Source organism: Ammospiza nelsoni, chromosome 6, assembly GCF_027579445.1.
Source record: "Ammospiza nelsoni isolate bAmmNel1 chromosome 6, bAmmNel1.pri, whole genome shotgun sequence".
NCBI lineage: Eukaryota > Metazoa > Chordata > Aves > Passeriformes > Passerellidae > Ammospiza > Ammospiza nelsoni.
Window position 1 is genome coordinate 20,196,799 of NC_080638.1, and position 255,691 is coordinate 20,452,489.

At 45.8% G+C, this 255,691-nt stretch overlaps 4 protein-coding genes, 2 long non-coding RNA genes and 1 other non-coding gene across 8 annotated transcripts; 3 read left to right on the forward strand and 4 right to left on the reverse strand.

Annotated features, from left to right (window-relative positions):
- Positions 1-15,631: 15,631 nt before the first annotated feature.
- Positions 15,632-72,563, reverse strand: LRRC56 (leucine rich repeat containing 56). Its single transcript, XM_059474848.1, has 14 exons — positions 72,498-72,563; positions 72,254-72,395; positions 62,755-62,919; positions 54,047-54,134; positions 47,254-47,314; positions 29,859-29,955; positions 29,264-29,461; positions 25,215-25,392; positions 22,905-23,108; positions 21,345-21,409; positions 20,103-20,233; positions 19,233-19,396; positions 16,545-16,905; positions 15,632-15,824 (listed from the first exon to the last, which is right to left on the reverse strand). Exons 3-14 carry the CDS (start codon positions 62,908-62,910, stop codon positions 15,632-15,634), a joined length of 1,896 nt encoding a protein of 631 aa, XP_059330831.1. The 5' UTR covers positions 62,911-62,919; positions 72,254-72,395; positions 72,498-72,563.
- A 16,029-nt stretch (positions 72,564-88,592) lies between these two features.
- On the reverse strand, positions 88,593-93,447 carry LOC132074413 (uncharacterized). Its single transcript, XR_009418611.1, has 4 exons — positions 93,359-93,447; positions 90,394-90,475; positions 89,470-89,532; positions 88,593-88,712 (listed from the first exon to the last, which is right to left on the reverse strand). It is a non-coding gene; the product is annotated as an uncharacterized LOC132074413 (long non-coding RNA).
- On the forward strand, positions 92,325-132,190 carry HRAS (HRas proto-oncogene, GTPase). Its single transcript, XM_059474224.1, has 6 exons — positions 92,325-92,663; positions 121,756-121,909; positions 126,445-126,623; positions 128,844-129,003; positions 129,713-129,837; positions 131,888-132,190. The coding sequence occupies exons 2-5, from the start codon at positions 121,799-121,801 to the stop codon at positions 129,830-129,832; spliced, it is 570 nt and encodes a 189-aa protein (XP_059330207.1). The 5' UTR covers positions 92,325-92,663; positions 121,756-121,798; the 3' UTR covers positions 129,833-129,837; positions 131,888-132,190.
- A 7,153-nt stretch (positions 132,191-139,343) lies between these two features.
- Positions 139,344-215,107, reverse strand: LOC132074547 (USP6 N-terminal-like protein). The gene is made up of 16 exons (XM_059474414.1): positions 215,043-215,107; positions 202,949-203,030; positions 169,686-169,966; positions 164,562-164,635; positions 163,949-164,034; positions 163,062-163,101; positions 162,251-162,331; positions 154,332-154,439; positions 151,216-151,325; positions 150,582-150,630; positions 149,421-149,541; positions 148,460-148,554; positions 146,886-146,951; positions 145,397-145,496; positions 144,034-144,186; positions 139,344-143,843 (listed from the first exon to the last, which is right to left on the reverse strand). The coding sequence occupies exons 4-16, from the start codon at positions 164,625-164,627 to the stop codon at positions 142,504-142,506; spliced, it is 2,415 nt and encodes an 804-aa protein (XP_059330397.1). The 5' UTR covers positions 164,628-164,635; positions 169,686-169,966; positions 202,949-203,030; positions 215,043-215,107; the 3' UTR covers positions 139,344-142,503.
- A 112-nt stretch (positions 215,108-215,219) lies between these two features.
- TRNAA-AGC (transfer RNA alanine (anticodon AGC)) lies at positions 215,220-215,292 on the forward strand. The gene has a single exon. It is a non-coding gene; the product is annotated as a tRNA-Ala (tRNA).
- A 5,350-nt stretch (positions 215,293-220,642) lies between these two features.
- RNH1 (ribonuclease/angiogenin inhibitor 1) lies at positions 220,643-233,458 on the forward strand. 2 transcript variants are annotated; one of them, XM_059474027.1, is made up of 10 exons: positions 220,643-220,736; positions 224,110-224,215; positions 225,826-225,996; positions 227,858-228,028; positions 228,676-228,846; positions 229,603-229,773; positions 230,266-230,436; positions 231,366-231,536; positions 232,281-232,451; positions 232,667-233,458. In XM_059474027.1, exons 2-10 carry the CDS (start codon positions 224,130-224,132, stop codon positions 232,752-232,754), a joined length of 1,371 nt encoding a protein of 456 aa, XP_059330010.1. In that variant the 5' UTR covers positions 220,643-220,736; positions 224,110-224,129; the 3' UTR covers positions 232,755-233,458. The 2 variants fall into 2 exon arrangements, with proteins under 2 accessions (XP_059330010.1, XP_059330011.1); XM_059474028.1 differs by lacking the exon at positions 220,643-220,736 and adding an exon at positions 222,498-222,544.
- Positions 233,459-239,120: 5,662 nt separating this feature from the next.
- LOC132075169 (uncharacterized) lies at positions 239,121-241,529 on the reverse strand. Its single transcript, XR_009418727.1, has 3 exons — positions 241,483-241,529; positions 240,559-240,863; positions 239,121-239,459 (listed from the first exon to the last, which is right to left on the reverse strand). It is a non-coding gene; the product is annotated as an uncharacterized LOC132075169 (long non-coding RNA).
- Positions 241,530-255,691: the final 14,162 nt, after the last annotated feature.

Genomic DNA, 255,691 nt, shown 5'->3' on the forward strand with positions numbered 1-255,691 from the left:
CAAGCCATGGCTCTCCTCCCATCTGAAGTCCACTGGTCTCCCTTTCTCAGGACCAGCTCACACCTACACACCTGCAAGTGTCTGCAGGCACCTGATCTGTGTGCAGAAAAGCAGGCTTCAGCTCCTGACTCTGCAGCTGATCTCCTGGGAGATGCCAGGCGTGTTGCTCACAGCCTGACTCAGCCACCCTTGGATTCCCTTCTATTGCAGAAGCGTAACCGAGGTCTCGGCTCTGGTGTGTCTTCTCCAAAGCCAAGGTTTTCACCCTCCCCTGATCCTCCTCTGGTGTGTGCTGATAGTGACATTGCAAAGGAGCAGTGGTCTCTGTTTGATCATCTGGGTGGTACCACCACTCAAACACCACAAGTGGCTTCTTTGCCCCCATCCTGGTGTGCAGAGGGCCGGAGGCTCCCCTGGCCTGCTCCCAAAACCACCCATTCCCAGCAATGGTGTTAAGGACAGCAGAGCAAAACATGGCACCTTAAGGAGCTTTTTGCAAGGCAGAGTTGGATGACTCAATTACTACACACCTTTTGAAGCAGTGTTCCAGCAAACACTGGATGCACTGGATGGGGGGCTCCAGGGCAGTTTCTCCTGCAAAGAGAAGTGACTTGGGTTTCCTTTTTTCCTAAAGGGATCCAGCTGGGCAGGGAGGGAACTTCAGAACCATGGCTGTCCAAGCTAAACCCAGTCAAATGTGCTATGGGGAGGAGAAGTTTCCCAATGATTCCCACTGCCTCTGCTATGGACACATCAATCCTGAGCAGCCAGAGAGTACTGAGTAACTTGGAGAGGAGGAAGATGGGAAGAAACAGGAGGACAAACAAGTCATAAACCACCACAGCTGATTCTGTCATAACCTTCTGGCCACTGCCTTAAGCCTTGCTATCATTTAGATGTTACATTGATTTAAAGCTGTTAGAGTAATCAAAGTGGAACAACTTTCCCAGCCATTGTTTTTTCACATAGACACAGGCAGACACACAACCACCCACTCCCATGTGTGTGTATATATATATAAATATATATATATGTGTGTGTGCAGACACACACACCCCTGTAAAATTGAAGCATGATCCTTTATGTTTCTGTAGCTTATTCTTGCCTGGGAAGGAGGTACTAATACAGATTCTTAAAAGATGTCTTACCAAGACTTGCACCCCTGAAAAGGCAAAACTATTTCACTTTCAAAACAACTGCTACACTTCTTGTAGGTCTTTACACCAATATAAATGTCATGTGTTCTTTTGGAAAATTAATCCAAATAATTAAGACTGCAAATCTAAATTAGTGGAACCACATTAAGTCTTTCTGTATACACTCTCATCTTAATTCAGGTTAGTTTGTAATTTGAAAAAATCCTTAATTAAATTGAAGGGACCATTAGTCCATTATGTTCCAAATGACACTGTCAATACAGCTCTTGGCTGATTTTAAATTGCCCATCATAATTACGCCAGAACAGAAGCACCTGAGAGTTTCTCTCTTTTTTGGGCAGCCAAGAAGCCCTCAGGGTCTGTAAGGGGACTTGGGAACAGTGATAATCCAGGCCTTTTATTTAAACCTGGTGCTGTGGGCAGACCCACTTGAGCAGAAAAATGGCCCTTTTGGGCTCTCTATCCTCTAGTCTCAGCATCTTCCCACCTCCCTGGCACCTGTTGATCTCTGATGGAGCTTAGGAAAGGAATCGCTCACTTCCTAAGGGTGTGTGGGGAGGAAAAAAAACCCAGTGCAAAACATAATTCAACAGAAGTACAAGTGACATGACATGGGATAATCATTTGGGCAAATGGAGGACAGAGTGAGTTGTTTTTGCTGGAAAAGTCAATTGTGCAAGAGGAAGAATTTCTATAGAAAAGATGCTTTTGATTATAATCTGTGATATGGGTTAACAATGCCTTGTTGGACAGTTTAAAACAGGTCCCTTACATGGTTATCTCTGCTCTGTGCTGGTAATGCTTTTCAATAAAAGTAAGCAATGCTCAAAGAGAGCTGCACAATCAGATGGAGAGTAAAGTGATGAGGTGTGCTGGTAAAGGAATTTGGATCATTTTTGCCTAGGAAAGGGAGGGCTTTCAAAACAGAAAGGGCTGTGATGGACACCAGGGTTGGTGCAGACAGAATTAAAGCAATGCTCTGCAGTTGGGGAAGGGCACTCTTGGCTAGGAGCAGGGAAACACCTCTATGTAGCTGTCAGAACAGCAAAAACCAGTGCCAGCGCTGCACTGGTGGGAACTGGCAAGGGAAAACTCAGGAGAGCCAGGACAGGGCTGGGCAGCATGATGTCACCTCCCCATGCCCTTTCCCCTTGCTCCCTTCCTCCCAGCCCAACAAAACCTCATGTTTCATTTGACTCAGGCAAAGAAACAACACAGGGAGTTAGCAGCCTGGTGTCATGACAAGGCAGGTGGGAGCAAATAACAGCAAAGAGCTTATAATGAATTTATCTTTGTGTTTGGAGCTCATTGTTGCCAGCTGCATTTCAGTCACTGACCACGTGGTTTGTGTCATGGAGATGCTGCAGCCTGAAAAATTAGGGAACAAGGAACAGTAATGGTACCTAGCTCTCAATAATTCCATTTAGATCAGCATTCCTTAGCCTTGCATGGTGTTGCTAGCTGATGAAGGGATGGAGACTTTTCCTAGAGCTACCAGCGTGGAGATGAGACTACAAAATTATTCCGTTCCCGCATGCCAAAGGCGCAGACGATTACAGTTTTTCTTCTGACTCCTACTCATCCCGCCTCATAGAGATCAGATTAATCGTGGCACATGATCAAAGAGATTGAAATGAAGAAACTAAAAGCCAAATGGCTGCAGTTACACTGCTGCAAAACCTGGGTGCTGATAAGGACTGTAATTTTGCTGTGCAATTGCCTGGGCTCAGAGAAGTGAGGAGCACAGTGCTAACCCCATGTGTTTTTATCCCAACAAATACCCTGGCTGCCCTGTTTCAATGAGAACTCTGTAAACACATTGCTATCCTCAAGAAAAGAATTCCTGCCTTTCTGGAGAGTAAGAGCAAGGCGCGAGACCCGTGAAAATGAGCAGAGCTGCAAAGAGACTTTGCCATGCAGCAAATACACGTGGTGGCTTCGAGCACTTGTGGGCTGAAGCTCGTGCACACAAAGCTCTGCATGTCCCCAGGTCACTGTGGGGTCACTGTGCAGGAGCACCTCCCCTGCACCAGAGCACCAGCATCACACCACACACAAGCCCCTAAACGCACCCCCCTTCTCCTGGAGCAGAGCAGTTGCTTTAATGAAGGATTACCTCCCTGCAAGGGAAACTCGGCGGTGTGGGGCACGTGTATCCCACCCACTCCTCCTCCCTCTCTTTCTGCTCCTCCTCTCCTGCTCCTGGCACACTACCCACAGGCCCCACTCTGGCCACCCTCGGCAGCTCCTTGGAGAGCTCCTCTGAAGCAGAGCCAGATGGAGCTGCCAGCTCTCCCTAGGAGATGGCACAGGCTTTCCAAGCCGCCTCTTCCTGGGGCTGCCTACTCCTGTGTGGGAGGTGCGAGCGAGGCACGTGTTGCTTCCCCTGGTGAGCTTCCCTCCAGTGTGTCCCAGTGCCATCACTGAAGCCTCTGCTTGGTGGTCCTGCACAGCTGCCAAGCATCAAAGCCAGCTCAGATAAGCACCACATCACCTCTTCCAAAGGTGCCTCTGGGTGGGGCACAATTCAAGGCAAGCGTTGCAGCTGGTGACCCAAAAGCCAAGAGCTGCAATTTCTGTGGTCACCCCAAAGTGTGAGAAGTGTCTGTGTGCACAAAACTCCCATCTGTGGACCCTCACCTTGCCCACCATTGCTCTGAAGTGGTGCCAGCAGCAGAATTCCCAGCCTGGGAAATGAAATTCCTGGGAAGGCCCACCTTCTTGCACACTCCCAATTCTTATTCCCACTTAAAACTTTGGGAGGACCACAGGGAAGATTATCCACCACTGCTCCTTAGAAAGACCTATCCTAGGTATCCTGTGGGATCTGCTGCCTACAAGGACAGCTGGCAGGTAGCAGGGGAAGATGTCACCTGCTGCGATATGTATCAGATGTGCAGATGATGTTTGTGCAGGGTGAGAAGAGCCAAGACCACTGTGGGCTGATGGCTCTGGCAAATTTCATCCTTAGGTAAAATTCTGTCCTTAATTCTCGGCATTTTACTATGTCAGTAAAGGCTAGCACACATAAGAGAGGAAGCACAGGCACCCTGCCTGCACTGCAGATTGCCAAATATGAATTCAGATGCTGGCCATGCTGCAGAACCTTTGCAGGCTGCTCTGTGGGGCTGTACCACAGTTTCGAGCCTGCTGCAACCAGAGGTACCAGCACTGCTGCCTTTGGAATATGGGAAGTGACCACTATGGGACTGCACAGGAGCAAGCAGGCAGGTGTCAGATTTCCAGTGCTTGGGAAGCAGAATGCAGCCTTTTGTAGGCTGGATGGATGACACTGCCCGACACAGACTTGTGTGTTTCTCACTACCACCATCGGGCTGTCTTTACACATTTCTGGGAACCGTCATCTGCGCCCAAGAGGCACTTCTGGCCTGGGTAGCCTTGCTGACTGGGGAAGGACTGGAATGCTCAGGGATGCAGCATTTTCTTTGTGGGGAGCAGGCAGAAACATCTCATCCTGACTTTTTTCATGCTGGGCTTTCAGCAATCAGAAAAACTGGAGGCAAAATTCTCTTGTAAAAGGAGAAAAACCCTTTCACACCCAAAATGGGAAGCCTGAGTGCTTCCCTGGGCCCCAGGGCTGCTGTTGAAGGTCTATCATCTCCTTGGGAGCCACCACCACTCTTGCAGAGGAGGAAGGCAGGCAAATGGTTTATTTTAGTGATGTGGACTTGGTCCACCATCTGGGATGCCACACCAGGCCTAAGGCCACCACCTTCTCCAGCAAGAGGGCTGAGGGGATTCCTAAGGTCCATTGTGACCAAGGGTGGCAGTTGTCACCTGCAGCAGACCCCATGAGTGACAACAGACACATGATAATAAAACAGATACACAAGAAAATCCCTTTCAACCCCTCTCTGCTGGCCATCACCCAGGACACAGGGTGCGTCCCTTCGTTGGCTCAGCTTTCTCCACGGTAACAGATGGATGTCACCGTCCCATCCCCCTTCGTGATGCTGGACCGGGCAGGTGGGAGACAGATGGCAATGGAGGGGAAAAGAGTCCAGATCCTCCTGAGTGGCAAAAATTGCAGGAATCCCTGATTGCTGGAGCCAAGACATTGACCCAGAGCCGTGGGAGGGAGGGAAGGTGGAGGCGCGTGGCTCTGCTGAGCCCGGAATAGCAGAGCAGCTGTTAAGTTATCACTTGTAATTATTACAGCATATGGGAGGGAAAGAATAGCTCTCACAGGGAGAAAAACAAATAAGGAAAAGGCGGGCTGCCGCAGGGCTCAGCCACAGCAGAGTGACACTCGCACTGCAGCAGGTCCCCATCAGGTGGGCAAGGGCATCGCGGGACAGCTCTTCCTCTCCATGGCCCCGGCAGGAGCCTGGGTGCAAATATTTGCACCTGCAGCACCAGGGGCTCACCCATCTCCAGGAGGCCACTGCCCACTCAGGAGCATGGGTATGCTGGGGAGAGGATGACAGTGGCTGGGGTGTTACAGAGGGATGGAGCCTGGCATGCTCCCCCTGTCCCTTCTCCATGCACAACCCTATTGCTTGCTCTGTAATTTGAAGGATGCAGGGCCACACAGCAAATTATGCTGGAGCACAAAGTGCCCCAGTAAACCAAAGGGGGAACCCTCAGAGACAAGCCCTGCATGGGAGAGCCTGCTCCTGGAAATACGTGGAGCAAGGAAGAGGTGACATGCAGCAGCATGGGGAGAGTAGAGAAATTTGGGTAACAGTCTGTGAATAAGTAGCAATGACAGTCTCCCTTAAATTCTAGTCCACTTGTAAAATAAACATTGTATCTTGTCATAGCAGTTGGTATTCTGGGCTTTCACTATTAGAAAGAAAAATAGAAATAAATCCATTGGTAGTTGCACCAGCTGCATCCCAGTATGGGGACAAGGAGTGTCGAGGGGATGCCACCTCTCAAAAAGCTTGAGAGACTTAATGGAGAAAAATCTAATCATATCTGCTGTGTATTAAATGCAAAGATTTAAGTTCACTGATTAAATTCACAGCCACTGAGCTACAGATTTTCCTGAAAGCCAGAGAGCATTTTGGGCCCATTTTGATGTTTACTTGTCCTGTGCAACAGGCACGTAGCCACAGAGGTGAGGCAAGATAAGGAAGAGATGTTAACCTGTCCTGTTTGTTCCTATGCTCTGGTGGCTTTTCCCTGGGCATCTGCTACTGGCTACAATTGGAAATGATGCAGGACCGGGGACAAAAGTTTAAGGGGTTAGAATATACTCTAACAGTATATTATATTTTTTATAATTTTAATAAAATTTTCTTTTTAATTTTAATAAAAATTTATAATTTTTATCTCTTATTATATAAGAGATTTTTATATTCTCTTCTACTCACCTCTCTCCTGCTTTTCAGCTATATTTTTTATCTACTACAGCCTTCTCCCTGGCAGTACCATTAATTTACTCAGAGCCGGTGAATTGGCACCTGCCTGCTCATCTTGGTGAACTCTAGCTCATCCCCGCTCTCTCATCCCAAGCCAACCTGTTCCCTTTGTGAAGAGCTTGTGGCTCCAGTTAAAAGCACCAATATATGTCTGAGCAGGAGATGGGGAGCCCTGGACACACTCGGCTGATGTGTCAGGACCAAAGCATACCAACATTCCCTGACCTAAGCCAGGAGCTTGGAGCAGGCCCTCCCAGAGATCAGCAGGACAGATACAGATGGGTGCTGAGCACCTGCTGGTCTCATGGGAGCCTGGGAGATGCCCTCAAGCTTTGGTAGCCCACTTGGCCATGCAGCACAGGCAGCTGCTGAATGGCAATGCTACTGCAAACAAAGCTGTGACAGAAGCATTGGAAATGGAGATGGTTCAAACTCTGTGATCCAGAACAGGAGTGAATTGCATGTGACAGACAACAGCCCCAGCACCCGTTAAATAAACCAGCCAAACCCTGCCAGCACCCCAGGATCTTGGCCAAGACAGCCACTGTACATGGAGATTGAAGGACCAGCTCTGCAGCTAGCACATATAGGCAAGCTAGCCTGGGTGGAAATCAGGGACTCAGCACCCGTTTGCAGCAGCTGGAAATCTGCCCTGCTGCTTTAAAACCACTGGCCCTGCCAGAAGGGCTGACCCTGCCCATGCACCCCTGCTGCTGCTCAAGTGCTCACCTGGGTGACATTGTCATGGGGGGCAGAAAAGGGCTTCTGCTGCCTTCATCATGAGGCTGAAATGCTGCTTGAGACATGTGTGGGGTGACTGCTGGTGTTTGGGGTGACCCCACCACACAACTGAACATGGAGGTGCTCCCCACTGCACCGACACCCCAGAACAGAGGGAAACAGAAATGCTGAGATTTGCAGAGCTGCTTGGCCTCATCTCCTCTCTGCAGTGACCTGGAGCAGGGAAGGACAGTGATAGGGCAGATGGGGAATGTGCCTTGGGGTAGGACACAGCTTGGGGCATCCCTGCCCACGGCATGGGGTTGGAATTAGGTGATCCTTAAAGTTCCTTCCAACACAAACCATTCTGTGATCTAGAATGACACGATTCTCACAGTCCTTGTGCCAGAGACTCACTGGGAGACTGTGCTGGCTCCAGGATCCAGGAGGAGACAAAAAGCCTGCCAAGAGCTGCAAATGGAGGAGGAGTGTGTTTGCAGCTCATTGCTATCTCCACACTCACCCTGAATTGGCAGTGGCTGAGCTACAGACCCCATCAGGGTCTTGGGGGCTAAGCCCTCCTGGTAGCAGGATGCTCTGCCTAGGTGAGGGCAAAACAGCTCAGACTTTACCCTATTTGCAGAAGTTATCAGGCTATCAGTGACAAATGGAGTAGGAGGGGTCAGGCTGCTTTTGGTGCAGAAAATGCTGAGAGGAGGCTGACTCATCAAGCCCAAAGTTAAACATTCTGAGGATGTGAAGAACAATGTTTCCTGACAGAAACTGGCACTGGTGAGGAGGTGGCAGACAAAGCTTCTGATAAAGAAACCAACAAGTGCTAGTACTGATGACTTATCTAATGGTGCTGAGCTGAAGGCTGCACCATTGTGACATGTGACAGTCAATCACATCATACTACAACAACCCAGTCCTGCTTTCTGATGGCAGGGTCCACTAATACCCCCCTTTTTGGGTCTGTGTGCAGATCCCACTCTTGAATGGAAACACCCCTCAATGCTGAGCAAAAGAGATTTGCCCATGGTCATTGAAATGGGTAACATCAATCTCTACTCAATAATTATTTTGCCAACTTTAATTTAATTGCTTCAATATTTATAAAAATGTGCACTATACTAGTAGTTAAAACTATTGTGTAGTAAACAATTCTGATTAAAGTTTTTTTAGTCTAATCATTATAATCATCAATTGAAATAAATTTCTTATTTCATTCATATAAATATATTTGGTTAGCCATCCTTAATTCTGCAGCACAAAGTTGTATAAAGGCTCAATGGCACCTATATAATGCTTTAGGTAGAAACCATTGACCAAGGGTTGGATCCAGACTCCTCTTTGAGAAGGAGTTTCGAAATCAAGGGGATCCTTTCTGACCCTTGTGGCTCAATGGGAGGGTCTCCTGGACAAACTTGTCTGAAACTTCTATTCTGCCTGCAACACTCCTGCATCCCAAACTAATCCTGCAGCTCTCATTTGAACTCCCATGCCCTCTGCCTTTGTCTCAGGGCAGGGTGACAGTGATGCCAGAGCCATCCACACACACACACAGAGCTGCACACACACAATCTGCCTCTTGCACTTTTGGCCACCTTCCCAAATGCCAGCACCACATGGCAGCCCCAGCCATCTCTTTCCTTTCTTCTGTACATCACTTGCAAAGTTGCTTGATCTTAAGGTAATTGCTTTTCCCACAGCAGCAAGGGCCTCTCATTTGTTTTTACATGCCACTAATCTAATCCACAGGTTTGTGTTTGGATTCCTGCTTCCCCTGGACTGTTCATAATAAAAAAAAAAAAAAAAATCAGGATTGGGCAACAGCAGTTGAAAGGGAAAACTAATGCCTCTATTTTTCTTCTTCAAAACCACCAAAACTGACACTAGATAAAAGGGATAGGAGAAATCAGGGAAAATATAGGGTTTGAGATTTTTTTCCCCCCTACTTAAAAACTAATTTTGTTAGTGATCATCCGGGGGAAAAAAGTGTTTGTTGCTTTGACCCTACAAGACCTCTAAATATTTTTAATCCCTTGCTATCACTGTGAAGCCCCACCTGGGGAGGTAGCAGGAAACATTCCTTGGAGGAATCTAGCAGCTTTTGGGGCTGAGCTTCTGAAGAGGGAAGATTTGGTGACTAATCCCAGGAAATCCCCTTCTCCTGGGCAAGATGACCTGCCCTGATCCTGACTGTTGTTCCTGGTGTGCAGCATTTTTCTGGTAAGGGCTGGCAGGTCCATACCCTGACCCTGAAAGGTGCTTGCCCTGGTAAGACATAGCAGTCATTTGGGTGGTCTTGGCACAGCATGACCTGCTCTAATCCCTCCACTCCCGAGGGGGCTGGAGGGGGATCCATCAGCCCAGCCTGGTCACTGCCTCCACCTCTGATGCAGCAGGACAAGCCTCTCCTGCTGTGACAGGACTGCTAGTGCTCCCAGCCCAACCCCAGCTGCTGGTGTGTCCATCTCCCCTGTGCTGCCCGCTGGGGCATGCTTTCCCCTCTGCTCACCAAGTGCCCTCCTGCTGGACACACCTCCCAAAGGCTTCCACTGCTTCCCCCCACAGCAGTTCCACCCCTTCTTTCTGCCCTGAGCCCGACATCTCTGGGTGTCCCTCACATGGCAGATGGTAGAGCCGTGTTTGCTGTACCCTGGGTCAGCACAAGCCCAGCAGGGCAGGACCAGGAGGCAGCACAGCCAGGGCTGATGGGGTTGCTGCAGAGGAGAGAGCAGCTGCTGTGGTACTCACCTTTAGGCTTCTCTCATGGCTCCAAGTGTCCCCAGGGCTGTGGGTGATGCTGGTGACAGGAGCCTGCAGCAGCAAAGTGGCCCAGGGATGGAGAAGAAACTGGGCTGGTGCTCTCTGTTGGGGAAGAAGGGTCTGACCCAGCCCACAAAACAGCAGTGGGAATGTGGGCGTTGATTTTTGACAGCTTCCACATGGGGAAAGGGCTGGGATAGAAATTACATGGGCTGGGTGGTGGCAGATATTGAGGCCTTGGCATCAGCCCCTGTGACCTGCCAGGGTCTCCCAGTGCCATCCTGACATCAGGAAGAGGGCCAAGATCCCTGCTGAGCCTGTTTGCAGCTCATAGCTACAGGCTGTGATAATGATATCTTTAAGACACGCTGGGGCTGCACACAGCATTATTATATGGACGTGCCCCATAACACCCCAAAAGGACCTCAGCTTTCCAGTGCCACAGTGGGGCTGGGATGTTCTCCACTACACTTTGTGGGCATTGCAGGCTTCCTAAGAAAATATTTCCAAATACATTGAAGTGGTGTGTGATACAGCAAGCCACTACCAGCATATTGCATTTGGGGCACCACACGAGGCCAGCACACTGGATGCTGGATAGGTAAAGAGAAAATTTGAGCCCACTGAGTGCCAAATGCCTCCTGAACGACCTGGAGCTGCTTGGGTTTGGTTTTCGAGTCCTTTTGCTTTTGGAAGTTGCACTTGTGAGACTCTCTTCTTCCCTCTAGCGTCCCTTCCGAGGCATTCCTCCTGCTCTCCAAACCCAGCAAAAGCGGCGCCTGCCTGCCTGCATTTGCACTCGCTCCGTTCCTCAGGCACAGGTTTTATATCTATAAACGACACTTCAACTCCCCACCCAGAAATCCGACGTTTTCTTTTTCTGCTTTACGCTGTGCCATGCAGGAGGATTCTGTTGCAAGGCCGTTGTGTCCTGGCAGCTTAAAAAATTATCTCAATTACTACCTTAATTTTAGCACAATCACTGTGAACTCCACCTGGGGATGCACAGCCACGAGGCTAATGAAGGCAGTGTGGAGAGGAGCCCCTTGTTGAGGGATGGAAGAGAGTGAGCCCCTGCAATTGTTGCCTGTGTAAGACCATGCACACCTCCTCTCATATCACATAATTTCTCCTTGGGCTGTAGGAAACCAGGGCAGAGATTAGAAATTTCTGCAGTGCCCCTAAGGCTGGATCAAGGCTGTCACTGAAAGGTTATTTTATTTCTGGTGACAGCAAGAGACCTCCAGGGTAGGATCTCCATCACCTAGGTCACTTCCCAGCTGGCTGAACCGGTTTCCAAATGTGCAGCCATAATCCTTCTTTGTGAGGAGAGACCTCCCCCTCTCCTGGGGACAGGGCAGCAGACCAGCCCTCCCAGATGCCCCTGCACCAGGCCAGCTCTTCACCAGCTCAGGGTCTGCTCTGGCACCTTGAATTCAGTCCAGGACAAGCCCTCCTTGGTGTCCTGCAGCTGTCCTGCCCCACCTGTGCCTCTCTGGAAGGTACAAAAGCTTCCCAGAGTGGCTCAAAGAGCCAAGCGCACATTGCTGCCCCAGTGCTCACACGCTGTCTCCACTCTCCAAGGCTGACCCTTTGTCTCAGCCAGGACATTTCCACTATCTCTTGGGGTAATTTTAGAGGAACAAAACAATAAAAACAGGGCCAGGATTCTCTGGTGTAATGACAAAGCCGTTGCAGGGCAGGATTCATCTCACCTGGCAACAGATGGTACCCAGCAGACACCTAAGCCATCATCCCAAACCCCGTGTGATCAGTGCAGAGACTGACACTATGGAGCAGGAGCCATCTGACTCATCATACCCCAGAAGCACCTGTGTTCCACTCTGGGTGCAGATACTGCCCATGGCAAGGAGACAAGCTTGTCAGGCTGAAAAGGCAAGGAACCGTGTAGGAAATGATCCTGAGTAATGATCCTGAGCTGGCCTGCCATTTGTGGGTATTTGAAGGGACACGTATGGCATTTTCCTTCCTGAATATCTCCTGTGTTTTCTCCTCCTTGACAGCCAAAGAAAATATCTTCTATTCATCCTTTAATGAAGATTAATTTGTTCCAAGTGCAAAGCAATCTCAGGCCTTCAATGACAGTAATGGCCTTGGCAACAAGCACAACAGCCATGAGCCCTGGGGCTGTGCCCACAGCTGCCATGGGAACACTGGACAGGTTGAGCATCTCCTTTGGCCTGTTCCTAAACGGGGTGCCAAGGTGTCTACAATCGGCTGGGCTCTGCAGAGCTGGGAGGTGCAGAACCCAATCCAAGGCTGAGCAGGAGCCACCTTTGCTTGTCAGGGCCCACTTGTCTGGGTGGGATGCTGTCCCAGACATGCTCCTTTCAGGGGAAGGGATGTTCTTAGTCACTGAGGGATATTTTCAGTCACTGAAATAACTGGCTGGCACACAGCTCCCCACTTCTTTCTCCCATGTTTTTTTTTAAGTTCTGGCTGATCCTTTCAGTACGCAGGGCAGCAGCAGTCACTCCAGCAGGGCTGTTCATGGCACACCAGCTAAGTGATGCTGAGAGGCCTCCTGGATGGATCATGCTTCTGCTAATGCTGCAGCATTGTCACTTTGGGCCAAATCCCTCTGTTCTGAGCCCAGCTCCCTGCAGGGCAGCTGTTCTCATGTTACCATCCCCTCCCTTAGCAGTGTGTACTGGTGAGACTTGGCTCCCAGCAGAAACCTCTTCCCTGCAGTGCTGATTTATTAATAGGTGAGGCAGCAGTTCTCACCCCTCTCTCCAGCTTACACACTAGATATCAATTTGGCAGCCAGCAGCAAACCCCATTAAGGCAGTGAGATACTTAAAGGCATCAGAAGCTCCTGGCCCATTACATGAATGAAGGGAAGGACTCTGGTAATGTACATCTGAAACTGGTCACATCCAACTGGAAGCAAGGATCCTACTGAGACAAACATTAAGAGTCTGCAGAGGCAGGGATGGGAATAAGCTCATTCATTAAAGGACTTTGTCTGTATTCAAGGGACCAATGTGTGATTTTAACAGAGGAAATGGTGACAAAAAGCCCATACAATGAAACTCCCCTTTTTCCCTTTTGGGCCAAGAGAACTGAATTCACAAATAGCCCATCATGCCTTACATTTCCTATTAAATACCTGGCTGGCTTTTCCATTTTCTAGATGAAAAAGGTGGAAGATGAACAAGCAGAGGCTAAGCCAGGACAATAATTTTCCCTGTGGATCTGTTATAGCTGTCCAGACAGAATGGCCCTGCTTATTTTCCTTGTCCTGGAAACTGCAACAGACAACGGCGTGACAGCCCTGGGAAATGAGGTGCACAACTATTGGCAGAGAGAAGAGAGGAGGCTACCAGCCCTTCTGCCCCATCAGCCTGGGCTGTGATCACTAACCTGCTCTCTTAGCAAGCCTCTCTGCTGTTCCATGCATGACAGGCTGGCCACTCAGTTCTGGACTAAATCCCCACAGACACCAGAGCAAGTGGCACCTAGGCTGTTGTACACGTGTCCCTGTCCATAGGCCCCTGAGGGGGTGATGGATGGGCCACCAGCTGATGCAGTGACCAACAGGGACCCTGGACACCTCCTCCTGCCCCTGTGAGCACACCACACCACCATGCAGCATGTGAGTGCCTTGGTTAGGCCACCAGTGGGGCAGAGCTGACTAATGAGGGGTGGGGTGGCTGTTCTGAAGGTCACACACAGCCTGCAGCCCTGAGAGTCACCACTGGGATGTCTGATGGGAAGGTACAACAGGAAACCCTGAGTTAAATGGTTTTGATGAAGCCCTCAGGCACTGATTTCCCACACACAGGGCAGAGCTGTTTTTTTTCTGAGCATTTCTCCACATCCTCTCTGCCAGCTCAGAGAAGCTTCTTGCTCTGTGCACATACAGAGCCATGTGGAGTTTGCTGAGAGTTGAGACCACAGATGCTTTTGAGAGACTTTCCAGATCTGTTCCAAGAGTTTTGTCCCTGCAGATGCTCATGTCCAGACCCAGTTTACACACCCACTGAATTTTCTTCCCCTCCACCCCTTTGAAATGAAAGATGTCGATTGAGAAGGAGACTCTGAATATCTGGAGAAGACAGTTCTACCCATTATCCCTGGTAGGACCCTGGATATAGAGAAGGGTCAGTGCTGTCAGTGTCTTCTTTCTTTTACAAGGCCAGCTTTTTTTTGTGTGTGTGATGGTATTGTCAGTGACACTGGCAAAAAGTCAGATTTAGGAGCCTATTTAAGGGCACAGGCATTATTGCTGGGTGAAATCCTGCCTGCATCCATAGTATTGCATAAAATCACTTACCACACAGTTTAAAATGATTTTTGATAGATGATTTCTGCTAGGACACACCAAAACTGGGCAAACTAGCTTCAAGCTCCAGACTGTTTTGTAAGATAAAGTGGTGCAAGGAGCACCATGACGAAAAGGAAGTTTCAGGGCCTTGTCTATTCTGCTTGTCTAAGTTAAGATGGCCAGCAGAAAGGAGGCATAAACCAATTCATTAACTCATTGTGTAATTACTGTTTTATAAACTGATTAAAAAAATGTAATCTAACATAGTAATTTAAACTGGGAAAAATGTGATGATGCATGGTTTCAGACTGCAACATCAATAAAGTTGAAAGACACAGTCATTTGGAACAGCATCTCACAGACTGCAGTCACTAAAACAGATGTTTTGGATCTTACCTGAACATGGAGCAAATGCCCTATTGAAATAAAAAATGAGATTATTCCCTTACTTCCCTGCTTTGCTGCATCATCACTTAAAATGATCCAGTCATAACAAATTGGAAAGTCTATTTGATCTGAGAATGCCAGAAATGGGATGGAGTGAAAGGCACATGCAGAGGATGCTCTGACACCTGGTGACAGAAGTCAGCTCTGCTACAGAAGTTCTGGAATGCAATGTCTATTCAGAGGAAGTGAGACAAATCCTTCCAGGTAGCTATGGAGCAAACAAACATGTTAATATTGGGATAAGCCACTTGTTCAGCATTTGCTCCCATAGCAATGCATCCTACAAGAACCTCCAATGCCTGTGAATAGGGTGAGCTCCTGTGGGGGCATAAACTCTCGAACCATGCAGCCTTTCTGGGCTTTTCCTCAGGCAACACACCCTTCCCTCAGAGCCTGCTCTGGTCAACACTTCCTCTCAAGCCCTTGGTTTTGGCCCTCACATGTTTAACATCCAGGACTGCAAAAGGCACACTGCTGGCTGCTGGTAGGTCACCTCCTCCAGCCCTTTCCACAGGCAGCAGGCTCCATGCTCTGCTCTGTTTGCTGTCCCTGCCTGACTCACTGAGCTGGGCGTGGTGTGGATGAGAGGAAGTGTGATAGGATATGTTCTGTTTTAGTGTGTATAGGTTGCAAAAATAACCATATTTTTCTGTAATAAGACATTCATTAGCTCATTGGTTGATCAGTGGTTGCTCTTAAAATATTTGTGGACCAGCTGTATCCTGAATTGAGGCAAATCACATGAATTGTTTGAACTGCTCTGTGTTTAGCTTGCAGAAGAAGCTGCAAGATAGCATTGATCCTTCACAGCTGCACCGTGTACATGGCTCCAACACATGCTGGCAACTGGGTACCTTCTAGGACTGAGGACTTCTGTTCTGAGATGTTTTTGTGGCACTGGATTTGTGTGGCAATGACTGCAGAATGGACCTGGCAGTCAGGGGCCAAACAGAATTCATTGGCCTGAACCTCTGCAAGGCTTTTGTGGATGAGCAGACAGCTGGATGCTGGTGGTTGATCTCTTTAGAAGGGCTCTCATCCATGATGGGCCTGAGGAAAAGAGGAAAACTCTGTGGTGAGACTGCACTCTGGATTTGAATATCTGCATTCTCCTCAGCAGCTCTGAAAACTGAACCAAAAGCTGCTGGGCCTGGGAGCAACCCCAGGCACACGAACTTCCCACACAAGGCACACGCTCTCTGCCTTTGCTGACTCCAAAGTGACTCCCTCAGCTCAAACCCAAGCTGTCATGTCACAAGTCCTCTGTTGTATTTCTTCAAAGAAGCAACAACAGCATGCTAAATTTACAGCAAACAGGTTCAGAAATAAACATGTTTTGGTACATGTGACACTTCTTTAATGCCTACTTTATTTTCCAGAGCTCATTCTAACATGAATTTATGTCAAGGAAAAAACTCAAGTGGGACGTCAGGAACCCTTCCTGGAGTGTACTGGAGGAGAGTTTTGAACAAGTGCCACAAGATCTTTGCAACAGACACAGCATTGGCTCTGGGTGGGGAACATGAGAATTGAGCAGTAAGAGCACAGCAAAATTCTGGGCTATTATTCAAGAAAACACAAAATTTACAATACTCAAGCTACAAGGAACATGGGAAAATGTTTCTTTAGCTTTAGACAGTCAAAGGTAAATGTCAGCACAAATAAAAGGAATTAATTTTACAGAAGAAGCAGGAGACCTCAGAGACAATATAAAAATCTGCCTTTTCCTGCCATGAAGTCCCTTCCCCAGATGCATTCCAGTACACATACCTGATCCTTGGTGACCCAACAGCTGCTGGTCCTGGAATGGGCCTTGGCTGGCTGGTGCAGCCCACAAGCTGGCAGTGGCCTTGGGATGCAGAGGCAGCCACCATGCTGTGCAGGCCCAGGAGAGCAGGTTCTTTGTCCAGAGGCTGGGCTGAATACTCTTGATGAGCCTTTGACCAGCATTTCTGTGTACACTGTCTGTCCTCCTCTTGGCTGGGTATTTTTATGCCCCTATGAATCCTTGTTTTCCAGGGTCTTGCTGCAACATCCACTGCAGAGGCAGGTGAAGGGTTTTTTGGAGGGGATGGAATTAGATAACGTTTTGTGTTGGAGAACACTGCATCCTCCTGAGCCTGTGATGAACCTGAAACAGAGTGGAAAGCACAGTGATTTACCAGTTCATCTGACTGCTACATGACTAACCCAGGGAGTGAAAAATTTTGGAGATGCTATGTGATAGAGCTGGGTGGGCAGATGTGTCCATGTTGAATTTCTTCCTCTGACAGTTGGTTTGGTTCACTGTCAGCCTCTCTGCCAGCACTGCTACTGACATGCCAAGTGAGGAACAGCTCACAGGCAGAGCTCACAGGGCACCCCCGAGCTCACCTGCCCTCCTGTTCTCAGGCAGGATCACACCTGCATCATTCCCTGCCAGTGTCTGCACTGACTTGTTCTAAATACCTTAGGGCTCCTTCCAGTGATCTGAAGTGCAAGGCAGAGGAATAATCACAGATGAGCGGATCCACTTTTTAAATCAGAGGCAGAGATCATGGAATCTCATAATAAGTGCCTGACTGCTGGGGAAAATATTGCACTGCATGCAGGGCTACTTTCTGGCTCTTTGTGTTTCAGCCATGTCATTCTCTCCATGCAACACACAGAGAAGAAAAAACTTGTTGCTGACTTATAAATATAACCAGCATGCACACATGCTTAGAACCATTCTAAATATAGCAGGGATCTGATTGCTCTTGTCTATTGAAAGAACCAACCATTCTATAAATAGCAGGGATCCAATTGCTCTTGTCTATTAAAAGAACCTAACTGTACCTAAGTGCCTGATGTGCAGGGTCCAGGCCAGGAACATAATCTAAAGAATGTGACACCAAAACTCAGGCCCAGAAAGTTCTTCTCTGTGGCTCCCAGTTGATGGGGATGTATTTTACTGCCTAGGTAGAGCTGATAAAAAGTTTTCATGGAACAGTTTGTATCATATGATATACTTTTAAAATGCCTAAACTTCATATTTGTTTTCAAGTAGAGCCACTCTGAGAGACTGGTATGTCTGACTCAAGAGCCTGAAATAACATTCAACGCCTTCCAAAAAATGCAGTTTATATGGATCTGATGCTGCAAACATTTTTATGTAAGAGTGGCTTTGCTCAGATGACTTGTCCTTTTCTGGTCAGAAGGATTGCTTCCAGCAACAAGTTCTTCTGTGAGAAACTCACACTGCACTGGACACACTTCTAAGTGTCATTAGGATCCTGGTCAGTCCCCCCACCACCTCAGACAATTCTAGATTTTGAACTACTCCATCATCATCCCACAGATTTAGTCAGAAAATGGACAGACCCATGCCCAACCATTCACTTTCACAGTGCTATAGGGCATGACACTGGTACACTGTGGTATGTTTGTAACATTGTCCTGTCTATCTAGAAGGATGATGAGACCATCATACTCAGTGTAAAGAAATCATATAAAATCTGAAAAAGACCAGATTAAAGAGATCATGAGATCATAATCTAAGACTTTTGTGGGTACTGGACAATAGGCCATTCCTTTAGATTTTTCCAAACAGCCTTTATTCTTGTTAGGGAGATACTGTTTATAGTACTGTTAATACACATAGAGGCTTTGAATAATTTAATGATATTTCCTTTTTTTTCCAAAATATATTATATTTTTCTAAATTTTTTAGTAGATCCATTTTTACCCTTGAAAGAAATGTAAAATGAAAACTCACATGCTTTCACTTATTGAGAAAAAAGGAGTTGTTTAGATTAATAACAGAAAAAAGATTGAAGTTGTAATTATATATGGTCCTCTATTTGATATGTGTTTTGAATAACCATTATTAATGTTTTAAGCCAATATTCAACAAGTAGTGAAGAGTGGGAATTCTGCTTTTATTCACGTAAATGCAATTTCAGAGAAGCCTTTGGCTTTATTCCTGAGTAGAAGAGCATGTTCCATTTTTAAACCTTTTACTGAATGCTTCCTTTTGGTTGCATATCTTTCCAGAATTCCCAGTTATGCAGTTAAACCTTAATCACTAGCTCAGCCATTATGTACATCAGTGCCAACTGGGTTCAAATACAGCTCAGTAGGAATGACAATATTTTAGACTCACCTGGCACTGTCATGAATTAATGACACAAGGTAAAAGACAGAGATCTGTCCTTCTACTGCACTTGATGCTAAGCTAGTGTGAGATCACCTTTGCTCCTCTTAATTCTACATATTCATGCTGAAATATATGAACTGTTGGTCAACACAGTTTAAAAACTCCTGCTTAAAAACTGGAATGGATTGCTTAGGGTCTGGCCCTGCAATGGCATTTTCCAGCTGCTGCCCTGAAGCACAGATGCCAGATCCCATAAAACACTGGATTACCCATGTACCTATCTACAAACAGCACGTGTTTAGCCCAAGGCCAACCCTCCCCCAGGGGTTTAAGTCCAGTACCTGAGGAGGAGCGGGAAGAAGAGTCAAATGAAATCCTTTCAATGAGGTCCTCATCACAGGCCTCCCTCAACTCATTTCCTAAGCTGTCAGTCAGGCTCCAGTCTTCACCTTCATTCACCTTCAGTGCTTGGCTGGCTTGCTCTTGCTGACCTGTTTGCAGGCACCTGGACAACATCAAGTATCACACCTTTAATTAGCTTTTGAGTGTGTTTATGCAGCTGGTCAAATGCAGCCACTCAGGCAAAAACCCTGCAGTGGATTTAGTTACCCACTGTTACTTCACACCTTCCAGGAGATATGAAAACTCATTTTAATGGGATCAGCCATCTAAGATGCCTGTGTCTGATTATCTCAAGCATCTTAAAGTTAATCAGGTGAAGTGGGGCAGATTTAAAATACTACCCAGTGAAGTAAGCTCAGAGAAATAAAACCATTTTTACTTCCAAAATAACCATTACCTATCTGTGAGATCTATGAGATCTCAGCAAGGGGGTATTTTCTTTCAGCCTTTTGTTTGCTTAGGCCAACGTGGTGCTTGCAGAAAAGCTGATCCCCTTTCAGCTCTTTTACCAGACACTGTCAGGGCCAAGAACAGCTCACCAGTTATGAGAAGTCATTTCTCTGCTCTCGCTAAGGAAGTGAGCCCATCCTGCCTGTGCTCCAGAGAGAAGGAAGAGGATTCTTCTTCCTTGCCATCCCGCAGATGCTCCAGGCAGGAGGACTGCCGCCCAAAGCAGGGACAGGAAGGCAGGGGCCGAGATTATCCCTCGAAACCACCAGCAGGTGGCCAAAGCGCTGATCTTATTTTTGCAGCAGAAAATGAATGTAGAGTTTATGGCATGGCAAGAGCTATCTCCCCGGCGGTCTCACCCCTTGTGCTGCTCCATCCATGCTCCCAGGTCAGAGGACACCTTTTCCAGGTGCAGATCTCTTCCTCCTCCAGAGCCACAAAGGTTTTCTGTCGTCAGACCAGACAGTTTCAAAGGCCTCACAGCAGGTGGCTGTGGAAATGGCACAAGTTATCTAGATATCCATGGGAACACTTCCCAGCTCCGTTTCTAGATGTGGATTTCAGCATACATCAAAGCCCACTGTTGTTTCTGAGTTTTTAGATTATCCCTCATCATTTTCTAACTCCTCAATTTTAAGAAGTCTCACTTCCCAGTCATGTACTAATACAGCCTGAGGAACCCAGGGTAGCAGTGACAAAATTGTTGATTTATATTTCACTGTATATAAGCCTATAGCACCTATACCTATAAGCATATTAAGACCAGTACCACAGAGACTGCATCACTCAGTATATGACCACAGTTCAATTCCACATCCCAGTTCTTAGCACACAATAATTCCCTAAAATGTTCAAATTTGTTTCAGAAAAGCTTCCTATGCTGAGGTTGTGGTAGCAGAAAGACATGGGCAGTACCTATCTTTTCCCTGCAGTTCTTTAACATCTGTTGTGAGCATTAAGTCTGTGTCCTGTGCATCTCCCTGATATACCCCAGCCTGTTTAGATCTGCTCATGTGTAGCTGTGCTGTTTTGAACCTCAGGGCCAACAAAAGCTGACCATGACAAGCCAGGCTGCTCCCCTTTACACACACGGGTATCCTCTCACTGAATTACAGCCAAAATGAGCAGGCTGACCCACAGGGCAGGGGCACCACCCCACTGCCAAGAGGAACAAACTTTGGCTTTGTGTTTGTTTAGTCAATAGGAATGACCTTGCAGCATTAGCAAGCTGGCTGTTTACACCAACATCAAAGAAACACTGTTGAAAAAAGTCTTTCTCTTAATAACTGTTGTAGAAATACTATCAAGTTTTGCAAGCCTGCCTTGTACTTTGCTCATTGCAGGAGGATGGGAAATCTGCCCCCAGCAGCTGACACGTGATTTTCACTGCTCCCTTGCAGCTGATGGTCCACTGCTGCTAACACAGGGGCACATGCAACATCATGGCAGGGGACCCTCTGTCCTCCTCAAGGCAACTGCATCTTGGGGGTTCTTGGCTACAGAACAGAGTGAGCTGCTACAAGCCACAGTGGGAGTTCAGTTTATCCCAGGAGTTGTGGGGGTCACCATGCAGGAATATGAAGTTTACAAGAAAAGCATACACCTAGCTTTTGCCTCCTCACATGGAGGGCCTTGGCAGGGTTCCCACATATAACCTGGCGGAGTCCTAAGAAAAACAGGAAAAAAAAACCATTTTACTCCAGCATTTAACAAACAGTGCTGTCATTGAAGTTAATGACAAACTTCATCTCCCTGATATACCCCAGCCTGTTTAGATCTGCTCATGTGCCTGCAAACAGGTCAGTAAGAACAAGCCAGCCAAGCACTGAAGGTGAATGAAGGTGAAGACTGGAGCCTGACTGACAGCTTAGGAAATTAGTTGAGGGAGGCCTGTGATGAGGACCTCATTGAAAGGATTTAATTTCATTAATATAACTTCCCATAGACAGGAAGTTATAATATTCATGGTGTAGGTTCACACTACCAGCTGGCATGGCCTGACACTGCTGCTAAGAGGCAGTTTCTCTGCTTCCACCAGAATGTCTTCTTTTGACCCTGCCCTGCCTCCTTAGTTGTGCTGGTGCAAATATTTGTGAGGGTACATGTCAGTCAGATTGGGCAACAAATTCAGATTTAAAAAAAAATATGATTTTGGGAAGTTGTTTTTGTTTGTTGTGCTGGATTATTTTTCAGCTGGATTTTGATTAAAATCAGGTTAAAAAGAGATAAAGCAACAAAGGGTCAGAAGAAGCAGTGAGCATTTGGTGAAACTGTCTCTATCAGTAGTGTTAGCTGCCTAAAACTGTGTGTAAAATTACAGTCTCATTCCCTGACAAGCTGTACTTAGTTTCCATGTACATTTCCAAATGTCCACTCAGCTGTTGACTCTGCATTGCTTCATCTAATCCATCATCCTAAGTCCTACCCATAGGCAGGGAACTGAGGAGAGACAGGCATCTGAGCAAAGCAGCCCACCATGCCTGGAAACAAATGCCATCTAATCTGCAGTCCGTGGGCTGGTGGAGTTACACCATCACGGTGTTTCCGGGAGTCAGGGAAGGATGGGTGGTATTTCCAAGTGACTAGGGCAAGAAGGGCAGTGGTAGACCTGTCTTTTGGGCTAGATCAGGATGTGAAGTCAAGGAACTGACTCCTCTTGCTGAGGGACCAACCTCTGGAAACCCAGACCCAAGTGCTCATTGCCAGCAGCGATGCTGTTGCAGTATGAGACTGCAGCACACAGAGTCTGAGCCCACGATGCGGGGGGGGGAATGGGCATCACCACACCTCTCTGGAGGACTGCCTTGGACCACGCTCCCGTGGCTGAACAGGACGTGGCCTGGTGTTACTCGAGCAGGACAGCTACAAAGAGGTCTGGAAGGGGAGCAGCACTGCAGTATGGGGCTGTGAAAAGGGACAGCAGCACATGGGCCATGGGGCTGAGGATGGGCAGTGCAGGTGACTCTCACCTTCTGCTGCAGGGGGAAATAAAGGAAAGCCTACGCTAGAGCAAGTGAGTCTCGTGGAAGACAACATATGCTAAACCTGATTAGCAGTGGCACGGGTGGGTGGTATTCAAAGCACCCTGGCTTTCATCAGTAATAACTTTCAGAAGGAGGTGGAGGTGTGGGAAAGAACAGGATTAAAAAAACATACATTACCATGTGTCAAATCACTGGAGTCATCTTTTGTGAACAGCTTATCAGGAAAAACAGTGGGATCTGGAAGAGGACAGCCACCGCCCAAGAGGCTGGCATCACGAGAAGTCCCTGCATTAGCAGAACTCTGTGCATTTACAGATCGGGAAGTTGTTGGGGATTTTGGGCTGCATTCAGACTGCTTTGCTACTTCCCCAAGATACGGATCTAGAAGAGAGATTTCATTAGTGTAAGCACAGTTATGCAAGGCTTCAAACAACACCATCACTGCACCTTGCCAATATGGCAACTGCTGCTACACACCTGGAGCTATAGAGGACAGAAGAATATGTAACTGCAGCTACAAGAAACATGCTGGAATGGGTCCAGCCTAGGGAAGGGGGTCTTCCATTGCTGTGCTGCCCAGTCATGGCAGAATCTGGGGATCCCTAACTAAACTGATATCCCTTCCCACTCTTCTTCTGCTTCAGGGCATCAGAGACAGACTGCTGGGGTTATGAGTCAGGAACTACTCTGTGCTCACCACCCACCTCTGGCTGGCCCACAGGGGAGCCTGGACACATCCAGGGCACTGCCACTTTCCCTGCCTGCATGCCCAGGCTAACTGTAAGCTGCCTCTCATTTGCTGCCCACCTGCTCACAGGGCAACCATTCCAGACTTGCTGCAGGCACAGCCTAGGCCCCAGTCTTTAAATACATTGCTTATATGCCCTGGCACAATGCAGATGGCAATGGACATCTTACCAGAGCCACCAGTCAAATAGGAGAAACTGTACCAGGAGTTACAAAAATCTGAGAATGGCAGTGATAGATTTTTCCAGTACTGCCTCAGAGACAGATAGTTCTCTACCACAGAAAGAAAGGTGAAAATTGTTTTTGTAATGCTACAGGACAGGAAGGATTATACAAAAACTAGCAAAGGCAGACAGAACCTTGCCCTCTTACCTGTCCAACTGCTCTCTGTCCTGGGAGCACAGCACAGCTCTAAGAGCAGCATATGAAGCCAACAACCCATGGGAGAGAGAATTTCATTCCAGTGCCCAGATGAATAACGCGCTTTTTAAAGTGCTGAACATCTACCAGCTCCAAAGTGAGGCATCAGCTCTGTGATGATATGGCCATTTCCTTAAGAGTTGAGTGTTAGGGACCTTTAACACATCTTGGGCACAGCTGTTAATATGAACCCATGAAATACACTCCATGTGAAAGTACCCAAATCAACATTGTTACTGGAAAGAAAAATGTACTGGGATGTCTGAACCTGACTGTATGAACTTACTGGTTTAGAGCTGCCAGCAAGAATATAAGCCTGGTTACACCAGGGAATTAGATGAATTCACAATTTCGTACTCTGCTCTACTGCTTCTGTCAGCAAACTTTGTTAACTAGTTTTCTGAACCTCAGGTGATGTTGCCAAAGCACAATCACTGAGGGATCAGATTTCAATGGATTTTTTCCCTACCATGACTACTATTACAACTAATGATTTGGACCCATAGGGATTCAATAAATGACAAATGTATGTACTTATTCCAAAACAAACTAAATTTTTAATGGAGTGCAGTTGGCAGGCAAACCACAACCTGGGGAGGGGGCTGGGAAGCCAACTGCATTGCCCACACTAATGGGAAGCAACATGAGCAGTTATAGGAAATACTTTGCAATATTTAATAGTATGTGATAAAGTGCATGTAGCATGACACATAAAAGCATGGACATCTGAACTATTACCAAGGCTGCAGGCAAGGGGACAACAGATTTACTTTCAAACCATTTATTCTCTACTAATGAATGAAATGAACTTAATCTAATAACAAAGAAAGTGGAACAGATTTCTTACAAGACCATGCAATCTTTCTCAGATGTTGCTACCACTGGTGGTAACCAGATTGCCTTTCCTATTATTAAACTGGAATAGGAAATCCTACCACATCCATGCTACATGGGATTGACTGTTACCATGGAAAGAGGTGTGAACAGCTGTTGTTGAAACATTCCTTTCCAAGCTTTGCTTCTTTCCATCATGCAGAACAAGTCCTAAGTACAGACTCCCAGCTACTGCTATATTTGCTTGATGCTCTAGAAGTTGTCTGCATTTTTGATCTTGATGCCCAGTTTAGGACAACTTCCATTTAAATCTGAGCTGTTTTCTGCTGAATTCCAGCTTTCTTACTTCCCAGGTGAAGAAAACAACATCCTTTGTTCCTTCACTATAAGTAAAGATTGGCTTTAAAGAGGTTGCCTTGCTCTTTGTCTTTCTTTTTTTCGACATCATAACTTGAAAAATGAACCCCAACAAGAAACCTGTCATACCTAACAATGAAATGTCTTTGGCTAAACCACCTTCCTTGATGGATTCCTTGATGATTAGAGAATCTTCATGCACCTTCTTGGAAGGAAGGAGAGTAGTCTGGCTTGCTGGTATCCCGTCCAAATACTTCAAGTGGGGAATGAGTTTTTTTACTTCTGCTCTGTAATTATAGTCTGGGTCCTGGGGAGAAATTGAGAAAGTGGTCAGTTTATTTAACAGTCTGTGTTAATACCGTCAATTTCTATGACTGCCACACAATTTGAAATGCTCCTCGCATAATTTCTACTTGAATTGATCATGAAAATGTCCAGAGGACTGCAAAGACATGTCTTCACCTAAAGACTCCTCTGTTGTTTATCCACTGACGATTTGCCATTTGTCTTTGTTATATCATGTGTAATGTGCAAAAGCAAAAACGCCACTGATGCCCATGGAAAGCCTGGGCTCCCTCAGTATTCAGTCAATCTGTCTCCCTGCTTTTGTGATTCTCTGGTGTTTGCCTCAGTGCTCAGGTGATAGAAAGGCTTGAAATATGTTATGAGTGTTGCTACACCTGCTGATGGAGAAAGAAAGAGCACTTCCATAGATTGTGGTTTTAGGCACACAGTAAAAAAAGTATAAGGCAAGAGTGCTTTGATAGTGGCAGAATACAAATGGACAGCTAGCCACTAATCAAATTTCTTCACCCAGGCAGATCTTATGCTTTTCAGGATAATGCATGAAATATTAGAAACCTCCTCAAAGCCAAGTCCTCATTCAATACAGAGTGGGCATAAACAGAAACCTTTCTGTGGGGTTTGGTTGCTTGGATGCCCCCTCTCTCTGCATGATGCAGCACTGATGTTGGTAGAGGGAACTCACCAAGTAAAATGTGTTAGTTGTTGTTAAGAGGCAGACACCAATTTTTGCAAACTAAGTCTTTAATCTTAATTTAGAAATTGAGTCAACCATTCTCAGCTACAGCCAATTCCCAGCCATGTCCTGTTGGAGAGAAGAATCATGTTACACTCATGCTGCATTTCAGCTACAGAGGCAGAGGCTGCAGAATTTATCATCAAGTTGTTGCTCTTGGTTTAGATAACAGGGGAAGATGAGCTCATCTGAAAATCAAATTACAGGGAGCAAACAGGCCATCTGAAGAAAGAGCAGTAAATTTAGCTGGACCATTCTGTAGATTAAAAGTAAATAAATAGGAGAGCTTTGACAGACCTTTAGCAAGGGCCAGACTACAAGAAGGAGCTTGAGGAATTAGAGTTGGCCATCAAGGGCACACCAAAGTAAGCCCACATATACTCTTTTCTAAATGGCTTTCCTATACACTAAAAAAATGCAAACATCCACTGAAATCAAGAAAGCAACAAAGCCCATGGAGAAGCTCGCAGCAATGAAGGGCAGGCCCCACTTTGTAACAACCTGAGAGCAAAGCATCTTCCCAAAACAGAGACTGGGTGGGAGACTACAGTGAACTCACAGCCTGCCTCTGCGCAGCTCAGTGTAAAATACACCTTTGTGCTTATTCCCTGGACAAATTCACATCTGCGACCACCAATGACCACTTGAAGCCGCCCCAGATATTCCTCTGTGGATACCTGGAACTTGGACTGTAGATAAGACAAAGGTGGTGCTATTGTCTGGGTGTTATCTCACACTTAGGGGAAGGCTAACAAAGCTGGGAAGAATGTATCACTGATAATGGAAACAAAAAAATGCAGAATTTACAGGCCACAAGGAAAGGCAAACCAGCACCTCTGCTAAAATCAGTTCCCACTAGGTAAAAGGTAATTTCGACAGGGGAACCTTGTGATCATTGGCTCAAAAGAAAAGAAAGACAAAGCATGCGGACTAATTAGCACTAGACACAAGAGATAATAATTTACCCAATAGCATAAGAGATCTGTGCAGCCAATTAATGCTTAATTCCTTCGTTTGCTAAAATGGGTAAAGAATGAAAAGTTTTGAATGATGTTGGGACCCTACCACCAAGAAGTCCAAGCTGAAGAATGATCAGCAGCGATGCCACTGGATCCATGGGTGGTGACAATATTCTCTCTCCTCTCTTTTCCATTTCTTTTTATTTCTCTACCTCACATTTACTGTTAAATAAAATCTGTATCATTGACTTTGGCATTAAGTTTGCACTGAAACTCGGGTAGAAGCATGTCTCACTGATCAGATCTTAGCACCTACTTGCACAGGAGTAGAGACAGCCAGTCTGCATGGAGCAGGAGGGCACACCACCACATACCACTGCTCTTTGTACTGCCATGATGGGACAACATGCAGAGCATCCCAAGGACTCATTTCACCTGAACAGCCCAAGGGAAATCTGACATTCCTCCATTACAAGTACACTTAAAGACTGAAGATGTCAAATCCTCCAAAAATTCCACTTTCATTGAGCAGGAACAACAAGGAAGCAGCATCAGACCTTCTGTGCTGTTAGGATACACTGCACCATTTCCATGGTAGGAAGCTATGATATGAAGTGTCAGTAGATGTATTTATCTCCTTGGGAGCAGAAAGAGTAAGGAGGCATGCCTTGTCCATCACAAGCAGGCAGTGCTTCCTTACTGCAGGAATATATTTTTCCTCTCATGATTGCATCTTCCATAAGGGAGAAATGTTCCAAAATGGAGAAATCACTTTGGTTACAAGCAGTTACAATGTGGTCCCTTAAGGATAATTCCACCACTTTAAACTAGAAAGGCAAGTATATAATATTTTCTTTTGAATTCCAGAGAGGAAAACTATGACAGCTAAAGAGCTACCTTCCATGGCCCCTTTTACTGAACAATAAGATCAAGCCAACAATTGCATCTGAAAAATGCTATTAACTCATATATTTAAGAAGTGCCAAGATTTAAAATATATGCCTGTTGCATGATTGAGTTTTAGTGTTTTCAAGTCTAAGTCCAGGAAAAATATCAAACCCAACCTTTTAGGCAAATTAACAGCATCAACATAACTTCTTTAAAATACACAGAAAAGCTATAGAATATGTTACAGTGGGATAACAGCATCAGCTCTGATTTTGGATCTGCATTACCAGCTGTTTATGGTGCCATTGGGAATTGCACCATCCTTAGTGAGACCTGTGTTTTACATAACTCTGTGTGTGCCCATAGACCTTCCAAAAGACCTGGATGGCAAATATGTTGGTGTTTTAATATCCCAACAACGCTTTTTTATGAAGTAGGAGAAAGTCAAAGAGAGTAATACAGTTCTGAGGCTGTTCATGTAGAATTAGATCTCCCTTGCTTTGTTTGTTGAGTGCCCTGAAACCCAAATCAGATAATGTATTATTGTGTTCCCAGCTTTGTGACACAGAGTTCATGCCTTCAACAAAATACCTCAGCAGAAACTATTCCATCATTTTAGTATGTAAGATGTGAATCACTTTTGCACCTTCAGCTTTTTCTGAAGGACTTCTTGGTCATTTGATTTTAAGCTTTCAGGGGAAAGGGTAACAAGTAGTTCCAACATTATGGCTTTTCCTAGTTACCTCAAGCACTGTTCTTCTGAGGGCCCAACTTCTGAGCATGGTGACATTGGAGGACTTGCTTTTGGAGCTCCAAAAGAAATGCAAAACCCTCAAAAACTGGTGTCTCACCACAGAACCACTGAATGGTTGGGGTTGGAAATTACTTTTTAACGTCACCCAGTTCAGCCTCCCTGCTTAAACAGGTTCACCTGGAGCAGGCTGCATAGGATCACACCCAGATGAGTTTTCAGTATCTCCAGGGGGAGGATACTCCACAGCCTCTCTGGGACACCTGTTCCAGTGCTCATACTCCAAGAGAAGAAGTTTTTCCTCATATTGCTGGGAAATAGGTGTGAGTCTTTACCAGCAGTCTTGTATTTCACTTGTGGTCATCCTGGAGACCATACTAATGAGACCACAACATCTACAGAAATTAAAGGTAGGAAATGCATCCCATGGCATCATCGAGAATGATGCAATAGGAAGATGCAGAAATGTTTCTCATTTCCAACTCACAGTTAAAAAGTACTGACAAAAAAATAACACAATAAGTGCAAACCAAGTCCTCACCTCTGCAGATTCTGCATTTGGCTTCAGGCAAATAAGGTTGCCCTCCACTGTCAGGTGGCTTAGCTTGCAACAAAGTCGCAGGTACTGCACCTGGTTGATATCCTCAATATTGTTCCCTTCCAGGTCCAAAACCTCCAGGTGATCCAGCCAGGTCAGCTGGCTCAGGTCAGAGATATTGTTGTAAGCAATGTAGAGTTCCTCAGCAGAAGTAAACAGAATACACATGTAAACCACGGGCTTGCACAAGTAACACTGAGGCTCTGCAAAATTTTTTCTAATACTTGAAATACTAAATGTTACAAGATGAAACTAGCAAGGTAGCGAACATTTTATAAAGTGTGGCTGTTGCAGCCTTTAATAATAAGAGCTAATTTAGCCATATACTGCTTTAGGCGTACTCAGAATCAGACCTGAATGTTACACCCCATTTTAAGAGTTATATTGTAGCATCTTTTAAACTAACTCACACAATTCGAGGCATGAAACCAAAGCCAGCCAGAAAAGCAAGAGTTGAAGAGAATGAAGACTAAAAGTAAAGAATATCAACTAAAGATAGATGTGAGATTGTTATTTGGTAGGACACATCTATACGTACTTTTAGAGAGCTGAAGGAAGAGATCCCATCTAAATCTGACAGCCCACACCGAGCCATCCACAGGACACGGAGACGGGACAATGATGTTCCAAGATCCCTTATAAAAAACAATTCAAGCTCTATTTGAATGAGTAAAAAAAAGTCAAGACTTGCTTTCTTTTTCCTAAGACTAGGCCACTGCTACTTCCTTCACAGCTCACATTGTTTACAAAATATTCCATTAAAAATGCTCACCCTTGAAGTTGGGGAATGAAATGATACCCCTTTTTACTTATCCAACTGTCATCTTTGTTCTTGCATGACAACATGTCACCCCAGTCCTGTTTGATTAAGATTGTTCCAAGAGCTACACCATGGTAATTCTGCCATAAATCACAGACAATTGCTAAGAATTAAGTGGGGTTTTCCTATGCTGGCATCACTGGCTGCACTCATATAACCCAAATTAATATATCTGAGCTGACTGCATGGTCAGTCTCACTCTGTCCCTCTTACAGATTTACCTCTCTTATGATTTTGCAGTTGAAAGGAATAACACTTTTGTCAGAATAATTTTTTGAATCAGCAGAAAATTATAATCCTTTCCATCCTATTTTTCCATCCTTTGGGTGTAGCAAAATGTCAAAAAGGGATAATTTATATGAACTTTAAACTTTCTGGTCATAACCCAGAAAAATCACACACTGACCTGCTTAAGTCACATGTAATGTCCCACTGACATTACAGTGCTGCACAATACAAAGATAACACAAAAAGGGTGGCAAATCAAACTGGCCTGCCATCTTTGGTAACATTAAGTTGCATAAAGCCACTAGTCTAACATAAACAAAATACACCACTTTATCAAATCCCAAATCAACCAAAGCTCAGAAATTTTCAACTGTAGCCAGATATCAGAGTATTGAACAATAAAGAACTAAACAGTGGGTAACTAAATTCAAAGATAGTTTATCAGAGGAGGTAGAGACAAGCATGGAGTTCATGGCTGAGTTGAAAGGAAGGTCATCTTGTCCAACACCCATACTCAAGCCAGGCAAGTTTCTCAGGACCACATAAAAAGTTAAAATAGTTCTTAAATAGAGATTATTGGACCTCAAAAATTTGGATTAGCTATCTCTCACAATATTAATTCTTATACTACAGAGAATAGTAAGTTTAATTAATTTATACTAGTAAGTTTAATTAATTCTTAAAATACAGAGAGTAGTAAGTTTTCTACAGAAAATTGCAAAAGAGAAAAGTAATAGGGGCCCTTATAATCTTAAAATATCAAGGTAACACTTGCTGTACTCATGTTTTCTCTTTGTGGATGACAGGCAACAAGCCCAGATTTGCATTGCCCTCTGAGCCTCATGCAACTTTGGTACAGCTTTGCAGCTACAGACTACAGGGGATTCCCCGTAGCCAAGCTGCCTGCTTCAGCAGGGCATCCAGCCAGTCCCAGAGGTCAGGAAGGAGTGCTTTTTATGAGTGGGGATAGACACATTCTTATCTGTATTTTTTTGTTGTTTCTCTACCATCTGAATACTTGGGAAGGGCCTTGTCAGGAGAAAGGAACCTGTGTAAGCCTGAATAAAGGATAAGTGCAAGGAGAAATATCCTCAGGTGCCTCGCTTCTGTGAGGGGCAAATACAGAGTTGAATGGGAGTTTCTAGGTGAAACTTGGGGTTTCCATCCCTCTGCCTCCTAGGGACTGGTATGTCCATGGGCATCATTCAGACCTATCTGACTTCATCCATCCCCTACCACTGCAGGGGCTGCAGGCACTGGGTATCTCTAACTACCCCTTCCCTGGATGCTGCCCATTTAAATAAGCTCACAATGGAAACACCACACAATGTATTTAATGTTACATTTTACAGCTTTTGAGGTACAAACAGTGCAGCTGACTCAGTGGCCAGAACCAAGCAAAAAAAGAAAAATCTCAGTCTCATTGAACATCTCTTTCCATCTAAGGCTACTCTTCCCTTGAGGAGAAAATCCTCAACTGATATGAACCACAACACCTGCAGCAAATTTTGTGCGTCCAGGAAGCTTGCCTCTAGTGACACGAGGATAAAGAAAGCCAAATTCATATCACCACATCCCTGGCCTTGCACAAGATCTTCCAGGGTCTATTTACATTGTGTATATTTCCTAAATAAAACAAAAACTGGTTCTAAGGCTTCCTTAAGGAACAGATGCCTCCCAAAGTAATATTTACTGAAAATTTATTATTAGATTTGCAAGCAGCATGCCTATAATAAGAAAGAAATTAAATTAAATTACAAAAACAGAACCTACCATGTTGCAAGGCCAACACACCCTTAAATACAAATATGGCATTAGGAATAATGTGAAGGGATTGCACTGCTCATTTCATGACCCTCTTCAAGCATTGATTAGATTTTCAAATTTTGGGCTAATTTTGGTGCAGAATTTTCTCTTCTGTAAAGTACTGAACAGAGATAAAGGGAAGTAGTCACTCTCATTTTTGTGTCATTGAAACAGTGTTTCTGATAGATATTCTGTTTATTAGGCCAGCAAAACTGAAGACAATCCTAACCTGATTACTCTACATATGGTAGAGTAAGATATGGTGAATGGACTTTATTTCCATTTTTAATTTGTCTTGAACTTTTAACTGAAGAGTTTTTGCCACAGAAGGAGATTGCAGCAATATGCTTGTTCCTAATGTTTCTCTGTCAATATAAAGAATGCCAAAGCAAAGCAGAGGATTAATTCCCAAGCAATTTTTACACAGGTTCCCAAGAACAAACAGTTATTCCCTCTAGTCCTTGATCACTCCATGCATTTGTGGAAGTAGTTCCCTGCTCACACTGAGAAGTCTAGAACTTCCAGAGTTAAATCCTATTTCTCTTTGTCAGAGTTTTCTGTTCCAGAGCTGGCTGTGGTTAAACCCAGTGCACACAGACAGGGTCAATCCTACTCACACTGTGTGTTAGTTCATGCATGGGGCACACTCACTAGGAATTATTAACTAACAAGTCCTTAAAGCATTCCTCCTGCTGTGCACACCATCAGAAGACCCAAACTGAAATGACTTCTAAAGCCTACTTACCTTACTTCTCACAATTTGTGCTACTAAGCTTAGTCTCAAATCCATTCCAGTTTCATTCATGGGTTGCAGCTCTGACTCTCCTACAGCTAACTGGCATGAGTCAGGAATAGCACTTTCAAGGTTAATACTAATCAAAGTTGATGAGGATTTGTATTCCAGAAAAAGGAATTAGGTTGTACATCCCATGTCTTGGGTACTTGCAGAAGGCAGAACGACTGCATGTTTGCAATGCAACCCAGTGTGTGATAGCAGGGTCTTGTTATTAAAAAAATGCTTAAACAGACATTTCAGAATAGAAAAAATATGGAAGCTAATGGGAAGTGGTTTCTTACAAGGCTGAAGCTGGCTGTCACAAAGCTCATCTTTAATTCAAGAAACAAAATACTAAGAAAGCACGAACTTTGTTGTATTGTTTGGTATGACCTGGCCCAGTTTTGCTGTCTCTAAGGGAAGAGACTTAGCAGCCCAAGATATCTCTTCTCCTGCTCCTCAAGAAGGGCACTCCAGCTCTTATGAAGAGCAAAGGACTGCTACCTCTCCTTCCCTGCTAATGTAGAGGCAGTGAGAAGAGGCAAAGGGACTTTTTCCCCTTTGGGCTCTACTGCAGAACCAAATTCCTCTTGCTGACACTGGGGTCATGCTAGCTGCTAGAGGAGCCTAAAATTCTGGATCATGCAGTCACATTTTGGCCCTGCAGATCTTTACTCTTGCATCTGTAATGAGTCATCCCCAGTCAGAGATGTTATCATAGCAAAGTACATCTGCAAACATTTTATTCAGTAACTAACAAACTAATCTTTTAGAAGCTGCATGACTCACTCTGCAGCATCAGAGAAAATTCCCTTGTTAATTACTATAGAGATAATTGCCCTTGAGAGCATGGCTGCTGTGAGGTGAAACAGCCATGGAGCTCAAAGCAAGCTGCTCCTCACAACTGCACGCACCTGCATTTCTGAAAATTCTTCTGAAATATTTTGGCTGGTGAGACGAGAACTTAAGAGCTTGCAAGAGATGGGAGTGTCTCCTCTGGGAGCAGCTCTAGAGCATCTGGCACATCCACCTTGGAGGGGGTGAGAGCAAAGTGAGGAGTTGTTTGAGCACACATGACCACCATGGCGTGCAAGTGTACACACAGGCATGTTTTCATTTGTGTTAAGTGCAGAGGGTGAGATCAGCCCAAACTGGGGAGATACAGCTATTGGCTTTTATTGAAATGGAATTAATGGGAATCTGCACTCTGATAATGATTCACTAGGGTAGACTATTTTAATGTAATAATAAACTCTTAAAACCAATTTATCAGGGTATTAAGAGAGAAAATCCACTATAATTATACATGCAGTGTAACAAAACACTCCTCCCAAAATAATCATTGACCAAGGCTGAAATTAATGAGACACGTGTCAGGGACAAGGATTCTCCTGCATTGGGCATGATATAAACATACAGAAAATTACAGCACCTATTCCAAAAATAGAAAGTAGGGTTGAAAAGTTTGATGGCTGAAAGGAAAAAGATGAGACTCTGTACAAGGCTGGTGGCAGTTGGTAATAAGATGCAGCACAGGAGTGCTCCAGTGATGTACAAACAACAAAGAGCTTATAGAAGGAAAAAGAAGTCCCTGTAGAAGAAACATAGCTCCCATTAATACAATGGATAATCCCAATCCAGTGGAAAAGTGTCCTGTCCCAAGTGACATGGAAGCTGGGAACTTAACAGGAAAGGCAAAGAATTAATAACCAAAACCATTATATATCCTGCTCACCCCTGCTATGGTTCATTCAAGACAGGTTTGAGGCAGAGAGATGGAACATGGGGTGGGGATGTACATATCATAACCTTTGATTGTGATAAACAGAGGACTACAGCCCCTGGAGCTGCCAAACCAGAGTCCTCCTGAGTAATTACTCCACATGTGCTCCTATACACATACTTGCCTGCAAAACACTGAATATCTGATCATGTTTTTAGAATCCCAAAGCACCAAGAAATCAACAGAGACTCCCCTACTTTCACTTTTAACCCCAAAATTTGCATTTATAATTGATTTTGAGGAAATAATATTAATAAACCAAAGGGTTTGAAGCCTGGGTTCCAACTAGCTCAAACTAACTGCTGCAGGGATGGGAACTCATGAAACAGCCCAGCGCTTCTGTGAGGGTCTTGGCAACACCCTCCCCACTTGTGCACAACCATTTAGTATTTTTTCCCATGAAATCTGATGCTCCAATCTTGTCATCACTCCCCCAGGCTGCGGAGAGAGCACAGGGGCAATGAACAGTTTGGCTCACAGCACCTAATAACAAGTTTGAGAAATAATGTGTTCTTCCATTAATCCAACATCCTTGTTCTTCAGGGACTGGTTTGATCCAGCCAAATTTTTACTGGATGAATATCAGACCTAGAGAGCCAAATCCTACTCTTGGTTACACGACAATAAATCCTGAATTGCTCCACTGAGCTCAAGCTACCCAGTAAACACAACAGCAAAACACTGAACACATTTGTCAGTTTGAGCCCTGTCATTTGTTCTTGAAGTCAGTTTTGAATAATTTTCCCAAAAATAATGGAACTTATGGAATAATGGAATCCATGGAACTTGCAAGAAGTATCTCAAAGCACACCTGCATCTGATGATGAATAAATCTTCAGAAGCAATACATCTAAACTAGCTATTGATGCAGATTTTATTTATTTTAAAGATCGCTCTGAAAATGAATGCACCGGTAAATAGAGAAATTTAGATTGTAAGAGAGTGACCAAACTACAGTCTTACAAAATAAAGGAATAAAAGAATCCTATTTCTGATTTACAGAAATCAAGTGGAATTTATCAAGCTGCACTGTGATAACATCTATATGGTCAATGTCAGCACACAATGCTTTAGTTGTACAGATAATTCTGACATCCGAAACAAAACCTTTTAAAGCCTGAATGTTATTTAAATCAGTAACACATGCTCTAATAGGAAGCTTATATAAAAGTTTCATTGTATTCACAAATAGCTGTATTCAAAATTGTAAAACTGATTGTATGCATGTGTTCCTCATACTTGATCAAACTGATGACACAGCCCCCAACTCTGCAACCAGTGCTGAGGCCAAGTCCTTATTGTCCCTGCAGTGTCTTTTTACAGTTGAACAAATGTCATGTGAATGTGATGACCTGCCTTGCTTTGCAGCATTGCAGTCTTTGCAGTCTTTGTATTCACTCTTCAAAATTCAAGTGGCAATATGCTGAGAACTGTTGGCTTGCTTCTCCTCTGTCCCACATCTTACACCTCCATGACACACAGGCTGCCTTTAGCATCATATGCTCCCTTGGGCCAGAGTGAACCACGGCCCAAGGTACAAGATAACGAGGGTCATGTCTCATCTTTGCAGCCAGAAGGCCACTTTTAGGCTGAAATACCACGGAAATGTAGTACCTAATAATCTGGTCTCATTCTGCCTTCTGAACTGTGCAAATTTTCAACAGAAAGAGTTCATAATCCTGTTGAGACACGTTGATGGAGACTTCAAAAACTAAGCAAAAAGCGTGTTTGCTAGGTAATTCTTAAATACATCAGAGGAAAGCTAGCTTGTTTTAGGCTGAACAGAAAGCATGGATTTACCAAATGTCTTCTTAAGTAAAAATTGTGTCTGTAAAATTCTGTTTTCATAACTCCCTTTTACATGCAAATGAAGAATTTCTGAATGAACAAAAAGTTATTGTTGCCAAAGGCCTTTGCAGCAGCATGTCTCTGTTGTCCCAAATTTTTGAGGCAACCTTACTATGAATAAGAAGCTGTTTTCAAAATGGGCTGCAGTGCTAATGCCCCTGCCAATATTTCTCCCAACAAACAAATTTCACTATTTTATTCTAGGGTTGTGGGGGTTTCTTTTGTTTCTTGGTTGATTGTGTGTTAAGTTCCAAGTTTGGAAACGGGCAAAGATCTCATATATTGCTTTTTTTAGCTGTGGATCTCTGCCGAACACTTCATTGACAGCGAAATGGTTGTCTGGGAGGAAATGCAACTGCCCGGTGCTGCAGCAGGGGTAAACAGATCAGGGAGAACATTCAAGGTGTCTCACTTCATCCAGCCTGTGACTCTGCCTTTTCATCTTTGTTATGCCAAGGGGAGAGACACCTGCCACAGCTTTTGTGGGCCTACTAAGAAAAAGTACAATTATCAAGGAGCCGTGTGCTTTTGACTAGCACTTTCACTGAAGCAAAAGCCTGAAAACAAGGACAAGAGACTACCTGGCTACAGCAGCCAAAACCACAAACTATCCAAGGCAGTTTGGCTGTTTTCCAGGACAGGAGCCAACGACCACCCTGATGGTCCTGATAAGAGTACTTGAGCTCTGCCATGGACACATCTGTGGCTGTGCTTCAACCAGAGACACTGCACAGAAATCCTTGTTGCACTAACACCAGTGCCCACTGCTCCCTGCCTCCCTCTGCACTGCTGCCAGGCAAAGATGACAGCTGGATACAGGAGATGGCAACAGATGAAAAACCTAAACCAATGAGATACATCTCTGGGCTATTCCTGATTTATAACTTTTTCACTTGTCATTGTTGCTTCTTGTTGCCTCACTGAAACCACTGTAGCAACTGCAATATTACATTAAGTGCTATATTACTTGCAAGAACTTTATTTTCCATGTCAGATTATATCTCATTTAAACAAAAAGTGCTTTGTGAGACCACAATCTCTCTTTGTGAGAGATTTAGAAGTAAGTATGCTGATATACACACTTCTGTAACTCATCATACTTGTGCCTAAGGTAACTGAGATGCTTACTTCTGTTAAAGTTAATACACGTGAAATGCAGCTTTAATTTCAAGTGCTCTCATTTTTAGTTGCTGTCAAAAAAAAACCTAGAGCAGAATAATGGGATTGATCAACACTGATGGAGTCAGGAACAGCAATTCCTTAACACACGGATATACAACACGTGTGGGAAGGATAACGTAATTTGGTGTTAATTTTCTTTTGATCATTAAAACTGCTTGTCAGCTTAGATACTGCTGTAGCATTTTCACAATGAAAGAACAGCTGCTTTAACTCAGCTCCCACAATCTGAGAGGAATAGAGATTGCCAAAGTGTGGTCCTGTTGAACAAGACTTGCCCTTGACTACATTTTTTCCACCCTACTTCAGCTCCCACCCTTGGCATAAAGCTGCACCCCAGAGAAACTGCAGAAACCCAACGCCCCAACTGGGGCTGCCTCCCAATGGGGGCACTATGTCTTCCACAAGAACAAATTGATTTTCAAACAGGAATAAGTTGAGACACAGTAAATAAAACTCTCACATCCACAGAACCATTGCCCCTCAGTTTAACCCCAGAGCTACTGACAGTTCCTATAGCTTTGGCAATTGTTCATTCTCACCATTGAAAGCCTACATATAAAAAAATAAAGGATAATGAAACTGTGGTTACAGAATGAGTTACTTACATTGAACAACTGAATCCCACAGTGCTTTGAAATTTCCTGCATAAAGAACTTTTCAGTCTCCCACATGTTGTGTGCCTGTTTCACAGTATGTTCCGGGTCTGAACTTTGGCAGAGCAAGACAGACATATTCCAAGTTTGCTTTAATACAGATCTCATCCTTCAAAATCAACACTTTAAACTTCTAATGCTTCAGGGTAAGCAGAAGGAATATTCTGTAAAAGATCCAAATCATCTGACAGATTCAGTGGTGTTAAGACACATACCACCAAAAAAAAAAAAGTCCCTGAAACATGTTTTTCTGTGTATCAGAAAAACTGGAGTTCTAGATTAATTGACCACAGACAACTACAGAATTGGATCAGCTTGGAGTAGCTATTCAATTTTTGTCATGGTAATGACTACAGAGTTTCCACTGTAAAAAAATACTTGAAATATTGCAGAAGTGGATTGATATGAAAACTTAAGAGAGAAAATGTAATTTAAAGCAATTCAGTCTGAATATACAATGGTGGAAATGCATGTTCTTGAGATCTTTTAGATCAGGCACATTTGTATGACACTAATGATTTCCTTCTGAGGCTGATGGCTATTTCTTCTTTGTAACTTTTCCTTTCTTTCTTTTTTATCTGTGCACACATCTAATGAGAAAACAAAAAAATAAAGAAGCTTGCAAGAAACAGGTACAGGTACAACTTGGACCTGTGAATGGCAGTTGATTTCCTCCAAATTTCTTTCCTCTCTAAGCCTCTAATGTTCTCTACAGATCTTGACAGACTTGTCTCCATATGTCCTGAGTCAAGACTTCCTCCCTAAACAACAGCTTCAAGTGAGATTTTTTCTGCTTGTACTGGCCTCCAGATGCTCTTTTACAAGCACACAAGATGCAGAAGAGAAGCTTGGGGGACCTCAAAGCCCATCACAGGATTACTGGGACAGACAGGACCTTGTAGATTTCCATACTGAGGATGTTACTACAAAGCAGAGCCTCAGCATTTCCTTCACAGCACAGCAGCAGACATCCCAAATCTGGTGCAGGTGTTAGCTGGATGTAGATCATCTTGGCCTTGCTCTTGAGGCAACTGTAGCTGCAACGCTAAGCAGAGTAAACCAAACATCTCTAAATTCTTGCCCATGAGATGACACAGCAGAAAGTGGAGTGGTAGGATTGTGAGGCTGATGAAGTTCAAGCCAGAAGATGCCATAAATGTTCTTTCAAACGCACAATCTTTCATAGAACTTCTGTTACCAAAAGTGTGGGTGGCAGGTTTCATTATCAGACCTTTGTGCTCAGGTTCTTACCCCCACAAGAAGAACACACAGCGTAGCTTATGGCAAAGGGTGAAGAATGTGCACACATTACACCTGCTGATGAAACCACAACTTCACCTCCTAAAGCACAAAGGCATTTCAGTATTTATTTCTTGCAGCTATTGATCCAGTTATGGATGCATCTGGGAGATCTGATGCATCCTTTAAAGATTTCATGACAGGAGGATAAAATTCTGCCACACAGCAAATGAGGAGCATAGGTAGAGAAAAAGAAGTGTGAATGTATTTTAGGGGAAAATAGCAACAAGGCCCTTTGTGTGCAGCAATGTGTCTGTAGAAAATAAGAACAACTAAATCAACTCCTGCATGGAGAATATTCTATAGAAATCAAATAATGAAACTGATTGTGCACTGAAACTCTATCTATTTATTCATTTTTATTCCTCTCATTTGGCAGTTACAACTGACAAATACAACTATTAGCATAATTTCCCCTGCAACCTGATTCCTTCCTTTTTTAAAAATCAGCATTTATCTTGCGTTCCAAGAAAGTATTTTCCCACTGAACATAAATATTTTCAATTAAAAAAAAAATCAAACAAGCCACGGAGAAGCAATTCCCTTGTAGGACAGAATCAAAACAACCTACAAACCCATTAAACTAATGCTGATTATTTTCTTATTTCCACAAAGTCTTTCTACAAAGACAATCTTTTCACAGCTGGATACTGCTCAGGAAGGAGGGACCCAGCTTGAGCTGTTTTTGTGTTATTGTGCCACAAATAAATTCCTCTAAGGATCCAAACATCTAGGAGTCTGCTGTGGGAAACCTAGAAACCAGTAAGGAAACCCTGTCTGACTGTGTGAGTGCGGGGTGTGCAGGAAGACAAGAGGGGCACTCCTGGGGTCACTGGAGCTGCTCACTGTGAAGGGGCCTCAATGCCAGCAGTGAAAATTTCAGGTGGTGTGAGAGTTTCTGCCAGAATGGCTCCTGGATGGTCAGACAGGAAAGCTTCCTCAACAGTTCCACTGCTAAGTTCCAATGGGCTAATTACTGTTGCTTCCCAGCCCTGTTCTTTGGTGTTTCTCACACCATGATTATAACAATTTTTTTCTCATCGCTAAATAAATTAATATTTAGGTGTAAATTTTCATATGTGAACCCTGAGACTGACAGCTGAAACAGAGCAGCTGCAAACTGCCTAATAGCCAGGCACATAAGTACTTATTTGCTGGCAGTACTTATTACTGACAGTTTCATTTATCATATCCATCCAGAGCGTACAAGCAAGATCATGATACCATTAGGCAAGGCCTTATACACAACTCATGCAGAAGACTGTGTCTGCCCAGGATAAAATAAGCAACTGAGATGGAAAATACAGCATATTTATACAGCTAACCCAGGATGCTGTAGAAACAACAGTTAACCCAGGAGCTGAGCTGTACTTCTTTTTAAGACCTGGATAGGTGCAAGGCATGAGAAAACATCCTGAGAGGAAAGGCCACTTTTTACCAAATAGACTCAAAGTGGAGTGCCTATTCAGATAGTGGGCAAAGAAGAAGCACAATTATGTAATGGGCTTGTCTTACCTTGCAGGAGTTTACTGGCAGCCTTCCTACACACATTAGCTATTACTTATTTACTTTGCTTTTTCACTAGCCGTGTTCTTGATGCACAAAGTGTTGCTGTGGCCTATGGTGATCCTCTGATGGTTTTAATGCTCTGCATTGTATGGCAGTCACAAAATAGGAACATGATAGAGGTGTCCTGGGGGAAGAAACCTGCTGCCATGGAACTGCTCAGATGACAATGAGAGCAGATCCTCTCTGCTCTGTGAGGAGAGAGATGCTCTGCACCCTCCTCACCAACCCTGCCACAGCCAGGAGACTCAAAGCTGGAGCTGCAAGGGCAGGCCCTGCCTCATCATCCCCTTCCTTACAGGTACACCCTGTACCTGGCAGTCTGAAGCACAAGGCAGGGACTTGCAGCTGGGGAAGGCTTCAGGAAATGGGGTGCTGATGCTGAGAAACATGGAAAGACACTGCAAGGCCATAAGCCTCTTTTGGTGTCCTCTGTGCTTGCAGCAGAATGGAGCCTGAGCTCCATCTGCGCATTTGTACAGATAAAGTTCAGCTTCCCTTTCTGGGGAATCAGCCTGTCAGATTCTCTGATATCTAAGGTCACAAAGACACATTTTCTTCTTTGGGCACCTGACCTGGAGAAATTAAACCAGAGGTCTACCCAGGACAGATAAGTGGTCAAAGCAATCAGATTTCCCTAGGTCCAAAGGCAGACAGGCTGATTGTACTTTTCTGAAAATAATCCACTCAACTAAAATATGTTGTATTTCTGTCCCAAAATCATTACTTTCTATCAATAATATGAATAGCCTTAAAACCATCAATGCTAAATAAAACTTGAGGTCACAACAATTTTGCCCAGGTTTGTAATACTACCAGAGATCTGCAGGCACTAATACAGAGAGGACTCATTAATATAGAGATTAAGATTCTAATTAAATGCTTTCCTAGCTCCTGGAAAGCACTCAAAGTCCTCTAAGAACATGTTCTTAACATAGACTTCACAGCATCTTTAACTGCTGAAGGACTTTCAGTCCATCTACACAAAAGAATTAACAGGAACACTTCCCACAGAAACTAGGCTGCATGTGCAATGAAAGGCTTTCCCCATGTTGAAATGTGAATATGAAAGTAAGCAGTGATGCTCTGGGCGCTGAAACAAGGATATGAAGTGATTCACCCCAGCCAAATCAGAGCAGTGGTTCTCTGACTGTATGGGTAAGAGCAACCTAGAGCAAGAGCACCCTGATTCCTTGCTAGACACAGTAAGAAACTGCTATAACACAAATACATCATCTGTTGACAAATTGCTCTAACACAAATACATCATCTGTTGACAAACATTTGCACCTGTAATGCAAACTGAACTGATTTTAGAAACTATTTGGAGATTTTAAATATCATAACAGCAATGCTGATCCTTGTTGCACAAACCCCGTTGCTTTTACATGTGATATCTGTATGCCTCTGTACAGGTTACTATACAACAAACATAGTTATCCACTAATTGCCAAAGATTAGAAATTACAAGCAGAAGAAAAAAGAGGAAAAAACAAAAAAAGAGATAGGAAAGGAGTATATAAAAATGACAAGGAAAAAAAGTAAATTCAGGGAAATTATGTCGCCATGTTCCTCTTGTTTGAGGGTAAACTATCCAGAAAGTAGTCGATGCCTAGACACACTATCAACAGTACATCAAATTTAGGGGGGGGTTAAGTGTCAAGGCTCAGTCTTATACAATATAGTGTAACTTGATCCAGATCCAGCAAAGCAATTGGACCAATGTTTAATTTTCAGCTTGTGAGCAATGCCACTGAAGGCAAACTTCTTGTGGCTTTAAAAACAGTAGATATTTTATTTTCTTAAACTCTTTATTGGGTAAAAAGGAGGTTTACTGCTATGTTAAAATACCTAAAGATCCTGATTGAAGTCCCAAAAATACTTGAAAACATTACTTTAGAGCCCTTACGCTGGATTAAAAAATAATTAGTTTGGCTCTGGTTTCTTAAAGTCATAAAATGATCAGCAAAATCTTTACTCAAATCACTTGTCTCATGTTTACAGTTATTTTTTTCACAGCCAAGAGGGCTCAAAACATTTCAAAATGTGAATACAGAGACTCCTGTGTTGCTAGTCTTGTTTCTGGGAGCTGGTGTTAAAAAAATCAAAACAAAAACCTAAGGCTTATAAAAGCATAAGAATTGCTGATTTTCAATGTACTCTGCACCTTGTTCATTTGAACCTCCTGAGGATTTTACTGAGTGAAACAGACCAGGATTACTTCCCTCATTCTGGGGGATGCTTCTGCAACCGTGCAAGCCCAGTTGGAGAACTGCAGCAATGAAATGTTAACTCAATCTGAATGAAGAAAACCTGCTTTCCTTTCCCTATGTCCTCCATACTCACTTTTGTCCCCACACTTGGCAGTCTCTGCATTTCATCTCACTTAAAATATGACAGCCTCTCTCTGTTAGAAGCAGTTGCTTGAGAAGCCCTGAGAGGAGATCACTCTCCTGCTGGCTACAATGTGTGGTGCTGAATGGGAGGAAATGAACTTCAGCTGCTGAAAGAGCTTCTTCTGGAAACTTATGGGAACCAGGTCCCAAGATTCTTCTATCTGATTTAAAAGCCCTTTAGTAAAGATATCTATCTAAACATTTTAAAACAGATCTTTTCATTCATTCCTGAATTGAGAATAAAAGCAATCTGATAAAAAAAATACACAGGCTACATGCCAAAGCAGAAGCAGTATTCATTGGTCTTGGAATATAGTTCTTTTACTGGAAGCATTTCAAAAATAAGGACCATGGCCATCACAAAAAAAACCAAAACAACAAAAAATTCCCAACCAAACAAAAACCCCAGACCCAAACAAATAAACAAAACCCAGAACCAAAACAAAAACCCAAAACCAACCAAGCAAAAAGCCAAACAAAAAAAAAAATCACTACCCTCCCTCCCCGAAAACCCCCCAAAATCAGCATATTTTAGCAGGCACTCCTCAGAATAGACTTGACTTTTCATCCTCAATTATCAGTTCATAAATCTAGAATTTCTCAGTTGCTAGCAAATTTGTGAAGGTCACCAAACAAGGACATAATGAAGTTATTGTGATTTAGGAAATTTAAAACAATATGAACTATTTTATTTTCACGGTGCACTGGATTTTCCAGAGATGTTCCCTTTAGCAAAGGGCCAGGAGAAAACCAAAACCCAGAAACATCCAAGAAAGAAATTCCCTTTCAACCACCAAGATTGATTATCTGCAAATAAACTTGGATATATTTTCCTTTTGGATTAAATTAAGTAGCTGAAAATGGTTTAATTTTAAAGTTTCAAGTATTCAAAAGTAACACAAGCTTTAGGAGGATTGGGGAAGGACCATGAATTTATAAGGCAGCTCAAACACATTCCCCATCAAAGGAATCACAACTTCTTGAGGAGGTACCAGGAGAAGCCAGTATCCAAACTCACGGATGTAGCAAGCCTTGCACTCCCACAGAAAACTGTCACACAAGAACACCTTGATTCCTCACTGCCAGAACATGACTCCTTTTGTTTCCTTTGAACAGTGCATGGCAATGTGCACCTCAGCATCTTCACATCTGAAGTTTCTGTGTGAGATTGACAGGAATGAATGCCTCAAAAAAAATAGTAACTAAAGTAAGGATGATGAACCTTCATTTTGGCATCTACCAAGCCAATTCTTCTTCCATTTTCAAAATGAAAAAAGAAAAAAAGTTTTAATTTCATTTCATCCCAAAATATTTAAATAATCCTACTCTGCAAAACAATATGAAACAAAAATAAAGTGACAAAACACAGTCTCCCATCTTATTACCCACTCATGCATGCAAACTGACAGCCTTTTCTTCATAATGATTCACCAGAATATGCTCTTACACATAAAACAGAATGAAAATGTCTGCTTTTAGCATCCCAAGTATATACAAAACACTCTCTATTTTTTTCCCCTGCTTTTCTGTCCTTGCCTTCTTTTCAGTAAATAAAACCAATCTTCCAGTTGGACCTTACAAGACATTTCCTATTATCTGCTGCCCATTTTCAAATTACAACCACAATAATTCTGACCTTATGGCTGGCAAAATCTGTGGGAATTACTTTCAGTAAGAAGGAAGAACAATTTTTTATGTCATCCTCAATAGCCCCATTTGCAAGGGTTTGGTTGAATAAAACAAAATAATCACTTTCTGGACAGAATTCAAATATCAACAAGATTAATTCAGAAATAAGGCTGTATTTTGGAGTAAATGGCAGCAGCCTCTGGAATGGGAGCAGCCATGTTACAATAGGTATGGCAGGCATCACTGCTGCTGTGGCAGCAATGCTGCTCTAATGGGCATTAAACTGACATGATGCAGACATTGAAAAATAAAGTTCAAGGCTGTGCTTGCATGGGATGTGCCCTTAAATGATCTGTGTTCATCAATGACAGATTGTCAAAGATGGGAATTAATAAAGCAAAGCTACTGCTGTAACTATACAGATTGAGCTCACGTCTGGGAGAGCCACCAAAAGTCTTCTTCCTCCTTTACCTTTTCCCTGACAATTGCATTTAACTGCCACACAGAAGGAGCAGCAGGTAGCTCCTCCTGGGCTGGAGTGCCTGGGAATCATCACCGTATTAGACTTGATATCCAAGCCCAAACATATTTACATTAGAGTAGATCAAATCAAAACTCAAACTTGAGACCAAACATTCCCTGCATCAAGACCCACAAGGGTGTCAGGTCAAAGATGGTTTGCCAGAACTTTTCATGACAGAAATTAGAGTCTCAGAATACAGAGGTGCAAAATCCTGCTAAAACCATGAGTCATGCAGTTTAGTTTTCCTGAACAGCATTCTTACATTCAGTACCAACAGAGCTGATCAAAATGTTTTCTGCTGACACATTTGAAGAGAATTTGGAGTTTTGATCAAACTAAACCCCACCTTTTATAATTTTTCTTTTTAATATAATATCTCTTAATACTTCAAAATTTAAATTTTTTCACCCACTACTTACTCCTCCATTGCAATAATGGAACAATTGCATGCTTATGAAAACTGTTGGGTGCTATTAAAATAAATGCAGCAATGTAGAGTCACCACTTCTACATATTATGGATTAGAAGGCAAGAAAAACAAAATTCAGACTGCAGATACTTCATTTCATCACCAGAACAAGGGTAAATAAAATCAAAGTGTAGCAAATGAAGTTCATTAGATACTTTAGAGAGACCAAGAAGAATTTATTGTCAATTCTTAGGACATTGGGCAAACCCACTACTTTTTACCCCATGAGTTTAGTAGATACCCATACAAAGCCAGAGAGCAGTCCTATTTAAAATAGGGCCTTTTACACAGCCCTTTTCTGATAGGAACTATATTTTTCTACTTTGCATTAATTAGCAAGGGTCATACAGATAGCACAGGAGAGAGAAGACAGCTCTGCCTCCTCATTGTGATGGTTTTCACTTCTACCTTTCCAACCAGCCAACTCCCCCCAGCCGTCTGGGAGAAAACATGATGCTTTCATGCAGCTCAGCAAGCCAGGGACATGCAGGCTCCACAGCAGCTCTCATAAACCTGCTTGCATTGACTTCAGTAAAACCAAAGTGATTTTCATCAGCTGAGGAACTGGTCTGACCTGTACAGAACAGGCTACTGTGCACAGTAAAAGCCCAAAGGCTGAAACACTGAAATCCAAGCACCTAGACATAGATAAGAGGGGAACTTTTAGCTCCTTTCAAACGTGCAACAAATTTCCACGGGCTTCAGCACAGCAGGAACTTCCCTGGTGGCAAACTAGGGCTAATTCATTGGCACAACTTCAGCTCACTGATTTATTCCAGATCAGGTCCTGTCCTTAAACTTCTGTGGTAGTGGGGCATATATTCATGACCTAATCCATTATCACAGCATGGAGAAATGGAAGGAATGAAAGCAGCACAAATGAAGATTTTATCACTTAAATAAAATTGAGGGCTGTTATTCTTTATATTTACTTCATAGAATCATTCATTTCTTACCTCACAGATACAAGCAAGCTATTGTTCAACTTCAGTTCTCTCAGATTAGGCAGATGCACACCTGTGGGAACAAAATAAAGAATCACTTTTTGGACCTGGGATTAGAGTAAAGGAAAATTATGACAATTACAAGTTGAAGCATCTAATTTTACAAGTATTTCTTAGCTGTTTCTAGCAGGCCTGTCCTGGACTTCTTCTAAGAAAATCAATGAGATTATTTCACTCAAAAACTATTTCATTCTTTGCATTTTTGAAACATATATGTATGGTCTGCATGACTACCCAATTACAATTTTTGAACCCCTCACTGGAAACTCTGATATGGCACCTTGCCGGACAGACAAGAAAAGAAACTGGCTTGATGTGTGACTGTTTTCTTTGGTCTGATTCCCCATCCTGATTGACTTTTAACTGAGTGATAATCTGCAGAGCTAAAGGATACTTTAGAGTAGAGCATTCCATGACCTATTTAATGGCAAGTAGTGATGGACTTAATGGATACACAGCCAAGTAACACTTCTTCAAAATATAAATTTCAATCAAACAGCAACCACATAATGATCCATAGTCACAACATCATCTTTTACAGTTCACAGGTCCCACAAATGCTACATTTTGCAAAGCATTGCTTTCTTCTTTTAATTTTCTAGATACAACTGTTTACCATTGAATTGTACAAGTTTCATACCTATAAAACCCTCAGTATTCTTTTGTTATTAATTTAATTAATGTGCTTTGTTTTGTATCCCTGAGAGACATTTGCCTTTTTGATTCACTCTAATGGTACCTCTGAACCAAAATCATACACCAAATCCCTCCGAGCTGCAGAGTAACTTAGACACAAGCTCAAGTCTCAGAAGCCATTTCTTATGGACAGTAGTAAATGTTTACCCATTCACACTAGCAGAGTTTACTCAAGGCTGGTGAGCATCCTCCAGTATAACATGCAACCAATTAACATGTAGAAGTAACACCAATTTTAGACAAATTGGACCACTGCTGAAACATTAAAATGTGTTCTCAGCAAATATTTTTATGAGTAATCACAGTCTGGCAAGGGTGATTTACCAATGTCCAGAAGGACACCAGTCGAGTGCTTTGCAAAGGATAAAAAAAAAGAAAGGGGAGTGGGATCTCAAAACAAAGAAAGGAGGTCATGTTGTTCATTCCCCAAAGAGAACAAGAGCATTTATGTCAAAAACATTTTAATAAATCATGTTTTAATAGAAGCATTAGCTACCTCTCATGTTATTTTGGAGTGATCATAATGCACATATTGATTTTCATGATGTACTGCAAGTATTTAAGTTCATGTCTTTTCCAAGTACTTTTGAAAATACAAAAAATTCAAAACACACTGTGCCATTTTCTAACCTTTTTTTCCAAGCATTTTCCACAATCCACAAAAACTAAGAACAAATTAGAACACAGAGTCCTCATCCTGCAGGATATGCTTTCTCATGTCAAACAAGTTTTATATGTTTATATGTATATATGGCAACAAAATAATTTGGAGTCCTGGCAGAGAAAATATTAGGATCTCTATTAATTACTCACAGCAGTCACACTAGCTACTGAGCAAAGACTCCCTCGGATGTAAATCATGGCCTAAGAAATTCCTCCCCCCCAAAAAATATCTAGATTCTAAAAAATTTCTATCCTGTTTCTGACAAGGATGGAGAGATTAAATGTCATCCCCTGAAGAGTTAAAGGAAAAACCAAGAGGGTTGCAGTAGCCTCCCCAGTCCCAGCTCCAAACTGAGTAATGGTGCCATGGATTCAGTCAGAGATGTAAAAGGGTTACCAAGCAAAGACTGATGCAAAGCATTGCAAAGCAAAGGAGTTTTAAGGACTAGTGTTAAGCACAAGATTCGAATGAGGAGTCAAAAGAAATGGAGAGACTTGCTCAAGAAAAAGCTTTTCACTGAATGCACTTAGGGTTGGCTCAGGGAAGAAGCAACTATTAAAGGATCCAAAGAGGCTGAGTGACAGGGTGATAACACAATTTTCACATCTGGTTAGTTCATTATTGTAACTTGATCCTCCCTCTCAGATTTTCTTTTGCACTTTGGTGCAATCTATCCCTGGGAAGTTGTACAGTGTTACACTTTAATGTGTGGTTTATGAGCTTGAAATAGAAGTATTCAATGTGTGGTGGTGCAAAATTCTGCAGCGATATTCTGCAATGTATTCCTGCAAGTCTGCAGGTTCTTCCCTCCTCTAAGTTTTATATCAATATGTAATTGTTCTTTGGTGCTAAGAATTCATCGTTCCATTGATTTTGCTGGTTTTTAGAGTCCCAGATACTTATAAATAGATTAGAGGCCAGAAGTTTAAATTAGGAAGAGAAAATTGTAAAATGAAGGTGACAAGATACTTATCCCAATATAACAGTGTATTTCCAATTTTCTTAATTTTAACCCTCATGGCATCTTTCCTCAGAGCAAGGACACATGATACTAACATATAAAAATACTCTAAAATACAATAGTAATTATTTCTAATATTAATTTTAGAAGTACAAGCAGTAGATTCCTTATCCTTATTCCTTTCTTTGTGCAATTTTGATTTTTAAAAACAAGAATGGTCCACAGAAATGCTGATGATTGCAGGACAAGGGGAGAATTCAGGATGACAAGCAGTGTTATCTCATCTGTCTATGATTCCCTTTCACTAAAGACCGGTTTTGTTACATGGCTCTGAATTTACTAACCACCAACAATGTACTAGTGTTAATCTACTCTACAAAACTAAATGAAAGGGCAGAAAGAAATCAAAGTGCAAGTCAGGTGAATAAAAGTGATGGACACACACACTCAACAAAGCCTGAAGTGCTGCACTTCACAGGCAGGGTAGCAGTGTAGAGGTGCCTTGGTACTGGTGGTGACATTTAGAAAACTGAGTAGGAGCAAAGAGAAATCAGCCCAAATGCTGGTTTTATGATATTCTACAAGTTACAACACTTCTAACACTTGCTGTTTACATTATGAAGTATTCTTTAAGTAGCATCATATATCTTTGTTTTTCTATTGTTAACAAAAAATCATCGTGGCTTGACTTGCATCTTTTGGAACATGAACTAGTGAAAAACAAAAAAAGAAATTACTGACAAATGCTTGCATTGGCATCAGGCAACCATCATGCTTTGTTGATCCTACAACACAAAACAGGCATATCAAAACAGGCTGTACTCTTCTAGCAAGAGCAACCTGAGATGCAAATTAAAGAGTCTGTTTAGTTCACTTGAGCTGTGTTTGATCAAGCAAGATACATCACTTTGATGCTATTTCTACACAGGCATTTTTTTGCACATTTCTGGGATGAACTGGGCAGTACAACTGGAGGTGAGACCACAGCCCTTTCAGGCACACCCAAGGCAGCTGCAGGCGAGCTCCCTGTGATGGGGATCTCATAGAAAACACATCAGTGCAGGGCCTCACAAAAGCACACTGCCCCAGTGCATACTTGTGACTCCTGCAGACCCTGCCCAAGCCCTGCTCTGGGGCTTGTCCAAGCCTTGCTCAGCGAGTTTGTCAGCACCAGCTAAGCCAGGACCACCCTGGGCAGGAACACCCGTGCCAGACTCGCTCCTCCAGCCTCTGTGCTGCTCCCTGGCCATGCAAGCACCTGCTGCTGCCATGCTGGCTGCCAGCAAAGGTGTCCCAGCTCTGCACCCAGAGTGCCAACAAACAGCCCAAGAGGAAAGAGAGATGATGGCCCTGCATGAGAAATAGCACATGGCTACTTCTGAACCCTTGGCAGAGCTTTGCCTTGATAAAATGCCTGCAAGGGAAGTGGCAATCTTCAGACATGTAATCAACTTCGTCTGGCCACCAGCAGGCAACAATTCAATAAGGACCAGCGAACAGCACTGTGGGTAACTTGATTTGGAGCTATTAAAATTACTTAGGAATAAGAGGACTATGTATTGTCTTAAATGACTCTATCCCACCATTATTTTCAACAGGAATTTCTATGAGCTGGTCATAAATGCAATTCCATACCTGTCAGCAATCAAAACTGAAGGGATAAGCTAATGAAAAGGAAATAGTCCCTCTGAACATAAACTGAGGCCTACATGCAGCTGAGAAGCATAGAAATCAACCCCAAGATATGCAAAGCTGGATACAAGACTTGCCAGGACATTCAGGGTTTCATCTGTCACTCAGCAAGGTGCACTGAAAACAGCTAGAGAATTCAGCAATTACCCCAAGCCCTGCAAATTTAAGCTCTGGCATGAAGCATTTCCTTTAAATTTTAAAACAGATTGCATGAGAATATTTCAATATTAGTCTTTTGATGTTTTAGTCCACACCTTGTCCCTAAGAAAAGTAACTCTTCCTCCCTATCATGTCATCCCATTTTGTAGAGCCAGACCTGACAAACTGGACAAGGTTAACAGGATAGTGCTTTAAAGTTTAGTCCATCCCAGAGTGGAATGGTCTCAAGAAAAACATCAAGCAACAAGTTTTAAATCACTCTGGAAATCTTCAGGCCCTGAGTGTTTGTGTTACAGTCTGTAACACAGGCTGTGAACCTTGAAATGTTTCTCAAGTGAAAACTGTGGTGTAAATTTGGGATTTGAGTACTGCAAGGTTCCAGGTGACTCAGAGTTACGGGCAGTCTTGTAGCTTTTAACACTTTTACCTGGCCATTTAAGACCTTGCCTGGCCTATTTTATCTTTACACATAAAACTAGTCAAAACAATATTGTTTACTGGGTGTGGACTGATCATCCAAAAAATTTGCTGATCATAAAGATGGCCTTACCCCCTTCCACAACTAAGGAATACAGTGAGAGCAAGGTGAAGTCATTTAATATGTGTATAAAGAAAACTTATTAGCCAGGTTTGAAATTCAAAAGAAACACCAAATTACAGAGTAGTCCAGGCTAGAGGGAACAGTTGTAGGTCTCAAGTCCAGCATCCTGCTCTGAGCCAGTTTGTCTGTGAGATCAGGGTGCTCAGGTCTTCATCCACTTGAAAACCTACCAGGATGGAGTCTCCAAACCTCTCTGGATACTCTTATTGCTTGACTATCCTAATAGAGGAAAAACTTTACATCCTGTCACACTAGAATGCTTGTCATTCCAGCTGGTCTGCTTCTTACCCTACTGTTCTTCTCAGGCTATTTCTCCAGACCCCTGTGACCACTGACCAGGTCAGCAGCACAGCTCCAGGGGCAGGCAGCCAGCAGGGAGCAAGCAATGAGCCCGACTTCTTCAACAGCAGCGTTCACAGTGGAGGTGCAAAACCCCTAAACATTTAGGCCCTACTCCATGTGCCTAAAAATCATCAGCCACGTGAAAAAGAAGGAAAGAAACTAAAGTAAACTTTCTGCCCTAGCCACCTGCTGACATTTGCAAAGAGATTTTCACAGGAAGAAAACTCAGAAATGCACCTTAAAAAAAACCAACAAAACAACAGAAGGAAATTCAGAATGGTTTTGATGTTCTGTTACTCTCAAAAGCAGTGGGGACCTGCAGGTGCTGGTTTTTATGGCCCTCAAGGGCCAGCTCTTGGTGTGAATAGTGGGAGATAAACAAGATGGAAATTATTTGCATCATGGACATAGTGTTCTGTATTTCATATTCTGTAAAGGTCGCAAAAGCCTAACCATGGGTAGGAGAAGAGATTTATTCCAGTAATGGAAAGGGAAGGAGAGAGTGATGAAGGTGAAACATTTTGCTAGCCTGTCACAGCTAATGCAAAATGGCATAGGAATGGGAGCACCACTTTTGAGCATAATAGAAATAGCATAATGAGATTTCCTTATCAACTGGATTAGTTGAAACATGATTGAATAGATTATGATCTCTGAAAGAAATGGATGTAACTTAGCTTAAATTATCAAGTGCCTATGAGAAGGAGACTTATTCATGAAATAAACAGAATAACCAATACAAAGGGGCTATATATACAAAACAAAAGCCCCCTTCACTGTTCTTGCTCAACCATTCTTGACAAATAGACATCAAAAGACCCATTAAAGCTAGTCAGCTGTTACATTAGTCATTTGCATATGAAAAATGATCTGCTTGTCTTAAAGCACCAGTACACAGTTTTGGGGACATGGCTCCTTTTCAGCACAGAAAATATTACCCTGCACTAATTATTTAGCTTCAATGTAGAAAAAGATGGACTTGGGTGTAGTAGGAATCCACATGACAGAAAATGATTGCTGGTGCTGGGAAAAAAAAGTAAGACTTTATATTCTCAGTATTAACTCTGCTGCAGAGAGAATTCCTTTGGTACTTCTCACTTCCCTGGTTCAGTGATGATGACATAAAAACAAATGACAAGTGTTAGGGCTGCTTGGGGCTCATCAAAATGATGTATCTGCAGGACCTGCCTCCAGCTCATCTTCCAGCACAGCTCAGTGAGGCTGGGTGCAAAGACAAGCTGCTGGAAGCGTAAGCCACCTGATACCGCTGGCAATTCCTCAGTCACAGGGAAACCTCACAGTGGAGAGAAGCTGACCTTTGGCTCCTGTTTCACTAAAGACAAGAGTAAATGCTCATTTAGGGCCTAGCATATCATACAGGAAAAATTTGTCCAAACTAATTGGCTTTAGACAGAAGTCATGTCACTCATCCCATTGCCGGAGTTTCCAGTGCTATTCAGAGCCTCACGCAAGAAGATAGAGATCAAAGAGTGTGAGGTGCGAGGAAATCCTGTTTCAAGAACTCTTGAGAAGGACAGTACTTTTCACTGGCTATTGTTTAGTGAATCCCCAGTCAAGACACCATTAACGAAAATTCAAGATGATGAGCAGAAAATAAAGTGTTTCTTACCAAAGTTCCCCAAGCTGATCTCTCTGGTGTCTACTCGCATCTCTAGGGCCTTCACTTGCTGCAGATCATCTACCCCTGCCAAAATTTTCTGTAAAGATAAGCAGAAATATATGTGTACCCTCATGCAATAAACCAGATGTCACAGCAGCAAAAGGGTCTAGAAAGATTTTCAAACAGTGTTTTGTCAACATGTATTTCAGGCCAACATGGCTAGATGTGCAACCACATTGAAAGGAACACAGTATTCAAAGACCGTTTTTCCTTGTAGGCCCAAAATACTCTAGTCTCCCAAAACTCATACATTGCTTAAAAAGTCAAGGCTCAGGGTTACATTCAAGCTGCAAACCAACAACAGACCTACATGCCAGCTAACTTTATTTAAACAGTATGTCCATGCTTAAAGATTTGCACAAGTCTTGCACTAATCCTCAGCAGATAGAAAGTGTTAACTTTAAACATCTCTTGTAATTCAACAGGTGCTGGTAGTAAAACTCAACAAAGCATACTGTTTACCTTTTGACCCAAAACAATAAAAAAGAAACATGATTTTAGCTCAAGCCACTCACTTTTCTGACAGAAGACTACACTAATTACAAGAATTATTAATTTCTTTGAAAGTATCTAGACAATGGAAATAGAGGCCTTCCAAATCCTTCATTATTTTTACAAAATTGTAATAATTGGATGAACCACTGCATTAAGCAAGAATGTGTGTGTGTGCATGCCGACTCTTTTCTGATCTTTCTTAACATCCTAAAGTCTGTGTTGATAGATACACATGCCATATGTATAATTCATTTACATTTTGCCATGGCAGAGGTAAGCAGGAGGAACAAAACAAGCAGAAGCCATACACAGAGGAGAGGGGGATGCTCTAAGACTGCCGGTGAAAACCACAACAAGGCTGTGAAATCCTAAGATGCCAGGCTGCAACTCCACAAGGAGCTGAAGCAATCTCCCATTACCACTGCGCTCATCCCGTTTCTTCCTGCTATGATCCAATTTCTCTCTCCCCAGTTTCCCTCATTCAGGGAGCACATCCCACCACCTCCTTTGCATCAGCCTAGTTGCATGAATGTTTCAACAAAACAAACCAGAAGAACCTTATCTTTTCTTCCTCATGGGTTAGTGGTTCATGGAGGAGTCTGAAACAATCCTTGAAAAATGAGAAGCAAAGTTTATTTGTCATGTTAACTGCCTGAAATTGTTGATGCTATACACAGTGATAAAACTTATAAATTTTCACCTTTCTGTGTCAAAATAATTAGGATGTGTGGCTGAACGTGTCCACTTCAAAGAAATGTCAGGCCCTGGCATCAGTTTCCTCTTCAATAATGCAACCATGAGCAGGGGTTGAAAGTATTGTCACCGACCTTTAGGCCTTTACTTAAGGTGAAGGCAGAAAGTCATTCATTAACCATCACATACAGGAGCCAAATTTTCTCATTATTAAAAACAACAACATTCTTCAGGTTCTTTTTAATAAGGGAGAACGTATTCATTAGAAGGGAATGTCTAGGATGACCTCTGCTTATGAGTTTTGGGAAGTAAAAAATGCCACAAGAATATCCAGTTAATTTTGCAAGGAAAAAATGGTGGTTGCAGCATTTCTGCTCATTAGGTAATATTTTTATTGTGCACAAGTGGCTGCATCTTCCACTGATGTTCCACATCCTCTTACAAAGGACTAAAACCAGTCAGTGTAACTGAGATGGCACTTCAAAAGGACATGGTTTCCAGAAAATGCTGAGCATTCCCTCTTGAAAAGCTGTCCCCCTCTATAAAGTCTGGACTTGTAGTCCTAAGAAACAGAATTATCCAATATCTTCAACTGCCTTTGGACTATTTTTAAAACATTATGTTTAAAATTATGTTTTAATCTTATTTTTAATATTTCAACAGTGATTTTAAACAGGCTGAACATAAGAAAGCTTCTAAGACTCTATCACCACATGCAGCCACCACAAAATGTGTTTTGCTCTTGCAAAGGCAGCAAACTTAACAGCTACAGACAGCTTTCTCTCTCCAAGTGAACACAAGATCCCTCACGGCAAGGCACATTCTGCAGTAACCCTTTTCAGCAGATGACACTGTCTGTCACATAGCACGAGATTATGTGTGAAACGAGAGCTAGCTGACGTCCTGGCATGAAACCATGCACTCGGATTGCTGGATGTGGATGCAAGCTCACTGTCATTAAAGGAAGAAGCTTCTGAAAAATACCTCCCTGCTTGCCATCAAAATAGTTTTAAGAGCCTACATCAGAACAGGAAGAAGTTTCAGAACAAGTAATAAGCTCAGGGTCACACACACTGTCAGTTGAGTAGCAAAAGGTCCTGATACCCCAAGAAGTCTTTGCTCCTTTTTTTGTCCTTTTCTCCTTTGCTGTCTGCAAGTTCCCTGCATGCTGTCCTGCCCCTGCTGTGTTCCAGTCTCCCTTCACAGTTCTGCTCCCTGATCTTTTTTTTTTCAATATCCAAGTATAAAACCTGCATGAAGTTATATTTTCTACTTGTTTAGGGTTCTCTATTCCTTTTTTTTTCATACCAGGGATTACCAGTGTCACTCCTTGCCCTCCTTCTCCTCTTCCTGATGCACTGTCTGTACCTTTCCCAGTGTCTGAGATGAGCTGCTCAGTGCACCCATATTTTGTACTGCAATAGGCAGAACTGTGGTTCCAGTGTGGAAAGGGTTATTGGCTGTCAGCACCAGCTCTTTGAACTATAGATAGCTGCCCTGAACCGTGTGCTAACCAGATGAGAAAATTCCATATATTCTCAGTGCCCACCTCCCTCTTCTGCATTTCCAAGAGTCTCTATGACAATCACTGTCCTTCATCTGCTGATGGTGAGGAGATGCTGGGACAGCTTGAAATCAATTTGCTGTGGGATGCACAAGATAGTGTAGTACATGAAAGAAATGGGAAATGCTCTTGGGTGGAGGATATGAGCTCATTTAAAGGCACTGAGACCCCAGATGCTGACTTCAAGAGAGTCAGCAAGCAAAGGACAGAGCAGCAGTTCAAGAGGAGGATACGTGGGGAATGGTTACTGTGGAAGACTGTTAGGACAGTGCTACTCTCCAGACACCACTCCTGGCATGTTGGTGCACCTGCCTGTGTGATACTTCTCATGTCACAGCTAAAATTCTGACACCAGGAAAGGGGACATTTAGGGAAGGACATGGAAACATTTAATCAAAGATGAAACGTATTTAGCAGGATCTTCTTTCTATGCTGTTGTTTAATGTAAAAGCATGGGAACCTTCATCAAAACTTGAGAGAAGGGATATTTTTGGATGAATTTTGCTGTAAGAGAAAAGAAGACAATCCCAACACACTGTAGGGGTCATCAGCTTGAACAGAGAGATGTTTGACATCATGTGGATAGAAGTGATGCTCAATGCTCTATCTCCATTCCTAGGCCATTCCAGGTCTAGGACAGGCTCCTGCCCTACTTCAGAGGTGTCCCACTGTGATTTCAGGCAATGACTGCCTGGCCATAGCTTAATGGGCTGTTCTGACAGCCAGGGACAGAATGTCTCTGCCTGTGCCCCAGGAATGCTTACAGACATGAAGGTGCTGTACATCCAGATGTTTCTTTGGCTGTTTCCAGCTGCTCAGCCTCCATGTAGAGCAAACAGAAAGGGACCAAGGATCTGTTCTAGACAAAGAGCGGGATATATGCACAGCTATTTTAGATCAAAAAGATGCCTTGAAAAAAACAATATAATTTTAAGCTGAGTGTTGGTATTCAGAGAGGACTCTGCTTGCCACCCATCTGCAACCCTGCAAGGTAGGTATCAGTTAGAAAGAGATATTTTATGAAAAAAATCGAACATCAAAACCTTTCTGGCACATCATGCTCAAGAAGGTGGCCTGAAAGGTTGATCCTGAGCAGCAGTTTGACACTCCACTGTAAATGGAGTGTCACATTTCCATGGTAAAGCAAGGACACATTTCCATGGTAAAGCACTGCACAAGTATTTGAAGACACTTTGAATACAGGGTAAGTAAAACAAAGACGAATAAACTTCACTTTGCATTTTTTCACCTTCTTCAAAATAGGAGTAAAACTATTTTTCATGAAGAATCTATTGGTAAATAATTTAGCCAGTATTTTAAGAAGCAAGTCCATGATGTTTCACAAACCATTCCCACCATGCAAAATGTCTGGCCAACTGAGGACTGTGCACTGGCTTGGAAAGCTTTTTTTCTGACTGACAAGAAAAGCCAGTAAGTATTCTGTAGAAAATTGCAAGTGAGAAACACTTCTGGGCTTGCAGAGCTTCCCAATTGGCAGAGCAGTCACCTGGGGATGCTGGGAAATCCAGTTCAAATCCCACTTGCAGCTATCTGTAAATTCCTTAATTGACAAATAATATCTGTTCAGTCAAAACTGGCACACACAACTGATCTCTTCTCTCTCCCCTGGATTTTTCACATACTCTAAGAAAAGTAGGCATGTTGCTGAAGAACAAGTTGCATGCAGCTGTCAGAGAAATTTTTCCAGCTGTGCATTTATTTCACTGATCCTGGTTAATTTGGCTAAGATAGGAATTCCAGAGTGGTGAGCTTGTTCTCTTTGAATACTACACCTGTATGCAAATTCTAAGTTCATGTCCATTCATGTGTTTATTGTCTTTTTTTTTGGTCAAAGTATAATCTCTCCTTCACAAAAAAAAAAGAAGTTGCTGAAAGTATGAAAAAATATTTCTTCTAAGAAGAAAAATATTGGCAAATTAATAAGCCTTAAGTGATACAATAAAAGGGAACAGAACTTCTCTGTGGCCCCACATGAAAACTTCCTTTCAAAAGGGATAAATGCTGCAAATGCCCATAACTAAAATATTTAGCTGCATTTCTCTACTTTCAGCATATACATATAAATACACTCTTGTCTCAGCTCAGATGAAGAGATTAATCCATAATGAAGGATTTGGCAGATCCAAATTCAGTCAAATTCAGTTCCTTCCATTCCCTTACTCTACCTAATTTATCAAGATTCTGCACTTTCTTGATGACCAGTTATTTTCTTCAAATCCATTTATCTTACAGCTGTGAGGAAAACTTTCTGCAAAAGAAAAAAGGAAACAATTGAGCCAGTTCAGCAAGAATCCAATCTGTTGTTCCAGGTCCCTCCAGCATTTTCTTCTTCCCATGAGGATGAGTGCATACCATATGAAATACACCCTAAGCTCCTGAGTAACAAAACTAAACACCACATCCGAACACGTGTTCCTAAGTTTGGAAAACACGATTAGTTGGAGCAGGATCAATAAAAAGCAAAATTAGAGAATACTTCCTTTCCTCTCTAAAGATCACACACAAACGTGATTGGGTTTTATAATGTGACAATGTCTGGAAGATCATTTGACCTTGTAAAATGAGTTTCTTCTGAGAAGTGGAATGCTTTTAGTGGAAGTCAGGAAAAGATCCTTTGCAAACAGCAGGGAGAGGACGGGGCTTGATAGACCAAAATAAAATTGTGATTAAAGACAGGTGGCGCCCTTAATTTCAGTTTCTCCACATTTAATGAAAAATCTGTGTCACAGCCCTAACAGAGTTAAAAATTAATTGCCCATTGTTAGCCAGTTTTCAAAACAAAGTGAGAATTTGCTCACCCTGGTATTCTACAATGTCTGACAACCACACATAAGGATGGGCAGAGCAGGGAAATATTAATAGGAAAATAACTAGGAAAATATAGAGCTGAAAATATTAATAGGACAGGTACAAATGGAAAAGCAAGAATGCCCATTCACACAGAGGAAGATTAAAGAGAACACCAGAAAATTGATATTGATATTAGTAGAAAGAATAAAAATGACATCTAATGATACCAACCCTTGCACCAAAAGCTTTTGACCTGTATTTTGGATGAAGGACATTCAAATATAAAAAAATGTTACACAACAGTGCAGCAAGAGAGCTGGCAGCAAGAAGCAACTAGAAGATGTGTTAGCATAATGGAAGTATGGAATCATCCAGGATTTGAAGTGAACATTATGCTGAAACAAGACTACAGAAGACCACAGACTCTGTGGTGAATGAGCATAAAGTCTAAATGAAGGAATGCACAACGGAGAGCAAGAAAATGGGCAACAGTCCAATGGTTTTGTAGAAGTTGTCTTTTGTTCTACATGATCCAAGAAGGCAAGAAAGGAAAGGAAAAAAAAAATCAGTCTAAGCCAAATTTTCCTCTCTTTGGAGGAAAACAATGCAGCAAGCGGATAAAAGTGAAGGAACACAAGTGTCACAAGTTTTAGAGAGTTCTTAATAATGCAGATTGATAAGGGCTTCACTACAAAACAAAGAGCCATCCCTCTGGAAAAAGGGCAAAATGACTCAAATGTGCAGGCAGAAATCAGGCTGCAGTTCAAGGTGCCAAATCTACACAGAATCTGCCCAATGAGACTTCACAGCTTCCCCAAACTCAAACCAAACTGGTGCAAGACAGACCATTGTGAGGACATGGAGCAAAGCTGAGCGTGTGTCTCAGGAAAAAAACCGTCCTCAGGAACATCCATAAGGTGTCCAAAATTTGCCTACACAACACTACACAAGTGTGGTCCATGCACTTATTTGAATGTAAAACAATTTTACTTTAATGAGCCTGTATTTTAAAAGTCTATTAGTTTCCCTCTCAGAGCACTTCAATGGATACAACCAATAACTCCTAAAATATTCACATCAATAAAACAATCAAAAAGATACTACAGTTGTATTGATTTAAGCAAGACAACCTTTCAAACCATTTGACTGTCCATGGCATGTGGGTCCTTAAAGAATTATGCATGTGAAAACTTGTTTTGTATTAAATGTTTGAACATTCTGAACATTTACAAATCCAGACGAAGTAAATTTATGGCAGCAGTGCATATGTTCAACATAAAGGTCAGAGAATAGATAGATGGGGTATGTTATTAAAACAAGCTATAAACACAGTAAATGTTTCCTTGACAATGTCATGTAGTTTTTCCTCTGAGCAGGAAGTATCCCAGCTATGCCAACACAAATGCTGTGTTTCAGGACAGGAAATAACTATATCCAGAAAAATTAGCAGGACAGTGTACTTCATTTAAAAGAATCTCTGAAATGAGATTCCTTACAAATGTTAAAACCCACAATCTCAAAAAAGGCAAAACTCAATTATTTAACTTCTTATCTGCATTTTTAAAAAGTTACAGAGTAATAAACAGCAACTTCACGGGATGTAGGCAACGTTGCTTTACATACACTTTTCTGCTTACAGTTTGCTGTGAATTAAAAGCAGCAGTGATTCAGAAAGAAAACTTCATGCCAATGAAAGAACTTCCTAAGGGTTTCATTCAGAGTTGATTGAATCAGAGGGCAGCTGTTTTGGTTACTCTAATGGGCTTTGGTTTGTGCCCTAACATTACAGACTAATCTGAGAGGCTCCCATCAGATTTATACAGGCTGCTGTAGGCCACAAACACATTAGACTGGTCCAATTCTATGCCAGGTTTTAAAAAAAGATCAAGAAGTGGTCAGAGGTCCTCAGGAGCCCAAGGAAAGTGAATGGCACAGACCATACAACCATGCAGCAATTTTTCTCCAGAATGCTTAAAATATCCACTCTGCAAAAAGAGGTTTTTGCACCTTCAACCATTTTATAAACACTAAAAGACTTGTCTAATTAGGGAACAATAGTTCTGCCTAATCTACAGCACATGGTCAGAATGGTTTCTGGAATGTGGCTGGGGAGTGGCTAGGGAGTGGTGTAAACCCACAGCTGGAATATGCTCCTGTGGAAGCTCGTGTCTCCCCACTGGTGCAGTGGATACACAGGGGATTGTGGATGCTTGCAATCACCACCATGGCTGCTGGGAGCACCTGAACCACAGCCTTGGCAGCCCCATCTGTCTTTCACAAATGCTCCCCAGCAGGAGAGATTCTTCTGAAGGTCTGCAACACAGAAAGCCTCTCTCCCCAAGTTCTGCCCTCAACTCTCCCTTCCTTTAGTGTGGAAAAGTGACATTATTTGGTCAGCTCTACACATCCCACAGGATTTCACCCTTAATTAGTCCTGAGCAAGTACAATCTAGTGTGCAACCAAGTAGTCTTTCACAAATATTTCACAAAGTGAATTATTTCATGAAGATTTCAGCACGTGACTCTCTTTCAACAGGCTGCATAGCAAAATCATTTCCCCCAGTCTAAAAGGAACATGGCTTTCAAATATGCTTTGAAATTCCTCCCACTTTAACATGTATAGAAAGTACTTCTATAATTTGCGGAACATTTTAACTGGCTTCTTAGCAGGACAGAGGATTTCACTAACTCAGAGGAAAAAAAACTTGTGCTTTTAAAGTTACATTTCCAATCTTTAGAACAAGATTAAAGTAAATTCTTTTTCTAATGCTAAGATTCAAGGTACTCCAGATGGCATTAATGAGATCTGTGTAGACCATAATTATGCTACCTGTACTTTTCTTCACGCTGCTTCAAGATTCCTAGCAATAAATACAGCCACAATCATGCTGGGATTACTTTTGATAGGAAACGAGGTGAAAGGAGGACAAACATTTGATATACTTTCATAAGACAGAAGCTACTTTACTCAGAAATCTAAATGTCAGAGAGGCAACAATCCACAATCAGTACAATAGCAGTTGGAAGGTTAATACAGCTCTGTATATGCCAGTTTGCCTCTTTCACTTCATTAAAAAGTTGGAAGTCTACTCACCAGTTTCCTGGGGGAAAGATGTTCATCCATAAGCAGCTCTTCATCATCTTTAATCAGCAGACTGGGATTTGGGTTGCTTTGCCAATTCAAATCAGTTTCCTGGTCTTCAGATGAGCCTGGATGAGAAACTCTGTCAGGATTCCACTTCAGGTCCATCTCAACATGCTTTGGACAAAAGGATAACAAGCAGTCGGATTTTTCTACCCATATTTATTATTTTCCTGTCAGCAAAATCTATTTTGACTAATCCTGCAAGACAGAAAATGCCTGTGGAGATACAGGTTTCTTTAATCAGCACAAACCCAAAGGTATGCATTACATAACATGTTCCTCCTTTTCTTCACCCTCAAGAGTTACCCAAGTCTCACACCCCATTCAGCTTTGAGTGTAAGCTTCCACAGCAAGTTATGTTTGCAGGCACACAAGAAGCTGAGCATGCCTAAAGCTCTGTACAAAGAAGAAAGCTAAGAACAAACAACTCAGGACACCTTTCCAGCCTCCTCACTACTCCACTCATCCTTCTCCAGTGTTAGTGAGCTTCCCATCCACACAGGCTGCCTGTCTACCCATTTCCTCTAGAGAAACATGAGCAACACCCAGCAAAACTCTGCTGGACTCCAGAATGCAAGTGCCAGTACCGAGGTGCAACACCACCTCTCAAGCATTTTAAGCTCGGCCTGCAGGTAGCATGGACAAAACCTGTTTTTGCTGTCCTAAATCAAACATCCCAGCACTGTTACTGACTCTAGGTTAGGCAGGCAATGGCTACTGACTTCTAGTTCTAAAGACAGTCTTGGAGAAAATAAATTAAAAATACAATTAAAATAAAATTATGTTTCCTTCAATTGAGGAATGAAATACAAAATTTGAAGATGAAACACTTCAGATGTGGTCATTCTTCAATTCCCAAAGATATCACTTTCACATAAATATTAACAATTAACTTTGAAATATGAGAGTAAGCATATGTACACCCGTTAGAGTAAAAAAGCAATCAGCTGTACCCAAATGGTACAAGCATTACTGTGATTTATACAGCTATTTACTACTACTTGGCAACAAGGAAGTATCACAGCTGGAAACACTGCTGTAACAACAAAAGACTAGACTGGAGAAAAGCTGTCTTGCTCTGCTGAAGGGACACCTGCAGTTTTGTTCTGTTCTCCACTGCGAAGCAATATTTATTCTTAGTGCTGGAAAAGTAATTAAATGATCAAGCTAATCATAACTGGCTGACAAAGCATCAGTGGTGGCCAAGACCTGAGAATTACCACTTTCCTTCCTCCTCAGACTAATAAACAGTTAAACAGAGGAGTAACTTCTGTTAGGACAAATAAGGGTTCTGACTGCTCAGCTGGTCATCTCTACTTGAGAGGACTGACTGGGTACAAGGTGAAAGAAATTTGGATCAAAAAGACTTCTTCTTTTGACTGCTGAAGTCCAGTCAAAATTCTTCATGTGCACCAGAAAAAAAATATTCAAAAGACTGTACTGACAGAAAAAACCAGCAGCTCTTACCCAAACAAAAACAGCAATGAAAAACTGATGATATACCAAACCTCACCCTGCAGAACCTACTACACTCTGAAGGGAGGAGCCAATCCCTCAGATTCCTAAGTGCTCCTTCTGTACACTTGTCAGGGCAGAAGAAGCCCACAGAAAGCAAACTCTACTTTTTCCAGGTCACTGCACCTACCTGGCAAGCACTCCTACAAGAGAAGCTGACTGCTCAAATGTGCTATACCTAAGCCACAGCAATATTCAATGCCTAAAAAACATGTTCAGGAACAAATTCTTCAGAGTCACAGAACTCCTTTCAATCTTTCTTACTGTCTTATAAAATAACAACCATAAAGTGAATTGAGTAGTGATATTTGCAGCTTCTAAAACCTCAGTATGCCTATAGTAGTGTAAGGACAACTTCCATACTTCATCCAGTTAGAGGGAAAAGAGACCTCAAAAACACTGTATCCTGCATTTTAGAAGCAAAGTTACAATACGCAAACTTCTATTACCTGCTTCTTTTTCTAAAGAATTCTAGAAATTCTCAGATTTGTTTTCCTCTACTTTCTTTAGAACAGGTCAGTATGATTCAATCAGTATAGATTTGCAAGAGTCATCAGTTGTCCCAGAAAATGAAACCATCTTCTGTGATATGAAGACCTTCTGGTGTTGTCATTATTTTCCCAAGAAGGAATTATTTTGGTCAATAACTGATTTGAAGTAGACTCTTCTTGTTACATACATTCTGGAATCCTTTGTCAGTTGCACAAGACTTGTGTTGGATTGTGTACAAGTACTGGTGGTTCTTTCTAATTCAAATGACGATTGTTATTATCCAGAGATAATCTTGTGCATTATCAGAGCCAAGTGGAGCAGTAGTCAGAGAACACTGATGTAATGTGTGAGTGCAAAATGAGATAACAGCAGGATTCTGTAGATGCAGGCTGCAAAGAGTTAACACACTTACATCAAACAAATTACTGTTCTCTCTCTGTTGGGCCATCACCATCACATTTCAGAACATCCTCAAATCTTTGAAACATGTTGATACAGCATTTACTTTAGGCTTGACAAGAAGGAGATCAATTTGTGGCTTAATATCTGAAGTAATACTTTGTTTTATACTTCCTGCTATTGATCTGCTCTTGTAATTATTGTAACATTGGATTAGTGAGGAGAAAAGTATTTTCATTACAAATTGTTCAGGATCAAGTTGAATTATTGTCAGCAAGCAAAACTATTTTTTTTTCTATTACTTCAAAGTTTTCTCCAGAGACTAAAGAATCTCTTTCTGAACATGGATCAAAATAACATGTTCAAAATGAGATTGTAGAAAAATTAAGAGTGCAGAAATCCTAGTGGTGAGGTGCCAACATTTAATAAATCGCACGAACCTCTGAAATCTCCAGCACGGTGTAGGAGCAAGAAGGGGGCCTGTCACATTTGTCCTTCTAGAGACACAGGAGTCACACTGCTTGTTTTCATCAGGTCCATCTGATGAACCTACAGCTCTGCCAAACACACAGGACAAGCCAGCACTGCCCCAAATGAGTGTTAGCCTCAGTGGGACAGTTCACAGGGACTGCAAAGCCTTCTGCTGTCACTAGAGGCATGAACCTGAGGATTTCCTTCACAAACAAGGTGGTTGCACTGGATGTATGTTGGATCCATGTGCTGAACAGAACCATTCCCACAGTGCTTTGAGGGACACACAAGGATGGAAGCTAACTGCACCTAGCACAAACCTGCAGTGAATTCAGTGGGACAGCACAGCAGTACTGGTAAGCACATGAGTGTGTCAGGGGAAGAGAAAATGGCTGGAAAATAATGGGGCTTTATACTGCATGTGAACACTGAGAGGAATAAAAGACAGAAAGAAACCAGTAAATTAGTTATTGCAGGATTTGTATCAAAAGTCTTAACTTGACAGGCTCATACTTGTGTGGATAACTAGAAGCAAACAGTCATTGAGTGCAGGAGAAATCAATGACCAGAGCAGTGAGATGGAAGATTTTGAATTCTACAAAGAGTTAATCTGCCAACCTCCTCCAAAGCTGCCACTCTCCTTACTTACTTACTTACTTGGGTAAGTGAGTGTGTGTAATCATGGTAAGTTATTCAATTCACAGACATGTTGTGACAGTTCATTAAAAACTGCAGGACACTTTCAACATATATAAATACTAGTAATGAAAACCATTATTAAAATTAAATGATCCTTGGAACAACATGTTATTTAAAATCCCCTCAGAATACTGTAATTTGCTAGGAAGAAATTGGCAGAGAATAGTTATTTGATGTTCCTAGGGTCTGACAATCTGGTAAGACTCCAAGATTTTATTTTCCTGCTACAAGATTTATCGAAGAGTCAGCGACAGGATGGTGTATTTTTCATTAAATATATATTAATACTCATTTCAAATTCAGCAATTGCCAGAAATGTTTGACTCAATATTAATTACAGCTTCTTAAGACTGGGAAAGAACCTCTGAACTGTGTGACTAGGCATGTTAATTTCTAATGGAGCCTTCATGACATTACCTAAACAGTTTATCCAAGCAATTAAGTTACCTTTTGAAAACAAAACAACCCCCCCAAACAATGGTAATTAATCAAAATTCACTCTAGGAAAGGCATATACCTCTATATATTAACATCCCATACAAAAAGGAATCTCTACTGCCTCAGACCAGCTTCTCAGCCAGCATCCTCTCCTGCTCTGTGGCGACTCATGCCTTCACTGGACACAAAGTGTGCCATTTCAGTGGGGGCACTGCAGTCTCTGGACCCTTATCTATAATTTTTGGTCACTGGCCAAAACATTCTCTAGCAAAAAACCTCATTTGAGAACCATTGTGCTATCTATCCTTTCATGACAGGAAGCTTGCACTGCAGACTTCCATTTCTCTTGTCTTGCATAATATAATTTTTGTCTGTTTAATTCAGAACCACAAATTACAGTAGTGCCCATACTGTTACCAGTGACACAGAATGAAAACAAAGAATTCTGTATTTACTACGGATTTGACAAAACGTTTGGTTTACAAGTCTCAAGAGAACTATGAGTTCCCTTTCTAAGTGTAATTTTGCACAAGTGCACTGCAGATAACCTCTTCTGGAAAATAACTGTTTGGGCAGCTGGAATTTACTATGATGTCATCAGGAAACTACTGTTACAATAATCCACCCATAATGGCAAAAACAGTTCCTGCAACATTCATGTAATATAAAGCATCCTGCAACACATCACTCTATTTTAGCAGGTGAAGCTTCTAAAAAGCTGAAAAATAAGACATCAGTCCTGTTATTAATATGACTTTTTGTGTGTGTGTGTATGACTAAACAATCTGATTTAAATCTTCTGGTTTTGTTAAGCAGAACTAGGTAATGCCTACTTCAGTAATGCTACTTTAATACCAAGGGATCGTGCAAAGAGCATTCATAAAGATTCCCCTTCTGTGTCCCACTAAAGAAAAAAAGCTTTTAAGGGAAAGCTGAAATATTAAGATAACAATATTCCATTTAATGTAATTAAAAATTCACTGACTTTAATGACACTGAATGACTCGAATGCTTAGGATGATATTTTTGTGTAACTGGTTCAGTCAATTTGAGGCCTTGCTTCAAGCATCCAAATGTGCATATAAAGCAAGTGTACTGATTTATCTCATTTGTTTACCTTCCTTATTTATGATTTTAGATCTATAAGAGTGTTCTGACAGTACTTTGCTATTAAATAAAAATCCTGCTCTACAATTAACACAACCATGGCAGGTAAGCCTCGGGATCTATGTCCCACAGACTCCTCAGGGAGAGCTCTTGGGAGCTTTGTGGACATTGTAACACCCCCATGCATGGAGCTGAGTTCAAACTGTGCTGTCACTCCAAGTAGCAGTGATCCCAGAGAAGAAAATGCATGCTACAACCCAGACACAGTCGAGATAAAAGATGTCCAATATTCTTTAAAAATATAAGTAATAATAAAAAAACAATGCCTTTAAATGGCACCAAGTTCTCCTTTACATATCTACAGATTCCATGTAGATATATAAAATAATTTCATCATTACAATTGCATATATAATACTTTTCCCCTGAGATCCTGCTGAGCAGGGTGATGAGAAATGTTTTATCATGTGAGCTGGCAATGCCCCCATATTACATAATTCTGGAGCTAGATTGCCAAATGTTTAAGGAAACTTCCCTGTATGACCATCCAGGAGCCACTCTGACATTCACATTTCAACCACCCCAGACTTTCACTGCTGGGACCAAAGTCTCTTCAAAGTGGGTGACTCCAGTGACCCCAGGGTGTCCCTCCTGGTCCCTGCACACCCACACAGTCAGGCAGGGTTTCCTCACTGGCTCAGCCCTGGGTTTCCCATGGGAGAGTCTCAGATGTCTGGAACCCTAAAGCAATTTAATTGTGGTGCAGTAACACAGAAACAGCTCGAGCTGGCACACGTGCCTTCTGCTGTGCAAAGCCCTGTGTCCCCCACCCAGGCCACAAACCTGCAGCTCCCACTGACGCTGCACACCCAGCCTCCTGCTCTCAGTGTACTCCTCAACAAAACGTCCTCATAGCAGGATATACAAGCAAACCACTCTCTTTTATATCTTCTATTACATTTCAAAGAAAAGATAAACTGAAGTCTAATCAATTGGTTTTAGTTTTTAGAGTCCTGTGGTGGAAGGTGGTCAGTAGTAATTTCTGGATGGCTACAAATGTTCGTAGATTCTCTCTGTACTGCAAGTCTCCAGAGAGTGGCCATGGATGAAGATGGATTATCTAAATCCTTAGACACTGCAAGATGCTACAGATTGAGGGGTTTTTTCACCTATAGGTGAACTTCCTGCTGTAAGAAACCATCTCAAGACACTCTTCTGTTTTCTGTCCCCACAATGAGCCCTAGAAAAGCAAACCAGAGAGCAGGATGTGGGGATAGCTGGTAAACAACAAAGGTTATGAAAAACAGAGCTCCAAGGTACCAATGCTTTCACTCTCAGAAGGTTGCCAAATGCACTTAAATTGTTTCAGTGGAACAGATAACAGTAAGTCCTTCACCATTTTATCAAAGTAGCCAGGGATCAGGAAACCAAATTTCACCGTTCATAACCACAAGCTTTTATCTAACAGTGTCCAGACATTAAATAAGGGAGCAATGAGGGTGGTCTAGTTAAAATCCTCTTTATCTTATGAAAAAGTCCTATCATGGATAGCTAATGACAAGATACACAGGAGTCAACATATCTGTGCTTGTCACACACACAGATCCTGCCTTAAATGTACATGTCACTGGAAGATGTATTTACTTTCCTTGCACTTAAAAGACATAATAAGCAATTACTTAAAAATTCAGATGCTAGGCATGTTTTTAAACACACTAAAAAAGGACATAAGCAAAGCAAGGTTTTGCAGAATCAGTACCTTTTCAAGATGAACAAATATATTCTAACCCATGGACTCAGTACAAGCGACAGTACAAAGCTACAGAGAAGAAAAATTCTATGGTTCTGGTCTTCATGGCAATTTTAAGTACCCACCATTTATAAGAATTTCCAGATTCCAGCTGAGAAAAGGACAATAAAATGGACCTTTTTCCCCCCCAGCTACTACTGCAATGCTTTTATGAGCCTTTTGAAACACAAACTTCTGCACAGGATGAAAACGCAACATATATGGCATTTCTGAGTTTCAACATACTCTGGTTGTCCTCAAACAATTTTCAGTCAATTTTGTTTGTTAATTAAGCTATTTAAAGCAAGAGATTCCTTCCTGGCCTGCAAAGCTGTTGAAGAGTGACTGGGAAGTTTCTGATTTCCAGCGTGTTGCTCACATGAGACAGATTGCATATAAAGAGATAGATTCTAGAGGAACTTGTAGAGAAACACTGAACAGTGGCTGATGCCACTGTTAGCAGAGCTTATTTAGTAATAGACATTGCCAAAATGTTAGCAAGGGCAGAAGACTCACAGTGAAAAGGAACCATGAGAAGTCAGTTTGGGCTACAGATGAGGTGGCATTATACCTGTCCTGCTGGGCCAAGGCAACTACTGAAGTCAGAAACAGATCCTTTACAAACACTATCAGAAGCAGAGATAGTCCAAAGTGGTCCTTTCCCTGGCATGCTGCTGTAATTTCTGGCAATCAGTAAATTCCCAGTCCAAAAGGTGAGTAGTGTTCAATGCCTGGGGAGGTGTATGGGGAACAATTATTTGTCATGTTTCAGGGCATGACAAATTGCCATCCAATGACTAAAGAAGATACAGAAATTTCATCAGGAAGCAGTTTTAAAAACTGAGAAAGTGTATTTTTGCATTGTATTTATTTAAATTGTGGAAGACAGGTATAGGTTGCTTGGAGGCAAAATTAGAAATTGGGTCAACAGCAGTTAGAACTATGGAGGATACATCCAACTGTCCATGCCATTCATTAAATTATAGCTTTCTTTTGCATCACCTCATTTCATTTCCCCTTCTCTCCAAAGCATTTAATGGAAAGAATTTCAGTTCTGCCATTCACCCTCCAGGATGATCAGCTTTGCACATAAAATTCAAGATATGGCCATAAAGACAGTACAGGAACCTCCACTGTTTTGAACCCCTATTCTCAGCATTTTTAACACTGTCTGTTTGACCAGCTGCAAGATTCTATTTTCAGATAACAAACACAATAGCTAAATGCTCTTTCCCGAGTATCAATAATTTACTTAAGCCCCTTCATTCTAAATATGTTTCTTTCCCCCACTTCAAACTTGGCTGGGTACTCCATTAAAATAAAGCAAAACCATGCCAAATCACCACATAGGAACGTTGAAAAAAAAAAAAAAAAAAAGGAAACCAAGGTGGGTTTAGAACTCCATTCTAAATACTAATACTAATTTAAAACAAAAGATGTAAAATATGCAAGATAAACAGCCAGCTTGCAATACTTTGAATATTGCTTCCAGATGTGAGAAGCTGTAGTCAAAGAAAGGTGTGCTCTCTGGTTTTTTTAAAATATCAGATAATGTTTCTGTGAACTAGCTAGAGTCCACAATCTTTTCCCCTTAATACAGACACATTAGTATTTATTGCATCTACCATGGCAAATCTGGTCTTCTGATTTGTATTATAGCAAGTAATTGTGACCCTACTGATATAAAATAGGTTTTACTTCCAATTTTTTTTCAAGCCCACATGTGACTCCATAGAAGGTATAAAAACACTAACCATTAGAATAGTGAATGAAAATCATGCAGATATCTCTAAATAATTTCCGTGAAAAGCTCATTAATTTTCCTATTTAAAAAAGTAACCTCTTTAAAGGTCCTAGCAAATAAATATTAATCCATTCCCATTAGTGACAAATGTAGCAATCCCAAATTTGTGATATGTTACATAATGTTACTGTTTTGCAGGACTTTTATACTACTTCAAACACTGAGGATAAATGTGATTTCTTTAACTGTGTCCCCTAAGGAACTTCAGTTAGAAAAGCACCTGCATCGTCATCATCAATAATATCATTCCAGTCCAATGCTAAACTCACATCTGGTTTCACATGGAATCTGCATCCTGCTTTATATGGGATCAGGTCCCCTGAATTGTGGAAGAACAGGCTGATGGCATCCCAGGCCATGGGCAGAGCCTGTTCTTTTAGTGACAGCAGTGTACAGCTAACAAACTGAGCTGCCCACAGGAAGGTGTACCCATCTATCAATCCCTTGAGAGGTCAGACCTACAGGAGCATTGTCATTCTCAGTGTTAAAGCCAAAAGAGAGATCACAAAGTCCAGAAAAAAAATCACCACAACAAAAAGATCTCCACAACAAAACCTGTTAATGCCAGCAACTCTGAGATCAGACATGCCTGAACACTGTACATTTAATCCACAATTTTAGGCAAGTCAAAACCAGACAAAATAACATGAAGAAAAGTAATACCATTAAATGGGAGAGTAATTTTAAAAGGTTCTGAAACATTTTCAGTAATTTGTACATTTTAAATTACTTTACCTTTTCTTCCAATGCCACTGCTGTTCTGCATCATTTCCCATTCCTCTCCTACAGAGATTTTAATTTAGTAGTCACAGCTGTTTATCTTCATTTATCTTGACTGACAGGTGCTCATAGTGTTATTTAATTGTACCATGTCCTGCTAAAACAATAGTAAGAACACAATCTTCAAGACAACAAAAAACAAAACAACAAAACAAACCCAAGAGAGTTTGAGCACTTAGCAATTAATAAAGAGAAGTACTTTATTCACTGTAGCAGCAGAAGTCCATGCTCAATAGGGCTTAAAAGTTGAACAGGACACGAAGCAGTAGAGCCTAGAAGAGCTTAATGAAAGCATAACTCATTAGAGTTCTCAAAGAGACCATGAGAAGGTGAAGGACTTGATAGAGAAGGATCTACATAGTTGGGGAAAAAGAAGCTTTTTACTGATCAAAAGGAACACTGATTTTCTGGCAGGAGTAAGTTGATTCTGTGTTAGAGAAAACATTGCCATTGGGGTAGCATGGGATAAAAGTTTAATGTCAATATTTAGCATACTTTCGCTGTATCAGTTGTCAAAAAATATTGCCATGTAAAAGCAGTCAAAATGGAAAATAATAGGTGAGCAGGAACATTTCTATCAGGAATCAATAGCTATATGAGACAGGTGCAGAGCCAGGAGAGCACAGGCCTCACAGACAAGACAAAGGGAGAGCTGAATGTATCCAATTAACTAATTACTGACTGCTAAAAACTATGAGGGGCAAAGAAAGTTTCTTGCTGACAGAAATAATTTTCCATACCACAGAGGAGTCATGAGCTGGGCAGGGACCATACCTGAGCCCTTTCTGTAAGAAGCTGAAGGAACTTTAAAGCCGTAACTTTGGCACTGGCAAGGCTCTTCAGCCCTTCAAGCGCAGCTGAGGGGGCACCATGGAGGAGCACACCCTCTCAGTGTGAAACACCGGGGGATATTTCTACAACTTACACCTGCCCAGGATTGTTTATTCATTAACTTCGTTCTCCTCAGAGCTCCACCAAAACACAAAACTTAAACACGCTGTTCCATCTACCAGAACATAAACAGAGACTTTCAGTCTCAGACCTCAGGTGCTTTTCACCTGCACATAGGCTGGATTGCTACAGTGATGCACATGCCTTGGTGGGGTTTTCAAACTCTGGGAAGCATTGGAGGCGTCCCGCCCCGGGCCGTGCGTCCCACTCAGGGCAGTGTGTCCCGCCCCGGGCAGTGCGTCCCACTCAGGGCAGTGTGTCCCACCCCGGGCCGTGTGTCCCACTCAGGGCAGTGTGTCCCACCCCGGGCCGTGTGTCCCACTCAGGGCAGTGTGTCCCACCCCGGGCAGTGTGTCCCACTCCAGCCTGCGTGTCCCACCCCGGGCAGTGTGTCCCGCCCCGGGCAGCATGTCCCACTCAGGGCAGTGTGTCCCACACGGACACCGTGGCCTCCACAACGGCCTTTTCCCAACGCCCCTTAACCGCCGTGCACAAGCCCTGGGAAAGGAGGGGAACCCAGCCCCAGGCTCACACCCCCACACGCACAGACCCCTCCGGGCTCCCACCCTCTCTCCCCACAGGCCGGTTCCTACCTGCCGGCCGTGCCGGGGCCGCGGGGAGAACGGGAGAGGAGCGGGGAGGGAGCGACAGCGGCCGCCCGTCGCCCGGCAACGCCGCGGCCCCGGCACCTGGAGCGGCCCCCGGGCCCGCCCATCCATCCGTCCGTTCGTCAGTCCATCCATCCTCCCTTCGCAGCGGCCCCGCCCGCTGCCCGCGCCGGGAGGAGTCGGAGAGCCTGAGAGCCCCCCGAGGCAGGAAGGGTTCAGGGCTGGGAGCAGCAGAGCAGCGCGCTTGCAGTGGGAAAAGCGGCGAGGCAAACAGCGGGAGCAAAATGGGGGGAGCAGGGGGGGGCACGGAACTGAGGACAGGAACGGGACGGGAAAAGCAGCAGGCCCTGTGTGGGACTTCGGTGACCTGTGATCGCACGGCTGAAGGAGGGGTTGGGGACATCCTCTGTTCCTCACAACATCCAAAACCTTTGCCGGCCGATGAATAACGACATCATCATGCACAAAGGTGATCCCACACTCCTGCAGTGTGTGCAAAAAATGCAGCTTGTGGCAGATAACACGGCTGGTTTCAACAAATGATTTTGCATTAAAAAAAAAAAACAAAAACAAAAACAACAAAGAAAACCCCCCAAACAACCAACTAAAACCCAAACAGACTGAAAGAGTAAATTTCCAGACCAGAAATGTCAAAAGATTAGACACGTGAGAATGAAGTTTGTAATAATCTGGATCCAACAGATGTGGTTCAATTTTGTTGGTGACATCATTAAACATCTCAGTGCAAGAGGGCAGCTCTTACCATTCTCACTCACAGAAGATACCTACATTTCCACATTTCAATATAGGATTCGTACATCAGGCACCTAGGAAGATGTGATTCCTATCACATCCTCTGAGGTGCTCAGTGGTCCCACAGGAAAAGCCTGTTTTTTCAGGGCTTTACCTTCAGGTTGGTCCCCAGCATTTTCTCAACAACAGCCCTTAGCAGTGTTTCTCTCCGGGGCGGGAAGGCATAGAGTCCTGCTTGCCATGTAGTAGCTGCTGGGTTTTTGACTACACTGCTTGCATGCAATTCACCCCCTCACACCTTCTTCGTGAGGATGTGGGAGGGCAGCAGCTGCTGGCGGATTGCATCAGCATTTCCTCTATAACTACATTCAATTTACTCTAGGGTTTGGAAAACACTTAAACGATAGGTCAGGAAATGTGTTGACTCCCCTCTTGCAGGGTCTGACGGTCAATTAACATGAGAGAGAATCACCAGGGGCCTGATTTTCCAAGGTGATGAGCACACTCAGCTCTACCTGCTGTCATTGCAATCCAGCTGCCCATCTTCACAGGAAGGAAGGCAATGGGCCTTGACGTGCTCCAGGAAGGTAGTGTGATTCAGTGAAAACAATACTGAATCAAGCATCTGCCCCTGGAATTTTATTCCCAACTCTGCCGTTTTTTTCCCAGGTAACTAGCTCAAATCACCTTGACTCAGTTTCCCAACATACACCTTCTTGGGACACTCTTCCCAAATATTATCTGTGGATCACATGTATTGTATTGTGTATGCACACATCTGCATGGCAATTTTCTTCTTTTCCTTGTTTTGCTGGAAATAATCTACTTATGGCCAACACAGTCTGAACTATTTGAAACCAATTGAAGAAATGCATCTTTCCATCACTGAGGAAGAGAAAATTCTGGCACAATTTCAGGGTAGATACAGAAGCTTTATGTCTCTTTATTCAGAGTTACTGTAATTGTGCTGGCACCATTCCCAGAGCTGAGCTAAGGTCAGTGAGAAATCTGTAAATTAATAACTGTGAAGCTGATGTGATGTCTATGCAGGAACCATGTTGTACATTCATGAAGCTTTATAGGAAAGAAAAGTAATGTTTCAGTTTATCCAAGAAAGTTTTAGAATCCTAGTATTGACAATTAGCATACCTTGGTCCGACCTGGAGACAGTGGACCTGCTTCTGATCTCACCTTCACAGGAACTCCAAAATATGTGGTACTCTGCATTAATTCCATTGGTCCTACCCAAATGAACAGGAATTGGGTGAAGCCTCCTCTGAAAGCCAAGCCTAGATAAACTTGCTTTTCCTTTCGGAGTCTTATTTTACAAGAAGAGATTTGTCTGTTCTTCTGGTTTTATTCAGTCACAAGCAACATCCAATCAATCCAGTCTATAATTAATATTATTGATCAATAGATAATCGTTGTTGCTACTTGCATAATTGACATTTAAGGATTTCATTGTCCTACAACTCAGAAACACAGAACCAGAGGGAACTTTCTGTTCAGAGCAAAGTTTTCTGCTATAGCACATAACCCAGACTCATTTAGATATGTATCAGTGTCTCCCCCCTTCTAAAAGATTGTTCAAAGTGTCTCTCTAAAGATGGTTCCCCCTATTGCCTGATCTCTCACCCTCATTAGTAAGCCCTGTAATGACCTTTTTTCTTGTGAGAATCCCTTTTCTAGCACAACTAACAATTTCATAGAATCATAGAATAGTTTGAGTTGGAAGGGGCCTTTTAAAGGTCATCTGGTTCAAGTAGGTAATACAGAACAAGGTTATTCATCTCCATTTTATACAAAAAGACAAAAATCAAAACTAATCTGAGGTTAAGTGGAGAACGCAGCCTACAGTACTGCCACCCCCACCCAGACTGCAGTTCTGCTAGAAAATTTTCCCATCTTCTTGTATTGCATGATAAGCAGAACACTGCCAGCTTTGGTAATTCTTCTGCTGGTTAAGAACTAGCAGCTACTGTAGCATTTAAAAAAAAAAAATCAGCTCAGGTCTGCAGAAACAGCTTTGAAATCTCGACTGTGGCATTAACCTCATGGTTTCACGCGATTGAAGTCACTGTGTTCAGGAGATGATGTAAGAACAGTTTGAACCACAGCAGGTGTTGAGAAGTTCATCCTCAGAAGCAATGAATGAGGCTGAGAGACTGATCCAAAGATCCGGAGGATGACAAGAGTCTGCAAATTGAATTTATTTTTCTGTTACTGCACCTGGCATGAAAAGAAAGGGCAATGAGAGAATTCAGTTAATAAAACATCTTCTCTGATTCAATGAATCTGGGCATTTGTTTTTGCTCCTTTTCACAGGCTTATTTGAATTCATAAACTGCAATCAGAAAGGAAAGCTTCATCAGAAAACATTTGGCATTTTATACAAAGCTGTATCTTTTCAAACTGAACTAGACCTGGAAAAACTTTTGATAACAGTTTTTACAGAGTATTTGAACTCACACTGAAAGATGGGCATCCATAGTTTTATGTTGCCCTTGCTTCTATAAAGAAGTGAACCAAACTACTGATGTCACCAAAGTGACACAGAAACCGTGTGTGGCCTTTGAAGGTGACCACACACCTCTGAGGTCCCGAGCCAGTGCTGAGTGACAGAACCTGTCTCCTCTCACTGCTGCAGGCTCACTCAAGGAAAGTGAACACCCTCCTTGGCTTGGTAAATTTTTGGGGTACTAGAAGGCAATAAAAACACCAAGTGGTACCTTGTCCTGGTGTAGGGTCTCCTAGGGGAAAGGTGAGCTTAAGACAGGCTTCAATTGCGTTGGGATATCTCTTTAGTTTAAATCCTGACCCGGCTCTGCTGGGAGAGAAGAACTCTGGCAGAATCCCACTTACTTTAAAGCAATACCCAGTGCAGATGCCACACCAGAGGGATCTTTCCTTCCTTTGTGCTATTGCTTTAGAAAAGCAGATTCTGGTTCATGACCAAGAGATTCTACTCAGAAGTAGTTGCATTACTGTGCAGTCAAGATGATTGATTGGGATGAAAGACATGGGGTAGCAAAGGTGAGATAGGGCAATGTATTAATATTTGAGCCACTGAGCCAGGACTGCCTAATTCCAGAAGGGTTAATTTCCTATTTCTACCTAAAGTATAATGAAAAGTTGTAAATAAATTAATAAACGTAAAATTTTTCTCCCTTTACATTTTTACAGGAAAAAGGAAACAAAAGCTTCTTATATGAAAAAAATACCGAGAGCCAGAAAAATATGCTTATACTCCCTTGTTTATTTAATTCCTGACTCCAGATGAATAAATGGTGACTTGAAATCCCTGTGTAGAGGTTATTATTTTGTGCCTCTGTTCAAGGCCCTCTAACTTTCTCAGTTTCTTTTGGGTCAAACTATTTCCTGGTTTTGGAAAGCTCAAGGATGCTGTCTGCACACATGTGCTTTTCCAGTGTATGGTATCCTGTCCCATGGTATGGGACAAGTCCAAAGCTTCTCTGCAACTGCCAGATGGTAATTTTTATCAAAGAATTGGTAGGTATAAATCCCATGTTGTTACAACTGTAGTACCACTACAGGGCTTCATTCAGTTTAGCTGTATCACTGTGCTTGTTGTGGTAGGATTCCTCTGCAAGAGAAAGTCTTGCTGAGAAGCCTTAAATATGACAGACTTAAAATATAAAAGAAAGAGCACTGGCTGCAGGATTAACGCCCCTGGGACACAGAATGTCTCTTCCTGATGATATTTATAACCCACACCTGGACCACATTATTGGTGGTCCTTGCATTTCTTCTGGGATGAATTCCATGGTCAATGATTGAGTTACAACTTTGTTTTCAACATTAAAGTAAGGGGAAAATGAATTGACGTTGGAAAGGAGTTATAGTCAGTGACTCTTCCTCCACAGTTTTTCAGGAACAACATTTGTTCTTTTTCATCACTTGCTGCAGTGTAAAGGAACCTGTGGCCTCACTGCACTTTTTAGGTTTGTTTTTCCAAGCAGGATTTAGCAGTGAAATTCATCTAGCTGTCTTCAGACAGGGGAAACAGCAGCTTTCCAATGTGTACTTGCTTTTTGTGCCAATGCAAAGCCACCATAAAATGTTACTGAATCAGAAAGGGGTTGTTATTTTCACTTCCCATTAGTGTGACAACATATGATGTGAAGGAGTGGAGAAATTGGGGCTTTAAAAAAATTTAATCAGGTCAAAGCACCAGTTTGCGTGCCATTACACCCCTAGTTTGCATGCACTTTGCACAGTTCAAAGCTTACTCTGAATGCAACTCATGTACACTGGGGCTTTCAGCCATCACAGCAACAGCACCACTGAGAGCCACGCTACAGACAACAGCTCTGGCAAAAGTCCTCAACAAATCCCCATCCTGCAGGGCAGGAAATAAGGTGGCTGGAGTGCAGTCTGCAGATGTGGAGGGAGGAGATCAGCAGGTAGATAAATGGGGCCAGGCAGTTCTGCAGTCCGGAACAAACACTGTATACCCTGTGCATCCCTGTGCTCACCCAAGTAATCCTAGGGCCAGCACCTGCAGCCTGAAGACACGGCTCCCTGTCCTAACACTCTAAGAGCCAAAGTCCCCCTTTTGCCTTAGGTGCCCTGCCTATCCCCAGGGTTGTTTCAGCTCCACAGTCTACGAGGTGATTTGGGCTTCCTTCTGGCTCAGCATCAGTGAGCGAACTGAGCAAAGGCAACAATGGTCCTCTCTGCTCTGTCAAAGGAACCTTTGACCCTACACATCTGCTGCTGCTGCAGGCAGCTTGGAGTCAAGTTCAGTAAATACTGCACAGGAATGAAAAGTGATGCAACACACCACCATACTATACTGGGATTTTCCCTAGAATTTAAGCAGCTCAGGTTGCCTTTTCCATGGATAGCCTCTTTGGAAAGCCTTGGGATTCATCTATATTTGGGTCATTACCATGTATAACTTCCTCTAGACTACTAGGAAGAATCCCATCCTCATGGAGAATGAAGAATGTTTCCCTGTTCCCAAAATGACAGGAGAGACCTGATTTCTAGGCACTCTCTTTAGAGCCTTGGCTCTGATTCTGCATAATGTGTGCTTAGAAAAAGGACTGTGTACTTACATTCCAGCGGCTAAGTTAGAATAGTGATGAGAAAAGATGTATTATTGGTATGCTTCTGTATGTTTTATGCACGGTCTAAAAGTTTCAGTAAAAATTCAGCTTTATTACCTAACTCAGCATGCTGGCTGAGACCCAGACAGATGTTCAGGTAGGGTTTCCAAGAACTGAAAACCATAAAACACATCCCAGTCCACAGAAATCTTTACACACCTACCCCAAAAGCCTTGCTTAACAGCCTTTTTAAGGTTGGATCTGTCAGCAGCCCCACTGTGTAGTGACAGTACATGGCAGTGACCATGGCATGCTGTCTTCCACAGGGGACTCCAGTCGTGTTTGTAGGCCAGCTCTTTGGCCATGAAAACCTGCACTTTATCACTGCTCTTTGGCCTGAATGCCTGGCCCTTTGGCTAAACATCCTCTTTTCTTGAAACACCTTAGAAGAGACCCTGGGTTAACCCTAATATTGGTTGAACAGAAACTCCTGGTGCCTGAGCTGGGTCATGGGCATATGGCTGAACAAATCCCTTCAGAAGAAGACAGAAATTTAGAATGGGAATCCTCCCATGTCCATAAACTACTGTTATTTTTAGGAGCCATGAAGCTCCTATAGTACTGTGACTTACCTTCATTCACTTCCTTCACAGTCCAAGGAAAGACCTTTCATTCCTGGATTTTCCCACTGTTAGAAACAGAGATGGACTTTTGACAAAGTGAAATGTGTATCCCCCAACAACTCCTGACACATCACCGCTGGCAGAACCCATCTTCCTTGGAAGACACACAAGCTTCCCTTGTCCTGCCCTACAATGGCCACTTCCTATGCCATGCTGTGGTTGTACTAAAACAGACCATTCCAAGTAACCTTGCATACCAAACATTGGCAGCTGGCTGATATCTAAGTTATCAGTTGATTTCTCCCTGCAGTAGCAGATCAAGTTGCAAGTTGAGCTGCTATTAAAAATATAATTTCCTTCTCGTTCTCCTTAAAAGCTAGTGGAAACACAAGTGTCTAGGACACAACTATATAGTCATTGTTTACTGGTTAACTCCTGGCTTGTGGAAGCAGATTTTCCAGGCATAGATCACAGTTTCCTTTTCTAGAGAATTGGGCAGCTGGACATATGCCTACAGCTGTTTGCACGGGTCACTTCTTTCAGATACTCACTTCACAACACATGAGCAACACACACAGCCCTTGGCAACCTGGAGAGTGAAATATAGAGACCTGGGGGGCATGGGGGTGAAGGGGAGGGAAATAAATAACCCCACCATGGGTGTGATTCAAATCTATTGACGTTAAAGGAAGTGATTTCAACGTGCACCATCTACTCTGCAAAGAGGTGCCAAACTAACCCTAAGCTATTGGGCTTTCCAAAAGCCGCACAAAGACCATGTTGATAAATCAGTGTTGTGTTGATGACAACTGTTGTGATAATTCCTGGTCAGTAATCATTAAAATAAAATCCTTGCTCCAGCAGTGTTTGGCTGCAGCAAGTGCTGTATGTAGGTACCAGGGATTAGGGCTGATGACAAAGCTCTGTCTGGAGGGAGAGAGAAAGGAGAGAATAAATAAAGGAATTAGCCTGAGGAATATTTCAACCATGGTTCTGTAAATATCACAGATAAGGAAAGATCTTACAGTAGGAATTGTCTCCAATTTGGACATAGCAATATCTGAGTACTTTTCATCCAGCAAATTTTTAACACTGTCTATGAAGGAACTTTACATAATTTTTCCTGCTGTAGCAGGAAATGTTGCTTAAGCCCAACATTTTAAAATACCTCTACCATGTGGAGATGAGCGGGTGACTCAGGACAAACATGCAGACCTCATCTTGGCCCTTGGACAGGTGCTGTGCTATCACAGTACATTTATGAAATCAACAGGCACAATATGTTTCTGGAAAAAAGCATGCCAGCCAGAGGGCAGATCTGCTTGCACAGTGAGTGCACCTGGCATTACAGGTTGTGCTGCAATCCAGACCATCTATAGGTACCAACCATCTATGAAGGGAGCAGCTCAAAGAGCTGAGACATCCCTCAGGATCGGATGTGCTGCTTGCTGCTGTACCAAAGCCAGCTGAATGACGCCTCAGAACAAGGTGCAATTTTTGTGTCAACAATGGAATCATCAATGCATGTGTCAGCAGGCTTCACACCAAATCCCTTTCTTGGAACAATGCAAAGGGAGTTAAAGGGTATTTTTTGTTGAACCTTAGACTGAGCTCCCCTGCTCCAGACTGCAGCACACAGACAGTGGGAAGTGCGTGCGGACAGACAGGACTTTGCTCTCTAAACCAGGCTGGCTCCTTGCCCAAGCCTCAAATGCAGCCTGTGAGGATTTGGCTCCAGACAATTTGATGGATACTGTGTGGGTGCTGGAGGCAAGAGAAGCCAAGAAAATTAAATATCTGTCTGTCAGTTGCACTGTTTCCTGAGACATTTAATACAAATCCTTCACTTCTGTAAATATACTCTGCATGCTGCAATAGGTAAGGTGTGGTTCTAAGTGTGCTACTATGAGAAAAGCATGCAATGGATAAACCAAAACTGAGAGTGTTTCATCTACAGATGAAATCAGATAGCATCATTCCTTAAAAGAGGTAATATCATCCACGTGATGAATTAATTTATTTCTGCGAACAGGTCATAAATTATATGTCAGCACAGTAATCCCCATTTATCCCATTCTTTGACCTCCTCTGCAATATGCCTACTGAGTCTTTTCTACCTGCACTGCTTTTAACTTTATGAAGTGCCTTAAGCCCTCTGAATTTTGATCATCGATTACCAACAACTGCAGTGATTAAACTGAAGCCTGAACCATCCTCATTACTAAAACCTCACCACTTGCCTTTTCTGCAAATCCCATTTAAAAAGCATTCCTCTCCTCTTCCCCCTTGTCTGCGTCTGAATGAAAAAAATATGTGGGACCATTTCCCAGGGTTAATTTTTAATATTATCCTCACTGCTGCAGCAGATGAAGTCATTTATTATCCAGCAGGCAGCATGCTAACATGCTAGGCAGTGGCAAATGCTGAAGGAGGTGACTCAGGCATAAGCAATCAGGCAGATTTGTGCATTCCCACCTGCTGGATGGCTCAGCACACAGAGCCCAGCACTGTGTTTTAGTTTACCCTACACATGCATCTTCATCCAAGGGACACCTGGATTCCTGCCATGCTGCCAGTGAGCTTTATGTGCTTCACAGTCATGTGCAAAGCACGACCACAGAGGCCAGCCCTGCCTCCACCTGGGCACTCTCTTCCTCTAAGAAAAGTGGTCATCCCTGCTGCAGCAATGTGTCAGACCAGGCAGTTTGGTCCTAAATAACACTTTGTGATCTCAGGCAGACTGGAGTTCAGCCTACCCACCTGTAAAACAGGTTTAATGGTAGTTGGCTTTTTTAATAGAAAAGATGGGAGGATTACTTCATGTCTGAGATCTCTAGATGAGAATTGCTTAGTTGCAGAGAGCAGTTTAAAGGAACAGCTCAAAATTAGGGCCAGAGCAGGCTAGCAGCCCAGTGAGCAGGTAGAAATGACTACAGAAGCTGCACTGTTCTTGTCTCATTACCCAAGAGTCTCAGAAAGTCTGAGATGCAGATGATTCACAAACCAGAAAGTGCTTTTGAATTACTTATTAAGTAGGATTCATGTTGCTTTTACTGCTCTGGGATGCACAAGGTCAGGCTACAGAATCCCTTTTGCCATCTCCTCAGAGTGAAATGTGGTATTAATGGAGGGTTCACTCACCCATGTATCTATCACAGTTGTATTTTTGCCTCCACAGAGTAGACCAAAGGCCACTGAAGAAGTACGTGAACCCTCCCTGTATCTGCAGTAAGCTTTGGATCAGACCTCAGTAAGCCAACAAGAACGTGCAGCTAAACATGCTACAACAAGTTCACTGGCATGTGCTGATCTGCAGGAGAGCCAGTCTGAGTGTGCTCCTGAAAACCAGGAAGACCTTGACTAAGAAGGCAGCAGCTTCCTGCTTAGTCCTCACTGGAGCACCAGGGCTCCTTAAAAGAGGAAAGGGAGCAGTTCTGAACCCATTCCCTCTCCTGTTCACCGTCCCAGAGAAGCCAGAAGGAGGGTATTGCTTTACTCTAAATTCACTTTGTGATCACCTAAGTCCCCTAGATCCCACTGCTAGTAAGCTCCAATGATTAAACAGCTCACTGAAGGGAAAGTACAGCAAACACCTTCTACCCCCACCAAAGCATACTGCTAACGAGAACTGGGAAATCACCCAATGTTAATACAACATCTGGAGATTAACACAGGCTGTGATAGCCAATGGCTGAAATTCCATCAATCACTTGGATTCATGTAACATTTGTGATCAGTGTTTTCGTATGCTAACTTCAGTATTTCCCCAAGTGAAGTCTGCTGACTGAAAGTAGGAAACACAAAGCTGTGAATCAAACCAGAGAAGAAATTTGCAATATGTTGCTTTGGGCATCTCAGCTTAGGAATGTTGCAGGAGGTCTGACTTCTGAAATGTTTAGCACTGGCCCCCTGAAAAGCCTCAGAGAGTATCTGGGTAATTTGCACATACACACACACACACACACACACACACACACACACACACACAGAGTCACACCACTGCTGAGCTCATGAACATCTGCCTGAAAAGTTACCTAGGAACATGAAATGGACATGCACCAGTCCTGCAAGATGCAAGTGACTGCAGGTCCTCTTCTGTTTTTTACATTCCCTGATGGAGAAGCAGCAGAGGAAAGGGGTTGACAAAAATGCAGACAAAACCACCAAGATGCTGTGGTCAACTTTATGGCTTCAGTGTGAGAAAGTTCTGTAATAAGAAAAGGGGTAACTGCCAGCAAGAAGAGAATCTGTGTGAAATAGGTGTAGAAATACTCTGATGAGGTCAACTCTGTCATGTCTCTGACTGAAGGGATGATTTCTAGCCCTGTGCTTCTCTTGAAGGCATTTGTGTGGGAGGACTGTGCCCTCACCTCTACTAGGGATTTGTCAGGACAGCCTAGACAGGATAGTGACACAAGAGCAGAGCCTCACTGCCAGGGAAACCTTTCAGTATCTAACCTGGATCTCACTTGATGTGGGAATACTGCTACCACCATAAGCTCCCAGGGAGCTCCATAACTCAGGATCTTTAGCTCTGACAATGAGCAGCTGCACTGCAGGACAGTGTCTACCTCTGCTATAAATAACCTCAAGGCTGAGGTCACCTATGGACTTGGTTACTGCAGCAGCATGTATTTGAGGAAATCACAGAGAGGGATGGAGGGAGAGCTGGAAATGCTGCACAAGAGCATCAGGAAGAGGCTGCCACAGAGGAAAACACCTGTCCATAATGGAAAGGGACCAGATGAGCAAGCTTTACCAAGGTTGGGTAGGAATAGAGCATACACTGGTGTGTTAAGAGCACTAAGAAGCAGAGAGATGCAGGGAAGGCTGGATTCTATCCTCCTCTCCAGTCTGATGTATTGTATTGTATTGTATTGTAATGTATTGTAATGTATTTCTGCTTCATATCAGCTTTACTTGCTTGCACAGATAGGAACCAAGGCTCAGGGCATCTCCTCACAGTAGAAGGAATTTAGTGAGGGAATTAACAGAAGAGAAGGCTCAGCAGCTTGAGCATGATGATGAGAAGGAGGGCTGCATGGTAGGGTTAGAGACAATGTGTGGCCAGTATATTAAAAACAGTCAAAGGAAAAGGAACCAGTAGTTTAACTGGATAAACACAAATGTCTTTAATTCTATCTAATTCTACCATGTGTGCATGCCTGAATCATGCTGTGCAACACTGCTTTGAAATTTCTGCAAGAAAGACATGTAGTTAGCAATTGTTCTTTGATGCTGATGGAAAGAAAATCAGCATTAGCTGATGAAGAAGAAGAGTATCTTAAAAAGAATACCAATAATCTTTGTGTCTTCTCCTGGAGAATATGTGGGACGGTCTGAGATTTCAATACAAACTCATCTGGTACAGAGAGGCCTTGAACTACACAGATAAATCTGTTGCACATCAGTGAATGCAGAAATGATATAGAGCACAAGATATTCCTTAGCAACTCATCCCACTTCCACTCTGGAAATCTGGCTACTGCCAGCAAAAGTGACAGATGACCCAGAGCATGGTAAGTGATCCAAACTGTCCCATAAAAAAAACTGGTAGCGTATCAGTTGCAAAGGGTTCAAACTTGTCTGTAGAGTTTGAAAAAGAAAACCACATGGGGACTAAATATCACAAGGGCTTCTTAACAAAAAATAAGGCTTCCAGCTTCCACAGACCTGAGTTACTGCTGTATGAAGACAAAGGCAAAAGCCCAAAAGTGCAGTGATCTGAAGATCAGGCTCCAAGGGAATGATTGACATTCCATTCAGGCTGACAGCTAACAAAAGCTCCTGTACATATGCCAGCAAACCACCGCCAGGAAAATCAGTGTTGCTCCCAACTTGCAGATTTCTGCATTACCAGGCCTCCTACTGTAGCTGACCCTTGCTGATCTACGCTGGCAGGCACAGCAGAGAGTGGAAGGAGACACAGGACCTCACCAACCCTGGCAACTCTTGATGAGGTGGGGGCATTTCTTGAAAGAATCAGTGTTGTTTCTAAGTGTCTCAGGCTCCAGATTCAGCACATGATCAGCTACAACTCCCTGGAAAAAGCACAAATAGCCAAAAAGGACATTTGCTGGGGGCTTAAGCAAACACCCACAGGAACAATCGGGACACTGCAGAGGGCAGTGTGCTTCAGATCAGACTGAAATTGTCAGGCACCTGTAGAAAGCCACTCTGCTTGTAAATACCCAGAGATCAAACCCTTATCTCATCTCTCCCCCCTGCTCACCCCACACAGCAAAATCTGAAGCCCAACCATTCCATTATCCACTCAGGGGAGGGCCTCATGTTACCAAGTATTGCATACCACATCTAGGGAGATATGATAGCTTTTCATTCCCACAGTGTCTCTGGAAGGAGTCTGACTGGGAAATGACCAGTCTCTGAATTATGTCTTGTGTGTGTGTGTGTGTGTGTGTGTGTGTGTGTGTGTGTGTGTGTGTGTGTGTGTGGGTTGTGGGGATTTTAATAGCAAAAAAAGGAATCAGCAGCTGTCTGTATTTTTAAACTATGGAACATGAATCTCCTTCCACTTCCAAGCTCTGATTACAAAGTCTTTAATTTCTGCGATTCCAGAGCATCATCTCTGCAAGTTTCTATTCTCAGTTCAAAATTGACCAAATCCAACTGTTAGCAAAATTTATTTCAGTCAACAGAAATCTTTTCTCTCTCTAGTTTTGGTGGGGCTTGAGCCAGGCACTTGGCAAGATGCTGCCTTGTTTATTTCAAAAAGGAAATCCATCATAAGAAAGATCTTGTCCTGGATCAGATAACACTCCAGAAGTGATGACTTTGCTCTGCTCAACAAAAACCTTCTGCAGCATTTCAAATTATTTGGTTGAAAGAAACCTGAGCACAATTATTAAGTAGAATTTAATCCAATATTAATGCCATTATTTTAGGGATTAAAAACAAAGTGGTCCCATTCACTGCTTGAGTCATCTGAAGCAATGCCATGCCTTTGGAGATTATATAGAGGAAGATTTTGTTGATTTATTGAGGACTGATTAATTAATTCAGTGTTTTCTTTTGTTAATTGATTATTCCAGGAGATCTTTCCAGTTCAGTGTCAGTCTTAAAAACCCTTTGCAGCTGGACTGCTGCTTCCAAATCTTAAGTATCTCCAAGATTCCCAGGCCCTTGAGATGCCAGTACACATTTGTGGCATTTAACACTTGTGATGTCTCTTGTGGCTCTCTCTTGGTACAACCTGCAGTAAGGATAAGCCCACTGACTTTTCCCAGTCTCTAGGAAACTGTGTTAAATTATAATGTTGAACAGTTTTAGCTTGGTTCCTTTGAGATGACTTTCATTTATCTCAAGGTTTCTTTGTGTTGCAGGAGACTCAGATTTTTCCCAAGTCTTTTTATAGTCAGTCACTCACAGTACAAGAATTCAGTGTCAAGAGTGAACTCTAGCTTTGCATCTCACATAGATTCATCTGATACATTAAGAGTTTATTTTCAAAGGCTTCTTTCCAAGTCATGCTATTGTCAGGGTTTGTTATCTAGCAGCATTTTCTCTACAACCTCACCAGGAAGCTAGAAGAGAATTGTCCATGAGTCACAAGAATTTTACCTGTGCATTCAGCTAGGCACCAGGCAGCTCAGAAAGCTGGCCACTGTTTCTCAAGCATTAGCACTAGTGCATGAACAGCATAAATTTTAACTGGGGGAGAGTGTTTTTAAAATAGAAGGGGGAGCATACACTTCAGTCCATCACACAGTTGGAGCTGTATTACTTGTGGCTCAAATCAGTAAAGGGATTAAGAAACTTTGAGCTTTTCCTTCACTTTTCAAATCTGTCACACAGAAGACATCCTTTCCAGCTCCAGAGTAAAGCATACCCTAGATCCACTCCAGATCTGTACATGAGCCTACCCTCAGCACAGGATAGTTCTGCTGGCCTCTGTGCACAAACAACAGTTTTCAAAACTGTCCTCCTCTGAGCTAATAAACTCAGCTTTTATTTCCTTCCAAAGTGGTAACTGTGACAGTTTCCCCTCTCTGCCCTCAGCTGATTCCCTTTGCCATTTCTACATTCACTTACTAACCCAAGCAAGCTGAGTGGAAATGAGTCTGTCCTTCCCAGAAGCATCCCTGTAAAGAGAATGGGTTTGACTTACTTCACTTAAAAAAGAATAAAGAAGGACAGTAAAATAATGGAGACTGTCAGAGAATGCAAGCCAAATTAATTTCAGAATTGGTTCATCCCTTACTGGCATCTTCAGAGTTGCATCAGCTTGGAGGAAATGGATTTGTCTTTGTGTTTCTGAGAATCCAGCCTTCTGAACACTTCCTTCTTTCCTTCTGACTGCACTTCAGCTTTGATCCAAGTATCAGATTGGCTCACAAGGCAGATGACTTGCACTGAATCGAACACAAACTTCTACTGACAGATTCTGCTACCTAGATGATGCACGACACACAAGTGAACAAAACTGATAAGGTCTCAGCTTCTTTCCCTGTTATAGTAACAAAGCACCTTGTAATGATATATTTTTTTCTGTTCCAAAAGCTGGTTGCCATGATAAGTTACTTGTGTTACTCTGTCAGATACTACAAAGAAACAATTTGCATTCCCTAGAAACATAGAATTTTTTAAAAGTTGATTACTTATCCGTTTGCTTTCTGCCATGACCCTACTCATTCTCTAAGCTCAGGGAGAGATGGGCAAGAAAACATCCCAGTATGAGATAAGGACTTGCATGTTTCTTGAGTCTAGTGTATCTTCAGGAGGATTAAATTAAAAAATCATGAAGAATATTGTGCCATGGGGAAGCAAAACTCACAGAGATCTCTGCTTTTCTCAGTATGCTGTCAGAGACATTGTCAGAGGGAGCACAATGACAGAGCCTTCCTTGCAAACACTTTCCAGTAAAGTTTCAGTCACACAGAAAAAGCATGCATTCAGGAAAACAGACTAGGGTGAGCTCAAATGCCATGGAAAGAACCAGAAAGCAATCTGCATGATTAAAAGTCAGGTGAACTTGTAGATACGGTGACAACAGGAGACCCAGAACAACAATAGCAATTGACACCACTAATCTACTCTCTGTGTCTGCTGAGAACTAATAAACCCTCCAGTATATAAAAAATATATGGTGGATATCTGGATGTATTGAAGTATGTATCCTTGTGAAGCTACAAAATTACTGTTACCTACTTTGCTGATGATTTTGATGATCACAAGAAGACTTTTTCATGTTCTTTTGAGTTTTTTTACTAGGGAGAAAGAAAGAATAATTCAACTTAGGTGTTTCTAGTAAAAATCACTCCAAAAAACCTCCAATTTTAAAAATGTAGCTTTGATCTGTAGCTGATGAGGAAGTTCGGTTGCTCACTAAGGTCTTGGCATGTCTGTATGTCACACAGTGGACAGCTAAGTTTATGTCTTGTCTACAGTTCCCCTCTCACAGAAGTTAAAGCGGAGTGAAAATATCAAGGAGTTAATTTTGGGCCACAGTGCCTACAAAAATCAGTAATGTACCTTCACAGACTGAATTTAGTGTGCTGGTACAAAAAGCCATGACAGGATAAGCATGTCAATGAGTTATGGCCTTCCAGCTGCAAGCTGTGTACATTTTGGTGAGAACAATAATGAAAAATTGAAGGTATGGGAATTGAAGGTATTTCAACTCCACTGCACATTTTGTTTTTGAGTTTTACTGTGGCTGTAAGGACCTAAGATACTCTCACTTTCCTTTTCATTGCCCTGCATGCCAGTGGACCCAGTACTTGGTTAGCCTTCCTTTCCTGTCAAGCAAGGCTCACAACAGTTAGAGCACTGCAAGCCAGACATTTTCCAAGAATTAAACTCAAATTTGGAGAAAAGAAGGAATAATCTGCTCAGGAACAACAATTTTTTACAAATAGAATGGGCTATGACCTCAGAAAGTCTATGTCCGTGCTCTGACAAAAGCATGGAGTTACCTTGCTTTGCCACAGCTGAGGATCTAGTCCCAGTATTTTGCTTTTTTATCAAAAAGTAGAAGGGGAAAGAAGACACTTTTAAGCTATTATCACTCTCTGTGTCTTTGCAAGTCTGTGCCATCACCCCTCTGCCATTGTGGGGTTGTGACTCACCAATAGGTGATTCCGTCTCTGTCTTCCAGCAGTCTGCAAACAAATAGTCCTCAGGTATCTTACAGCCTGATGTGATCTGGCACTGAAGAATGAGCAAGAGAGAGGCAGTTTCAGTCTCCTCCTCTGGTGTTTCTTGGTTCTTGTAGGTCACTGAGAAGCCCAGGAAGCATGAAACTGAGGTTCCCCCATAGCTGTGCCTATTTTACTACCAATTTGGCGCTTCCTGACAAGTTCTTCTGGGCCACCCAGGTACCAAAAAAGAGAAGCCTGTTTTCAGGGTGCTTCAAAAAGCGAGGCTTCTGCATGCTCCAGTACCCTGGCAGCTCGTTAGACACGGCTACAACAAGACGAGACAGGTAGCCCGGAGAGGCGGCGCACGGTGCGTGCGTGTGGCGGCCTGCGGAGCAGCCGCTCACCTTTGTGCGTGTGTGTGTGCGCCGCTCTGCCCTCGGCTCGCTCGGCAGCGATGCTGGCTCTCCCTCGGCTGCGGCCCTCGCCTCCCCGCACAACCCAGAGCTCACTCAGAGTCAGGAGGGCTTGTTAGAAGCAAGGGAAGAGTTTCGAGGTATGTTAAAAGCTTCAGCCTTTTTGTTTGGACCTGTCTGTTTGCGTGCTGGTTTTTGGAAAAGTGCTCCAGCAGGTTTGTTTGTGCTGGTGCAACACGTTTGTGAGACCTGAGAAAACCTGCACAACTCTCTCTATGGGTATCCTTAGAACGTGTTTAATCTGCTCTTGATACAAACTCTGCAGGGCATGAGCTTTCTTTTTATTATGTGTCAAGCATAGGATCTAGAACAATGGTTTTTCGATAGATTTTCAGATTACTAGATACTTTTCTTATGGAAACAATAAATTGTGAAAGTGTGCTTGAAACATATGTCAGAGAGAACAGTGCTTTTCCAGTACCAGGGGTGCGTACTTTATTTGGCATCATATTCTGCATCAAAGCTTGATTACTTCTGCAAGCTGCTGGAAAATACAGTGACTATGCAATCCACTCTATCCAGTTTCCAAATAGTAATAGGGGAATCAGAGTGCCCAGAGTAGAAAACATCTGGTGTACTGTGACAGAATGGGACGCACTGCATTGACAGACCCAATTTCAGGACATGAAGCTTGAGTACCTCAATATTTACTAGCTCTGCTCCAGTGGTGCTCTTTGAGGCACACAAATAGGATCAGACGACAGCCTTTCGACATGCTTGGACCTTCATCTGAAATTGCAATAATTCTGCTCAGACCGTGCATATCTCTGCTGCTAAGCCTAACTGAACCCCATCTGCCTTAAACAGAGCCAATTCAGGCGTCTTTCCTTTGTGGCCTTAATTGCACTTGAATAATTTGGAGTCATCTATTTTTCTAGGCATTTCCAGGGGCCAGATGAATGCACCCTGTGAGCCGAGTTTAGCGCATCGCGTTATCAGGCAGGACCGTGACCGGCAATCAACGCTACATTTCAGGGGGCTCCGGTCGTCCTCCCCAGAACGCCTCCGTGGGGCGCTGACAAAGGCAGCGCAGCCCCGGGCAGTCCCGCGGGGAAGGGCGGGCTGCGGGAGCGGCGGCCGCCAGGCCTTCCCCTCCCCTCGGGTGCGGGGCGCTCCTGCGGAGGGGCGGCCGCGGGCCGGGGAGCGCAGACGAGTCCCGGCGGGGAAACGGACGCGATCCCGGCGGCTCCCGGAGAGCGGAGGCAGCAGGGGTCACCCGCCGGGGCGAGGCAGCGCCCGGCCCCCCCCCCGGCAGCCGCCGCCGCCGCCGCCCCAGGGACCGCCCCGCGGCCGGGCCGCGGCGGGCGGGCGGCGGCGGTGACTGACAAGCGGCGCGGCCCACCCGGAGGGCGGAGGCGGCGGGGGCCGCCAATCAGGGGCGGCGGGCGGGCGCCGAGCGGCGGGAGGGCGGGGCGCGGGCTGGGCGTGTGCCGCGGCCGCCGGCGGGGCGCGCTCCCGCTCCGCTCCCGCTCTCCCCGCACGCACATTGTCCGGGCGCGGCGGCGGCACAGCGCCCCGGCGCCCCGTGCCAATGCGGGGCGGGCGCGGCACGCCGGGGGCGCCTCCACCACCGCGGTGGAAACTTCCCCTCGCCGCAGGGCCGACGCGCGGCTGAAGCCCCCGGCGGGGAGGAGCGGAGCGGGGTTTCGCCCGCCTGGGGGGACGCCTCGTCTAGTTTGGTTTTTCCTACATTGGAAGGGCAAAAGCGAATACTGTTACCCGGCTTTAAACTTCCGTGCTCCGCTCTCCAGGACGCGCATCCCGCCCGGCGGGGTGGGCGAGCCGGTGAGTGACCGCCGGGAGCGGGATGGCGCGGGTCGCGGTGGGTGGGACGCGCCGTCGCGCAGGGGCAGCGCCCACCGGCTCAGCGGGGACGGGTCGGCAGCGCCGCCACCGCCACCTGTTAGCGGGGCTGTTCCCCCCCCCCCCCCCCCCCGCCATCGCCGCCAAGTTCGTACTCCCACCGTGCTCCGGCTGTCCCCGCCGTGCCCGGGGTGGCGGTGAAAAGGGACGGCCCCTCGGCCCGGTGGGCGGCGGCGGGGCCCGGGGTGCTGGGGGCGGTGGCGGCCACCCACCTGCTCGCCTGGCCGCGCCATGACTCTGCTGCCTGGGCGCTGCCTGCCGACCCGAGCCCCGGCAGGCCGCCGGCGTGGGAGGGTGGTGGGGTACCACCGAGCGGCAGCTTCTGTACCCCCTTTCCCCTCCCTGCTCTCTGCCCTCCAGCCCCTGCCCTCCTTCTGCACCCACTGTGCACTCCTCCTCTTCTCCTCCCAAGCTGCAGCCCTTTTTCCTTCCCTCCCTTGCCGTCCCGCTCCCTTCCGTGTCCCTTAGCTGCAGCAGTGTTCCCCTCCTCTTCTTCGCGCCCCCAGTTTGCAGCCCACTGCACCCGTCTTCCCTCATCCCCTTGCATCCCTCACACTGCTCCTGTGATGCTTCAAAGGGCGAGCCCCAGACTCCCCACTGTTTGCCAAAGCAGGTACCTGCTGGGCTCTGACACCCCCCGGGAGAGGCCAGCACCATGGCGGTGCCAGGCCCGGGGCGAGGCGCGGAGGGGGCAGGCAGGTGGCGGAGGCGCAGGTATTTGTGTGCAGCTGCGAGCAAGGGAGCGAGGTCCCCCGTTCTGCGAGCATGCGGCTCTGCGGAGCTGGTGACACCTCCCTCCTTTCCCTCCCTCCCTCCTAGGGACGCTCGCCGCCGGGGCTCTGCGGCGTGCCGAGGCTTCCTGCGCCCTGCTGCCCTGCAAAGGGTGTCGCGGTGTCCGCGGCTGCAGCATCTTCACCCCAAGTGAAGGTGCATCTGATAGCTCGCTTGGCCCATACAGGTCCCGAGTGGGAATGTGTTTAAAAATTACCTCAAGCAGTGGACAGAGCCTGGAGACAAAAGAGGTGATGAGAAGTCAGAGTGGACTGGTGAACTCTGGAGCTGCTGGAGAAATGCTTAGGACAGCTGGAAGCAGGACTGTGCAGCAGGGATGGCTTGTTAAGCCATTGCATGGCAAGTTAAGCCATTGATATTCCAGTGTCCTAAGTTGGATGGTCATATCTGTTGTAGCCTGTGATGTGCAAGTTGCTTCTGGGTAGGTCTTTGAAATGCAGAAGGGGTACAAACTCCTGGTGAGGCTGTGTCAAGATGTACTTCAGTCTGGTTGGCATGGGTAGGATGTGCAGCTTGGAGCAGGAACTGGTTTTGAATGGAGGAAAACACATGAGGTTTGGTGTGTTCTCAGCTAAAGAGTTGCTGTAGTCAGAATTGCTGATATGTTCATCCTTCACGGCTCTGAAGTATTTTAATTCTACAGCTGGTGATTTGTGTGATTTCTCCAAGTGTTTTTAAGACAGCCATGTCTGAATCCATGTGTATCACCCCTCTGTTTGTCTGGTCCTTTCCTTCTCCTCATAAAATGTCTTTCCTGTGTGATTAATAATGTGCCAACTGTTTCATTTCAGCACTGGGGAGGCTGATGCTGATTGATTTTGCTGTTCAGTCTTCTCGGTGGGTCTGGAAGCTGATGGGTGTTATCACTGCAGAAAAGTCTGCTTTTGGGTGGGAGCTGTCAGCATGTCGTTTTTTTATCTCAGCGAACCTCTTACTTCTTTTAATTAAAAAGAGATGAAGTATGCGTGGTAATACCCTTCGTGTTTACATTAAAATGATCTTGTAATTAGCAATAATTATCTCAGTTTGGGATATTGCTGAGATATTTAAACAGGACTTATGACCTGAGGGACACTTTTCCAGCCCTAGGGAGTTGCCCTTGTTGTGGTTCTCTCCTGTGGTGAGTTTGATTCAGTGGTGAAGGTAGAACAGCAATGGGAGTAGCCTCGTGTTCCTCTGATGTCAGCCTAGAAAGCCATGGCCATGGTTTCCTCCTGAGCCTGGTTCTGCTCCCCAGGGCTCCCTGGCAGCCCTGCCACCACGTGTGTGGAGATGCCCTGCCTTTGATGGCTTTCACCCCATGGTCTGACAATTCTGAAGGGGACTTTGCTGTTGTCTTGGGGGAGGGAGATAAAAACAGGCTGAAAAAATGCCAAGTGACCTTTTTTTCCCCCTGGTTCTCCCAGGGAGGTTTGAAAAAGGCTGCTGATAATGTGGGAGACTTTTCCCTGTGAGAGTACAGATCCTGAGACATCCTTGTTCATCTTTCACCTGACTTCCATTTAAGAGGAGAAAAGATCAGCTCAAACATAAGCATTTGCTTCCAGGCTGGATATGGCTCCCACTGCCTTCCCTCCTGCTACCAGTGCACCCCAAATTTACCTTTCTATTAGGCTGCCCTTGGAGCTCACCAGATTTTCTTGAGGTGAAAAACCTTTATGGAGTAGAAAAGCTGGGGAAAACATTCAACAAAATAAAGTCAAGACAAAAAGTACTGCCTATAGAGAGGGATTCCTTGTGGGAGGGTGGTGATTCTCTTCTGTCTCTCAAGATGAGTTATACAGTATACTGTATTTTTGTCAGTCTAGGAAAAGCCAAATGGTTGTGCTTCAAGTAATCTTTAATTGTAATTTATCCCCAGCTTTCTATTTCAACATTTTTGAACTGTAAACTTAGAACCAGAACTTATTGAGCAGCAGATAAAAATGTTGAATGTATTTGAATTTTACTTGTAATAATCTAATAACATTAATGACATAATATTTGATCAGCTCTATACCTGACTGAAGACCACAAAATAGTCTTAATCAAACAAATTATTTGACAAATACAGATGAGATGAAATTAATGATCTATTTGTCAACTGCTGTTCAGCTGATCTGTCATGGCATGTTCCTTGTTCTCTTATCTTTCTCTTCCAGTTTTCATTCCATTTTTGCATGGTTGATCTTTTCCTGAACTGTCCCTGGTATCTGTTTCATTTATTTCTTTTGTGTCATGGTTTTCCTTCCATTGTTTCTTCTGTCTCTTTCTTGAAGCTCTCTTTCCATGCTTTTTGAGTCTAAATTAGCCTTTTTCCTTCTTTTTCTCTACCTTCCTGGTGGAGTTTTTTATGGAGCACTTCACAGTCAGCTCATCTAAATCTGGTATGTCTTTAAACCCATAAAAACATAAAACTGAACCCAGACTGTGTCTGAGTATGAAGATGTTTGCTTGGTGGTAATGCTTCTCTGCCTCTCCCCACGTTTTCTGGCTGTTGCAGGAAGGGTGTTCTTGCAGTTCTGGAGGTTTTCCCCAGCTGTCATTTTTGCTTGTGTTCTCCTTATGCCTCTTTCAAAAGTGAATTTGACTTTGTATCTTAAGAAAGCAACCAGGATCAAATGGCAGCCCTTGTGTTGTTCCCCGGTTGTGTATCTGTATGCAACCTGCTTCCATCTGCCGTCCGACCAAACCCAGCCTTCCTGCCAGGCAGTTTGCCTTTCCTCCTGGCATCATCCTACCTCCCCCCTGGGTTTACAGGCAGGAGGTGCCTTTCAGTAGGGCAAAAGGAATGGGTGCTTGGACCTTTTCTGGTTTACCTATTACTTGCAGAGTCTGTATGAAATTCAGGTTGATGAGGGTAGGTGGCAAGAGGTAAACAGGTCATTGTGCAGGTTATAGTGCATGACTGAGCAGTCACAATATTCAACTTTGATCTAGTATACAAAAATGAAAGTCTCTTAAGAAATGACATTTCTATTATAAAGAAGACTTTGGTTGTTTCGGTTTTTTTTTACCCCTGAATGAGATCTAGGGATGGGGAGGATAATTCAAAAACAATGAAAGGAATAGAAAACCTTGTCTTTCAGGGGAGGGAATTTGCTCTGCCTTGGCAATAAAGCTCAGGCAGTCCAGAGGGGTGTGATGGGAGCGCTCAGAGTGCGTGATTCGCCTCTGCTGATGGTTGCAGTGATGTTGCAGCAGTGCATGAGCTAAGCTGTGTATGTCATAGCTGACTGCTTGAAGTACTGGGAGTTATGCCACGATGGCCCCTTGTACCCTGAAGGAAAGGTCTGTGCTGTACTGAAGTGAACAGTTCCACCTCTCCTCTGTCTTCTGAGGGGGTTTGGGGAACGCTCGGGTGCACTGACACAGAGGGCAATCCAGGCAGCACACTGTTGCAAAGCAGAATTGATTGGGGAGGATGGCGCCAAGAGGAATATTCTTTTGCAGTTAATTATTTACTGCAGGGAGAGAGAGAAGCTGGTGATGTTTGGTTTATAATTACAGATATCCAGAGGTAAATACTTCAGGATGATCTGGTTTATTCTGTGTGTTTCTAGCTATTTCTCTGTAATGTGGGACCAGCACTGTTTAATGACCAGCTCAGTAAAACCAAAACCCCGTTATCAATTTCTCGCCAGTGGGGTATGGTTTTATAGCTTCGTCTGTGTGGTGCTACCTGACCTGAATGCCTACAGAGAGAATAGTCTTTCCATGCCTACTGTCTTAATGCATGACCTGCCTGTGGTGCCCATCTGACAGCAATGTGGGCTCTTGGAACAGCTAATCTTTGCTGAAAGATGACTTTGTGGTTAAAGCCAGAGGGTTGTGAACTGGGGAGTCCTGACTCCCCATCTGGCCTTGGCTAAGCTGGTTGCTTATTTCACTGAACTTTTCTTTAGGAGGGATACTGACCTAGCAGATAACCAGCCAATACCCAGCCTGTCTGCTGAAGGGGTAGGATGCCCTGGGTGAGGCGCTCTGATAATGCAGAGGCAGTGGCAGCCCAGGTGCTTGTATAGTGCTGTGCTGTGGGCCAAACTTGAAGAGGATTTTTCCTTTTGCTTAGCTAAATCCATTATAGATCAGACTGCTCGTATGCAAGTTAAATTCGAGAGCTGGTGGAGCTGAGTTTAAATGTGTGTGTGTGGGAGCAATAACTTGACGAATACAAAAAAGAGACATTGCTGCAATGTCTCTGGGAAGATGCCTGTATGTCTTCTGCTGTTTAGCATCCTTGAAAGAACAGCAGACGTGAAGGAGAAGCTGTGGCCTGTGAAATGAAGAGGATGTCACGCTCTTACTGGGAGAAGAGGAGCAAGATCTAAAAAGCCAAGGAGTAGGAGTGAAATGAGGGATGCAGGTGTGCACAGCGGGGGCTGCTCCAGGCTGCCCTGTTCTGTCTGGGTGAGGCTCTGCAGAGAGAAGCAGGGAGGAGATCAGTGGAAAAAGCATTGTGGAGTCTGCTGCTTTGCAGACTGTGCACTGCCTCTCGTGCTGGTCAGGGCTGAACCATGGCTGGCTGGAAGTGGAAATGCATGGGGCCATATACCCTGAGAAAGGCAAAGCAGTGAAAAATCTCCAAAGAGTGGCCAGCAAGTGCTTGTGCCTGAGGCAAGCTGGGATCTTGTTTAGAGGCTTGCTGAGAAGTGAGCTTTGTTCATCAGCAGATATTTGGGGTAACAGGCAGCCACCATGTCGGCCTGCTCCAGGATCACGTTGAGCGCTCTGACACTGTGCTATCTTCAGCGATTCTGTGGCTTACATCCAGCTCTATTCAGCCTGCTTCAAACCATGTGTATAGAATAAGCTTGAATGTATAAATTTGGAGCCTTCAAATGATGGATTCCATCCCACCCCAGATAGCCACTTCAGGAGCCAGAGCAGTATTTTTGGTGTGGCACTAGGTCATCTGTTTCTGTAGTGATTGTAGCAGCCATGCTCCTTCCCTGCTGATGGCTTTGCATTGGATGTCAGGGGCTTAATGATATGTGAGGGACTGGAATTCCTTCTCCAGGAAAAGGCTGGGCTTGAGAAATCAGGCTTTAGTTGATATGATAAATAGATAAAACAGTAATTGATTATGTTAAGTAAATAAAACGTGACTGTTTCTTGTTTGGGACTGATCCTGGCATGTGTGTATGCTAATTCTGTTATTATTTTTTTTCATTGTCTCCCCTTGGAGCTCTGTCTGTAGATGCAATGGTTCTTTTTTTGGACCCACTCTGCTGGACTCCTGCTGTGAACAGCACAACTCTGCTTTGTAGAATGCAAACCTAGTAAATGCTGGTGAAAGCAGGAGGTACCTCCTGCCTGGTGTGTGCATGTAAGCCCTTGCTTCCCCCCTTGTGTGCAGAGGATGAATACATAACCTTACAATATAACCTTGGTCATGCAAGGTTTCTCCCAGTCTTGTATCTCCCGGCCTTTTCCTGATTTGCATGCTATTGTAAGAGGCCAGTCGGTTTTTTCTGGAGGGCTTGTCCCACTTTCCACACAGGCAGCCTTGGGCGAGTGGTCTGCTCCCTGACCTGCTTTGACGAGCATGTGCCGGCTTCTTGCTCCACTGATGTGGGAGGCAGGGCGAGGATCAGTGCTGGGGCTAGGCAGGGGGAGGACATCGCTGTGCTGGTTGGTGGTGTCTCCTCCCATCTGGCAGTCAGCGCAGCTGCTGATGGATGAGGGGGTGCACACAAATCCTTGCCTCACTTTCTGCCTCATCGTTCTCCTGGGGTGTGTGGTGGCTGTACTGAAGTCTAAGAGAGTCAGATCTGCTCTCTCTCCTCTAAAGAGCACAGCTGCATCTCCTCCATTCTGCGCTACTCAGTTGCAGCTGATGGCTCTGCAGCTATTCTGGTGGTCCCTATAATTTCCAAATATCAGGGTACTGATTCTCAAAACATATCCACTGGAAAGAAATTACTACCATGACCATGGTGGAGGTAGAAAACAGAGGTGTGAGAGTGAGATCTAGACCTGGAAAAGTGCTTCAGCCCCTGCTTTTCCACAGAAATGAGGCTGTGTACTGATGTGGCTCAAAGGCATAGGGACATGTGCAGGGTCTCACCAGGTCTGTGGCAGAGCAGAGAGGTAGATGGATGAGGGTGGAAGTCTCTGATTCATGACCAAATTGTAATCATCTGACCCCACAATAACTGCACCTCATTATCGGTGGCTGGACAAGATGTCCTCTGCTTCACATTCCTTCTAGGATGAACACATTAGTCTGTGTTCAGTCGACACCAGTTTAGACCTCTGCTGTTCCTCTCTGGGGTACATCTCAAGCAGCCACCCTTTTCCAATCTGTGAAGTGCCCAGGCCTGGCCGCCCCTCGTCTCTGCTAGAAAATGAAAAATTGCCAAGCATCTACCAGTGCCTATAGCTGGGGCAGGGAGAGGAGACACATTATTACAACCCCTTGTTTTACAGCTGGGAACTGGGGAATGAAGATTCACATTAACAGGAGGAGCCCAGAGCAGAGCTGAGAACAGAAATTGTTGTCCTAGTCTGGCACTTTGACTGCAAGGTCAGCTTCCCATTTCCTTTGGTAACTGGTGAGTGTCAAAAGATTCAGCATCCAGCTATTGACATGTTGCTAAGCTGATTTTCTGATGAGAGAAGTGTTTTCTTATCACAATGAACCCTGAGAAGGTGGGGGTTTATTTCCTTTTATCATTACAACCAAGGCTGTCTTGACTGTTATTTTAATATTTTAGGTGTCTGATCTTAGAAGTGATGTGAGTGGGGGGCTGGGATGGCAGTCCTTTGCATGTCAGTCTTCCAGGCTGAAAGTGGGGCTTGTGTCCAAGAAATGGATAGATATCCCCTGGTAAAACAGTAAGAAGATTTGGTCAATTGAATAGAAATGCTGGAGGCTCCTGGATGGGGATTGTTTTAAAAATCAGAGGGCTTTAGGATCTTAATTTGTGTTGGTGGCAGATGATTGCAAAATGAGCAATCTCCCTATTGGTCATCTGCACCAAGGCACTTTTTGTGGAAAGATTTAAAAAACAAGGTGTCGTTAATTGCCCAAATTTTTGAGGTTAAAAAATAAAACAAACTTCCCAGGGGGTAAAAAATAAAAGGGTGGGTTTCTTCAAGAAGCAAAAACTCTTTACTTTTTCTTACAAAGCAGTTTCTGAGGCACCTAATCTAATCTTTCTAAAACAAATCTCTGGCAGCCAGGGCTCATGTGTTTTAAAAAACGGTGTAGAAAGGAATGTATCATGACATTTTAATTTGTTGCTGAAATATGCACACCTCTGGGGTAATTCAGAGCAGCCATGGAGTGGATGATAAACCTGTTCAGGATAGGAGGTGAGCAAAGGGAAGCTCCTGAGATGAAACTGCCCATGCAGAGGTGTAATTCCTGGGATTTAGGTTTGTCTTCCTCCTTTGATTCTAATGGGGCTGTAGTCTGTTCAAATATTCTAAACAGGGCAGTTGTTGCTGAGTCCTTGCTGTGGCAACAAGGGAGGTTTTTGTGGTGATTCTCTGTGGAAGAGCCTCTGGTACTAGCGAGCTTTAGAGATGAAATGGGGGAGGATTACAGCCCATAAGGTACAGGTCCCTGGCTGGGGGTTTGTACAGGCCTGGGGCAGCTAGTTGGATTTTGTAGTCACCAATCCCTGGATGCAAACTGAGCTGTGAAAGCTGGCTTGAAATTTCTACTGTTTTAAAGAAAAAAACAAGGCAATTGCCTTGGAAAGGGAGAAAAAGGGTGCTCTTGAGAAGGCTAAGGAAAGCCTTCCTTAGTTTTAGTGGAAGATGTACAGTTTAAAAAAAAACATGTATAGAGTTGCTTATCTGAAGTGTGCTCCTTGTAAAGAGGTGGGAAGCTGAGTGCCTAGGAGAGGGCTGGGCTTTCTCAGAGCATGCTACTAAGTACATGCTTTTTTTGGCAAGCCCTGCAATTGCATTGCAACAGGGTTGTGAGGTCTTGTTCAGGTTCAGCTGAAGGTGGTTGAACCTTATTGACTGCAGTGGCTGGGCTGAGGGGCAGTGCAGCATCTCTCAGGTCAGTTCAGGTTTTCATCTCCTTTGTTTCAAAGTCTCTGTGCCTGGAATTAGTTTATTCAATTTGCAGCTTAGAGCAATTACAGAAGAAATCCCGGAGGAGGAGAAAAAGAACGCTACCACCTGAACAGATCAAAATAATCAAATGGGTTGTGTTGTGGAACTGGGATGTGACTGGCAGCTGCTGCAAAGAGGTGGACAATCAGCAGTCACACTTTCTCAGCATGGCTTGCTCTCCTAGGGCATAGGGAGCAAATGCTGTTGGGATTAGAATGCAAAGAGATAATGTTTAAATCTGAAGTAGGAGCCTGTGAGCTTGGTGACAACTGAATCCTGGGGTAAATGAAAAAGCTTTGCCAACAGTAAGTCACACTTTCAGGGAGCTGAATTAAACTTCTCATTTTCTTCTGAACCCTTCAGTCCCACTGTGGGTGAATGTTGTGCAGTCTCTTCCATGCTTGCTTTTTTCCCCCCATTTGATTTGAGGGCCCTTTGTAGCAACTTATCCCCCATGCATCATGTTATCAGGGAAGTTATTCTGCCTACAATCCCTGTCTGAGCTTCATTTTGTTGTTTTCTGTAGCACGAGGGCTGATGGCTTCACAGATCTCAGAATACCTCCTCCATCTCTCCCCTGGCCAGCCCAGCAGCATGACAGCTCCATTTAGTGTGCACCATCTGCTTTGACTTCCTTCCCCTGGACTCATTATTTTGCAGTTGTCTGCATCAAGCTCCTGTGTTGCCTGCCTCAAAGGATTGTATATCAGAAGTCATGAAAAGGAGAAGAGTCCTCAAGGCTGGCCTGTAAATCCCAAGTCTCTCTGCTAGAAGAAATTGCAGTCCTCTCCCATGTCCTTGTCCTTGACCTAGCCCTGCTGCATGTGTTCATCCTTCCCTGCCTGTCATGTGCATCTCTTGATGGCACAAAGTGAGCCTTGCAGGCTCTCTGGGTTCTCGCAGCACAAAGTGTTTGGTGCCTGGGATGTTCTCCTTTCTTCACCTGCTAACACTGAGGCAGGCTGAGACCTGCAGCTCTGCCTTCTCTTCAGCCATCCCCAAAAATTATTTGGATCCACTTGGAACATCATTACAGGGAAGGTGTTGTGAAGTTTTTTTGATGGTAAACACTTAAGGGCTTGGGCCTCTCATCTCCCACTTGAAGTGTAGTGTAACCCTCAGGCCTTAGGGACTGAAGTGCTTTTGTGTTAGGTGCAGGGTGAGATACTCTCTCTCTGAAAAGCTTCCCCGTCATGTGCAAGATGGGGAACATCAGGGTGCAATTCCCCTTTCCAGATGTTGGCATCTAACATCCCAGCCCCTCAGTCCCCCTATACAGGCAGCAGAGGAATTGAGCACTTCCACCTCATCGTAATGCAGGTGGATACCTGAAACAGATCAGACAGACTGTGCCTGTCTCTGCTCATTGAGGGTAGAGAGGCTCTGGTGATGGGCTCCTGTGGACATATCTGTGCTGTAGGTGAGATGACCCCCACCTTGTCTAGCTGCACTGAGCATGCTGGAGTAGCACACAAAGGAGGCAAGACTGTTGAATGTGGTCTGTCTTTGGCTCTCTGATCTGGTAAGGATGTTCATCTTCCTTTGGTCAAGAAGCTACCCTTCACTTTAATTCCTTGCTGGCCAAGAGTGGAGGAGAGGGATGCCATCCACACAGCAACTGGAAGACTGAGTTAAACACCTCTCAGAAGTGCTCCTAGGACAGAGCTCCAGTCCTCTCCCAGCTCTGGACCAAGGGATATTTTAATCAAGTGAAGGCAGAAAGTGTAGGTATGAATGGAACAGTTTTGTCCTTGCTCATCCTTTCATACTGTGGCCAAGTAGCTGCTAACATCGGTCAGGGATTACTCAGGTACTTCTCAGGGGCTCCTGACCTCCTGCATGTGCCCACACAGGTATTGTGTTGGAGTGGGAGAAGTCACAAGACCTCTGTACCTAGAGCTGAAACAATGGCACGGGGACTTCAGATTGCAAACCAACAGGTGATAGCAGCAGGAGCCCTCCAGTGCCTCAAAACAGGTTGCACATCTGGGTGTTCTAGGATTGCTGGGTAAAACTCTTTCTGTTAGGGGAAAAAGAGTAATTTTCCTAGCACTGAAGCACTGCTACATGCCATATTGTGGCTTTGAGGATGATGGAGCAAGTTTCTGTAGATTGTATCCTATTTCACCTGAACCTTTATGGTTTCTCTAAAGACCCCTGCATGGTCTGCAGGTTGAAGGAGACCTAGAGCTGTTCTTGAAGGAACTACAAAAATGAAGTTGAGCCAACTGAAAGGAATAAAGCCTCATAGCCTGGGGAGGATTTCTTGACTGGCTGCGTTTCCCCTTTGATTTGGAGCACTTGTTCCATCATGCCTTTTGCTGGGGAAGAATTAGCCCAGTGGCACAAATGCAGTATACTGGGTGTTTTGGGAGTGAGAAACCTGTCTGCAGCAGGAGCCCACAGAGCTTGAACTCAGCCTCTGAGTCCCTGTGCCAACAGCTGGTTGCAAGCCTGCTCAGTAGGGGGTGGTGCCATGCCAGTCTTTTCCTTCCATCTCATGCCTATGTTGTCAGCATGATTCAGTGCTATAACCCTGAAGAAAGAGTCAGTTTTATACCCCAGTTTTGTTTGTTGTTGACACTCATGCTATAATTCCCATCACTTCAGACACCCATTAAATGGTGCTCTGGCAAGTCTGTCTGGTGTGTGCACTGCAGTCACTTCAAACTGTTCAACAGTGGGAAGTCTGTTGGGGTGAAATCTCTGACTGGTCCTAGGTGGGAAACACATACTGTGCTACAGAAAAAGGCAAAAAAATACCTCAATTTCCATTATATGGTGTATTTTCCTCACTTAACAATGCATTTGATCTTTCCCTGCTGTCTTTCCTGGCTACATGTGTCCACCACAAACTTTGGTACTTTTCATCTCATGCTTCTAGGAAACAGAGGGTGCAAGTATGAAAACTCACAGGAGATTTTTAATTCAGTAAGGAAGGCATATCAGGGCTTGCAGTTACCATATGTTTTTTCTCTGATACTTTCCTTGCTGTCCTTTCCCTCTGACCTTTGGTACAGTAAACAGCCAGCAGTGTTTGAAGAGTGTCCCAACAGGGAGGCACCTGGCACAGCATCGGGTCCTGCATCTCCTGTGCGTTCCTAGGTACGTGCTTAGGGCCGGCCTTCTGCTGGCAGCATCCTGCTGCTGGCTGGATGTACCGTGACAAAACAGAACTTTTTACTTGGTAATTTTTGCCACTGACAGCATGCTGGTTGCCTTGTCAACAGGAGATGTTTTATAGGTCTCTGGAAAATTTGCAGCAGTGTCACTCTGCTGTTTGCTCTCCTGGTTGAACAGGTGCACATGCAAGTCTTTGAAAGCTGGTGGGAGAAACCAGGATTTGTCCATCCCTTTCACAAAGGTTTTGTAACTATATGACCTTTTAACTAATTTTCCTGACTCCCTAATAACATACACATGTAATTAAATCTAGGCAGACAAGGCCATATCAAGCTGTGGGCATGAGAAATTGTGTAATACCATCAAATTGCCTTTTGTGTCCATGGTAGACCAAACCTGATTGCACCATGAACTTCCTTAAGATTTTACTTTAAGGGTGGGAAGAGAACTCCCATCTCAGGAAACTCATTTCCCTCTGGTAGTCCACCAAAGGCTGCTTTGGTTTCTGATTCAGCTCTGCAAATACTGTCTAGTGGCTTCAGACTGGATGTGAAATTGGCTGGTATTTCCCCTGTGAAGGCTAGAGCAAGGGAGAGAAAACTAAAGTAGCTTGTCTTAGCCTAAGTCAGCAATACAGAGTTGGAAGTTTCTGTAGATCCTAAGAAAAGGTCCCTGCCTTATCTATCTTGATATTTTGCTGGTCGCACAACTTGCACATCCCACAGATGCAAATATTTTCCTGGGGTTGGCCCTGGTTGCCCAAGGAGGGTGTTTGTTCAGATTCTCATGCTTTGCAATTAATATAAGCTTCTCAACTCCGTGTGAGAGAAATAAAGGGAAGTGGTGCTAAGTGGTTTGTGTTTTTTTTTCCTCTTTCTGTGTTGTTGTTCTTCACCAGCTGGCTACTTTGAAAAGAGCATGTTGTGGTTTTTTCCTTAAGGAGCGACGTGTTGCTGCAAATTCAGCTTTGGAGAGGCTGTGGGAGCTTTTGTCCGCTGGCGCTGCAGCTGCTGCAAGTTGGGCACAGACAACACGTGGTGCTGTGGGTGCCCAGCCTGCCAGCCTGGTGTGGCTGCAGGGGATGCCAGCCCAGCCCACTGGCAGAATCCTTCTTTCCCACTGCATTCCCACACTCACTTGGTGGTGGCTGGGAGAGGCGAGTCCTTGCCTTGCTCCAGACCATGCAAGAGCAGCAAAGTTCACACCATGGGATGTTGTCAAAGGAATGAGAACCTGCTTCAAGTAAATACCTTTTCTCTGCCTCGTTTAGCTATGGCAGCCTTATCTTAAGAGGGCTGTATGAAGTGTGCTTGTCACGGCTCTGTGAGGCACCCACACAGCTCATGAGATATCTTGTGTGTTCTCTGCTGAGCTACTGGATGAAAAGTGGCTACTTTAGAGGGCAAATTGCCTCCATGGGTTTAAAAGAAGATATCTAGTTTAGACCTAGAGAGCACACTTCATGTTTAGGTATAGTGGAAAACCTTTGAGTGAACTTCATGAAATCCGTGTTCATTGTGTTTTTCAGAATACTCTCAGAACTTGCATTCTTTTTGTGCTCTGCAAAAGTAACAATTCCTTTTGAGGCTGTAGAGTAAAGAATAAAACACTAGCTTAAAGTGGTATGGAGGAATAGTCACCATATAAAACTCAGCCTGGGCTGTTGGCTGTGTGTTTCACAATGACCTTGTCAGTCACACTGGTGTTGTCTTGTGACCATGCAGCCACTTAAAAGGAGGAAAAAAAGGCCAACTACACAAACTTTTATATCTGATTAGGGTTTTGACTGTTAGCTTTAATCAGATTTCCTGTTGGAGTTGACACAGTATGTCCTGAGTTTGATGAAAACTGAGGAAGTGAGGGAAAATGAAGCCTGTGGAATGGCAACCACCACTTGGAACAGTTTCTTTATGGAAGCTCTCCATTTGGGCAAGAAATATTAACCTACAATATATTTTCCTTCAATGCAGGTCTTCAACCTCTCTGTCCTAATCTTAAGTCTACAGGTGAAAGGCAATAATGGAAAATCCTAGAGCCTAATCAGTCTTTGATGGAGGCAGTCGATTAGGAGCAAGACAAGCTCTACTGTTTTTAAGGATGGATTGTGAGGCTAAGTTGACAAGCTTTCAGTCTTCTGAGATCTATTTTTTCTTTGCAGTTGGAATAGGAATTATCTTGTGTTAATATGCTCACATTACAAAACACTGCAGCTTGTCTTTTTGCTTGAGTGGTGCTTCAGGTTGAAGTTGGCTGGTTTGGCCTGTGAGATGGAGGTTTTCTGTAGGATTTTTCCATTTTTAGAACAAGCTTTTTGCAAACCCTTGATGAATTAATTTATTTTTTCAGTTGAAGTTCCTGTGTGGGAACAATGAAAGCTTTGTAGGAACTGTATCCACTATACCATGCTGTGGCCTTGAAGGTTCATTGCAGGGACACACATGGTCCTCAGGGTGTTGCTTTCTGAAAAGAAGAGGATTTTAAGGGAGAAACCAAGCAGCAGTTTATTTCTAGCTAGGTGTGAATGATGTACAAGAGTGAGAGACTGCTGTGTGTTACTTAGGAGCCCTGAAAAACAACACATGGTGAGCTCTACTACCCTTAAGTGAAGAGGGAGCTTTATAAGCACATCACCCCTGTTCAAAATCTAACTGGTGGCTTGTCTCTGCCAGGCTCCTTTGAAGGTACATGATCATGTTTGAGATCTCACAATATTGGCAAGAGTGTAAAATTCAGAGTTCAAGTTTAAGCTCTGAAGTTATTCTTCTAAGGAAAGAGAATTTTGTCATACCAAGGATCTGAGGAGATATGGATCCACAGAGCAGAGCCTCTTACTGCAGATGCTGTTGTGGTTCTCTCCTCCCTTAAGGAAAAAAAGCCAAAGCTCAAACCACCAGAACTCTGAAAGTGGTTCTTGTCCAAAAGTGAAGATTTTCTGTAGTTGTTCCAAGTGACTGTTTCCTCAGGGGGATCATTTTCATAGCTTATGCACAATTCTTTAATCCAGCTCAAAGCCCACAAGACAGATGGGGTCATGACAAGAGCCAGGAAGTTCACATGATCTTATTGGACTGGATCATCTTTGGCAGTGCCAGTTCACATCACCTGTCCATTTCTTGCTTTTTCCAAACCACTGGGAAAAGAAATAAGATTCTAGCAGCCTTGTCACATTAAGCATTACTCAAACACTCTTGCAATATTGAATGGTCAGCAAAGGGCAAATTTTGTGGGCGTGGGCAAGCAAAATTGGAGAGGAACCTCAGATCATGCATAAGACCAGGCTCCCACTACTTGAACAGTGCCTTCTTAGCTCCTCCAGTCTGTATTTATAGCAGCAGACCAAAAAAAGCCTGAGGGTGTGAAAAGGGATGATGCAGCCACCAGTATGAGCAAACTTAGGTCTCTTGGTGCACATCCCATCTCTGTGTCCTCCCAGCCCTGCCTGGAGCTGCTTTTAGTGGTATTTGCTGTAGCCCAAGAGGTAGTTGCATCAGCTTTTCAGTCCAGTTTTCAACCCCCTTTCCAGAGATCATGGTTAAGTATCAGAGCTTCAGTTCTTTTGTCTTGTCTCAAAGCACACTTTGCTGGTGCTTGTGAGGGCACAGATGACCAGCTGAATAAAAGGTCAGGACACATTTGCTGGGGGCTGATGGCAAAGGGTTATAGCATGAAATACTCCCAGCAGTCAGGGATTTGCAGAGTGATGCAGGCCATGTAACAGATCTTCACACACACAGCATATAGAACAGCATACAGAAAATATAGTAATAATTTTACTTGTAATAATAAAGTTGTATGGTTATGCGCTGGGGAATTGAAGGCAGATGCTTGGATTTTTCCCAGTGGGCTGAAAGGAGGTTCTGATTTTGGTTTATTTATTTATTATATGTTCAACCAAAGCCAAAGAACTGTGAATCAATGTGATTTTCACTGCTGGAGTTCCTGTGCTGTGGTCCCCAGGCATTGTCTAACAGATGCCTGTACCCACACAAGGCTGGATGAACCCAGACACTGCAGATTTATTTTTGTCACCCTGTTGCAGAAACTCCTTAGGGAGCCTCTGCGTATGCTTAGGAGCCAGTGGTATGGGAAAGCCTCTTAGCAGAGGGTCCTGGGAAAACACTCAGCTGCTGATCCCAGGAGCAAGTTCTCTGTGCCAGCACCATATGCAATTCCTCATGGCAGCCAGATCGCCAGGAAGGAGGAAACAACTCTGCCACCTCCTTTCTTCTTCTGCCTTATGATGGCTGAGTTTTATAGTTGCTCTGTAGGCACTCTGTGTGCCTCCCTGGCTGAACAAAGGCGTATTTGTGCTTTCAAAGGTAATGTCAGTCTGCCTTGCTGCTATCTCAAGATGCAGGGAGGGATAAGTGCTCCAAATGGGCTAAGGTTGAAAATTAAAATAGACCAAGTGAGATCCTCAACCAGTGTCGATTGTCTTGGCTTTAGTGGCATTCATGCAAGGACTCTACTTTTTGCCCTTTCCTTAGAATGAGCCTTCAAGGTGAGATCTCAGTTGTGGGACTCACTTGTCTGGTTCTTACTCCTTGGCTTGGGCTGTCCTCTCCCTTCCTTTGGGAAGCTATAAACACTTGCACCTTGTCCATACTACACGCAGATAATGGCTTAGGGCTGTCAGGAGAAGTTGTCTTTGAAGTTCTGAGTTTGCCTTCTGTGGTTATTTTTTTCAGGTCAAATACAGAACTGTTTGTATGAGCCTCATAAAGTCCAAGAATTAATCCAATGAATGCTGCTGTGTTTCTAAATGTCTCTGCAATGTGTGCTTCCCGGGTGTTGCAGAGCTGTGCTTGAGCAGCAGCACCAGAAAATCATGAGAGGCTGGGGGGAGATGGCTGGACACCAGGAAAGAAGATGGGAAGCCATATATATATGCATGTAAAAACAAGTGATGTTTATGGTTTTGGTATCTCATTTCTGAAAGGTGTTAGGGAAATCAGTGGCTTAAGAAGATTTGAGTGTTGTATGGACAGCAGGGATAACCAGAGCTAGACATTTTCCAAAGAGAAAACTGGTGTAGGGGCCTCCTTTTTTTTGCTTTTCAGATAATCTGGCAGGATGAGACCCTGCTCTGGGACCAGAGATGGTTTCCACTGAAAAGAGTAGAAGAAAGTTTTGGGCACTGGAGAATTCCCAGTGATCTAATTGATGCCCAACCATCACTTACACTGCCCTAATGAAGTTACATTTCAGGAATTACAGTGCAATACAGTTCAAAGTCCAGAAGTCCCTTTTTTCTTTGTTTGTTTGGTTTGGGGGTTTTGTTTGTTTGTTTTCTGGGTTTTTTTTGGGGGGGGGGGTTTGTTTGGTTTTGGTGGGGTTTTTTTGGGTTGGTGTTTTTTGGTTGGCTTTTGTGAAAATGCACAGGAGCTTTTCCTGCTGCTGCATGGGATTTTCCTGAGGACTTTACCATGCAGAGGTTGATCTGTGATGGAGACTGCATTGTCATGCCTGACAAAAGGATGCTTCAGCTTAGAAGGGCACCTGCAGGATCACATTGCCCTGTTTTACTTTTCCCAAGCTGTGACTCCTGCAGCTCATGTTTCAGATGCTTTGGGTTGTGCTTTGCATGGTCTCTTTCTGTGCTCTCAGGATAAATCTGATGATAAGGACAGGATCTTACAAGTGTCAGCTGTGTCTGGTCACCACGTGCTTGCCAGGGTAGTACCAATTGCATGCAGGTGTTGGTCTCTGGCCAACATCTACTGAAGACATTCTTGGTCTAATGACTTAGTTTTCTTCTTTTTGCTTGCAGTTAGGGGATTGTGTCCAGGCTCCCTTGCATCTCTTTTTCTATTCACTTCATGGACTTTCTGGCACTCTTTTCCACAGCAAGATGTCATCCCTGAAGCTCAGGGCATGGTTTGCTTCCTATCTGTACCTCTTTCATTCAAGCCAGTCTGGTTCATGTGACTGGAGTGTTTGCCCGCTCTGTTGTGCCTGTTGCAAGTGAGGACTTGAGGCCAGTGTTGCTCTTTGCTCCATCAGTTATTGATCTGTGTAGAGGAACACCTCAGTTGGGCAGGGCCTTTGGAGTTTTATGGCCATGTCAAATGCAGTACCAAAGCCAGATATGGATCTACTCATTGCCTGTACCAGGGTTGTCCGAGGGACTGGAGATAAGTTGAGGGTTTCCACAAAGATGTAGGTACATCTAACCTTTAGGCATGATCAGAGGGACTCTTCTGCTCTCAAGGGCTTTCTTATTTGTGAATCAGCTTGTTGAACTCCAGTGTTGAGGAACCACATCTGATACAGGCTTGGTGTCTTGCATTTCTGTGGTTTCTTTTCAGCTTTACTTGGCCTGCAGATGCTGGCTGTGAGCCCACCCAAATCCTGCTTGTCGTTGTTGCTCTGGACTCCCAAGGAAGCTCTGGAAGGAAACCCCCCCTGGCTTTTGCTGATTGTGCAGGTCTGCCAGCAGATGCTGGAGGCTGCGACGAAGGTGGTGGAGAAGGCTTTGTGCTCCTGTGCCCTGCACACTCAACCACAGCCACTGATGAGCACATGTTTTACAACAAAAGCTTAAATGTGGGAGAACAGAAATCCCCAGCTTTACCATAAGTTTCCTCTGTGACTGTCAGGAAGTCACTTAATTGTTGTGAGTTCTTCATTGCAGGGTGGAGTTCCTTGTTCCTTTATCTGCTGTGCCAGTCATGTGTTGCTGAGGGTTGGAATATATGAACCTGTTTGGAGGCCACTCAGAGTTGAAGGAGCATGTCTCCTGTGTCCATTCTGTGATGCTTGCAAGACAGGCAGGATGAGTCCTTGGACAGTATCCCTTTGTTGCTCCAGAGCCAAAAGGGAAATGGCTTCCTTTTCAGTGTGGAGAGCTGCAATCCTCACATCTTCAGTCTTTTTTGTAGCAGGTCTGTGATTGACAGTGATGCACCTAACTCCCCCACAGCAACACTGCTTGGATTTTTTTTTTAATTCCAGACTTGTGCAGAGGGAGGGGATATGAGCATCACATCAACAAATCTGATGTGGCTGAGATTTACTATAAGCAGTGAAGTGAGGTTTGGGTAATTCAGGACTCTAACTTTATTAAGTTCTGCTGATCCAAACTAAAATCTTGCACTGTAACCTTTGGATGTTTCTGTTTCAGTCAGGCTGTATGATTGTTTCCCAGCATTGCACACACAATGCATTGGTTGGTTCTGCATGGCTACAGACTTGGTTGTGATGAATTCATTCATGGCTGTTGAAGGGCTGGGTTTAGAGGTCTTCTGTGGACCTCTCTGCCAGCAGTGCTCACTGTCCCCATCCCTCTAGGCTGCAGCTGGCTGATGCTGCAGCTGCCAGGTCCATAAATCAGCAGCGTGCCCCTGAATATCTGATGCATATTCATGTTTGCTATGTTGTCACCCTGCTAATATAATGTATCTTGGTGAGAAGGAGAGCAGGGACAGGGTCCCAGTAGCTGGTGCTTCCTTGCTTCATTTTATCTCCTCTTTCTGCTTCCACCTTGTCTTTGGCTCCCTAAGATACCCCCTCTCTTGCTTTTCTAGTGTATTTTCCCCAGCTGCTTCTCCCAGATGTTCTAAAGCAAGCCCTGCAGGTTTGCTTTTTGTTGTGGTGCCTTCTTCCCCTCCATCCCTGCTCTGCTAGTAAATCAAGGTGTGTACCTGCAAAGGCCCTGCAAGGACTAAACATGGGAGGATGATTGTTATATTTGAGCATGTAAATTAAAAAGGCCTCCTAATAAAAAGGCACTCTTGAAGTATCTGGTCTTGGCTGTTCCTTTGAGTTCTGTTTTTGAATGAGCTTTTATTGGTGTCCCATTGGGATTGGAAGGGCGAGAAGGAAACTCAGTTTTGGTCCCTCATCCCAAGATGGACTGTCACTCACCCACAACTCACCTGTGGAGAAGATGCTGTTGCACGTGTGCTGCTTCACCCTCTATCTTGAAAAACGAGGAGGAAGAAAAGTGCTGTACCAACTTTCCCTGGAAGAGATAAAATTTTGTAAGATCTGATTAGCAGCCTGTGAAATACCACATGTGAGAGAGGATGGATGGGGGCTGGCTCTGCCTTTCATCTTTCAGTACCAGATCCTAAGTGCTGTCCAGGGAAGCTGGGGAAGCCAACTTGGGTACTAACCAAAGTGTGTCCCAAGATCTGCCTGAGTCCAAGCAGCCAGGACTTGGGATCCCTCTCATTCCTGCTCTGTAGTCCTTCTTCTAGCGGGGACTTGAACCATTCCCAGAAGAGAGGACCCTATTTCTCTGTGGAAGCTCATTAGCCATCCAGAGGGTGAGTGCCACATGGGCAGGAGCAGACTGGGCTCCTACTGTCTCAGGATACTCATTTGTCTGCTTTTATGCTGCTGGCCAACAGCTTCCACCTTTTATCACCCAAACCCAATGGCTATCTGGAATTTTCTGCTGAAGGAGCTGTAGTGCAATAGGACATGTGCTGTGTGAACCATTCCATTCCTGGAGACTAGAGTTCACCAATTCAAACTGTTTTAAATCCTATTTTGCTCCAAAAACTGACCTTTCAAAAAATCTCCTAACCATTAAATGCTAAAAAAACAACAAAAAACCAATCATCTAAAAGCATTATCAAAAGATTTCTTGAAACTTCCCAGATGCAACTACCCTGTTTTCTTATCCATGTGTTTGCTGGTAAAATACATGTGTTAGGATTTAAAGCCAGCAGGAAGTTGAACAACCATACCTATTTCCATTGCAAATTCTTCTCAGTGAAAAGGGCTTGTATGCATTTCCTGGAACTGGTTTCCTAATTTTTCTTTGTCAACAGTTGTTGGGAGGAATAAGGAAGGATAGGGAAGGGAAGGAGAACAGAAAGCTCATAGGGAGAGTGTATTTCTTGACTCTAGGGTACTTTTTTTGCTGTGCCTTAGTGGTGCTCAGGTTGGGAGGCCCTCTTCTTAAGTGATGTAGGTGGCCACCTTATACCAGTGACTTCCCCCTTTGTTGTAGCTGGGCTTGAGGTGAGGAAAACAGCAGAGCCTGCCCCTCTGCTCTCAGCCCTACCTGCATCTCTGGGTGCTGATCTGTGGATCAGAGCATCTGCCACTCTGCTGGCTGCCTGTGCCCATGACCTAATTGTGATTTCATCAGGATAATTGGAGAGCAGGGCCTCTCTTACAGTATTCTGTGCTTTCCCACTTGATGTACCCTGCCTCCCCAATTGTCTCTGCCTTGTGAAGCTGAGCTGGGGATGAGCTGCCAGCTCTGACAGCCCAACACAAAGACTCAGCAGCAGGAGACCAACAGCTTTCCCATCCAAAACTTCTGGGATTTTTTTGTTGATTTTTTTGTTTGGTTTTTTTTTTTTTTTTTTTTTTTTTTTTTTTTTTTTTTTTTTTTTTTTGTCTCAGGTGAAAACCCCAGATGGGAAATCACATTGCCTGAATTTAGTTCCCAGCTTTACCACCATTGATGGCTTTGGGCCAGCCCCTTGGCTTGTTTGCATCCCCTTGCCTGTCTCTGCAGTGAGTAGGATGGTGTTTCTGGTTTCTGTTCATGCATGGCTGCCTCCAGCTCTAGCACTGGGTGCTCCATTGCTTGCACCTTAGTAGTAAGATCTGAATCTGTCCCTTCTTGTGCTGTTGCAGCAGAGCCAGATGGCTGCAACCTGCCCTAGCATGGTGACAGGACCACTGGGCATGGGAGAGGCTGGACCTTTCCCCAGCAGCTGCTCCTTTCATCACCAGGAGGACCAGGCAGGACATACAGGTACCTTAGGAAACCAGCCTGGGGACAGCACCTCTTGTAATTCCACACCATTACTGGGCAGTGTTTTCCCCAAAGCCTGATATTCTCTATAAGCTGTAATTACAGAGATCCACTTACACTGACGCTGAATACTCATCTGCTCCAAGTTTCTACTTCATTGCACCTTATATCTTGTGGGAAAATCAATACAATTTGGTACTGAAACTGGCAAGCCAAGAGATTGTTCAGAGCCTGGGTTCATGGTTGTGTACCACGTGTTTTAACACTTAACATTTACTGTCATCTATAATGTGGGTCTTGCTTTAAAGTTTCCTGGGTACCTGTCTATCTTTTTATACACTCAAGATACACCACACTGCCTTTCATGCATCTCATTAGTGCTTATAGGTGGGATTTTAATGTAAAGGAAAGTTAAAAGTTGCCTCTTCTCTTGAGCTCTGTTGTACAGAGTACCGTTGGTTTTTCTGAAAAAGGCTGGGAGGCCTGAGAGAAGCCTCTTTTCTAGGGTGAGGTGGAGGGTTGCCAACCCAGGCAGGGAAGTATCTGCCTCTGAACCACCTGCTCAGCCCTGGGAGACTGGAGAGGAGATGAAAGTGGAGGAGTCCTGGCAGTTTGCAGCCTTCTGCATCTCCTTCTGCTTTTCCTCCTTCACACTGCTTTCCCACACATGTTGGTATGTTCAACACTAGGCCCTGAGTCCTGACTGCAAGATAGGAGTCCAGGCTTTTTAAGTGTCTCACATTGTCCTGTCCTGCACTTCATGCCTTTGTTATCCATCTTTACCAACTTGCAGACAAGTGTAAACTCCAGTCTCTTTCCTTATGCAGATTACTCTTGCTCATGTAGAGTCTCAAAGAGCACTGAAGTGTTGGATCATAAATCACAAGTGTAATTTAAAAACTGACTTCAGTTTTTTTCACATCACAGGCCCTGCCAGATGCAGAGAACTGTGACTTGGGTGCTAGCACAGGTGGTCTCTCCCATCTGCATGTGATTTTTTTTTTTTTAAGGGTCTGTGTTCAGCAGTGGTGTGGGAGGTATAATTTGCTTGCATGTCTCTTTCACCCTTTCTGTGGGCTGGCAGCAGTTAACCCACAGAGCAGTGTGATTTCCCTCTGTGGAAGTTAGCTTGGAAGGTTGGTTCTTCTGCAGAGACTGTGGTGGGATGAGTGACTTGGTATCAGGGAGACAAATAGAGTAGTGGTGGTGGTGGTGGGAGGTGAAGGTCCCACCATGATTCTCAAGCATATCCCAGCACCTTCCAGAGTTTCCTGACCATGCTGCTCCTCGTGCCCCATTCATGATGCTGGAGACGTGACCATGAGCAGTCCTGACTTACAAGTTTCTGAGCTAAAGGGCCTGCTCATCTTTCCTTGGAAAATAGTAATTCTGGTGGCCTGTATTGGGTGTGGAGAGTGGGGTGCATGAGCAAGTTCTTCATCTAGAGGAAAGCTCTTGTGTAGCTGGTTTGTTTTCTGGGTTTATTGTGTTACTGACTGATTTAGGTTGTTTGCTATTTTGGGTAGTTATAGCTACCTACCAGTTGTTTTTCTTGGAATAAGCTGCCAACAAAGAACTTTTTAAAGAATATTTACTTTTTGAGAGGGAAAGCAAGAACAGTGTAGTTGCACTCTCTTACTGCCAACAGCAGATGATTGCACAGCTTTGTCTTTTCCTTAAAGGTCTGACAGCTGAAGCAGGAACCAGGGAGCAGAGAACAGGTAGCAGCTTTGGAGAGGATGATACTGTCTTGTTTTCCTTTGCCCTTCCATATTTTCCCAAGCCCTTTGTGGTTGGGTAGTCTCTGGCAGAGGGGTTGTGTTGCCAGAGATGCTTTGATGAAACTGTGAGGGCTGGGCCTGGTGCAGTGACCAGTCCATGCCTGTTCAAGGCTCTGTGCAAAGCTGAGGCTTGCACATTGCTGCTGTGAGATGTTTATGGCTGCTGTGGAGAGCAATCCCTCCCTTCCAGACCTGCCTATCCCTCGGACCTGCATGCAGCTTTCTGCTGTTCTTCCTCACAGGTTTCTCCTTGAATGTGCATCTGTATTTTGAGCCTCCTACATTATGTCATTCCTTACCCCTTTTCTTCCTTTCCTCTGCAGCAGTATTTTTGTGCTCGGTCCCTTGGGACAGGCTGCCTTTTGCTTCAGATCTTGAAGAGCTAGCAGAGGATGGACGAAGGCATTCTGCTCATTTTTGGCTTTTTTTCTTTTTTTCCCCTAATGGAAGACGTTTATTATCTCCAAGTCATCTCTTCAAAGCAGGGCCAGTATTTGCAACTTTTATTCTCTTTGGCATCCCTTTCTCTCTTTTAATCTGTGAGGTGCACTGTCTGAGATTGCAGGTATACAAGCAAGCCAACAACAGGCACAATTGGTTAGATTTGTAGCTCACTTGTTGATTTAAAAAGCAAGAAGTAAATTAAAATGAAGCATTGGATAGGCTTCATAACAGAGCATCAGCTTGCCAGCCTCAGTTCCCTAATCTCTTTGGGCTGGACAGGCCACAGAGAACATCAGCATTTTGGTCCTTGAGTGGAAACAAAAGGTGGCATTTCACACCAACGGAGAGGCTCCTTCAGTCCCTCCACAGGCTGTGCTTTGTGATGTTGATGACAGTCTTGTGCATGAGCAAATGGAGGAGACTGGACAGTCACTGGGCTAAGCCAACAAGGTTTGTTTATCAATGGTCAGATATCACTGAGTAGGATTGCTGATGTGTGGGTGTGGATGACTGCTGGTAGAAGACTGGCATGAGTGTTTTTCTCCTAGAGGACTGCAGACCATTTGTGCCTGCAGGGCGTCTGTGCTGAAGGGAAATAGAAGCAAACACAGTGGCATTTGTGGTCATATGGCTCCTCTGGACAGGGCTTTGGAGGAAAGGGTGCCTGGTCTAACATAAGCCCAAAGAGATTTCCAGAGTTGAAATTGACTTCTGATGCCTTTAAACACAGAAACTCCCAGTGGGCAGGTGCAGTGATGGTGAATGCTCAATAATGAACAGTTGTAAAACTTGTGGCATGGCTGGCCTACTACAGCAGCGTTGTGCAAAAATCTGTCTCTTGACTTGTTCAGTTGGCTTGGTGTCTGTCCTGGGAGGGAAACAAAGCGATGGGAAGAAACAGAGACACAGACAAAGCTCTTTCAGTTAGTTATTCTGTTTGGAAGGGTGTCAGAGGCTCCCTTGTGGTGAATGTGTTGGAAACCCACTGTGTATCCCTTCTGCTTGATGCCTGAGCTCTTGTGGGAACTCTCATGGTGAGATGGGATGTACTGATGGGGCTGAGCCCCTTGAGTTCCTTGCCTTGTGAAGAAGGTCAGGTTGTTTGTTGCAGGACACAGCTGGATCTCTGGGTAGCAGCTGTAGCCTTGATGCTCCAACCTACTTTAGGTCTTAGCCCTGTGACAGCTTCTGCCAAGCATCTTGATCCTCGTTTCTGCAGGCAGGGCCTCCATGCTGCCGCTCAGCATGTGCAGGCAGGGGAGGTGCTGTGCCCTCTGCCCTCACCCACGCCTCCATCCCCTCCCTGTGAGACAAAGGTAGGATGTTGGTGTCCACTGGGGCTGGGTGCTTGCTCTTCCTGCTTGAGGCTGGCAGGTGGCTCCTGTTTGCTGGAGCTGTGTGGCTCTGGCTACTGGGCTGGGAGCAGCGGCTGCTGCTAGGCGGAAGCACTCGGCGAGGCTTTCCTAGACAGCTTTGAACGGGAGCCAGGAGCCCTCTCGCTACAGGAGCAAATCCACGAGGTCGGGAAATACAGCAGCAGCAGCTCCAGCTCCACGCTGGGGCTCTTGGCTTGGCACACGGATCCCAGCCCTCCTCTTTCCAGACGGTGCTCCTGGAACTGGTGTCCTCCTTGCTGTCTCTCAACTGTTGCTTGAAAGCCCTGTGTGTGGCTTTTGGGGGGTGTAGTAGTGGAGTGCTGCAGAGGTGATAAATTTGGATAGGGAAACACTAGATGGTGACCTGGATCAGACTTTCAGATCTTGAAGAGCTTGCAGAAGATGGAAGAAGCATTGTTCCTGCTCTATGTGGGACTGGGAGGCTGTGCTTTTGTGTTTCACTCTGTTATTTTGTGGTCAGCTGTGTGTGGGCTCTGTGTTGGCTGCTGAGCAATGGAAACTGGAAATCCTCGCATCAGGAGAAGCTTTCACAACCACCAACAGGCTGTGAACCTCCATCCGGTGTGTCACCAGCATGAAAACTGGGGTGTCTGTTACCGTCTCTCTGAAAGGAACCCCACTCTCTCTTCCCTGCATCTGTGTTATAGGAAGCCAGAAACGTTGCTTTTGGGATGGTTTTCCTTGAACCAGCCCTTATAGTGGTGGTGGTGATGATGTTTTTGTGACACTGAGGAACAGCCACCCCTGTGTTGGCACTATGGGTGCATCGAAGAGCAGCCTTGCTCTTCCCATGTTCAGGAGTAAAAAGTGTGATGGGGGAGTTATGAGATGGTTTTGGTAAGCTTAAGGATAGGACCAGCTACCCAGCTCTGTGGCAGAGATTGGCCATACTGAAATCTCTGCTTTCCCTGCAGCCTTTGGCTAGGCTGCTTCTTTCCATGGAAATTGCCCATGGCCCGGTGTGCTGTTGGGTCTGCATGCTGCCCTGGAGGAGCTTGCAGTGGGGAAAGGAAGTGAGCTCCCCTGAGCATTGATTTTAGCCCACATTAACTGGGGCAGCTCTCATGCCCAGAGCTGTCCATCATTCCCCATGCTCTCATTCTGCATTAGGACATGTTTTACAGCAATGGTGTGGAGCAGCTAGGCTGGACCTGCCCTCCTTTGTGAGCTGCAGAATCTCTCCTGCCACTGCAGGGGCGAGGATGGCAGAGCAGTGGAGAGTTAGCTGAGGTGACAGCACCTTTGAGGGATGGTGTCAGAGAGCAAACACCAGCATTGCGGAGCTCTTGCATTAAACTGTCCATGTGTGGGCCACAAGTGGGGAGTAGCAATGGCTTCTTCACCCCCTTCATTTTCCCTGCCTCTTGGGTGTGTGTGGGACAAGAAGATGTGGGTTTGTGTTTCTGTGGAGAAGCCAGACCTTAAAACTCTGTGCTTAAGGTGGTGATGTGCAGGGCTTGCTGGTGTGTGGCTGCCCCTCTGCTGTGCAATGGACCTCAGCTGGGGTCAGGACCAGGGGAAGACACTCAAGCTAATGTGGGTGACCACCTTGTCCCCCACCTCCTGCTGCAGTGTGCACCATAAAGCTGCTATGGCTGTGGAAGCCTTCCAGAGGAGTAGGCAGTGCCTTCCACTGGGGTGGTCTTGAGGGAGAACCCCCTCCTAGAGAACTTATGTCTTCTCCTCCCCTGGGGAGTCAAAGCCTTTCTCACTGTCTCAACGAGTCCTGCAGTTGTGCCTGGGCAGTTGGGCCATTTTCCTTGAGCATCTTCATGGCACCTGCTTCATCTTCAGATGCAGAGCAAAGTCCATGTGTTTTGCTGGGGGATGGAGATCTCCTTGCTCTGTAATGAAAGGTGGGAGCAGTGTTTCTTCAGACCCCCAGAACCCCTCTGTGTTCAGCTGTGAAGCTGTTTGCTGAAGGAGTGATTCCCTCCCCAACAGCTGTGCTGGTGGAGATGGTCAGTCCACATTTGCTCCTCAGTCCCCTTTTCACCCTGTCTCTTCCCAGAGAGATGAGAAGCCTGGGGTGGGGATCTCTCTTGTCCCTGAGAAGCAGTGCATGTAAGAACAACATGTACAGGAGGGCACGCATTAACGGAGCAGAGCAATGTGTGTGCACAGTCAATTAGTGAGATCACATAGATTCTCTCCTGTAGCCTTGCTTTTGATCTCCAACTCTTCCCTGGCTGCCAGAATAGAGGCACATTGGACTTTCAGAGGAAGCAGTGTCACTCTCAGGAAGGCACCTAGGGTATGACATTATTTGCGCTTCATTTCCCCCCACCATCACCACTTTTCCATTGTGTTTAACTGCTTCTCCAGCACAGCAACCCAGAGGTCCTGCTTGGCATCATATTTGTCACCTGGCTGCTCTTCTGTACCCCCTCATTTGCCCTTCTTTAGGATTCTGGATGCTGAGAAGGGCTTGAGCTTTGTTTCCCTTTCTGCTATCAAGACAGCAGCTCAAGAAAGGGCTTTGGCAAGAGGTGGTTGTGTCTGATTGCTCCCTGCTCCAGAGGGAGATGTAACTGTCTGGGTGGTTTAGGGTTACAGTCAGGTGGGGATTGAAGGCAAAAAGTTCTGGCTTCTTTGCCATTAGATCTTTGCTGTGTTAGCAAATGCATCAGCTGTGGTCTGGGTCTAGAGCAGCCTTTGCTGGCACAGTTTGTAGCAGCTTCCAGAGTTTAGGAGTAGGGCTGACAAGCCTGGGGAGGAGGGTGGAGTGATTTAACTATCTGAGGTGGGAGGATGGAGGAGAGGGTTCTAATCCCTGTGAACACTGAAGGGTGTCTGACAAGGGGAACTGTGAGCTTGTCTTCCTGCTACCTGCTGCATTTTGGGTGGCTTCCCCTGAGCTTGCAGATGGTGGCTGAGAACGAGTATCTGACCCTGGAGTGACTTTCAGTGGGCAGGGGCTGCAGTCCAATGAGGGTGGATTTCTATTTAAACCTTTGGGGTTTTGTAATCTTCCTGAGTTAGTTCCTCTTTCTCAGCAGACTTGGAGCAGAAATTTAAGGGAGGAGCTGGGGGGATGTGAATCTTCTGCTGCTGAAGGGCCATGGGAGGCACACAGCACTGCAGAAGTGTGGTTTGCTCATCCTCACCCTAACTATCGTTGTCACTCAGCACCTTTTGTGACAGCATCTCTTTCCCCCTTGTTGAATGTGCCAGATTGAGCTCAGGGAGCAGGGATGCCCCTTCTGCAGTCCTTCCTGTCACAATAGTAGGACTGTTAGCTGGAGGACAGGCAGAGGGTGTGGATGTGCCACCATCTCAACCCTGCTGTGTGGTTTGAGGTTTGACACAGCCATGAGAGTGAAGACATGGAGGTAACAGCATGTTTGGGCAGGGCTGGACCTTTTCCCCTGCTCTTGTGGGAATTGACATTCCAACCTCGTTGGCCAAGGGTTTCAAATCTATCTAAAGATTTCAGATCATCAGTTTGAGATAAGGTAAAACCAGACTTCTTAAACTGGTTACTTCAGGGGTTGATGTACACAGCCTGTACCTCTTGTTTTCTCATCAGTAATGCTCTCCTACCTCTTGAAGTTTGCTCAAGGAACCTGTGAAGTTTGCATCCAGATGGTCAGGCTGAAGGATTGCAACAGACCACAGGATGAACAGAGTTTTTGTATTTGGGTTGATGGATTATTTTAAAGTAACCTCTCTTAGCACAGTGACCATGTTTGTCCTTGCAGGTGGTGGTGCTCCTGGAAGTGCTGAGCTGGGGTCAGCTGGAAGATGACTGAATACAAGCTGGTGGTGGTGGGAGCAGGTGGTGTTGGGAAGAGTGCTTTGACGATACAGCTCATTCAGAACCATTTTGTTGATGAGTATGACCCCACGATAGAGGTAAGTGGCTCTGGGCATGGGGTCTGTCTGTCTGCATGTTTTCCACTTGCTTTTCTCCACCTTGTCTCCAACCCAGAGCATGCTCAGTTTGGTCTCAAGTCTGAACTTGAGCAGGGATGTTCCTCTGCTTTGCAGAGCCGTTCTGAGTCACTATGTGTGTGTTCAGAGGTCGCAGAGATTGACTTAACATCTCCTGCAGAAGAGTAGTGGTGTCTGCTGAAGAGAGGTGACATGGGAGGCAGCAGAGACAGGCAGAGCAGGGCAGGGGCTGCGAGGCAGCACAAAAGTCTTCCTTTCTGATGAGGTGACAATGTAGGAAGGGATTAAAGGTTTAGAATTGAAGAGCCATTTTGTGCCTGTGCTTCCATTTCTCCTCCCGTGAAACCAGAGTAAATGTATTGACGTTTTCTGCAGGATGTTTTGAGCTTTATTGATGAAATAGGTTTTATCAGAGCTTGGTTGTATTATGTATGTCTTGCAGTTTGAGCAAGATGTGCTGAGCAGCTGAACTGCTGTGGCTCCCAGAGTGCTGCCTCTGCTTCTTCACAAGGAGTTAAAGGCTGATGAGTGTGTCTCAGTCGGTGTGGATGGCAGCACTGACCTGTTTAGCTCAGCACCCTGCCTGAAGATACAGGCAGGGACCCTATGGTCCTCACAGGCTGTATGGGGGCAGAGCGGGATTCAGTGTTCAATATCCATTGTGATATTATTATTTTCTAATTTTTCAAAGATATATTCCATTCTCCATCTGCTTTCACCATAGTTAGTGATGTGCTAATTAGCCTCTGCATGACTTACACTTTTGTTGGGTGAGACGTAGGCAGTAGCCACTGCGCTGCATGAGGAGTAAAGTCCACCCTGGGAAGGCAAATTGCAGCTCTCTCTCTCTCTCTTGGACAACATCCTCCCTGACTGCAGTCCTAAAGGATTCTCTACCAGATGTGTATAAATGCAGCTGTGGTTTCTGCAGTTATTATTATCATAATGGCTAAAGGCCCCAGCTGGGAGGAGAAATCTATTCTGGTAGGTGTTTTATGTTTAGTCCCCACCCTGAAGAGCTTACAACTTACATAAACAAGGCAAGACAAGGCTTGGTAGAAAGGCAGAAATAGTCTTACAGTCCTACAGATGGGAAGGAGAGAAAGCACTTAAAAAGCACGTGCTATTACATCATTTGGCCAAGGTCACCTAAAACGTCCATGGCAGAGACTGGAATTTAATTTAGAGCTCCTGAGTCTCCTTGATTATGAATGCAATTGCCTTTGTCCCCAGCTGCTCTCCCCTCATGTGGCTGTCCCCAGTAGTATTGCATACTTTTCTCAGAAACCCATTCCAGTTGTTTTTGCTAAAAGAGTGTTCATGGAGAGCACCCTCCTTGGGGAGACATCTGCAAGGATGCATCTTCTCTTGGACCTTAGGTGGGCAGAGGCAACTCCTACCCAGTGATGTGTTGGGTTTTGGCATCCTGTGGTTTTTGTCTCCAGCTGCCTGCTCCCTGTGTGTACCCTGCAGGGAATTTTCTCCATGTAAACAGGCAGCAGAGAATGTAAACCCTGCATGGCATTTCCCAGCACACCCTCTTCACCCTACGCACTTCTGCAGTGCTCTGGGAGACGCCTGCTCTCTCCTCCACTGTTCACTCCGGCCCCATTCTGTTCTTCTCCTCTTCCAAAAGCTGCCACAAGCTGCTCTTCAGACCTCTCACCCCTGGTACTTTTCCACCTGTGGGTACCACCAGCCCTGATGCCTTTGCAGCTCCCTTGGTTGTACCCTGCTTTCCCTGCTACCCCGGCCAACTACTGATTCATTTCAGGGTGATTCTTTTTAATTATGCTTCATTTTATGGGGATTTAAGAGACCAAGAGCTACCTGCCAGCCATCCAAATGTGACCAACAAACCACCTTCCTGTGACTAAGCTGCTTTGGATCATGCCCAGGAGCTGACTATGACTGTTCAGCCAGCTAACAAGCAGCACAGCAGTGCTGAAAAGAGCAGGATAAAAGGGGGGGGGAAAGATGATATGTGCATGGAGCAAAGGCGTTGCCCGCTGCCCACATGGATTGAGTGCAGGCTGTGCTGCAAAGGGGGGTGCAAGCAGATTGGGGTGCACTGAGAAGATGTTCCCCAGAGCAGGAGGTGTGCAGGTTTGTCCCCTGTCTGGGGTAGAGACCCTGACTGGGTGTCTGCTCCCCTCCTACCCTCCTGATTTGCCAGTGCAAATGTTTGGCTCTGTAACTCAATGCTGTCACCCCAGTACAGCACACTCTCACAGGCCAGCTCTTGGGCTGCCAAGGAGCCTTAGGACCTTTGTTTTGGGAACAGGAGGGCCAAGGCAGCAAAGAATGCCACTGGCATTGTCCCATGGTGAATAAGCAGGGATGGAATAAAGAGTTTCACTCTGTTGAGCAATTCTTTGGTTCATCTTCCAGCTCTTAGCAGCTAGCTAGTAATGGCCTGCCGAAACCTGTGGTCATGTCCTGACTGTAGTGCTTAGCAAATGGGCCTCTTGGCCTGGTCCTCCAGCACAGCTGGGATGCTCCTGGGATCTTGAGTCTGAACCCCAAACAGATGTTGTTTCTGCTGCCTGGCACTTCACAGCTGGGTCTGGCTGCATTCCCCCCTGCTCAGGGTGGGGTGGGACATGCAGGGCTGCAGAGAAGGGCTGAGGCTGCAGGGTGCTGCTGTGGGCTAGTGGCAGCCATGTCACCTGGTCGTGTGGCAGGGACAGCTGAGCTGCCATCCTGAGCTTCCTGGGGAGGGGGAGATCTAATGAAGCTGTACACAAAGAATTGATGGGGAGAGCTTGTCCCCTTCCTTTGCAAAGCCTCCTCTGCAAGATTGTTTTATGTCTCTGCCTTGTAAGCCAGCTGGCTGACCTTATGGGTATCCTGATGATGACCTGAGCTGAGGTGTGGGATCTCTTCTGTGTCGGCATGCCTGGGTGCTGGTGAAGCATCCTGGACTAGGGACTTGGTAATTCACTGTGAACATGTGTGCTGAGAGGCTGGTCCTCTGTGCCAAGCCAAGGTGCAGAGGTGCGAGGATGCTTTGTGGGGCAGAGAAGGCACTTGGGTCCCCTTGCACAAAGGAGGCTCCAGATACATTATTGATTAGAAATGGGAGCACATTCCTGCAGTGTAGCCCGCCAGTTACCTTCAGAGCAGTTGGCTGAAAGCCAGCCTTTCATTCCATGCTTATTCTGGATGGGTCAGCAGTCCACTTTTTGGGAAGGCACAGCTGAGAAGGTTGTGGCAGAGCAGATCTCATCTCTGATTTCACAGCCCTCTCTGCAAGGTGAGAAAAGACTTTAATTAGCCCCAGCAAATGACGTTGTTGTAATGAACCAAAGGATGGAGGCCATGTTGGCCCCATTCCCTTTCTGGGCTGCTGCCGGTCCTGTTGGTGCCCTTTGCTGCATCAGCTGTTTGTCTGCAGACCTGCAAAGCTCATCTGATAACATTGTTGGGTCGTTGGAAGAGCAGCCGACATTTGAATTAATTTAAACTGCAGCCATGGCCTCTGCGAGTGGCTGCAAAGCAGTGTGTGGTTGTACTGCTGACTTGTACCTTTTTCATACCTTTCATTTTGGCTTCCTTCTCTTGCTGACAGCTGAGGGTGCTGCACTGTCCACAGGGGATGTCCTCTGTGCAGGGCTGCCCCACAGCATCACTGCTGATGAGACTGAGCTCAGGAAGAAGCATAGTGGGGAGGAGCTGTGCTTTGAGGAGCCTGCTGTGAAAATGAAACCTTTTGAGGGGTGCTCTGGGTGATTTCCAGACCTTCTCACATCTATGACAAGTTGTGATTGCCTTTGCTGCAGGGAAAACCCCCAGCTTCAAAGGACCTGCCTGTATATTTCTTACCTCTCATGGAGCCCTCTGGGCACAGACAGGTTGTGGGAAACACCCTGTTCACGGTGTGATTTTATTTTATTTTTTTCTCATGTTTAAAGAAGAGGTTTACCATCAAACCCAGTCTGAAATCTTACTGATGGCAGTATTGCCTCTGGTGCCTGATTTGAGATGCATTGGAGGCATTGGATTTCCAGGTTATCTTAACCACCTTCCAGGCCTGCAGATCACAGATAGTGACTGGAAGCCCTGGCTGGCCAGAGCTCCTTTCCTGAGTGTCCTTCCTCATCCAGCAGAAGGAACTGGAGCTGAGACTAAACAATCTTAGGAAATACTTGTTGAGGGCTATGTGGTATAATAGAGACAAAGCTGCACCTGGTCTGCCAGCAGCAAGGCTGGGAATGGGGAGAGCATGCTGGGAGCTGTCTTCTCTGTGGTTCTGACAGACAAGGAGAAACCTGCTTAGCTGCTCCCTTTTTCCTTTGTTTTTTTTTTTTTTTGTTATTTTTCCTTTCCCTCCCATTTTTGAAAGAGACTGAGTTGTCTCTAATGGAAGCTGAACACAGGCAGAGCATGACCTGGCATCTTCCTAGGGATGCACTCGTTGCATCCCTTTGTTTAGCCAGATCCAAGCCCTCCCTTAATGCATCCTCCTTCCTTCCTTTCCCTCTCCTGGCCTGCAGGATTCCTACAGAAAGCAAGTAGTCATCGATGGAGAGACCTGTTTGTTAGACATCTTGGACACTGCAGGGCAGGAGGAGTACAGTGCCATGAGAGACCAGTACATGAGAACGGGGGAAGGATTCCTGTGTGTCTTCGCCATCAACAACACCAAGTCCTTTGAAGATATTCACCAGTATAGGTCAGTATCCTGGGAAGGGCCTTTCCCTCTTGCCCTGTGTGAAGGAGAGGCCTTGCTGCTGCTGCACTCTCCTGCCCACCCTTTTAGAACAGGCCCCATAGTGGAAGCACAGACTGCCAGCAAAGACAATTAGCTCAAGTGGCCATTCCCCAGGGAAGAGACAGCGCAGACGGCTAATGTCAGTGACTCCAATAAAACCCTTCCAGAGGGATTGCTTGTGGCCTTTGGGGACCTGGTAATGTAATGTTTAAGTGTTTATGGTGACTAAAGAGAGGGCTGATCCTGTATGACCCCCTCCCTTCCTTCCCTAATTAGTGGAATTGCTTTGTTAGCGCAATCGATCTCTGCGACTTCTGCTGGCCCCAGAGCTGGGAGGGGAGGCTGGAAAGGACAGGGAGAGCTGCTTGCCCTGCTGTCCACTGGCACGACCAGGCTGTGATCTTTCAGCTTCACACGTGTGGAGAGACTCCTGCCCTACTGGAGCTTGGTTTCAAGCAGGGCAAAGATGGAGCAGGAGAGTCAGGGCTCCAGTGAGGTGATTTGCCCAAGCAGATGTATGGGGAAGTGGTGATGAAGCAGGGACACCATCCCAGTACCATCCCAATTCTCCTCTCTGTTGATGTCATCCCTGCAGAGCTGAAGAGTCAAGGGGGTGATATAAACACAGCAGGAATCTTCCCTGTTTACCCCGATGCTACTTTAGGGAGGGACTCTGCTTGCGCCTTTTTCTGAGCCTTGGCTGCGATGGCAGGCACTTGCAGAGGATGCAGGAGATGGCTCTGCCTGTCCCTGCTCTGTCACTGCCCACAAGGGACTGTGTATCCCTGTCCCTCATCATAAACCAGGTCCTAGTAATCCTGTTGTTTTGAGGACAGGCACATCCCTTCCTTGCTCCATAGTCAGAGGTGCTGCTTGGAGCTGCTGAGATGTTTCAGTCTCATCCAAAAGGCTGTTCAGTGTAATAGCTGCACAGGTGCACTAATTTGGCTTCTTTCAGCTGAACCAAAGGACAAAGGATGGGATTTTCTTAAAGCACCTGAGGGACTGAGCAGCATTCATCCTTGTGCTGGGGCTGGTGCCTGTGAATTGCTTGCAAGATGGCTTGATTTCAAGCCATCATGATGTAAATCACTAGCTTTCATCTCCTTTAGCCTGTGCTCTTTGTGTTTGTACTTTTAAAAGAATATTCCCCAGAGAAATGCTCACTGTCCCTGGTTAGTAACCATTTGGAGGTATCTCTTTTCAGCTAAGTGTAGCCTGTGCACTAAATTTAGTACTTGCATTTGCTGATCAGGATGTTACACAGAACATTTAAATGGCTTTATGGCATATCATGCACATAGTCAGACTTCATTTCTATGTTCTACTACATTAGAAAAAGATGATTGATTCTTCTGCACATGAATGTCCAGCTGCCTTTGGATGGAGATTTGCATTCAATTAAAATGCAGAAATTGGCATTTTAAATCTTTTATTTGTTAAATTAAAACCATATTAAATGTTCTGGACCCATGAGCAAAAATAAAAAAGCTGTTTTACATCTGAAGTTAAATGATTTATTAAGCAAAGGGAGTTATTATCTATCAGAAGGAAATTGAATGGATTTTTTGTGGTCATAATGGCCTTCAAGATTTTTAGGAGTGATAGATCTCATCCTCGCCCACCTAGTTTTAGATCCAATGTTGGAATGAAGAAGTGAGCATTACAGCTTTTTTAGTTCCCAGTTGGTTTCTCAACTTTGAGTGACCTGAACTAAACTGAAAGGGAGCAAATCCTGCCTGTGCATCTGCACAAAAGGTTACAGCTGCCAAAAGCTGCTTTATCAGCTCAGCAAATTCTGGTTGCAGGTGATTTTTTATTTTTTCCCCCATTTTGGGGGGATTACTTGATATAAAATGTTGGAAATAGCACAGGTAACTGCTTGAGAATTAATTTTTATTTAACTTAAACTATCTTAAGCTCATGTCTTAATATAGACTGTCATAATTCAAGTTGTTTTGTAAATAGCTGCTTTTAAAGAGCAGAAGTATGTTTAGTTTTCATTTCCAGAGGTGCTCTAACTGTTTTGCTATTTTACTTACTTGTGTGCCAGTTATTTACATTTTCCTGAAAGCTCAACACAAGGCATTTAACAGGAGCGAGGGGTAGCTGTCAAATCCTAACAAAGAAACTGGCAGGGAGTGTTCTGGATCTGCTTCTTCACGCCTCCTCCTCTTGCAGAGAGCAGATCAAGAGGGTGAAAGACTCAGATGATGTCCCCATGGTGCTGGTGGGGAATAAATGTGACCTCCCTGCGCGGACAGTGGAGACCCGGCAAGCGCAGGACCTGGCCCGGAGCTACGGGATCCCCTACATAGAAACGTCTGCCAAAACCAGACAGGTAGGAGGAGACTTTAGAACAAAAGGCTCTTTTTCTCTTTTTTCCTCCACTGCTGCCCTGGAGGGGCAGGAATAGGCAGGCACCACCTTGCAGACAGATGGGTGTGAGGGCTGGGCTTAGTTGCTTCCTCAAGGCTAAATGCTCCCTCCCTCAGGATGTTCCCTCCCAGTCCAGGCTTGAGCCTCCCATCACAAGAAGTGCATCATCATGCTGTGGCAGCAGTGAAGAGAAGATGCCTTCTCAGGGCTTTCTCCAAGGCTCTGGAATAACCTTCATAGTCACTGCAAGTCAGCTAAGCTCAGGTCATTTGGTTAACCTCATCCATGGTCTATTTTGGCAAAATATACCAGTGCTGAAAGGACCATGTGGAGCTCCCAGAGCATAGAGGTGGAAATGGAACTGCCACCTTCAGTGGCCTAGTGATGGCTTTTCTCTTGGGTGGTAGACCTCATTCAGACTGCTGAGAGCTGATAAATCTCAGGGACTTCAGAGATCCTTTTCCTGATGGTTGCTCATTCAGTTTTGCTCTCTGTTTGAGGGCCACACTCAGGTCCTTGTTAGTCTTCCCAGCTTGGTTCTGTACCTTTACCTCTACAATCTTCACTCCTGGACAGTGTTAGGGACACCTTGCTGGGGAGCAGAGCCCTCTCCTCTCTCCACTGTCCCTCCTCAGAGCGGGCAGCTGCTTCAAGCCCTGCTTTTTCCCCAGGGCGTTGAGGATGCCTTCTACACCTTGGTGCGGGAGATCCGGCAGCACAAGCTGCGCAAGCTGAATCCCCCGGACGAGAGCGGCCCCGGCTGCATGAACTGTAAATGTGTGGTATCGTGACTATGGTAAGTGCTGGAAGCAGCACATGAGGTGCAGTGGGGAAATGTTGGAAGTGGGGCAGGAGGTGGGTGCAGATGCACTAGCCAAACAAGTGCAACAGGATCAATTTCAGCAGCAGGAATTGTTTAATGAAACACCTTTCAGATTGATAGAGCGTTTTTCTGTGAAAACATAGGTAAGTCAAAATTCCCACTTCCCTGAGGAAGTATGTGGCAGGAAAGGGTTGTTTATTTCTCCCCCTCATTTTGTGCAACAAAATTCTATACAACTGAGTATTTTAAAAAATAATAATTTGTTGTGCTTTCCCCAGGAAAGCTTTTTCCCATGCTGCTGTTCTGAAAGAGGAGTTAAGCTGGTGTTGAAGGTGTACAGATCACTGCATGCTCACTAGACTGGCTCTAGAAGGGTTCAGATGAAGAGCTGGCTGGGTGCATTGCCTCCTAATGCACTCACATAAATTGCCTCATCCTAAAGCTTTAGAGCAGACCTGTCTTGCTGTGAAAAGTCCTGTGTTCTTCAGAAGAGTTTTCCCCATTAGATAAATCCCCTGGGCTATGTGGAGCTGATGCAATGTTGAGAATTAGCCATAAGGGGGCTGTTTGCTTTTATAAATTGTGTGTGCTGGAGCCAGAAACAGTATTTTTCAGATTGTTTATGTTCACTTGCCTGTTTTTCTTTCCTCATTTTTTTTTAATTATGAGTTTATTTAAAACGTTGCTGGATAGCAGTTAGGGAGAGTTCCTATTATTGTCCCTGCATGTACTGGCTGGCTTTAAGTGAAAGGCCTGGGAACATCTGTCTGTGTAACCAACTCCTTCATGGCAGAAAGTTAGAGAGGGGCAACTAGGGATGAGTCCACCAAGGAGATCAATATCTAAGGACATCTGGGACAAATGCATGCATGAACATTGCCCTTAATGTCTTTTGGGGATTCTCTCAAGCACCTGGACTGGCCCTTTATCCCTATAAATAGCTGCTGGAGTCCTAAAGAGAAGTGCACTGTATCTAGAGATGGTGTTAAGAGGGTCTCCTGAAGGTGGAGATGAACAGCAGGTTTCCTGTGATGCTTTTTGAGCTCGAAGCCATGAAGCCATGAGCACAGCAGAGCTCTTCCTCCTGCCCCCCACTCCCAAGGAAAAAAACCTAACAAAACAGTGCTGGCAACGTTTGCTTCCTATGAGCAAACACCCACCCCAGAGCCCCACCCCTCCCTCCCAGCCGAGGCGTGTGAGGTCGGCTGGGGGCCGAGCTGAATGCTGTGCCCAGCACACTTATCACTGCTAAGGGAGATTTTCCAGATGTTTGTGTCCTCCAGATGTTCAGGAGCGTTTCCTCCGGATGGGGATATGAGCTCAAGGCTTGTTTCCTGCTCTGGCTCACAGCTGACAGCATGGGCTTGGCAGGCACTGCTGCTCCTTACACCGACTGCCAGGAGCCCAATCCTTGGCACAGCCCAGTAGCAGCACCAGCTTGGGCAAGAAGGGCTGGGAAAGGGTCACTTGGAAACACTCCTCTCAGTTAAGAGAACATGGCCTGCAAGTTGCCTGTGTCTTTTTCTGCTCAGGCAGAAACTGGAAACCAGACATCCCAGCTTAATCTAGCTGCAGTGCCCAAGAGCAGAGAGGGAGGAACATCAAGGCACAAAAGGAAAAGTGAGGCAAAGACATGCTGGGATTTGGGAAGAAGGGTGGGTATTGTGGCCAACAAAATTTGGCTGCATTTGCCCTGGACTCATTTTGTGGTTCCCATCATCCCTGAAGGAGGTGGAAGGATCTTGCCAAACAGTGCCCCTTCCCACAAGGAGGTTCAGAAAGAGGCAGAAGCTCTGGTGAGGTGCCCAAAGCTCACCCATCACTCCACCGACTCCAAGACTCATTCCCTTCAGCACATGTACAGATGCTTTGCTAAGACAGACCCAGACCTCTAAGACTGGTGTAGCCTTTTTGCTCTGTGGGCACTAACAGGGTCATCCCCAATGTGAGGGGAGAGTACTGGGAACAGCCCTGCTTGTTCTGATGGGGAATGAGTGCTCATGAGTGTCCTCTTCTGTTTCAGCTGTCTGGACCGTGTCTTGGCGAGGTTCCCACTGTGCAGTGTGCAAGGAAAGAGGTGAAGCAAAGGAAGCAGCAAACGGATTCAGAGGAGGAGTACTGGGGGGGGAGAGGAGCAGGACGAAGAGGACAGGGGGAGCATGAGGCCCTCCAAGGACTATCTCGCACTTCACCCAAGCCTGTGGCAAACAACTTCTTTTTTTTTTTTTATCCCCATCCCCTCATCCTTTGGCCTCCTCCCACCCCGGCAACTGTACAAAGCCACAGATTGAATCACAGTAAATTATTATTTGATCGTCTCAACAAATCACCTTGATGGCTGTGTCCTCCTTCCAGAGGCTGCTGCTGCTGGTGCTCTGGAAGGATCGCTGGTGGGATGGTGGGGAGGAAAGGGTGCTCACATTTTCTCTCCACAGACCAAGGTCATGCTGTAGATGATGGAGGTGATCAGGGTGGGAGAGAAGCTCTCACGGCAAGACAGCTTGTCTCTGTCTCCAGCAAGTCTTTGTCATGTCCTCCCCAGCCCACCTGAAACTCTGCTGGCCCCAAGTTTTGGGAGGGTGGAAGAGTGTAACCAGTCCAAGGCTGTCCTTGGCACCCCTTGAGTGCTTTGCTTTCAGCCTAGTCCTTGTGGGATTTATGGCCTCAGATATAATGCCTGGAAGGGAAGAAGCATCAGCAAGGAGATTCAAGAGCTGCTTTCACCTCAGCTGGTACCAGTCTGTTGCTTCCCTGATTCCTTTCCTGTCAGCTTTTTGTGGCACAAGACCTCCCTCATGTGTGGTGCTCTAGAAGTAGAATTGGGACTTTTTGGTCCCTTCCAGCCCTAGCTATGCTAACACCTGTATAGCACATACACCTTGGGCTGCTCCAGTATGTACAGGTAAGCAAATCCTCATCTGCCCAGCGCACGGCTTCCTGACTGGTGAGCATGTTGAGAAGGGCTCTCCTGCACTGCAGAAGCTGTCTGGCTGCTCAGCAACTAAGACTAAAGGATTCAAGCTTCCAGTTCCTGGGTTTCAAGTGGGTAAGAGTGTTTTGGATTAGGGCTAATCTGTTGGGAACCCTGTCTTTGCCCAGCTCTGCTCCTTTGGGGTTTTTGCCTGAGGTCTGACCTACGTGCCTTTTACTTGCAGCCCCGAGACAAGGCATTGCATTCAGTGCAGTGGATAGCTTTCCCTCTTCCAAGCTACTGCACAGGCTAATTTACCTGGCATCCAGAATTAGAAGCATCAAAGGAGGAAGGTGATCCAGCTGAGTGCGGCAGGGAGCTGTTCTGCATGGGCTAGCCCAGGCCTGAAGAGGTGCTGGGTTTGGCAGCCAAGGTTGGTCTGGGTTGGGAGCAGTGAGGGTGGTGTGTAAGTCACATGGCAAAACCAGTAAAGAAACCCTGGTCACCCCCAGCACAAAGCCACAGCCCACCCAGGGCTTCCCAGCATCCTTGCAAGCAACCTCCCATCCCACTCCCCATCCTCTGTCATGCCAGGCAGCAGCAGAATTAAAGCAACACAATTCTACTCCCATGCTCCTGGGGGTACTGTCTTTGCTTTTGGCCTGGGCAAGAGAGGACTTGTGCTAATGGCTTGTTTTCTGTAAATGCCTACTCTGAACTGCTGTAGGGCACAGCCCCCACCTTGGCTGCAGCTGCCTGGCACCCTGTTCCTGCAGAAGGGCTGATACCAGCTCCTGGAGTGGGAGAAGTTGCCTGAGGGGAGAGTGCCCTGCCTTTAGCTGTTTACAGCAGTTTGTCCCTGTGCTGGAGGATTGCTGAAGATGCTGAACCTAGTGTTACATGGTGGGACTGAACAGAGACTCCCAGAAAACCCAGAAAACCTCCCACTCTGAGTTGTTTCAAGTGTGAAGACTGGAAGAATGGGGCTTGTTCCTAAAGTTGGCATCTTGTGCACAACTGGCCACAGGACAGCAGTACTTTGTCCTTCTAGAAGATGACACGGGGACCCTTGCTTGGTAGTGTTACTGCACTGGAACCTGGTGCTCTTCATCATGCAGTAGGACTTTGCCCTTTCTTCCCCAGTGAAGGATACGATAGATCTATCTGGAGGCCTTCAGAGAAGTAACACTCTGGTGCTCTCTCAAGGACTGGGTGGCTCTAACCACTGAGAGTCTCCTCTCATTTCTGGCTGGGAGACAAATGCCACAGTCAGGTACTGGGAGCTGCAGTCAAGGAAGCTGAGGAGCTCCAGGGAGTGCCAGGGCCAAGGTCTCTTCACAGGGCAGGCAATAGGTGCAGTACCAAGAAACTGGCACATCTTGGTGAGGATGTGCTAGAACAGCACTGGCCAGAATACAAACTACTTAGAAGAGTTTGGTGAGGAGCAGGAAGCTGAAGTAAGAGCATCTCCCTTTCAGAGAGGTTTTGCACTCAGGGTAAAATTTTCAAGCTTGTCAGACTATCCTGGTCAGTAACAGACCATCACAGGAGCTGGTTAGTTTTTTGCTGTAATTGGGTCACAAGAAATCCAGACTCAGGTCATTGTTCAAGTCTCTGCTAAAAGCTGGAGGTAGGTTAGGAGCAAAAGGAGGTGCTAAAAGCTTGACACCACAGATCTCCAAAAACCACATATTAATAGTGTATTGTCATACTGCATCTTTGTTCCAGGAGGAAAATCATGACAGCTCAAGATACATCAGCTGTGATCTGGTCTGATCTTTCTGTTGGCAAAAACCAGATTGTATCACTTCTCTCAGGTGGAGTCATTACTCTTGACGTGGCTTTTTTGCTGCTTTGGTGCTGGTGATCTGGGGACAGGACATCATCTTGCTGGCCCCTGACAGGCAGGAGGTCAGTACATGAGCTCACAGTGTGTTCTGATGTGCTAGCTGAACTTCTTGAGTCTGAAAGTAATACCAGGATTACAGTTTCACTGGAGTGAATGTAGGTTTGGAGAAGAAACAGAGGGGTTTGGAGTTGATTTTCCCCATTGTTATTCAAGGCACTTTTGTTCTAGAAGTACCTGGACTGGAAGATGAAGTTTTCAGACACTGCAGTTGTTTCCCTGATGATAAGGAGTCTGTTGTGTACCTCAGTTCTGCTTCAGAGGCATTAGCTCAGGCAAGCAGAATGTGTTTTGGTTATTCCTGTTGTACACCTGAAGCTGGAAAAGAGTCCACAGAGGTGAGCTTTTTGCTCTGTTTGAGTACATCAGCTCATCTCTGGCTGTTGTGATCTCTTCAGCTGGTCATGACAAAGCTGAACTAAACTTGTGCTGTGGATCTCCAGCCAGTGTGAAAACCAGCTCTGAGAAGGCTTCAGCCAGCCTCCTACTGATTATGTTGAGACTGCATATCCCATGATGGAGGAGTGCCACCTTTGAACCCACACTTAAATTACAGAATAGCTGACAAGGTCTGTTCTAGTCTGGTCAAGTCCAGATGTCTCAGGACAGGCATATAATACATGTTCTTCTCTCACATCATTCAAGTGCCTCACACCCTCTTACAGAGGGGCTGGGGCTCCAGAGACATCACAGCTGAGTCAACTACCACAATTGCTTACAAGTCCTTAAAGATGCTGATCAAGTGCTGGAACAGATCTCACGCCTTTTGGTCTGTGAGGGCTTCCACAGGAGCATTCTCCTAAGCCAGCACAGAGGGTGACTCCAAAGCAGGTGAGTGCATGGTGCTTGCCAAGGGCTTTGGCAAAGACCTGCGTTGTGCAGGAGCTGGCAGCAATGACTCAGTGCTGGAGTGAGACCTGAGCTGTGAGGGTGGTGGTGGGGGCAGCTGAATGAAAGGCTGAGTATTACAGAGCAGCTCTGGCAAAATGCTGGCCTCTGTGTGGTTGGGTAGAGGAGCAGGCCAGGTTTCCCTTCTGGACTACAACCACTGCTGCAAATCTTTCCAGCCTAAGCAGTACTTGTGTATCACTTCTTGCCTTCACCATAAAGGTAAGCAAAGCTACTCAGGAAACAGCTTCCCCAAGTCTGTAGGCTTAGATGTTCCAGGAGCAGGTCTCTGATGTGAGGCCAGGCTGAGTGGCCTCCAGGGCACCAGAGTGGCCCAGGTTCTTAATGGGATGGCTGGAAGGGGGTCTTGTGATATTGCATCCCATGTAGCCACAGGTACCTCTAAGGGAGCTCATACCAATTTTGGACAAAATTGGAAGTTTCTTAGTTTACTTTGCTCTGTGTCTTAGGAGGAGCCTGTGTTACTATGTGGAAGAATAGCCAGGCTTTAGTGACTCCAATCCCTTGGACTTATGTCTTCGTGTGTGCCTTCTGCATCCCCATCTTGGGCTCTTTTGTAACTGCTGCCAGTGAGTAAGGATGCCTGTGGGATGGGTGCACCCACTGCATCTCCTGGTGAGATGTTTCAGCTGTGGGTTGGTAGTCTCCTGGTGTCCACATCCTTCTAGGTGAAGAGGATGCTGGTGTGTGCCCTGTGTGCCTCCTCAGCCTCTGAGGCAGTAGGATTTGGGAGATGGTTTGGGAAGCGGTCAGACCTGCCTCTTTAAACTGCCAGGCTGTTATTTTCTCCATACACTGCTTTATACTTGGGGATGTGCTGTAGGAAGGGGATGACATTGCTCAGAGGATGGTGTGACAGCCACCATCCTGGCCACCAGCCACTGGTGGGAAGGGGAAGAGGCAGATGGGCTTGGCCCCATGTGCAACTGCTTTGCTCTTGCTATGGGTTAAGTACAGGGTGTGTCGCTTAGGAGAGCCATGGTACCAGCCCTAGCAAGGGCTGCTGGGTCTGCCCTTGCTCTGCTCCCCAAGTCCCATCCACTACTGCCATGGCTCCTCTGCAGCACACAAGGAGCATGAGAGCAGCATGACGGCAGCGTGCAGCTCCCACAGGTGCCACAGCAGCAGGTGACAAATGACAGCACAGCAAGGCTAAGAAGAGGAATGCTCCCAGGCCCAGCCAAACTCCAGCTCTCTCTGCCAAACTGTCTGGGGCACAAAGCTGCCAGACACTGCACACCCATCTCTCTCCCCCTGCTATATTGGGGAGCAGAGCCTCCTAAGGCAGCACAAAGCCTTGCTCCCTCCCTCAACTTCTCTGCTCCAGGCTCCACTTAGCATCAATTATTCAGTGCCAAGTGGCTGAAGCCTTGTGGAGGCATGCAGCAGTTGAGGAGCTTTCTGTGTCGTGGGAGGTGGGCAGGGATGGTGATGAGCACAGCCAGGGCTTGGCTGAGAGGCAGCAAGCAGCGAGGACAGACCTGCTCTCCTGCTTGTCCCAGCTCCTGGGCCTACTGGTTTGGCTGTTCCTGATCCAGGAAGGACAGGAGCCACAGGGGGCTGCCAGGGTAATAAAGCTGAGCACAGCTTGGGGAGTTTGCAATTCTGCCTTGGGAACCAGCCCTGGGAGCTGGAGAGCTGCTGTGAGGACAGCAGTGGCTCCACAGGAAAAGGGAGATGATAATACTGGCAAATACCAAGTGCAGAGGAAGAGGCAGTGGGAGGACCTGTCCCTGGCTGCTAAGACCACTAGGATTCAAGCAGCAGCCTCAACACCATCTATGACACTCATTTGCTGCTGGTCCCAATGCTGTCCATCAAGTGGGTATCTGTAACCTTGGGCTTTGGGATTGTCCTAAGCTTCGTCCCCTGCCAGCAGCAGTCAAGCCCTCAGGGGGACAGGAGGGGAAGGACTCTCTGCAGTGGGTGCTTGGCACCCCAAAACCATACCTGAGAGCCCCATCAAGCACCAGTTCAAGGCTGGGTACCTCTGTGGCTCCTGCACTAGCTGGAGGGATGCTGTAAGAGGAGGTGGTGGAGCCATGCCTGTCCCTGGTCCCTGCAGGGACAGGGTGAGAGTACCACAGCCACAAGGCCACAACTGGGCAAATGCAGGGAGCCTGGAGACCAAGGATACCAATAAGCAATATATTCCTCCTTTTTTTCAACAACTACGTGAACCAAGGCTGTTTAATGGAGGAACACAACCCTCAAACCTAGCACAACTCACCTTCCCTTGGGGAAGCTGCCCTTCTGGACATTTCTGCTCTCTCCTTGACAGGGACGCTGTTTTAGCAGTTGGATAAATGCCATTTCTAAACCCTGCACTGCCTGTCACGTAAGTAACTGTGGCAGAAATTCAAACCTGGTCCCACCTGGCACCGCCTGAGGGTTCAGGGAGCTGGTGGCCGGGAGGTGACACAAAGCAGCTTGTGCAATCAGGCTGTTTGTGAGCACCTGGAACATAAGAGGGATGAGGTTTGCTTCACTCCAGCCTGGGGATCTCACCCTTGGTCACAGTGCTGCAATCCCCGTGCTGGCATCCAGTGAAATGGCACAGGAGATGTGCCAAGAGCTGCATCCTCATGCTGCTTCTGTGACAGTAAACACTGTGGTGTTCAGTGGTGCTGGGACTTTTTCTGTGGTGTTTCAGACCAGGTTTTAACCTAATCAATATAAATGAGCTAATTTAAGGGCATTAGAGAACAATTTTTTGTTCCTGTTGGACCTCTCATGTGTGGCAGGTCAGTAACAGAAGCAGGAAACGCAGCCTACAGCACTCAGTGGGTGACAGACACATGGGGATGCCAGTTTCAGGCACTGCTCTTAAATCCTAGGGTGCCATTTAGCTACTTCTGACCCCTCCATCTGCTGTCACTCTTTGTGCCCTCTGCGCTACTCTGGCAGAGACAGACCTGTGTTTACCATAAACATGCTGCTTAACGCTAAGAGGCAGCTTTCTCTCAGGGGAGCCACAACACTGCTCACTACTCACATTTAACACCTCAAAGGCAGCAGTACCATCGTCATCTAAGCCCAGGAAGCCTTGGCTATGAAATCTGGGGTGTGTCAGAGGTACTGCTCACGCACAGCTTTTTAAAATGCATCCTCAGCTGTCAGCAGCACCACCTCACACTCCCAGTGGCTGCTGTAAACGTGACTCAGCTCAGCCCTGACTCATGAGTGTGAGTCGCACCCACCCACCCACCTGCTGTGCCAGGAGCTGTGTCCACCCGCTCCCCCTCCCATCCAGCCTCCCTACACTGCCTACAGGCAGGAAAACAAACTCCAAACACAAAATCTTGGCCAAAACACAAGCTTCAGCAGTGCTGCTGATCAGCAGCTGCGTGTGAGAAGGGATGCTGCCCTTTGCTCAGCTGGGAGAGGATGGTGGTAAGTAGAAAAGAGCATTTTGCTTTCCACTGCTGCCGGGGATGCCTGGATTTAATGACAATAGAAAATCAGGGAGGAAAGCAGAGATGGAGCAGGATGGACCTGTTGCAGCTGAAGCATACACAGTGGATCAAGCTAAAAGTCATCAGGAGAAGACAACCAGTCTTGGTGCAGCTTCTGTTCCTGTAAGAAACCTTGTGGAGTCTGAATTTGTGCTAAACTTCTTTAACCATTATTACTACAACCATGTAAAACACAGCATCGAACACTCCGGACAGTTTGGATCAGCATAAAAAGGAATGATTGACTTTTTTTTTCCAAAAAAAACCTTCCTTTAAAAAAAAACAAACTGAACAAACAAAAAAACAGACATAAAAACTTTTTTTTTTCTTGAAAGTAATAATTATAATACATTAGAAAGAGTCATGAAAGAAGCGTTCCACGCTGTAAACAAGAAGAGCAAATAAAAAGGAAAGCAGACGGTAGCCAGGCTCTCAAAGTGCATGGCCAAGAAACCCTAACCTCAACCTCTGGCCCCTGCTGGAGCTGGGTCCTGTGGCTCCTGCTCTCTGCCAGTGCTGCAGCCACTCAAAGTGCTCTATCACAAACAAACAACACAAGGAAAAACAAACAACCTAAAAAACCCAAACACACAACGTTGGTCCTTACCTCTGCATGGAAGGCAGCAAGGCCACCATTGTGTCAGGGCTGCAAGGACAAGGATGTGGGGAGCTCCTTTCCCATGTTTGCTCACAGTAAGAGTGGTTTCTGCTGAGGGGTCAAGACTCTTGCAGGGGGCTGGGCAGGGCTGCAAGTGGCTTGGTTAGGTAATTTGTCCTGCTGAGCTGCCACCCTCATCCTGCTCTTTCCCTTCCTATTCCTGCAAAAGAGCTGAGGCTGGGCCATGCTGCTGCAGACCCATCATGGCTGCAGCTTTGTTGCAGCAAGAGGAGACAGACAGGAGTGGGCATCTCCTTGGGGATCATGCATTGATGTGTTCCAGCGAGAGCATCACCCCAAAGACAGCAATGCATGTTGCTGGTGGTTCCCCCAGGCCTGAAGATGACTGAGGACCTTGCTGCTCATTCCCATTAGGGCTTGGAGAGAAAGACAACTCCCACCAGTTTCCCCATCAAAATTCACGTTGAACATCATGCACCAAATGCCATGCAATGAGTACTGTACATTTGACAGCTCTCCAAAATTAGAGCAAACCACCTTTTTAAAATGTTAATACTGCAAAACATCCCAGACACACTGTGTGAGGAGTCTGGGTGCACAAGAAACATGATGTGCGAAGGCTGTGTGCCTGAAATGAGGGAAAATGGGTTAAAACAAGGGGAAAGAGGTCTCAGCTCTTGCATGCGTGATGCTCAGATGCATTAGGAGTCCTGTGTGGGCTTCAAGGAGAGGACAGAGCCCCAAGCTACAGAAGTCAAGATGTGACCAACAGCTCTCAGATGCTTCCTGTTGCTTCCCAGTAAGCTCCTGTGGCCAGTGGACTGCTAGCAAAAGGCAATGGATATCTGTCCTGAAATACTGCTCAGGTATTTTAACGCACAAATAATATTTAACTATGCACAGTTATGGAAAAACATACTCTAAATTAAAAACAATTCAAGCACCATTGTCCTAGAAAGGACCTGTGGTGTCTCAAAACACAAATACTGAACATTCAAAGAGCACTTTTCCTCAAACAGCAATGCTTGACTCCTCACAACACCCCTGCGAGGTAGCTAATAGGGTTTTCCCTGCTCTACAGAGGGAGAGGATGGGCAAGGTTGGAGGCTCAGTGGAAGAAGATGGGGTCTGGGACAGAGCTGGGGTTCCAATGAAAGCTGAGGGTGCTGTGGTCTGGCTGGCTACATCCAAACAAAAATCCAGTGCTCCCTTTGACACTCCCTGCTGCAAACATAAACCACCGCACGTACACAAGGCAAAATAAACCCTGATAAATCACAGAACCATAGAATATGCTGAGCTGGAAGGCATCCACCAGCATCATCAAGTCCAGCTCCTGGAACCCACAAAGTAATTTAGTGGAAGTTTTCTGCTGGGCTTTCAAGTAGGCTTTAGATCAGGTTATGCAACTGAAGCAGCCTTTGAGATATTAAAAAAAAATTAGTTTTCAAAGTCTCCTTAGAACTTAAAGGAGCTTTTGCTCAGGATCTCTGTTGAAGGAATAGGAATCCCACTTGCAGTCCCACCTAAGGTTGCACTTGCAGCTACCCCTTCTGGACAGCAAAGTCAAATCCAGCATATCTGGACTACTTCCTGCTTTTTCACTGATCTGCCTTCCTGATGAAGTCCCTTCTAAGGGTGAAGCAGATACCGGAATCAGAATTTTGGACCAGCTCTTTCTATGAGGTGTCTCCCCAGATCCTTGCACATCTCCAGCCAATGGCCTGGGCTGTGCAGCAGCTGCACCTTGGGATGGGGAGGAGATGGACAGACCTTTAGGACTTAATGCAACTTCCTGTTGTTAATTCTCTGTGGGCTCAACCAGAAGGACTAAGATCAGGTTCTGGGCAATGTGCTCCCCCTTCCCCAATTCCTATGCCCTTTCCACTCTGACACTTAACTTACTCAAAGCAAAAGTGGACTTATCTGCGGCACTGTGATTAGATGCCATCACTCGTCCAGCAGCTGGGTAGTGCAGGCGGGTTTCCTGAGCCAGCAGCCCCTTCTCCTGTCTGAGGAACAGAAAGGCAGCGAGCCTGCTCGCTGTGCTGGCCCTGGGAAGGAAAGGCCAACAGAAAGGGCACTCGGCCCAAGAGACCAGGCTCCACCTTCATCACTGTCCTTGTCACCCTGAGAACCTGGGAAAGGACCACTCTGCTGGCAGCCCCCCACTGGGCTGACACCAAGGAGATGTCCAAGGGACTCAGCAGCTGTTAAATCTGTCCTCCTAAACACCATCCACTACGGCAGCAGGAGCCAGATACAGCTGGGCACTGCTTTGTGGAATTGCATAGAGGGGGCAGCGGGCTGCCTGTGTCCTGCCAGGATGCCATGGCACTGCCTGGAAATTCTGCTGCCTACAACTGCAGGTCTGGGAAATGAAATAAAGATCTATTGCTACAAAGGCCTTTGAAAGCAATGCTGTAGCTGCGCCGATGGGGCATTGTAAAGAAAGCGTTTCGGATTCCGACACCTTATGCCTGCTTGCTTGGTCGTGGGTTCCCACAGACAGGAGCAGGAGAAAACACGCAACGAACTCACCAGCCCTGCCCCTTCCCCCAAGTGATGAGACTTGGGGAGGTTTGAAGAGCAAAAACTGAAAGCATTTTCCAATTTGTCCATAGGAAACATGCAAATCCAATCTGCTGGTGTCTCCTAGTGCTGGCGGCCACCGCTTCATCTCCTCACTGGGCACTCGTACCAAAGCACAGCGTGACGTGCGATGGTGCTGTGCTGTAACCCTGACAGCCCTGCTGACAGAAGGGAATCCTGTAAATGGGGCAAGGGTGCTTCTCCAGAACCCACTTCTTCTCCCTTAACTTCCCCTTCCCCATCCCCACTAAAACGTCACCGATTTGGGCAGCTTTGCCAGGGAAGGAGAGCCTGAAAGGAAACTGTTCTCTGAGCGGGATTTGGCAACCTGTGGTGGTAATTTTGGTTTGGGGCTCAGTGGGGGTCGTGGGGCTTTCAGTGCATTTAATGGTTTCTGGAGGCTTTTCTGGACCTCTGCCTCCTCTGGGTCCAGCATAAGAGGTGGTGGCATGGAGGTGGTAGGCAGAGGATGTCCAGTCTCTGACAAAGGTAATGCCACCTGCTTTCTGTTCAAGAAGTCCTGCTCTGTCGCATGGGCCAGGTGGAGGGGAGTGGTGGTTTTGATAACGACATAGGGGCTGTTCCCTTCCACCACAGGGGACGGTGCCCGCTGGGTGGGGCAGCCCTCGGTCAGCCCTGCTGCCTCCGGCTCTCTGCTGGACAAGATGGGCACACTGCCCCCTGCCTGCCTGTGCGCGGGCAGCACGGCCTCGGGCCAGCGCGTGCTGCTGGTGGCACTGCCCAGCCCATTGTGCTGCAGGCTGAGGAGCTCCCCTGTGGATGCAGCTTTGGATGCCGAGTGCTTCAGGCCCATTTTGTACGGCAGCACCGCCCTGCAGTGCCTGTCATCCGCCGCCTCCTCCCCGCGCTCGCTCTCAGGGGAGCCATGGCTCTGTGATGTTTGGGACAGCTGCTGGCAGCCGGCTGGCAGAGGATAGGGGGCTGCTTCGAGCACTGTGCCTCTGCTCAGGGAAGATGCCTGTTCTCCTGCTGGCAGGGCAGCAGGGTTTGGCTGCCATGCTGCCTGGTCCTGTTCTCCTGCTGGCAGGGCAGAGGGATTTGGCTGCCACGCTGCCTGGTCCGTAGCAGAAGGCTCAGCGGTGCTGGAGTTGGGAGGAGCCAGCCTGTTTTGGAGAGAGGAGTCTAAGGAGCTGTGCTCAGCTGGGGCATGGAGGGAGACTCCATGGTCCACCACGGCACAGCCAGGAGCAAGAAGGGGCTGCTCTGGAGGCAGGACCGTGGGCAGGAGGTGTTGCTGGGCCTGTGTCTCGCTTGCCTTCAGAAGAGATGATGGCTGCCCGTCCATGATGGGCTCCACCTGACCTTCCTCATCCGGTGGTCTCCCACCCAAAACAGGCGTGTTCGTTGCTTCAGCTGCTTCACTACCCTGGAAGGTGAGAATCCTCGCTTCCACCACTGTCATTCCTCCTGGTGTGCCAGGAACTCTGTCGGTTTGGGGCTCCCTGTCTGGAGTGCGCTCACCCACCTGGCCATTCTGGCCATTGGCTGCTGTGTTTTCCTTTATGGCTACTGGGTTGAGGGAGAGCTCCAGGCCCAGGGGTTTCCTTGGAAACTCCTCAGGCTTTGCTGCATTGGAAGCAGAGAAAACAAAATAAAACCCAAACTATGCATCAGTTTATGTTTGCATGGCCTGAATGTAAGGAAGACAGGTGCTTCCACACAACAGGTACCAGCCCTTCTGGGCTGCCCTGGCTCCCAGCCACACCAGTGGGATGCTCTGGTCCCTGCTGGGCTGCCCACCTTCCCCTCTACCCACCTGGTGGGGGCAGGTCAAACTTCATCTTTCGCAGTTCGGTCATTGACACCTGCAGCTGCTCGATGACAGCATCGTCCTCATACTGCAGAGAAGCAGCAATTTTCTCCTGAAGAAATTCACGTAAATCTTCCAGTGTCATCTTCAGCAAGCGCTCTGGGGGATGGGAGAAAGGAGTAATGGCAGTGGCACAGACAAATTTCAGGGTAGCACAAGTGTGGGTTACACCATGCTTTGGTTTTATGTGGGATTCTGTTGCTGTTCCCATTCCACAGTGGGGACAGCCTGAATGCTTCTGCCTCTCTCCCACCTTCCCACTATTGCTCAGGGTCATCAATACATGTATATATCCATGCCACCTGAGCAGTAGTTTCCCAGTGGCAGGACAATGGCAGGGCTGGGAGCTGTGCTGATGAGGATGCAGGGTTCAGACCATTTCTGGAAGTTCTCACCAATGCCTCTAGGAGGAGGAAAAGCTCCATGAGACAGGCCCGAAGCATCAGGCTGAACAGCCACTGGCGGCAGCTGCCACCACCAGCTGAGGATGCCAACCTGCACCAGCAGGCAGGGAAGCAGGAAGAGGCACTGGCCCTTCCAAAGGTTGCAGACAGGGATGGGATACAGGCAAAAATACAGGTTGTAGGAAGAGATGTCAACCCACACTACACATTCCTCAGGGAGGTGAGATTTTCCAACCAAACTGAAACATCTGCCTGCCTGCCAGTTTCTCATTTTCTGCAGACAAATAGGATACTTCAAGATTTATTTATGGATAGCCTGTTCTTCATTTAAATGAGAGAAGAACAGGGTGGCTGTTTGCAGAAGCCAACACATGCAGTCCCATAAATTCTGCTGCCCAAAGGTTCTCATCACACACTCCTGCCCCAGATGAAGGCCAAAAGAGTGACACAACAAGACTATCAATTTATGGGAGTGAAGGGGTTCAAAGTTACAAAGATCTCGAGGTAGAAACATCACTGCCTTAGTGTTATGCAAGACAACCAGGTTTTGATCATTTTAGAAGTGTATTAGTGGACTTACTTGTCCCTCTACAGACTTTTCAGTTGAGTCACCACATAGTTCTGCAGACAGATGGGCTGCTGTCTGTATTGCCCCTAAAAGCAATTTGTGGGGCACAGTACATAGGAAGAGGCAGCAGGGAGCATTTCAGGTGTGGTTTCTGTGTGCTGAGCACAGCAAAAACCTTGTGGCATCTCCTTTCCTCCCCTGGACTGTGCCTTTTGTGGCCAGTGCAAGGCACCAAGAGGCTGGAAGTGGCCAGCAGGGCTTTTCAGGTCAGCAGCACAAGGGTGGCCCAGCACAGTGGCACCAGAGCCACAGGGGATGCAATCAGGTGGGACCTTACTTTTGTGCAGTTTGAGGATGGTGTAAGCCATGGCCGTCAGCACGCGCTCCCCTTCCAGGATGTAGATATCCCACAGCCGCAAGGTCAGCGTGAATGGGGTCTGTTCCAAACACACAGACAAGTCACAAATGGCATGATGAAACAGAGGCTGCTGCCATCACTGCATCACCTTGCACCAAATCACAAAACAGGGCTAGGCTTTGCAAGTCAGGAATTCATCTAAAACACAAAAATATCTTTTATCATCTATGGCTTTGCCTTAAAGCTAATGAACTTGGGTGGCTGGGGAAATACTTAAAACCCATCCATGAATGCAGAAAAAAGAGAAACTTCCCTCATAAGCATGCTAGCATGCGGATAACCCCTACCCTAGAGAGAGTACCATCATCTTTCAGCCTTGTGAGCACAAAAAACAACTCCTGTATCCATCCAGATTTCCCAAAAGGGCTATTTATGGGATAGGTCTGAAAACCCAATGATGCATCACTAAGCATTAAAAAAATCATTCATCTGGTGTCCAAAGAAGAGGTTTTTCTTATATACAGGCTTATTTCTGCCTGCTAAAAATACCTCTGAAAAAGGTTTTAATTTGCACCTAGACCCAGTCTGACAAACAGGATTGAACTGATGTCCAAAGTGACGAAGCAGCCCATACCTCCCACCAAAGATCTAAGGTACCTCACCAACACAGAAATTAATATTAATCCTACTGAAATGTTTAGGTTCTAATTTAGGATACTGCACAGACTCTCCAGAGTTTGGCACAACTGACCATTGCAGCTTTTACCACATGCTACTGCAGTTAAAGGGATTTTGCATTTTATACAGCTTTCCATGGCAAAAGCAGCGAGTTCCCTCTCGAGGGGAAGGAGCCATCCACTGTTTTATAGAAGACAGGGCAGCAGAAAATTGAGACTGGAGCACACAGATGTCCTAAATATCAGCAAATCTGGACATTGCATTCAAGTCCAGTAAGCACAATGCTGATCCTAAAAATAAAGTAGTCTTGGCTCAGGACTAGCAAATTAGCTCTGGACGAAGTAGGGTAATTTTCTCTCACTTCCACCTTTCCAGTCCCAATCCACTCCTTTGCCTGCAGCTGCTGCACTGCTATTTGTCAAGGTTTGTGCCCCCATCTCTTCTTCTTTCTATGTTGTCTCCAGAGCCAAAGTGAGGTTAATTGCCTTTGCAGCAGTGCCAGTGGGCAAGAGAAAGATCTCTCCTGACTCTGAAGTTTGTACTGCTGATGCTGAGCCATCTCCCTGCGACTGCTTGTGATGAGGCAGCAGGAATTGGCTTCTCATCAGTGACATGCAGTTATTTTTACCTTCTCCCTTATTAATTTTTTTCCTTTATGAGAGTGTGCATAATATCCCACCTTATAAAATATTAACAGCTTCTTCAAAGTATAAGATTTACAAAAAAACACAGGCAGATTAAGCACACATGCAAACAGGAGCGCAGCAAAAAACCCCCAGAGCATCCTCACCCGGTCAATGAAACACTGCAGGAACCACTTGGTTGTGTAAATCCCAGTGGTCATCTGCTCCTTGTCCTGGGGGAAGAGAGCAAAGACAGGCATTTCACCAGGCTGGTTACTGGAGGTTCAAGCGGCTCATAAGGCTTTGGGGGAGGTTAGTTGGTTGGTTTACTTATTCTGGGATGTGAGTGCAGGATTTGGCTGTGGTTGATCTCCCAAGAAAGCCCCTGCTTTACACACCAGTGCTGAAGCCCTGCTTTGGTCCTTTGCCCAAGACATCCACCGAACCTGGTCCTCGATGTGGCCAGACTTCAGCCATAGTATTGGAAAGGGATTTCTGGGAGAAGCTTTTCTGGCCTAATACCTACTCCAGGGATTTATAAAAACCTTCCAGGAACTCAAACCACTCCTGCAGACTACCATTTTTGTTTCCATAGCAATTCCCATGTGAGCCTCTTGGAGCACAGTCAAGGCAGCTTTGGAAGCTCCACCTGGTTTACATGGCATGGCTGCTGCAGGAGCAGGACAGCCTGACAGGCTAAGGAAAACTCTTAAAAACCCCACCATCACCACCTTGGTCTAACATTTCTCCATCTGGTGCCCAGTGCTGGCATGTGTGCAGAGCTGACGTGACCTCTGCTGCAAAGCCAATGAAGCAATGGGGATGGGAAGAGAAAGAAGCCCATGGGATGAATGGCCAGCTCCAGCCTTTGCTTCTGCCTGGTGCTGTGCAACTGCAAGCCTGGAGAGCCTTCAGGAGCAGGAGGAATGAGCAGCTTTCTGAGTTATTCCCATCCCCTCCTCTGCCCATGACTATAATTAAGTGAAAACCTATCATGGCTCTGTTTCACTTTTACAGCCATTTGCAGCATGAAGCAAGAGCTGTGCAGATGATGGTAATACAAACACCTTTTGCTGGAGATGGGGGCTACCAAGGCTCTTGGGAGTGTAAGAGAACTTTAGGAGTCTGGCCACTGAACACCAGCTGTCTACACCAAATGCAAAGGGGGGCAAGGCAAAAGGAAAAGAAAGGGAGAGAGCAGGTGCAGTAAAATAGTGGCCTGGACATAAGACTGGAGTTGGTGTGCCCTGCAGATGCTCCTGCAGCCACCAAATGGGCCTGTATCATCTGCTGGAGAGAAAAGCAACTGGACATGCCCAAGCAACAAAACACCCAGCAAATCTTATGTGCCTCCTGACTTAAAACAACAGCAAAGCACTTGGAGCTAATAATTACTGAAATAAGACTCCAGACAGACCAGCATCAGCCTTTGGGCCTTGCAGCTGGTGCAAGCACACAGTCCAGCCACACTGCTCCAGGCTCTGTAAGCCTTCCTGGCTCTCCTGGGAAGCCTTTACATTTTAGCAGTCCTTCCACTAATGATGATCAGCAAGCAAATGATTACCATTCACCTTAGCAAGATTTGGGCAACCCGTTTAATAAATGCCTGCCTCTGCAGCTGAAGCAGTCCTGTATGGTTAGAAATATGTTCAGCTGTGCATCTGTCTGGCAGAACACTATATGAACTGCTTTTTCATTAAAATGTGGCATTATTATAGGAAGACTGACAGTAAAGAGATACCATGTGCTTCTTCAGTTTGGGGAACAGTTTGTTTAAAATTTGCTCGTGGTGGGCTTGAAACCTCTGCAGCTTTGGGAATCCAGGAATGAAAAAACCTTAACAAGAAAAGACAAGAGAAATAAAAAAGAAATCAGGTAAGCTCTGCAGCAGGGACAGGGATAGCCTGATTCTCTATGAACACATCTCTTGCATCACCTGTTGAAGTTGGCTGAACAACAGGGTGCCCAGCTACCTCCTTTTCACCCTCCTTTCCAGAGATCACCCCTCACCCCATCTGGGCAACAGGACCCTCAGACCAAGCCCAGCTGGTCCTTCTCACCCAGCTCCCACTGCCTGCCTGCGACTTGGCTTGGCCAAGAGCTCCCCAAACACACCTCAGTGCTTACCAAGGTTCAGAGAAAAGCTGAAGATGTTTGAACACCACAAGCATGTTCATTGCCCTGTAATCTAGTGGGACACATATTTAAGACTGTCCAAAGTTATCAAGCCATAAGGTTTAGCTCTCTGCCCATGAAATAAGCCTCTGTGCATAGATTACTGCTAACCACAAGTAAGATGAAAGGATCTCTAATGTGTTTGAAGTAAAATAATACATCACACATTTAGTGGAATTACATCTACATTTAGCGTGGATACTCTTGGATGTACTTCTGTGAGACTTATAAACTCATAACCTTGAGTTAATTGATTGCCAAGGGCAAGGAACCCTGGAGGCAGGACAGCACTTCTGTGAAAGTGTTAATTACTGAGCACTAAAGCTCAAGTGGATAAAACTCAGGTTTTTTTGATAAGAGCTTGTCTGCCTCCAAGAGTGAAGTTCAGCTCCCCAGTCAGACTGCACAAGTAGTTAAACCTCACCCACTTTAATTAAACCAACATGTAAGGAGAAACAAAGCTCTGCCGACCAAGCTGAACAACGTTGCCTTGCTGTGGCAGACACCCTGACCCAGCCCAGCCTTACCGTGCATGGCGTGGCGCTGGTTGGTGAGCAGCTGCGCCAGCGCCCAGAACGCATCCTCTTCGTTCAGGTACATCAGGAGGATGGCTGCAATCTGGCTCATCCCTTGGCAATAGCTCACTTCCTGCAACAGTCAACAGGGGCACACGTGCTGCCATGCTGGCAGAGCCTACTATAATGCTAAAGCTGCCTGTACTTCCCTCTCCTCTTCCAAGGTCTGTCCCATTTCAAAGTCTTTACTGTTTATGTCCAAATTCACAGCTCCCATATCTACCACGTCACTGACTCATGGAGTAGTTTGGGCTGGAAAAGGACCTTTGAAGATTATCTCATCCAACCCTCCTCAGGGACAGCTTCCACCAGACCAGGTTGCTCAAAGCCCCATGCAAACAGACTTTGAACACTTCCAGGACAGGGCATCCACAACTTCTCTGAGCAATTATTTCCATGCCTCACCATTTTAAAAAATGTTTTCCTTATGGTAAATCTATCTTTGGGATGACAAACAGCATGTGGCTCCAATGCTGTTTTGCATTCCTTCAGCCATATGAGCACTGAAGTAATTAAACAGTAAATAAATCTGGTAAACATTTATCTGGCATGAGGGAGGCTCCTTGACTAACCCCCTGAGCATCTTCTAACTGTCCCCTCTTGGAGGTGGAGACAGTAGGTTCAGCTGCTAATTTCAGCTTATTCTGCCTGTATCCTTCAGCTAAAAATTACTGGTTTGTTGTAGTAAATGAGTGTTTTCAACAAGGATACCATTTGGTGTAAGACGAGAAGTCAGAAACATGACAGACTGCCAGAAAACTAGTGTTGCTGAAAAGCCAAAGGGCAATCCCTTGCTTTTTGCTGACACCCTAAATCTGCCAGATGTCATTTACCAGGTGACAAAATGAACAAGGGAATGAAACAACTGTGGAAAGATTCTTGTGCTGCCAGAGATTCTTGCAGGTCTCTGTACAACCCACTACTAGGACTTAAAATTGGAATTACCACTGGCTAAATAAGTGTGTGTTTATTACATATATTTACACGTGAAAATATGTATGTCTACACAAATACACACATATATAAAGCTTTTCTTTAAATCTTTACACACACACATATATAAATATATAAAGCACAATGCTCTTCATGTTAACTGGAGTTACTACTACTTACAGTATTATAAACCGAGTATGCTGACAGGACGTGGAAGAGTGCCTGTTGCCTGGGGAGAAAGAAGGATTTTAAAACACCTGAGCATGAGGTCTCCCGCTTCATGAACACACCAGTACATACACACAGAGAGCAAAGATTCTGAAAACACCCAACCAGCTGGTACTCAACACTTTTGCAAGGAGCAGGGCTCACAGAACCAGAAAGCTTGTTCCTTGGAGACTGGGAAGGGCAGCCAGGTATGACTTACCCCAGTGACAAAGTCACTTGGTCAAACCTCTCCAACCCAATCTGTCATGAAGACCCCATCCCTCCCAGATCCTGATGGGCCCACCTCCCATCATCCCAGCCATCCCAAACCAAGCCTTCTGCAACTGTGAGCCTTGGGGGACAAGGCACTGCAACAGGCTGTTGCTTGGCTCAAGAACTGGTGCTGAGCCTGCTCCAGTGTGGACCTCTCTGAAGAAAGAATCAGCAGCCCAGCACCTGTGGGTCACACTGTGTGGTGATGGTTTGAGGAGAAGGCAAAGATGGCTTTGCTCTGAGCCAGGGGACTGCTGGCTGCTGATCCAGCTCATCCCTCACACACGCACTGGCAGGACTGCCCATATGAGCCACAGACACCTTCCATACTCACTTCACTCCGTAGCGCTCCCGGAACATGATGTGGTTTCGGAAGGTGCGGTTAACATCCAAATCTATCTGCTTGATTTCCGATGAAAAACTCTTGGCTTGTTCTTTCATTTGCTGGAAGGGAGAGGGGCAGACAAGAGGCAGGAATCAGACACCATCTCAGCCTGTACCTCTCGCCATCAGGGAGAAGGCAGGATTCCTGCTGCAGGAGTGGCAGCCTGGGAGCTGCACAGAGCTATCCAGAGCAGGGGACATTGCTGTCCTGCAGTGAGCAATGAACTGCAGCTTGGAGGTGAGCCCCTGAGCCCTTGTCTGTGCTGCTAGCCCAGGGAGAAGGGGATGACCCTACACTCACATCCTAAGAAAGCAGCAGCTGTCAACCCAGCCTTCGAGCCTTCACCCATCTTCCAATGCAGATACTGAGTTTTCAGAATCTAAAACCTTTACAATTCAATTCCACTCTCATTTATTTTGATTTCTTTGCCTGGCTGGCTGTCATAAAGCGTTGAGAGCTCTGTTGATCCTTAAGGAACCAATACACAGATGTACACAGCACTGTCAGCTTTTCAGAAGCTCAAACATAATAAAGCCCAAACTGTTATGACAGACTCTGTGATCTCCAACTACTACTTTCCCTGAAGAAGAGAGTCATCTTTAGTTTAAGGAGTTTCCACCAGGAGAGCAATCCTGGAATATTCTCTTGGGCTGGTACAAATTTTAAGAAACTGGCAGAGTCTAGAACAGAAGCTAAACTCAAAGCCAAGAATCCCCATGTTCCCGCCAGGCTGGCAAATCATTTAAGGCAGCATCACACAGTAAAAGGATTTAAGTCCACTGCAAAAGAATGGAAATTCAAATGAAAGTTTACGACTACCTCATCCAACTGTGCTCTCAGAGACTCAAGATGAAGACGTTCCATGGACAAATCTCATGGCAGTCCCATCTGCAACCCACCATTCAGCTCTGTACTGCAGGCAAGGACCACTATGCTATAGCTAAGCATCTCATCTCACAGCCTTTAGATACCACCAGTGATCATGCCCTCCTCCTTTAATGTCTCCAGAGTTAACTGCAGGAAGAAAATACATTTTGTGACTGTCCTCAGGCACACTGAGATTCCCCAGCAGATTGGAGGCAGCAGAGATGAGCAGCAAGCCCAATTTGCCTTGAGCCCAGGGTCAGGATCCCTCCTGGCTCACAGAGGAGACAGAAAATAGAACATCTGCACAGATACTTATCATCTGCTCCAGCAGCTGCCATCCAATGAATGCTTATCAGCCTGACACCAGGCACCTCCAGGCTGCTGTTGACCTCCCAAGGTGGCCACATCAGCTCTGGTGAACAGCAGAAGGTCATTAGCACCCACATGTGTCCAGCACAGCCAACACTTTGGATGATCACAGCATCTTGGGAATATTAACTTCAACCTTGAAAGCAGCTGTATGGAGGAGCAATAGTAAAGGGGCTATTTTGAATTATTGCCTACACAGGACAAGTGAGGATAAAGTGGTAATGGAATGAAGATCTGATGAACAACATAGTTTCCCTGCTGTAAATAGTGAGGTCTCTGTATTCTATGGCTCCTTGCCCTCTATAAAGCAGACAGACTACCTGAGAGAATATGACTATTCATGTGCACTGGGTCACTTCAGTTCAAATTTTCCTGCTAAAGGCCCTCTTGTTTTCCCTGCCAGAACAACACAGAAATTTCCCAAAGTAAATAACTTACTTTGGGTATTTTTAAATCATTGCACATGAATGGCAGGTAGGTCACACAGGACTTTGTCATCTCCATGCACCCAGGAGGCTTTACTAATTGTGCAGACATTAAAAAAGAAACACAAGATGGGTTATTCTCCTTTTTTCCCTAATGTAAATAACCTGGGAGCTCCACAGATGCTCTGTTAGCTCATTAGTGCTGCAAGCTGGTGGCAGAGCAGAGGCTAGAAAGCTGGAAGTCCCATTCCAAAGACCTTGTGCAAAGCAGTGGGTAAAAGCCAGGATGCCTCTGTTCTGCCCCATGGCCAATGTTTCTCCTGCTGCCTTCTCAAGCTCCCCTCAAGGACCCTCTGGCTGCAGCTAATAAATCCTGGGGAGGTAGAGCATCACACCTACATGAAAAGCAAGTGTGGAATGTCCCATGGTAGCCTTCAGGCTTTTGTGCCATGGGCTATACACCAGGGAGAAATGGGGCGGCCTTGGAACCAGTTTCTTCAGGGCACAAGTCTGAGGCTGAGGCTTAGTCCCTTCTTGAAAGCAAAACCCCTCATCCAGGACCTGCACTGAGCTTCTCCTGGAGGAAATTAGGGGAGAGCTAATTACTGGTGGCAGGCAGCACCAAAGAAGAGGTAGATTAAGATGATCTTGAAGAGGGTTTGCATCCAGCAAAGCCTATTAGCCCTGAAGCTCCTGTTTATCGCAGACCCCTCTGGAGCACAGATAACTCCTTGTGACTTTCATTTGTTTGGATTGCTTCCCTGCCTGTGTAGCACAGCTTTGAGGGAGGGAGCACAATTTTAATCTGCATGCTGGGAGAGCCTCCTTATCTGTGCTTAGTGTGGTGAGCCCAGCCTGCCTTCCCCCAGCCCCTGCATGTGCCTCCATCCCCACGGCACCTTGCCAGTAACATCCACACTTGGCCAGCAATAATAAGTGTTAGCATCACCCTGCTTAATGGGCAGGGAATTTTAGAAACACCTGTTGGAAGCAGCACTCAGCCTCCTGCCTCTGAAAAATAACTGTCTTCACAACACCTTGATCCTCACCCTGGTACATGATGCAAAATAAATCATAACATAGGCTTGGAAAATAAGTTAATTATCCACCAAGGGCTTCCCTATGCTGCCTATGGAAAGCCTCCCCTCACTCTTCCCTGCATCTTTCTCTAAAGAAGCAGTAATGCTGACAGCAGCTTTGCTCCCAGCTTCCAGCAGAATAAATGGAAACAGCATATTATAGAAAGCAGCCAACTATCATGCTAGAAGACTCCAGCTTAATATAAACCCACGGACAAAGAGTTGATACCCTTTGCATTTTCAGTCCTCACCAAACCAGCTTCATCAACCAATCTAATCTCCCTATCATCCTTCTCCTGCTGTCTTTGGCAGGTAGAGCTCATACCTCGTATTTTCCTTCATTCTCCTTCTTCATCTTCTCAACATCCAGCAGAAGTGACCAGACCTGGCCTCGCACCTGAAGCGGGATCCCTTTGTACACACGCCGGCACATCTGCAGGGAGGAAAACATGTGCAAGGTTAGCTGGGTCCTGCTGGTGGCAAACACATTTTCTGCATGGTTTGCTGCTGCAGATAATCAGCCATCTGAGCAGACACCCCAGGCAATCATTTGCTCTTCCTGTGCTGGCACAGAGAGGGCATCTCCGATCTGATGGATGAGCTGAGTATCTGCACCCATCAAAGACAACTGTTAGTCAAAATCACAGAACCAGAGAATCATAGAAAAGTTTGGTTGAAAGGGACCTTACAGATCATCTAGTTCCAACACCCTTGCCAAGCACAGGGACACTTTTCACTACACCAGTCTGCTCCTAATCCCATCCAGCCTGAACCTTGAACATTTCCAGGGATGGGGCATCCACAGCTTCTCTGGACAACCTGTGCCAGTGCCTCACCACCCTCACAGTGAAGAATTCCTTCTTTACATGTAATCTAAACCTGCCCTCTTTTAGTTTAAAACTGTAGCCTCTTGTCCTATCACTATCTGCCTGTGTAAAAAGTCATTCTCCCTTGTTTTTACAAGCCCCCTTTAAGTACTGGAAGACCACACTGAGGTCTCCTCAGAGCTTTCTCTTCTTCAGACTGACCAACTCAACATGTCTTCATAGGAGAGAGGTCTTTGTTCACTTCATCTCACAGATGCTTCTTCCCTTTTTCTTGTAATAAAGCCCCCATTAAATTTCAGTGGAAAACAGAAAAGAAATAAAAAAAGCTTTTTTTTTCCATTGCTGACTACTTCCATTAAAAAACAAGCTTCATAAGAAAGAAAAATATCTTCCTCTCAATACTTTCCTTCCTTTCATTCATCCCACCTGTGAAATGCCTTGCAGCTGCACTACAAAACCCACAGTAGCACTCCTCCAGATTCCTGAGCAACCTTGGGTACACTGAAGGACCTGTGGCACATGCCCAAGCTCCAGTCATGGAGGATATTTATGCTGCCTTATGGTGCTCCCTCAGAACCAGGCAATTCCTTGGGAGGGAACAGAGGTGCCAGATTTCAAAGCATAAGAATGAGCTTGGAGCTAAGAAGGGCAGTGCCTGATCAGGCAATCAACTGGAGCTACTGTCACTGCCTGGTACAAATGCCAACCACCTTCAAAATCTCTCTTCTTTTTCCATAGGGTGTTCTGCTTCATGCAATGCACGCTGATGTAAGAGAAGAACTGCAATCCCCAGGGAAGCACAAGATCCTAGCAGAAGGTTTTCTGGATGTGGGCATGCCACATTGCCATTGCCACACCCAACTGAACACCTGCTTCTCTTGCCTTTCCTTTCAGACTCACCTTGCACCACCAGCTCTCTTTTATTTCCAACCTGACTTTTGAAGGTCAGCCTCTCACAAGGACATTAAGACTTTAACCATGGCACTGTGCTGGCTCACAGCCTCCATGAACACAAACTGACACTCATCATTTCCTCAATGTCTTCATGGCAGCATTGTGTTTACTGAGGGCAAAACCCAGGAGTGCTGGTCTTTGTCCCAAAGACTTACAAGACCAGGAGGTAAGACAGGAGGTGGGCTTCAAGCAGATAGGCTAGGGCACAGCAAAGAACTAACACTATCCCAGTCAAAAAAAGTATATAAAATAACTGTAGTCTGTAGGACCAGGAGAACCAGATGTTTATGGGAATGCTTTTCCACTCCATTACAATAAATACTTCAGTACTTCTGCTGACAGAGAAAGTGTCAGCAACATATCCTGATCCTGAAAGTATAATGGAAATTCAACATTTAAAATGCCATCCTCAGAACTCCCCAAACGCTTGCTCTGCCCCAAGCATTGCTTAGCACCAGCTGTGAAGGTCCAGCGCATAGCCATGATGAAATCCTGCAGAAATCCTTTACCAGATCCTGCCCTTCCCTCTGTATGCACCAAATAAAAGCTGCCCTCCAAAAGCAACCTCACCAGCAGACATGCCCATGGAAAGCCACCATCCTGTTCAACTGCACGCTGCATTTCAAGTGGGACATCACTAATTCACCATCTGGACACCCAAAGGCTCACATAAGGAGGTGCTCTAAGGACAGCAAACCTTCATACCATGTGGGGCAGATTCATCCCCATTTCCCAGGAGTCATTAAATCACGATGAAAGAAGAGCAATGCATCAAGAGACACAAAACAACAGGATTAGATGAACCACATCCCCAAGTAGTAGGTAAACACAAAAGCCTGGCTTCTGCAAGCACTCATGCCTTTATGAAGCAAAAGCTGGGGCAGAATCAACAAACCAGAATACACAGCAATTCTGACAAGAACAGTAATTCTGAAAAGATTACTTATTTCCAGTGGAATACAAGAGACTGACTGACAGCTGCCAAGGCATATGATGATACTCAGGTCTGTGGGAAGGAAATAATTTTGTTTTGAATTTCCAGAGCTGGTGTTGTTGTACTTTAATGAGTGTAACCCTCAGTGGCATATAGTAATGTCTCTAATGATTTTCTTTGCACAAGTGCTAAAGGAACAGGGGAGGTACAAAACATGCTGAGATGGAACTGAAATGAAATGCCTTCCTTTTATTTACCCAAGGGCTTTCCTCCTCCCACCACCTCCAGACATGAAAGTGATAAAACCTCAGAGCTGTGAGTCACCCAGAAAAAAATGAGCAACTTTTCTTCATCATGAAACTTGAAGGAAAACAGGGAAGTTACCACACAAGTGGTATTCATGATGGGATGAAAAGACAGAGGTAAGACAGCATGTGATGATAACTCCTGTACCACATGGCAGTCAAAAACAGCCCTCAAGATCACTCTCTTTTAAACCACTCAGTGCTTAGAGATGGCAAGAGAGCACCTGGGTCATGTCCCATGCAGGCTGACAGACCAATGCACAGGCTAGAATAACAAACACCATTCTGCTTCACAAAAGGAGATGCTGGTGGTCAAAGCAATGGTTCAAGACACTGTAGAAAGGCTGTGTCAGCCAAGGACTGAAACCACAGTGTCTAAAACTTGCTCCAGATTTTGCCACAGGATCATCTTCCCTCTCCAGGCTTTAACATACACAGCTCATGGCACAGAGGCCATCATCACCCCATCCCTATCTCTCCCCTGCCCACATATTTTCTCTGAGGTAGATGGGATGGGGAAGACTATGGAAGTACAGACTTGAGCTCCATCCTCCTGCACCAGCAGGTTTAGTGGTACTCAAAGGAAATCCTCCACTCCAGGTGAGGATTTGCACAGCTCAGTTCCTCTGAGAAGTACCCAACCATTGTTCCAGGTCTTGAATACAAGGGTTGCAGTCACTGCCTTTAAAGACAGAACATTTTTTTGCAGTAGTAAAGACAGTGAAATTCAAAGATTTGGGACAGGTGGGTTGGTTTTTGAAACAGAATATACACATTGCAGTTCACCTTCACACTTTGGAGTCTGTCACTGTTAACTTCTCAGCCATGTGCATGGATCACTAGGAAAAGACTGAAGAAGCAATGCCCAAATTTTGGGTATCCATGGCAATATCTCCAACACCTTAAAGTGTTGGAGACATATGCTGGATATATGGAAGGGCTTCACAGGGATATCGCCTTCCTCAATTCCTTTAGGACTCAAAGAGTGATCCTTCCAAAGAGAAAGGACTTCTTCACATCCTCTACCAGTGATGCACCAGAGGAACTGAGCTGTGCAAATCCTCACCTGGAGTGGAGGATTTCCTTTGAGTACCACTAAACCTTGCTGACTGATGATGTGGCCATGCAGGATGCTTGGCAGTCTGGACATCAGCACACGTGGCTTTCTTTCTATATGGTTAATGATTGCTCCCAACTCCACTGTTGTGCCTGCAGCTGGAGCCTATGCAGCTATTCCTGATGGGATGCCAGCAAAGCAGGGGCAAAGTTAAGTCCTAAGCTGGTGGGGCATGGGCAGGCATTTACAGTTATTGCCCAGGCTGCCTTTGGAGGAGAGGAAAATGCTACCTGCTGTTCCAAAATGAAAAAAAAAAAGGCAAAGCCACAACTCCCAGACACAACCCCCTTTCCTTGCCATGGCATTTGAGGCAGGAGATCTGACTTCAGCCAGCCCTGGCATGACAAATGTCTGCTGGCTGTCCCTGGCATTAGCAGACAGTTCACTCCTGGGGCTTGTGTCAGTCCATACAGATCCCCGATTCATCCTAAACCGCTTTGCTGGCATGCACTGGATTAAGTGCTCTGCACTCCCGTGACCTTAGCAGAGGCAAGGCTTCCCCCCCTGCACAAAGGCATGCTTTGCCTAAAAACCAGACATCTATGACCAAAGACATCCCTCTCTAAAGGTCCCATCCCACATGGCCAGCAGCAAGATGCAGCTTGGAAATGATGCAGGGGTCATATCCTCCTGCTATGACTGATGCTTCTGGCTGAAATCCATTTCAGGGCTATGATGAATAAATTATTCCGCTGTTGCAACACACACAGCACAGCCTTTTTTAACCAGCAAAACTGTGCTGCCTGAACTGTGTAGATTCTTACAAGGCACCAGCCATTTCCTGACCTTCCCAAGCAAAGTCAGGCTGGTGTTTAAACTTGGGTTCAAATCAGGAGTGAAGAGGAGACAGACGTGAGCCTCCCTGTGCTGAACCCTGAATAACACAGTTTAGCACTTCTTTGCAGGTTTGACACACCTTAACTCTGCAAAACAATGTCATCCTTTCAGGGACTCCTTTATTTTTGTACCCTTTCCCTTGTGGAAATTCAGCCAGAAAAAAGCACCATTGCATCATTCTAACCCCACCCATATGAGGAATTGTGCTGAGTGTCACTCTTTGCTGATCTTGAAATTAAATCAGATTGTTACAAAATGTGTCTAGAACAGACATGAAGACAGATCTAAGGCAATGATGAGCACAGGGAGCCCCAGGGCATTACTTTAATTAAGATAATCCTGTTTGTTGCTCATCCTGAAACAGGTTATGCCAGAAATTACTTCAGTTCCTAGCCAGGCCATTCTAGTCAAGGAACTGTAAAAGGTCCCACTATTTTTTTGTTCAGCCTTGTTTCCAATAATCTGTGACAGTCACGAGACCCAGACTGCCATCAGCAGCATGCAAGGATGCCCACAGGCTGCAGGTGGGGGAACAAAAAGCCAAACCTGCTGCTCTCTGGTGGTGGCTCATGCCAAGGGTCTGGAAAAGCTGCTTGCTTGCCCACTGACAGGTGGCTGCTTCGGGGTCAATGCTCAGGATGGATACACAACCTCACTCCTCCTGCTGGCATTTCACAACACAGGAGATGAGACAACAACCTAAGCCTTGATCAGATACTAAAATGATGTAAAACACAAAGGCTTGCTTGCTAAGTCCCTCTTCATCAAGCACTAGATATGATCAGATGTCTGCCAGCTCCAGCACATGAACAGGGACTGAAAAGGTTGGCCCTTAAGTCCAGGAAGTCTCAGTCTGGAAAATAAGATGGGTTTCTACATCATTCAAGCAGAGTCAAAGTCAGGGCAACTTCCCTGTGAAACTGCTTGCAGTTCCTGCAACAAGATTTCTTTCCCCTCTAATAAAGTACAGCATATCAAAATTAACATCAAAGGGAAGGTTCTTGTTTTCAATAAGAGGATAATTTCAAAGATGACACCTTAGTCATTGTTAAAATAACACAGAGTGGCTGTCTTGTGACATTTGAGTTTTATCATGTCAGCCAAGTGGTGAAAACAAACTTGAAGGAAACATGCAATGCAGATGTGGCAGCCTGAGTATTCAGAGAAGGAACAAAACCAACCCACTCTGCTTTAGAAAAATCAAATCAAGGGCTTGTCACATTTACTTTAGCTAGAACAAAAGACATAGCCTCTGACATGACTGTAATCCCAGCATAAGGTCTTTGAAATGCTACAGTTGAACTGCATCCAGCTGTGGCAGCAGGAATATCTGAGTAGCTTCTATGTTCCTGACACAAGAACATGGGGTTTCACATCTAGGTGTAGGATACAATTTGATTTTACATTTTTTTATTAAAAGAAGGCACACTTTTGTGCTTCTCAGTGTCTTTGCATTTAATGGTGTGTGGCTGCTAGAGACCTTACAGCCTGCACTTGCCTTGGTGCCAGGCAACGGGTGTTAGGCTGGACAGGACTGAAACCAAAGCTCCTTTCTACTCCCCAGGGTCACCAGACTGTTCCTTCCCCGCTTGGGGCCAAGCACTGCTTCTCTCTTTGCTGGGAGAGGGTATGGCCACTTCCGGTGTCCCAGCATGGGACAATGCCACCTCTGTGTGCAAGAGTCATCGACCATTTACAGGCTGTTATTCATAACATCCTTTATTCTACTACAAGAGCTTTCTCATTTTCTAATCCAAAGACCCTCAAAACCCACTTGTCAGTCTGAGCCTTTGCCAGCCAGCAGGTCTGAGTGACACCAGCTACAGTGTGCTTAACACCCCAATAATTATGAAGGGAAATCCAAAACAGACAGTGATCAGAGACTGCTACTGCTCCCCATCACTCATGCTGGATCCTGCCTGTCCTCACCATCTGACCCAGGAAATCCAAGGTGTGCTAAAACCACTCATCATCACCCACCCCACACACCCTCCAGGACCTGAAGGAATTCCCTGTACCCTGCTGGAATTTGGTGGTTTATCCACAAGGTCACTAACCAATTAGTGCTAACTTCTAATTAGAAAGAACCAAGTCACAGGAGAGCCTCTGATTTTGCCCGTGGAGCAGCACTGATTAACAAAGTAATTAGAACCACCCTGAAGTGAACAGAAGGATTATAAAACCCCAAGCCCACCTCCACCCCATCCCTGCTGTCATTAAGATGATTTTTTTTTCTGGTTTTGGTTTTTTTTTTTTGAAGAGCGAGACTAGAACTCATCTTTGGCTGGCTGAACAGGACATGACTCCTGACAGCTGAGCAAGGAGGATGCTCTGCTCAATGTTGTCCCTACAGCTATGCAAATATTCTTCAGGTATTTCTTTCCACTTAGCCTTTTTAACCAAGCTCAAATTTCTCCTAAGGACTCCCAACAGGAGCTAGAAGCAGTCCAGCCAAACACCCCACTCCTGCTAAACACGAAGGCTTCAGAGGCCATGGCAACAAGGCAATGCCAGGCTTCATCTCTCTCCTGTGCAAAGTGCTGCAAGCAGAGCAGGTCAGACACAATACTCCTTACACAGCAAGGGTCTTGTCATTAGGTTCAAAGTGTTTTTTGTTTCAAGAGGTTTGTAAGAGGAACATAAAACAGATACTATTTATTAAAAACAATTCAGTTTTGAAGTGGTGGTTGGTGCAGAGTTCATTTTAACACCAAAGCAAGACATAATGTTGGTGTCTCCCTCCTTGATTTCCAGACAGGTGTACACAATATGAAACCTAAGTGGCTTCTCACAGGCACAGCTAAGAGCAAAATACAAAATCTAAGCATTGTTCTAGACAAATAATTCTTCCCCCAGGGAGAAGTACAAGGAATATCAACTGGGCTGTATCAGCCACAGCTCCCATATCATTTCCAGGAGGTGGAAACACAGAAGCAACTGCTGGCGTGCACTGCCCTCTGCTCTCACCGGGCAGGGAGCCAGCTGGGCACACAAGCACCCTTGCTGTGCTTCTGCTTGCACAGGTGCAAGTGCAAAAATGGCATCAGCATTTAGGAAAACCTTTTTAATGCCATGTAAGTCAGAACAGGACATTTACCTCAACTGGTAACCCAGAAATTTCTAGGAAAGCTTTAAAATATTGAAGATAACAAGTAGAATCAGGCAATGTTCCAGAGATCTCTGGTTTTTCTGTAAACTTTTTGAAAGCCTGACTCATCATAAGGATCCATCACACCCAGCCTTCCAGATACACACTCTTTTCCTCCTTACCTTGTCACTATTTCTGTATTTGCCCCACTTCTTCAGCATCTTAAGCCACTTGTCCACACGTTCTATTTCCTGCTGTTTTTGCTGGCACAAGGGAGAAGAAAAGACAAATTTAAGGAAAAAAAGCCCCAGGAGATGCCTCTTGAAAACACGAAACTTCATCCTCTTAGGTTTAAACTTCTATGCAAAGATCTCACATCAGGGATGGGAATAATCTACAGGTGCGTGCAGAAACTGCTAATTTCAGCACTTGGTAATTAAAAGCAGCATTGGTGAAAATGACAAGACACAGAGGCTTAACATAGAGAAAGCATTCCCAGGAGTATTTCCTGACAATAAAAATCTTTGCAGGTCCAGCTAGACTCAAATCCTATCACTGTATCAGATCAGAAGAAATGTGATTCAGTCCCACTTAGCAAGGTTCTACCAGAGGACATGCTCACCTCTCAGGGGAGATGAGGATGGAAGTGATGGTTACCTACAACTTCCACCATCCTCCCTTGCACATGCAGTCCCCTTTACGAGCCACAGCTGCTGAGCACTGTGCCAAAGCAGAGGGAAAAGCCCAATATTGCTTTAAGAGGTGCTTTTTCAGTGCCATGTGGAGGAGGAAAATTGTCTGACCAAGGAAAATAAAAGCTCCAACAGCTGGACATCGTGCAGAGTCCCCACCTGTGGGCGAGCAGCAGTGACCAGTGGGTGCTGGCTGCCTGCTTTGCTCTTACTTGCTCACTTGTTTCCTCAAAAAACATTCCCTCCCCAGCTGGTGTGAAAAGGATGCCACATCCATGAAGACAGAGCTGGCAGCTCTCACCTTCTCCTCCAAGGCGGTGCGGGTTGGCAGCTCCTGCTCGCTGGAAAAGCAAGGGGTCACTGGTTACTCCATGGGCAAGAAAGGCTGTGGGGGAGCACAGGCTGCTGCAGCTCATGGACCACCTCAGACACTTGAGGGGGTATGTCCTGGGGACTTTGTGCCCTTCCTACACCTGTCCCCAGTATGAAAGAGGCAGGGGAAGCATCATCCAAAATCCCACCACCCAACAGGAGCTCTAGGGGGTAATCGAGCATTGGACATAACTAGAAATCCTGGGCACATATCTCCTCTTCAATACACACATGATCAGCAATTTAAAGGGTGGGGAAGCAGAATTTCTAGACAGCAATTGCTTAAAACCTCCCTCCTACACACAGAACACCTACTATTGTAACTTCTGTTAAGCATCAGAATAAAAATAGTTATTTTTAAGCATTTTTCCCAGGCACAGGGTATGTAATTCATGTGTGCCTTGGTTAGGATGGAGATTTCAAAAGGAAAGGTTTCCTAAGGGAACCAAAGATGGTCAGCTATCTTTTCTGGTCTCTTCCTATTCCTCCCTGAATCATCAGGTGCAAACATAAGGGTCTCTATCTCTGTGGCACACACAGAGGCACAGGAACACCAGCCTGCACCTTCTAACGCCAGGCTTGTGGTAGGAAGCCATTTCTGAGCCTTGTCTTGCAGCAGATGCAAAGCACCAGGGTCTGCACATGCACAGTTAAGGAAGGAGGCCCATTTAGTCTTTCCTCCTGCCTTTGGGATTGATCAAGCCAAGCCACAGAGCAGCTTATGGGAGAGATGCTGGCCCAGTCATGCTCAGTGCAGAAGGATGGTCCACACACACACAGAGATCAGAGAGGAAAGGAGAGGGCAGGAGCACTTACTGCAGGAATCCAAACCGGTCTGTAACTTTGTAGAGAGTGAAATCGGCATCTTCCCATTGGTCAATCTGAGCTCCTTCCTGTCTGCCCTGAAAGCAGAAAGGATACCTGTGAGCTGTCCCAGTACCAGGAATGGCCCAGTGCCTGCATCCTGCCCCCAAAGCCTGTAGACTACATCCCTCTCTCCTGAATGATAAAAGGTACAGAACCAGGAGAGCAAAACCTGCACTAAAGAGCCAAATTCAAGGCAGAGAAAAATGCCAAGTTCAGCCTATCCAGCATTCCATGTGTGCCTCTGCTAGAGGCTGGGAAAAGCTGTACATCAGAAAAAACAGTGTTGTTGGGCATAAGCCATCCTGGTGTTAAGGGAGCACTGAAGCATCAGAATCTCAGCACCTTTCAGTATCTATGCTGAGCACACATGGGACCCTCAGTAAACTCCAGGGATGTAGTGAGAGGGGATGTATAGGAAGGGAGAGCTGGCATGAAGCCTAGTTGCATGAGGGTTACTGGGACGATGCCTGCAGGGAGGCAAAAGTTCTTATTTGATGCATTCCTAATAGATTAAACAGCTTCAGCCCCAGCCAGCATGCTGGGGAGGGGCACGAGGTGGTACCTTCTCATACTTGGCGACGATTTCTGCTTTTTCCTGCGCTATTAAAGACTCTATATCCTTCTTCATATCAGAAGCTGTAAGGGAAAAAAAAAAAGCAGGAGGGAGGGGAAAGGAGATAAGTAAATGTGTACACAGCATGTGAAATATTTTAGGAAAGTGCTAATACAAAAAACGTGTACTGACAATTTTAGCTTCCAGCCATATCCCACAGCTAAAATTAGGCTGAGGTTGCACAGTGCTGCACAGAGTTTGTGGAGCTTGCCTGCACACAGCAGGACTGCCAGCTCCCTGCTCCCTGCACTGGGACAGCCCAGCCCGAGCAAGGGGGGCTTGCCTTTGTTCCCAGGCACACACATGGCAGTGTGGAAGACATGGCTTTTAAATGGAGACACGCAAGGCAGCCACAGAGTGCTGGCCCAGCACAGCACAGGCGCCAGCCAGGCGCTGCTTGGCACAGCACCCACATGCATGACAGCAAACCACTGGCTCTGGATGGGAAGCCAGGAGATGCCCTGTAGGGGCATCCAGAGGCAGATTTAACGTCAAAGAAGAAATTGAAAAAAGTTTTTGCCTACCGAAGTGTGCATGAGAGAAGTGAATTGGCCTCTAGATGATTACCTTCTGTACAGAACTCCAAAAGAAAACAACACAGCAGCAAGATGTCCCCACCTATGCTGAGAAGGACCAGTCTTGGTCTAAGCAAGACCCAGTCCAGGTCCCAGGGGTCTGTGCCCACTGCTCTGCTTCATCCATACACATACCTATGAGCAAGGTAAGTTCCCACATCAAACACAACTTGAGTGTCGTCCTGTGCAAGCCCAAAGAAGCATCCTCCCTGTCAAGCCATAACCAGTTCCTCATTCACCAAAGGTGGAATTAACACACCAAGGAGAAAATGTAGGCAGACAAAACCCCCAGGGAAGGGGGTTATATAATCAGGGCTCTTTCATGACCTGCTATCAGACAGCAGCACAGGCATGGCACCACTTCATACTCATCCATTCAGACACTGGAAAAATGCAAATTCTTCAAATTCATACCAGGATTGGGTGTATCTTTCCCTCTTACTGACTCCACAATCAAAACAGCGCAAGGACAGAAATATTAAAGTGTATTTTGTTATTTTATTTTTCCAAGCTGCAGCTCCTATTTCAAATGTGAACTACATTTTAATCACAGTTTAATTTTCTAATGTAGCAAGGTCTGAGTAACTGTCTCACCATGTCACCTAATACTTCTGCATCTCCTGCTTCTCACATCTCCTGTGAAACGTATAAGCAATTTCACTCCCCCAGTTCTGACTTTGTTGTTGTTGTTGTTTCAACAAATTCCAATGATGTCTTTTACATGCTGCTAAAAATACAAATATTCTGCAGGCTACAAGGGAAAAATAAACTGTATGTCAGATTAAATGGTCAATTTTTCAAGACACTTATAAAGTGAAAACTATTCTGAACATCTCTGACCACACTCTAAAAGAATAACAAAGGAAGAGCAGCTTGGTACCACGGGAGGATTTACACGGCAAGAACATACATATTTTGGCATTCACCTCTGCAAAAGCCTCTCTGCAGCCAGAAACACCAGACTTTTGCAAAGGAGCCAGTTTTTAATCTCATCCCGGGAATATGTATATTTGTTTTCTCTTTCTATAAAACTGCAAAAGACCAAATTTAGGAAAAAACTTGAAAGCAGAGCAAATGCTTGATGGCAGTGGGAAGGCTGGAGATGGCAAGAGGCTTCAGCAGCCTTGGGGTGTGACCACAGTGCTGCTGCTTGGAGAGCACAGAGACGGCGCTGCGCTCAATGAGGGGGTTGGCAAAGTGCTCTGGAGAGGGAACAGAACATGGCTTAGCTCTGTACCAGCAGATATTGAAGAGAGTATGTTTATTATTTAATTCTGCATGTGCTCAAACTCCAGAGTAGTTTTGACATCATGATGTTATACAGCCTTTGCTTGAGGGAAATGACACCTTGTGTACATGGAAATTACTGAGATTTATTTTCTGAAGGATTTGATGAAACACATAATTTTTTTACTTGTTGTAAACAGGCCTCCTATAAATAGGAACAGGCTGTACTATACCTGCCATGCTTCTTCATATACTTATGTATGACTGCATACTTTTTTTTTAATATACCACTCAAATTACTTTCTCAACCCTGCCACCCAATTTTCTCCTGAGAGTAATGTATTTTCTTAGCAAAGAGTTTTTTTTTCCATGACAAACACACAACATGAAGCTGCTATGAACAGGAATAGTACAGAAATGTGAACTATGCAACAATGGTATTAGATAGTTAACTAGGACATAAGCAACAGAAAGCCCTGAACCATGCACATTTAAATTCAACCCCGAAACAAAGTTATGAACTAGCTCCTTTTAAAAAGAATTATGTGAAAACATCCACAATCTGTCATCTCACACTGACACTTGCAGCTTCCAGGCTACGATTTAAGGAAGTAAAAATTATCACCAACTACAGTAAGCCTAAAAATGTTTACTGAAAATGCACTTTACTGCCAACCCACATTAAACATTATCTAGCTATCAACAAACCTGAAATAAAATACCCAATTTTTGAATGAAAGCAACTTTCCTTGAATTAATTCACCAGCTGGAATCTCAAATATTGGCAGCAAGAAGAAAGTATCGGCATCAAAAATCTAAGACTTCATGTTAAAATTGTTCTCCATAAATCAGATTTACTGTTATACCTTTCCCACAAGCCCCGTATTTTTCCAGTCAGATCTGCCAAGCTCCCATTGCCCCACATGGGATTGCACCCGCCAGGACCAGCCTGGCTGGGAGAGGGGAACCTCTGTCCAGCAGCCACCAGCCCAGCTCTGCAGCCCTGCTCACTGCCCAGGAGAACTGAGCATTTCCCATGGCCCAGCAGCAGTGCTCCCTGTGACACAGCCCAGGACACACACACGTCCCCTGTCACCCCCAGCCACAACACCATGTCTCACGCTTATCAATTCATCAGCAATCACCCTGCCAGTGCTTGACAGATGGGCTTTTGAAATGAAAATATCAGCAAAGTCTCTTCTTAGGAAACACAGCACAGCAACATGTTCTCAGTCTCAGCCTGGATTTGAGGATATTCTGGAACCCAGATTTTAAATCTTTTGTACTGTAGAACAGTATCTACTCAAGCCATTTGAGATTAAGACTACATGTTTGTAGTTGGTTTCTATTTGGTGGAAGGTCATTGAAAAAGCAGAAATGGGTTTAGGTGAATATGTGCTCTCATTCTGACTATGTCCACTTAACTTTAAATAGAGACTGCTGCTAGGAGAAGAAAAAAGGCAAGTTTTGACACACCATACTTCACTACCACTCCGGCCTCTATCAGAGTGAAACTGCTGCTGTGGAATAAGGTAAAAAAGGTTACTTACTACACTGCTGAAACACAACAAGTCACCGTTCCTGTTTCATGTTCTATTTTAAAAGCACATTTAAACATAGCATTTTATGTCTTTAGCCATCTATGGTACCAGCCTGCAATTTTTGCTTTAGGGGAACAGTTTTAAAGGAAAAGCATAGACATCTATGCAAGTGAAAATGCTTATATACATCTGCTAAGAGGCAAAAGCCTCTCACAAGGTACACCTGTAGTCTGCACCACCTCCCAGCAAAGCACTTTGAAAGCAACAACTCACTTGTAAAGCTTCCACTAGTTGTAACAGTGACTCACACACTGGCACGCCCTGGAATAAAACTGGCCATGCAGGGAAAGCAACTAAAGCAAGCTGTGAGAAGTTGAGTAAGCCCCATCAGGGCTTTCTGAGTGCATGAAACAGGCACCTTGACACACTTCAAACCACACAGGCAAAGGGCTTGAAGCAACCTGCCCATCCTGGCTGCCTGGTAGAACGCGGGGGGACAGTCAGCAGCTGCAAGCCAAGAGAAGCTGTCATCAGAGGCTCTTTTCCCACATGCCCAAAGCCTTTCAGAAGCAAAGCCACAGCATTACACCACTGCACACACCTACCATGCACAGCCAAAGTGATCATGGCTTTGGGACTGCTCCACCACAGCCTGAGGAAACCTCAAAGCCCCCCAGGGCACCCAGGAGGGTCTGTGGGCTCTTACAGGTGGGCCCAGGCATGCCTGGCTGTGTGCCCATGAGGTGACAAGCCAAGGAGGAAGAGATGGCCATGTGCTGCTGACCGCAGGCAGAGCTTTTGCTTTGTGAGAACCAGCCCCAGGCAGAAGTCAACCTGCTCCTGAGGCCGTGGTGCAAGACAGGCCAGCATCCCCATCTCCAGTGTTGCAGCTGCTGCAGCAATTTTTACTAGACCCGTAAATTTCTACTCCAAGACAGACAACACATTCAGTGCACTTGCATCAAGGGCTTCTACTGATCCCCCTGTGCAGATTCTCTCTCATTAACAAACCCAGCCTGCAAACATCCTGGCCAGCACCAGCTTCAAAACACTTCACTGGACTGTGCATCTCTGACCTTAGCTCAATTCCGGCACACAATTACATCCCTGCTAGCAGAAAGGAAATCAAGACCTGCACTCACAAAGTGAATTACAGCTTCAGGAATGAAATTACTATCCAGCAGGATGAACCAAGATACAGGAGATCCTGTTTGCATATTTATTTCCTTGACTACGACACAGGAGAACACAAGCAAGATTTTTTGTTTGTTCATTTTAAGAGCATAAGGAGCACTAAGCCAGCTGAATTGCAGGAAGGTTTGTTTTAACTGTCTTGGGGTCTTTGAAAATGACTGCCCATAGATCACTTTAGATGAATCACAGATGTGCTACAGAAAGTTCAAATGATCTCCTGTCCTAGTAAACTTGCATTGTATCTGAAATTGCACTGGATGCTGGGCTGGATAAAACCAGAGTCACCTCCCTCAGCAGAGGTAGTGGGAACACCAAGAGAGAAGCTCCACTGCAACTCACTTTGATGCCACCAGCAATTACCCCAACAAACCAGAGCATCCAGCATCATTGTAGATGAGATCCTGCTGATGTACTAGCACGTGTAACCACTATACATGACAGCCCTCAGTGCAATTCTCATTTGCTCCTGAGCCAGTTTATAAGATTGGAAAAGACAGGATGAAAACATAACCCAGCTCCAAGCAATGAGCCCTTACCTGAGCCTTGTATCAGGTGCCAAGATTCATCAGTTCAGCTGGAGTTGTCCACTCCCCTGAAGGCATCTATGTGGCAGGAGGCAGTGGTCTCTGCTGCAGGGTGGTGAGGACCCCCAGTTGCCACAGCCCACCAGCCAAAAGCTCTTTGGCTCACCCCCAGGGCCCCAGCTTCACGTGGCTGATCTCCACCCTCGTCCTCTGCCACGTGAGAGCTCACCACAGGTGGCTGGGAGAAGAGGCAAGGCAGGAGGCAATCCACACTCTCTTGTCCCCCAGGCTCACTGCAAAGGAAATAACAAGTTGATCAGTTTTCCAGTTCTGGGACAGCAAAGGCACCATCCTTTACCAGCACAGGGGTCTTTGAACACAGAGGAAAGGAAGGTTCCTTTGGAGCTCGTGGGGAAGGAATAGGCTGTAACTACAGGGCATACAATGGCAGAAAGTAAACTGCACTTGTATGCATTGCAAAAACACCCTGCTGTGGATTTTCTTGCCATTTTCCACCCAGGTTAGGTCCCAGGATTTCCTGTGACGGTCTTAGAGCCCAACACACCTTTATACCAGCAGGCATGTGGCACTGGTAGCTCAGCAGGCAGAAGATGCCCCCCACCCAAGCCAAAGGCACAGTATTACATTCTACTCCAGGTAATCCAATGTTATGTTGCCCCCAAGAAGGGCTGCAATGGAGGGTTCAGGCCATTCCTTCAGGACTCGGGTCAGGTTAAGACCAAGACACATGACTGACTTGCATGGTACAAGAGCTGGCACCAGCTGTGCCACCTGAGCCACCTTCCAGCACTGGCAGTTCTCCTTGATACATCCAAACAACTACACAGTCCAAAGGACAGCAGAGCCCAACACAGAGCTATCACTTACAAAAACCAACTTTTTAGTTCTCACCTTCAGAAACTCAGAGAAGCAACATGGTAATTCGACAAGTGTGAAATCAAGACAGCATCCCAATGCATGACACACTGCTTGAAATCAGCAAGCACTGGGCAGAGGAAGCACAGCTCACTTCTGCCATGAGCTGCAACTTTAATAACACCACCTCTCTTCCAATCCCCCTCACAAACACCAGGAAATGGACTTTTCCACACAACCCTGAGCTGTCCTGTGCTGATTTTCCCTGTTGTCACCTCTCCAGCACTCAGACACAATGACTTGGAGGCCCTAAAGTGCAGAAGGCCTCACACACTTTCAGAGGTGGCCACCATTATAACCAAGCAATCCATTACACAGATTATACTTTATATGTTATCACCTAGTATATTATAATGTGTCTTACACACATTCAAGGCAGATTACACACATTTGCCTCTGTTCTCCCAGTTTGCACCAAGCTTTTACAGTACAATTGCAAGCTGTGGTGACAAGACTGCTGCTAGACTACAGCAATATCAAAAACCCCAAATAAATTAGCCAAGTCTTCTAGTTACAGAAATAACTAAAAAGCCATGTAAGCCTGCAACTTTATGCTACCCACCCCCTCAACATGAGCAGCACTAGCAATAAATAAAACCTCTCTTAACCCTCTCCCCACCATCCCTCTTGCTTTGCTCCCAGTACTTACACCCCGCTCTCATTCTCACACACGTTTTTGGTGCTGTGCCTTGGCGCTCTTCTCCCCAAGGATGGAGCTGGGAGGAGATAAACAGGAGGGCTGATAAAGAGCTTTGGTCTCCTCCCTGCTTATGCTCAGTGAGCCCAGCCTTGGTGCTTCTGCACAGCTCAGTTGTTGCAAAGTCAGAAGATGCAGCTTTAGACTAAACCCTCTGAACAGAGCAGTAAGTCTATAAGCAAATTCTTTGTCAGCTTCTATTTTTAGACCTCATAGGGAATAAAGGAGCACCCAAGTATTTTTTAAACTCTTTTTAATGTAAGCTCATCTTCTAGAGACAACAATAGCCAAAAAAAAAAAAAAATCCAGACAAAGGACTGCACAAAAATAAAAGATGCATGAGTTATTTTCAAAAGCATCATTATTTAAATGATTTTTCATTTGAAAAAAATAAGCAGACTGAAGAATGCAAAGGTCCACATGCTTCTTTTGGGAATTGATGAATTGAAGATTAATTTTCTCTCTGCATTCCCTCATTTTTTTTATTCCAGTGTCTATAAAAAAGGAAAAAAATAAAAAGCCAGAGGGGGGAAAAAAAAATTCTCTTTTTCAGGTGATGCACTGACCTGGAAGGGAACTATATCAACACAGAGCTTAGTAACGGGCTTCTTCTGTTTGCTTAAGACTGGAAAAGCAGTTTGCATTTCTTTAACCATAAACTAAAGGAAGCTACAATGATGGTCATTCTCCACTTGGACATGCATTCCTCTTAAAACACTGTATTTTATTCTTTATTGTACATGTAGCAACACCACAGGACATGCTACTCTTCCCTTGTCATTCTTGCCTTCAGCTATACTTGGCAATTTTGGGTAAGCTAAAGGCTCCTTTTGCTATTTCAAACTTTCCCTGGTTCTGGCATGGCAGGGCACAGTCAGCTAGAGGCCACCTACCCCCAACATGTGCCCAAAGCAGCAGGGTGAGGACACGTGTCCTGGCTGGTACCCAGGATGTCACCCTGGGCACTGTGGAGTTAGTGATGTTCCCCAGCCAAAACCAAAGGAACAAGGATGCAAACATAAGGTACCATGCTGCCAGCACCCTATGCTCTCTTTGGCACAGACATGCAGCATCCTTTTTTAAACACATACAAGGAAATAACAAATGTACCGTTATATAAAGTTGCTGGTACAGCAACCAATGAAATAAAAGAGTATGAAGTTAAAACTCCACTAACAAGATGCAGCTTGTCTGTGAAAAACTTGTCCAAAATAATTATTGAGGCAAATTACTTGTATGCTGCAGATACATAAGGAGAGTTGAAGTGAGACCCAGGCTGACACTGTGTGTCTTACACTGCTTTCCAGAGCCTCTGGCTTCACCTCTTTTTCAAGAGAGAGGAATCTTCAGCCATTAGCCTGACCCCAACTAATGCCCAGCCCCTAGGAGCCACCCTCACTCCTTCAATCACTTTAATGAGTTTAATCAGCTCACACTGCCTCCAAATACAGAGCCCTTGCAGGAAATTATTTGTCTTTGGCAGCCTCTGCAGAGGACACTCCCTGACCATTTTACTGGCAGTATCCTGGACTTACATTACCTTCAAACAGCATGTCCAGATGCTAATGCACGAGCTTTTGTTAACTTGTTTTCTTCTATCAAAGCCCCATGCAAGCAAATCCAGTAACAGAAAACTTGAGGGAAACAAGAAGTATTTGATCCAACACCGGAAAGTACTGAGAAAATGTCTCCCAAAGCTTTTTTTAACAGCCCTGGAACTATATGCAGGACAGCATTAGAATAAATTATTTTTTAAGTTCCATGAAAGGAATCTTTTTAATCACAACATAACTTTTCTGTTTCTTTCTGCTTGTTGTTAACTCCTAAAATCACCCCAGCTTAAGAAATACAGGATTTATTTTTTTTTGTGCATGTATGTGCAAACACAACATTTTATCAAAAATCATAGAATCATGAAATGGTGTGGGTTGGAAGGGACCCTGGAGATCGTTTAATTCCCAATCCCCATGCTAAGGACTGGGTGGAATTCACTAGACCAGGTTGCTTAGGGCCCCATCTGACCTGGCCTTGAATGCTTCCAGGGATAGGGCATCCACAAACTTTCTGGGCAACCTGTTCCAGTGCCTCACCATCCCCTGAGTAAGGAATTTCTTCCTAACATTTAATCTCTCCTAACACTTAATCTCTATTCTTTTAGCTTCTTTTAGCATTCACCCTTGTCCAATCCATATGTGCCTGTGTAAAAAGTCACTCTCGTCTTTTTTTTCCAAGCCCTCTTTCAGTATTAGAAGGTCCCCTAAGGTATCCCCGAAACCTTCTCTTTTCTGGACTCTCTACCTGTTCTCACAGGAAAGGTACTCCAGCCCTCTGATCATCTCTGTGCCCTTCTCTGTACCTACTCTAACTGGTCCATGACTTTTTCATGCTGACAGCTCCAGAGCTGGACACAGCACTCCAAGGCAGAGTAAAGCAGGAGAACCCCCTCCCTCATCCTGCTTTGGATGCAGCCCAGGATGCTTTGGCTTTCTGGTTTTTGAGCATACACTGCTGGCTCATGAAGAGCCAGCTCCAAGACAGAACCCTGAGGGACACCACTTGTCACTGGCCACAACTCTCTGACTACCTCCAGCCAGCCAATTTCTTTTCTACCCAGCAGTGCATGCACCCCTCAAATCCCTATCACTCCACTTTAGAGATGAGGGTGTCATCTGAGATCAAGTCCAAGGCCTTACAGATCTGTGGGTAGATGCCACCAGTTGGTTTTCTTCCCTTGCTGAGTGCTGCAGTCACTCCACCAGAGAATGCCACACAATGTGCCCACAGTGAAGCTGTGCTGGCTGTGAGATCACCTCCTCGTTTTTGCATGTGCCTTAGCACTGTCTCCATGAGGATCTGCTCCATGATCTTCCCAGCCACAGAGGTGAGGCTCACTGATCTGTAACCAGGGTCCCCCTTTCTACCCTTCTTAAAAACACATGTAATGCTTCCCTTTGTTCCAGTCATCAGGGACTTCATCTGACCACTGCAAATTTTCAAACATGATGGAAAATGACTTGCCAACCACATCACTCAGTTCCCTCGGAATCCTGGAATGCATCCCATCAGGCCCCATAGACTTGTGCTTATTCAACTTCACCAGATGGTCTTGAATGTGGCTCTTTGCTTACATTGGGAGGGACTTCACTCCCCCAGCTCCCACCTGAGACATGGAAAGCCTGACTGCCAATGAAGAATGAAGCAAAGAAATTGCTAAGTACATAAGCCTGATCCAGATCTGTTATTATCAGTTACCCCTCCTCATAGTGGTTGCCTCCCTTTGAGGGCATTGTCCACACAAGAAGTCCTCCCCTCTTCTCTAAGTGGAAAACATGTTTATAGAATCCAACCATAGGTAAAGAGGTAAAGCAGAGGTAATACTTTAGCTTATGAAACAACAATGGCCATGTAGGATACCCTGTTAAAAGCAGCTTTTCAGATTAGGAGTTAATATGAAAATAACTCAAGGATTCTTGTGATTTTGAACAGTGTTGAAATCAACATCTGTCCCATTTGGTCAGGGCTTCAAAACACATCTCACAATTAGTGTGTATTTGGCTGTTAGCATTTTACTGTGGTTGATATAAAACTAAACCTGCCACAGACAGACACTGCTTTCCAGACAGGAAAAATTAAATGGTAACAACATTTTGGAGCAAGCCATATTATTTCACTAGCAGTTTCTGTATTTAAGTTATAAGTACAATGAAATGATGCCCAGGGTGGAATAACACCAGGTGGGTTGGTGCTGGATGCCTGCCACCTGGAGCCCAGGATCCAAGGGGATGTACAACTGAGGGAGCCAGGTGACATGGACAGACATCAAACCAGATGGCACCTTTCCATTTCTAGGTTTTCAGAGGCATTCAGCACCTTTGATCAAACATGCTTGAGGAAGCAACACAAAGAACTTCAGAAAAGCCCGAGCTCAGAACCGCAGTGGATCTATTACCAACATTAACTTTTTTGCACGTCCTCAGCACTTCTGCTGTGAATAATGGAGAGCAATGGAAGTGGGATAAAAGCAAGTCAGAGGGGACCAGAGCAGGCTCAAGTCCATTGACAGAAATACTTGAGAAAAGTTTTTCCAGAGAAAGCCAGCTTGCATGAAGGGAGTAACAGTCTGAATGGAAGAACTAAAAAACACAAAACCTTTGCTTGGATGAGATAAAAAGCAGAGAGGAAAGTTTAAAAATGCAGTGAGAGAAGTTTATGAAGAAGTACATGAGAGCTTGTGGCCATGATATAAAGACAAGCATTTGGTATGATGGAGGCCCATGCAAGGCTGTCCAGAAAAGCAGCAGCAGATGCTGTTTTCTCCAGGAAACAAACAAACACAACTCAAGTATCACCTGCAATTCAAGATGCAGCTCTACTTAGCTGAAAACATTTTTTCTTCTCAGCCGAAGAAAAAAAAAAGTTACTTTGAACTTGAAAGGTGCATTTACCTTAAAAATGCTTCAGCATTTACCCCACAAAGCAACAACTACACATTTCACTTTAAACAGTTCACTTATACACAGAAAAATTCAGTTGCCTGCTACAAAAGGCATTTGCAAGCAGGATGATGATTTCCTCAGCAGCTTGGGAAATGAATCTTCCTGTTCCAAGATCAAAACCTGGGAGACCACAATGCATCCTACTAAAGGGCAGCTGGACTCTGCACTGTGCAAGAAAGCTTGGAAAAGGGAAATTGCAAATAAATAAGCATCTAAGGGCAGTGAAGTGCCCTTTGATAAGAAAGAAACTTTTTTTCCCTAATGTAAAAAATGGATCCAACACAAAGTATAAAATGCCTACTTGGGTTAGAACATGCCTGCAGGCCTTCAGATAAGACTTCAAATCTAAAATTGCATGGGAGCTTCTGCCTTTTTATTAAACAAAGTATCAAGTTCTTCAGCAGGAAGGATCTTTCCAGAGAACAGAGATCAGAGCTGGTTCACACTTTATCATCACTGTCAGTTGAGTACAGGGGCCTCCCTTTAATTTAAAGTGCAGTTGCTTCAATCTTGACCTGGCTGAATACAAATTAAGGACTCCATCTCCCTGTTTCCCACTTCACATAAAAGCTTGGATCTAGATTTTCATCATGGCCACAGACCTTCCTTTAGCATCTGCTTCACACAGATGCACTGCTGCAGCAAAACAAAAGTCATGCCTTTCCCACTGACTCTAAGCAGCCCTTCCTCAAAGATATCTCCCCTGCTAAAGAAATCTGTGCTCTAAATCTCTTTTCCAGCAGTAAAGCCTGTGCTGTGTTATAGCTACTACATGTTTCTCCCACTTCCTTCCATTGACAGCAAACAAAAGCTTGTTGCTCACTGTTATCAGAAAATATTTGCTTTCCCAGATTGTTTCTGCCCCCCCTTGTTTCAGAAGGGTTTTAGTAGAGTAATAGCTCACTCCCAACAAAAAGCAGCAGGGGGTGATTTGAGACAGAGGCCCTTCAGAGCCCATCCAGCAAATCCAGCCCAGACTGGGCACAGCCTGATGCTGCCCTTCCCAGCTCCATCCAGCACCTCCTCCATCCCCTTACAGGTCCTGTGGAGAAGATGATGTTCCAGCAGCATGGCTTGAAGGAGATGGGGCCCCTTTTGCACCACTTCAAGTGGCTGCCCCTGTTCTCCAGCTACAAACCATCCCCAGAAGACACTGTGCCCACCCCAAGTATCCGCTGTACTCTAAATACGCTCCTTTGAGAACCTGCTCTTCTCACCACACACTGCACTTCCTTCCTGCCAGATCCCTTATCACCATGTTTCATCCCCACACGACACAGATGAAGCTTCCACTCTTGCTGGTGCTGCTCCTTTATTCAGTAACCAAAGGAAACATTCTCACACCAGGCACTAAGCCTGTGGCACTTCTGCTAATGAGTTATGATGAATTAAACCCAGGTGTGACACAAAAACAGGGCACCAAGATTACAGTTCCCAAAAAAGCACTACTCAGTCACTCTTTATATTTAATTTAATCTTTTTTAGGCAACCAGAGTGTCAAATGTCAGGTCCTAAACATAAGAAGGGCACCAAAAGTCGAAGTATTATTCAGGATATGAAATGCTCAACTCTGGCCACCCAAGCTGACACATTGCAGACTCATGACTGAAACCTGCCCGTGACTGCCAATGCCAAACCCAAACAGCTTTCATCCACAGGCAGGGCTCCCTGCAATGAAAGGATTACCCAGACAACCACTTTGTGTCCCAAATTTGATGTCAGGGAAAATGCACAACCAGCACCTACAGGAGCTCAGCACCAGCCCTGCACCATCTCCTGATGAAAGCTCCCAGGAGGCCTTAACTCTGGCCTTCATTTTGGCATAGGACTATGCTGAAGTCAGATTTCAAAAATATGAGCTTCAAAATAAGTAATTTCTTGGTCCAAGAACATGGGGGCAGGGAGAGTGGTGCAGAAAGGACCACTTTGGCACGTTTCTGATGCTGAATGACCCATAACCTCTTTGAAGCAAGATCCCCTTTACTGTGGCAAGCCCTGCCCAGCCCCAGAGAGTGTGGGACCTGCAGGCACCCCACACCACACAGCCCACTCTCCCCAGCCAGTGGCCCAGGATGTGGGCTCGGTATTTTGGGGAGCATCAACCTTTTTCTTTTTCCAGATCCAAGGCTGGACATGTGGTCCTAACACCTCCAGTAGACTAGGCTGTCATTTCTGACTGTGCCTCTGGTCATTAAAAATGCACCACAGCATAAAAGGACTTGCTAGAAAGCAAAACAGCCTCAGCTCATTTAATTTATTAGCAATTAGCAGAAACCACTGATCACTGATCTGGGTTCTGAAAAAAATTATATAAACAAGTAAACAACCACTTAAACAGCTTCCTCATCCCTTCAGCCAGACACCTCTCCAGCCCCACCATCAGGTTCTTCCTGGAGAACCTTCCTGATGCCCTCTGAGATGGAGTAGCACACCACAGATGCAGCATAGCCAGACCACTTTTGCCAGCCCTTCCTTCAGCTTGCTTTCACATGTGTTTATTATTTACCATCAGCTTTAATGCTTTCTTCCCACAATTCCACCAGAGTCAAGCCTGGGGAAACACATAACTGCTGTTCCCTTTGGAGAGCCAGACCATTTCCATGGGTAGCTACTGAGATACAGACAACGCCTGCAACCCAACCTGAAAATGCTTCTTCTCTCCTATCTTTCATATCACCTCTCTTTGAGAAACTTTTTTCACAGCACCTTTGATGTTCACAAAAAACCAGGATCAGCTCACTGGTCCCTCAAGATCTGTGCTTCCTTTCCAGTTTGTCAGCAAGAGGTGAGGAGAAGCCCAGCAGCTGCTGGATGATGAAGAACTTTAGGTTTTACATGGGAATTTACTGGCTCTCTTATCTCAAAAGCAACATTTGCAGGTAAATCCCAAGAGAATCCAGACAGTCAGCCACACCCCAAAACTCCAAACCATAAAGACTTGAAATTTAAGCTGCCATCTCTTACACCTGCCCTTCCATGGGATTCCTGCACTACAGCATCTCTATCTGCACATCATTCCTCTATCCAAGATTTCCTCTTTCAGCTATTTAAACCTTGATCCTGTTTTCAGCTGCTTTTAAGAAGCAGGCAGTGTCAATCAGACAGCTGCTATAGCCAGAGGGAAAGCTGAATGCCAAGGCATCTCTCTGATCTGGGAAAGGTCCTTCACAAGGTACACCCAACTCTAACACTGCACCCCTCCTAGGCACCAATATCCATCAGAACAGATTTCCATAGTTCTCCTGCTCCCTTTTCTTCTCCCCCATCTTTGCCTGAAAAAGCTTCTTTAAAAACTCTAAGGAAAGTGTTAAAGAAATGTACTATTAGAAGAAGGTCACAAAACAACAACTTGAGAATAGCCACAGCTAAAAATATCCAATCTCTACACACCATCTTTAGAGAAAACATTATCAGGTGTCACTTCCCAGTGGTAAAAACATATTTGTTTTTTAATTAAGGTTGTATTTTGGACAGTGGATTTTTTCTTTTTTTTTTCTTTTTTTTTTTTTTTCTTTTTTTTTTTTTTTTTTGCCAGAGACCACAACAAGAGACCCCAGGAAAGTATCCCCACAGATCCCACTTTTCTGCGCTACCTGATTGAAACACTCTCAGAAACTGGCACCTGCAAATTTGTATTTTCTTTTAACACCACCTAACTTTGGAAAATAATTTTCTAAAGAGAACAAAGTATTTTGGCCACTCATACAATGTTGCAGAGTATTTGTGCGATATGGATTATTTTGAGATTTTATTACTTCAGAGTATCAAGAAGGTCAATATGGGAAGAATAAGTGGAGCAGCAATGCAGAGCAGGTATCAGCACAGAGCTGGAAACTTCTGCTCATCTAACCCAAATTCTAGACAGGACTGGAAAAATCTGCATTATGGATGCACTGAATTAGTAAGCCTACTGCTCAAAGTCTCCCAGATCTAAAGAGCAACAGCCAAGATGTATGTCAGCCTTAAGGCTTACTTCAACAGTAGGATGAGCAGAATCAAGGAAGTCAGTTAAACTCTCTCAGCACAGACTTGCCATTGATTAAATAAGCTCTGGTTTATTGATCACATAAAAAAAATCACCCAGGAGTTACTGCAGGCCAGTAAGAAAGCACCTGTGATAACATTTTAACAAACTGAGCACAAACAAAGGGAAGCTTAGCACACCATAGCACACTTTCTTCTCCAAAGATGTAAATGAAACCCAGGAATAACTTTTCCAGAAGGTCCACAAATCTTGCCCAGATCACACTCACTACTTTTTAACCCTTAACAAATATACACCTTTCCACCACTCAGAAATACTCAAACCAATACTTTTTAAAGAAATCACTCACAAAATAATTTTGACAGTGGATTACTTTGGTGGCCAACTTCTGCTCTGCTGCCCCCCACCCAATGCCTCTTTTCCTCCACCATAAAACAAGCAGTGGATCTCCTAAGTGCCCATTCCCACTGCTTTCTGCCTGTGCATGCAGGCTTTTTTAACTTCACTTCACCTGCTTCCCTGGTAAAGTTACTTGAAACTGGCCTGATGCAAAATTTGGTAGCATCAAAGAGATTGGGTGTGCAAGCCTCCTGCTTCCCTGAGAAGCCAAGGTGAATACCCACCAAAGAGCACTGCAAAGGACTAACCTGGAAGTGATGAGTAGGAAGACAGACAGACCACCACAGCTATATTCTACTGCTAAAACATTTGCTAAATATGCATCAGTGTGCTGGGGGGGCCTCCCTGCCCTGTCCCCAAAGGAGGAGGAAGATTTGGCTTATTTTGAGGGACAGCCACTGAACACAACGACAGGACTGTACTGGGAAAGGGGCAGGGTTCAGATTCACAGCCACCACCTCCCTCTGTCTGCTCAGCCTGGAGGAACTTGGAAGACCATGCCCTCATGATGTCATTAGTGGGTTGGTGTCTAAATAAAGGAAGCTTTTTATAGAATTTCTCACTGACAAACTTATTCCGGTAAACCCCGATGGCCAAGACGTCAAGCAGAAGGGAAGGAAAAGGGAAAACAATACCCATAGCCTTGTCGGGGCCTGGACAGGTGGGTGGTGTCTCAGGAAAGAAACCCAAACAACCTAAACAAGTTTACTCCCTAATACCTGCTTGTTGGATAAAGAGCACAGGGAAGAGCAGGGCACAATGTAAGGGAGATGTGCTTTTACACCTCCTGTCACAAGGACACACAACCTGCTTTGGCATCAGGGTAGGGGGTTAAAGGATGAAGATGAGGAGAGAGGATAGTGAGAGAAAAAAACCTTTGCTTAAAGAGAGTAAATAAAACGTACTTCCATGTCAGAGGGGTTTTCCAGCTTCATATTAATCACGTGGCAATTACTGTGCTTCCTAAAAGCAAACTGGGGCTATCTGCATATTCAGAAGATTCTTGGCTGCAAATGCCTTAAGTTCAAATCATCAGCAAATACCATTTGCTGGAAGTTCCAAAAAACAACAACAACAACAACAAAAACAAACAAAAAAACCAAACAAAAAACAACAAACAAAACAACAAACAAAAAACCAAAACCGAAAACCGCATGAAATAATTAAAAAAAAAATCTAACAAAAGGAAAGCAAAGTGTTCACGTATGCCCGCACGTCATCCTCTTCTTCCTAATTCTTCACCACTTCCAGAGCGCTACGGAGCAGCTCCCCTTGCTCCCCCTGCTCTGCCGTGCCTCTTCAGCCGGGCATCCACACGGAGAGCAGTTGCAATAGCTCGGTGACTCACGCTGCAGTAATGTGGGTGGGAACTGCTCCCATGCCCAGCTCCTAAGGACACAACCTTTTATGGTATTTTTAGCGTGGAAGCTGTTGTGGTTTGTAGCACTTTGCCTTTTGTCTTTCAAGAAAAGAGCTCACAGTTCCCCCCGGGGCTTCAAGGATGCAGCGGTGGAAGCCAGGCAGGTGATGAGCAAGCCAAGGCTGGAACTTCCAGACCCAGCCCCGGAGGGATGCTCAGGATGTCACACCGCGGCCAGCCCGCAGGCGCCCCCGGCCAGGCAGCGGCTCCTTGGGTGGCTGCACCAGCCAGCAATCTCCAAAGAGTGGGGCGTGTGCGCCATCTGTTCTGCGGGCACTTTGCCCACTGCAGCCCAACTTTGTAGGGAGTTGTCCCCCGAGTCCTGACCACCCTCGGGCAATACACTAACAAACTCATCCTGGCAAGCCATCAGACATTTAGTTTGTACCCTTGATGGGCTGTTGGCATACAAAAAGCTGGGAGGTCCCATCTGTCTTCCCTCAATTAACTTAAGACTACATGTCTCCAAAAAGTAGAAAATAAGCTCTGTTGGGTTTCTACTCCATACACATGAGGTGAAATGGGGCAAGAGGTTACTAGGAGAAAGCAGACAGGGATGTTACACTGAAACCAGGTTAAAAGCATCAGGGAGAAGTGCAGTGGCAGAAAAGCCACTCTCTGGACCCCAAGTTTGAGGACCACGGCAAATGGGACTCAAACTTGCCAAGGTAAAAAAGCAGGCTCAGCTGTGCTCTTTAAAAGCTGAGGGTCACACATGGGATTAAAAGAGTATCCCAACATTGCCCCATAGGTCTTGAAACAGGACTCTGGCTGCAGACATGCAGCAGATTGCTTTACAGGACAGCCCTCTGCTTCCCCTTGCACCTGAAGCATTATCTGCTGTAGAAGAGAAAGGCATGAAAGTTTTTGCATCCCCAGTCACAACCCTGAACAGCTATTGATTTTAGTCCTTTCAAAGTTATTAAATTCAAGAGGAAATTCAAGAGGAAATCCACACATGCCTAAGAAGTCTAGGAGAAAAGCTAGCAGGATAAACCAATCCTCCTGACACAAGGCTACTTACATTAAAGCTATTATTTTATTTTTTCTGGAACTCCAGTGAGCTCACAAGGAGTGAGCTTACCAGTCAGGCCAGATCAATGACACACAACCCACACAGGCAGATTTCACCTAGTGGGAAGCACCAGTGAAGAGCTGCTCGGGAGTGACTTCTGAAGTATGAGAGACACAGTGAAGGGGAAGTCTGAGGAACATTTGTGTGGGCAAGCACTGCACAGCCCACAACATACCTTGGAGGTGAGCCAACAGCAACAGAGAAAAATCCTCCAGCCCTAATGCAAGTTTAAAGGTCTCTCAGTGCATTTATCCGGGCACAGCAAACCCCAGCATTTGCCAAACAAGATGCCCTACACCAGGGGAACACCAGGGCTCCCTAGACAGACCAAGGTGGAATCTTTTGCTCCTCAAGGAGATGAAATACATTTCCAAATTTAGGATGTCTTCCTGCTCTTAGATAACAGATCAAGATTACAGAATTAAAGTTAAAAAAAAAAAAATGTCACGTGAAAGGCTCCATCCTGTTCAAAGGAATACAATGCTTTTCCTGTGATCTTGCCCTAAATACCACAACATCACACTCGATTACTATCCCATCTTGCTCCTAGGTCCTACACAGCCAGTTTGGCTATATGAGAGCAAAATGAGCTCTGCCTTACCTCATTTCTCATTAAATTGCTAACTACACATGGCAGTAGCTGTGTAAGAGGCAGGCCAAATCACTTAATTTTCATTACCCTTTACTTGGACCCGCACTATGAAACTGGAGTAAAAAATAAAAAAAAAAAAAATTAAAAACCAACAGGAAGGAAAAAAGGAACTGAACAGAATAATCAGCCTATACCTCCTACTGACAGAAAAGGAACATATCCAAGCCTGAACTGAGGTTTACATACCCCACACTAGACAGACCTCTCTGTACTAAGCCTTTAGTTATCAAAACCTACCATCTGCACTCCTGAGAAAGCCACGAAAAGGAGGAAATGCCAGTTTGCCCCTACATGCTCAATTCTGCAGTTGCTGCAGGCAAATTGGTGCTGCTCTGACCTTGGTGTGCTGGCAGACCCCAGGGACCCCACCCTGTGAGACCACCTGCCAGCCCCCACCTCCAACTGTGCACTACACCTGCATTTATCATATTTTTTGTACCTTGGCACACAAATAAAAAAGTTTTTCCAGCCAGCATGTACTCTGTAAACCTAAAAGCATTGGATGCTGATTCTTACAGAGCAACAACTTCCTTCATGCAGCAGCCAAGTGGTGCCAGCACAGCCTGGACATGGATGCACTGGTGCTTGGATGCATCCAGGCTTTGCAGCTGATGGTATCTTCAGAGGAGCAAGTCCAGACAGTCTCTAAGCGCTTGCAGGCCTCTCCTGCTCCTGCAGGTGTCCCAGTGACCACCCTGCCACACACCTCCAGAGCTCCAGCCCACCCCCCCTTTGGAGCAGACCAGACTGTGGCTGGCTGGGACAGCTGGAGGAAGGGATAGATGCATTTCTCCTGCTCTCCATGGGGAAAGGGCTCCCTTTAACAGCAGGCTGCAGAGGATGTGAGGCAGATGTGCCTCTCCAGACTTAAAGCATCGCTTAGTGGGAGACTGCAACCCTGGCTCCACTGAAATGAATGTGAATGCTGCTAATGAATTGACAATGCAACTCAAATTTCCACTGCTCTTCACACAAGGCCCATCTGAACTAACTTGTAGTGTTTGCTGAAAAAACTGAGCTTTACCAAGCTTCAGTTCCTTATGAGTTTTCCATGCTCATCTTCTCACTTCCCCCTCTCAAATTTGCAGATGGGTTTAAGCACTGCAGCTTCTGCTCTGGACTCTTCTGAAAGCAGTTTGCATCATCAGGGTTGAGTTTAATGTAATGACTACAGAAACCCATGCAGGAGAAAAAAAATTAATTCAAGAAATTACATCCTTCACAGGATCTGCAGATGACATATTCCTCTCAGCAGTACCTAAACAGTTTAAAGAACAGTAGGAGACTCCCAGGAGGAGATGCAGGTATTGCCATCACAGCCAGGTAAAAAGAAGGAGCCAATGAATCATGACACAGGTAGCATTTAAAACAGACCACCCAAGGTTTTACAGGAAGGGGGGAGGTGAAACCCAACCAGAAGAAGCATCTCACTGTGTGCAGACTTCACAACCTATTACCTTCACCAGACCTTTGCAGGGCCACAGCCTTCAGCTAAGGATCTGCTTAGCTGGAACTAGCCAGCAAATTATATAGTAACAGGAGGCTTTAAAATCCTTGCAGGAAAATGCAATAAAAATAAATAAAAATCAACTGGGCAGGTTCTGGCTGACAATTAATTTTTTTCCCCATCCAGTACATTGCCATGTGGAGAGATGTGGCATTAATCAACTCATTTTGGCAGCACAAGACAAGCCAGGATGCATCACTGCTCCTCTACATGGGGAACACCCTCGTGTTGTTTCCTCATGGGGAAAGGCTCTGTTTACCCAGCGGGAGCCAATGCAATTCCTACACAAAGCCTGTAAGTACATTTAAAGGCTCAAAAGTAATCTGAAATAGGTCCATTCTCCCCTCCAACTCCATAAATACAATCCAAATTGGGTCATCTTCTAACAATAAATGAATGATTCTCACTTAAGCCTCTGCTACACTGCTGACACAATCTAGGTCCTTTCATTCTCCTTGTACTGCAAGTACTAAAGATGCTTTTGTACATCCTCTGAAGTACTCCATTTAAAAACCATGGTAACTAGGGCACTGCATTCAGCTGCTCTTGGAAAGAAAAGCCATTCCCCTTCCCTCTCAATAGCCTCTTAGAAGGCTTGGATAGCAAAATATTGCCTCATCCAAACTCAGCTCCACCAGGATGGCTGGAGTTGGGTGCTGGGCATAGGGGTGAGCACAACTACCAGGTACCACTCGGGTCTGTGCTGTGACAAACACAGTCAATGTCCCCACATGCAATGAGAGCCATTACCTGTGTCCTGCATCTAAACAGCACCCAAAAGTCCCATTTTAAGTCAAATGTGACAGCACAACTGCAGCATTCCACAGGTAAAACACTGTATTTCCTTTAAAAGCTACTGGGTGCTCCTAAACATCTCAGGTTCATTTTAGGGGATGACAGGATTATTCCATTTCAGTACTTCAGCATGACAAGGACTACAGGAACCAAGAAACAAGTTTTTCTGTTATTTTTGATTGGCAGTAAAAGTTTAAGGGGTTTTGGTGTTTTTTTATTTCTTGCTCATTCCAAATGCCTCAGAACTGTGAGCTTCCATGCCCTGCAGCTTTTGAAGTTTGCCTGCTGGCACCAAAATCCCCTTCCTTTCTGCTATGGAAACATTCAGAGATGTGGGCATGGAGATCAGATGGAAAGAGCAAGGCAGCTCCCACTAAAAAGCCATTTACGAGGAAAAATATCACCATCCTAAAAAAAGGGACATTTGTCTGAAATGGAAGGTCCATTATTTGTATTTTTAAAAAAAACATTCATTAAAAACAACCCAAAAGACATGCACTAGCACCAGAAAGTCTAACAACTTTAACATGACCTAACTGTTTCTCTATTCCTTAGATACAATTTTAGCAGACTTTTTCCAAATCCCACTACGTACTGTTAGGGAGCCACGTTCCAAGATTTAGGGTTTTAAATACAGAAGCCTTTAACCGCAACATCTGCAAAAGTACCTTAAAAAAAAAAAAAAAAAAAACAAAACCAAAAACCAAAAAGAACTCCTTTCAAGTTCTGTCCTGTTATGGAGGCCATTCCCTAATTGATGCACAAAAGCACTTTGAGCATCTCTGGAGGAAGCAGCATTGGATTCACAGCAGTATTGCTGCAGAGGACTTATAACAAAATTCATGTCTGTTTGAAAGCAATACAAACTTGGGAGAAAACAGGCAGTTTTAAAGAACACATTCTTAAATGGGGAAACTGAGGCATGTAATGATTAGCCAATTCCTCAAACAGCAAAAATGTATTTCTTCTGGCTAACTCACTGTCATCTTTGCTAACACAGGCTGTGGTGGTGAGAGACGTGAGAGGGTGAACTGAGGACAAGTGCAGCAGTTATCCTTGAATTCCCGACTCTGCTCCTCACACCACCCACTGCTACTTTTCAGGAAGAAAACAGGAGAAAACTTAAAAAGGAAAACAGTGTGGGAAAAATGCTCTCAACCAGCTAGGTCAGCCTAGCTTGTGTGAGACAGAGCCATAAAAACAGGTACAGCACAGCTGGCTGCCTTGAGAGACATGCAGAGAATGAAGGTGTTTGGAAGCTAAACCACTGTATCCTTATTTCCAAATATAAGGGATTAATATTTAAAAAGTATTACAACTTACATATGAGTCAAAGAGTAAAAGCTAAAATAACAAGGGGCTTGCATGAGATGCCCCCATTGTCACATTTCAACATATGCACTAAATAAGTAGGTTTTTTATAGCCAATGTTTAGCATTGTTTTGCTGCTATTTTTCTTGAGACTCCAAGAGCATTCTCCTCCATATGAACTGCACAAGATGAGAGGAAAAAAAATAGGAAAAGCTACCACTCAGGGTATTGCTCTGGCAGGCCTCTGCTCATTTAGGCTTTTGAAGGCAGAAATTTTTTATGGGAATTAATGAAGAGAATTACCTCTGGAGCCTGCTGCTCCCTGCCATCTCTCCTGGGATGAGTACAGCAGCTCCTGGCTGCACTCCCTTGTCTCCACTGAGGATGAGACAACTGGGAAGTCTGCTCACAGGCAAGTTTATGAATGTTTCAGCAATTGCCTCCTCCTTCAAGAAGCTGCTCAAAAGCGTCCCCAAGCCCGGGCCTTCTGGCACAGCATGGGGCTGCAGTAACTAATGAGCCCCTCTGTTTGTAACCCATGCCCTGACAGACACTGTGCCACGTGAGCACAGAACGCTCACTCAGCCACAGACCCTCCCTGCTCCCAAGCTGCTGCAAGGCTTCTCCATGGCCTGCACCCTGGGGGACAGCAGCCCCTTGAATTCAGAGTGACAAAGGCTGCCACTCTCTTCTGCAGGCTCTGCTCCAGCTGAAAGGCAGAGGGTCAGCAGTAAGCTCTCCAACTGTATTTCACTCTGCTTTGCAAAGCCAGACTGTGCCAAGTTTCATCTCACAGTGGAAAGGACACATGAGCACACCAAGCCCCACAAAAGTTTAGTTCCCAGGACCACTGATGCCAGATAAGACTGTGGCAAGTCACCTTGTGTAATGTGTAACACCTGTCACCTGTGGCCCAGGCTCTGCTCCTCCCTTCAGGGGAAGGATATGGCCATGGCACAACTCAACTTGAACAGCAGAATTTTGGTGTAATGTTGCCACAAGGCTCTTCAGGAACACAAAAGACCAAAGAATGCTACTTGCATTTGAAGCAAAAGACAGAGAAGTCTGCAGTGCTTTGCCGTAGCATAAGAGAAAACAGCAACAAAACACTTTTTGAAAGAGAGCAGATGACAGCTACCTGGTTCTGCTGCTGTTATTCCTTAAGAAACAACAATCACATTCTGGTCACAGGTGAAGAACAAATCCTACATGCACAGTGAATACAAGTCTCACAGACTGTGGGACCATTGAAAAAGCAGGAGAGGAAATTTCCTGCCAAGCCATCAGCACCTGATCAGGCAGGCAGCTATTTCCTCTGCTCAGACTCATCAATTAGGCATCTTAGTGCTTGGGAGCCATGGCCATGGACAAAGGCTGTTCTCAATCTGACACAGGAACAGGAGAAGAAGATGGGGAGAGAGTTTCAAGGAAATTTCATTGGAAAGAGAAACCAAGACACACAGGAAAGTTTCACCAGAATGAGTTACCACACAGTTTTTACTCTGTTGTTGTTGATGGATCTCCAATCCTCCAACATGGGCCAGCACATAAAAAACACAAGGCTTAGCAAAGAAGTAGAAATCTGTAGGCTTAACTTCTGGGCTGCTCCCTTCCTCATCTCACCAGGAGCAAGAGCTGGCAAAGCTGTCCCATTGCCCCCAAAGTCCATACCAAGCAATATGCACAACACAGAAATCCATAAACATTTAAATACAAATCTTTGCAGACAGAAAAACCTACAGATAAAACAGGAAGTTAGGCTGCTGTTAAGTGTACTATCTATTGAAGAACATGATGATCAATTTGTTGGTTGCATCATTATTTCCATCAAGCCATCAGAAGCAGTGGTCCTCTCGTACAGGAACCTGTGAGTTAGGCCTTGGATGTGCTGGATTTTTCTATGTGCATGGACATCAGCTCTGGAAAATTTTAGAAAATGGAGCTGGTTATTTTCTTATCACAGCATTTGGAAAACTGAAGCGAGTTCATTTGTGGCTTTCAGTACTTTAAATGGAGAGAGCAGCCAACTTCTGTCTTCATCTAGATGAATTGCTGAGATCATGCTGCTAGCTAACATCACTCTCACTTTGTTTTTGGCTGGAGAGGCAGACAGTGCAAAGGGGTGTCCAGTTACAGAATGGCAGCACTGATAAATTGCCTGAAGTTTTAGCAAGAAAATAAATGCAAGATGTGCAACAAAAATGTCTGCTGAGTAATAGATGTGGGGTCATGTGGGCATGTTTCTAAATTCCTTCTCTTCAGTATGTTCAACAACTCTTCCAGATAGAAGCACAGAATGCTTTTGCAACGAAGTCTGACATTACTCCATTTTCCCTTCAATTAGAGATCAGTTCTAATCCCCTGCACAAAGCATTTGCCTGAATTCAGACTCCAGAGTAGTACAGTCAAAGCAGACAGTGGATCATCATGAAATATTAAGCTGGGGGCACCACAAAAAAAAGGTACCTATGTACTGAGGCAAGAAAGAAAACAACCTGCAGGACCCACTGGTGTAATAACAAGCCATGTTAGGAGCAAAAAACAACTCTTCACAGTGAAAGACCATGAGACAGCAGATAAAAAAGTTAACCAGAAGGAGGAAACACTTCTTCCAAATGACCCAGAATTGTGCAGTGGCATGTTCTGCTACTCAGAGTGAGTTACAGAAAGAGTCTGCAAAGTATCATGGAAACTGCAGGAGGACAACACAGGTGCAGCTGTTAAATCTTGAGACTCCTCCTTCCCTGAGGATTCACTCTGTTTGTCACTAGGGAAGGACACTGGCCAATCAGAACCTTGGCTGGAGCCAGTGTGGCAGGTCTTCCATTCTTGAGCTACCACACACAGGCATTGCAGCAGAGCTGGAAAAGGTTTGGGCTCCAGCATTTAAACCCTTTGACCTGGGATCTAAAGAGACTGTCTCTGACAGGGCTCTGAAATACAAGCAGAAGAAGAGGGGATCACAGATACTTCCAACTGTTCTTGCAGAGAACATCTTTCCCGGACAGAGGATTCAGAGGGGAAATGTTCTCTCTGGTGTAGAGCCCCAAGCAGTGAGATACAGCATGTCCTGTCTTCTCCATAACATGACACTCTGAAACAGAAGCTGCAAGTGTTCACATTTCAAAGCTGCAGCTCAAACTCCAGGACAGAGATCCCCAATGTGTGACACAAAATCTATCCAGCATCTACCACCATCAGCCCATTGGAAAAGACACACAGCCTCATGATTAATGGGCCACAAACTTTGTAGAGGAAATCTGAGGGCAAGAGGCACCTCCATTGCTTAGACATTGCTTCAGTCGTAGATGCTGCAACAACCAGATTATGCTTACAAACCTCTTGCACCACCAGACATGACAAACTTCCAGGAAGACACAGCAAGATGACCTCTGTCACCACAGCTTTCCCAGGCACAGCACACCCTCTCAAAGGCATTAATTGGTAGCTGATGCTGGAAGGCTGTGAAAGTCAGTGTACTCACAAGGAACAGGAAGGCGGTGCTGGGCACACTGCAGAACTGAAGGAGCTTTAAACCACTTTACTCCTGCACTTCTCCTCAGACCAGAGCACTGTTTCCAAAGCTGTTCCTCTGTTTCACTAAGTATCTGAGTCAAAACCTGGCACAAACAAACCGGCCAGGGTGTCTTTGGGTGTGTTTTGCTTCCAAAACAAAACTATCTTTCATTAACAGTGCAAACATTCACTGCAGGGAGGAAGCTGATCCACTCGACTCTAAGGCTCGGCTGTCTGTCAGAAGATGCATGAATGCAAGGTGCAGGAAACAGGTTAATGGCTCACACAGAGGACACCTCTATCTCCTTGAACCAGGAGCAGATCCAAAACCAGTAACCTGGAGCTGAGATCCTTCTCCTTGTGGCAACCAACCCTCCAGAATAAATGAACAACAAAATCAGACAGGCCTCTTCATCTGAAGGCTTTTTAGCCACTTCTGCTTTAAGACAGGAAATCTTAAGGACTTTATCCAGATCGTTCAACTTGTCCTCCAAGCCACAGCAGCTTGTCAGCATTCTGCCTGGATGTCAGGCTCTGCATGTGCACATAAAAGGAATCATTTGCTCACTGCTGTAGCTACTTTCCAACCAGGCTGACAAAATGCTTCTGATTCTTTGTGCTCCTGTCGTGCTTCCCATCCTAGGCAGCTGCTTCAAGTGTTCATGCACACTAAGAGCACTGAGGTACTCTCACACCAGGTTACTCATTTCTAACTAGAAGAAGCCAAGAATTTTAAGGAACTAAAATCATAAGTTAGCAAAATTTCATGAGGATTCTCTCACCAGTTGCTGGTTAAATAGAAAACTGAGCTTTGTGGACATTGCAGACAATAATAAGGAGAGTGATGATCATAATTAGAAAATGTGGGCCTGTCTCTGTGTGCTCCACAAAGAAGTGCAGATAAGCAATATGGCACTAACCAGCTCTGGGGCTGGAAGGGACACTCAGCAAAGGATGTGAAACCCTTTGCTACTGGAAAGGTGCACACACAAACATGTTATGCTTTGGGGCTGACAAATGCCTCAGCTGAGAAGGTTAAAACCAGGACATCCCATCAATGGGGTCTGTGCATTCATGATCCCCCAGCTGTGAGAAAATGAGAGCTGACAGCAGTGCCAATACAAGCAGTCTGTCCTCTCTCCTGTTCACTAGGTCTGTGTGCCGACGATGCAGCCTGCGGACACATTACACCCCCTCTTTGGATTTGGCATCCAGCTACAACAACCCTTTCTCTTCTTTCTTCTCTCACCTTGGGCTTCTGGCAACTGGGAGTGTAACCAGAACAAACAATCCTCCTGCTCCTGTGCTTGCAGGGATGCATCCTTAAGCCAGCATTCCAAATGCTATGGTAATAAAAACAATCACCTGAGCATCACTGCCTTGTGCCAGACGTTCAAATGAACCAACCCACCTCAGCCTGAAGTGCCCTGTGGACCAGGGCTCCTCTCCTGCTGCCATGGAGAGATGCTCATTCAGAGTGGCCAAACAAGTCCCTCAGCACTGCCACAAACCAGTGCCACACTCTGCTTTAACATGCAAAGTGAAAACAGAGGCCAATGCTGGGACAAAGCTTCCTTCCTTCCTTCCTGCTTGCCCACAAGAGAACCAGAGCTGCCCTGGCAAGACCAGAGTCTTGGCCTTGTAGTCTCTCCATCCTCATCACCTACTTCTCACCACCCAGCCTGCTTCTGCCTAGGATAGCACCATAGAACCATCTGCATCACCATCAAACTATAAAGTGCCTGCCATCTCCGAGCTGCAGATTCCTGGCTGAAGCAGCAAGCCTTTGGAAGTCTCTGATGACTTGTTTTTTCCTACCTCACCTATATCAGTTCATCTGAATAGCAGATGCTTCCTTTGTTAGTTTTGGTTTCTGTTTTGCTCGGAGATTTGCTTGCTTTTCTTATTTGAGCTGCTCTTAACAAAAAGCCCAGCTCCAGGCATGGTGTGACCTGTGCATTAGGAAGACTGGCAGATTGCTCTTTTTTGATCTGCTAATACAGCTGATTTTTCTCCTCTTCATTTCCAGGGAAGGCGAATAGCTGAGCCCCCAGGAAAGAGACACAGCAATTACACTTACCTCAGACCAGCAGAGCGTTTTAGTGCAGAGCTTGCACTGAGCTGGTGCCCTCCGGCATCTGCTCTGTAGACAAGAGCACACCAGGGGACAAGTGCAGCAAAGGGGGAAAGCTGACAGCTCCTGCCTTTCTGCTGCAAAGGGGATCCCAAAAATCCTTCCAAGAACATCAAATAAGCCTCTGCTCTTCTGCTACTTTCATAAATTGAAATTCTAGATTTGGAAGGAAAACAGTATGTAACTGAAATTAATCTAAAGACTTGCCTCATTGTTAGGGTCACATTTCCACAAAAATAGGAGGTGATTGCCCAATTTACAGAGCAATGCAGCTTTCTAGAGTTCTCAAGTAAGCATAACCACTGTGACTTTTCAAGTGCAGTCCAATATCTAATCCTTCACTAGATAAATTCATAGTTAGGTATAAATATGAACAGTTACATCTACAAGTGAAGCTTCACAGAAGTAAAAATTCACACTGTATAAATTTTGCAGGGTATTCTTATCAATATATGAATCATATTTTCATGTGTACAACTGCAACTATTAAGAAAGCATTAGGCATCTTGTACCTAGTCTAGTGGAAGGTGTTCCTGCTTATGGCAGGGGAGTTGAATGAGATGATCTTTAAGGTCTCTTCCAACCCAAACTACTCTGATTCTATGATCTAGCTGCTAAATTATTAACACCAAGTCTGTTTTCCCATGCATCATCCTTGCAACTTTTGCAACCTGGTTAGGAACAGCATGGGATTATTTTATAACAAATACCAACCAATACACGAGGGGAGGAAGTACAGAAGAACAAAAGTGGAAGGACAGAAACAAAGTGAATCTTGGTTTATATAGGAGCTGTTTTTAGCTGGACTAGCATTACCATTGCTACCACTACCTCAACAGCATAATTAATGAGTTATGGCAAGATTATAATAACAGGCTCTTTAAAAGTTGTGCCAGTTGCCAACCCTATCTGTATCACTTTGCATGGCAAAGTGTGCCAAGCCTGATATTCTGCTCAAGCAATGGAAAAAACAGCTTTTTGGGCAGATCCCCAGGACAAACACTGACAGGCAGACACAGCAGCTGGTTTTTAAACAGAAGCCGAGAGACGAGTACACTCGCAGGCTTTTCCATACACACACAGACATACAAAGTCCCTTGACTCAAAGCAAGTTAATTCAAAGGGTTTTCATCAGGAAAGCAGGAGTCTCTTTCACAACATGCCTGCCAACCCTCCAAGGCTGGAAAGCTCAAGCATATAGTCCACAGACCTTTTTTCCTTTTTCTTTTACTCACAATTAACACACCGATAGCCTTGGCATCAGGCTACTTACAGAAACATTCTCTCTCAGTACTAACAGTAAAAATATTCAAGAGAGCTTTGTAGTTAAGGTAGAGAATAAGCTAATTTAAACACAACCCAGGCTATCTGCAGGGATTTTAATACACCAGGCAAAAAGAGCCAAAGAGAGAAACCACTGCAGCATGGAGATGGCTACTAGTCCTCTTGCCTTGGAGGCCTGAAGGGGATCTCCCTCTCGGTGCCAGAAAGAGAAGGAAACGGCATTTTCACTCACAAATAATATTCAAAATGTAAAATATGAGGCCTTCTGAAAATTACATTTTCTAAACTGACCTCTAATTCTAACCAGATTTTTCAAGTAGGAGCATCACCAAGTTCTTTTTATACCTTAGGCATTTTTAGGTAATGATGACTACACCTACCTAAGGGATGCTGCCATGCCAGGGCTAGGTCCTTTAGTAAATTACCCCTTCATTTAACCTACACATAAAGCCTCCTGAAGGCTGAACACCAGTGTTTTTGGCTGGTATCTGAAAACAGCCAAAGGAACAGTTGCTTCAAGCAACCTTAAGGGAAACTGAATTAAAGAAGGAAAGAAAATGCATCTTTTCCTATGGAAATAAAAATCATCACCATGCTTGGAATATTACTTCAGGTCAACATAAGCAAACAGTTGTGAAGAAAATTGTCTTCTTTGTACTTCATACTTCAACATTGTTTTGAAGATAAATAATTACTATCCATCCACATCTATCACCAATCTCCTCAGAGGGGTTGATACAGCATGGCATGACTTGAAAGGAGAACAAGGGCTGAAAAAGGAACACAAGCTCCTCTGCTCTGAGACCAACCCATTGCCAGCAGCAAGCACATATTGCTGTCCCACCACAAAAACCAACCAAGAAAAAGCATCTCCCAAAAAACCCCAACGGTTTTAACTGAGATTAAAAGGACTTGAATTTGCAGTTTATACACACGAACTCAGAAAAGATGCTCTGAGAAACGTTCTTCTTTTGTGGTTTCTCTAACAGCATCACCATTACATCATTAAAGGGGAGAGACTAATTCATTCAACATGCATTCAACCTCTAGTCTCTTAATCCAAACACTTCTCTATTGCCATTTGAATAGTCAGATGTCATGGAGGCTGTTTTGACTAGAAAACACACCACTGGTTTCTCCCATGTGGATTTTATTACAAAACTCTGTTGTCACACTAGGTGGAAAAAAGCTAATTCAAAGGATGAAAGAGGACAATGACTTGAGAACAGGCTGTTAATCTCTACATGTGCTCCATTCTCTGCCTCCACCCTCTATTTTTCCCCCACCATCTAAAGGGGAACTATGGCTCTGACTGTTTGTCAGAGCATATCCAACTTGGCTGGTCAGCAGCAGCAAGTCCTGGCACTGCATGTTCAGGCAGTTAGCACTCAGGAAACCTATCTCCTGAGCATCAGATCACACACTGCAGATGCTGCAAGGTCATGGTAACCAGTGGCAGCTGAGAAGATTGTAGTGACTTGCTGTGGTTGGTGCCTCACATCCTGCCCCTGCAGCTGGCTCACCACAGCCCTCTGGCTGGTGGATCAGCAGACTCCTGGGACCCAACAGGCCAGGAGACCTTGTGCCCACTCAACAAGACCAATGATCATTAAAAGAGAGGGGAAGAAGTCAGACACATCCTAGGAGACATCACTGCTGTGCTACAAGGACCATATACCAGGGTTGATGTAACCCAAAGCTGTTCGCTGCTATTGCAGTGGAAGGGGGAAAACCCAAAAATGCAAACCAACCACCATCTCAAATAAACAGTATTTAGTTCCATAAGAACCTGAGTGGATAAATTCTTTATTGCAACTCATTTTAAATTAGGGAAGCAAATTTAAGTGTTTGCACAGCCAGATCATCGTGCTCTGAACAAACCAAGGGAGGTTTGCAGATGTACACCATGCTGACCACAGGGTTCAGCTTCTGAGTGCAATGTAGGTAAAGAGACACTTTGGTGCAAAGCTATGTCAAGCCTGGTAAACATATGCATAAAGATCCTATTAATAACCTGGTATTTCTGCAGGGAATTGGGGGAGTTTGAAAACAGGCATTGGTCTGGAAGAGTGGAACAGGTTTAACAAGTGGGATGCTCTGTAGAAACCAGTAATGGCTGGTTATGTTGCTAGAAATGTTTCAATGAAAGTTAACTCCCACAAGGTCACAAAGTCCTGCTCAAAGGTGAATTCAGCACAATCTTAACTGAAACTGGCCAAAACCAAGCAAAAGCTATGCAAGAACCACGCTTTCAGAAACTCCAATGTGAGTGCTGCAAACAGCTTTCCTGCCTGGAGCTTTTGAATATGAAGGCCTTCTATAACAGGAAAGAAATATTTTCTGCAAAGTGACCCAAAAGACTTCAGAAGTATTTAGGAGACTGCTTTCCCCTTCTGTCAAAGTCCAAAGGCGAAAAAGGCCCATAAAAATGGAATATAATGTGAACAATGCTGAGCTGTTCATTCCAAAATGAAAGCTGCTTCTGAGAGAGCAGGGGAAATACCCACCACAATAGCTTAGGAAAACACTGCCCAAACCCTCAGGAAAAGAACAAAACAAGGAAAACATACTTTCAGAAGTCAAAAATTGTGAAAGTAACACAGAAGAATTACAGCAATTGCATGCTAGGAAATAAAGACCTAAAAGAAAATCACCATGGTCAAGCCATTTATCCTGGCTCCCATTAGCCTGGTTTCTACTTAGTTTAATCCAGGACTGCACTGAGTAGAAAACTGGCACAGGGGTTTTGGCAGCTGCTGGCACTTACAGAATGCAGGGTTCCACCCCCTGATCCTCCCCACTGCAATGCTCCCACAGCTTCCACCTCGATGCAGGACAAGCCCAGCCACCACACCTGGGCTGCTGGCACCACGACAGGGCAAAACAACAAGGAGTGGAGGATTGGTTGTCAATCCCTTAAAAATCCTCTTTGATATAGATAAAACTTGCTAAATCCCTGGGGAACCACACTTCTCCTTGGTGTGCTCCATGCAACATGGAGGTCTGGAAAGGTGGGGCAGCACTGTCAGCACCATTGAAGGCTATGCATGTGCCTGGCCCTGCCCTCCTGAAGAACCCTTTGACAGTCTCACTTCCACTCAAAGCATGAGCACTGAGGCTCCAAAAACAGCTACCCTAGAAATTATTTTTTTAGAAGAAATGCATATTTCAGGAATGAGTTAATACACTTGGAAGGAAGCACTAGCCACCTCCTTGTACTGGCATTTTTCCAGCCTCCCAAAGCCTACCACCAGCCCTGCCACAGCAATTTTGCAAGGTTAGATAAATAACGAAGGAAATGGACAGCAAGCCACAGTTCTAGAAACCTACCAGAAACCTTTGCCATTTCAGGTTGCCATTTCTACCTTTTTTTCTCAGCCTCATCTTCCTGCACCCTGGTGTGGGACCCTCCAGCATCCTCTCCAGGGCACTTGAAGCCCAACCATAGCTGCAAATGGCCAGCTGTGACTTAACTCTGCTTCTTCTCTACAGCTAAAAGGCCAGGAGCAATGCAAGACCCCTCAGGTTTTATGGACTGCACCATCCACAGCATCCTGGAACCCAGCAAGGGGTCCAAGCAAGAGGCTGTAACTTCAGTCTCATAAATCACCAGCATACCAAACCCGTGTTTTCCAGCAATGCTATTGTTCTCCTCCCCTTCCCCTCTGCCACAGTATCTCAATGACCTAAAACCACTTATTATTTATCAATCCAGCAATTCTGAGAGCCCTTAGGAGGAAAAAACACTCCAATCCTTATCAGATGAGACCAGCAGGACTCCAAAGCAGAGCATTGGTACTTGTCTGGAAAAAGTGGAACCACTCAGTCTCAAGGAAGGAGCAAAACATAGCCAAAACCATCCTTAATGAAAGCTGTACCTTTTCTCTGAGGAACACTAACAAGTGAACTACAAGGAAGCTCAGTTAAAAAGAAAAAATAACACAATCTCTTGTGAACTGATAAAATATGAGATAGCCCACTGCAGAATATTCTTACCATTTAGTTTCTTTCTAAATTTGGGATAAGTTTTTTTTTGTAAGCCTGGATTTCACCTGAGGGTAATGCAAAAAGGAACATAAAAATCCCAACATGAATGACAACTGAAGAGCAGCCATCTGTGTGGGCGTCTCTCTTTCCAAACAAAACTTGGAGTGAAAAGGGTTTTCCAATGAGCCAGCCAAGAAAAGGGAAACTTCATCAAGAATCACAGCGGGATCTGCCTGGAGAGTATGCTGCATGCAAGTACCAGGGCTAAAACCACTCCCCCTGCCACTACCAGCAGTCCTCCCAGATGTCCATCTGTCCACTGTTCCTTATTTTCCCTTTTCAAAACTGTGGTGAAAGCTGCTGGGGAGGACACAACGTGTGGCAAGTAATTACAGAGCAAAGCAGAGCAGAAGCACCTTTGGGGATAAGCAGCAGTTCAGGCAGTCACCAAATGCTGACCCTCCATGAGGGCTGCATGAGGTCTCTGCTTGTGAAACCAAACTGAAGACCCTGGCACAGCTCTGCTGGGAGGGCTGGGTAAGCACCAACTGTGGAATGCCCACAGAACTGCTCACCTGCACCAAAGAGAGGTTTTTAAAACAGCAATCTGGAGTCAGCTTCGTTCTTTGCTGCAGGTAACCCAGAGACTGCTGGGATTCCCACTGCTGCACCCTCCCGTGCACATGTGGGTTCCAGCACTCAGCCACAGACATGGCAGCTCCTCACCTGCCCCAGGACCTGGAGGCTGCCAGCCAAGTTCAGCTCTCAGCCTGCTTAAAACTCAGCACATTTGCAAGGCACAGGGTCAAGCTAGAGCAGATGGAATGCTCAATTACGCTGCTCAGCCTCTATCCAAGCCCTTCCAGAGCAGCTCCTGTTACACCACTGGAGACAGGGTACTGATTCAGACATTAGCAGTTTACATGAATCTTTGGGCCAACCCAGAACAGTGATTTTCAGTGTCTTTGCCAGCAGATTACAACATATGCCCACATACTTCAAGCATAGTTCAATGATATCAGCAAAAATTCACTGATAGAAAAAATATTTTCCTATCAGAGTACACAAAACTCGAGGTGGACATCTCCTCCTTCATGAACTCACCCGTCTGGAACAAAACCTTCCTGAGCATCAGAAAGAAAGCTGACCCAGGGGTGCCCTGAGATTCCTGTTCATTTTCTAGCAAGCCGCTCTAAGAGGAATTTGAGCTGAGTATTGACATGCTTAAGGCCATTTAAAACAGAGACTGGCTTTCCTAACATATCAGTGTTTTTCCAGCCTCAGAGAACAAGAGACAGAGAGGAAAAGAATTGCTTTTGAGGAGAAAGCACTAATAAGATAGGAATTTCCCTGAAATAATTAGCAATGTAAGGAAAAACCACAAAACCCAACCACCCACAAACTTTCCCTAAGGAACAGCTTCAAACCTATGAAGTCTCTACATCCACAGGCCACCAGGTGTATGGCAAGCATGGGGCCTACTTCTGCATAAACACTGGGGCGCACGAGATCATCTGCATCCCAGATGGACAGGGGATTTGCAAATAGGTTTGCAACTAGGAAGTCCCCAGGGAACTAGGGAAAATTGAATAGCTAAAACAATCCTGATCTGCCAGCTAATACAGATGGTTTTTAACAGAAAGATACAACAGGCCTTAGGAAGACATAAGCCCTCTCCCCCATGGAGAGAAGAGTGTCATTTTGGCACTTACTTTTTCCTAGTCTTCTCAGGAATCTTGGCAGGAAATGGTAGAGACTTCCTCCACTGCATAAATTCTTTTATCAGATTAAATTAGATTAATTCCTTCAGGAAGATTACTGCTCTAGGCAGATGATGAGTGCTCATACCTTGATTCTCATGGTGCTTCTACCCCAATGACTGAAATAGCACTTAAAAATTTTGTTTCACCCCCAATCCTTTCACAAAGACCTGCAGGTCTGTTACCTGCAAGAAACATATACCCACGTGTTCCAAATGTAGAATACACCTAAATTCTTAGTATTACTTCCTCTCTTTTTTTTCTGGTTTCCAAACATTCAAAAAAAATTGGAAGTATTTCTCCTTGTTTTCTTAATGTAACCATGACAAAGTTGCTATGCAAATGTCTGTTGGGGAATTGGGGCAGGAAGAAAAAGAAAGATAAAGCAAACTGCTGGAGTTAACCTGCAGCAGGAAACAAATAATTTACAGGCTCACATATGGAATCAACTCTCATTTTTTCAGAGGAGTAAGTACCAAAGGCTTTGCACAGTCATTGACTCTCTGGGCTCATTCTCTGATGTGTGGTGCTTGCAGCACTACCAGCTAATGGTAACAAAGATTACCCTGTAAAAGGAGTGGTGGAAATGTCTGAGGAGATGCAAGACCAAGAAGAAAATAGCCCTTCACCCCTGAAAGGTTGCTGCTCATGTGAGAAACCAGTACAAGACCCAGAGTAGTTAGAAGCAGCTGGTGAAAGCAATGAGGCATGTGAAGACAGTTTGTCCCTGGAGCAGCAGCTGGGGAAGAGAGGAGAGGACAGCTGCAGCACTGCCCCAGGACATCCCATGTGCCACCCTATTCATTTCAGGGTATCTGACAAGGGCACTCAAACATGGGCATGATACATTCCACATCATCGAAAAGCTCAACCCTCTGCGAGCCTGCAGTGGCCCCAAACGGGGCTGCAACAGGACAGTGCAATGCTGTGCAGGGACAGAACTTTTCCCATGGATGCTGTGGATAAGGTGACTTTGCCAATTCACTGCTCAGGGTCAGGTCAAAAGGTTGGCTCATTGACCACCTGCCCCTGAGCAGCACTCCCCATCCACTGCTGGTTAACCTCTGTGGCAGCCATCAAAAGGAAAAGCAAGAGCAACCCAGACTGAGTTATCCATTGCAGCAATACAACACTGCTCTCAACTTGCATTACCCAGCCCCTATGCTCTCACAGCAGTGTCCTGAGCTGTTTTTCAAGTCAGCATTTAGCTTTTTTGCTGGCTAATGTAACATTTCCTCTCCCTTCCCCCAGTCCAAGGATTTGGCAAAATTGCTTCTTTTGCAAATCCCACTGCAAACGCTGAACTTTTACCAGTTAGACAGGGAAAATCTTGACTAAAAATAAACCATGTTTCAGAAAATAGACCTTCCAGTACAATGAAGTAGTGGATAATGCATGCATGCAGATCTGCCAGGAGAACACAGCCTCCAGATTTGCATAAGAATCTCCTCAAGCTCAATAGACAGCTGCAACTCCTGTGACTTATCCCATCTTAACAAAGAACAAGGGAAGGGGGGGGTGTCTGGTGAAAGGAGTGAGGTAAGGTTGAGGATGCTGAGATAAATCAACTTTCCACCTGTGGTGGCAGGAAGAGAAGTGCCACCATCACCACGTGCCTGCATCCCCAGTGAACCAAGCTGGTCATAACCCATTTGGGAGGGAGGGGATGGCATTCCCTGCATGGTCACTACAGAAGGCGAGAGTTTGTTACAGGAAATCCACTGCAATTCAGGCATGAGAAGAGAATGATCTGGGATTTTGCCACCTGAGTCACCAGGAGTCTGGGACACTGACTCAGTGCTGGCTCTCCTGACTCAGACACACCTGCAGCAGCTTGCTAGCAAACAGAGGCACTCCTACCTTTGCTGTTCCCCTTCTTATTGTGGTTTTCCCTCTAAGAAGAGGCCTTTTACAGCAGAAACTTAACTAAGAAAAGGAAAGCATAGGGAGAAGACTGGCCTGGGAAGCACAGGCAGTGCTCAACTAAGCAGCTGTGCTTTTAGATCCAAAGAGGGCACATTTGCTTGCTTGCTGTGATAAACCCCGGGAAATACAGGAGAATTAGGTGGAAACAGCTCCACCCTGACTCCTACTCCTCTACATGTCTGCAGCACCACCCAGACAGTCCTGGATGAACCAGGTTTTCAAGAAAGATATCTTTCCATAATGAATCCATTTCACTTTTTTTATTTTAGGAATCAAGAAAGCATTATGCAGCAAGTTGTGATTATATCCTTATACAATCACATGGGCCATTCAGGCAAGTTAAATGCAAGGCAATGCCATTTTTATGAGATCCACAAGGGACAGATGTTTGCAAAGGAGCTGCTTCTGCTCCTAGGGCAAGCTGAAGGTTTCAGTTCAGCGTGCCAAGCCAACCCTCCTTGCCCATTAACACTCCCACAGCAGGATCATGCACCTGCTTTTCAGACCTCCCCCGAGCAACCACAGATGGCTGAATATTCCACTCCAGTTCCAGTTGCACACACACCTGATCAGCTGTGAACACAATTCCAGATAATACAACAGTAGACTGCAACCCACTCCTATATTTTTCCCTCCTCAAATTAATCCAGAAATTGAAATTGAGATCTGCTTGTAGCATAGCAAGGGGCATCACTGAAAGCATGTTTGGCATCTCAGGGACTTCAACTGACTTAGGCAATGCACTTAGAATGCCAAACAGCTGCAAAGAGCGCAGATTAGATTTTTCATTTGAGCACTGATGCCTTAAAGCAATAACAAACCAAATAACTCAGGCAAAAGGATGCACAGGGCGGCGCAGGGGAGGCACTACTCCACTGCTCCTGAGAGCAATCAGTGGCAGAGCAGAGCAGTAATTATCCAGGGAGGAATAAGCTGCTACAGGCTGTTCTTGCCATCCATTAAGAAAACAACAGCAGATTTGTTCATGGTTGGATACCGAGAGGCACACAGCTCCCTCCCTCCCCGCGGGGGAGCTGCCAGAGGGCGGCTGAGCAGGAGGCGCAGCAGCCCCCCAGCCCGGCCGGGATTCCCCAGCTGGAGCTCCGGGAAGGAAAAGGCAGTGCCTGGGCTAGCAGGGAGCACGGCCTCCCACGGGCTGCTCTGCAGCAATGCTGCTTTCCAGCCCTCTCCTCAGAGGGCTGTCAGCAAGGCTAAATGCAAACCTTATCTTCTGCCTGCGTTTTCACAAAACCTCTGCATGGAAAAATCAACTATTCACTGCAGAGCAGTCTGCACCACAGGATCCATTCCACATCCATCAGGCAAACCCTGCACACATTTCACCCTGGCCATATGCAGCCCCTCTTTCCCCCACCAGGAACGTAACAAACATACCTGCTCAGGGCATCAGCTTCTCCTCTAGCACTGTCAAGGAGCCAGAACACGATTCCCATGGGCATACGGGAACTGGCAAATCCTGTAAGCATTAGAGAGAATAGCAATTAGTGCCATTAATGAGCTGCCTGGTGAAAAGGAAGGATGCCAAAGCAATCTCGCAAGAATCAGGAAGGTGGTAGGTCCCTGCCCTGAACACACTCCTGCCAGCCCTGGCATCATGGCAGAGGTACATGGCATGAGGCTGTCAGGGGACTTCTCCAAAATCACAGAAGGAAGCCAAAGCAAAAGACAAGATGATGAGTCCCAAACCAAGGCTGTTCATCCAGTAAAGCCTCCTCAACAGCCAGGCAATGAAGATAACACCTACATGCAGGGGCAGAAAAGAGGCTGGTAAATGGGATGGAAGGGATCACCTACAGTGCCCCTGCTGTGCTCCCTGAGATGCTGCTGAAGATCTGCTTCACAGCACCTGGGCAATTTCTTCTAGTTTGCAGTGGAGGCAAATCCCACATGACAGAGCCAGGCCACTTCCATTTCTTCATCATCATCGATTCATCATTATAGTTTCATAACAAAAAAGGCTTTATATTTTCCACTGATGGCTGTATAAAGCTTTTGTACCTCAGTCACACAGAAGACATTTAACCAGCACTGAGAAAGAGCTGTGACAAAAGTCATCTCTGCAGGCTACAAAAACACCTCACTTCAGACACGTGAAGTGCCTGCTGCATGCCAAAGAAAAGACAGCAGAAATGTTTTACTGGAAACAATTTTAAGCAGCCACAAGGAGAAGTTTTTCTGATAATACTACTGAAGCAAAGGTCACCACATCTAATGTAATTTTACTTTTTCCATCCTGTTCGTGCAATGGTTCAGGGATAGCAAGGAACATGGTGGCTGAGGGACCATCCTCAGACACACTGTAACACAGAGAGCATCTGGAAGCTGAGGGAGGTAAGGAAATAGAGAGACATCTCTAGTCAAAACACTAAACCAGCAAGAGGAAGGTGCAGAATCAGCCTGACAATGTCTCATGTGCTTCCTGCCAACTGGACCTCATTATGTACTGTGAGAAAACTTACTCATGCAGCATATCAGTTTACCTTGGACTGAGGAGGAGAGACTTGCTTGCTTTCCCCAGTCTCTGCAGGTGATTCAGAAAACTGTCATTGCCAACTGGTATTTAAAGAACTGAGAAAAGTCTAATCCATTTGTGGCTCCCTCTCACTCATTTTCCCCTTTCTCCTTTCCTATTAAGGAAGGGCTGAAGGCATTTCTAAGTATGAAAAAAATGCTGAAGTCCACAAGACCACAGCACAGACCTTGGACTCCAGCCTCAATCACAAATTTCCCATCACCCTGTTGCTCTACATTAACCAAAACATAGGAGTTACTTCTGTTATGTACTTCCAGGAGGGTCTTTTGCTGTTCTTTTGAAGCCAGTAAGTGAACACTATTCAGCAGCTCTACAAGGACAGAAGTAACAGGACAAATCCAACCTGGCCAATAATCTTGGGTGGTAGCTTACATATCAAGGTACGGAAAGAAAGGGAATTCATACCTTAACTTCACATGGCTTAAATCTGAAGGGGGGCTGCCTTACCTTCATAGGACTTCATCTGCACTGGTGCTGACCCATGCCTGCACCAGGGCTCAGCACATGGGGAGTATCAACATGGCAGCCATACAGACAACCTTTTCTCCCTCCCTCCTCCAGTTCCTTTTCCATTTAACAACTTTCTCAACTCGACTCCTACTCTTATACAACGCTGCAGAAACATCACTGACAAAGTTCTAAGTCCTCACTTCCCAATACTGCCGAGCAAGGCAAAAAGAGATGCCTGAAGCTTTTTTAAGTGCTGCTGGATTTAATCAAAGCCATATGAAGATGGCCTGCTTGCCCTCCCAAAGCAACTGCAGCTCTCAGAAAAAGCATGTTGTCCCACAACAGACAAATATACTGGAAACACAGCAGAGTGCCAGGGAATCAGAGAGCTCAGCCTCTCCCTTGGTTCCCAAACTTCCTTCTCCCAGTGCCCAGCAGTCACTTGTCCTAGGGCTGCTCCTCCCCAAGACACCACCAGGCTCCAGGCAGTGCAGAGCACGGATGACACATGACAGCTGAGCTCCTCTGCCGCTTTCCTGCGGCTCCAACTTGTCCACCAAAATATCTATTTCTCAGTGCCACCACCCTAGCAGACCCTCTGTGGCCTTGGCCACGATGACTCCTTGCTTGTTGCAGACTGAGGTAGTGCTGCAGAAACACAATAACCTTTTGTTTCATCTAAAGCAGGACACAAAGATTCACCAGAGTTTATAAAAAGGTTATGAAGCAAGGCAGCAGAGGACTGAGTGATACTGGGTGACTACAAAGATGGGGCATCCACAACTTTTGGGAGCAACCTGTTCCAGTGCCTCACCACCCTCATCACAGAAAACTTCTCCCTTATATTCAATCTAATATTCTCCTTGATACATTCAGCAGGAAGCTTTATTTAAAAGCTCAAAGTCCTCCCAGAGGGAAATCTCCCATGGGTTAAGTAGGAAGCCAAACCCTGGCAGCATGTACACGAAGCCATCAGTCAGCAGTGCCCCACAAAGGACTCTTCCAACACTGTAGCCTCCCAGAAATATTAATGCACTTAGCAAGGTGGTGCACCTTGCCACCCTCTTACATGGAAGGAAACTGGAGTAGAAGCAGGACATGTTCTACCAGGGGCTACACAGCTGCTCTTCAGCAAGCCATGCCCACTCCCACAGGCTTATCAGCTCAGCTGATCCAAAAGTACTCTTTGCTGCCACAACGGGCAGTCCTACCTTTTCTCTCCCCTCGCTTCTACACATCTCTACAATAGAGGTAGCAACCATCATTTGCTTGATTCAACTGGAAGCCATCTCAGAAATAAGAAAATAAAGGGGAAGAATTTCTGGCAGGAGAAGAGCCTGAGATCAGCTAAATCTGATGAAAAGCATGACCTCAGAAAGGCACAGTGGTACATGTGGAAACCAAGATGAGGCTTCAACCTGTCATATATTTGTGTTTGCACAGGGGTAAGTAATGTAAAATCAGTTTAACAGCTCCATTCATTATTGAGCATGCTCTGTCACTCACTGTTGTAAAGACCCATCCAAAACAGCCCAGTGATTTGCCCTCTGAGGTCTCCAAACCAGGCTGATGCACCCAAAAAGCAACACACCACAGATGTGCAAGCCTTGCAGCTTACCAAGGCACCGCAGTAAAATAAAATTCCTCCAAGAGGATTGGGAATTTTTTGGGGGGGAGAGGAGGGGGGTATTTTGTCACAGCTGAAGGGTGTTCTCAAATGGTTTCAAGGAGCAGAGGAGCAAGGACAAGCATATGCAAAGGATCTAGCAAAAGCTCTTAAGCAAAGCAGACAGCAGGAAGCTGAAAATAAATACGCAAAGCCCTTTGCAGCACCAAAGTTCAAATCCATCTGGATAGCTCTAAGGCTGTCACGGCAGCCCACAGAGGGCATTTTCCAATTCCTTGCACAGAAACCCTGGAAAATAACGATGGAAAAGTAGAAGCACAGGCTTGAACTCTAAGCCAGACCTCCATCCCAACACGTGACCAACTTCAACAGCACCAGGAGTGCAGGGGGAGGAGAGCACAGCCCTGCATGGTCCCCACAGGCTGCCTTGTCCCCAGCACCGGGATGCCTGAGCGCCCTCAGCCCCCACCCTGCCTCTCCTCTGGCACAGGTGTGGATGGAGGGGTTACAGCAGCTAGGGTGCAGCTCAGAGGGGCTGCCAGCACCAGCCTTCACATGCCAGCCAGTCACCTCACCTCCAGCACCAACAAGAGGCACAGTCCCCACCTAAAAAGTACATGCTGCAAAGCTGCACTGAGTGGAGGGAGCCAATCCATCAGCTTGCCCAGAGGTCCCACCTGAGCATCCCAGCAGCAGTCTGACAGAGCTCCCCAGCACTAGCTCCTTACAGAGGGGGAGGAGGTAGAGTAATCCTGCCTTGTTTTTCTGAGTTACACAACATTAGTCACACAGGCTTCTGCCCCAGGGCCCCCAGGCAAGCCTTGCCTTCCATGGCTGCTGTGTGCTCCCCCTTATACTACCAGCTCTTGACAGGAACAGACAAGCACAGTTCAAAAACTCACATTCGAGCCTCCTTTACACGCATTTCACAGAAATACCCAGAGCTGCCCCTCCACTTAACACAGTTCTATTTTTCCCCCCACCAGGAAAAGCACCCAGTTACTCAAATTGAATTTCCATGGCATTAAAATCAATTAAGCAGCTACACATCTCCAACTGACCCATTCCCAGTTTTTCTGATAACTGTTACCACACAGACCACATGCACACCCCCAAAATATCCCAAAGCATCCTTAAAAAAATCATGGACTTTGTAATAAAGCTCAAGCTTTCACCTCCGCAGAAATGCATCTTAGTTTAAAAATAAATAAACAAACCACAACGGATCAATTCAGGTCAGTTTTTACCAAGAAGAGCTTCAGAAGTCAGCTGCAGCTTGGTGTAACCACAGAGCTCACGTGAGGCAGGACACAAGAGCCATCACGTCCATCGTGTCACACATCCAACATTCAGGCTGGGGACCTTCCAGCTGTCTGCGTGCCACCTCCCAGCAGCAGGGACCTGGAGCAGAGCATGGCTCCTCAGCCTGCAGGGAAAAGCAGCTCATTGCACTCACCCAGACACCAGTGACCACTGACAACAGATGCAAGCACTGCCCACACCTGTTTCTCAGTAGAGACGAGCTGCCAAAGCAATCAAGCGAGCCAAGCCCTTCACTGCAGCTCCACAGAGCTCTCCTGGCCGTGCCACAGCTCTGCTTTCCCCAGCAGCTCTGCAGCACCAGCAGGAATCGCTCTGCAACACAGCTCTGCAAGCAGATGCCTGCAGCGGAAGCAGCTCTGGTGCACAGCCTCTTTGCTCATTTTACTGCAGTTTCTTGAAATCAAACAAGAACAGCTAAATTCATTCTCTCTCAGCTCTGGCAGGGTACTGGCTAACCCAATCTTTTCATTTCAGTCTGCCATTTCCAGCAGTAGAAACACTGTTTGAGCCACAAACTAAAGCCCAGGGATGCATTTCCCAGGGGTAAATGCCCCTCCTGGCCAGCCTCTCTGGGCATGGACTCTCTGTCCATTCAGCTGTCCCCACGCCAGATCCAGCACCCTGCTGTAGGTGATGTGCAGTCTCCCAAGTACTGATCTGCTTGGATGTGCCACAGGATGAGGTCAGTGGAAATTCAGCTGGCATCCGTGCCCAAGGCAGGAAAGCAGTAAGGGAAGAGATCCCTGTAAAATCCAGACAAAAACATTGAAAAACTGTTTCCTTGGACACACAGGAGGCTGATAACAGCCCCCTGCCCCTTCTCCCTCCTGTTCGCTCCAGTCTGCTGGAAGGAAAAGCTCTGGCTGCCATGAAGCCTCTGCCAGCCATCTGACTGAGTGCTGGGACACAAGAGGGTGAGATGACAACAATTTCCATCCAGACTTTCAGATGTTAAAATCATGGCGAGGGCAAGGCTGCAGGAAAGAAAACTCCCTGAGTTCTCACAAGTTTATAGAAGGCTAGAACAACTGAAGGGATTTATAGACCAGCCTGAAAGCACACACACTTGCTGAGTCTGCCCCTTGTATTGACACACGTATGGTGCAATTTTTTCCACAGAAACTGGATTATAGCACCCTGCTTTAGGGGGTGACTAATCACATCAACGGGAAACAAGTTCAGCCCCTTCAGTGGTTAAGATCTTGTGAAGCTTATTGGTTTTCTCAGCTATATGTTACATATGCCCCCTTCCCACTCCCAATTCAACTTCAAGTTCCACATGTGGCACCCCGTGGCATCTTTCTCTCACAGCATAGGAAGCCCTGAGCAAACCCCAGCCAGATCTGGTTGGTCTGATACACAGAGGTATCAGAGCACAGCCATCAGGTGACCCCTGCAGAGACTGCTGGGGGATTTACACCATAAGCTCAGGGCAGGCAGAAGGACAATGCATCAGGCTCTGCTCAGCCTCCAGACATTTGGAGCATCTCTGGGAGGTCAAGTGATGATTCCACCAGCCCTTTGTCCAAGGGAGCCAAGTGGTGGGTGTCTGTCTACCATAGCTACTGTCAACCTGGTCAGCTCTGCAGCAAACCTGATGGCAATGCAGCTGTGGCTCAAAAATATGTTGGTAAATAAAAAAATCCAGTGCCAGGCCACCTAGACTGGCAGCACCAAGGTGGCTCAACTCTAGGCCACAAGAGCCACCAAACAAATTAATGCCTCGCAGGTCAGATACAGGTTTCCCAGTGAAACTTATACAGCAAGTCAAGGAGCAAAGCAAATAGAGAGGTTTTGAACTAATTTCAGTTTATCTGGTTAGCAGCAGCAACAGCACAGGTAACACTTCTGACCCACTTTGTTACCACCAGAGGAACGAGCACATTACATCCTTCCTGATAAATCCCCCCAGTCGTATATCAACACTCTCATGATCACTTTTGACTCATGGAAATGAAAGGGGAGGGAGGAGAGATACTGTAAGTACAAGGCACCACAGTTTTTCAAGAAACTGAATTTCTAAATATGCAGGTCATTTTCCTACCTGCTCCTTCATCTACTCTATTGAAATGTTTGACAGGACACATAATTCACTATCAGTGCTACCTTGCTCCACTCAAGCCCATCAGATGTCAGAGCTTTAAAAGAAGGAAAGGAGACACTCAAAAAATTTAACTTGGGGTGAGAAAACCACACTACTAAGCTAAAACTTTTGCAGTCAGCTATGATTCAAACAGAAGATTTTTTTAAAGAGCAACTGCAGTAGCTGTGACTGATACTGTATCCCCCAACATCCTGCCACGGCTGTGGTGAGCGGTAGATATGGCTCTCACACGCATGCCCCTCACTGATTAATGACAGCACGGTAGGCTAGGGGAGGCAGGAGATTTAAAAACTCAGGACAATCTGCTTTTGATCCTGATTTCTGGAGAGTGAATTGGCCCACAGCATGTGCATGAAGGCAGGCATGTCTGCACAGCTGCTGCAAAGAAAAGTAAGAGATGCAGGAGCAGGCTGCAGAGTTAGGCTGCTGTCCCTGCTGCTGCTGGGTCACCAGCAAAGCACATACCTCACTGTGCTCCACCAGCCACTGTCCCCACACCTCCTGCAGCAAGAGGCACCAGCAAGCTGCTGAACACACCAACAAGCAAGCATTTTGAGCAAGATGGCTTCAATTCTGCTGTTAGGACTCCAGCAGGGGCTCAAGTCCTACCTAAGGAGATCAGATACCCACTGATGGACACTCAGGCAAAGCTGGAGTGATGGGCACATAAAAGGGGCTGAGCATCCCCAGCACCTGCTTCTTCTTCACTGAACTTTTTTTCCCCACCTTGGACTAATGACAAGGAAAATCCTTCACTAAGCTCCAAAAGATGAAGCAAGTAATTTGTTTGCTTGAACTTTGGGGCACCACAGCACTGGGGCTCACTGGCACTCTGAGCTCTCACCCTGTCAGACACAAGTGCTCAGCTGCTGCCTGCAGCAGGGAACTCCTCTGCAGGAAGCTGAATGGTGCTGGCTCCTGCGTTTGATTTCCAGGATCCAAGCCACAAGGAGAGCTAAAAACGTCCCAATTAACCATTTCTTTTCAACACAAGACTTGATGATGTGCCACAAGGGTATTATACAACTGCAAACAAGAAGAGGTGATCTGCAAATCAAACTAAGAAAAGTAAAAATCAGAAAAAAATTACTTCAAAAAGAAATCAAAGCAAGCTAGCCAGGACTGTAAGCTCTGAATTCAAGCATGGACCTCATGGCCAAAAATGTAGAGAAGCTCGTGCTACTTGCAATTGTGGTGGCTGGCTCTGAGATGCTTGCAAGCTTTCTGGTGTAACACACAAAGGGTATATAATTTCTGTTCTGCACCGATTACACACAGAGAGCTCGTTCTGGCCAAAGCCCATACAAGCTGTCTCCTGGATCAGCTGGCTGGTTAGCACGGTGCCATCCTGCATGTCAGGAGTTAAGCAGGAAACTTTTATTCCCTGTAAAACCCATTGCAAAGAGACAGCTACACTCTAGAACCAAGGATTTCCTCACATGAAGATTTAGCAGCAGATTTTTTTATCACTGCCCAGTTTTTGCAGCGACATGTAGACTTTAAACACGGTCTGTGGGTAATACTGGAGTACATTAGTCACAGCAGTGCACACGGGAGAACCAGCAAATCCTCTCCATTTGAGCCCGAGCCTTAGCTTTACCGTGGAATTACATTTATCTCTCTGGCACTAGGCTCTCATTAATGGAATTACCAGGCAGGCTGCTTCAGACTTAACACTTGAGAGAGGCGGGCTGGGATGGCGCCGCTCCAGCCTCAGCCCGCAAAGCCGGCACTGTTTCTCCATCCTCCAGCGAGCTGCCGCCCCAACGAGCCCGACCCCGTGACGAGAGGCAGGGAAACAAAAGGAACAGCCCCGAACTGTCCAGGGCAATCAATATCTTTCTAGGAACATCCAGGCTTCCCGCCAGCTTTCTTGCAACCCCGATTTAGCTCTTCTGCAGTGCAGGGGGGGATGGCACGCGCAGGAGCAGCCCGGCGGGATGCGGAGCCGCCTGGCACTAAGGGACACTTAGGGACAATCTACACCAGGCCCTCTACAAGTAACTTCAGCTGAGGTGTCAAAGCAAACCCACAGCTACAGAGAGCACCCACCCACCCAGACAATCAGAGCAAGCTCTCCAGTCTGAATACTTGCTTCAGAAATACCCACTGCTGCTTCAAACAGGGAGGTGTATGGTGGCAAAGCAGCCGAGACTGCTACCCTCAGCACACCAGAGTACCTTGCACATTCTAGAAATCTGCCTTCCACCACACAGCAGCTCTTGCAGGGCCATGCTGAGCTACCTGCAGCGTAGCATGAGCCTGCCCCTTAAAGAACCCCTGCACTACCCAGTAAAATGGCCAGCTGGGATGTCCCAGGCTGCCGAGAGCTGAAGGAGATACAGCAACCTCCCACAAAGCTGCACTGATAGCTCTGCAACTTCAGCATCTCTGGGGGCTGTTCTTCACACAGAGCAGCTGTAGGCTCCTCTAGGTGGTACATTCCCAGTCACCTGCAAGGCAACTTCTATCATCTCAGCATGGATGGAGCACAAGGACAAAACAGATCCACCAAAACCTGAACAATACTGCCCAGCATTGTTCAGGAGCACACCTCTGCCAAAGCAAGTGGAATACAGAAGGGGGAAAGCAAGCACAAAGTTTATTTATTTGCAGAGCACAGACATATCCTCAACAGCTTGAGCTGTGGGAGCTGAATACTCTCCCCTGTAATTAAAATGAAGGAGAGGAAAGCACAGGAATTACTCCAGCATGATTGTGAAGGACTGACAAGCTTTGAGTTTCAAAGTCCACCTTAACACACATTCTTTGCAGCGATTTTAGTTCTAAAGAAAAGGAGAAAAGAGGTTTTGCTGTGGGAAAAGCTGCTGTACAACCCCGTTATTAAACCAAACAAGGCACAAATGAGGGAGGCTGTGGCTGGGTTGATGAAGCAAGGCTCAAGACAAGCCTCTTTTCCCCCTGCCCCTGCATTTGCTCTGCCAGGAGCTCCCAGCAACATGATTCAGAAGCAGACTGCCCCGTGACAGGAAAAACACATATAACACCCAGGCAGTGAAACCTCACATCTGAGAGCATCTATGCAAAACACAGCCTGAAACACATTTTCCAGCTCCACAGAGCCAGCCTGATACTTAGCAAAGGCAAGCTGCTGAAATGCTGTAGTGTGCATTGAAGGTAAGATTCCTCAGCAGGAGAGACTCTTGAGCATCTCCTGGTTTACTCCATATCAGAAAAAAGGGGAAAAAAAAAAAAAGAGATGCCTAGGGTAAGATTGTGGGGTTCTGCAGCTCAGGGCGATGTAAAAGAGACAGGAGGACACAAGAAAAAAAAAATTACACAAGTGCAGTGCTCTCCAGTGTGGCACCCAGGGGAATAGCTACAAAAACTACTTTCTTTTCAAAAAAACCAATAAGGGTAAGGAGCCATCAAAATTATGAGTCAAGCTCCAAGATAAGAAATCATATTGCTGGATGGGTGCGGCTGCTTGCTTGTTTGGTTGCTGTTGGGTTTTTTCTTAAAGATAAACATGTCTTTCAGAACATGTTTGTTGGCCAATCTTCTCTCTGACAAAAAAAAAAAAAAAAACCTCCACAGAAGGAAGCTCACAACCGTGAAAACGATAAATGAGAGACAGGAGAGTTTCAGAAGAGTTCTGAGGTCATGCTTCACTGGCTCTTTAAAGTAAGATGCAACACATCAAAAAGAACAAAAGAGGAGCAAATTTAAAATTCCAAATATTTCAATAAAATATCATTCAGAGAACCTATTAAGCAAACTCTGCAAGAAGCAGACCCCATTCACAGAGCCCAAAACCTGTCAAGTAAAATAAATAAAAAATGTTTTGCACCTATTTCATTTGCAAAGCTGTTGATATATAGGAATGTTTAATCAGAAATTCATAGTCTGGAGGAGGATAGCTCAGCAAATTCATCCAGAAAAAGTAACTTGTATCTCACAGGCAGAACTAAGGCAAATCCCACAAGAAGGGTATAAAATTGAGCAGAGAATGGTTTTGAAACCAACAGAATGATGGCTTGAACACAACCAAGGTAGAAGTAGAAAAGTACTGCAGGAAAGCAACGTGTAAAGCACCCAGGAACTCGACAGAGCAAAAGCCACAGCAAATCCCATCACTTTCACCAAATTCCCTGCTGGCTCAGTGAATTGCAGTGACTTGGTGACCAGGATCACTGCGTGCAGCCTGGCCAGCTCAGCAGGACTCTGCTGCTCTCCACACAGCTAGGCGTTAAGCAGCCACCACCAAGGTTATACAACAAGGTTATTCTGTAATCATCTCGGTTCAGAAAGTATTTTGCACTGGCCGTCAATGCTTTTTGGGTTTTGTCTCGTCATCATCAGAGGGGAAGAAATGTGATCCAGCACAAGGGAAGATATTTACCAGAATGACAGGTTTTTGACGGAGTCCTGAATATTGCTATTGCTGAACACAGCTTTAATTAAACACTGCAAGCCCACCAATAGCTTTGTCTTCCTCAGCATAGCGCTCACAGAGAAATGACCCAATGCTCTCACCTGCTTTGCTATGCACCCCTTGATTGAGGGCATCTCCTTTTCCTGTATCCAAACTGGGCACCAAAATCCCATCTGGTCAGTGCAGCTCCCCAGAAGACTCCAGCACATGCCCCCATCTGCCATTTCAACAGGCACCTGAAGTTCCCTGCTCAAGAGCCAGCATCTCTTTCCTTGTCCAGCAGGGAATTGCCTTTAACTCTACTCCAGCTGGAGCACAAGAGCAAATGGAACTATTTCTTGGAGAAAAAGACCTCACGATTCACCACGGTGCCAGATTTCACTTCTGTGGGTGTTGTTTTCAAAGGAAACATTGCAAGGCAAGGCGGGGAGAACCAACTGCCCGCAGCAGGTTTGCTCACCCAGGCTCTTGGGCATCCCGGCTGTCCCAGCCACGCTGAGGGCCCAACCCGGGATGTCCCAGCATGGATGGCAGCCAGCACCGGGGGCTCCCGGGCCGCCCGGCCAGGCCGAGTGTCACCCCGAGCCCCCGCAGGGGGAGTGCGGGCTCGGTGCCCCGAGGGCCGTGAGGAGCTGCCGGGCAGGCGAAGCGTCCCTGGGCAGTAACCGGGCTCATCCGGGCAGCTCCTGCGCCCTTCATCAGCAGGGGGGCGGGCTGGGGGCTCCATAATTTATGGGGCGGAGGGAGAGGGGGTTTGTTTTGTTGTTTCCTTCTGTTTTGACCTCAGCGCAGCCCCGCCGCCACTCAAAGACCAGCCCAGGCCCTGGCAGAGCCCATGCCGGGCGCTCCAGCCCCTGCTCTGACCTCCACAGGCACCGCCGCCCCACACACACACAGCCGTACGAATCCTGCCCGCCAAACACACAGCCCTTCGCAGCCCCTCGCCATTCCCGTTCCCATTGCCATCTCGTTCCCATTCCCGCCCCGTTCCCGTTCCCACTCCCTTTCCCGCCCCGTTCCCGCTCCATGTCTCACCGCGGGGCGCATCCTCCTCTCCCGGTGCGCGCCCAGCCCGGCCCGCCGCCGAGCCCCGGCCGTCGCGCTCCCGCGCAGGCGCACTGGGATCACCGGCCGGGACGTGTAACAGCCGGCGGCGCACGGCGTCTCGCGAGAAGTCAATATAACTGTGCTGGGTAGCAAAACAACCACTACGGGGAATTAGCTCAAATGGTAGAGCGCTCGCTTAGCATGCGAGAGGTAGCGGGATCGATGCCCGCATTCTCCAGCTACCTTTTGTGCCCTCTGTCGCCAGCCCACTGCCTGCTTCCGCAGGCAGTGCAAGCCGCAGCTGTAGTGGTTTTGCCTTTTTAAATTCCTCATATTCTTATTTGCTTCCTTGACATTTTTAAAGACCACAGAATATGCCAAGTTGGAAGGGACCCACAAGGATCATCGAGTCCAACTCTCGGCCCAGCACAGGACTCCACAAGAGGCACACCCTGTGCCCCAGAGCGTTGTCCAAATGCTTTTTTAAATCTGTCAGGCTTGGTGCCATGACCACTTCCCTGGGGAGTCCTTTTCAGTGCCCAAAGGAACCTTTTTCTACTGTCCAGCCTAAACCTGCCCTGACACAGCTTCAGGCCATTCCCTTGGCTCCTGTCACTGGGCAGCAGAGAGAGGACATCAGTGTTTGTCCCTCCTCTTCCCCTCACAAGAAAGCTGGAACTGCACAGGCTCGACAGAGTGGAGGAGTGACCTCACCTGCTCCCCGTACAGCTACACAGATACCTTTGCCCATCCCATGCTTAAGGCAGGCAGAACACTGCCTGTGTATTCCTGGCACTGCAAGAGGGTCTTTTGTTTCCTTACTGAACATTGGACAAGGCCACGACAGTGAGCAGCACCCACTACATCCAGTTCTTCCCATGCAGCCCTGGCCCCAGCCCTCTCTCTCTCATCCCACCCAGAGCAGGAAAGCATTTGGAGATCGCTTCACCTGGAGGCCTCTGCTAGAGCCAAAACACTTGTTTGTCTTCTGTAAATTTAGGAAAAAATGAAAAAACCTCAAGGAGTCATTGATGCAGGTGCCATTTATTAACAAAAAGGTCGAGACCTTGCTCCCTGAATTTATCCAGGTGCAAAGTTCAAGCAAGTGCTTCACATTCTGCTTCTATTCTACCACAACAAGCCACAACAAACAACCAAAAGCTTTTAAAAAAAGAGAAGCTGTTTTTAAAAACTGATGGTGTATCATGGAAAAAAAACAGGATTACACTCAACTGGCAGGATTTCCATCCCTACCACGAACTGAACTGGGAATAAAACAATTCTGACCGCTTTCCTCAATTACATGCATAAGGAAATTACCTTTCTGGCAAATTTCAATGACAAAGAATGAAATTCAGCTTTCAACTGCTCACCAACCCCAGCCTATACCTGAGGAGACTCCAAAATATCCCACCCCCATGCCTTTGCAGCAAATTAATTCTGATAATCCAAGGAAGAACTGGATTAAAGAGAGGGTGCGGGGGGGGGGTATTACGGTACAAATCTTATGGGAAGCAGCTGAGGGAACTGGAGTTGTTTAGTCTGGGAAAAATGAAGCTCAGGAAACCCCATCACTTCTACAACTACATGAAAGGAGTTTTAGTGAGGTGAAGGGGTCTCTTCTCACAGGTGACAAGTTAGAGGATGAGTGGAAATGGCCTCAAGTTGTGTCATGGGAGGTTTAGATAGGATATTAGGAAAAAAACTATTATCTGAAAGGATGGTCAGGCATTGGAACAGGCTGCCCCAGGTAAGTGTTGGAATCCCCATCCCTGGAAGTGTTCAAAAGGCATGTGGATGTAATTTTGAGCTATGGTTTAGTGATGAACACAGTGATGCTGGGCTAATGGATTTACATGATCATTTTGAGGTCTTTCCCAACCATCGTGACTCTAGGATACAAAGTGATTTGTATCCTAGATTTGGGGCACAAATACCCATGAATTCTCATGGGTATTCTCATGGAGACTAGAGAGAGATGCCTCTAACTGGCAGAGGACATCTACTATTCCTTTCTGCAAAAAGGCAGTGCTGACATGCAAACTGAAGTCTGAAAACCAGATAAGTATATGGCTGTTGGGGTTCTTTTCCCTTCCAGATTTCATTCTTGCCTTTTAAAGCTGATTTAAACTTACACTTCTGAGTCCTATACAAACTAATGAAATAACCAGCTGTCCCTACAGTGGCCTTCAAAGTTTCAGCAAATTATTCAAGTCTTCCTGTGCAGCAGGATTTAACAGGAAAGTGAAATCCATTGCAGTCTCCAATTTCATCAGCTGCTGCACAGCTGGCATGAAGAGACTGTGCTGTCAAATACACCCTTGTTTCTGCTCTGGTCCTCTCGTTTTTCCCTCTAGCTGTGGCCCCATCTCAGCCCTCAACCCCTGCAATATCTTGGTGACCAAGGGCAACTTCGGCATGAGGGCAAACCAGAGGACCATAAGTCTGGTCAAACTGATGCTGCATCGCCCTCTGCAGACGGGCAGGCAAACACTGCGGCAGGCTGAGACAGAAGGTGAAGAAAAGCAGGGATGTGAGAAAAATTCCTCTGACAGTACTTTTTCTGCAGGTGTGTTGGTTGATGAACATATCTGGGGAGCTCCATTTTTTGGGGGCTCCATTTTCGCTGGACCCACGGTGAAAGACTGTATCTACAGGAGTAAAATATTACACATACACTCACAGAACTATTTCATTATAATCCTCTCCACTCCCAAAACAACAAAACCAGTGCAACATGGAAACAACAGCTTTTCTCTTACAAGAACAAGGCAACCACATCAGAACAGTAAGAATTTCCTCCCTAATGGTTTTCTTGTGGGAATCTATAATGAGGTGCCACAGTATGGAACATCCCTATGTGTGTGTGCACACACGCAAGTCAGGGTGAGCTATTGCCTGTATTTGCGGAAAAACCCAAACCTTGCTCAGCCACCTCACTAACGGCTTGCTACCAACACCTGATTATTGACCTCCTTTTATATTTTTTTTTTTTTTTTTTTTTTTTTAGCTCCTGAGGCATCAGTTAAGCCACAGTGTCAGGTTCTCCACTCTAGCTCCACAGATACTTTGCTCCCCAGTGCTTAATCAGCCCACTGACTCTTCAGGAATGCCCCAAGTTTTGCATTTCCTCACCCTACAAAGCCTTACTTCAAGTTTGCACACCAGCTCAAGGAACAAATGGCTTCCAGCAATGGATCAAGTAGGATATAAACAAATCACTCACTGCAACAAATGGAGCTGGGCACATGCTTACAGCTTGCTGTTTTGATCTCCACAGCTGAATTTATGGAATGAATTTTCTGGTAGAGATCACAGAGTCAAGTTAGAAAAAGATCTGTCACTACTCTTAGAAGTTTATTGTCTTTAATTACCATTAAGTATATGCACAGAGGCATCATAAGAGCAGAGAGGACAGAACAGGAAACTGCTAGAAGGGGAAGAGGCAGAGTTTTCAGTTTACACTAATGGCCTTAATTTAAGTATTCTTTTGTAAGTTTACTCTAGAGTTATGTGCATAAATTTAGTTTTACAATGAAGTAATCTTAAATGCAGAGACACATGTCAACTTCCTCAGATCCCAGGACCCGCACTTCATGCTTTCAAGCCAGCTGTGCCCAAAGGCAGCAGGGGCAAGATGGGCATCACCGTGCTCTCCCTCCCTGCTACAAAGACCAAAAGAGGGAGAGGATCTAAAAAAAGAGGAGATAAATTTGAATGAACTCAGAAAGGATAATGGGAAACTGTGATAAAGAGGGGAACACAGGGCAGATGTCACTGCCACACTCCTGAAGGCATCTTTAAGGAATCAGCCTGAGTCTGTACAAATAACCACATGGTTCCATGCCAGGAGTCTTCCACTGTTTCTGTGGCAACACACACACAGGTATTTCTTACTGGTGTTTGCTGTTGGCTTTCTCAGCCCCATTTTGTATCATTTCCTCTGGATCTGTGTGTATCTTGATGAGCAGGATGGCCTGTCCTGCTTGCTGGAAAAAGGGCAATAGATTTTTCCAGAAATGCTTTTTGTTGTCCCTGCAGTGAGGGCAGCCAAAGGGTTGACAGGGAGACAGAAGCACATAACCTTTTGGCATGGCTGTTTGGCCTATAAATCTAATATTTCACCAACACAGACCAGAGTGTATTAGGTGCTTTGCCCAGGGCAGGAGGTCTACAGAAGGCCCATGTGACATGAACCTCTCTGAAATCTCTAACAAACACTAGACTTTGGCCTTTAGAGACTCCTGATAAGTGCAGTGAAGCGGGAACCAAGAGCAGAGAGATGCCAGCAGTGGCTGGATAGGCAATGACACCTTTGCTGCTGGGCTGAATGACAGGCATCGACTCCAAATTGCCTGATCGACTGGGAGATCTCCTGTCAGCATAAACTGTTTTCCTAACACTGGTGGTCTTCCTGAAACCATCGTGCCAAGCAAAAAGGGCAGAGACATCCTGCACCAGCCTCAGCATCCCCTTCATTTCCTGCCAGGGAGCATCCAACAAACACCAAAGCCAGGAGGTCGGGCCATCCCCAAGACCTTGCCCGTGCTTCAGCAGGTTTCAGGTCAGACCCAGAAGCACAAGGACTGTTCTAGCAAATTCTTTGTGTGGATTTCCCTGAGAGGGAATAGGGAAGAGGTGAATTCTTTGGCTTTCAACTCTCTTCTGGGCACTGAGAAAGGTGGGTTTTTGCTCATTGGGCTCTCCTGGTGATTGGTTCCCATCTCCTCCAGAAGAAGGGTAATAAAAGCAGCTGGAGGGAGAGCCTCTAGTGTTTCTCCTGTGGCTCAACAAAGGCTCTGTTTCCCAGGTCATCACTCTACCATCATCTCTGTCAGCATCTGCAGCTAAAGGAGGGAAAGACAAATCTGTCCTGCTGCTGGATCATTTGCTGGCTATTGAAACATTAATTCATCATCACACCACTGAGAATGGGGGAAGAAGGCAGGTTACCTCAACCCACAGCTATTGTGCAACGCAGCTGGATTGATGGCAGGGTTTTCCTTGAGGAGGAGAAGAACCAGTGGGAATTTAGGAGACGGAAGTATAGGAGTGAGGTCCAGGCTTGCTGCTGAGGGGCAGTTTTAGGGAGACACAACCAGGGCTGTGCCCAAGGGACCCTTTCAGGCAGTGTGAGCATTCAGCTTGAGCAGAAGCAGGGAGCTGCCTGTGTCCCAGGCCCTGCTGGGAAGAGGGATGCAGAACCCCCAGGTAAGGTGACAGGTAGGCAGTAATGTGCTCAGCATCACTCCTAGGCCTGGCAGGACAGGCTTGCCTGGAGAATGGAGAGACTACACAAACTCCATCATCTCTACCCACACTTCAATACTGCTGTGGCCTCATTTTCGGATGGATCCTTCAGTGGCAACTACTCCCTTGCTCTGGGCTAAACAATGGCGAGTGGCCACATGATCCGGTGTGAGAAGTAAAAGCTGCCTCTGTCATCATCAGGAGCTTTTTGCAACATTTGCTTCATCACAAGCCAGACACAATTGTGTGCACAGCGCTTGTTCTGCAAGGCCCTGAAGAGCTGCCACGGGAGGAAAAAAGCCGTCAGAGCCCAAAACTGTTTCCCTCCCTCTAGCAGGCACCGTGTGTACGACAGCAGAGGTTGCGTGGTAACGGCAGCAGGAAGGCGCCAGCTCGGCCCCCTCGCTCCCGCACAGAACCGACAACAGCAAGGTACGTACCAGCGGCAAAGGCGGCTCTGAAACTCCCGAAACTTTCCCTCCTGCTGCCCGGGGAGGAGCACGGAACCATTTTAAAGCCGTGCTTTGTGGGGAACAGCTGGTTGAGCTTAGTTGAACTGTTGTGCGAGCCAGGGTTATGGGAAGAGGGTGTTGGTAGGAAGAAAAATCTGGGGGAGATGCTGAGATTTTGGGAGTGGAGGGAGAAAGGCAAGTCGGGGTGTTGCCTAGTGCCTCTCGGCACTTCAAAACCTTTCTTTGTTCCGTCTTGTGAAAATCTGAATGAGCTTTTACCGGGGCTAAAACTACCGGGGAACAATAGGGAGGGAGGCAGGGAGTAGCCGGCAGGCGGAGGAGGAAGGGAGCCAAGGGATGACGAATGCCTTCCAGCCCTGAGCAAGCGCTGCCACCCTCGCCCTGCCTGGGGCGGGTGTGGGGACAGCCGCTGGTCACTGGGGTCGGCTGGGGGCGGTGACACGGGGACAGCCCGGCAGGGCAGCAGGCCTGGCACAGCACAGGCCCGGGGCGCCCATCCTCCACTGCTGTCACAGCTCCGTTCCAAAGAGCTCAGAAAGAGAGAGGGGCCTTTGTGCCAGCGACGTGCAGCTCCCTGCCCGGCGTGTTGCACTAAGGAGGGAACGCGTCCTGGATAGGACTGGTGACAGGGATAGGGAGCAGGCACTTCCCAGGCCCTCCAAGCTGGCCCCCATGCACAGCTGTCTGTAAACTGGAAGTCAGGGAGACCACTGAGGATATTTTTGTTTCCAGTTCACACAATTCCTAGCTCTGGGCTCCCTGGGGAAGTCCCGTCTCCCCTAGCAGAGACCTTGCCGTGGTGCCTCTGCCCTGGGTGACCTGCCTGCATTCCCATCTTGCTGCAGGTCCCGGCACACAGCAGTGGTTGGTACACTGCCTCATTTTATGTTTGATACTCCCACCCTGTATGCATCCCCTCATTATAGGGATTTCTCCTTCTCCTGCCTTGTTTCCTGTGTATCCCAGTGCTCCTGCTCAGTGGAAAGAGCATCAGGGAGACCAGGGTGGATGTGGAAAAAAAGGGCAACAGGAGATAGGAGTAAAAGAGGACAAAAATAGAGAAGCTGGTGAGATGAAAAAGAGGAAATTCAGAGTAAGAGGAGAGATAGCAGAAAAAAGGAGGAAGGAAGGAAGGAAGGAAGGAAGGAAGGAAGGAAGGAAGGAAGGAAGGAAGGAAGGAAGGAAGGAAGGAAGGAAGGAAGGAAGGAAGGAAGGAAGGAAGGAAGGAAGGAAGGAAGGAAGGAAGGAAGGAAGGAAGGAAGGAAGGAAGGAAGGAAGGAAGGAAGGAAGGAAGGAAGGAAGGAAGGAAGGAAGGAAGGAAGGAAGGAAGGAAGGAAGGAAGGAAGTGGGAGGAAATGGGAGGAAAACAGAAAGTAAAAAGGGAAAAAGAAAAAAAGAAGTGAGGAAAAAGGAAGGAAGGAGATATGAAGGAAACAGATAAAGGAGAGTAGAGGGGGAAAGAAAGAAGAGGAAAGAGGGAAAGAAGGTCAGAAAAGAGGGGGAGAGGGAAGCAGGGAGAAGTCAGGAAAAATTAAGAAAGGGAAAGACAAATGGAAAAGAGAGGGTAAAAAGCGTTAAGTGTCAGAGAGGGCAGGGAAAAAGGGAGAGGGGGGAAACGGAAGGAAAAGAGTAAGAAAAAGGGAGAGAAATAGGAAAAGGGGGAAGAAAGGGAAAAAGGGGAGGAGGGACAGATCCTGCTCCTCCCCGCCGCGATACGAGGCGGAGCCGGGCCGGAGCCGGCGGCAGCTGCGCGGTGGCGGCACGGCGGTAGGAGCTGGGGAGCCGGGCCGGGCCGGGCCGAAGGGAGCAGGGAGGGCAGAAAGCTTGGGAGGGAGAAGCGCTGCTGGCGGTGCGGGAGGCGGCGGCGCGGGGGGAACCGGGCAGGGGCGGTGGCGGCAGTGCCCCAGGATAGGACCGGGCCGCTGCCCGGGACCCCGAACAGGATCCCCCCTTGGCTCGCAGGAAGGTGCAGAACTCGGGGCCGGGGGAAGAACTCTCTGTCGACCGGGGCGGGGGTAGAACGGGAGAGTGCCCGAGCGACGCGGGGAGGGAGGGCTGTGACAGTCCGGCTGCCACTGTCCCCTCGCGTGTCGCCGCTGGCCCCGATCCCCATCACCCCGCGACACGTGGGGCTGTGGTGCGATCCCACGGAGGCCGTGGGCCGGGATTCCCGGCAGCGCTCGCGTTGGGAAGGGAAGGGCAGCGGCCGAGCGCGTCCCGAGCTCCCGGTGCCGCTGGCACCGTGTCCCGGTCCGGCCGCCGCTGCCGAGCGCCGCCCCGCCCCACGTGGGTGCCGCGTTTGTTGTGGGCGCGACCTGACGGCAGCGCTGGCACCGGGCCGGCCGCCGGGAAACGCCGCTTTGGGATCCCCGCGATGTTACGGCGGCACGAGGGGACTGCGAGGAGGGAAGACGATGGGAACTGCCTGCAGCTCACATTCCGATGGGATAGCTCAGGGATTATTTCTTTTTCATGCTCCGTAGTCTGAGTCATGCTGGGCAAACCAGCCGACCAAGGCTGCATTTTGTCACCTACTACAGCGCTGCCTTCTTTAACCCCATCCCTAAACCTAGGGCTCAGCCTTGGCAGGCTTTTGTGCACGTTTGTCTGGAGCTGTTCTGCACAGCACTCTGTTTACATCACTTCAGAAATGCAGTTTGCAGACAAAAAAAAAAAAAAAAAAAAAAAAAAAAATCTGCTTACCAGCTTCTCTGTACTTGGATTTGCCCAACCAGAGTAGTCTTTCAAACCTTGGATATCAATTTGTGGAGGAACACTTCTCCCATCCATGCAAGTTCCACTTCTCACATACAGACACATGTCCAGCAGGATTTTTAATTTGAGCCCAGGCAGTTCTCATGCTCATCATCCTCATTGACCCAAATTCTCTCAAAAATACCCCAGTTTTAAGTACAGCTTGAGGGTCCACAGTGGGTCAGGTGTGCCATGCTGGTGGAATGGGTGTCTGTGTGGCTCAGCAGTGCAGTAGTGAGTAGCACCAGTGTCTCTATAAAGCTCCTTCTGGTTAAGCTCCCTTGGAGGGGGATGGGGAATGTCTTATTCTCATACAAGCAGCCTCCAGATAACAGGCTTTTGCCATATCTCTTGAGGATTCCTGTGCTTTTTTCCTCTCAGAGGAAGGCCTTCCCAAGTCCCAGACAAAACCAACTCTCCTGACCTTGTACTGGTGTTTGCAAGTTTTGGAAAATTATAATCTGTCCCCTTTGCACAGTATGGCTCATGGCTGAGAGCTGGGGGGGATTGAAGAACATCGTTGCTTCTCAGTCAATTAAAAAAAAAAAAAGGTCATTTTATCTTGTTTTAATTTTCAGGTCTTATCTCAGCTGTCAAAATGGAGCTTGACATCCAGTGTGAAGAGATGAGCCCATCTAGATGGGCTGAACTTCTGACCACAATGAAATCCTGCAAAACCATCAGGTAAGTAAAGTGTTGTGTATTCTCTCTTTTGAGTAAGAACTGTTGCATTTCTCTCCTGTGCTTTTCATCTTCAGAACTGTTTGACCTGGAACTTAGAAATTGACCTGGAACTTAGAAATTGCACAGCAACAGGAATACCTATTTTTGTCCAGAAAGTTAATTTAAAGGGTGGATAAATCCCCATCCTCTTGCAAAGCTTTATCAACTACAGATAAATATCCTTTGTTATGAAGTAATGTTGCCCTGTTTCTTGGTGTGCCATAGGGCTCAGCTAGGTAATGTGATTTAAATATTTGACCACCATTTTGGTTATTCTGCCTTTGCCTCTCAAGAGGGGGAAGACATCTCTCTGTGCTTATTGGGTTGCACACTCTTTGGGTTGCAGGCTTGATGCTGTCAAGTGATTTTGGCTTCAGTAGTCAGGTACAAGCCGTGTGCCATCAGCTTTTAATTCTGCACTTGATCTTCAGAAGTACCAGCCTTGTTTGTTGAGCAAACAATGGGAGGGAACCATCTCCTGGGGTCTAAGGTGTAGGACAGGGCCCAGAAGAGTCTTTCCCCTCTGCTGTTTGGGAACTCACACTTCATGGGATGGCATCATCCTGCTGGGGCTGGAGAGGATGGGCCACTTCATGCCAGCAGTGCCTCGGAGGGAATTGGATATGGTGAGGGCAACTTCCTTTTGTTTTGCAAAGCAGGCAAAGCTTCATGGGCCTGGCCTTGACTTCCCAAGGCCTGCCTTGGGTGGCAGAAAGCAGTGGGATGGTTGTCTCCTGGCAGAGGCCGGGCTGCTCCAGAGGCAATGGATAAGGCTGACTGCTGCACGGGTTGTTTCATCAGTGTTGAGCATGATCCCATTGGAATCCATGTCTTCTTGCTGGGGGAGGGAAGGAGAACCCTCATAGAGCCTCAGTTTCCTACTGTTGTGTAAGGAGAAATGACCAGGCAAATTTTGGCACTCCTGGCTGTGGCTGTGCCTGGGACTATATGGTTCTCAATGACACCTTCTTTTTGCTCTGTTCTTTTCTGCCTCCCTCTATACCTCTCCTAGCTGTCCTGTGCTCCTTTCCTTGGCTCTCCTTTCAATTAAATTCATCCTCATCCATTCAGTAGCACCTAGAAGAATGCTCATATCCCGTGGGGGAAGCTGCTGCCAAACTGCAAACTCAGGGTTTGTGTGCTGAGATTCCTGCTGGAGGGAGATGGTGCAAACCAGCATGACTCACCTGCAAGACACCAACCTGCTGATGAGTGTCTCTGGGCTGGCTGCAGTTCTCAGTGCAGAACCAGTCTGACACCTGTAAGCTGGCAGGTGGTTTGTCACTGTCACTGTTTTAGTGGAGGTGCTTCCTCCAGCTGTAGGAGGATGATTTGTGCCTACTTCTGTGCAGCACAGAGGAGGAGCAAGGCTTGGGAAGCTGCCCTCCAGCCCATCCTGTGGTGCAGCCCAGAACACATCTTGGTTTGACCCAGCAGGCCCTGCACATACTATGGAGCCATCCCAGGAACTGCAGGAGCACTGCCCACTCTGCTTTCATGAGCAGTGCTCCAGCCCAGGAGAGCAGAGCAACTCTGAGGACTAAAGTGCTCCTTCTGTCCTTGTCTTTCAGGTTGGATGACTGCAATCTCTCCAGCAGTAACTGTGAGGATCTCTCTTCCATCATCAATACAAATCCATCCCTCACAGAGCTGAAGCTGAACAACAATGAGCTGGGAGATGAAGGTGTTGAATACCTTTGTAAAGGGTTGCTGACCCCAAGCTGTAGCCTACAGAAGTTATGGTAAAGCTCCCCTGATTGTCTTGCTCTATCATACTGTCACAGATGAGTGTTTTGAGGTCTCTTAAAGAATCAAAGGCAGGTTTACTATAAAAGTGAAAGCACAACAATATGTTGATAAGGTTCACTCTACTACCTACTAGATGGTTAAAGCACATAGAGAAAAAGCAAACAAAAATCTAAAGTCAATAACCAATGTCAACTGCAGAATTATCTACATGGAGGCTGGGAGAAGGGGGAAGGGTGAGGACAGGAAAAGGTGACTAAAGAAGACAGTCCTTTTGAATTTCAAGTTTCAGAATCTTTGCTAAACCGAGTTCTGAACTGGACCAATACTTTAGGCCTTAAAGTTTTAACAGCACTTAAACTTAACAGCACTTCATTAATAGCTTGGGTTAAACAATTTAACAAAGGTTCATATAGAATTTACTATAATGCACAGGCCTAACTTACATGTCCAAAGTACTTAATAATCTAGGACAGTAACAGTCACAGTCCACTTGGTACAGTATATTCCCACTCACAAGCACACAAACCTAAAGGAGAATGTACAAGGTGCTCACCTGTGGAAAATTCCCCTCAAATTCAATGAAGGACTCACATCAGGTGCCTTTGAGGCTGAACCTCAGGCAGTGGGGGTGCCAGCCCAGGATCTGTCATCCTTCAGCGATCCTCAGAATGCAGCAAACTGGAGGGTTCCCTGGCTCTGGGAGGCATTTTATGGAGGCACCCCACCACATTATAGCATTAGCGGGCTTCCCTCAGCAACCCTGGTGCAAGAGCTGTAGTCAGAGCCAGTGGCTGCTGCCTCTGCTCCTCAGAAGCCCTCAAAGAGGGCTTCTGCCTTCTCTGTTCAGCATCTCTTCTCCAGGGTACAGGACTCCTCCAGCTCCCAAGAGGAATCTGGGATCCTCAAAACACAAACTTGTAAGAATAATATGACTTTTGGTTCAGATATTGAAGTCCCTGTGCCGCCTGCAATGAGGAATCAGGCAAACAGGAAGAAAGTTGACTGTGAAGCTGATGCAACTGCAGCTCTCTGATGGACCTTCAAGAAGTAACTGTGGTACTCTGTACTTGAAGACTTAAGTAAATTTTCAGAGAGTTTGCCCTAGGCTTTAGATTTCTCCATATGCTCAAGTAACATCCTGGGGTTTTCAGTTCTGTAGAAAAACATTGTCCATTTTTGGTATTGTGATAAGGTGCCTTAAATAAAAGAGAAATCATATAAAAAGGAAATAAAAGGAAGAGGAATATAAAGAGGAATGAATAAGAGGAATAAGAGGAATTAAAAGAGCAAGCAAACCCAAGTCAAACCTCCCTGCACAACATCTCTCTATTGCTCCAAAGTCTTATCCAATAATTCTATAAACAACCCATAGCAATATCAGCACAGTTCCTATGCTACGTCCCCAAGCCTGAGTGCTGAAGGATCAACTTCATAGATCTTTCTTGTACTATACCATTAAACTAAATTATATCCATGGTTGGATGAGATTTTAACTTCTACCAACTCTGGATCACATTTCTAGAGGGGGCAAGAAATCATAAGATGCCTTGCTTTATCTCTGGGGTCAGCCTCCTGATATTTAAACCAGTTCCATAAGTGGTTTAGGGTGAATCCTTATTCTGCTGGAGATGCTGTAGGAGTGATTACTCTGAAGGAAGCATGCAAGCTATTGTTTATGGCATAGGTGTAGTAGATAAAATATTATGGCACACCTGCAAAATAATGGTACTAACCTGGACAAACCACTTGCACACCATCAGAGCTGTGTTGTCCTTTCTGAGCTTCAACCTCAGCAGATAAAGCTCTCTGAGAAGAACCTCTGTAATTCTGAGTGCATTTCCCTCTCTCCTGCAGGCTGCAAAACTGCAACCTGACGAGTGCCAGCTGTGAGACCCTGCGCTCCGTCCTCAGTGCCCAGCCATCCCTGACAGAGCTGCATGTAGGGGATAACAGGCTGGGAACTGCTGGAGTGAAGGTGCTGTGCCAAGGGATGATGAACCCCAGCTGTAAGCTGCAGAAGCTGCAGTAAGTAGTCACTGGGCTTTTTCAGTCATCATACATGCTTGCTTTTCCCTTGACACAAGCAGGAGTTTTGCTGCCAGGTGTGGATATGTTCTTGTTTTACCTGAAATTGTCATATTTATTCATGCAGGTGGATCTTGTGGGTTTAGAAGTCAGGTGTCTGTTCCCATAGGCTTTGTTTAGCCCTTCTGGCAGTGGTGGCTGTAAATGCAAGACCTCTCAGATGCCCAGGAAACATCAGATTCTGCTGCCCTTGGTCCTTATTTCATGACTGAGCAGGACCTGGGCGTATTTGCAGCCCCCAGCTCCCCCTGGGCAGGCCCAGAGTTGAGGCTCTTGATGGTGTTGCAGTGCAGAGCTCAGCCCTGTGCTCCAAGCTGCCTGTACACTGATTCAGTGGAAGCCTAGTGTAAAAATTGGTCTTGCTAGGGTCCTCTGGGATCTAGTTTAAGAATTAATGCTTCCTGAAATGAGCAGAGAGATGCTGTTAAAAGCTTACAGTTATGTCTGGTTTATGCATTGCCTGATCTCAACTCATATTGGCACATTTTCTGCCCTGGCTAACACACACCAGGCTCAGCTGATTGTTCTTGGTAGCAGGATGTGTAAGGAGGGTTGTCTTTTTGCCTGGACTTCTTTTCTTCTTGCAGGCTGGAGTACTGTGAACTCACAGCTGATATTGTGGAAGCTCTCAATGCTGCTCTGCAAAGCAAGCCCACCCTGAAGGAGCTCAGCCTGAGCAACAACACACTGGGAGATACAGCTGTGAAGCAGCTGTGCCGGGGCCTGGTGGAGGCAAGCTGCAACCTGGAGCTACTACAGTAAGGAAGAGCTGCTCATCTCCAATGGCAGCTAGTGCTGCTGCTAGTCACACCATCCATAGACAGGAAAAATTGTTGTCAGGAGTGCTTGAAATGTAGGCCAGATTTTGGCTGGCTCAGATTTATGTAACTGGAAACTGCACATAAAGGTCTGGGGCTTTCAGTTTTGGGGTTTTTGGCACTCCAGGTTAAACCACCACTTACTAAGGGAGACTGCTCACCTGTGTCTCAGAGCAGAGGAACAATCACCCTCAGTGGCTCTAGTTCCTAAACTGGAATTACCAGCCTGTTGAGTATACTTATTCAGAGTCCTTTTTTTGCTTCAAAACAAAGGTGCTGGGTTTGGCCTCATTTCTGTGGTAAAGCCCATGAAGGGCTTTCTGGGAAAAGCACAATTCATTTTATCTTGCCCCTGAGGTTCAGCAGGGACTCACTGTGTGATGCTGCCAAAAGTTCCTCTTAAAAAGGACAACTGATAAAAGGGAAGTTTGGCAAGAATCATCCTTGCATTAATGCATATGAATGGCTGGGTCAAAGTGCCCTGCAGCCTCATGAAATGCAGAAGCAGTGTGTTGCCTCACCCAGACTCCCATCTAGGATATCTGTATCTTCTCTTAACCTTGCAGGATGTAGCAGTGCCTGGCTGAGCTGCACTGGTTTGCGGCAAGGACCCTTCTCAGTCTGACCTGGGGTATTGGGGTGTATCTAACACAGGTGGGTCTGGAGCAGCAACTCCAACTGTGCTTTTTCCCGCAGCCTGGAGAACTGTGGCATTACCAGCGACAGCTGTATGGACATTAGTGCTGTTCTCAGGAACAAGTCATCTCTGATGGATCTTTCTGTGGGGGACAACAAGATCGGGGACTCCGGTCTGGCTCTGCTGTGCCAGGGACTGATGCATCCTAGCTGCAAAATCCAGAAGTTGTGGTAAGGGTGGGCAGAGGTTTCTTATATCCCTTCTGCAGCCTCTGAGGTTTAGGTTGTGCTGCTGGTTTGCTCCAAAGTGGAAATTTTTCATTTACCCTTTATGATCAAAAAAAAAAAGTCTCAGCCGCAAATCAGTTAATTCCCAAAAACTGGGTGGAGAACACCATGAACAAGTAGGACCACACTGAAATTGCTTGGATCAAATTCTGGTGAGAGGGCAAATGGAAGTTTATGATGGCATTGTCTTGGCTTCCAGTTGAGTTAGCTGTCTGCTAGAATTGCATATTTCTGTTTCTTTTTTTGTGTGTTACAAGCAGAACTTTTGGTGCAGCAAGTGGAAAGTAAGGAAAGGAGGAAGCTGTGTGGTATGATGTATGAAAGGACACAAGAAAATAAGACATTGTAACCAGAAATTCAGAATACTAAAACAGGACTCTGTTTTCTAATCTCAGTCATTCTTGGGAGAAAATAACATTTTGTTCTTCCCTGCAGGTTATGGGATTGTGATCTCACAAGTGCTAGCTGTAAAGATCTCTCCAGACTCATCAGTACAAAGGAGACCCTCACGGAGATCAGTCTGATAGACAATAACCTGAGAGACTCAGGGATGGAAATGCTCTGTCAGGCACTCAAGGATCCCAAATCTAAACTTCAGGAGCTATGGTGAGCTGCTGTCAAGTTTCACATATCTACTGCCTTCTTTGGAGGCCTCACTGAAGAACGATGTAAGGTGAAGTAATGCCCACCCACATAAATCCTCAGTTGTGATGGTTCCATAAGCAACTCCTGCTGGTTGTTATTGAATGGATTTATAGAGTTAAAAAGGGCTTTTCTAGACTTAAAGACTTTAAAAGGATTTGTATTTCTAAACTCAGACACTTTGAAGATGTGCCCCATCACAGTTATCCTGTTACAACTGAAAGGAGACCAAGCATCACTTGCAGAGCTTCTAATTAATTGTTTTATCATGCAGCAAATGACAGTTAAGAGACTTTTGAAGTCTGAAAGGCCTGATGAAATAGCAAAATGAGTGCTGTGATCAGATATCTCAGGTTCTCCACTGGAGCTAAACTCTCTCACTAATGAGACAAAAGAAAGCTCTAGTGACATTAAACAATTCTTATCATCCTGTCCTGTTAACTGTCTTACCTTTTAGGCTAGGATGGTCTAGGAGGGGAAATTTGTTCTTTCACTTAGAACCTGAATTTTCCTACATTGCAGATTTAGCTCGTGCCCCTAGCTGGGTTCTTGCCCTGGTGGCCTGGAAGTCAATGGGGTGCCTCAGGAGTGCAGTGGAGCCACCAGTGACTGTTAGAGCAGCACACTTCATCCTTCCTTGTTCCTGTGCTTCTTGGGCAGGTGCCTTTCCTAGGTGCATGCTCCAAGACAGACATCCCACATAAAGAGTGGGAGAGGTGCTGCCTAGAAAGGACTGAGCAGACAGACATTGAGAGGAGTACAGTGATTGCAGGAAAGCCCTGGTTCCTCTGTTCCCACTGTCTGGGCTCCTGTTAAATAAATGTAAAGAAGTGAACAGTGCCTGATAGTCTCTAGGTGACCCACCTAGATCTCATCTCACTTTTGCCTTGCAGGGTTAGGGAGTGTGGGCTCACTGCTGCTTGCTGCAAGGCTGTCAGCTCTGCCCTCAGCACCAACAAGCACCTGAAAGTACTGCACATAGGTGAGAACAAGCTGGGAGATGCAGGTGTGGAGCTCCTGTGTGAAGGGCTGATGCACCCCAACTGCAACATCCAGTCCCTCTGGTAAGCTGCACTCTCAGAAGTTGTCTTCTCTCTTGCTATCTGAATTCACCCTTTGTCTTCTGCTTCCATGGTCCTTATGGGTGCCAGCACAAGTGCTGGTCCAGCCTCACTAGAAGGAGCAGGCAGCCAGCTGGAGCATCACCTCCAGCCCTAGGGTGGGATTTGCCTTCCCCATGAATGAGCCTGTTCCCTTCCCAGCTGGGCCCACCTCTGGGCTGTGTGATGCTCGGTGCTTGTTCTCTCCATGCTGTTGGACAGAAGCTGGAGCTGTGCTCTGATGCCTGAATTCACAGTGAGTGAGTGAAGCAGATGGGTCATGGGAGACATCAGTAAGACTTACAAGTCTGTCCCAGAAAGTGTCTTTTGACCACTTAAAGCTACTTGGTCATCAACTGAGAGGGCTCAGTTGCCCTCTTTAGAGAGGTGGTTGCAAGTCTCAAGTATAGTGATAAGAAAAGATGATGCATGATGGTGAATTTGGGAATAACTTCAGTGAGTTCCTCCTGTGCCCATAGCCACACACTGTTATGCTTTAGGGAGGCCTTTGAGGTGTTCAGCAGTCACCACGAGGGCAGCTGTGTCTGTGGCAAGACCACAGGCCAGCCCCTGCTGATGTCTCAGAGATGCCATCTTTGCCAGGATCTCTGGTCCATGTTGGGGATGTCCACACCTGCTGCCCGGGTGTGGGCAGGGTTTCCTGGAGCCAGGGCTCACTGTGCTGGCCTCTCCCTCCTCTCCCTGCAGGCTGGGGAACTGTGACCTGACAGCAGGCTGCTGTGCCACCCTCGCCACCGTCATGGCCACCAAGCAGTGCCTCACTGAGCTGGACCTCAGCTACAACCCTCTGGAAGATGAAGGCATCAGGAAGATCTGTGAAGCCTTGAAGAAGCCCAGCTGCAATGTGCAGCAGTTAATGTGAGTGATGGTGGTAGCCCTGGCAGGGGTGGGAGGCTGCTGCTGGTCAGGGACTAAGGGGGTCCTGGGCTGTAAAGCCAATTTTTGGCTGCTCTTAAAGCTAGAAGGGCCCTGCCTGGCATATGACCTTCCCATCCTGGCCAGTTGTGCCTCTGACTCTTCCCTTAACAGGAGGATGCTCACTAAATCTCGCTTGCCTTTTTGTTTTGGTGTAGTTTGTATGACATTTTGTGGAGTTCTGAAGTGGATGATGAACTGAGAGCCTTGGAAGAGTCCAAGCCTGAAGTGAAGATAATTTCATGAGTGGTGACTGCCTGCAGAACAACGTCAAAGCAATGTCCTCTTCTTAATCTGAACTTTCCATACGTAAAACTAATTAACTTAATAGGGAATTTTCTTGTACCAAAACCATTTGTGGATTCCCTGAGTGGGTGTCTGGGGAGCTGATCAGCCTTCTCTGCGTCTCTGGATGTACTAACTGTGAGACCCATGAAAGCTGCAGCATCACTAGCCTTGAAATAAACAATTACTGTCTTGTAGAAGTGGGTCTCCAGCCCTTAGGAGCTCTTTAATCCTGTAATCCCTTCTAACGAATTAGTTGGGCTTTAAAGAGAGCTCCTTCCCAAGGCAAGAGAACTACCCACTGGATTGTTACTGGGTGGTGCTTTTGATAGGTCTTTGGGGAAGGCTTTCAAAAAAACCTACATGTTTTTAATCTAAAATTGAGCTCTCCCCTGTCTTTCCCTAAAAGAGCTCTTGGAAAAGCAGTGGTGGCCAAGGCACTAGAGAAAAAAGAAATGAGCAGCTGTTCAGCTGTGCAATGTCAAAATTCATGTCCTTTGAAAAGTGATTTTCCTACAAACAAAAGATGCTGTGTGCATTTCTGCTAGTATGGGAAATGATTTAATGATTGATATGTTTGATCTGGCAAAGAGTAGTTCTACAGGAACTTTATACTTAATTTTTCTACTTATAAAAATAAATATATCTGTATATTTCTCCTTTAAGACCAATGTAGTTATTTGTGAACTGCAACACTACCAACACCTTGGTTTACTTGTTTGTTTTTGGTAAGTCCCTAGCTGAAACATGCCAGGAGAAGATCTTAGTCAAGGCTTTAGGTAAAGAACAAGCCTAGAAGACATTTCAGTTTTCAGGGGACACTGGGGTTTCATGCCCAGAGTTGTAACAAACCCTTGTTCCTACAGAAAATGCAGCTGCTGCACACCTAAACCACAAAAGAATGAATATGGATTTAAAAATAGACAAGGCAAGCCTGGCATTGTCCTTGGCTGGCCTTGCAGGATGAATGCCAAAAAAATCCCATTCCCCAACGTGTCTTCCTGAAGTAGTTACTTGGTGTTTCCTTCACTGGCAAATTCTGTGTGGCACCTAAGGGGTAAAGGTGTTATCTAGGCTTTGCTTTTTGCTGCTCACATTCATCCTGTAGAGGTCACAGCTGGCTTTTCTTTGTCCTAGAAGATTTGACCTCAGCAGTTTCTACAGTAGCCTTCACAAACCTAAAATGGTGCATGAGAAATAGTTTACTTGTGTCTTCAGGCAGGTGTGAAGGACAGGATTTGTTTTTTTTCCCTAAAGGCATGTCTCTCATAGCTGCCCAAAATGCTAAAAACCCACTCCTTTTGGCTTTGGTCTTCTCCATGAATTAAAAACTTACCCATTCTAAGGGGCTTATAAACAGGCTTTTCAGTTCATGATCTGTCCTGGATTTGGCATGCACAGGTGCCCAGATTAATTTCATGCTGGAGGAGAAGACAGGGCTCCAAAGAGTAAAGAGATGTGTAGGGAGAGCCAGAAAAATCAGGCATCTGGGAGGGTGTAAAACCAGCCCTGTAAAAAGACACAGCAAACAGAAGTGGATTTTCCCCATCCTGGCTACCCGAGGGGGGCACTCTGCTCTTGCACTGCAGCTGCAATGCCTGGAAATGGCTCCTGTTCCTCCCCTCAGCAGATGAGCATTGGGAAGGATCTGCTGCCACCATGGCTGCACTGGGGCGTTCAGCCTGGCACAGCCTGCTCCCACCAGGGGTGAAGTCCATGCCTGCCTTTGATCCCAGAGTGGTTTGCATTGCTTCCAAGAATGCACACAGAACTTGGAAAAGTCTCTGCAGCAAATGCCACAATGCACAAATGGCAGTCTCTTCAGCTGCCAGCCACAGCAAGGAAAACCACAAGAGCCATATTTTGCTTCCTCATGAGCTCAGGGCATCTCAGGCCAGGCCAGCCTGGTAGAGCTCTACAGTTCCCCAGTATGGGGATAAATCTGTGCACTCAGAACCTCTGCTGTGCTTTAAGACAACCTCAGGTCCTGTGCTTGGCTCTAAAATGCAGGTAGAAATCCCAGGAACAAGCCAGTTTAGCAAGAGACACTTGTGCTCCTGAACAAGACTCAAGCAAGGATTTCTACTCCTAAAAACTTTTTTTTGTTCATCTACTTGTTAGTCCAGCTCACTTCCCTGACAAACCTTGTCACAACTGTGAACTTGGGAGAGCTGAAAGACACAGGAATTTGCTTCTGCAGTTTAGATGTGTGGGCAGCCAGCATTTTAAACTAAAGCAGTCAGGAACTGAGTCACCAACCTTTCATGTGGAGTAGGTAGTAGGCTGGTGGGCAAAGCCTTACTCATACCAAGATCACAGCTGGAGATCTCAGCAGTTCCTGGGACATTGCAGTCACATCCTGGTTCTCAGGGCAAATACTTGGACCCCCCGATTCAGAGGTTTGCAAGTACTGACTTTCTACCAGTAAGGGCTGGGTTTCACCTCACATAGTGAAGATTTAGGACAAAATTGTGCAGCCAAAGTAGAAGATTAAGAAATACAAGTATGACTTTCACTTTAAGCAAATACTTAATACGTAGAACTTGAAAAGACATGTCCCAGAGGTTTTCAATTCAGAGAAAACAGGTTTGTATTTTGGACTTCTGTAGCAGCAACAGTGGTTTAGGGTATAGTAAAACTTCAGGTTTCTGCTAGTAGTTTCAGATTCTACAATAAATATATTTTTTTATTCATCAGAGCATATGATCTTGAGCTGGGAGGTCACAGCACTCAAGTCAACATTGCCAGAAGCAGTTAAACAAATATTACTGTCCTCACAGTTTATACCCCAACCAAACCTCCTACTTGCTTTGGAATATCAAGTCATGGCTGCCCTGATATCCTGTCTGTTCTCTTGGTACCTGGGCTTTTTAGAAAGGAGTTCCAGCACAACAAGGCCCCAGATACCACATTCAAATAACAGTGATGCTACCAGCAATTACAGAGCTCCACTTGAGTCTGAAAGGAGAAGTCAAGCCCACTGTGTTTGAAGAGCTAACCACACACAGCTCCCTGCTTTGAAAACAGTGCTTGCCATCTGAGTCACTCCCAAACCTCTACTAAAATAACCTAAAAGGGACTTACTTGTCTCCTGAATTCCTCTTTTGCACAGATCATTGTGACTTTCAGCTATCATTTACAATATATTTTCTCCTTTCTGTGTGCTGATTTCAGCAGTCATTGCTTCCTCCACTACACCTCTATTTCATCTTTTACTAAAGGGGAAAAAACATGGGAAAAAAACCCAAACAAATCACTAGGCAGGAAAATCCCTCTCCCCATAAGGTGAGAAGAATTTGGATCTACTTTACCCATTCCCCTCCCCACAGCTGCAAATGAGCCATGGAAATTTCTCCTCTCGGGGCACAGCATCACAGCCCCTCCTGAGTGATGCCCACTCCTCTGGCACTCACACACAAACACCAGTCAGTCCAGTGCACTCCCAGCTTGGCAAGGACTTGCAAACTGGCAGGTTGATGAATATGTGAAGTTAGTCTTGCCTCTCTCAGCTAAAGCCAGCTGCATCCACTATGAGAGGAAACGCAGCCCCAGCCAGAGGAAGAAACTGTGCTGGGTCAGATGACTGCACAGATGATGATAAACCTTTCCAAGCCAGAGGGCAAATCGGTGGCATGTGGGGTGCAGGACCATGTGGCTGGGGGGTATGGAAACTTTAATTGGCCAATACCGTGTCAGAGCCTATCTGGTTTGCAATTAGAGGCAGGTATGCAGTGAGAGAGGTGAATTGTTGGCACCTCCTCAAGCCCTTGAAGATGTTCCAGAGCAAACACTCAGGAAAAGTCCTAAGCCAGGCTGTGCTGCCCTCAGGCTGGTGCACAGCAGCTCATAATATCCACAGAGGGAGATAAAGTAGCAGCACAGCTGTCACTTGCACAGGCACCCCTACATGCAGCTCAGGCAAATCCTCTCCCGCTGCTCCATTTCCTACTTCACTGGTGATTATCACATGCCAGGAACAGCCCGGTGCCATGGGCACGGTGCACAGACCTAGCACTGCCCACCCCAACTCCTTTCCATCTCCTCTGTGTTGCTTCTGCCTTGCCTACAAGTCACAGAAACACTCAGACCCAATTATGCTTGGCAGATGATTAAAGCGCCTCTTTGCTCCTGGGTACAGAAGAGCTCTGCAGGCCACATTGGGATTGTCCGGGAAGTACGGCCTGCCTCCATCACTTCTGGGTGCAGCTCAGCTGAACCAGCTCCTCCTAGTCAGCTTAGAGGGGTCAGCTCACCTCTCACGTGCCACAACTGCAAACCAAGGCACGAGGCTGCACTTGGAGATAATCAGAATATAAAGCACCGAAGAGTTTGCTCCAGGGCACTTCCCACAAAGAGGGAAAAGAAAACTGTTTTCTTCATCCCTGACTCCAGTGGGGACTTGTTGCTTTCTACATATCAGGCTCCCAGGGGATCCATTCCCTGTTCAGTGCCACAGGATGCAAAGCAAATCTAAATTAGACACACTACACGGCAGGCAGCCCTGCCTCCTAACTACAGCAGGATCAAAGACAGCTGTAATTCCACTGACATGGGTGAGAGTCACCTAATGAATGCTCTAGGGAGGAAATCTGGCTGGGTTTGGATCACTTGGGAGAAAGAAAGCAAGCTTCCAAGGCTGGAGAGAGAAAATGGGACCAACCCAAGACTTCTCAGGGAAGTTCATCAAAGCCCAGGTGGGATAAGGAGCGAAAACCAGATAAGGGAGGAAGGAAGGCACTGGAGGATGGTGTTCTCCATCCTTCCTCACCTCCCTCCAGAGTTCTTGGCCCTGTAATCTCCATGTAATTTAGCATCATCTTCTGAAAGAGAGAACTATTCCTGCTATTCAGATGGCTCATTGCTGCTAAGCATTTCAAGCCTTTCTAGGTTCCTGGATTTTAGGCCTGGCAGAACTGAAAGGGTATGGGATGGCTTTGGTGCTTCTGAGACTATGGATCCAGCTCCAGAAGTGTGTGTGTAAAGATTACAGAGTATTCACTGCTGGCATCAAGCTGCTACAGGATATATTTATCCTAACTAAAAAACAAACCCTTCTGCATTGGATAGAGAAAGCAGATTTAAAACAACTGCAAAGCAAAAGCAGGTGGAAAGCACATACTCTTTGAGTATTCATTTTTGCTGTGCCCATGAAGGGCTTGCAGCACTGGAAGGACTTCACTAGTCAACATGGATTGGTGTCACCAAGTCCAGCAAGGGGTTGGAATTACTCTCCTGCAAGCCCCTCAAGAGCTCTTTTCCTTCATGTCCTGCCTGGTGCTTGCTGGGCCTCTCCCAGGACCTGCAAGGCAGCAGGTATGGAGCAGCTCTCATTGTGACTCTGATAGCTGGATTCTCCAAGCAGGCACCCAAAACTCCAGTCCTCCAGAGTCATGCTGGAGTTAATGAAGCAGCAGCCTCTCCACCTTGTTCCTTCCCCATGTTTGTCCTGTTCTGACCTGGATTCACCAACACTGGCTCCTATCTTGCTGAGTGACTTCTCTCTGGTGAATGACAGTGAGTTAATGAGTTTGTTTGGAATGAAAGTGTCTGTTGCAGAGATGGAGATGTTCAAAACACACCCTACACTGCAGCCAGGGAGCAGGGGCTTACCTGGGGCCTCTGGCAAAGGACCTCAGGAGAAACCCAAGGTCAACCATTACAGTTTTGGAGCTGGAGTTATCGAGGACCAGAAGCCCACTATACTCCCACGAAAAAAGAGAAATTAGCAGCCTATGAGGGAGTTCAAGCCACCTCAGGAGTTGTTGGGACAGAAGCATCTCCTTTTGGCACCACAACTGCCTGTCCTACAATGGATGTTCCAAGGAAACGTGCCCTCAACACATCACATAACCAGCGCTAGATGGAGTAAGTGGGTAGCGCTGACTACAGAAGGAGCCCGAATGGGAAAACCCTATTTCCTAGGAATCCCAGAAGAGATTAGGAGCTGGCCAGAAGGCTGAGATTTTGAAACAGTGCCTGAGAAGGTGGCTTGGGTCCAAGAAGCACCACCATACGAGTTACCAGAGAATGAGAGAGGCTATGGGAGCTGGGAGTTGACAAAACTTGCATTTTGGCTACTGCTGAGCAGCACTGCCCCTGTGGCATTCCTTCTTCCCCATGAAGGTCCTGGGAGAGGACACATCCAGGCCAGCTGACCCAAAGCAACCAAAGGGATATCCCATACCTATATGACATCAGCTCAGATATAAAAGCTAAGGGAGCGAGAAGGAATACGGGGCATTGTTATTCTACAGTGTGCCTTCCAGACCATCCTCCCTGATGGGAATTAGAGATTAATGTTTCCCTTTGCTTATGTACAGGAAAACTTTTGTTTCCCTTTTTTTTTGCTTTACTAAACCACCTTATCACAACCCAAAAGTTACCATCTTATTTGGCACACAGTCAAGTGGCAGACCTTTTCTGGAATTTATTCTCAAAAGAGAGGAACCCTAGACAATATATTTTCTACAGAACATTTCACTTCCATTTCTATCCCAGTAATATCAAATCCTCCTCCTTCCCTCAAATATAAGCCCTTCCTACATTCCATTTATATCATAGTAATAGAAAATATTCCCCTTTCACTCCAGCAGAAGTTCTTCCCAGGTGCGCACCACATGTGCAAGAGTCCAAAAATACTAGAGATGCAAAGTAGAATAGAATTACCTAGAACAGAACAGAGCAAAACACAAGATATTTTACATGCAGCATTGCACTTCCATTTATATCCAAGTATCAGAAAATCTTGGTTTTTCAATCCAACAAAAGGTCTTCCCATGTGTGCACTGGGGCCAGGACTAGACCAGTCAGAGTGATGCACAACAGGGAAGTGAGGAGATGAGCTCTTCGGGATGCAAGCAAAACATGGTCGAGAGGTATCACAGTGGGACAGGGCCCTTGGTTTGTTTCCTTGTGCATTAAGGGGAGCTCCAGAGCTTTTGAAGTACAAGACTAAGAGAAGTGAAAACACTAGCAGATAAGTTTCCCAGATAAACTGTTGTAAAATCCCTCCTCTCACCTTATCCATAGTTTAATTTACTTCCTTCTCCTTTACCCATATCTTAAATTTTCACTGAGAAAAAGCAATTGCAAACCTTTCCCACACTTTTTCTTCCCCTATGACCACACGGATCTAGTTTCTTCTCCCACTCCAGACTGTCTTGGTTACTGGATGCGGTTTCCAGTAACATTAATTCCTCAAGTCCCCAGTGACCTTCCGGCAGCTGGCCATGGCCCACTGGGGAGGAGAAAGCCCAGGCAGACAGCTCTCCAGTGGGGAAATAGCCACCTCAGCAACAGGAGAGAGGAGGCAGCACCAAAATACCACTGACAGCTGCTAAGACAAACTATTAGAGGCTATTAGAGGGCTGCAGCTGCTCCTCTCTGATTAAGAGATAGGGGCAGAAAGAAAAGCACAGCAAGAGGGGGATTAAATCTGAAAGAGCCTGTCCTGCATGGCCAGGGGTGAGGGAAGTAGCCAATGCTTACTCTCCCTCTTGCAGCATAGGCTGGGCTGTGCATTTTATTCACTGCTCAGCCTGAGCTAACACGCAGCTCCTGAGCAAGGCCATGCTCTTTCTTCCCACTGCCTGAACCAGGACTAGATGCTTATGTTATGCCAGGAGTCCTGGCGGTACCACACAACCCCTCATAACCCCCCTGGCTCTACTGCAAAGGCACCAGGTCTAAACAAACCTTCTTTTCTCACTCTCACTGTAGGAACAGAAGAGAAGTTCAACACGACCAGACTATGAAAGATCCATACCTCTCTTTTCCTCTTGTGTTCATTTTCCTTAGGTAGAGTTGTCACAAACTGAGCTGAACAAGCCATGCTCTTGCTCCATCTCCTTCTTCAACAGGACCAAGAACATCAGCAGCATAAATCCAGGACTTCTGCCCTACTACCAGAACCAGCCCACCCTTCCTGCAGGCCTTCCCATCTGGATCCAGCTGCTGAGGCAGGTCTCATCCCCATCCCCAGACTCCAGTGTGTGGTCCAGAAGGGCAAAAATGCATGGTGATGAACTGCAGCAGACCAGTCTTTGGGATCACTCTGCTCCCTGCAGGATGCTAAGATAGAGAAAAACACTCTGAAGTAGGAAGTGAGACAGGGTGTGAGCTCAGTAGCCATAAAGAAGGGTGCCTTGCCCAGAGAAGAAATGCGTAGTGGCTTCTGGAGACAACTCCTTCTCTTACCCGTCTGAGGAATAGAGTGGGGCAGTCACCAGGCCTCACAGTACTGCCAGATGAGAGGCTGGCCCTTTGCAACATGAATAAGACCCCAAAACTGCCATCAGCAATCAGAAGATTCAGAATCAATCAGATAGCCCAGAACCCCCAAAATGTTTTAGCTTTCAAAGCGGTACCCTACCAACTTCTTGGGCATTTTATTTTTGGGCTCTGCATTATTGTTGTAGTGGGGGGGGGGGGGGGGGGGGGGGGGGACTGATTTTCCCAAAATCTGTTTCATTTTTTAACCAGCTATTCCCTACACACGATCTGCAGACACCATGGGCTAGAAATAAGAAAGTACATGAAACTGAAGGCTTTGTACTTTGAACCCCTTTCCACATTATGCCATGGTGCCCGGGACCTCAGGTGGAGGTAGAGGGAAGGGGGTCACCCAGAAATCTGGAGTTGCACTGTTGTCATTATAGTGCAAGGGTCCCATATTGCTGGAGTTTTGTACCTCCTTGATATTTCTTGTAGGCAGTTCCTCTAGGCACTGACTCATCCTCACGGCAGCCAACTGACTCCAGTTCCCACCAACCCACTCTTTTACAACACTCTTCTTATTGGCTACAGGTGTGGCCTGATAACATCAGGCCTGCTCCTAATCGTTGGTAATCGGTTCAGCTGCAACTCTTTAGGGGATAAGATTACATTCTATGCCACCTTCATCTACCCATACTGTATCTCCCTACGTTGCACCACCAGCAGGATAAAGACAAGCTGCCACTACAGAGCTGGTGCAAGCTCACAGTTCTCCAGGTGTTAGCTAGGGGTGTAACCAGCCAAGGATTGATGGCTTTCCTAGGCCCACATAATCCTTTTCTGATCTTAGGCATATTTGCTCCTTGCAGGAGCAGCCAGCAACTGCTGGCAATTTTGGAGCAATTACTGGTCCTGAAAGAGCTGCTGGACTGGATGGCTTGAGGCTCTGAACCTGAGTGGCAGTTCCCACTTGTTGCCACAGATATCATGTTCCTTGACAAGTGTTCAGTTGCATATTATTTCAAAGCCTCTTTGATCTGACCCCTAAGTTTTCCTGGGGTAGCAAGCAGAAACCCAGGGAGGTTGGACTGGATGCAGGAAATGGCTGCATGCTGGAGAAACAGCTGTGGAGGGGACACAAAGAGGTGACTGAGGGCTGAAGCCATGTGTGAGCACGTGCAGTGACAGCCCCAAGCCTCCACAGAGCAAGTATGGGCAGCTGGCAGAGTTCATGCCCTTTGCAAGGCAATTCCAGCATTCCCAGCCTTCCACACAGCCCTGGCAAACCTTGCATGGAGGAAGGGCAGGACTCAGCAAGGTCAGAGGGGTCATGGCCTCCACACAGCCTGCTCAGGGCAGTCTGAGAAAGGGGACAGGGTGACTCAATGCTACTTGATGTTCAAAAGCACTAGCCATGAGGTAGGTGGAACCACAGCAGAAGAGGTTTTCAGGGTGATACCACTGAAAGAAAGCACCTGAATTTCCCTTCTTGACACCAGCCCCTTTGCTAGCATAAGAGCCCAATCTTGACTTCCCCAAAGGCCCGTGACTGTGAACAGAAACACATGAACACAGACCCTAAAGGCAGGTAGCATCCCTTGAATGAGTTCAGCTGTGTACCATATGGATGCACAATAAGGAGACAAGAAGACACTAAAAGACTGATTTGTCTAATCTCAAAAAGAAATGTAGCTGGGAGCTTGAATTCATATTGAGGTCCTCTCCAGCAGCTCAGAAAGCCATCACCATTTTTTTTTCCTAGTAGCCTGCCAGGCTTGGCTTATTAGGACTTCCAAATTTGTTACAGTAAGAGTGAAAACAGAGACTGGAGATATTGAAATGAAATTGTCCAAGGGAACACCAGTGTGAGACACACCAGACATGTGCCTATGTCACATCCTCCTCCTGCTGCAGGAACCTGGCATGGATCCTCAGGGAGGGCTGCAGCTGGATCTGCCTCCCCACCCTTCTTCTCCCCACTCCAGCTAGATCTAATGGCTCAAATGTTTTCTGCACCCCGAAGCAGGGAGTTTAATACACCTGATGACATTTTTAGTGACATTAATTCTAATGAATCCTGATATTCTTGCTGTCCGTATCTATTTAGTCTTCCTCTGAATCTTGATGTATCTTTGCCCTCAGGAATTTCTGGGGCACGCTTATTTCATGTCATAGGGAAAAATAAATTAGGAAAAATAGATTTCCACAGCTTAAAATTTCCTTTCACCTCTTTCACTGTCATGATGTGATAAGAGAGACCCATTTATCATTTCCTATATTCCCAGCCTGTCTTGTGACTGATTTCCCAGGCTTTCAAAGTGGCAGATTCCCTCATAAAAGAACCATCCTCTGACTTGTCTATAGAGATGTGGGTTGGAACGCCAGTCTTCCTTTGTTTTGCATTTTTTCTTAGTGGCACTGCTTAAAAATCCTGCCACTATGCCCTAGTCACAAGACATATAAGATTTCACCTTCCAGGAAATCTGTTAAATGTGTGCATGGGTTTTGAGAAATCTGTTAAATGCGTGGATGGGTTTTGCATAGAGCATCACAAAAATAAAAGAGTAAGGTCACAGAGGCCTATGTTGTCATGGAAAGCAAGTGAAAGGAGGCCAGTGGAAAAGAGGAGGGAAGGGGAGGTGCTGAGTTGAAATGGGTGACCCTGCAGCCATCCCCATCTTTGCAGAGTTCCTCTCGTGTTTGCTTGCCCTACAGAATGTCTTTGGGTGGCAGCACAGGCCTAGCTCCCGGGTCCTGTGCAGACAGGAAGAAGGAAGCTCTGAGGAGGAAGGCTGTGATGCACTGCAGGCTGGAGGGGGCTGTGTCACCTGGGATGGGGTGTCCCCAGAGGCCAGTGTCCAGCTCTCTGGAGTTGAGCTGAGGTGTCCCCAGTGTCCAGCTCTCCAAGGTGCAAAGGCCAGGCAGGGCCATGGTGGTGGGTGACAGCTCAGCGCTGCTTGCAGGAGGTTGGCTCCTGGGTGGTGGAAGCTTTCCAGGTAAACAGGAATTTAGAGCTGCAAGGAGAAAACAGAAAGTAAGAACACTTTCTGTCATCCTCTGTCCACCCCCTCCTGCAGAGGCCAAATGTAATTTGATTATCTTTGGGCTCTTCCTCCTTTCACCCATGACCACTTCAGCCCTCGTAGGCTCCAATCTCCAGAGCTGTCCATGGAGCAGCAGCGTTCCTTGATGGCCGTCACCCTGACTGCCACTCTGGGGCAGAGGCTTTCTCTGGCCTCTCTGAGGATGTACCACTGTCTGAGTTTAGAGACAAGTGCAGGAGAAGACATTCTCGAATGAGTCGTCTCTCTAAAAGGTTCCAACAATCCCTTTCCACCAACAGGAAATGAATATTAATGGCTGAACGTGGAGAGCAGAAAACCAACCCAACAATTATTAACAATCAGAATGCCCAAAAGGCAAGGGAAAAAAGAAAGTCAAGAAATGCTAGATATTAAACTGTCAGATCTCATCCCCCGCCCACACACCGGAACGAAACCCCAAAGTGCGAGGGAAAGCACCTGCTCACGATGTGACCCGCGGTACAAGATGGCGCCGGCGTCTCCCTCAGGGAAAAAACCCAAACAAACAGGAGCTTCACGCAGCAGTGCGGGCAACAGATGAAAACCTGGTGACTCTCCAGCGTCTCCTCTCCACGGCAGAGGAAGCAGCTGGGCTGGAGCCTCTTGGTTTCCTTTCTCTCCCGCGGCTCGGCTTCCCGCGGTGTGGGGCCGGATCGGAGCGGCCCCTGTGCCGCAGTGCCGTGTCTCTGCCCTCGGACTGACGGGCTGCCAGTTCACCTCAGACAGCTGAAGAATTGCTGCTTCTCCAGGGCCAGAGAAGGGAAAAGCTTCTTGCCTGGGCTAACAAAACCAAGCTAGGCAAGCAAAAGCAGACTGCACCGCACTTTGGGTTTGGGGAATGAGGATTAGAAAAAGCCGCCATAGGGCTCAAGACTACCGCCTCCCCCGGCCGCACACCTTAAAGGTCCGACAGCCACTTTGGGGCACAGAGCGGCAGGTCATGGAATAGATCATCACCATTCATCACCCCAAGACAACCACTTGCTCAGGTGTTCTACAGCGGACGATTTTTCTCTCCCAAACACAGAATATTAGATTTCACTTGAAATGTACTCCCCGGTTCTGGTGCTGTGCTGCCTTCACATGAGTGAGCATGAATGGACAACAGGTATGATTCCAGATGCAGCCAGGGGATGCTGAGTTGAGGAAGAAAAAAGAGGCTTATAACTAAAAACCTGGTATCTCTATATAAATATATATTGTTATGTAATAAAAAAATGTTTAAATTCAGGCAGAAGTACAGACAGTTGGGCAAATAGCTCTGTAAAATCTGCCAGGAGAATATCACTGGAGCAAAGTACTACCACAGAGCCGTAACTTTCCTTTCCTCCTGATGCAGATTTCCCTATCTCAAGGCAAAGGTGTGGAGAAGAAGCCAGCTTCTGGCGCACAGGTGAAAACTCTCAGGAGACTGTTATTCCACCCTCAATATAATGAGTCAGTGTGTTTATACAGTTAAACTATTAAGATAATTTTACTCCTCAAAATCTCAAAGCTTCCATAATTAGCCTCTGGCAATTTTAGGTTGGGAGCTATTAATGTGAATTGTAGCTTCATTCCTGTACAATTGCCTGTCCTGGCTGTGTCCAACTGGTTTGGGAGTGCCTGGGATAGCTCTGACAGTGAGTTGCAGGCTCAAGTCCTTACACAGATTCTCCTGCCTGCCTGTAGTAACTACAGGCAATGATGTTCTTGGGATTGTAAAGTAGAATGCCCTACTGAAATAGCAAAAAATGTTTTGGTGATGCACTGGAGAGTCCCAGGAAACACACAGGGGGTGGGAGCTGTTTGAAAGCAGCACAGAATAGAGATGTGAAGGCTTTCCCTTTGGTCTGGGTTGCTTCAGCAGGAGGCCTTAATTACCTTTTCCAGGGTTTGTGCTTCCTTCTCCAAACTTGGCTTTGTAGTGCTGGGCTCTCATGCAGGTACCAGCAGATTTGTGTGAGCTCAATGCAGAGCTGCTTTTCTGGAGCTCCAGGGGCCCAGTGCAAGTTCAGCCTGGGGCCAGCAGAAGCCCCCAGCACCAGGGTTTCTCTCCAGAGACTTCATGCATTGCAATGAAAACAAGCTCTTCCCTACAAATAGCTGGGAGGGAGGGACTGAGGGAGAGAGATGTCTCATCTTGAGTTCCTGTAGTTGCCTGAGGGACAGAAGTGTCACACACTTTGATTTTCTGTTAAAAACAAGCCTGAAGGGACCTTCTTTATTTAATGTTTATGTGGCCCTGGCAAAACACCATGTAAGTGGACTTGAAGCAACTGTGTCCAGTTCAAGCACACCTGACCACCAAAGTTCTTAGATCCCTTTTGTTCTGCACTCATGTTAGATCTCCTCAGACTATGGTAAATCTGAGATTCATCTCTTGAGACAAATTTTGGGGTCAAACCAATTCAGCACTTAGTTACAAGTCCCCTAAGCCACAGTGTCCTGTGCTGTGCTGCCATGGAGAGAACTCTGAAGGTAGCCAGGAGGTGCCACTGAACACTGAGAGCTCTGGCATCCAAGACTTGGTCTCAGCCAGGAGAGTCTTCAGACAAGGCTTGGCTGGTAGAAACAAAATTATTATGGATTTGCCACATTGAATGGCACCTTCCTTGAGATACTGGCCAGGAAAAATAATTTCAGAGGTGCTGGCAGCCAGCCCAGGCACATGGATGCAGGATTGAGCAGCCTTTGATCGGCTCAACTTGTTAATCTGCCCACACGTGCCACATGTCTCCTCCCCAGGATCTCCCAGCTGGTTTGGTGCCTGGCAAACCTCCCATACCCACCCTTCCCTCCCTCCTGCTCTCTAAGCACCTGCTTTGCATGGCAAGGGAGGGAGTGGAGCCCTGGCTCTCCCATTCCTGCCAGCCCAGTCATTGTGCAGTGCAAGTCCTGCTCTCCAGACGTGTCTCCTCAGGCTGAAAGGAAGAGACAAAAGGCAGCTGCCCAGAAAATGAGCTGTGCTTTGAGCCCAGGCATCTCCCCCACCATTCCCATGCTCTCCATACCGCTGGGCCTTTGGCAGCTCTCCCACCATGACCCTAAAGTCATTCCTGACTGTGCTTCTCATGCCCCACATGGGCCCTTTGGGTAAACAAAAGCTACCCAAAATCTCTGCCAAATGTGAGTCCTCCCTGCCCTGCCTGCAGCAGCCAGGCTGGCAGCTCCCTGCCCTGTCCCCTGCTGGGGTCCCCCCCTCCTGGCCTGTGCAGCTGTCCTTGGGGACATTGGCAGCTGCTGGACTGGGGAGTGGGGATCTTTCAAAGTGCCAGTTTGTGATGGGCTCTCATGGGAAGGAGTCGGAAGTGCTGAGACTTGCCCTGCTTGCCTGCCTGTGCACTCTCAGCTACCCTCCCCGGCACAGGTGGGCATCTCCAGGAGCTGGTGAAACCTCCTGAGGACCCAACCAGATCTGGCTGCTGTTTCTTCCTTGCTGTTGATTTGAAAAATCAAGTCCAGAATGGTTCTAACCCTCCTGGATGAGCATCATGACAGTGATGGTACAGTGGTGGTTGCTGGTGAGGTGGAGCAGCCCACTTGCTTGTCCCCAGCCTTCCCCACCATCCCTGTGTGCTGGTGGCTGCTGCTGGGAAAACCAGAGATGCATCTTCTCTGGAAGTAATGAGCATGGGATTGTTTCTAATCCGACCTAGCCAAAGCAGTCCTGATAAGAACAATCCCTCATCAGGAATGTTCCTGATCACCTTGGACAGAAGCTGCTGTCCCTGACAACTGTTCTCAGCTGCACCAATATTCCTTCGGAGGTATTTCCTATGAATACAGCACCCTACTTCTCCAGAAATGCCAAACTTTGCCTTTGACACACAGGGCCTGATGCTGGACAACATCTCCCATTCAAACTGGAGTCCCAGACAGGAGTAAACCTTCACAAGCAGTAAGAGGTCAAAAACGGGGAGTCAGGAAGCACCCCGAGCTTTGCCTGCCCCCATGCAGCTGTGTCCCCCCATACACCACTCACACACTCTGCATGGGGATATGATTCCTCTGGGAGCTTCTCTGTGTGTTTTAAGATTCTTTCTGTGCTTGCAGAAGTACAGAAGTAGTGTGTGCTTGGGACAGCTCTGTGTCTGCTTCCTCGTGTGATGTCACACCGCTGTCATATGATCCTCACCCAGTCTCATCAGGTGGTGGCGGCCCAGGGCCCACCCAGGCAAGCGAACCCGGGAGTTGTACTGACAGCCAGCAGTCAGAATTTGTGCCTCCTTCCCCCTGTATTTACCCCACAGAAACAAAATGCAAATATGTGTTTAAAAAAACAAACTGCAGGGATCTGGCAGGGAACCAGGTGTCATAGCTGTGTCACTGTGTCAGCTCTTGCAGGGCCTACAGCAGCATCACCAAGACAACAACCTTTCAAAGGAGGAGCAGTCGGTTCCCCTGGAGAACACAGCAGCAGCCTGACCCGGCAGCCTCCGAGGTCTGCTTGGCTCTAGATAAGCATCTGCTTCCCCACACAGCACTTATCTCCTTCTCCAAGGCTCTCATCACTGGAGCTAAGAGGCTTCATGACTGATTTACCTTTTACAACAAACTGGCTGGGAGGTGAGTATTATTTCATGCTAGAGATAAGGGCACATTGATTGAACTCACCTAGAAAGCTTGCTATAAAGAAGGAAGAGAATTTAAACCTGTGGAGCTCTGGTATTGCTCATTAGCTGCAGGCAGAAGCTTTACTCCATGTGGTAGTGCAGCTCATCTCCCTACAAACCATTTCTCTCCAAAGACCCTGCTAGGAAACCATTTTATCCAACCACCTGTGGCTGAGGCAGAAATGAGGAGATGAAAGGTTCTACTTGGTAGTAGCATAACATTTCCAATCCTGGGTTAAAATTAGGGGTTTCTCAAAAAAACCAGGAGATTGGGAAAGTGGCAGGGGGAATAACAGGTTGGAGAAACAGAAGTCTGAGTTCCTTATGCCTCTAAGATTTGGCACAGGGATCAAGGGCAGTCTGCTTGGCCCATGTTGCTTAGTCTGTAGCCTTGTCTCCCTGCACACCACCCTGAGGAGAGCCAAGGCTCAGCTTTTCTCTGCTGAGGAGCCACTGGTGCCCCACTGTGAGCATCCCCAGTGAGCCGAGCCTGGCTTTCTGCCCGCGCCCATGTGAAAATCTCACACTCACTCCCGCAGCTTCCTCTTCCTGCCCAGGCAGGGGGAGCCCAGCACCCGCCCTCCAGACGGCCCTGCTGGCACTGCCTGGCTGCAGTGAGCACAGTGGAGCTCAGACAACAAGGGCAACATCTCCTCTGGCCAAAGGGAAGGGATTTCTGAATGGGATGCATGCACCATTCAGCTTCTGGCTCAAGCTGTATCTTGCTGTGGTCCCGATGGGGATAACAACGTGGCAGGAAAAACTGCACTAGAAAAAAGATACGTGTGGGGGCTGAGGTGGGGAGAGGAAGAAGCAATGTAAGCACAAGGAGGAAATGCTATGGTGAGCCAAATGAGTCTGCAGGGAGAGGGCTTCTTCTTGTGCCATGGATCCGGCCAAGCACTAACTTCACTATTGTTCTTTGAAGAGAGATAAAAACACTGGTTCACTCAGACCATGACCCAAAGGCCTTTGGCAACAAACCCTTCTGTTGCCCTCTCCTGGAGCCACCTCTGCTCCTACAGGGAAGCTTTGCCATCCAGAGACAGCTGGGCAAGGGTGAGAGAAAAAATTAAATCTGTTCAGTGTTTTTTGGTGCCCCAGCAGTTAAAGATCCCATCATAAGGGTACCTAATTTCTTACGAAATTTGAGTACATCCTGGAAAACTCAAGCCTCACCAGAGTGGCATGTTTGTGCATCTGACTGTATGTTGAATTTTCCTTACTCTAACGCAAAAGAAGCCTGCAAATGTTTCTTGCATCCTTATTTTCAAGGGCAGCAATTTAACAAGTTTTTTTTTTTTAATTTTAGTAAAGCAAGACTGGCAGTTGGAAATGCTCACATTTCAATGAGCACGGAAAACTATAAATAAGAGGAATCCTGAAATGAATTCAGGTGGTACAGATTGCAGCATGCCCTGTGTGCACACAGGGTTTAGAAATAGAAGTTTTTAGAAATAACTATGGTGCTGGTGCCCCAGATTGTTTGCCGCCCAATTTGTGCAATAGTTTCTCTTTGTTTACTTAAGATTAGGCCCTATCATCCCAGTCTCCACGTTGTTTAATAGGGAAATTGTACCTTTGTGCCTTTTTTAAAAGGCTTTCTGCATGGGGACTCAAGTGTTCAGGGGTTTTGGAGGGACATTTTGGAGATGTCCCTTTTATCATTCTCATCTCCTTCATAGCTCTGTGTGGTACTGAGCCATTTTCCTAAGTGATGCATTTTGGGAATTTGAGAAAATACCCTCAGCATGCAGTCTGAAAACTTGCTGTTCTCACACACTGGAAGTGAAACTATTCCTTCCCTAAGAGAAGTAGAGACTTGTGTCTTTGGGTCAAAACCACACTAAACGTGTGCCTTCTGGGGAATGTCCTTGACATCTGTTTTTAAATGTGTGTTAATGAACAAACCAGTGCCTCCAAGCGGAGTCACAGCTCCCAGAAGAGCACCTTAATCATTAACCATGAACTGCACAATTTCCCTGCAGCTTAGAGAGCAGGGCTTTAGATGGAGATGTCGTTAAGGGCCATCAGGAAACATCCCAGCTCCAGTGCCTGGGAGGGCACTGAGCAGGGACCGCTCACAGCCCATGCTGTATTATTGCTTACATGGACTGAAGGTGTTCCCCCCAGTCACTGATCTGCAGCAAGCACAGGACTGAACTCCAATATACATCCCAGGCGGCCTTTAGTTTGGCCTCTTTACAGCTTAAAAAGAGTTCTCTCCCCTGGATTCCTCCTATCATACCATTTTAATCAAAAGCATCCAGACATTCCTGAGCTGTTCTCATGTTCAGCGGTTTTCAGATCTGCTCTCTAGCATGCAGGAGGGAGAGTTCAGGTCAACCCCAAAAGGAGCAACTAGGCTCACAAAAAGTCAAGAAGTTTTTAATCAAGGCATCCCCAAGCTAATTCGTTGGTGGAGGGGGTTTTGTTTTGGTGTTTGTTTTTGTTATATAGTCAGATATTCCAGTAGCCTTGTGCAAGTGCAGGGAAGCTGCACTGTGTGAAACAAGTGAAACCCAGGTTGTGGCCTTGGAAGGCAGAGTTTGCTTTGATTTCCTTAAGGCTGAGGAAAGGGGAGCCACTGAGAGCTGGAGGCACAGAAGTCACGCTGGTGGTTTGCCTAGCAAGGCAGCTGCCCCAGGGGCTGATCGCCTCCCTTTGTCAGCCCAGCGTCTTTATCAGCTGCTCCACAAACGCTCCGGGTCCAGTCGGTCGGGCTCGCTCCACAAACAGAGTATTTGCTTTCAAATACTGAAGCCAAAATCAGTTGCTGAAAAGGACATCCAGGTACTGAATGGCCTGGAAAGAGAGGGTTGGTTTCTTTTAATGTATGTGTGTACACAGGACACGCTTTGTAAACAAAATTGGGCCATCAACGGAAGGTTCCCAGGGTTTCCGGCAACAGGAGGGGGAAATTGGCATGGAAAAAGAAAAGGCAAAGTCTGCAGCCATCACCAGGCACACAAGAGCTGAAAGAATAACAGGTTCAGGTTATTGGGCCAGAAATGTTCTATTTTATCATATGCTTACAGAGCTTGTGCAGTCCTTTCCCTATACCTTAATGCAGTGTCCAAACAACTTTGTCCTCAAAAGAGGAGACAGGGCTGAACAGCTTTTCAGTAACTCATCAGTACTTGCACTGTTCACTGAAGTCTTGATGTAATAAAAATATGAATGCATTGGTGACAAGGGCAGTGACCAGTCTTCTGCTCTGTATTGGTGGCAGGTAACAGTTAAGGCAAGAAATCTGTAATTTAGCTAGGGCTTGAGGACAAAGCACTATTAAAATAACCTTTCCCTTTCTGAGTGACATCCTCATCTTCTGTATTATCCTTCTGTAGGATTAGAAATCCTACACAAAGGGCAGTTGGCCTTTACATCAACTGCCTGGTCCTGTTTTTTCAGGGAACCCCTCATTCTTCAGGGAGGATGCAGGGACGACCAATGAGTTCACTCCCAATGACCTGAAAGCCTCTGGGAACTGTAAGAGAAGCTTATGACTAAAGCTTCCCCTGGGGAAGGATCAGAGTCAGGATAAGCAGTGTTATGTTGCAATTTCTGGGTCAAAAATGTGTAAATATGCTCTTCACCCACTGAACTCCTCTACAACAAGAGAATAAACCAAGTAGTGAGCTCCACTAGACCCTGAGTCCTGCTCCCTCAGGTCAGGTTCTGGTGAACACCACTTAGAGCTTTTAAAGTAGCTTCTTTAGGAATTGTCACCAACTGCTGCTTCAGCTGGCAGCATACCAAGATCCACAGGATCATCTCTGGTTTGACCCAGTGGAGATGAGCTTTTAAAGCCCCACTTCCTGCATCTCCTGCCCAGTGCCTTTGCAACTTTACACGTGTTTCTTGAGCCAAACACATCATCCCATTACATTTTTCAGAGGTCAGCAAGCTTGTACTCACAGAGCATCCAGTTTTTCCAGAGCCCATGCAGTGATGCAATACCAGCAGCTTTCCAAAACAAAACTTGTTCAGTAGATGCACAATGCCAGCCTTGCACCGCCACTGAAGCAACCTGTGACACACAAGTACTGGAGGTAAGGTTAGTCCTGGAGCAGAATACTCTGGAAGAACAGAAAGTAATTAACTTACAGATTTGGTCAGATGCCTGCCAAGATTTCTAGTCCACTGCACTGTTCAGTGATGGCTTAGACTTGACACGAGGAGTCCAAGACTTGACAGAAGAACATAAGGTTCTCAAGGTAGTGTGAACTTGCTTGTTATGCCAAAGGCAGGAGTGCTAAAATGTGTCTGATGCAAACCCATACTGGAGGAGTCCAACTGAAAAAGCTGTATCCAGAGACTTTATTTACAGCTGAATTCTGAAAGCCTGGGTCTTTCCCACAGGTGAAGATAAAAGTGAAACATTACCAGGAGGTCTGACATCTGAGATAGGAACTCTTTGCAATACATAAATATTTCAGTGGGAGACTGCAGTTTTGTTAGTGCTCTGGGGGCTGCATTCTTACATTGAGCAGCAAGTGAAAGCAAGAGGCCTGGTTTGGGTGTCTGAAGGCAGTGAGGGTGCTGGCATCCCCTTCCTCAGGCCATTCCTGCCTGCAGGACCTCTGCTGGACATGCCCACTCCAGCATCCCAGGTTCATTTGAAGCCACTCTCTTCTGTTGGCAGCTCTTGGCACAGTGCCCAGCTCAGAGCATGGGAGACTGTGAGCCACGAGGCAGCCAGGCAAAAGCAGAAGCAGCCTGAGCTGAGTTGGGAAGCCCCTTCCCTGAAAGATCCATGCTTCTGTATTACCACCTTGCTCTGGTGCAGAGCACAACTCACGGTGCCCTGCGGGGGCCTTGGCAGAGCAAGGCCCTGAGGATGCCCAGCGAAAACCAGGGACTTGTGCAACAAGGGCATTTTAAAACTGCTATTTACAACCTCTCCAGTTTTTTCTTTCTTTTCCATCTCTTCCTCTTTTTGTCTTTCCTTTCTTGGAAAGTGAGAACAGAAATTGTGACACCAAGTGTGGTTTCACATATAACACAGCATTCAACCATGGAAACTTCTGCTTAAGTATAACTTACTAGTTCTTATTTTGTCTTTTGATTAAATTGAACAGTAGAAGGGATCATAACCATGAGATCCACTTCCTCCTCAGAAAGCATCACTACCTGTCAGTTACTCAATACTTTTATAGGTGTACAAATACTTTTAATATAAATATTTTACAAAAGCCTGCACATTTCTAATTAAATTAAGCAAAAATATAGAAAAAATCAAAACTAGTTGGCAGAGGTCAGAAAGGAAAATAAATGAAGACATTAGGATAAACTTCCATTTTACTTTATGTTGCTCATGCTTTCAGACTGAAAAGATCTCCAAGAATTTCAAAATCTGAAGTTTGTCTTGAGCCTTCATCCAAAACATAATTCAGTGTAAGTGAATTGTGATTAAAAAATGAGAAAATGATTCATCTTATTTCTAAAGACAACCTAGTATTTTTCCAAACAACTCTAATGAGGGATTTGTGAAATAACCATTTGTCTTTGCAGCTGTAGTCTCCTAATTAGAGTTTCATTCTAAGGTGAATTTTTAAACCCTTCAGACCTGAGACATTACACAAAATCCTCTATAATCTCTTCCTGAGGAAATGATTGTATTATTTAGTGTTCTTTATGTTGGGTAATTACAGCAGGCTTCATTCCTCCTTTCCATTCCTTGTTCTCTTTGTGTACATTTGCAATGGGTTCCTAGGGCCACAGTCTGCTGCTTTCCAGTGTATTATTCTTCAGTAAGATGCAGCAAGAAGCAAAGGACACAGCTTGGAGGGATTATTCAGCATGGAAGATTTGGGTTTTAGCACAGAAACTGCAATACCCTTTGCCTTCAATACACATATCTAGAGAAACACAGGCTGTAGGAGGAAGTGCAGCAGCAGGGAGAAAAAAGCACAAGCAGAGAGGAAGCTCTGAGAGTTTCCAGATGGCAAACACCAGAGCAGAGGTCAGCAAATGTTTGAGATGATTGCAGGCAGAGCTTTTCCTCTGCCCAACCAAAGGCTGAGCGTCCTGCTGGGGAGGAGATCTCTATCTTGAGGCAGGTCACAGGCAGCTAGTAATGCTTCAGCTCTCTTCAAGGCTGTGCCTTTTGGCTCTGCTTTATCTCTCACTTGGTGGGAGCTGGGAGTTTCTTATGGATGCCTTCACAGAATGTCAGAGCTCTTTAGACAGCAGTTGCCAGCCCTGGCTTTAAAGGACCTTCAGAATTGTTTCAGCTTTGAAAATCAGGAAGGATGGCTGATTCCCAAGGCATATTTTATTTTCATTAGAAGGAAACAATAAATAAAAGTAACATCCCCTAGGACTGGCAGCAGAGGCAGCATCTGTATGGCTTTCTGAGAAGATATTTAGTCCAGCATGCTGGGCTGGAATTCAAGTGCTGTGTGCTGTTCCTGGCTCTGCCAGAGCATGCCTGTGACCTGTAACAAACCCCCCTCACCTCTGCTTGCTCTCCTGCCTTTTCTAGCACCATTCCTCAGACAAGCACTCCAGTGCTGGTACCATATCTCAAACAGCTTCTGCTCAGGATGTTTCCTCCAAAGGCAGGACTCAGTGTATTCATGCAAGGCAGACTGGACTGCATTCAGACTTTATTAGCTAATCCCTATTTAATGAGACTGGTAAGAAGTCATGTATATATATATACACACAGAGAACCTTGTTTGTGCATTATAATACAATAGCACTTAATGCTGAGGTAATAGAAGCTCTGCATACTTTGAAAATGAAAGCCACAGAAAGTGAATCTTGCATTAGGAAAAAACAAGTAGCCTGTTTTTTAGTGATCAGCTTTGTTGCCTGGGTACCAAGTACAGAAGCTCCTTTTTGCTTCTTGCCAGGAGCCTGTAAGAGTATGCTGTATTTTATTTCAGTCCAGAGCCATTATGGCCATTTATCCATCTGCACAGAAGTGCTCCATTTGCTGCTTCACATAGACCCAGGCTGGCATCAGGGACAATCCTCCCTGCCTGGTGAGGGAACTTGC

Coding starts and splice junctions, on each gene's coding strand:
- LRRC56 (XM_059474848.1), bottom strand. CDS start 62,910: ATGGACCTGAAGTGGAATCCTGACAGAGTTTCTCATCCAGGCTCATCT. Junction 25,393..29,263: donor CAAATGCAGAATCTGCAGAG/GTGAGGACTTGG, acceptor ATTTCTCCCCAG/GACCCAGACTATAATTACAG. Junction 20,234..21,344: donor TGAGGAGGCAAAAGCTAGGT/GTATGCTTTTCT, acceptor CCATTTCCACAG/CCACCTGCTGTGAGGCCTTT.
- HRAS (XM_059474224.1), top strand. CDS start 121,799: ATGACTGAATACAAGCTGGTGGTGGTGGGAGCAGGTGGTGTTGGGAAG. Junction 121,910..126,444: donor AGTATGACCCCACGATAGAG/GTAAGTGGCTCT, acceptor CCTGGCCTGCAG/GATTCCTACAGAAAGCAAGT. Junction 126,624..128,843: donor GAAGATATTCACCAGTATAG/GTCAGTATCCTG, acceptor CTCCTCTTGCAG/AGAGCAGATCAAGAGGGTGA.
- LOC132074547 (XM_059474414.1), bottom strand. CDS start 164,627: ATGAAGAAGGATATAGAGTCTTTAATAGCGCAGGAAAAAGCAGAAATC. Junction 162,332..163,061: donor GCACCGCCTTGGAGGAGAAG/GTGAGAGCTGCC, acceptor CCCTTGTGCCAG/CAAAAACAGCAGGAAATAGA. Junction 151,326..154,331: donor AGAATGAAGGAAAATACGAG/GTATGAGCTCTA, acceptor TCTCCCTTCCAG/CAAATGAAAGAACAAGCCAA.
- RNH1 (XM_059474027.1), top strand. CDS start 224,130: ATGGAGCTTGACATCCAGTGTGAAGAGATGAGCCCATCTAGATGGGCT. Junction 228,029..228,675: donor TGTAAGCTGCAGAAGCTGCA/GTAAGTAGTCAC, acceptor TTCTTCTTGCAG/GCTGGAGTACTGTGAACTCA. Junction 230,437..231,365: donor TCTAAACTTCAGGAGCTATG/GTGAGCTGCTGT, acceptor TTTGCCTTGCAG/GGTTAGGGAGTGTGGGCTCA.